Raw genomic sequence first — 238,639 nt, forward strand, 5'->3', positions numbered from 1 at the left:
CCGAGTTTCCAAATGGGAATTGGACAATGGCTTGAAAGTGAAATAAAAACAGGGTTAAGGAGAAAGAGAAGGAAACTGTCATTAATTATAAAGCTCTTTGTACAAAACTGATATAGACAAGATGTGTGGAAGGTCCTCTTACTGAGCTGTGCCATTTGATGATGACATTGTTGATCAGTCTGTCTCCAGCATTCCTAATGTGAACAGCCGAATTCCATTTCTTCAAAACAAAGACCCAAAGTGGTGCTGCATGACGTCACCGTTTAACATTCCAGACAGCTCCATTGGGACCTTCACAGCGCAGGGTTTATAGAAGCGAGTGGGGGTCATATTCGCTTCACGTATGATGGAGCTGCGGTTTGAAACCTGGCAAGAACATTATCCAGGCTTGTTTATTTTAGTGTGAGCGAAATTTAGATAATTAACGTTTGTTGTAAATATGAACACAAGGGTTGGAATCCTGCTGACTAAAGTTTTCACCATTTTTGAATTTAACCAGTTTAATTATCAGTTAAATAGAAGGAAACCCATCCAAATACTCCTGTATTTTCTGATTCCCATTCATTTGTCAGCATTCAGGAAATTTGCTTTCGGAAATGGAACAAACATTGAGCCAAGTTGGTGACATCCTTGCTTTCTGGGAGTGTTTCTCCTTAGGCCTCTGTCACTCTCGGTGTATATCTCTGTGTCTGTGATTGTCAATGTGGTTCAGTTCCCTGAGGTGGTGAAAACGATTTTAACGTTGCAAACTTGACTCACATTAGTTGTGCGAATTCATGTTAAAATGTAGCAGAGACAATCATCAGCGTGAAAGATAAAACTGGAGAGTGACCCTTTCTGTATATATCCAAAAACAACAACAACTTAAATTATAAAGCGCATTTAACCTAATGAAACCTTCACAAGGCGTTCCCCAGGAGCATTATATAACAAAGTGTGACACCGAGCCTCATATTCGGTCAGATGACTAAAATCTAGGTCAAAGTGGGAGGCTTTAAGAACTGTCTTAAAGGAGGAAAGTATCTATTTCATGTTCCAGCTAACAGCAATGGTTCTTCTCATTGGTGAAGATGTCACTTGTGTTCATCTGACACAGGCCATTTGGTCAGAGAAAGTTGTCTCTGGTGAAAGAGATCGGGAATGAAAAAAAAGTCAAAAGTAGCCTCCATAATCCACCTGTCCAGCTTTATTGGTAGTTACTCTGATGTCCAGTGACTGGGAATCGGCGCTTTCATTTGACCAACAGCGAAAAGGGTGGAGGGTTTTAGAAATTTAAAGTTGCACATGAGCAGCTTGTGGGACGATTTCACTTTACTGTCAATTTCATGTTCCAGCTCACAGCAACCGTTATTTTCCTTGGCTGAAGAAGTCCTTTGTGTTGAACCTAAACAGGCAGTTTTGTGGTGAAAGAGATCTGAACTGAAACACGATAGCTAAAAGCAGCGTAGATAAGCCGAATCGAAAAATGCTGGTGCACCTTCCCTGGTTATCTAGTGGTTAGGATTCAGCGCTCAAACCGCCGCGGCTCGGGTTCGATTCCCAGTCAGGGGTTGTCGATTTATTGAGTTTGTTCGAACGAGTGTTGATTATTCATTAATTGGGAAAGTTTAAAAGCTCCACCAGAATCAGATGAGTGAGAGTTTAAGTTTCGCCTCAGAGCCGGAAATCATCTCACTTGGTTCAAGTGGAGTGAGGGTATTAAACTGATCATAGGAATGTTGGTGTGAGGCAAAATATGGATGGGAAACGTGCAAATTTTGCTGCCTACAGTTTGCACTGGCACAAATATCATTCCTGATGTATCAACCAATCACTACTGCTCTTTGAAAGCAGCACGCCCGGCCGAATGGCCACTTTCTGTGCTGTGACTTTCTATAATTTTATTTTTGCCAATAGCACGAGTCATTCTGCCATTTTGTCACCCACTCGAGTGAGATGTACTTTCTTACCTTGTATTCGGCTCTTTTGAAACCAAAACACGGAGCAAATTCAGTGAGTTTTCTTGTCATTTCCAGCACGAGATTTGTCGAGAGACTAATTGAACGATACATTAATGGTGCCAATCCTTCACTAGAGCTCACTGCGTCCAAAGAGCACTGTTATCATCAGCCTGTTATGTACCTTCTTGCAGTACATCTGCTGAACAATATCAGCTTATCACAGCTCTGCTTTCTTCACATTGAAACCCACTGTGAAAATCAATTAAAAAGCTGAACAACTGGGAGGAGAGTGACTGTGGGTAATAGGGACTGTGCACATTCCTGTATCTGGGAGAACCAGGAAGATGAGATCCAGGTGTCTCTTTACTCACGATTTTTACCCATTCCCACGAACTGACTGTGTCTGCATCAAGCAGCTAATTTACCTGGGAGCTGGACAGATAGAGGGAGCTGGAGGCGAGGCAGGGACAGAAGCAGAAAGAGATGCAACATGAAAGTACTTTGAATTTGATGTGTGTCAGTTGTTTTCAGAGATGAATTTCTGCCTTGTAAGTTTCACAGGAGCCGCAGTGATTAGTTGCTGTTTTTTGAAGCAGGAAAATGTAAAAGTAAAAAGATAAAAACAAATTACTGCGAATGATGGAAACCTGAAACAAAAACAGAAAATGCTGGAAAAACGACAGCAGCTGGAGGGAGAAACAGGTTCAATGTTTCCAGTCTGTACGACAATGAGTCAGAATTTGAAAAAGCAACTAGCTTGGGGTTGGAACGCACGAACCTGAATCACATGTTCTACCGGCTGAGCTAGCCGGGAATGTGCACAACTACTGCATATCCCAACATACATGGATGGTTTTCTTGCTTTCCAACTAATACCTCAGCTTGGTCGGAATTTTAAAGTGTGAAACGTAATCGGCCCACGAATGCCCCAAGTTTGCAATTAATTCCTCTCAATCATCAATAACATCATTCACATCTTCCACTTCTTAGCTGCACCTCCTTCCAAATACTGTGACCGATTTTCCTCAGGATTTTCTTCTGCATTTAACACTTACCTGCTTTGTGTCCTCATTTTGAAATTAGATTCGCTTCAATATCCAACACAAATTGAATTGCAAACCTGATGGACAAACAATGGAAAACAAGTCACTCGGTAACACAAATCCCATGGTGCTCATTTTCAGATTCACAACAGTCAGCTTTTCAATAAAGTAAAGGAATTTTACAGGGAAGAGATTAGAAAGTTGGTGTGACTTTTATTTGTGACTCACTCACTCGGGTTTTCTGTAAAAGCTGTCGGAGGTTTAGTGACCGGGATATAATCTACCTGCGTTTTCCTGAGCCTGTGCTCGGTGTATTGGGAGGTTTGGCCCGGGTTGGAGTATCTTGTGTCCCAGGGATGGGCAGTAACCCGCTGATTGAAGCTGCAGTCGCTGCTTTCTGCTGGCAGCGGGTGATTGGAGAGTGCGGGGCCGGAATATTGCTGCTTTTCTGCTTTTCCCTGTCTCACTCACTGTCGAAATGAGGAAGAAGGAAGAATTGATGGAGTTGTTTGAATCCAATAACTTCATAGTTGTCCAGTGTGTTGGATATCGGTACTTGGTAGGCCTAATTGTTTTCCCATTACATTTGAAATGAATATTCGAAAAAAAGCCGCTTGCCTGGGAGCTCACTGGATAACAGTGGAGCCGGTAACATATCAGGAGACTTGACATTCAGTTCAACGACCCAATGGCAACCAGGAACTGTGTGACAATGAAGGCTGATGGGGAGAAAACAGTGACAGCTTCGTCCCTGGGTGGCCTTGAATCACCAACCTTTCAGTTAACAGCCGAACACGCTAACCGATTGCGCCACAGAGACCGAAAAAAACTTCAGCTGGGTGTCAGCGAGTTAATGCTTCAGATTGCGGCGAACGGAATGACAATTGTTCTCTATCAGTTTTACTCTTCCAAAATAAAGGTTTGGACATTCATTGTGGACACATGGAAACAGTCTGACCCCACCTACTGCAGACACATCCATGTCACCGGGAACCAGCTCTCCTACAACCGGTGCCGTCTCCCTTCGAGCCTTTTGCTGTCTTGTCTGTTACCAAGTATTCTGATTGTCCTGAAGCCGATGTTTGGTTTGAATTCCTGATGTGCAGTAACGAGAATCCTTTCAATGCCTCAGATCAGTTAACTTTATTGATAACATCAGAGTCAATGTTCCAGCGTCTTAAAGAAGGGAAAGGTGCCTTGACTGTCTCTGGTCAGTCAAACAGTTCACCCTTCATTCTCCTCGGATTCCGGTTCCCAAAGTCTTTCTGAAGATACACAAAGCTGGAGACTGGGTTTTCTGTTTTGGTTCCTTCTCCATTTTCCCACCTGCCAACTGACAATATTTTCCAAAATCTCGTTTCAGTCCTCTGCCTTTCATCATGTTCAGGGATGAGGAAATTCAGTTTGGTGGAGGGGTTACAGAGACCGGGATTGTTCCATTTAAAATAAAGAAGGTTAAACGGACATTTCACGGAGCTGTTCAAAATGATGGGAGTGAGGGCAGTGGGGACGGGCGGTTTCCACTGACGGGGGTCAGTAACCAGAGGACTGGGATTTAAGATAATTAAAGAAACACAGACTTGCATTTATATAGCGATTTTCCGGACCAGTGGATGTTTCAAACCACTTTCCAGCCAATTGAGTACTTTTTTGAAATAAGAACAGAAAATGTTGGAAAAACTCAGCAGGTTTCTCTCTCCACAGATGCTGTCAGACTTGCTGAGTTTTTCCTGTATTTTCTGTTTTCCTTTCCAGGTTTCCGCAGTTTTGCTTTTATCGAAGTGCAGTCATTGTTGTCATGCAGGGAACACGGCAGCCAGTCACCACTCAGGAAACATTGAAAACCAGACACGTCACAATGAGCAGACCATGTGCGGTTGGTTGAGGGATAAACACTGACCAGGTCACGTGGCTGCAACGTGAACCCACAGATTTTGATAATGGCTCTGCCTAGTTTTGAACCAGAGAACGTTTCACGTGTTAGGCAATCATGATAATCACTGCACCACAGAAACAGGAAACAGCGCAAAGACCCAATGGGCTTTACTAAAATGTTAAGCGGTGACGTCATGCAGCAGCACTTTGGGTCTTTGTTTTGAAGAAATGGAATTTGGCTGTTCTCATTAGGAATGCCGGAGACAGACTGATCAACAATGTCACCATCAAATGGCACAGCGCAGTAAGAGGTCTTTCGGACAATCATGTCTCTGTCAGTTTTGTACAAAGAAATTTCTAGTTAATCTCAATTTCTTTGTGGCTTTCCATAACCCTGTTCTTTTTCTCCCTTTCTAGTCATTGTCCAATTCCCTTTGAAAACTCTGAGTTAAGAAAAACATTATTGAAAGAGGTGCAGGGCCTTCTGCCTTGTCCAGGCACAGTGTGTGAAAATTAACAAAGTTTCCCTGACCCAATGACATGAAGAGATGGATGCTGAAACATTTTATAGTTTTCAAATTTTTTGAAATAGTTGATGTCAAATCGAATTATCAAAAAATATTTACCCTGACCAATCATCTCCTCATTTTTGTGAATCGATATATACAATCTCATTACCTATTACCAACATTTCATTGAGTAAACAGCAGAGTCACACAGGAAAAAAGAAACATCATTTGAAACCTCGACATAATGAAACATTGAAAAAAGAAGTTAGCAGTGGAGATGATTTCTGCATGTTACAAAGTGCAGAATGGTCTGATTAACTGACGGAGCTGGTTCGAGTTTCCCAATGACCTTCCCCTGCTCCTTTGCTTCTGTTCTTTTCGTTGACAATACCAGTGAAGGAAATTATGAATGACCCCTTTTTACGTGATATCGCGGCTGAGCAGCCTAAGTCGCTGGTTTAAAGCTCTAGCCTCTACGGAAATGTAGTTTCGAATCCCATAGTCGCCAAACGTCCAAGTTATCTTCCTTTTAGGATCTGCAGCTGCCCCATTTGAACCAACAGAGACAAACTCATATTCAATCCAGTGCGGTGTGCGGTGTTTTACTTTGATAGGAGGAACGAGGAGAGACGATATCAATATGTGTTGCTGTAGGAAAAAGGCGGGGTGTGGAATTGCAGTCGGTGCGTTGCTCTCCCAGAGAGTCGACATGTTAACAATATGCTGAATGATCATCTCCTGTAGCCGTCTATGATTTTATACAAACTGCATTCACGCAAATCTGGGGATTGGATTCGTGACTAAGTTGTTAAGGCGACGGGTTTTGAATCTATTGGGGTCACCAGAGGTGGGCTGGAATCATGACAACTACTCTTCTTATCATTCCTGAATTTTAGAGTGTGCCTGCACAATTAAATGTCGATTAAGTTGCACAAAGAACATCCAAAACCCCCAGCGTTCTCTAATTTCCATTCGTCTGCAAGCGTTCACAAAAGTTACAGCTAGAAATGGAACAAAAACAGAGCCAGGTTGGTGTCATGCTTGCTTTCTGGATGTTTACCTTTCCTTAGAGACAAGCCCTTGCCCTCTGTCAATCTCGGTGTATATTCCTGTGTGTGTGTCAATGCGGTTCAGTTCCCCATTTCACCATCCAAACATTATTCACGTTAGTTGTGTGGCTTCATATTAAGATGGTACAGAGAATAAAAAGAGCAGCTTTAAAATATACAAGAGGAGTTTTTTTTCTTTTGAATGGAGACTTTTCAGCTGCTAAGGGTCGGTTTGGTACAAAGTGGAGGATGATCGAAATTGTCACTAAGCAACATTTAAACAGACAGACACCGAGCCCTTGTGGTTGAGTGGCTAAGGCAATGGACACATCGAGAGAATGAATTTTAAATACAAGTAGCCCAAACTGAAATCACTCGGACTTTAGCAACTTTTTCTACTGCTGTCGGGTGTCGGAAGGAACAGGAAAATCAAAGTTCATTCACAAATGTTCCAGGAACGGATAGGTTATAATCACCAGGAAAGGCTGAACAGCCTGAAGCTCTTTTCTCTAGAAAAGAGAAGGCTGAGAGATGACCTGATAGAAATGGGATGCTTTGTCCCTGTTTCATCAGAGATTCGAGTTGAAATTTATTCACTCAGCTGCAGATTTACATCTGCTGAATCTGCATCAAACAAACCATGAAATGTTTAGGGAGATTGAAAGAAAGATTCTACATTGAGATGGATTTCTTAAGATCGAATTTTCTCATCTACTGAATCAACATTTTTATCGAACTCTCTCTGCTTTTAGATTACAACAGTGACTACATTTCAAAAAGATTTAATTGGCTCTAAAGGGCCTCCCGTTGTCCTGGGTTGGTGAAAGGCTCTGTTTAAATGTAAGTCTTTATTTCTCTCTTTCTGTCTGTCAATCTAAGTTAAGGATCACGAGGAATGGTGAAGTGTATCTGTTCCTTTCAGTGTCTACCACTCTCTCTCCCTCTGTCTGCCGCTTTTTGTCCCTGTATATCTGCCTCGCTCTCTTTCACTCTCTCAGTCTCTCTGCCTGTGTCTCTATCTCTGTTCACTCTTGTGCTCTTTGTTCCCTCCATTCACTCGCTGTCTGTGTGCAACCAAGGTTCACTGGGTTGATTCCTGAGTGACAGTGAACATGCTGAGAGGCTGTTTTCCCCTGGCTGGAGCGTCTAGGACTGGGCTCACATTCTCTGGATAATGTGTTACCCATTTAGGACTGAGGTGAGGAGACATTTCTTCACTCAAAGAGTGAATCTTTGGAATTCTGTAGCCTGAAGCTCTGTGGATCCTCAGTCGATGAGTATATTGAAGGCTGAGATTGATAAACGTTTGGTCTTTAAGTGAATGAAGGGCTATCGGGATTGGATGCGAAATTGGTGCTGAGCTTGGGGATCTGACATGATCTTATTAAGTGGTAGCGGAGGCTCGAGGGGGATTATGGTTAATTACTGTTCCTTTTTCGATGTTTTTAATGTTCTGTTTCAGTGGAAACACCATCAAGGCGACGGGAAACAGCAGGTTGTGAGAGGTAGCCTGGCCGAATGGCCTCAGTCGCTGGATTCAGGTTCTATTATTTGTGGATCCGCTGCCAAAGCTATAGGTGGCTCACCTGTTGGTCACTTTGAATGCTCTCCTTTGACGACAAAGTGCCAGCTCAAAGTGAATGCGAGCGTGTATTGGGTTTAATTTTAACTGGGAGAAGGAGGAGAGGCAATACAAATATTAATTGCTTTTGTGAGAATGCACGGCAGTGGAAGTAGTTGAGTTGTTCTTCCAGACAGCCAGCATGGAGAAGATGGGCCGAAATCCCGCCTCTCTGCTGTAGTCATCTTATATACCAACAACATTAACCTGTTCATAGGGCCAGTTGCCCTGGCCGAGTGGTTAAGGCGATGGAGTCCAAATCCATTGGGGTTTCCCGCTGCTCATTATTCCTGGTTTTAACTCTGTGTCTACAGAGTTAATTCTCGTTTAGATTCAATCAAATCCATCAAAGTACCAAAGCATCCAAGGAGGTTTTCCTATTTCCGTTCATTCACGAAAACATTCACGAAACTTGTAGTCATAGAGGAACAAAAACGGAGCCAGGTTGGTGACATGCTTGCTTTCTGGGTGTTTGTCTCTCCTTAGAGACAAACCCTTGCCCTCTGTCACTCTCGGTGTATATGTCTGTGTGTGTTCCTCCGTGTGTGTCAATGTGACTCAGTTCCCCGAGGTGGTGAACACGTTTTTACCATCACAAACTTTATTCACGTTAGTTGTGCAGCTTCATATCAAAATGTTACAGTGAAAAATATCAGGATGGAAGATGCAGGAGGAGTTTGCAATGTTTGGAAAGAGGTGCAGCTAAGAAGTAGAAGATTCGGCGAGGAGTTTTCTGCTCATTTAACACGAGATTTGGGAGATATTTGTGTCGATGTAAACAGTAAAATCTTCCCTATTACCGCTATATTTTCCCTTGCACCATCCTCTCTATTGTCAGCGCTTTGCAGCCGATCACATCCCTTCTCTCATTCATTATCTTCACCTCTGTGTTTGTTCCTTTCCGGTTGTGACCTGATGACATTTCCAACTCTGATGCAAAACCCGAGCTCCCACGCCACTGATTCCGGCAAAGGAGTTCTGCATTTCTTTCAGAAAATTATTCAAACCCATTTCCATCGTTTGCACGAGGTCAACAAATTATCATTCCCTGTTTGGGAATCGAACGCGGGCTGAAGCAGTGAAAGCGCCGAATCCTGACCACTAGACCTCCAGGGAAGCTACACCGAATTTTGACAACCTGGCTTATCTATGTTACCTGTGACTTTTGTTTTTATTTCCGATCCCTTTCACCAGAGACACGTTTCAAACGAACATAAGAACATGAGATAAAGGAGCAGGAGTTGACCATTCGGTCCCTCAAGCCTGCCCCGCCATTCAATAAGATCATGAATGATCTGCCCAGGCCTCAACTCCTCTTTTGTGCCAGTTCCTCATAGCCCCCAACTCCCCGATATTTCAAAAATCTATCTACCTCCCCTTTTAATACTTTCAGTGATCAAGCCTCTACAACTCTCTGGGGGAGAGAATTCCAGACATTTACTACCCTCTGAGAGAAGAAATTCCTTCGCATCTCAGTTTTAAATGAGTGCCCCCTTATTCTGTAACTATGTTCCCTAGTTCGAGATTCCCCGCTAGTGGAAACGCCTTCTCTACATGAACCTGTCAAGCCTCTTAAGAATCTTGTAGGTTTCAATAAGATCACCCCTCATTCTTCTAAACTCTAATGAATAAAGGCTTAACCTGTTTCGCTGTTCTTCATCCCAAAAATGAGCCTGCTGAATCTATTTTAAACTGCCTCCAATGCCAGTATATCCTTTCTTAAATACCGGGGCCAAAATTGCACACAGTACTCCAGATGCGGCCTCACCAACACCCTGCACAGTTGTAACAAGACTTCCCTATTTTTAAACTCCATCCACTAGCAATACAGGCCAAAATTCCATTTACCTTCTTAATGACTTGCTGCACCTGCATGCTAACCTATTGTGTTTAATGCACAAGAACACCCAGATCCCTCTGTGCTGCATTATTTTGGAGTCTCTCTCCATTTAAATAATAGTCTGCCTTTTGATTCTTCCGTCCAAAGCGCATGACCTCACACTTTCCTACATTAAACTCCATCTGCCAAGTTTTTTGCCCACTCACTTAACCTATCTATATCCCCGTGCAGGTTCCTTATGTCCTCATCACAAAATGCACTCCCACCTATTTTTGTATCGTCAGAAAATTTGGATACATTACACTCTGCCCCTCCTCCAAGTTATTAATATAGATAGGAAATAATTGAGGCCCTAGGATTGATCCTTGTGGCACTCCACTTGTTACGTCTTTCCAACCTGAAAAATCCCAACTCTCTGTCTTCTGTGTGTTAAAATGGGCCCTTTACATTGCAGGGTCTGTGTAGGGTAATAGGGATCACGGTCTCTCACACACGGAAAGTTTCCCCGCTACATTGCAGGGTTTGTGTAGGGTAATAGTGATCACGGTTTATCACACACGGAAAGTTTCCCCGCTACATTGCAGGGTTTGTGTAGGGTAGTAGGAATCATGGTCTCTCAAACACTGAAAGTTTCCCCGCTTGAAGCATTAACAATATTAAATGTAGGGAAAGGTTGCATCATTCCCGTTTGTTGTTAAATAGTAACTGGATGCATCATCTCAAAACAAAGTGACATTTATACTTCACCAGGTTTTGAATGATCTGAAAAATGCATCGCTCGGAAATTAGAGGGAAAGATGGGGGCGGATTTGCTGTAAGGTTGTTCGCACATGTGTGAGGTGTTGAATGAGCTGCTGATGTGCTCTGTCACCTGATGATTCTAATGTTAGATCAATTTCTCTGCCGCATGGCTAAGGTTTTCCGCCGAATTGCACTTCCACAAAACAAGGTCTTGCAGTGCAATAAGACAGCACAGTTTGATATTCTGCAAGGAGCTGCATGTTGCTGTCGTAGCCTAGTAGTTATCACATTTCCTTTACATACGTAAGATTCTCTGGTTGGAAACTCACATTAGAACTGGCAACATTTGTGGAAAACTTTCCTGCCGCCATTGACAACCCGAATCCGTATGACAATGAGTGTTGATGGGGGGAAAAAAACATCGGAAGTTTCGTCACTGAATGGTTTTTCAGTTGGAAGAACACGCTAATCTATTTTGCTGCAGGAACTGATACAACTTCCTGTCTTCCTGGTACAAGCACAGCCAAGTCTCTTTGCACATCAACGCACAACTTTCTCACGTTTTGAAACAGGTTCTGCTTTGTTGCTTTTTAAAAATTACTTTTACGACCAAGTGAGTTACTTCAGTCTTTGCTACATTTTTCTCCGCCTGCCGTCTTGTTATCCAAGCACCTCTTATATGTTATAAAAACAGAAAATGCTGGGAAAGCTCAGCTGGTCTGACAGCATCTGCGGAGAGGGAAATAGTGTTAACTTTTCGATTCCATGTGACCCCACTTCAGAGCTGAAGAGAAGGAAAAAGTGATGGGGTTTATACTGTTCAAGCAGGGCAGAGTGGGGAGGGGCGGGGAGGGTAGAGCAGGTGAAGCTGGGTAGAAGGTCAGCGAGAGGTGGGAGCTAAGGAGAGACTGACAAACGTATCATGGACACAAGAAAAAGGGAGTGTTAATGGCAGTGGTGAGGGCTGAAGAAGGTGCTGGTAGTTGCATAAAAGTACGAAAGCAGAATGTGTGAATAGCAGAACAAGGGTCAGCACTCTGTGAAAGAACAACATGGAACAAGTAACAGATGGCACTTTTGGAGTTGGGGTGGGGTGGGAGGAGAGGGAGGTAGTTGGGAAAAAAGGATTAAAAAGGGGATAATAAGGGGGATGAAATAACGAGTAAATGAATAAAAAATAAGTAAATAAAATACATTTTTATAAAGGGATTTTAAAAAGGGTGAAAATGGAGGAGAGAGTTCATGGTCTGAAGTTGTTCAACTCAATGTTAAGTCCAGAAGGCTGCAAAGTGCCTAATCGGAAGATGAGGTGCTGTTCCTCCAGTTTGTGTTGAGCTTCACTGGAACATTGCAGCAGGCCAAGGACAGACATGTGGGCATGAGAGCAGGATGGGGTGTCGAAATGGTAACCGACAGGAAGGCCTGGGTCATGCTTGTGGACAGATTGAAGGTGTTCTGCAAAGTGGTCACCCAGTCTGCATTTGGTCTCCTCAATGTAATAGTTGCAGATTTACAGCTTCCTATTTCCAAAACCCACCAACTTAATCAATGCGGCTCCTCTGAAACTTTCAATGCAAATATTGATTCTTTATAAGGTGCCGTTCCCAGAACTATACACAGTCCTCCATTTGTGACCTAACCAGGGCTTTGTATAGCTGTAGCAAACCTTTCCCTCTTTTCTATAACAGCCTCTGCAACAGGTTGTACAGCAAGAGGAATAAGATTGTATATATCGACTGAGAAAATGAGGAGATGCTTGATCAGAACAAATTTCGTTAAATCCAAATCAACAGTTTAAGTACTTTTTTTGTTCAAAAGCAATGTAATAATCATAAGTGCAATTCTTGGTGTCATTGAGTCAAGGAAACTTTGGTAACGCTGCAGAATTTAGCAGACTGGGCACCGTAGAAGCTCCTTCTCATCTTTCAATATTTTTATTAAATCAGTATTTTCCAAGTGAAATTGGAGAATAAGTTGAGAGGGAGAAATCGGGGTAATGCAGAGAAGGAAGGAAAATCGGATGAATGAGGAGGCTCTTTGTAAAAAGCTTAGGCATAGAAAGGATGAGTGGGAGGCTCTCTTACTGCGCTGTGCCATTTGATGATGACATTGTTGATCAGTCTGTCTCCAGCATTCCTAATGAGAACAGCCGAATTCCATTTCTTCAAAACAAAGACCCAAAGTGCTGCTGCATGACGTCACAGTTTTACCTTCCAGCCAGGTGCCTGCGCAGTTCAGAGGAGACAAGTAACATCCCAGATTTATCTGTAACTCAGGAAATTGAAGCGAGGGAAACTCAAGAAAATTACAATCTCCAGGGAAGTGATACCGAATAAATTGTTGGAGGTGCGGGTTCACAAACCCTCGGGTCCTGATGGGCTTTATTGTAGCATCTTAAAAGAAGTGACGAGTGAGATATTTGATGTATTCGTTTTAATTTTCCAAATTCTCTATATTTGGGCAAGATTCCATGAGATTGGAAAACAACAAATGTAATACGTTGGCTCAAAAGGTGAATGAGACAGGAAACAAAAGGTTCGATGCTATTTTTAGTGACGTTATGGCAGGACACATTAAAAAGTTCAAGGTAATCAGGCAGAGTCAACATGGTTCTGTTAAAGGAAAATCGTCTTTGACCAATTTGTTAGAGTTCTTTGAACTAGCATATATTATGGATAATGGAGAACTGGTGGATGTGCTGTATTTAGGCTTCCAGAAGGCATTTGATAAAGTGACACATCAAGTGATTTTTGCGGAAAGTAGAAGTTCATAGTGGAGGGGGTAACAGATTGGAATGGATAGAAGATTGGCTAGTTAACAGGAAGCAGAGATTAAGAAAAATGGCTCACTTTCTTGTTGGCAGGACCAGTGGTATGTCACAGGGATCAGTGCTGGGGCCTCGGCTTTTTACAATGAGTATAAATCAGTTGGATGAATGGCCCAAGGAATGGATGCTAAATATGCTGACGACAGAAAGATAGTTGGAAAAGTAATTTGTGGAGTTGACATAAGGACATGAAAAGGGATATCGATAGATTAAGTGAATGGATAAAGATCTGGTAAATGGAATATAATGTGGGCAAATGTGAAATTGTCCATTTTGGCAGGAAGAATGAAAAAGCATATTATCTAAATGGTGAAAGATTGCCGGGCTCTGAGATGTAATGGTTAGCATGCAAACATAGCAAGTAATTAGGAAAGCTAATAGAATGGTATTGTCGCTGGACTAATAGTCAAAGGAGCCAGGGTAACACTCCGGGTTCGAATCCCAAACAGCCCTTCTCTTCCTCTTTCATTCCCACACTCTGCCTCTGTGTTTGTCCTCGACTGTGATATTTCCACTGTAATTAGTGAAACGAGTGTGGATTGCTGTAAAAACCCATCTGGTTCACTAATGACCTTTAGGGAAGGAAATCTTTCCTCGTCTGGCCACACGTGACTCCAGGCCCACAGTACTGTGGTTGATTCTTAAAATACCCCCTGAAATGACCACTCAATTGTAAAAAAGACACATAAAAGGAATGAACGGACTACCCAGTATTTGACCAAGGCACTGGAAGCGACAATGGCAATCTCAGCCCTGTCGACCCTGCAAAGTACTCCTTACCAACATCTGCCTAACAGACTAGTCAAGCAAACAGCCTGACATATGGAATCGTACCTTACAGATAATGCCTCAGACACCACCATCTCTGGGTATATCCTGTCCCACCGAGGACAGGCCAAGCAGAGGTGGCGGCACAGTCGGGAGGGAATTGGGAGTCCTCAATATTGATTCTGGACCCCATGAAGTCTCCTGGAAACAGGCCAAATGTGGGCAAGGAAAGTCTCCTGTTGACTACCACGTATCATCTTCTCTCAGCTGATGAATCAGTGCTCCTCCATGTTGAACACCACTTGGAGGTGGCAAGGGCGCACAATGTATTCTGGGTGTGACACTTCAATGTCCATCGCCAAGCATGGTTCGGTAGAGCCACTACTGACCTAGCTGGCTTAGGCCTAAATAACATAGCTGCTAGACTGGGTCTACAGCAAGTGGTGAGGGAAAAACATACTTGACCTCATCCTCATCAACCTGCCTGCCTCAGATGCATCTGTCCATAACAGTGTTGACAGGGGTGACTGCTGCACAGTCATTGTGGAGACGAAGTCCCGTCTTCACATTAACAATGTCCTCCATCGTGTTGTGTGGCACTACCACCATGCTAAATGGGACAGATTTCGAATAGGTCTCGACTGGGCATCCATGAGACGCTGTGGGCCATTAGTAACAGCAGCATTGTACTTGAACATAATCTGTAACCTCATGGCCCTGCATATCCCCCATTTTACCATCCCCAGCAAGCCAGGGGATCAACCCTGGTTCAGTGAAGAGTGCAGGAGGCCATGTCAGGAGCAGCACCAGGCATACCTAAACATGAGGTGTCAACCTGGTGAAGATACAACAAAGGGCTACTTGCATGCCAAACAGCATAAGCAGCAAATGATGGACAGGGCTAAGTAATCCCACAACCAATGAATCGGATCTAAGCTCTGAAGTCCTGTGACAATCAGTCGAGAATGGTGGTGGACAATTAAACGACTCATTGGAGATGGAGGTTCCACAAATATCCCCAAACTCAATGATGGGGGAGCCCAGTACATCAGTGAAAAAGATAAGGCATTTGCTACAATCTTAATCCAGAAGTGCCGAGTGGATGGTCCATCTCGGCATCCCCCAGAGGTCCCCAGGATCACAGATGCCAGTCTTCAGCCAATTCGATTCACCCCACATGATATAAAGAAGCGACTGAAGGCACTGGGTACTTCAAAGGCTATGGACCCTGACAATATTCTGGCAATAGTACTGAAAACTTGTTCTCCAGAACTTACCGCGCCCATGGCCAAGCTGTTCCAGTAGAGCTATAACACTGGAATCTATCTGGCTATGTGGAAAATTGCCCAGGAATGTCCTGTACAGAAAAAGCAAGACAAATCTAACTCAGCCAATTACCGCCCCATCAGTCTACTTTCTGCCATCAGTAAAGTAATGGAAGGGGTCACTGACAGTGCTATCAAGCAGCACTTACTTAGCCATTACCTGCTCACTGATGCCCGGTTTGGGTTCCGCCAGGGCCACTCAGCTCCTGATCTCATTTTAGCCTTAGTTCAAACATAGACAAAAGAGCTGAACTCCAGAGGTGAGGTGAGTGTGACTGCCCTTGACATCAATGCAACATTTGGCCGAGTGTGGCATCAAGGAGCCCTAGCAAAACTGGAGTCAATGGGAATCTGGGGGGAATATTCTCCATTAGTTGGAGTCATGCCAAGCACAAAGGAAGATGGTTGTGCTTGTTCGAGGTCAGTCATCTCAGCTCCAGGACATCACTGCAGGAGTTCCTCAGGGTAGTGTCCTCAGCCCAACCATCTTCAGCTACTCCATCAATGATTTTCCGCCCATCATAAGGTCAGAAGTGGGGATGTTCGCTGATGATTGCACAATGTTTAGCACCATTCGCGACTCCTCAGATACTGAAGCAGTCTATGTCCAAATGCAGCAAGGCCTGGATAGTATCCAGGCTTGGGATGACAAGTGGCAGATAACATTCCTGCCACACAAGTATCAGGCAATGACCATCTCCATCAAGAGAGAATCCATTCATCGCCCCTTGATGTTCAAGGCATCACCATCACTGAATCCCCCAGTGTCAATATCCTTGTTGTTACCATTGACCAGAAACTGAACTGGACTAGCCATATAAATACTGTGGCTGCAAGAACAGGTCAGAGGCTAGGAGTCATGTGATGCGTAACTCATCTCCTGACTCTCCCAAAGCCTTCTCCAAGGCACAAGTCAGAGTGTGATGGAATACTCTCTACTTGCCTTGCTGAATGCAGCACCCACAACACTCAAGGAGCTTGACACCATCCAGGACAAAGCAGCCCAATTGATTGGCACCACATCCACAAACATTCACTCCCTCCACCACCGATGCACCGTAGCAGCATTGTAGATGCACTGCAGGAATTCACCAAGGATCCTCAGGCAGCACCTTCCAAACCCACGACCGTAACCATCTATAAGGACAGGGGCAGCACGTAGATGGGAACGCTACCGCCTGGAAGTTCTCCTCCAATTCACTCACCATCCTGACTTGCAAATATATTGCCATTCCTTCACTGTCGCTGGGTCAAAATCCTGGAACTCCTTTTCTAACAGCACTGTGGGTGTACCTACACTACACAGACTGCAGCGGTTTAAGAAGGCAGTTCACCACTACCTTCTCAAGGACAACTAGGGACGGGCAATAAATGCTGGCCTAGCCAGCGATGCCCAGACCCCGAGAATGGATAAAACAAAGAAAACTATCAGCATGAAAGATATAATAAGAGATTGGCCCTTTCTATGTATATCCTACAACAACAACTTATATTTATAAAGCGCCTTTAACCAAATGAAACGTCACAAGGCGTTCCCCAGGAGCATTATATAACAAAGTGTGACACCGAGCCACATATTCAGTCAGATGACTAAAAGCTCGGTCAAAGGGGGAGACTTTAAGAACTGTCTTAATGTAGGAAAGTATCGACTTCATGTTCCAGCTAACAGCAATGGTGCTTCTCATTCGTGAAGAAGTCACTTGTGTTCAAGTTTAACAAGACATTTAGTCGGAGAAAGTTTTCTCTGGTGAAGAGATCGGGAATGAAACAAAAGCCAAATGTCCAGTTTATTGGTAGTTTCCCTGATGACAACTGACCAGGAATCGACGCTTCCATTGGACCAACAGCGAATAGGGTGGAGGGTTTTGGAAATTGAAAGTTACACGAATGTTGGTCCCACTGCACCAGGAGAACTCTCCTGTGGACAGGATGTGGAGTTGTTGAGCTCTCCTGAGCTGAGAGTGGAGCTGATTGAGCTGTCGGGCCTGCAGTGTACCTTGAAGAACCGCTGTCTGGGATCTTTCCTCTTAATTCACTGGCTCCCAGCTGAAGTAGTTTCTGCAGTTAAATAGTTGACTTTGAATATCAATCGCAATTTAACCTTTGGAGCAAAATCTGCAACTTTAAATCAGCTGTAAAAGAGAAAGCAAATTCATGCTAATGCATTTGGAGAGGGCAAACAAAGCTGGAGAATACACAATAAACAGGAGAATATTGGGAGGGGTAGAAAAAGTGAGAGACCTCGGAGTCCATGTCCACAGGTCCCTGAAGGTGGCAGGACAGGTGGATCAGGTGGTAAAGAAAGCATATATTTATCAGAACTCACAATACACCAGAAAACTCACATCGGGGAGAGGCCATTCACCTGTACGGAGCGTGGGAAGGGATTCACTCAGTTATCCAGCCTGCTGAGACACGAACAAACTCACACTGAGGGGAGGCCATTCAGCTGCTCCGAGTGTGGGAAAAGATTCACCCATTCAAACAACCTTGTGAGACACCAACGAGTTCACACTGGAGAGAAGTTGTTCAGCTGCTCCGAGTGTGGCAAGAGATTTACTCAGTCATCCCACCTACAGACACATCAACAAATTCACACTGCTGAGTGGCCTTTTAAATGCCCAGACTGTGACAAGTGCTTTAAAATTCCAGTGAACTGATGTCCCATCAACGTGTTCACGCTGACGAGAGACCGTTCAGGTGCTCTCACTGTGGGACTGGGTTCTGATGGTCATCTCAACTCACTGTACACCAATGAATTCACACTGGAGAGAGGCCGTTCAGCTGCTCGAAGTGTGGGAAGGGATTCATTCAGTCGCTAACCTGCTGAGACACCAGCAAGTTCACAATTAACAAGTGATTGGATTTTGCTGTGAATCACATCCAGATCTGAACCATGTTCATTGGGGTCTGTTTCTGCTGATGTTAATAAACTCCAGCCCAGTTATAGGGGTTTATATTCTGTATAACAATCAGATTTGTGTTAAACACATGGTGTATTGAGTCATTTTTAATATTGCTAACACAAAATAGTTCCTTCTGAACATAGGAACATGTCGCAGGACATTGGGGCAGCAATGAACAAACTCAGGGGAATATTGGATAGAGAGTCAAAACAACATTATATTCTTTCTCCGTGTGACCTGTCTCAGAATTCTCTCATCAAACAGACCACCAACATGAGAGGAATTGACATTTTAAGTCATTCCAAGAGGAAATTAGAGGCTGTAATTATCCAGGATGTTGTTCTGAAATTTACACTACCTCCCACTGTCACCAAAGCTGGCAATAGGCAGCTCATTGTTCTAATTGTGTTGTAGCCTCTGTCCCAGATGTTGTTCAATATAGATTTAATGTTCAGAGAAAGGGGTGAGATTGGATGGTCAAAACCGTTCACAGGCTATGGAGGGTGATGTTGACTTGAATGTGCCAAAAACCGTGTTCTTCACAGGCACTGATACTTCACCCCCAGTATTAGTCACTTTGGTCGGTGTTGTCCACCTGATAGGACAGGATGTGTCCTCATGTGTCTGTTTGTATGGGTGCGGGTGTATCCCTGAGTGTGGAAGTGTGTGTAAATGTGTGTGGGTGTAGAGAGGATGTCTAAGTGTGTGTGAGACAGACAGAGAATGTGTGTGTGGTTGTCTGTGCTGCTTCTCATTAGCTATAACACAAACCTTCCTCTCCAAGCAGATAACATGGCTCCTGAGAATCCCATTCGGTGATGTGAATGGTACGATTCGGAGATCCTTCATCCAGGGTGAAACCACAGGCTGACTGTGTGCTGTGTAAAACCTGACATCTACACAACCAGGCCCCACTTCTCCTGGAGCAACATGAAGTGTCTGCTGCTTTCCAAATCCATTCCTTTCCCCTCACTATTATCCTCAGATAGTTCACAAATTCCTTTTGTACATCATCCTCCAATACGCCAATGGTTTCCACTATAAATATTTCCATTGGTCTTTTTCACAGACAGTAATGGGATTGCTGCTATCACAGGAATTAGTTCTGAAATACTGTCCCTCTGATCTTCAGGCTTCCGGGACTAATACACTGATCCCGATCTTCCCACCTAACACAAATCCATATCCCCATCTGAGTTCCAGATTTTAATGTGATTGTCTAATATAGAAAACATATATCATTTAACTCACTTAAAGCTGATTCAGCACACCCCCTCCACAATACTACAAGAGGTTGTAACACATACATGCTTCAAGTTAATAATTCTGCTTAGCCTGGCTGACGTAATTAATTTAGGACTGACAGAAGGATTAGGGTATGGTCGAATGGACAGATGTCCAATGGGGACATAAGGGGACTTCTTGCTAATGTCGGGATTACAAGGTTAGACATTATTTTTACATTTATTTTTTTAACAATTTGCTGATTTTTGATGGAAAGGGAGGCAGTGAGAAGGAGCTAGAAAGTCGAGAAGGTCAGAGGAAGTGCACTTGTGGTGTGGGGTGGGAGGGGAATAACAGAGGAACCAGGTATGGGTACAGACCATTTTTACATAGGCATGAACGTACAGGATGGAAATTATAAACAAGGGAACATGGTTCATTCTGTCATGATCAATGCTGTAATGTCTACAAAATACTCCAAACATACGGGAGAAACTTGTATCGATGAGATGTCTTTGGGGCACTCCTGTATCCCCATATTTGTCGTTAATGTTGCTTTTCCATCACACAGCTGACTCATGTCGAGTGTTTTAGATTCTCCACAACACCCTTCTGTCGGTTCATTCACTGAAACCACGGACTCTCCTTGTTCTAACGGTGACATTCTCTGTCTGCCCGGTTATTTCTTGAAGTCAGTCAGCCCTTGAATTGTTTGTACATTGTTTCATCATGTCCCACCCAGCTGGCCACCAGTGCAGAGGCATTGGAGGAGGACGGTTTGGTCCACGTTGTTAGAGGCTGTGGACAGGCCGAGAAGGACAATGAGGGAGTTTTCCTTTGTCACATTCACATCGGGTGTCATTGGTGACTTTGGGAAGAGCTATTTTGATACCGTGACAGGGACAGAGATCTTATTGGAGGGATTTAAACCATGGAGTTCTGGGAAATGTGGACATGGATTTGGGAGGTGATCAGGACTTTGGAGAGCGAAAGGAGGTTGGAGCTGGAGGGGGAGTTTAATAGGATAGTGGGGTCAAGTGTTGGTTTTATTGAGGACAGGTGATGATGGCAGATTTGAAGGAGAGACGGGCAGTAGCAGGAGAGAGAGAACCATTAATATCAGTGAACATGGGGAAATTGGGTGATCAGCAGTTTAGCGGGAATAGGGTCGATGGAGCAGGAGGTGGGTCTCATGGGCAAAGTGAGCTCTGAGAGGGCAGGAAGGGGAGATGGGAGAGAAACTGGAGAAAGATGTGGGTTCAGAGCTCAGACGTGGGGGATCTTTAGAGACAGTTTGTCCCGATGGGCTAGTGGAAGGGAGGGAAGCAGCAGAGGCACCTGATCAGATTGTCTCAATCTTAGTGACAAAGAAGCTCCATGAGCTCCTCACACTTGTTACTGGAGGTGAGGATGGACGAGACAGGGGAGAGGGAGAGCACTTTAAAAGGAACTAATGTCTTAGGGATAGTAAAAAGGTTCAACATCATCTATTTAATAGAAAGCTTAATGATTTTATTTTTATCCAGAACATTAACACCTATAACTGGGCTGGAGTTTACTAACATCAGCAGAAACAGACCCCAGTGAAACATGGTTCAGTTGCAAAACTCAATCACTGTAGTTACTCATGAACCTGCTGGTGTCTCAGCAGGTTGGATGACTGAGTGAATCCTTTCCCACACTCAAAGCAGGTGAATGGTCTCTCCCCAGTGTGAACTCGCTGGTGTTTCAGGAGGTTGGATGACTGAGTAAACCCCTTCCCACACACGGAGCAGGTAAAAGGCTTCTCCCCAGTGTGAACTCGCTGGTGTGAAATAAGATTAGCTGATCGCCTGAACCCAGTGCCACAGTGAGAGCACCTGAAAGGTCTCTCGTCAGTGTGAACACGTTGATGGGAAATCAGGTCCCCGGAACATTTATAGCACTTCCTGCAGTCTGGACATTGAAAAGGTCTCTCCTCACTGTGAACTCGCTGGTGAGTCAACAGATGGGATGAATCAGTGAATCCCTTCCCACATTCCGAACAGGTGAAATGCCTCTCTCCAGTGTGACCATGCTGGTGTCTCAGCAGGTTGGATGACTGAGTGAATCCCTTCCCACACTTGGAACAGATAAATGGCTTCTCCCCAGTGTGAATTCGTTGGTGCACAGTCAGAAGAGATGATTGCCTGAACCCACTCCAACAGTAAGAGCAGCTGAACAGTCTCTCGTCAGTGTGAACACGTTGATGGGACATCAGTTCCCAGGAACCTTTGTAGCACTTCCCACAGTCTGGGCATTTAAAAGGTCTCTCGTCAGTGTGAACTCGCTGGTGTTTCAGTAAGTAGGATGAATGAGTGAATCCCTTCCCACACTCGGAGCAGATGAACGGTCTCTCTGCTGTTTGACTGCACCGATGTATTTCCATGCAATTGAATCCCTTCCCACGGTCCCCACATTTCCACGGTTTCTCCCTGTTGGGACTGCATTTATGTCCTGCCAGATTACATGATTGGCTGAAGCCTTGTCCACACACACAACACGTATATAGTTTCTCCCCACTGTGAATGATGCTTTTTCCTTCCATGTTCAAAATCCAATGATATTCAGGCTATGATAAACTGTGCAACTCCTCCAGATCCTGATGTGATGTTTGGTTTCAGCTTCCTGACTGCAAATCCTCTCCTTCTAATAACCTGTGGAATTGATTTAAAACGGAAAAAGGGAGTGAGAGAGAACCCACAGAAACACAAAGGCAGGTTGTGAAATTGAGCTGAATGAATCTGGGAATTTGTGGGGCCGGCACGAGGAAAAAGTGATCACGAAAGATGCTGAATTGTCACAAAAACTCAACTGGTTCACTAAGGTCCACCAGAGAAAGGACCTTCTACACAGTCTGTGCCCATATATTCCAAAATTGTGCCTGAACACCAAGGTCTAGGCCATAGGTGCAGGAGTCCTAACACTGACTCCTGGGGAAATCCACTTTCAACCTTCCTCCATTCTGAAAAATCACTATTCTCTGTTTCCTGTCACTCAGTCAATTTTGTACCCATGTTGCTGCTGCCCATTTTGTTCTATGAGCTATAACTTTGCTCACAAGTCTGTTATGTGGCACTTTACCTAATGCCATTTGGAAGACCATGTACACCACATTAACAGCATTACCCTCATCAACCACACTGTTATCTCTTGAAAAACCTTAAGCAAGTTCGTTTATCATGATTTTCCCTTAACAAACCTGTGCTGGCTTTCCTGAATTAGCCCACATTTGCTTAAGTGACTATTAATTTTGTCCAGAATTATCACCCCCAAGATTAAACTGACTGGTCTGATAGTTGCTGGGCTTATCATTACACCCTTTTTGAACAACGGGGTATGATTTGCAATTCTCCTGTCCTCTGTCACCACTCATGGGTCTGAATAAGATTGGAATAATATGGTCAGTGCCTCCACAATTTCCACTCTGAATTCCCTCATTATCCTTGGATACATCTCATCCAATCCTGGTGCCTTGTCAACTTTATCAGACAGCCTATATAATACCTTCTCCTTATCAATATTAAACACCACAAGTGTTTGAACTACCTCCTCTTTAACCATGACCTGTGCAGCATCATCTTCTTTGGTAAAGACAGATGCCAAATATTCATTTATACCTCATCCATACCCCCTGTCCCAATGGGTAAATCACCTTTTTTAAAATCCCTAACCAGCCCCTTTCTCCTTTTCCCACCCTGTTACTAGGTATCAGCCAGAGAAAGCGTTTTGATTTCCTTCCATGTTAGCTGCCAGTCTCTTCTCATACTCTCTCTTTGCTTCTCGTACTTTCTTTTTCCAATTTCTCTCTGAATATTCTTTCTTTATCCTGTCTCTCGGTTGTATTAGCCACCTGATATCTCTGTTAGCAGACTTATTCATCTTCATCTTAATATCTTCTCTTATTTAGTGAGCTGTGGATATGTTAGCCACACCTTCCTCATTTGTAAGAATATGTCATTACTATGTCTGATCTGTTTCCTCTTTAAGGCAGCCCATTCCTCAATTACAGTTTCTCCTGCCAACCTTTGATTCCACTTTACTGGGTCAGGTCCATTCTCACCCTATTGAAGTTGGCTTTCCCCAGTTAATTATTCTTTCTCCTACAAGTAACCCTTGCCCACAGAAAGACAGGCCAACTGTTTACCTTCCAGATTTAAAGGCCGATGATATTCAGGTTCTCACGAATCGAGTGACTCTGCCAGATCTGAATTGATGTTTGATTTGAGTTTCCCATCTGTCAACCCTCCACTTCTAAGATCCAGTATCAGAAATTTACAAAAACATTAACCGTCAGTCCAAGATAGAAATTGAGAAGAGACAAAGATTTCTCTTGGTTTGAGTTTGCTGTGTATAAACCCTCCTCTTCTAACCCCCTGTAAAAGGAATTTCCAAAATCCATCCCTGTCAGTCCAGGATAGAAATGCACAATATCCTCTCCTCCTGCTACCTGGAACAGGATAGCCGCGCATGCGCCCAGCTGCACATTGCCCCAGTGAAGATGGCGGTTGTTAACTCGGGCCTGTCTCCGAGAGGATACCAGAGTTGTCTCCTCTCCATTCGGTGTAACCGCAGGACCGGTAGCTTCTTATTCAAGATTTCAGACCTTCACAGGGTCTTCATGAAGCCTCCCCGCCCACTCCACCGCCTCCATCCCTCCCCCACTCACCGGCTCCTTTTACTCGCCTGTGTTCGCCATTTCTCAGCGTCTTCCACCAGCTCCAGGTACCGATGGTACTGCGCATGCTCCAGTCAGAGATCGCAATGCGCATGTATGTCACTGCCATCTACTGCGCCTGCGCGAGGACCGCCTGTCGTGAGGATAGAGCACATTCTGCCCCCCACTGAATCCTGGGTAAACGTACCGCAATTGAAAGGTTTTTTCTGATCAGATAATTATGTTTTATGATCCGATGATGATTGGCGCCATAGGGCCAATATATAAAATTATTAATATTGATATGGCAACCATAGTGCACCATAGTTCTGTCCTGGGTGTAATTAACAACAGAACAAATCCTGACCGTTAGATCTGAACTCACTGGAGTCTCAGCAGCGACGCAGACAAGTGATTTTTCTTCCCATATTCTGACTACTGAAACTCTGTCTTGTCAGTTGGAATGTAGCAATTGTGGATCCAATCCTTTGACCTTCTAAAACTGGAGTGTTAGCAGGTGGGCAGTGAGCAAAGGGTTGCATACATGAAGTATCTGAATGGTCTCCCACAGGTATGACTGTGCTGCTGTGTCAGAAAATGGAATAACGAGGTGAATCCATTTCCACATTCAGCTGGTGTGATTTCATGGTGTGATTTTGCAACATGAGTTTCAGCTCACACTGGGATCTCAAACCCTTCTGAGAATGAGCTCTACATTCTCAACCACAGTTAGAGAAAGGTGGTGCTGTAAATCTGAAATAAAAAAACAAAATATTGGAATTTTCAGCAGATCTGGCAGTGTCTGTGAAGAGTGAAAGATGTATTTAAATTTCAGGGCTGTGACTTTCCATCAGAACTGCACTGCATCAGTGAGCAGACTTGAAAACTTATCTCTATTTCTCAATTCACAGATTCTCCTGGATGTGCTGAGTATTTCCATGATTTTCTGCTTTTATCTCTGATTGAAGAAGTTGCATGTGAATTGTGCATTAGATTTACTGATGACTAACGTATATTTATTCTCAACCATCTACAAGTGGAAAACTCTTCCACTCGTCTACCCTGTCAACCCCTTTCATTATCTTAAAGGCCTTAGTCAAGTCATCCCTCACTTTCTTTTCCAGAGAAAAACTTTTCAATCTGTTAAATCTTTGTGAATTTGACATATTTTCCAATTCTGGCATCATTCCAGTAAATCTTTTTTGCAGCATCCCCACTGCTTCGCTCCTTCCTATAACATAGAGGCAGAGCTAATCTGAGCATCAAAGTCACATTGTCCCAAATTCCTGTATGTTGTAAGGATCATTATGGCAGTGGGAGAGGGGACTGTAGTTTCGAGCTGTTATTCACCATCCCCTGTTTCAGCCATTCTCCCATTAGCTGAAAATAAGATTAGATGAAATGAGCAGATCTAATGAGCCGGCCTGTGACATTATGAATCAATTACAAAGTTGTCTCTCAGCCTTACAGTGAAGCAGAGGGTATTTTTCATTCTAAATTTACTAATTATGCCATTAAGAATACCTGTCAGAGAATGACTAGATTTCAGCATGGGGCCAGTGTAAAGCTCATTTAACATGATTACCAAGCAGTGAAGAGGTGAATTTGTAATTCACATGCACCTTGTTTGTGCATTTCCCAGATTAATAGTTGCACTGAGTCTGTTGTTCTCCATCTTGATATGTTCAAGATGGAAATCCATAAATATTTGGGCACTAAGGGATATGGTGATAGGATGGGAAAGTGGAGTTGAGCTGGAAGAACATTTAATGGGGGAGCAGGCTCAAGGGGCCTTTTAGTCCAACTCTGCTCCTATTTCTTGTGTTCTTATGAACATCACTGTGAATCATTTCCATTCAAGCACAGCAGATGCAGCAGCACCCACCCACCTCCTCCCTTCCCTCATTCCAGGGCCCAAAACACTTTCCAAGGGGCACAGTGATTTACTGGTACTTCTTGCTATTCAGTATTGTCTATTCACTGACCACAGTGCGGTTTTCTCTACATTGAGGAGATTAAATCCCAATTGGGTAACTGCTTTGTGGAACATCGCCTTTCAGTCTCCATGTGTGACCCTGAGGTTCTGGTCATTTACCAGTTTAATCTCCACCCACTCCCACTCTGACCTCGACCTCCTGCACTGTTCCTATGAAGCTCAATGGAAGCTCGAGGAACAGCAGCCCATCTTTCATTGGACACTTTACATCCTTCTGGACTCAACATTCATTTTGACAATTTCAGATCATAACCACTGCTCCCATTTTTTCTGACAGTAGGTGCTGGTAATGGTTCTTCTTTTACCATTTATCCCTCCTCTGGGCCTGTGTTGTTTCTCCACTTGTCCCATTAGTTTATTTCCTTGTCTCATTATCACCCAATGCTGCCTTGCACCATCATCCCCTTTGTCATTTAATCACGAGTTCATGCTCGGACAAGAGGGATCTTTAGAGATAGTTTGTCCCGGTGGGCTAGTGGGAGGGAGGGAAGCAGCAGAGGCAGCTGATCAGATTGTCTCAATCTTAGTGACAAAGAAGCTCCATGAGCTCCTCGCACTTGTTGCTGGAGGTGAGGGTGGAGGAGACAGGGGAGAGGGAGAGCCCTTCAAAAGGAACTAACTTGTGCTAGAAATATCAAAACGACTCAACTGTTCATCGCAAAGCTGATTTATTCCAATTTTATACAGAATCTGTAACTGGGCTGGAGTTTATTAACATCAAAAAGGAACTAACTTGTTAAAAATAGTAAAAAGGTTCAACACATTGTGTTTTACACAATGCTGATTTATTTGACTTTTATCTAAGTGGGCTGGAGTTTATTAATGTCTACAGAAACACACGATTAATGAACATAATTCAGTCCTGAATGTTATTAAGAGCAAAATCCCATCACGACAGCTACTTGTGAACTTGCTGGTGTCTCAGCAGGTCGGATGACTGACTGAATCCCTTCCCACATTCGGAGCAGGTAAATGGCCTCTCTCCAGTGTGAACTCTCTGGTGCAACAGCAGGTTGGATGACTGACTGAATCCCTTCCCACATTCGGAGCAGGTAAATGGCCTCTCTCCAGTGTGAACTCTGTGGTGTCTCAGCAGGTGGGATGACTGAATGAATCCCTTCCCACATTCGGAGCAGGTAAATGGCCTCTCTCCAGTGTGAACTCTCTGGTGCAGCAGCAGGCTGGATGACTGAATGAATCCGTTCCCACACCTGGAACAGGTGAACGGTCTCTCTCCAGTGTGGACTCGCTGGTGTGCGATGAGTTGAGATGATCGTCTGAACCCAGTCCCACAGTGAGAGCACCTGAACGGTCTCTCATCATTGTGAACACGTTGATGGGACTTTAGTTCCACAGAACTTTTGAAGCACGTCTCACACTGTGGGCATTTAAAAGGTCTCTCATTTGTGTTAACTTGCTGGTGTCCCATGAGGTTGGCTAATTGAGTGAATCCCTTCCCACGCTCAGAGCAAGTGAATGATCTCTCCCCAGTGTGAGTGCACCAATGAGATCCCAGTTCCAATGGGGATTTGAATATCTTCCCACAGTCCCCACATTTCCATGGTTTCTCTCCATTGTGACTGCATTTATGCTCCGTCAGGTCAGATGATTGGATGAAGCCTCGTCCACACACAGAACACGTGTACGGTTTCTCCCCACTGTGAACGGTGCTTTTTCCTTCCATGTTCAAAATCTGAAGATACTCAGTTTAAGATAAATTAAGCGATTCCATCAGATCCTGATGTGATGTTTGGTTTCAGTTTCCCGACTGCAAATCCTCCCCCTCTAATCCCCTGTGGAATTGATTTAAAACAGAAAAAGGGGAGTGAGAGAGAACCCACAAAAACACAAAGGCAGGTTGTGAAATTGAGCTGAATGAATCTGGGAATTTGTGGGGCCGGCACTGGGAAAAAGTGACCATGAAAACTGCTGGATCGTCATAAAAACCCAACTGGTTCACTAATGTCCTTCAGGGGAGGGAACCTGCCACTCGGTCTGGGCCTACACAAGACTCTGGCCTCTATAAGAACATACGAAATAGGAACAAGAGAAGTCCTAACACCCCATCGAGCCTGCTCCACCATTCAATACGATCGTGGCTGATCTTGGGCTTGAACTCCACTTTCCCACCCGCTCCCCATATCCCTCGACTCCCTGAGAGACCAAAAATCTGTCCATCTCAGCCGGAAATATATTCAATGATGGAGCATCCACAACTCGCTGGGCTGGAGAATTCAATGTGACAGAGAGAGAAAGAGAGAGGAGTGGGAGAGACAGAGAGAAGGTTACTAAACAAAGCACAGGATGTCAATAAACAGAATTCAAGTGCATGGGATTCGGGTAATATCCTGTTATAGTTTGAGAATTGGTGAAAAGACAGAAAACAGAGAGTCGGAATAAATGTCTCATTCTCAGGATGACAGGCTGTTTTTGTGGGATACTGCAAGGATCAGTGCTTGGCCCACAGCCATTCACAAACTATACAAATGATTTGAAGGCACTCATTTAAGCAGCACCTAAATTTTCACATTCTCATCCTTGTTTTCCTCCATGGTTGTGATCATTCCCATCTCTGTAACCTCCTCCAGCCTCACAATCCCCCCGAGATATCTGCTCTTCTTGAATTCGAGAATAACTGATTTTTATAATTCCATCACTGGTTGCCATTCTGTCAGTTTCCAAGACTCTAGAATTCCCTCCCTAAACCTCTCTGCCTCTCTACCTCATTTGCTTCCTTTAAGATATTCCTTCAGACCGACCTCTTTGACCAAATTATTGGCCACCTGCCCGAGTATCTCCTTGGTTTCTAACATTTCTGTGAAATGTCTTGGTAAACTATATAACAATAAATGTGCGATATGAACACAAATTGTTGTTGTTGATTTGGACATATATCAATGTCCCTTCCTCATCGCTGGGTGAATAACCTGTAGCTCCTTACCTACCAGCATTGTGCCAGCACCTTCACCACACGGACTTAATTAGTAATGGGTTGAAAGGTTATGGGGAGAGGGAGGGAAATTGGAGTTGCGGCCAAAATGAGATCAGCCATGATCATAATGAATGGTGGGGCAGGCTCGAGGGGCTGAATTGCCCACTCCTGCTTCTAGTTCTTATGTTCTTATGTTCAAGGATCTATGGACATGCACACCAAGGGTCTGTACTTCCTCAGGTCCTACCATTTATCATGTACTCCCTTGCCTAGTTAGTCCTCCAAAAATGCATCACCTCACACTTTTTGGGATTAAATTCCATTTTCCACTGTTCTGCCCATCTGACCAGCCCGTCTATATTGTCCTGTTGTCTAAGGGTTTCCTCCTCGCTAGTTACCACAATAGTGATTTTTTTGTGTTACCTGTGAACTTACTGATCATACCTCCTACATTCATGTCTACATCATTAATGTCCACTTAAAACAACAAGGGACCCAGCACCCAACCCTGCAGTACGCCACTGGACACAGGCTTCCAGTCACAAAAACAGCCTTTGGCCATCACCCTCTGCCTCCTGACACTGAGCTAATTCTGGATCCAATTTGCCAAATTGCCCTGGATCACATGGGCTCTTACCTTCTGGACCTGTCTCCCAGGCCAGACCTGTCAAAAGCCTTAGAGAATTCCATGTGGACTACATCAATTGAACTACCCTCATCTACACACCTCGTCACCTCCTCGAAAAATTCAATCAAATTTGTTAGACATGATCTCTCACCGACAAAGCCATGCTGACTATCCTTGATTAATTCTTGCCTCTCCTCATGGGGATTAATTCTGTCCCTCAGAACTTTCCAAAAGTTTCCCTACCAGTGATGTTGGACTCACTGGCCTATTAGCTCCCTGGTTTATCCCCACCATTCTTCTTTAATAATGGTACCACATTAGCTGTCCTCCAGTCCTCTGGCACCCCTCCTGTGGCCAGAGAGGATTTGAAAATTAATGTCAGGGCCCCTGAAAGCTCCTCCCTTGCCTCCCACAACACCTGGGATACATCTCATCTGGGCCTGGGGATTAATACACTTTTAAGGCCCAATAAAACCGCTAATACCTCCTCCCTCTCAATACTCATTTGTTCAAGTATATCACAGTCCCCCTCCCTGATTTCTATACCTACATCGTCCTTCTGTATAGTTACTACAGATGCAAAGTACTCATTTAAAACCTCACCTACATCTTCCAGCTCCTCACACAGATTTCCATTTTGGTCCCTGATGGGCCCTAATCTTTCCCTGGTTATCCTCTTGCCCTGAATATACTTATAAAATGCCTTTGGATTTTAACTTATATAAGTTCTACCTATACGGCCTGATTTAAGGAACCTTCCAAGATACCATCCCTCCTTACTGCACTAATTGACTCCTTGATCAATATTGTGACACCACCATCTCTTTTACAACCTCCGCCCCCTTCCTGTCTCACCTGAAGATTCTATACCTCGGAATATTGAGCTGCCAGTCCTGCCCCTCCCTCAGCCATGTCACCGTGATAGCAATGATATCATATCCCCATGTGTTAATCAGCATCTGCAACTCATCTGCCTTCCTCACAACACTCCTCACATTAAAATAAATGTCATCCAGCCTTGCCATGTTGCCTTGTGCCTTAACTTGACTATGTACACCCTGCCTTCCAGACTGACTTGTTTTTTCTTATATCCTTGTATGTACATCACCCCCTACTATACCTCTACTCAGTATCCCACCCCCATGCCAGATTAGTTTAAGAGCCCACCGACAGCACTAGAAAATTTCCCCACACCTTTTAAAGGACTTCTCACACTTAAATTAAAAGGTCTCTTGTCAGTGAGAATGCGCTGGTGTCCCAGCAGTTCGGATGATGTCCTGGACCTCTTACCACACTGTGAGCAACTGAACAGCCTCTCGCCAGTGTGAATTCAATGTGTTTCAGCAGGTCAGTCCAAAGAGACAAATATTTCTCTTGGTTTGAGTTTGCTGTGTGTAAATCCTCCCCTTCTAACCCCCTGTAAAAGGAGTTTCCAAGCACTCAGTATAAACTGGGCTCCGGGAGTTTCTAATCCGGGTTTGGAGTCCTACACCGGGTGTTTGTGAACCCTCCCAGTCCACCCTCTGGCTCCATTCCTCTCCTGCACTCGGCCCTTTCTCACCCGCTGGACTTTAAATTCCACCGCAACAAAAACAAAAATACCTGGAAAAACTCAGCAGGTCTGACAGCGTCTGCTGAGAGGAACACAGTTAACGTCTCGAGTCCATATGACTCTTCAACAGAACTAAGTAAAAATAGAAGAGAGGTGAAATATCAGCTGGTTTAAGGGGGGGGGTGGGACAAGTCGAGCTGGATATAGGGCCAGTGATAGGTGGAGATAACCAAAAGATGTCACAGACAAAAGTGCAAAGAGGTGTTGAAGGTGGTGATATTATCTAAGGAATGTGCTAATTAAGGGTAGAAAGCAGGACGAGCAAGGTACAGATAGACCTAGTGGGGGTGGGGTGAAGGGATTGAAATAGGCTAAAAGGTAGAGATAAAACAATGGATGGAAATACATTTAAAAATAATGGAAATAGGCGGGAAAAGAAAAATCTATATCAATTATTGGCAAAAATATTCTACCGCCTTCGTCCCGGTCCCCCGCCCACACTGCGCATGCTCCACTCCCAGCTGGCTCCGCCCCTCTCACTCCGATTGCCTGGAGGACCAGTTGCTCCCGCTCGGTCCTCCAACCACGCCCCATCTTCCTATTGGTCCGGACCTGCCGCCAATCATTCGGTGTCGAAACATGCGCAGTCCGTGGAACAGACGGGAGCTCCAGTGAACGGATTTAAAATGCGGGTTTTACAAAGACCGAGTGCAGATCCAGAACCGAAAATAAAAGCGTGAGCAGAGATAGGGCCGGCGGATGAATTTGGAAGCTTCATAAACTCACGGTACCGGCCCCAATCCCTCAATAAGAAGCCACCATCCCCGGGTTTGGTCGGCGCTGCGGGAGAAATGCCCTAGTTAACGGCCGCCATCTGTATAGGGGCAATGTGGAGATTGGCGCATGCGCGGCCGCCATCTTGATGGGTCAATGTGCTACAGGGCGCATGCGCAGCCGCCATCCTCACGGGGACAATGAGCAACAGCCCGAGGGAGACGTTCATAAAATGTGTGTTCACCAGGAGTTTTAGATCAGCAACAATAGAATTATAAACCCACAGTCATTCAGCAGCACAGAATTTAAGTATTGCTGAGAAAGGGAGACATATTGCTGATATTTCATGTTGCACTCCTCTGGACAGATGCAAAAAAAACAAATTTCTGAGCGAATAACAATTTGTGCCGCACAAGGAAAGGGTGTTGACTAGTTGGCCAGTCAGCTCTGATTGGTCAAGGCATTACCATGGAGAATTCACCAAGGAGCTATCATCCTCCATGCTTTTGTTTAATTCAACAAACGGCCCCATCCCTGGACATGCACCTTCTGTCTGCAGTGGACAGTTCCCTGTGTATGAATATATGCAGCTTCTAGCAAGCAAAAGTAAGCCACATTTTGAGCCCGACTTATAATCTTTGAAATTTGATGTTCTTGCGTCTGTCCTGATGAGTACAAGATAAAAGGTTTCAACAGAATGTCTCTTTTTTTAGCAATACTCAAGTGTCTTAAAGGGGGAAAATGTGGTAGACAGAGGGAGAGGTGTAGGGAGAGAATTTCAGAATTTGGGAACGAGGGAACTTAAGGCAAGGTCATTAATGCTGGAGCGATTAAAATGGTGATTGTACAAGCTATCAGAATTGGAACAGTGCAGATATCTCAGAGGGTTGTAGGGCTGGAGGAGATTACAGAGAAAGGGAGGGGCGAGGCCATGGAGGGATTTGAAAACAAGGATGAGAATTTTAAAATCAAACTGTTGCTTGACTGGGTTCCAAGACAGGTCAGGAAGCAAATGGGTGACAGAGGAACAGGACTTGCTATGAGTGAAAACGTGGACAGCAGACTTTTGGATGGCTTCACGCTTACGGAGAGTAGAATGTGGGAGACCAGCCAGGAGTGTGTTGGGATAGTCGTTCAAGTCTGGAGGTAACAACGGCAGTGATGAGGGTTTCAGCAGCAGATGCACTGAGACGGGGTGAGGGCGGGTGATGTTACAGAGGCGATCTTAGTGACGGCACCGATATGAGGTCAGAACCTGATCTTGAGATCAAATGTAACACCGAGGTTATCAACAGACTGGTTTAATCTCAGACTGTTCCCAGGGAGAAGGATGGAGTTGGTATCTAGGGAATGGAGATTGGAGCAGGGACTGAAAACAGTGTCTTCAGTCTTCTCAGTGTTTAATTGGAGTTAATTAGTCATCAGGAAGAGAAGCAGTAACCAGAATGGACCATGAGACTGATCCCAGGTTTAACTTAGTTAGAGAGGGAGAGAAGGAAGGAAGGAAACCCAGGGAGGTTTGGAGAAACCATCTTCACAATCGCTCATTAAATCTCCACACAGTAAGTTTTGGACACAAGGTTAATGTCTGCTAGTCTGTAAGGTCGGTCAGGGGGTTTCAGATTAATGTTTTGTCACGAGTAATGACTGAAGTGAATGATGAAACATATTGTTATCTTCAGTTGGATAAATTTGTAACAAAGATACAGGAAGAATTATCCAAAATTCTGTTTGGCTTCAGCACAGGGAGGATGGAGAGTGTGGGACAGGGATTTGCAGCTTTGGGAGAAGGAGACAGGAAATAATGTTCCATAGAAATGAGAATTGTCTGCTCTGAATTTCTATCCTGTTCTTATAGTGATCACTTTTGTAAACTCCTTTTACAGGGTATCGGAAGGGGAGGATTTACAGAGGGGGAACTCAAACCAAACATCACATCAAGATCTGACAGAGTCACTCGATTCATCAGGACCTGAATATTATTGTCTTTGAATGTCGAACGAGAAATATTTGTCTGTTCTGTCTGTGGGAAAAGATTTCAAACATCAGTGAGTCTGGAAAAGCACCGAGACACATACACCCCTGAATGAGAGTGTTCCAGTGAACTGACAGTGGAAAGAGCTTTAACCAGTTACACAGCCTGAAATAACATCACACCATTCACAGCAGGGGGACATTGTACACGTGTTCTATGTGTGGACAAGGATTCAACTGATCATCAAACCTGGAGAGACACAGGGACACCTGCACCATGGAGAAACCGTGGAAATGTGAGGACTGTGGGAAAGGATTCAGTTACCCATCCCAGCTGGAAATCCATCGACGCAGTCACACTGGGGAGAGGCCGTTCACCTGCTCCGAGTGTGGGAAGGGATTCACTCTGTCAGCCAACCTGCGAACACACCAGCGAATTCACACTGAGGAGAGACCATTCACCTGCTCTGAGTGTGGGAAGGGATTCACTCAGTCATCTAAGCTGCTGAGACACCAGCAGCTACACACTGGAGAGAGGCTGTTCACCGGCTCCGAGTGTGGGAAGAGTTTCAATCAGTCATCCCAACTGCTGATACACCAGCGGCTTCACAATGGGGAGAGGCCGTTCACCTGCTCTGAGTGTGGGAAGGGATTCACTCAGCCATCCGGCCTGCTGAGACACCAATGGTTTCATACTGGGGAAAGACCATTCACCTGGTCCGTGTGTGGGAAAGGATTCACTCAGTCATCCCACTTGCGAATACACCAGCGAATTCACACTGGAGAGAGACCATAAGAACATATGGAATAGGAACGGAAGCAGACCATTTGGCCTCTCAAGTTTGCTGTGCCATTCAATAAGATCATGGCTGATCTTCTTGTCTTTGAATTTCCACATTCCCATCTAACCTCGATAACTTTTGATTCGCTTGCCGAACAAGAATCTATCTACCTCTGTCCTAAAAATATTCAATGACCCCACCTCCACCGCCTTCTGAGGCAGAGAGTTCCCATTCGCACATCCCTCTGAGAGAAAAATTTCTCCTTATCTCTGTCCTAAAAGGGCGACCCCCTAATTTTGAAACGGTGCCCCCTAGTTCTGGACTCACCCACAAGAGGAAACATCCTTTCCACATCCACCTTGTCAAGGCCATTCAGGATCCTGTATACTTCAATCAAATCACTCCTCCCTCTTCTAAACTCCAGTGGAAACAAGCCCAGTCTGTCCAACCTTTCCTCATAAGACAGCCTATTCATTCCAGGTAACAATCTAGTGAACATTCTTTGAACCGCCTCCAATGCATTTATATCCTTCCTTAAATAAGGAGACCAAAACTGCACACAGTATTCCAGGTGCAGTCCTGTATAACTGAAGCATAACATCCTTACTTTTATGTTCAACCCCTCTCCTAACAAAGGATAGCATTCCATTAGCCTTATTAATTACTTGCTGACCTGCATACAAACTTTTTGTGACTCATTTACTAGAACACCTAGGTCCCTCTGCACCTCAGAATTATGCAGCCATTCTCCATTTAAGCAATACTCTGCTTTTTTGTTCTTCCTGCCAAAGTGACTAACTTCACATTTTCCCACATTTCACTCCATTTGCCAGATCTTTGGCCACTCATTCAACCTATCTACCTCCATCTGCAACCTCCTCATGTCCTCTTCACAACATACTTTTCTACCTACCTTTGTGCCATCTGCCAATTTCGCTACCACGTCTTCACTCCCCTCATCTAAGTCATTGATGTAAATCATAAAAAGTTCGAGGCCCGAGCACAGACCCCTGTGGGACTTCATTCATCACATCCTGCCAATCAGAAAAAGACCCATTTACACACACTCTCTGCTTTCTGCCAGCCAGCCAATCTCCTATCCATGCTAATAAGTTACCCCCTACACCATGCACTTTTATTTTCCATAATAATCTTTGATGTGGCACCTTCTCAAATGCCTTCTGGAAATCCAAGTCCAGTACGGCTACAGGCTCCACTTTATCCACAGCGCATGTTACTCCTTCAAAAAAACTCAAATCAATTGGTTAAACATGATTTTCCTTTCATAAAACCATGCTGACTCTTCCCAATTGCCTTGAGCTTTTCTAAGTGCCCAGCTATAACCTCCTTAATGATTGATTCTGATAACTTCCCCCCGACGGACATCAAGCTAACTGGCCTATAGTTTCCTGTTTTCTGCCTCCCTCCCTTCTTGAATAGAGGGATTATATTTGCTGCTTTCCAATCTGACAGAACCTTTCCAGAATTGAGCGAATTTTGGAAAATTAACACCAGTGCACCGACTACTGCATTAGCCGCCTCTTTTAAGACCCTAGGATGTAGTTCATTGGGTCCCAGAGACTTGACATCGGCAGCTCCTTCAATTTGCTCAGTACCATTTCCCCAGTGATTTCAATTTCACCAAGTTCCTTTCTCCTGTCACCTTCTGATTTGCAGCTTTTACTGGAATGTTTTTTGTATCCTCTATATTGAACACAGAAGCAAAATATTATTCATTTCTTCCACCATTTCCTTAACTACTATTAACTCCCCACTGTCACCCTCTAGAGGACCAACACTCACTTTGCTCACTCTTTTCCTTTTTAAGCACCTGTAGAAACACTTGCTCTCCATTTTTATATTTCTAGCAAACTTACTCTCACACTCTAATTTCTTTCTCCTGATTAACCTTTCAGCCATTTTCGACTGTTCTTTAAATTCTGTCCAATCATCTGTCCTGCTGCTCATCTTTGCAGAGTTGTATTCTTTTTCCTTCAGCTGATGCTTTCCTTAACTTCTTTAGTTAACCACAGATGATGGGTCCTCCCTTTATAATTTTTCTTTATGGTCGGGATGTACTCATTCTGAATACTTTGAAATATCCCTTTAAATGTCCGCCACTGCTCCTCGATTGATCTATCCTCTAGCTTAGTTTCCCAGTTCACTTCAGCTAGCTCAGCTTTCATCCCCACATAGTTGCCCTTATTTAAGTTTAAGATACTAGTCTTTGACCCACTCTTCTCCCTTTCAAACTGGATGTAAAATTCAACCATATTGTGCTCGTTGCTACCTAGCAGTGCCCTTACTCTGAGGCCATTAATTAATCCTGTTACATTACACAATACCACGTCAAATATAACCTGCTCTCTGATTGGCTCCTGAACATGCTGCTCTAAAAAACTATCTCAAAAGCATTCTAAGAACTCCTCATCCAGGCTATTACTGCCAATCTGATACTTCCAGTTATTGTGTAGATTAAAATCACCCATGATTATTGCCGTCGCTTTATCACAAGCACACAATATTTTCTCTTGAATACTTTGTCCTACACTATGGCTGCTGTTAGGGGCCCGTCAACCACTCCTGGTAATGACTATTTTTCCCCTACTAATCCTCATCTGCACCCAAACCGATTCTACATCCTGATCTCCTGATCCAAGGTCATCTCTAACTATTGCACCAATGCCCTCTTTGATTAACAATGCAACCCCGCCACCTTTACCCAGCTTCCTATTCTCCTTGAATGTCATGTACCCCTCAATATTAAGGACCCAATCTTAGTTGTCCTGCAGCCACGTCTCCATAATTATAATCAGATCATATTTATTTACTTCTGTGTGGGTCATCAATTCATTTACTTTGTTTTGAATGCTACGTGCATTCAGATAGAGAGCCTTCAGTCTTGTCTTTTTGTTACCATTGTAACATCTAGTCTTGATTGTTGATTTATTCTTAGGTTTTTTCTCTCAGTCCTTTCCTGTCATTCTCTAACCTCATTTCTCATATTACTATTTTGCTCTCCTGTCTTGACTCTACACCTTGAATTGCTACCTCTACCCAAACTTGATCCCTCACCGCTCTTGTTTTGTTTAAAGCCTTCTCTACTTCCCTAGCTATGCGATTTGCGAGGACACTCATCGCAGCACGGTTCAGGTGTAAACCGTCCCAACGGTACAGCCCCCACTGTCCCAGCACTGATACCAGTGCCCCACAAACCGGAACCCAGTTCTCTCACACCAATCTTTGAGCCACGCATTGTTCTCTCTAATCTTATTTGCGCAATGCCAATTTGCAAGTGGCTCAGGTAATAATCCAGAGATTATTTGAGGTTCTGCTACATAATTTGGTACCTAGCTCCTTATACTGACTTTACAGAACCTCTTTCCTAGTTCTAGCTATGTCATTGGTACGTACATGGACCACGACAACTGGATTCTCCCCCTCCCATTGCAAGTCCCTCTCCAGCCCTGAGCAGATGTCCTGAACCCTAGCACTGGGCAAGCAACATAGTCATCTGGACTCTCACTTTTTGCTGCATAAAACAGTGTCAATGCCCTCACTATACTTCCCCCTACTACCACTACATTCATTTTTGTTCCCCCTGTGTGAATGGCTTCCTGTACCACAGTGTCATGGCCAGCCAGCTCATCCACCTTGCACATTTCGCTTTCATCCACACAGGTTGTGAGCACCTCAAACCTGCTTGATACTTGCAAAGTCTGAGACTCCTCCACAACTGCCTGCTCAGTCCCATTACCTGCCTCACTGACAGTCACATCCTCCTGTCCCTCACTGCTGATCAAACAGATGACCCTCTTCTAAGAGGTGTGACTGTCTTCTGGAATAAAGTATCCAGGTATTTCTCACCATCCCTTATAATCTTTAGAATTGTCTTCCTAAACGGAGTTGGTGTACTTGGTGACCGCTTTGGTGCCTTCAGAGACGGCGTTTTTGGCCAATTCCCCCGGCAGCATGAGGCGGACGGTGCTCTGGATCTCCCGGGCCGAGATGGTGCGGCGCTTGTTGTAGTGAATGAGGTGCGACGCCTTGGAGGCGATGCGCTCGAAAATGTCGACAACGAAGGAACTCATAACGCTCATGGCCTTGGACGACATCCTGGTGGAAGGGTGGACCTGGGTCAGCACCCTGTACACGTAGATGGAATAGCTCTGCTTGCGAGATTTTCTTTGCTTCTTAGGCAGCTTCTTGGTGACTTTAATCAGCAACTGTTTCGATGCCTTGCGGGATGCACCGCCCTTCGTCGCAGCCGCCAAGTCAGGCATTGCACTCAACCCATCCCTTATGTTGCACAGTGTCTGCATTTCGGTTTCCAGATCAATAATCCTGATCCGGAATTCCTCAAGCTGCTTACACTTCCTGCAGACGTGTTTGTCATGGATCGCCTTGGCATCCAAAAGCTCCCACATCTTACAGCTGCAACATTGCCCCTGTCCTACCATTCTAACATATGTTATTTAGTTAATTTACTTTAATTACTTTCTTCCTATGTATGCTACAATTTACTGTGTTTACTGAATGCTAGTACCACTGACAACTAAAGATTATATGCTTCTTAACTACAAGGGATGTGTATTAGATGTTTATTTAAGTAACTATTTTATTGCTTGTTTAAAATCTTTGTTGTTTTATTTGAATTTTAAAGTTTTCAAATTTTGGTTTATTATTGCAAAGTTATTTTTATTTATAGATCTACCTGAATTTGCCTGTCCTAAGCTGGTTTCTCATACACTGTCCCTTAGACTGAGCACTTACTGACCAATCAACATACCAGCTTCCTGTGACATCACAGTTGCCTCTTTCCCCCCACTCCTGCTGCCTCACAGCAGCTGCAACAGTGAAACAGCCTGTTCCTCACTCAAATCCCCATCTGTATTTATAGACGTTCCTCACTCAAATCCCCCGTCTGTATTTATAGACATTCCTCACTCAAATCCCCCGTCTGTATTTATAGACGTTCCTCACTCTAATCCCCGGTCTGTATTTATTGACGTTCCTCACTCAAATCCACCATCTGTATTTATTGACGTTCCTCACTCAAATCCCCGTCTGTATTTATAGACGCTCCTTCACTCAAATCCCCGTCTGTATTTATAGACGCTCCTCACTCAAATCCTCACTCTGTATTTATAGGCGTTCCTCACTCAAATCCCCGTCTGTATTTATAGACACTCCTCACTCAAATCCCCCGTCTGTATTTATAAACATTCCTCACTCAAATCCTCGGTCTGTATTTATAGACACTCCTCACTCAAATCCCCCGTCTGTATTTATAGACGTTCCTCACTCAAATCCCCGGTCTGTATTTATAGACGTTCCTCACTCAAATCCCCAGTCTCTATTTATAGACACTCCTCACTCAAATCCCCCATCTGTATTTATAGACGTTCCTCACTCAAATCCCCGGTCTGTATTTATAAACATTCCTCACTCAAATCCCCGGTCTGTGTTTATAGACGTTCCTCACTCAAATCCCCCGTCTATTTATTGACGCTCTTCACTCAAATCCCCGGTCTGTATTTATTGACACTCCTCACTCAAATTCCCAGTCCGTATTTATAGACGTTCCTCACTCAAATCCCCGGTCTGTATTTATAGACGTTCCGCACTCAAATCCCCGGTCTGTATTTATAGGGGCTCCTCAGCTCCCCACTGTCTCCTGCAGGTCCGCTCCGCTCTGACTCCCAGCAAGGTAGGCATCATTCGAATCCCCGACCTGTATTTATAGGGGCTTCTCATCTCCCGAGTATCTCCCACAGATCCGTTCCGTTCCAACTTTCAGCAAGGTAGAGGGATGGAGCCAGTGACTATGGAGTGGAGTTTGTAGCGAGGACTGAAGACAATGGCTTTAGTCTTCTCAATATTTAAATGGAGGAAATTCCTGTAAATCCAATACTGGATGTCAGACAAGTCAGGAGGGTGTGTGACTTGGAGGGGAACTTGGAGGTGATGGTGTTCACATATACCTGTTACCCTGGCCCTTCTAGGGATAGAGATTTAGAGTTTTTCCCTCTGTTTTATCCAGTGCCTCTCTCACCTCTCTCTCTATTTGCTCCGATGTAGTCCAGAGTCTTGTGTAGGCCCAGACTGGGTGGCAGGTTCCCTTCCCTGAAGGACATTAGTGAACCAGTTGGGTTTTTATGACAATGCAGCAGTTTTCATGGTCACTTTTCCCTCGTGCTGGCCCCACAAATTCCCAGATTCATTCAGCTCAATTTCACAACCTGCCTTTGTGTTTTTGTGGGTTCTCTCTCACTCCCTTTTTTCTGTTTTATATCATTTTCACAGAGTATTTGAAGGGGAGGATTTTAATTTGGGGAAGTGAAATAAAACATCACATCAGGGTCTGATGGACTTGCCAAATTTGTGGTAACCTCAATATTATCGGATTTTGAACATGGAAGGAAAAAGCACCGCTCACAATGGGGAGAAACCGTACGCGTGTTCTGTGTGTGGACGTGGCTTCCGCTGATCATCTGGCCTGTCAGAACATAAATACTGTCACAACGGGGAGAAGCTGTGGAAACGTGCAGATTGTAGGAAGGGATTCACTTATGCAGTTCAGCTGGAAACTCATCGAGACAGTCACACTGGGGAGAGGCTGTTCACCTGCCCAGAGTTTGTGAAGGGATTCATTAATTCATCCAACCTGCTGAGGCACCAGAGAGTTCACACGGGGGAGAGACCGTTCACCTGTACGGAGTGTGGGAAGGGATTCACTCAGTTATCCACCCTGCTGAGACATGAACAAACTCGCACTGTGGGGAGGTCATTCAGCTGCTCCGAGTGTGGGAAAAGATTCTCCCATTCAAACAACCTTGTGAGACACCAGCAGGTTCACACTGGGGAGAAGTTGTTCAGCTGCTCCAAGTGTGGGAAGAGATTTACTCAATCATCCCACCTACAGACACATCAATCAATTCACACTGATGAGAGACCTTTTAAATGTCCAGACTGCAAGAAGTGCTTTAAAAGTTCTGGGGAACTGGTGTCCCATCAACTGGTTCACACTGATGAGACACCGCTTAGGTTCTTTCACTGTGGGACTGGGTTTAGGTGATCTTCTCAATTCGCTGTACACCAGCGAGTTCACACTAGGGAGTGGCCATTCTGATGCTCCAAGTGTGGGAAAGGACTCACTGAGTTATCCCACCTGCTGATGCACCAGCGAGCTCACACTGGGGAGAGACTGTTCACCTGCCCTGAGTGAATCCCTTCCAACACTCGGTCAGCTAACCGGGTGAAACACCAGTGATTTCGTAAGTAACTGCAGTGATTGGATTTTGCTGTTAATCACATCCAGGACGTGTTCATTGGGGTCTGTTTCTGCTGATGTTAATAAACCCCAGCCCTGTCATTCTGGTTAATATTCTGTATAAAAATCAAATAAATCAGTTTTGTGTTAAACACAGTGTGTTGAGTCTTTTTAATATCTCGAACACAAGTTAGTTCCTTTGAAGCGCTCACCCTCTCCTTCAAATCTGCCATCATCACTCCCTCAATAAAACCAATCCTTGACCCCAATGCCCTTGCAACCCGTCTCCCCATTTCTCTCCACCCTTTTCTCTCCAAAGTCCTGGTCACCTCCAAAATCCATGCCAATCTTTTATGAAACTCCATGATTCAATCCCTCCGATAAGAAAATTGCCCCTGCCACAATATTGAAACAGCTCTCATCAAAGTCAAAAATTACACCCTCTGTGAATGTGACAAAGGTAAATTCTCCCCCATTGTCCTTGTTGGCCTGTCTGTGGTCTTTGAAACCATTGACTGAACCATCCTCCTCCAATGCCTCTCCACTGGTGTTCAGCTGGGTGGGACTACATGCTCCTGATTCCTTTCTTATCTATGTCATTGTAGTCAGAGAATCACCTGCAGGAGCTGAGATTATTTGAGTTACATTTTCATTGACTCACACTCGGTAAGTGATCAGGTGTCACTGAACTTTGACACACAGATGTTTCATTATCACTTTCACAGTGACCGCATCTGACAGACCAAGTCCTTCTTTCTGCAGCAGCCCTTCTTGGTCAGATCAACAGAGAAGAGTGAAGACATAGCCACTACCCAAGCTCATAGCAATAAAAATGTCTGCTAATGCCCATTAAAATATAAAGCACAGCAGAACAACAGGGTGTTAGTTTGTGACAGACTTATTGAAACAGATTCATTACCAAGAATTTGCCAACAGGTCCATTATTGCAGGATGCAAATGGTAGGAGATGGACCTTGTCATTCTTAATTTGCAATGTCTATGTTAGCAGAATCTCACCCTCACTTATTCAGACTCACTCATTAAGTGATCAGATCTCACTGAACTATGACACAAGCTGATAAAAACAAAAAACTACTGCGGATGCTGGAAATCCAAAACAAAAACAGAATTACCTGGAAAAACTCAGCAGGTTTGGCAGCATCGGTGGAGAAGAAAAGAGTCGACGTTTCGGGTCCACATGACCCTTCAACAGAACTGAAGTATAGTTTTAAGAGGGGTGAAATATAAGCTGGTTTAAGGTGGGGTGCGGGGGGAGAGGAGTTGAGGGTGGAGTGGTTGTAGGGACAAGCAAGCAGTGATAGGAGCAGATAATCAAAAGATGTCACAGACAAAAGGATCAAAGAGGTGTTGAAGGTGGTGATATTATCTAAGAAAAGTGCTAATTAAGAATGGATGGCAGGACACTCAAGGTACAGCTCTAGTGGGGATGGGGTGGAAATACTGACAAGGTATTAGTTGTAGATTTAAAAATAATGGAAATAGGTGGGAAAAGAAAAAACTATATAAATTGTTGAAAAAAAAGGGAGGGGGAGGAAACGGGGTGGGGATGGGGGGAGGGGGAGTTTAAGATCTAAAGTTGTTGAATTCAATATACAGCCCGGAAGGCTGTAAAGTGCCTAGTCGGAAGATGAGGTGCTGTTCCTCCAGTTTGCGTTGGGCTTCACTGGAACAATGCAGCAAGCCAAGGACAGACATGTGGGCAAGAGAGCAGGGTGGAGTGTTAAAATGGCAAGCGACAGGGAGGTTTGGGTCATTCATGCGGACAGACCACAGGTGTTCTGCAAAGCGGTCGCCCAGTTTGCGTTTGGTCTCTCCAATGTAGAGGAGACCGCATTGGGAGCAACGAATGCAGTAGACTAAGTTAAGGGAAATGCAAGTGAAATGCTGCTTCACTTGAAAGGAGTGTTTGGGCCCTTGGACAGTGAGGAGACAGGAAGTGAAGGGGCAGGTGTTGCATCTTCTGCGTGGGCATGTGGAGGTGCCATAGGTAGGGGTTGAGGAGTAGGGGGTGATGGAGGAGTGGACCAGGGTATCCCGGAGGGAACGATCCCTATGGAATGCTGCCAGGGCGGGTGAAGGGAAGATGTGTTTGGTGGTGGCATCATGCTGGAGTTGGCAGAAATGGCGGAGGATGATCCTTTGAATGCGGACGCTGGTGGGGTGATAAGAGAGGACAAGGGGGACCCTATCATGTTTCTGGGAGGGAGGAGAAGGTGTGAGGGTGGATGCACGGGAGATGGGCCGGACATTGTTCAGGGCCCTGTCAAGGACCGTGGGTGGAAAACCTCGGTTAAGGAAGAAGGAGGACATGTCAGAGGAACTGTTTTTGAAGGTAGCATCATCAGAACAGATGCAACGGAGGCGAAGGAACTGAGAGAATGACACAAGCTGTGTGTATCTCAGTCACACTTGTACAGACTCACTCAGTAAGTGGTCAGACCTCATTGAACTATGACACAATCATATTTCAATGACTCACACAGATTGTATCTTGCAGACCATATCACTCTCGATGTATCAGACCCTTTCCACAAGATTGACTATGTTATTGTCCACACCACAAGATCACAGCGCTACAAACACCTGGAACTTCCTGTTAGAATGTAAAGCTGGGAGAACAATGGGATGTTGCTCTGTTACAAACATATTGATAGAGATTGACTGTCAGAATGAACCAATAATTTCTACCACATTATAGATTTGGTTTGGCGCTGAAGGAGGCCATTTGGCCCATCGTGTCTGCACTGGCTCTCTGGATGAGCCACTCAACCAGTGCTATTCTTCTACCTTTTCCCCATAAACCTGTACATTCTTCCTTTTCAGATAACAGCCTAATTCCTGCCTGAATGCTTCAATTGGACCTGCCTCCGCCACACTCCCACACAAAGCATTCCAGACCCTACCCAGATACTGCGTGAAAGGATTTTCCTCATATCATTGTTGATTCTTTTACTGATCACTTTAAAACTATGCCCTCCTGTTCTCAATCCTTTGATGAGTGGGAACAGTTTTTCCTTATCTACTCTGTGCAGCCCCCACTTGATTTGGAATAACTCTGCCAAATATCCTCTCAGCCTTCTTTTCTCTAATGAAAACAGTCCTAATTTCTCCAATTTATCTTCTTATGAGCTGTCCTTCCTCCCTGGAACCAAGCTTGTGAATCTTTTCTGCACCCTCTCCAATGCCGTTACATCCTTCCTGAAGTGTGGTGCCCAGAAATGGGTGCAATAAACCACCTGAGGCCAAGCTAATGACTTATACATGACCTCCTTGCTCTTCTACTCTATGCCCCTATTAATAAAACCCAGGATACTGCATATTTTATTAAGCACTCTCTCAATCACTATCCTGCCACATTCAATGACTTATGGACAGATACACACAGGTCCCTTTCTCCTTCAACCCCTTTTGTATCTTCTGCAAACTTTGAAATTTTTCCCTTTACATCAAGATTTAGGTCATTAATATATATCAGGAAAAGCCCAAGTCCCAACACTGACCCCTGGCGAACACCATTACAAACCTTCCACCAGCCTGAAAAACATGTATTAACTACTTTCTGTTTCCTTCCACTGAGCCAATTCCGTATCCATGTGGCTTCTGTCCCATTTATTCCATGAACTATGACTTTGCTTAAAAGTCTGTTGTGCAGCCCTGTACCAAATGCATTTTGAAAGTCCATGTACACCACATCAAGAGCATTGCCCTCATCAACCCTCTCTGTCGCCTCTTCAAAAAACTCCAGGAAGTTAAACATGATTTTCTCTTAAGAAGTCCATGTTGTTTTTCCTTTATTAACGTGCATTTGTCCATGTGACTGTTAACTTCTTCCAAATTATAGTTTCTAGAAGTTTCTCACCACTGAAGTTATAGTAATTGGCCGGCAGTTGCTGGGCTTATCCTTACAACGATTCTGGAAGAAGGGTGTAACCTTTGCAATTTTCGAGCTCTTTGGCATCTGAGTCTAAGGTACAATTGAATATTATAGCCAGGGCCTCTGTAAATTTCACTCTTATTTCTCCCAGGATCCTTGGGTGCATCTCATTTGACTCAGGAGATTTCACAACTTTAAAACAAAAGCAAAATACTGTGGATGCTGGAATTCTGAAACAAAAGCAGAAAATGCTGGAAAAACTCAGTAGGTCTAACAGCATCTGTGGAGGGAGAACAAACCAGTGAGTCATACGGACTCGAAACATTAATTGTTTATTTTTTCATTCCACAGATGCTGTAAGATCGGCTGAGTTTTTCCAGAATGTTCTGTTTTTGTTTCACAACTTTAAGTATTGATAACCTATCTAATATCTCCTCGAATTCAATTTTAAACCTTTCTGAATCTGAATCACCTCCTCTTTCACCATGGTCTGGGTAGCATTTTCTTCCTTTGTAAAGGCAGTTGCAAAGTATTCATTTAGACTTTCGGCTATGCCATTTGCCCCCATGTGTAAATCCTCCTTTTCGTCCCTTATCATCTCTAGTCTGAATGGCAGCAGTTGGAACTTGATCTTTCTTATTTTCTATCCCTATGCGAATTGAACCTTCCCCTTGCTTTCCCAGTTTCAGGCAAAGATTAACTGAAAAGCGGTATCTAATGGCAGCCTGATTACCCACAATCCCGTGCGCCTCAGAAACCGCTCTGTCTGCCGCGGGTTGTCCGGGTGGATGGCGCATGCTCGGAGTCTCCTGCTCTCTTTGCTTGAGGTTGGTGCCGGAGAGAAGCCGGAAGCGGCGGATTGTGAGAGTGGAGAATGTTCATTGGTTCCCATCAACATGTTCACACTGACGAGAGACCATTCAACTGCTCCAACTGTGGAAAGGGATTCAATCAGTTATCCCATCTGCAGACATACTAGTGAGTTCACACTGATGAGGCCTTTTAAATGCCCGGACTGAGGGAAGTGCTAGAAATGTTCCAGGCAACTGATGCCTTATTAACATGTTCAGACTGACGAAAGCCTTTGACGTGCTCTCATAATGGGCCTGGGTTCCTGCAATCCTCTGACCTCACTGTACACCAGTGGATTTACACTGGGGAGAGGCTGTTCTCACGCTCCGAGTGTGGCAAGTCATTTGGTTGTTCATCCACATTGCAGAGATAACAACCAGTTGACAAGTATAAAGACAAAATATTGCAGATGCTGGAAATCTGAAATAAAACAAAATGTAGAAAGACTCAGCAGGTCTGGCAGCATCTGTGAACAGAAAAACAAAGTTTACGTTTTGAGTCCACATAGACTCTTCTTCAGAAGAGTCAGATGGACTCGAAACATTAACTCAAGTTGACAAGTAACTACAGTGATTGGATTTTGCTGTTAATCACATTTGGGACTGAACCATGTTCTATGGAGTCTGTTTCTGCTGATGTTAATAAACCCCAACCCAGTTATAGGGGTTAAAATTCTGGATAAAAGTGAAATAAACTAGCTTTGTGTCAAACACACAGTGTGTCGAGTCTTTTTCATTTCTCTACAGAAGTTAGTTCATTTTGAAGTGCTCTCTCTCTCTCCTGCCTGTTGTGTTCTCACGTCCAACAGCAAGTGTGAGGAGCTCATGGAGCTTCTTTGTTACTAAGATTGAGTCAATCAGATCAGTTGCCCCTGCTGCTTCCCTCCCTTCCACTAGTTCACCGGGTCAACTGTCTCTAAAGATCCCCCATGTCCGAGCTCTGAACTCAGATCTTTCTCCAGTTTCCTATTTCCCTTCATAACCTTTCAGTGTTCATCTTGTCCACGAGACTTGCCTTCTGCTCCAGTGACCCTATTCCCACTGAGCTGCTGATCATTCAACTTCCGCATGTTGGCTGATATTGTTCATGTTTTTTTCTCTCTCTTCTGGTACTGTCCCTCTCACCTTTAAATCCACCGTCATCATCCATCCTAAAAAAGGGATCTATCCTTGATACCTCCTATTGCTCATCTACATGCTGCCACTAGGTGACATCATCCAAAAGCACCGTGTTATTTTTCACATGTACACTGACAACGCCCAGCTCAACCTCACCACCATCCCTCTCCATTCCTCCACTGTTACTAAATTATCAAACTGCTTATCCAACATTCCGTATTGGATGAGCAGAAATTTGCTCCTTTTAAGAATTGGGAAGATCAAAGCCATTGTCTTCAATCACCACTACAAATTCCGTTCCCTAACTCCGGGGTCCATCCCTATGAGGTAACATTGGGATATGTTGTCCTATGTTTGTCAAGCCAGGAATCTTTGTTCCTAAGCGAGAGAGAGGGAGAGGGGGAGCCATTCGTACAATATTCAATACACTTCTGAAGATTTTATAAGGTAATTAGACAGTGATTTCTTACAGATCTCCCCACCTTGAGAAGGGAATATCCTTATTGATTTCTCACAACTGATTTCTGACTAACCTCACTATTTCTAAGCTACGAGCTTGTTTTCCTAATTTCTTGATGACAAACCGTGGACAAACGTACGAAAGCTACTAGAATGATCAGAATCAGCAACACAAACCCTTGTGCTGCCACCAAGAGTAAATGTGAAAACTTTATCCACTAAATGTGATAACTATCGACTGAGATTCATCCTCCCCACCTGCAGATCATCTCACACAATTTTAAATTATTGACATGTGGTAAATACATCTGGTTCAAACATAAGTTCATGCACGGACTTTAAAGATTCTCCAGCTCACTATTCACCTTCATCCACCTTGTGGATATTTTCTAAATCTAGATTCTGTTTCCCTCTTCACTTTAATTTTACTCCCTCTGATAGGTACTGGTGTGTTTAATTCTATCCTGATTGTTTGAAAGCCAGTTTCTCTATGGAGTTTGTGTCAATATCTTGATGATTTAAAATGTTGTCTCATTCAATTTTCCACAATAGTCACTTCATGTTGTTCTGTTGTCAAGTAGCTGAGTATGTCTGGGACCTGTTCTTCAGTATAGGGTCACCATGCATTTCCACATGGCGACCTGGGAGGGACGGATCCAGCGGCTGCGTTAGATAGAGAGTGTGGGGATGGCAGATTCAGCAGCGGAATTCAAAAGGGAATTGGACCAAATACTGCAACATGTCCAGGGAAAAGGTAGGGGAAAGGGGCCAGGTGAGTTAATTCCAGAAGAGTAAGAGGCCTCCCTTTTCAGAAGCAGATGAAGAGTTTTTTTTTGTTTTTTCAGAGGGTCGTTAGTCTGAGGAATTTTCTCCAGAAAGCAGTGGAGGCTGGGTCATTGAATTTATTCAAGGCTGATTTGGACAGATTTTTGGTAGAGAAGGGACTCAAGGGTTATGGGGGGCGGTGGGGGTGGGGGTGGGTACGGACAGACAGACAGGAAAGTGGAGTTGAGACCACAAACAGATCAGCCTTGATCTTATTGAATGGTTGAGCAGGGTCAAAGGGCTGAATGGCCTCTGTTCCTCTGACCCGGCTGAATGGTCTCTATATGTTGTATTTGGCTTTGATTTTATGGTACAGAGAGGGGCTGGAAAGACAAAATGGTCTATTCCTGTTGCTATTTGTTACGTTCTAATTCAGTACCGTTATCAATCAAGGCGATGGTTACTATCATATTGCCAGCAGTAGCGTGTGCGAGTGGTCTCAGGCACTGGATTTAAACACCAGCTCCTATTAAGTCATGGATTTTAATCCCACCATTGCCAAAGTTTCAGTTGGTTTGTCTTTCAGACGTTTCATCAAATCCCTTAGAATAGGCTCGGGGCATTTGACATATGACGTGGTTCGTCTTGGTAGGTAGAACAAGGGAGGCTGTAGGAATTGCAGGGTGACTGGGAATAGGTGGGGCTGAATGCCCTCATTCTCTGCTGTAAACATTCCAGGATTTTACAGGAACAACAATGACGCTAGTATAAGGCCTGCAGCCGTGACTGAGTGGTTACCGGGATGGATTTAAAATCCACTGGGGCCTCCCCACGTGGGTTAGAGTCCTGTGACTGTACTTCTCGCTGTTCCTTCGTTTTGCTGCCTCCAGAATGAACTATTGGTTAAATGGAATCAGCACCTTCCAAACACTCCCGTGTGGTTTTCCTGCTTCACTTCCGTGTTGTTTCATTTCTCTTGATCCATAAGCATTCACGCAATTTGCAGTCAGAAATGATACAAAACTGAGCTAATTTGTGCCATACTAGCGTTCTGAGAGTTTTCCTCTCCTTAGAGATAAAACCTTGCCCACTATTACTCACGCTGCATGCGTCTGTGTGTCTCAATGTGGTTCAGTTCCCCGAGGGGTGAACACATTTTTTACCATCGCAAACCTTATTCACTTCCGTTATGTATCTTCATGGTAAATGGTACAGTGAATAACAACAGGTTGAAAAGTTGCAAGAGGAGATTGACCCTTTGTGTTTATTTGAGTGGAGACTGCTTATTGACTCAGTGCCTGTATGTCACACAGCGGAGGATGATTGAAATTTTCACTGAGCAACATTTTAACAGACAATAGATTCATTCGTTGTGATGGTGTGTTCCAGTTCTATATATGCAATTTGACAGTCAATTTCTATTCGTTGCTTTGAACCCAATCTTTCTAATAGGTTGGATGTTATGTACATGTTTCTTTCAGTTTCTCGCGTTATTTGAAAAGAATATTCATAAATCTATTTAGTCATAGAGTCATAGAGGTCTACAGCACAGAAAGAGGCCCTTCAGCCTATCGAATCTGCGCCGTCAAACAAGTACCTAACTGTTCAAATCCCATTTTCCAGCACTAGGCCCATAGCCTTCTATGCCATGTCATCGCAAGTGCACATTCAAATACTTTTTGAATGTTATGAGGGTTTCTGCCTCTACCACCCTTTCAGGCAATGAGTTCCAGATTTCCACGAACCTCTGGGTGAAATAATTCTTCCTCACATCCCCTCTAAACCTCCTTCCCCTTATCTTAAATCTATGCTCCCTGGTTATTGATCCCTCCACCAAGGGGGAATGTTCCTTCCTGTCTATTCTATCTATGCCCCCCATAATTTTATACACCTCAATCATGTCCCCGCTCAATCTCCTCTGCTCCAATGAAAATAACCCCTGCCTATCTAATCTCTCCTCATAAATAATACTCTCCAGCCCAGGCAACATCTTGGTAAATCTCCTCTGCACTCTCTCCAGTGCAATCACACCCTTCCTATGATGCGGATTCCAGAACTGCACGCAATATTTGGAGACACGCAATACTTTTGTGAAAACTTACCAAATAACAGCAGCGCTGGCAAAGTTTGAACAACAATTCCTTGTGGCCAAAGGACACAAAGCAGAATTATGTCGGTAATATGAGTAGAAGCAGGAAGAGAGGGAGTCTATTTGACCCTAGGTTTTCTTAAACCATTAAACCTTCAGTTGGAAGCTAACTCTCTAGTGGTTCAGCCTCGGTGCTTTCACCGCCTGGGTTCAATTCTGTCTTCATGTTGTGCAAAATGTCATAACTAGCAGCCAATTTATGGTTTGAAAAAGTGTCAAATTAGACTCGAAACCTTCACTCTGTTTCTCCCTTCACAGTTACTGTCAGACCTGCTGAGAACTTCCAATACTTTCTGTTTTTATTATAACATGAATTACTGTCTTTATTATACATAAGATCACAAGAAATAGGAGCAGGAGTAGATCACACGGCTCATCGAGCTTGTCCCATCATTCAATTCGATCATGGCTGATCTTGGGCTTCAACTCCATTATCCTGCCCGTTCCCCATATCCCTTAGTCCCCCGAGAGACCAAACAACTGTCCATCCCGGCCTTAAATGTATTCAATGATGGAATATCCACAACCCTCTGGGTAGAGAATTCAAAGATTCACAACCCTTTGGATGAAGTAATTTCTCCTCAGTTCAGCCCGAAATGATCGACCCTTTACCCTGAGACTGTGCCCCAGTGTTTTAGACTCCCTGACCAGCGGAAACAATCCCTATGTCTACCCTATCAAGCCCTCTCAGAATTTTACAGGTTTCAATCAGATTGGTTTTCATTCTTCTAAACCCCAGAGAATAAAAGCCTTTCATCTTAGGACAACCAGCTCATTCCAGAGACCAATTTAGTGAACCTTCCCTGCACCGTCCCCAATGCAAGTTTATTCTTTTATAAATGTGAAGATGAAAACAGCACACGGGATTCCAGATGCCGTCTCACCAAGACTTCTTTATTCTTGCTTTCTAATCCCCTTGCAATAAAGGCCAACATGCTGATCCTGCATGCTAACTTTCCACATTGCTTGTCCAAGCACACCCAAGTTTCTTTGAACATCAGCACTTACAAATTTCTCACATTTTCAAAGCATGCTGTTATTCTCATTTTTATAACCAAGTGAACATAATCGCACCTGCCTACATTATAATCCATCTGCCATCTTGTTGCCATACGGACTCGAAACGTTAACTGTGTTACTCTCCGCAGATGCTGTCGGACCTGCTGAGTTTTTCCAGGTACTCTTTTTTTTGTTTTGGATTTCCAGCTTTTATCTTTTTACAGTGCTCTGCTCAAAGGTTACCTTGTTACCAAATTTCATAAATGTTAATCGCAGGCCCCAGTGAGAATTGAATTCACGACCCCGGGTTTACAAGACCAGTGCTGTAAACCACTGAGCTATGGAGCCAGTTACTCTACCCAGCTCACAGTAAGTCTCCTAGTGGAACGAGGAACAGGACAACGTTCTGCATGGATAATATTTGATAGACCTGGAAATGCCTGAAAGGGAGAACAGGAAGTTAAAGATGCGACATGAAAGCGGCAGAATTTGACGTGTGTCAGTTGCTTTCAGTGATGAATGTCTGCCGTGGCAATGTGAGAGATTTTACTGCCGACTGTTTACACTGACACAAATATCACTCCTGACCAATCAATCACAACTGCTCTTTGAAAGCATGGCGCCAGGCCGAATGGCCTCTTTCTTTGCTGTAACTGTCTATAATTTTATGTCTCCCAGCATCACTTCCCAGTCATTCCGACATTTTATTACACGCTTGGGGGAATGTACTTTTTTACATTCTCGTTTTTGAAGTCAAGACACTGAGCAAACTCAAAGTTTTTCTTAAATTCCTGAGCAGGATTTGGAACCAGACCAATTGAACGACACTGTATTGGTGCCAATCCTTCACTGCAGCTACCCCTTAAAAACACCTCTGGTGAAAGTGTCTGAAAAATGGCAAATGTGGCCCAGATAAAGCACGTTGCAAGAGTTACAGACAGCTTTCCTCGTGGTTCAGAGGTAAGGATTCGGCCCTTTCACCGCCGTGGCCCGGACTCGATTCCCGACCAGGCAATGAAGGTTTATTGATGTGGTAAAAACTGTTAAAACAGGCCTGATTTACTTATTGATTGAAAACGGAAACTCACAACAGCTCCGACCGAATCAGTGGAGTGAGAGTTGAAGTTTCACATCAGAGCTGCAAATATCACACGTGGAACAGCTTCGAGAAGAAATACAGTCCCTAATGTCCGAGGGGTATCAGTTTGGACTGTTTGTATTTACAAATTCATTCTCTCGATGTGTTCATTGCCTTAACCACTCGACCACAAGGACTCGGTGTCTGTTTAAATGTTGCTCAGTGAAAATTTCAATCGCCCTCCGCTTTGTAACATACGGACACTTAGTAACTGAACAGTCTCCACTCAGAAATACAGAAAGAAAATTCCTCTTGAACCTTTTAAACCGGTTTTTATTTTCTCTGCACGATTTTAATATGAAGCCACACAAGTAAGGTGAATAAAGTGGGGATTGCTAAAAATGAGGAACTGAACCACATTGACACACACACAGCGGAACACTCACAGACATAAACATCGACAGTGACAGAGGCCTAAGGAGAGACAAACACCCAGAAAGAAAGGATGTCACCAAACTCGCTCAGTTTTACTCCATTTCCGTCTGCAGATTTCGCAAATCCTTGCAGATGAATGGAAATAAGAAAGCACGGAAGTTTCTGTTTGATTCTATTTACCCGATAACTAATTCTGTTGGTCAACATCGGGAATAATGAGAACCGCAGTCAGCAAACCAACATTGGGGAAACCCCGATGGATGTCAAAACCGTCGCCCTCAACACTCGTCCGCTACTAACAGCAATTCCTTCGGGAAAACATGTTCATATCAAATCAGAGCATTCAGGAGATGACGTATTGGCATTGTCACTGGGCTAGAAACCCAGAGATAAAAGAAAAATACTGTGGATGCGGGAAATCTGAAGTGAAAACAGAAAATACTGGAAAAATTCAGCATGTCTGGCAATATTTCTGGTAGAGAAATAGAGTTAATGTTTCAATTCCGTGTGACTCTTCTTTGGAGTTCTTTGAAAGTCGCACACAGGGCCGAATGGCCTCTATCTTTGCTGTAACTTTCTATAATTTGATATTTCCCAACACCACTTCTTTCACACTCATTCTGCCATTTTATAATCCACTTTTGCGAGTGGGTTCAAAGCTCAACTACGTGCACAAGACTGGAAGGAGTCTGCGACTCTGGATAATCGGCATTCTGCACATTCCTGTCATCAGTGTCTGGGAGAATCAGGAAGATGAGATCCCAGATTATCTTTACCATGTCATCTGCAAACCCCTTCTTTCTAAAATCCTTGGGCCCCACATTCTCTGTCCCTGCTTTCCAGGGAAAGCTTGGGTTCATGAACTGACTGTGTCTGCATCAAGCAGCTAATTGACCTGGTAGCTGGACGGGCAGAGGGAGCTGGAGGCGAGGCAGGGACAGAAGCAGAAACAGATGCGACATGAAAGTGTTTAGAAGTGTGTCAGTTACTTTCAGTGATGAATGTCTGCCATGTGTTCCCTTGTCAGTTTCACAACAGCCGCAGTGATCAGGTTGGTGGGTTTAGGAAATTGACAGTTACAAATGAGCAGCTTGTGGGGATATTTCACCTCACTGTCAATTTCATGTTCCAGCTCACAGAAACCGTTGTTGTAATTGACTGAAGAATTCATTCCAGTTAAAATGGAAACAGGGATAAAAGCAGCGTCAATAAACCAAACTGAAATGAGTTTGCCAGTTTACCTGGTGGTCTAGTGGTCAGGATTCGGCGCTTTCACCGCCGCAGCCCGGGTTTGATTCCCGGTCAGGGAATGCAGTCTTATTGATCTTGTGGAATTGTCAAAATGAGCATTAATTACTTATTGATTGAAAACATTTAGCAGCTCCACCAGAATCAGTTGAAGTTTCGCCTCAGAGCTGGAAATATCACACTTAGAACAGGCCGGGGACAAAGACAGAAGCGGAGTGAAAGAAGGACCAGAGAAGGGCTGGTTGCAAAGCACTGACCACAGGGATGGTGGCGCCAGGCAAAATATGGGTGGGAGAAGGACAAATTCTGGTGCCTACTGTTTGCATTGACAAAAATATCACTCCTGATGTATCAACCAATCACAAGACTAATTGAACCACACATTAATGGTGACACTCCTTCACTGGAGCTCACCGCGACCAAAGAGCACTGTTATCATCAGCCTGTTATGTAACTTCTTGCAGTCTATCTGCTGAACAATAAAAGCTTATCGCAGCTCTGCTTTCTTCACATTGAAATCCAGTGCGAAAATACGAGAAATTTCAAAGCTGAACAACGTAGACAAGACTGGAAGGAGAGTGTGACTGTGCATAATCGGCACTGTGCACATTCCTGTAGTCAGTACCTGGGGGAATCAGGAAGATCCTGGTGTCTCTTTAGCCTGTTATCTGTAAACCGATCACGTTGTGTATTACGTTCGCACTAACTGACTGCGTGTGGTCAAACAGCTCCTGGAAGGGCGGAGAGAGATGGAGGTGAGACAGAAAGAGATGTGACATGGAAGTGCTTTGAATCAGTGGTGAATGTCCGTCGTGTGCCAGTTTCAAAGGAACAGAGGTTGGTGGTTATTTGTTTTAAAGAAGCTGCACTCAACGTGCGGCGAGCCCACAACCCTGAGATTTAAAGCCTTTGATCTACCAGTTGAACTAGCCGGGCATACATAACATATGTATCCCATATCCGAACATACATGGAGATAACTGTTGCTTTCCACCTGGAGCCTCAGCTTGTCCTGAATGTCAAAGTGTAGAAGGTAATCGAACTACACAAGCCCCAAGGTTGCAATACATTCCTCTCAATCATCAATAACAACATTCACATCTTCCACTTCTTAGCTGCACCTCCTTCCAAACATTGCAAACTCCTCTTGCATCTTTCATCCTGATAATTTTCTCTGTAACATTTTCATCTGAAGCTGCACAACTAATGGGAATAAAGTTTGTGATGGTAAAAATGTGTTCACCTCCTCGGGAAACTGAATCACTTTGACACACACAAAGGAACACACGCACAGGGATAAACACCGAGACTGACAGAGGGCAAGGGTTTGTCTCTAAGGAGAGACAAACGCCCAGAAAGCAAGCATGACACCAAGTTTTGCTCCATTTCCACTGCAGGTTTCGTTAACGAACAGAAATAGGAAAACGCCCGCTTGTTTTGTTGGATTTTATTCAATGTAGCCGATAATTAACTCTGTAGACACAGAGTTTAAAACAGGAATAATGAAAAGCAGGAAACCCAAATGGATTTGGACTCCATCGCCTAAACCACTCGACTACGATGACTGCCCCTATCCACAGGTTAATTTTGTTGGTATAAAATTATAGGCGGCCACAGCAGAGAAGGAGTACATTCGGCTCATTGTGTCCGTGCCAGCTCATGGAAGAGGAATTCAGCTCATTCAACAATCCCGCCTTTTCTCTGCAGCCATTTATATTTTTATTGTCTCTCCTCAGTGTTACTGTTAAAGTGAAAGACCGCACACACCTGCTTTAACTGTGAGCTGGCACTTTTTCGACTGATAGGGCAATTCTAACAGCAGTGGGATTTGAAACCACGCCTCAATAAAGAAAAAGATATTAAACCATTGACAATCACTACAGCTGCGATACCAAGCTCACGATACTCTTCCACTTCACTTTGACTGGATCTGGACTCCATTACCTGAACCACTCGGCCACGATGACTGGTCCTATGGATAGGTTAGTGTTGTTCGTATAAAATTATAGATGTCTAAAGCAGAGGAGGAGGAAATTCGGCCCAGACTGTCCATGCCAGATTATGGAAGAGGAATTTAGCTAATTCGACAACCCCACATTTTCTCCACAGCCATTTATATTTTTATTGTGTCTCCTTGTTCTTCCTGTTAAAGTGATACACCGCAAACACCTGCTCTAACTGTGAGCTGGCACCTTTTCGACCAATAGGACAATTTAGCAGCAGTGGGATTAGGAACCACGCCTCAATAAATAGTGAAACCTTAAACCAACACCTACAACAACTCAGCTGAATTACCGAGCTCAGGGTGCTACTGCCCATTGCTTTGTCTGATATCGCTCCAGAAACAGAACAGAATCAAAGCAGCAACAATACGTCATAAGGCCCCACAAGCCTCCTCCGTCACTTAATAAGATCATGGCAGATCCCCAACCTCAACACCAATTTCCCACCCGATCCCGATCGCCCTTCATTCCCTTAGAGTCCAAAAATCAGGAGAAATTGGATGTTTTTTCTTCCATTGATCCGAGAGTTCTGTGGACCCCTGGTTGGAATCAACAATAATAAGAAGCACAGTCGGTAAGATTGGAACTTTCCTGGGGAAACCCCAGTGGATTTTAAAAGCATCGTTTTAACCACTCAGTGAAGAGTGACACATTCAACCACCTATAGCCACTTTACCGAACTCAGACTATTAGTGTCCATCACCTTGGCTGGTATTGCTACTCAAATAGAACAGGAGCAAAGCAGCAGAAATACTTCATAAGGCCCCACAAGCCTCCTCCGTCACTTAGTAAGATCATGGCTGTTCCCCAGTCCCAGCACCAATTTCCCACCCGATCCCAATAGCCCTTCATTCCCTTAGAGTCCAAAAATCAAGAGAATTTTTGGATGCTTTTTCTTCCATTGTTCCGGGAGTTCTGTGGACACCTGGTTGAAATCAGCAATAATAAGAAGAACATTCGGTAAGGTTTGAATTTACCTGCGGAGACTCCAATGGATTTTAGAACCATCCATTTAACCAATGCTTTTCATTCATTCATCAATAACACCATTCACAGCTTCCGCTTCTCAGCTGCACCTCCTTCCAAACATTGGGATCCATTTTCCTCAGGATTTCTTTCTGGATTTAATGTTTAGCTGCTTTGTGACCTCATTTTGAAATCAGAATCGCTTCAATATCCAACACAAATTGAATTGCAAACCTGACGGACAAACAATGGAAAAATGTCACTCGGTAACACAAATCCCATGGTGCTCATTTTCAGATTCACAACAGTTAACTTTTCAATAAAGTGAAGGGATTTTACAGTGAAACGATTTAGAAAGTTTGTGTGACTTTTATTTGTGACTCACTCACTCGGGTATTCTGTAAATGCTGCTCGGAGGTTTAAGTGACGGGGCTATAATCTACCTGCGTTTTCCTGAGTCTGTGCTCGGTGTATTGGGAGGTTTGGCCCGGGTTGGAGTATCTCGCGTCCCAGAGATGGGCAGTAACCCGCTTATTGAAGCTGCAGTCGCCGCTTTCTGCTGGCAGCGGGTGATTGGAGAGTGCGGGGCCGGAATATTGCTGCTTTCTGCTTTTCCCTGTCTCACTCACTGTGGAGCTGAGGAAGAGAGAATAATTGATGAGTTTGTTTCTATCCAATAACTTCATAAATTTCCAATGGGCTAGGTATCGGTACATGATAGGTTTAATTGTTTTCTCGTTATATTTGAAATTAATATTCGAAAATGCCACTTACCTGGGAGCTCACTGGTTAACAGTGGAACTGGCAACATTTTGGGGGTCTTTCGTTTCAGCACAAGTACCCAATGACAGCCCGGAACTGTGTGATAATCAATGCTGATGGGGAGAAAACAATGAAAGCTTTGCCCCTGCGTGGTCTGTAACCACCAACCTTTCGGTTAACAGCCGAACGCGCTGACCAATTGCGCCACAGAGACTGATACAGCAGCAAACCAGGGTATCAGTGAGTTAAAGCTTCAGATTGCTGCTACCGGAATGACAATTGTCTCTAGCAGTTTTACTCGTCCAAAATAAAGGGTGGGACATTCATTGTGGATAAATGGAAACAGACTGATCCCACCCAATGCAGACACATCCATGTCACCGGGAACCAGCTCTCCTACAACCGGTGCCGCCTTCCTTCGAATCTTTCGCTGTCTTGTCTGTTACCAAGTATTCTGATTGTCCCGAAGCCGATATTAGGTTTGAGTTCCTGATGTGCAGTAACGAGAATCAATTCAATGTCTCAAATCAGTTAATTTCACTGATAACATCAGAGTCAATGTTCCAGCGTCTTAAAGAAGGGAAAGGTGCCTTGACTGTCTCTGGTCAGTCGAATTGTCCACCTTTCATTCTCCCCTGATTCCGGTTCCCAAAGAGTTTCTAAAAATTCGCAAAGCTGGAGACTGGGTTTTCTGTTCTGGTTCCTTCTCCATTTTCCCACCTGCCAACTTACAATATTTTCCAAAATCTCATCTCAAACCCCCGCCTTGCATCATGTTCAGAGATGAGGAAATTCAGTTTTGTGGAGAAATTATAGACACCGGGATTGTTCTGTTTAGAGCAAAGAAGTTTAAGTGGAGAATTCATGGAGCTGTTCAAAATGATGTGGCTGGGGGCAGTGCGGACGGGCGGCTGGATGTTGTAGATAAGGAGAGACTGTTCCCACTGACGGGGGTCAGTAACCACAGGATTGGGAGTCAAGGATAGTTAAGGAAAGGCAGACTTGCATTTATACAGCGCTTTTCCTGACCAGCGGATGTCTGAAACCACTTTGAAGCCAATTAAGCACTTTTTGAAATAAAAACAGAAAATACTGGAGAAACTCAGCAGTTTCGCTTTCCACAGACACTCTCAGACCTGCTGAGTCCTACCTGCATTTTATGTTTTTATTTCAGATTTCCAGTATTTTGCTTTTATTGAAGGAGAGTTGTTGTTTTAATGCAGGGAATACGGCAGCCAATCACTGCTTGACAAACACCCAAAGCCAGGGACTTGACAATGCGCAGATCTTATAATCTTGGTTGAAGGATAAACAGTGACCAAGGCACATGACCACATCCTGCTGTCTTCAACAAACTTCAATCTGCAAGTTTTAATGGTGGTTCTGGCCAGTATAGAACGAGGCAACTTTTCACATATTAGCTAAACATGATAACCACTGCCCTGTAGAAACAGGGGACAGGAGAAAAGCTCAATTGCCCTCACTAAAATGTTAAGCGGTGACGTCATGCAGCAACATTTTGAGTCTTTATTTTGAAGAAATTGAATTCGGCTGCTCTCTTTGGGAATGTTGGGAGACAGACTGATCCAATAATGTCATCATCAAAAGGCACAGCTCTACAAGAGGTCCATAGTATCGATGTCAGTTTTCCACAAAGAGCTTTCGAGTTAATCTCAATTACTTTGTCTCTTTCCATAACCCTGATTTTTTTTCTCCCTTTCAAGTCATTGTCCAATTCCCTTTTGAAAACTCTGAGTTAAGAGAAACAATATTGAAAGAGGTGCAGGAGCTGCTGCCGTGTCCATGCTCAGTGTGTGAAAATTAATAAAGATTCCCTGACTCATTGAGATGAAGGGTTGGATTCTGAATTCTTTAACAATTATTCAAATTTTACAAATAGTTGATATCTAATCGAATTTTCAGAAAACAAATGTCTATTCTGACCAATCATCTCCTCATTTTCCTCAGTCGATACCTTTTACCAACATTTCATTGAGCAAACACGCACAGTCACGACAGGAAAAAAACACATAATTTGAAACTTTGAAATAGTGAAACATTGAAATAATGAAGTTAATAGTGCAGATGATTTCTTTATGTTACAAAGTGCAGGATGATCTGATTAACTGGTGGAGCTGGTTCGAGTTTCCCAATGACATGTTCCTGCTCCTTTGCTTCTGTTCTATTTCGATGATAATACCAATGAAGGAAATTAGGAGCAACCATATACAACGTGGTAGTGTGGCCGAGCGGTTTAAGGCGCTGGATTAAGGCTCCAGTCTTGACAGAGGCCAATTCCACCACTGCCAAACGTTCAGGTGATCTACCTTTTGGGATCAGCCCCATTTGGACCAACAGAGACCAGCTCACATTAAACCCAGCAGAGTGTGCGGTGTTTTATTTTGATAGGAAAAACGAGGAGAGACAATATAAATACCAGTTGCTGTGGGGAAAAGGCGGGGTGTGGAATTGCTGTCGTTGAGTCGACCTTCCAGAGGGTCAGCATGTGAACGACATGCTGAATGGCCGTCTGATGTAGCCGTCTATGAGTTTATACAAAAATCATTAATGCAAATCTGGGGCTTGTATTTGTGACCGAGTGGTTCAGGCGACGGGTTTTGAATGCATTGGGATCTCCACAGGTAGGCTGGAATCCTGCCAATTACGCTTCTTATCATTCCTGAATTTTACAGTGTACCTGCACAATTAATTGACCGAATAAGTTGAATAAAAATCATCTAAAACCTCCAGCATTCTCTAATTTCTATTCGTCTGCAAACATTCGCAAAAGTTGCAGCGAGAAATGGAACAAAAACGGAACCAGGTTGGTGTCAGGCTTGATTTCTGGCTGTTCGTCTCTCCTTCGAGAAAATCCCTTGCCCTTTGTCACTCTCGGTGTATATGTCTGTGTTTGTTCCTCTGTGTGTGTCAATGTGGTTCAGTTCCCCAAGGGCATGAACATATTTTTACCATCAGAAACTTTATTCACATTAGTTTCAAATTTCACAGAGAAAAATATCAGGATGGAAGATGCAGGAGGAGTTTGCAATGTTTGGAAGGCGGTGCAGCTAAAAATTGGAAGATTCAGGGAGAAGTTTTCTTCCCACTTAACACAAGTTATGGAACCTGATCTGGGAGGTATTTGTGTCGGTGTAAACAATAAAGCTTCCCTTATTTCCGCTATATTTTGCCTTGCAGCAATATCTCTCTGGTTAGGGCTTTGCAACCTATCACAGACCTTCTCTCATTCCCTATCTTCACCTCTATGTTTGTTCTCGACCTGTTGCACGGGTGACATTTCCAGCTCTGAGGAAGAACTCCAGCTCTCACTCCACTGATTCTGGCAGAGACGAGCGTCTTCTGTTTTTAATCAAGAAACAGCTCAGACTCATTTTAACAGTTTGCACGCGGATCAGTAAATCTCCATTCCCTGACTGGGAATTAAACCTGGACCACAGCAGTGAAAGCGCTGAATCCTGACCGCTAGAAAATCAAGAAAGCTGCTCACAAGCCTCACAACCCGGCTTATCTATGCCACCTGTGCCTTTTATTTTTGTTTCAGATCTCTTTCACCAGAGACACGTTTCATAAGAATATAAGAACATTATAAATTGGAGCAGGAGTCGGCCATTCGGCCCCGCAAGCCTGCCCCACTATTCAATAAGATCATTGTTACTCTGCCCCAGGCCTTAACTCCTCTTTCCTGCCAGCTCTTCATAGCCCTCAATCCCCGATATTTCAAAAATATATCTACTTCCTCTTTAAATACTCTCAGTGAGATACCCTCCACAACTCTCTTGGGTAGAGAATTCCAAACATTCACTACCCTCTGGGAGAAGAAATTCCTTCGCATCTCAGTTTTAAATGAGTGCCCCTGATTCTGTAATTATGTCCTCTAGTTGGAAGTTCCCCCATTAGTTGATACATCTTCTCAACATCCACTCTGTCAACCTCCTCAGAATCTTGCACGTTTCAATAAGATTACCCCTCAGTCTGCTAAACTCTAACGAATAAAGTCGTCACCTGCTTCACAGTTCTTGATTAGTCAACCCCTTCATCCCAGGAATCAGCCTAGTGAATCTCTTTTGAACTGCCTGCAATGCCAATACATGCTTCCTTAAATCTGGGGACCAAAACTGTACACAGGACTCCAGGTGCGGCCTCACCAACACCCTGTACAGCTGTAACAAGGCTTCCCGATTTTTAAACTCCAACCACGAGCAAAACAGGCAAAAGTTCCATTTGCCTTCTTACTTACTTGCTGCAACTGCATGCCAAGTTTTTATGTTTCATGCATAAGAACACCCAGATGCCTCTGTGCTGCACTTCTTTTGGGGTCTCCCTCCAGTTAAATAATATTCTGCCTTTCAATTCTTCCTAGCAATGTGTATGATCTCAAACTTTCCTACATTAAACTCCATCTGCCAACTTGTGCCCACTCACTCAACCTATCTATATCCCCTTGAAGATTCCTCAGGTCCTCATCACAACCTGAACTCCCACCTATTTTTGTATCGTCAGAAAATTTGGATACATTACACTCTGCTCCCTCCTCCGTGTCATTAGTATAGATAGTAAATAATTGAGTCCCTGAGACTGATCCTTATGGCACTCCACTAGTTACATCTTTCCAATCCGAAAATACCCGGCTCTCTGCCTTCTGTGTGTTAAATTGGGCTCTTCACATTGCAGGGTTTGTGTAGGGTAATAAGGATCACAGTCTCTCACACACGGAACTTTCCCCGCTCGAAATGGGTTAGAAGTATTAACAGAATTCAGTGTGAGGAAAGGTTGCATCGTTCCCGTTTGTTGTTAAATAGTAACTGGATGCAATATTTCAAAACCATGTGACATTTATACTTCTCCAGGTTTTGAGTAATATTCTGAAAAATGCATGGCTCTGAAAAAAGAGGGAAAGATGGGGACGGATTTGCTTCAAGGTTGTTCGCACATGTGTGAGGTGTTGAATGAGCTGCTGATGTGCTGTGTCATTTGATGATTTAATGTTCGATCAATTTCTCTGCCGCAGGTCTCAGGTTCTCAGCCGAATTGTACTTCCATAAAAAAAGGTTCGGAACTGCAATAAGACAGCAAAGTTTAATATTCTAGGTCGTTCTGCAAGGAGCTGCGTGTAGTTTTTGTAGTCCAGTGATTATCACATTTGCTTTACATGGGGAAGACTCTCTGGTTCAAAACTCACTGCAGAGCAGTAGAACTGGCAACATTTGTGGAAAAATTTATTGCCGCCGTTGACAACCCAAATCTGTGTGACAATGAATGTTGATGGGAGGAAAAAACATTGGAAGCTTCGTCCCTGAGAACCATCAAACTGTCAGTTCGTCGAACACGCTGATCTATTGTGCTGTAGGGACTAATGTAACTTTCCACGTTCTTTGCACAAGTGCAGCCGAGTCTCTTTGAACATCAGCACATCTTTCTCACCTTTTCAAACGTGTTCTGCTTTGTTGCTTTTGAAAAATTACTACGACTAACTGAGTTACTTCAGTCTTTACTACATTTTTCTCCGTCTTACATCTTGTTGTCCAGTCACTTCTGATATATTATAAAAACAGAAATTCCTGGAAAAACTCAACAGTTTTGAGTTTTCTCACAGACTTAGCGGTGAGGGAAACACTGTTCACGTTTCAAGTCCGTATGACTCTTCTTCAGAGATGAAGGGAAGTAGAAATTGTTTGAATTCTCCTGTTTAAGCGGGGCGGGGAGGGGGCGGGGCGGGGAGGGGGCGGGGCGGGACGGGGAGTGGGCGGGGCTGGGCGGGGAGGGGGAGGGGCGGGGCGGGACGGGTTGAGCAGGTAATTCTGGATAGAAGGTCAGCGATACGTGGGGGCTAAGGAGAGACTGACGAAGATGCCCTGGGCACAAGACAAAGGGGATGTTAATGGTAGTGGTGAGGGCTGAGGAAGGTGCTGATAGTGGTATAAAGGTAAGAAAGCAGAATGTGTGAATAGCAGAACAAGGGTCAGCGCTCTGTGAAAAAACAACATGGAACGAGTAACAGATGGCCCTTTTGGGGGTGGGATGTGGGAGGGGGAGATAATTGGGGAAAAAAAGATAGAAAAGGGGATAATAAAAAGGGGTGGGGTGAAATAATGAATAAATGAATGAATAATATGTTAATAAAATACTTTTTTATAAAGAGATTTTGAAAAGGGTGAAAATGGAGGAGAGAGTTCATGATCTGAAGCTGCTGAACTCAGTGTTAAATCCGGAAGGCTGGAAAGTGCCTAATCGGAAGATGAGGTGTTGTTCCTCCAGTTTGTGTTGAGCTTCACTGGGACATTGCAGCAAGCCAAGGGCAGACATGTGGGCATGAGAGCAGGGTGGTGTGTTGAAATGGCAAGTGACAGGGAGGTCCGGGTCATGCTTGCAGACAGGCTGAAGGTGTTCTGCAAAGCGGTCGCCCGTCTGCGTTTGGTCTCTCCAATGTAGGGGAGACCACATTGGGAGCAGCAAATGCAATGGACCAAATTGGAGGTGCAAATGAAGCGCTGCTTCAGCTGGAAGGAGTGCTTGGGCCCTTGGAAGGTGAAGAGAGAGGCCCCTAAATGGCCAACTGTCATTGCTCTATGTTGTTCTTTCACAGAGTGCTGATCATTGTTCTGCTATTCACACATTCTGCTTTCCTACCTTTATGCAACTATCAGCACCATTTTTAGCCCTCACCGCTATCATTAACACTCCCTTTGTCTTGTGCCCATAATATCTTCGTCAATTCCTCCTGACCTCCCCACCAGCTCCACCCCACCCCCTCGTAAACAGTATAAAAAGTGAACATTTCTGCTTCTCTTCAGCTCTGAAGAAGATCACATGGACTCGAGACGTTGACTCTGTTTCTCTCTCCACAGATGCTGTCAGATGCTGAGTTTTTCCAGCATTTTTAGTTTTTATTTCAGATTTCCAGCATCCGCAGTTCTTTAACTTAAAAGCAAAATGCTTCAAAAAGCAAACTTTTTCTTATATATTGTTCTGCGGTTTTTCAGCTTTCCACATAACTCAGTATTCTCAACTAAGGATCAATCGTGGGCCCTAGTGAAGGTTGAACTCGCAACCCCTGGTTTATAAAACCAGCAGACCAAACACTGAGCTATGGAGCCACCGGCTAAATGGAGCACACGGGAAAGTCGACCATATTTAATAGACCGAGGTAGATGCTAAGTCCCAGGTGGGTGACATTTGATAGACCTGGAAATGTCTGAGAGGGAGAACAGGAAGTTAAAAGATGTGACATGAAAGCAGCAGAATTTGATGTGCGTCAGTTACTTTCAGTGATGAATTTCTGCCGTGTGTCGCCTTGTCAGTTTCACAGGAGCCGCAGGGATGAGGTTGGCGGCACCTGGTTAAAATGAGGAATAATGTGAACTGTAGTCAGCAGGATTCAAACCTACAGGGGGAGACTCCAATGGATTTCCAATCCATCACCGTAAACATTGAATTATGACCAACAGCTGCTCGCGAGCTCAAATGTGTTCTTATCAAATCAGGAATGGCTGCAAAATAAGTCAATCGGCCCATTGTGTCTGTGCTGGCTCTCTGGAAGAGCAACTCAACCAATTCCACACACCCGCCTTTACTCCAACAACATTACATTTTTATTGCCCCTCCGTGTTTTTCCAAACAAAATAAAGGACCGCAACCCGCCCTATATTAAACTAGAATCTCCTCTTGTTCTCCGAAAGGGAATTCCTAAAGTGCCCGAAAGTGGGAATGTGACTTAAACTACGGCAGCGCTGGGATTCGGATCCACTCCTCCAGGGACTGGAAGAAACCCAAATCCAAATCTTCATGTCACTGGGTCAGGGAAACTGTGCATGGATTCTGCAGAAACTCCTTCTTCAAAAGTGAATTAGACAGTTACTTGAAATAGAGAAATTGAGGCTTATGGAAAGAGAGAAGAATATTGAGACTAATTTATTGCTCTTTAAAAAGACGCTGCGATGATCTAATAACTCCCCAACATGCTGTGCCATTTGATGATGACATTGTTCATCAGTCTGTCTCCAGCATTCCTGATGAGAACAGCCGAATTCAATTCCTTCAAAACAAAGGCCTAAAGTGCTGCTGTGGAACTGCATTATAGTCAGGTGTACTAGGCTCCTTGTGCGTCGAGTTTCTGTAGTGTAGTGGTTATCACGTTCGCCTTACGTGTGAAAGGTCCCCAGTTCAAAACCAGGCAGAAACTTTATCGAAACTTGTTCAATTAGGTGAGAGGAAAAGTTGCTTTGCTCCTGCTTGTTCTTGAATGTTAGCTGAATGCAGAATCTAACAGCCGGATTACACTTGCTCTTTGTCCTTTCACAAAGTGGACAGTCAGCAAAATGAGGATATCCTTCAGCTGGCAGCGTGTGAGTGGAGAATATTCAATGAAAAACATATCTTTTGGAACTCGCCGGGTAACGAAAGAGCTGACGATTTCTGCCCTTTATTGTCACTTAAGGACCCAATGACAACCCGGGACTGTGTGACAATGAATGCTGCTCCAACTAACAGCAATCGCTGTTGTCATTGGCTGAAGAAGTCGTTTGTGTTCTACATAAACGTGTCATTTTGTGGGAGAGAAGTGTCTCTGGTGAAAGCGATGTGAAATGAAAATAAAATGCACAGATAGCATGGATAAGTCGGGCTGTGAAGTAGCAAGCCTGGGGGTCTAGTAGTTAGGATTCGGCGCTTATAAATGTCATGCGAATTATTAAAATAAATGTGCATTACTTCCTGATTGAAAACTGAAAACGCATATCAGCTCCGCCTGAATCAGTGGAGTGAGAGCTGGAGTTTTGCATCAGAGCCGGAAATGTCACCCATGCAACAGGCCGCGAACAAACACAGAGGTGAAGGTAGGAAATGAGAGAAGGGCTGTGATAGGCTGCAAATCAATGACTGTAAAGATGATGGTGCAAGGAAAAATGTGGGGGTAATAGGGGAGATTTCACTGTTTACACCGACACAAATATCCCCTAGATCTGGTTCTGAATCTGGTGCCAAATGGCAAAAAAATTCTCCCTGAATTTGCTGAGCCCCATGACGTCAAAGGAGCTGAACACAAGGGAAGAAGGTGGATTTTGCTGGAATGGGTTGTAATGACTGTGAAGGCAGCAGCAGTGGGGATGGAAATGAAACAATTATAGAAAGGTACAGCACAGAAACAGGCCATTCGCCCATCGTGCTGCTTTGAGAGAGCAGTTGTGATTGGTTGATCAGGAGTGATATTTGTCCCAGTTTGAGCAACAGGAAGAAAAATCAGTCCCATTCCCACCCACATTTTGCACCCTCATCCCTTTAGTACGTTTCTCTCTCAGGCCTTGTAACCTATCACATTCCTTCCCTTTTGTCCTTTCACTCACCTTCCTCCGCCTCTGGACTTGTTTTCCACCTGTTACATCTCTGACTTTTCCAGCTCTGATGAAAGATCATCCAGCTGGAAGATTAACTCTGTTTCTCACTCCACAGACGCTGCCAGACCTGGTTTCATTTAATCAGGGATTTCTGTTCATTGTGACAGTTCACACAGCCATAAGGAAACGGTTTTGTCCGGGAATTGAACTTAGACTGCGGCAGTAAACGCGCCACATCCTCAGCTCGAAACACTCTGGCTTCCAGTGACGTTTTCACACATAAACCAGCAACTCTGGTTTTCACAAAGTGGGATGGTGAAAGTCTCAGTTTGAGTGGTGACACTGCCGAAGCAATGGAGAGCTGGGAATCACCTATGGAAGCTGCAAAGTTTTCAGGAATAATGGCGCCCAGCGTGGGGCTCGAACACACGGCCCGGAAATTAAGAGTTTCATCCTCTAGCGATGGAGCTCGCCGGGCATGCAAGTACAATCTTTCATATTCCAAAATACAGGGATAGAAATCCTGATTTCCACTTCGTGTCTCAGCTTGTTCTGAGTTTAACTCATGTGAATAAAGCTTGTGATGATAATAAGGTGTCCATCGCCTTGGGGAACTGAACCACATTGACACACACAGGAACACACACAGACATAGACACCGAGAGTGACAGAGGCCTCAGGAGAGACAAACACCCGGAAAGCAAGGATGTCACCGACTTGGCCAATTACTGTTCCTTTTCAGGTTGCAAGTTTAGTGAATGTTTATACATGAACAGAAATGAATAAACACGGAAGTGAAGCAGGCAAAGCACACGGGAGTGTTTGGAAGAGTTTTATTCAATCTAACCAGCAATTAATTCAGGAGGCAACTAAAGAAAGATTTATATTCACCCAGACTCGAACTTGTGTCAGAAGACACCAACAGATTATAAAATCATCACCTTAACCACTTGGCCCCGACTACAGACCTTAAAACAATTCTAATGTTAGTCATATTACCTCCCAGAACGGTTATAGCAGAGAAAGAGTGCATTCGGCTCCACATGTTCCCCAGAAATTTACACTGACTCTCCTTGTCTACCTACCAAAGTGAAGATCTTATTACGTCACTTACTTCGAGCCCATTCTGAGATGACGTGACTGAAAGGGCAACACATACGGAAGACTGGAGTCTTAACCCAACCCCCTTAGACCACCCGGCCGTGTCGGCTCTCTGGAAGAGCAATTTAATTAATTTCATAATCCCACAATTTTCCCCACAGCAATTTATGTCGATTTTGTCCCTCCTCGTCCTTCCTGTTAAAATTAAACACCTCACAAAAACCCCTACGATACAACTTGAGCTGGCACTTGTTCGACCTGTTGTTCAAACTGCTCATGTACAACTTTCAATTTCCAAAACCCACCAATATCATCACTACGGCTCTTGTGAAACTGGCAAGGGAACACATGGCAGACATTTATCACTGAAAGTAACTGACACACATCAAATTCTAAACACTTATATGCTGCAGCTGTTTCTGCTTCTGTCTCTGCCTCGCCTCTAGCTCCCTCTGCCCGTCAAGTTCCCAGGTCAATTAATTGCTTGATGCAGGCAAAGTCAGTTCACGAACTCAATATTTCCCTGGAAAGCAGGGACAGGGAATGTAAGACACGAGGCTTTGAGAAGGGATGGATTTACAGGATCTCATTTTCCTGATTGTCCCATATACTGATTACAGGAATGTGCACAGTATCAATTATGCACAGTCACACTTTCTTCCCAGTCTTGTGCACCCTGTTAAGCCTGTTCATATTTTCACACTGGTTTTCAATGTGAAGAAAGCGGAGCTGGGATGAGCTTATTTTGTTCAGTAGATTTACTGCAAGAAGGTACACAACAGAATCATGATAAAAGTGCCTATTTTGAAAGGGACGCTCCATCTCCATATCATTATGTTCATCCAGAAACCCTGTAAAAAGTGCAAGAAAGATTTACAGTAATGATGCCAGAACTGAAAAGTTATAACATTCAAGAACGATTGAACAGGTTAAACAGATTTTCTCTAGAAAACAGGGTGAGTGATGACTTGATCGAAGCTGTTAATATTAGAAAAGGGTTTTGAAGATGTTTCTACTTGCAGATAGACAAGAATCAACATAACTTAGACACCAATAAATCCAATGTCCATTTCAGAAGCAACGCCTTTGACCAGAGATAAAGGCTGAATATGATAGAAATACTCAGCATATTTGGGAATTTCTGTGGATTGAGAGTCAGAGTTATGTTTTCAGGTCTGTGCACTGACTCAGTACAATCCTGCTGAAAAGTCACAGACCTGAGAGGAAAAATATTTCTCTCTCCACTGACGTTACCAGTCCTGTTTCGAATTCCAAAATGTCCTGTTTTTATTTCAGATTTACAGCACCGCTTTTCTCTTTTCCTTGGATGAGAATGTAGAACACATTTCCAGAAGGATTTGAGTTCCAATTCTGAGCCGCACACTCCTGGGTAAAGTCACACTGTGAAAACATTATTCACCAGCTGAAACAAAAATAAAAATAGCTGGAAAACTCAGCAGGTCTGACAGCATCTGCGGAGAGGAATACAGTTAATTTATGACCCTTCATCAGTACTGAATGTGGAAATGATTCACTGGATCATCTGATTAGTTGACACAGCAGCAGTCACATCTGATGGAGAAAATTCAAGTAGTTCATGTGTGCAAAGTTTGGCCACCAGTTAACTGTCCGGCTTTAAAAGTTCAAAAGATTTAATCCACATTCTTACAGGCAAGATGGAGATTAAATGTTCAGTGTATGGAAAGAAAAATCACTCTTCACCTCACCTGCGAAGAATCCAGTGTATTGACATCTAACTGTAGGGGTTTGTTCTGCTGTTAATGACACCCAGGACAGAAGTATGGTAGAGGCATGTGCACTTTGTTGCCTCAATTGATTTAATAATTTTATATTTTGATCCGAAATCTCCAGTCATCATCGGATCATAAAAAAATTATTTTTACAAGTAACTATATCGGCTTCTAATGGCGGGCCTGTCACCCGGCATTCACAGCGGGAAAACATGTGCCCTATCCAGAGTTTCAGGGATCTGCGCATGCGCATTGCGGCTGGCGTTTGGCACCTGCGCATTGCGGTCTCCTACCTGGGCATGCGCAATGCTGTCCTGTGACCAGAGCCGCAGCGAGTGGGTGAGAAAATGGCGACTGCAGCAGAATAATAGTTAGTGGGTGGGCGGGAGGAATGGAGACTGCGGAGTGGGCAGGGAGGCTTCATAAACACTTGGTGCAGGCCGCAGACCCTTAATAAGAAACTAACGCTCCCGCGTTTGCAGCGAACCTAGTTCCAGGCAGCAGAGTCGGAGGGCGGAATCCCAGGGAGGGGAGTATAAAAACCTGACCTCGGGTCTTAAAAAATAACAGTGGCGTCACGGCAAATCTGCGCCCTGATTGGCTGGTAGAGAATCTACACTGAATTTGAAACTAAAACATTGTTAAACTAATTAAACCAAATAAATTAATCACTTAATTAATAAGCAGAGGGTATCTAGACCAGAATCAGGGGATTACTGTTCTTAGAATTGAGCATTTATAGTAGAAACCTAGCCCTAGGGAACATATAGTTAATAAGCAGTCAATAGGCAGTTATTAGATTTAAATTAATTTATTAAATGGTTCTAGAAATGGCAGTTGCTGGGGTGAAGTGATTCACCTATGGGATGTGGGAAATCTGTGATGCTTCAAGTGTCCCAGACAACGACATCTGCAGGAAGTGTACCCAATTGCAGCTCCTCACAGACCGTATGGATTGGTTGGAGCAGCAGTTGGATGCACTTAAGAGCATTCAGGTGGTGGAAAGCGTCATTGACAGGAGTTTGGAGGTGTGGTCACACCCGAGGTACAGACAGATAGATGGGCGACTGCTAGAAGGGGCAGGCAGTCAGTGCAGAAATCCCGTGTGGCTGTCCCCTTCTCTAACAGGTATACCATTTTGGATACTGTTGGGAGGGGGGATGGCCTATCAGGGGAAAACAACAGCAGTAGCCAGAGCAGTGGCACCACGGCTGTCTCTGTTGTTCAGCAGGGGGGTGGGGGGTCAAAGCACAGAAGAGCAATTGTCATAGGGGACTCTATAGTCAGGGGCTCGGATAGGCGCTTCTGTGGTCATGAAAGAGACACCAGGATGGTATGTTGCCTCCCTGATGCCAGGGTCCAGGACATCTCTGATCGGGTATGGGACATTTTGAAGGGGGAGGGAGAACAACCAGAGGTCGTGGTACACATTGGTACTAATGACATAGGCAGGAAGAGTGACGAGGTCCTGCAGCGGGAGTTCAGTGAGTTGGGGAGAAAGTTAAAAACCAGGACCTCTAGGGTTATAATCTCAGGATTACTCCCTGTGCCACATGCCAGTGAGGCTAGAAATAGGAAGATAGTGCAGCTAAACACGTGGCTGAACAGATGGTGTAGGAGGGAGGGTTTCCGATATCTGGATCATTGGGATCTCTTCTGGGGCAGTTGGGACATGTACAAGAAGGACGGGTTGCATCTAAACTGGAGGGGCACCAATATCCTGGCTGCGAGGTTTGCTAGTGTCACTCGGGAGGGTTTAAACTAGTATGGCAGGGGGGTGGGAACCAGAGCAATAGGTCAGCAGGAGAAATAAATGACTGGGAACCAGTGAATATGGCCAGTAGGACTAAGAGGAAGAGCAGGCAGGGAGAAATTACTGAATACAGTGGGACTGAGGGTCTGAAATGCATTTGTTTCAATGCGAGAAGTATAACAGGCAAGGCAGATGAGCTTAGAGCTTGGATTAGTACTTGGGACTATGATGTTATTGCTATTACAGAGACTTGGTTGAAGGATGGACAGAATTGGCAGATAAACGTTCCAGGATTTAGATGTTTCAGGCAGGATAGAGAGGGATGTAGAAGAGGTGGGGGAGTTGCACTGCTGGTTAAGGGGAATATCACAGCTGCACGACAGGAAGACACCTCGGTGGGCTCATGCAGCGAGGCAATATAGGTAGAGCTCCGGAATAGGAAGGTTTCAGTCACAATGTTGGGGGTTTACTTTAGGCCTCCCAATTGCCGGCGGGAGATTCAGGAACAGTTATGTAGGCAGATTTTGGAAATATGTAAAAGCAATAGGGTTGTTGTGGTGGGTGATTTTAACTTTCCCTATATTGACTGGGAATCACTTAGTGCTAGGGGTTTGGATGGTGCAGAATTTGTAAGGTGCATCCAGGAGGGCTTCCTGAGACAATATGTAGATAGTCCAACGAGGGAAGGGGCTATACTGGGCCTGGTATTAGGAAATGAACTCGGCCAGGTGGTCGAAGTTTCAATAGGGGAGCATTTCGGGAAAATTGACCATAATTCAGTAAGTTTCAAGGTACTGGTGGATAAGGATAACAGGAGTCCTTGGGTTAAGGTGCTTAATTGGGGGAAGGCTAATTATAACAATATTAGGCAGGAACTGAGGAATCTAGACTGGAGGCGGATGTTTGAGGGCAAATCAGCAACTGACATGTGGGGGGGCTTTCAAACGTCAGTTGATAAGAATTCAGGACCTGCATGTTCCTGCTAGGATGAAGGATAAGCATGGCAAGTTTCAGGAACCTTGGATAACGAAGGATATTGTGAGATTAGTCAAAAAGAAAAGGGAAACATTTGTAAGGGCTAGAAGCCTGGGAACAGATGAAGCCCATGGAGAACATAAAGAAAGTAGGAAGAAACTTAAGCAAGGAGACAGGAGGGCTAAAAGGAGCCATGAAAAGTCACTGGCAACCAGGATTAAGGAAAATCCCAAGGCCTTTTATACATATGTAAAAAGCAAGAGGGTAGCCAGGGAAAGGGTAGGGCCACTCAGGGACAGAGGTGGGAGTCTGTGTGTGGAGCCAGAAGAAATGGGAGAGATACGAAATGAATACTTCTCATCAGTATTCACCAAAGAAAAGGGCTTAGCGGTCGATTTGTCTAGGGAGGGGTGTGTAGATAGCCTGGATCATGTTGAGATCAAAAAAGAGGAGGTGTTAGGCGTCTTGAAGAATATTAAGTCGGATAAGTCCCCAGGGCCAGATGGGATCTACCCCAGAGTACTGAGGGAGGCAAGGGAGGAGATTGCTGGGGCCTTGACAGAAATCTTTGTATCCTCACTGGCTACGGGTGAGGTCCCAGAGGACTGGAGAATGGCCAATGTTGTTCCATTGTTTAAGAAGGGTAGCAGGGATAATTTAGGAAATTACAGGCTGGTGAGCCTTACGTCAGTGGTAGGGAAATTATTGGAGAAGATTCTTCGTGACAGGATTTACTACCATTTGGAAGCAAATGGGCGTATTAGTGAGAGGCAGCATGGTTTTGTGAAGGGGAGGTTGTGTTTGATCGAGTTTTTCGAGGAAGTGACAAAGATGATCGACGATGGAAGGGCAGTGGGTGTTATATACATGGATTTCAGTAAGGCCTTTGACAAGGTCCCTCATGGCAGACTGGTACAGAAGGTAAAGTTGCACGGGATCAGAGGTGAGCTGGCAAGATGGATACAGAATTGGCTTGGTCATAGAAGACAGAGGGTAGCAGTGGAATGGTGCTCTTCTGAATGGAGAGCTGTGACTAGTGGAGTTCCGCAGGGATCAGTGCTGGGACCTTTGCTGTTTGTAGTATACATAAATGATTTGGAGGAAAATGTAACTGGGCTAATTAGTAAGTTTGCAGACGACACTAAGGTTGGAGGAGTTGCAGATAGTGAAGAGGATTGTCAAAGGATAAAACGGGATATAGATCGGTTGGAGACTTGGGCAGAGAAATGGCAGATGGAGTTTAATCCAGACAAATGCGAGGTAATGCATTTTGGAAGGTCTAATACAGGCAGGAATTATGTAGTAAATGGCAGAACCCTTAAGTGCATTGACGGGCAGAATGATCTGGGTGTACAGGTCCACAGGTCACTGAAAGTGGCCACACAGGTGGATAAGGTAGTCAGGAAGGCATATGGCATGCTTGCCTTCATTGGCAGGAGTATTGAGTATAAAAGCTGGGAAGTCATGCTGCAGCTGTATAGAACCTTGGTTAGGCCACACTTGGAATATTGCGTGCAATTCTGGTCACCACATTACCAGAAGGATATGGAGGCATTGGAGAGGGTGCAGAGGAGGTTTACCAGGATGCTGCCTGGTCTGGAGGTTATTAGCTATGAGGAGAGGTTGGAGAAACTCGGATTGTTCTCACTAGAGCGACGGAGATTGAGGGACGACTTGATAGAAGTTTACAAAATTATGAGTGGCATGTACAGAGTAGATAGTCAGAAGCTTTTTCCCAGGGTGGAAGAGTCAATTACTAGGGGACATCGATTTAAGGTGAGAGGAGAAAACTATAGAGGAGATGTGCGGGGCAAGTTTTTTACGCATTGGGTAGTGAGTGTCTGGAATTCGCTGCCAGAGGAGGTGGTGGAAGCAGGTACGATAGTGGTGTTTAAGAGACAGATTGACAAATACATGAATAGGATGGGAATAGAGGGATACGGACCCTGGAAGTGCAAAATGCTTTAGTTTAACGGGCCATATGATCGGCGCAGGCTTGGAGGGCCGAAGTGCCTGTTCCTGTTCTGTACTTTTCTTTAAGATAAAAGCAAAAAACTGTGGATGCCAGAAATCCAAAACAAAAACAAAAATACCTGGAAAAACTCAGCAGGTCTGGCAGCATCTGCAGAGAGGAGCACAGTTAACGCGAAGAGTCATGCGGACTCAAAATGTTAACTGTATTCCCCTCCGCAAATGCTGCCAGACCTGCTGAGTCTTTCCAGGTATTTTTGTTTTTGTTGTGAATTTCTATCCTGGACAGACAGGGATGGATTTTGGAAACTCCTTTTCCAGGGGGTTAGAAGGGGAGGATTTGCAAACAGCAAACTCAAACCAAGAGGAATGTTTGTCTCACCTCAATTTCTATCCTGGACTGACAGGGATGGATTTTTTAAATAATCTTTTTAGAGAATGTAGAATGCAAAGGATTTGCAGATGGGAAACTGAAACCAAACATCACATCAAGATCTGACAGTGTCACTCGATTCATCAGGACCTGAATATTATCGGCCTCTGTCTGTAAGCATTGAGTTCCAGCTCACTCTATCATTCACTATGTTTTTTTTTAGGATTTTACTGTTCCTTCTGCCAACTGTGTCTAAATGAGGTTTCCACTGCTGCCCATCCCCTGACCATGTGCTGCTGGCTCACCAGCTTTATCTTCCCACAGTGTCTTTCAGGAGTTGTTTTTCCTGAGCTATAGTCCATTTCGCTTCCGCTTTAGTGCCTATGTTGACCATCAAATTCTGCCCACCCTGAAATGGTAATTAATTAATTCTATTGTGTAATGGAACGTACCAAGGTGTTTCACAGGAGTGTTAGAAAGCAACATTTGACACTGAGCCACATGAAGAGATATCAGGGCAGATGGACAAGTTTACTGAAAGAGGAAGATTTTATGGATTACCTTGTGGCCTTGGCAGCTGCTGGGGGAGACACCAAAGGTGGAGCAGTTAAAATCAGGAATGCTGAGCAGGTCGGAATTAGAGAAGTGTAGGTATCTCGGAGGGCTGTGAGGCTGGAGGAGATTACAGAGGTAGGGAGCGAGAGACCATGGAAGGATTTGAAAACTAGGATGAGAAATTTAAAATTGAGGTCCTCCTTAACCCAGAGGCTTTGTAAGTCAGTGAATACAGGGGTGATGGGTGAACAAGACTCGCTATGAGTAAGCAGAGTTTTGGATTACAGGGAGGTTGGATGTGGGAGGCCGGCCGGGAGTGTGTCAGGATAGTTACGTCTAGAGGGAACAAAGGAATGGATGACAGGTTGAGCAATTACATACAGGGTTATGTGGATAGTGTGGGAAAAAGACTTTGATCGGATTGAATGGCAGAGCAGAATTGATGGGCTGAAGGGCCTACTCCTGCTCCTATGTCCCTATGAATGTCTGGTTCAGCCTCACACAGTTGTCAGGGAGAGCGATGGAGCCGGTGGTCAGGGAGTGGAGTTTGTTGTGGGGACTGAAGACAATGGCTTCAGTCTCCCCAATATTGAAATGGAGGAAATTTCTGTTGATCCAGACAAGTCAGGATGATGTGTGACTTGGAAGGGATCTTGGAGGTGATGGTGTTCACTTACACCTGCTATCTTGGTCCTTTAGGTGGTGGAGGTTGAGGTTTCTGGAGACTTTGTCAAAGTTCTTGTTGTGTTGTAGGTATCCCTTCACCCCCTGCCTCTCCCACCTCTGTCTCCCTCTCCTCCCTTGTAGGCCAGAGTCTTGTGTTGGCCCAGACCGGGTGGCAGGTTCCCTTCCCTGAAGGACATTAGTGAACCAGTTGGGTTTTTATGACAATCCAGCAGTTTTCATGGTCATTTTTTCCTCGTGCCGGCCCCACAAATTCCCAGATTCATTCAGCTCAATTTCACAACCTGCCTTTGTGTTTTTGTGGGTTCTCTCTCACTCCCTTTGTTCTGTTTTAAATCAATTTCACAGGGTATTAGAAGGGGAGGATTTGCAGTCAGGAAACTGAAACCAAACATCACGTCAGGATCTCACAGAGTCACCCAATTTATTGAAACCTAAATATCATAGGATTTTGAACATGGAAGGAAAAGGCACTGTTCACAATAGGGAGATACCATGGAAATGTGGGGATTGTGGGAAGGGATTCAGATACCCGTCTAAGCTGGAAACTCATCGCCGCACTCACACTGGGGAGAGGCCATTCATCTACTCCCAGTGTGGGAAGGGATTTAGTCAGTCATCCAGCCTGAAGACCCACCAGCAAGTTCACACTGATAAGAGGCCTTTTAAATATTCAGACTGTGGGAAGTGCTGGAAAGGGTCTGAGGAACTGATGCGTCATCAATGTGTTCACACTGACGAGGTGCTCTCACTGTGGGACTGGGTTCAGATGTTCAACTCATCTGTCAGGACACCAGCGAACTCACTCAGGGGAGAGGCCGTTCACATGCTCTGAGTGTGGGAAGGGATTCATTACCTCATCCAACCTGCTGAGACACCAGCGAGTTCACACTGATGAGAGGCCCTTTCAATGTCCATACTGCGGGAAATGCTATAAATGCTCTGGGGCGCTGATGTGTCATCAACGCAATCACACTGATGAGAGACCGTTCAGGTGCTCTCACTGTGGGACTGGGTTCAGGTGGTCATCTCAACTTGCTGAACACCAGGGAGTTCACACTGGGGAGAGGCCGTTCACATGCTCCGAGTGTGGGAAGGGATTCACTAAGTCATCCCATCTGCTGAGACACCAGCGAGTTCACACGGGGGAGAGACCGTTCACCTGTTCCGGGTGTGGGAAGGGATTCACTCGCTTATACAATTTACAGAGACACCAGCGAGTTCACAAGTAACTACACTGATTAGATATTGTTGTGAAATCACATCCAGGACTGAACCATGTTCATTGGGGTCTCTTTCTGCTAATGTTAATAAACTCCAGGTCAGTTATAGGGAGTAATATCCTGGATAAAAGTCAAATAAATCAGCTTTGTGTTAAACTCACCGTGTATCAAGTGTTTTTAATCTCTCAGACACAAGTTAGTTCCTTTTGAAGGGCTCTCCCTCACCCCCATCTCCTCCATCCTCACCTCCAACAACAAGTGTGAGGAGCTCATGGGGCAGAAAATTACGCTCGGTGGGCGAGTGTCCCGACGTCATCGCGCAGTCCCGCAATATTTCACCAACAATTAAGAAGCCTGTAAGGCCACTAAGAAGTTAATTAAATTCAAATTTATGCTGCCCATCGAACCTAATGGTTGGCAGGCGGGCGAAAAGACCAAGCGGCCTTTACCTTTATCAGGTAACCTCATCCACGGGCGGGACGAGGTCACCTGAAGCAAATCAAATTTTACACTTGAATTAAAAACATGAAACAAAAAGAGAAAATGCTGGAAAAACTTAGCAGGTCTGACAGCATCTCTGGAGAGACAGAGTTTTGTTTTTTTGCACAAGTATTTTGCAGTATTTCGCTTTTATCTTATTTAGTTCACTTCTCTTCCAGGAATGCCTGTCTTGAAGAAGTACGGCCCTGCAGTATTTTGCTTTTATCTTATTAACTAAAAACATCTCCCTGATCATGTGACAGAGTGATATGAGGGGACATGTTTCATAACCTGTATAAAATCTTTAATTTCTTTTTCAAATCAATCCATCTCCCTGAGACAGCTCTCTGCCTCAGGGAGATTATGTAGCTCGCTCTTGCGTGCATGTACAAAGGTCACACTCGCCCAGCTCGCACTCCTTCCCCCCGCCCGCACAGGCAGCGCTGAGCACTGCTCCTCACGTTTCACGCAGCGCAGGCCTTAATTGGCCCCCAGTATGAAATTGCCTTCCGGGCCTGATTGCAGGCAGCGGGCGGCTTCCCGACTGCCCCACTCGCCCCCGCCGAGCCTGCACGCCAAGGGCAAAATTCTGCCCATGGAGCTTCCTTGTCACTACGATTGAGAAAATCCAATCAGCTGCCTCTGCTGCTTCCCTCCCTTCCACTAGCCCACCAGGACAAATTGAACCCTGAACTCACATTTTCTCCAGTTTCTCTCCCATCTCCCCTCATGTCCTCTCAGTGCTCATCTTGTCCACGAGACTCACTTTCTGCTGTACTGACCCCACTCTCACCGATCTACTGGTCACCCAACTTCTCCATGTTAGCTGATATTATTCACAGTTTTGTCTCACTCTCTTCTGGTACTGTCCCTCTCACCTTTTAATCCACCATCCTGACCCATCCTAAAAACAGGATGTCTCTTTGCCCCCTCCTATTTCCCATCTCCATGCTACCACTAGGTTACATCATCCAAAAGCACCGTGTTACTTTACACATGTACACTGACAACCCCCAGCTCTACCTCACCACCATCCCTCTCCATTCCTCCACTGTTACTAAATTATCAAACTGCTTATCCCACATCCAGTACTGGATGAGCTGAAATTTCCTCCAATTAAAAATTGAACACAAAAGCCGTTGTCTTCAATCACCACTATAAATTCCATCCCATAACTACTGAGACCATCCCGATGAGTTATCATAAGGGTACGTTGTCCTATGTTTATCAACCCAGGAATCTTTCTTCCTATACAAGGAAGAGAGAGAGAGAGAACTATTTCTGTAATGTTCATTAAATTTCTGAAGATTTTATAAGGTTAATTAGACAGTTATTTCTCACAGATCTCTCCACCTTGAGAAGGGAATATCCTTTCTGACTTCTCACAACTGATTTCTGACTAACCTCACTATTTCTAAGCTACGAGTTGTTTTCCTAATTTCTTGATGACAAACTGTAGATAACATACTAAAGCTACTAGAATGATCAGAATCAGCAACACAAACACTTGAGCTGCCACCAAGAATAAATGTCAAAACTTTTCCACTAAAATGTGATAACTATCGACTTAATTTCATCCTCCCCATCTGCTGATCATCCCACACAATTCTAAATTATTGACATGTTGTAATTACATCTGGTTCAAACAAAAGTTCATGAACAGACTTTAAAGATTCTTCAGCTCTCTGTTGACCTGCACCCTCTTCGTGGATATTTTCTAAATCCAGATTCTATTTCCTTCTTCAAATTAATTTGACTCACTTTGATATGTTCAATGTGTTTAATTCTTTCCTGAATGTTTGAGAGACAATTTTTATCTGGAATAGGTCTTACTGTATTGATAATTTAAAACTTTGTTTCATTCTACTGGCCACAATAATCACTCATGCCCTGTTTTTTCTTCTTCATTCATGGGATATGGGCTTCGCTGGCTGGGCCAGCATTTATTGCCCACTGCTAGTTCCGCTTGAGAAGGTGGTGATGAGCTGCCTTCTTGAATCACTGCAGTCCATGCGGTGTAGCTACACCCACAATGCTGTTAGGAAGGGACTTCTAGGATTTTGAACCAACGACAGTGAAGGAATGGCAATATATTTCCATTTCAGGATGATGAGTGACTTGGAGGGGAATTTCCAGGTAGTGGTGTTCCCATCTATCTGCTGCCCTTATCCTTCTAGATGGTAGTGATCATGGGTTTGGATGGTGCTGTCGAAGGAGCCTTGGTGAATTCCTGCAGTGGTCATCATCAAAGCCCATCTACTCTCACCCATTTTCCACCACTTGGCCTGTAGCCCTGTGAGCTGTGGTGTTTCAAGTGTTCATCTAAATACTTCTTAAGTGTTGTGAGGGTTCCTGCCTCTACCACTCCCTCAGGCACTGAGTCCCACATTTCACCTGGGCCTGGGGATTTATCCACTCTTAAGGCCGCCATTAGAGACTGAGTCTCAGTTAATCATTGTCTGAATCTGGGGATGGGAGGGGCAGATTCTGTTAGCAAATGGATTGAAAAATAAAAAAGACCAAGTTCCAGCTCATACCATTCGCACCTTATGATAACATAGTTATGGGTAATCTTGAGGATGGATAGAGTCGTATTAGAAGCATTTCAGGGAAGGTTCACTCAGTTGATTTCCGGGATGAAAGCGCTGTCTTTCTTTTAAAATTCATTCATGGGATGTAGGCTTCACCGGCAGATTCCAGATAGACCCCACCCTCTGGGTGAAAAGAAAATCCTCAAATCCCCTCTAAACCTTCTGCCCCTTAACTTAAATCTATGCCCCCCTGAGTATTGACCACTCCACTAAAGAGAAAAATGTCTTCCTATCCGCCCTATCTATGCCCCTCATAATTTTGTACACCTCTATCAGGTACCCCCTCAGCCTTCTCTGCTCCAAGGAAAACAACCCCAGCCTATCTAGTCTCTTTTCATAGCTGAAACTCTCCAGCCCAGGCAACATCCTGAGTGAATCTCCTCTGCACCCTCTTCAGTGCAATCACATCCTTCCTATAGTGCAGCAAACAGAACTGCACAGAGTACATCAAATGTGGCCTAACTAATGCTTTATACTGCTCCATCATAACCTCCCTGCACTTGCATTCAATGCCTCGACTAATATGTCGACAATGTTTGACACAAAGCTGATTGATTTAACCTTTATCCAGGATATTAAACATCAGCCCACTGACAGGGATTATTAACATCAGCAGAAACAAACCCCAACTGTCGGAAAGGGCATGGTTCAGTCCTGGATGTGATTAACAGCAGCAATAACAACAGAATCCAACCCCGGGAGTCACTTGTGAATACACTGGTGTGTCTGCAGGGTGGATAAATGACTGAATCCCTTCCCACACACGGAGCAGGTGAACAGTCTCTCTCCAGTGTGAACTCGCTGGTGTTTCAGCTGGAGAGATGGATGAATGAATCCCTTCCCACACACGGACCAGGTCAATGGCCTTTCTCCAGTGTGAACTCGCTGGTGTGTCATCCGGAGAGATGGATGAATGAATCCCTTCCCACACATGGAGCAAGTGAAAGGCCTCTCTCCAGTGTGAACCCGCTGGTGTGTCAGCAGACCCATTTTGCTTTTATAGCTTTTCACACAGTCAGCACATTTAAAAGGTCTCTTTTCAGAGTGAACACGTTGATGTGAAGTGAGCTGGGTTAGTTGAGTGAATCTCTTCCCACGTTTGGAGCAGTTGAGTGGTTTCTGCCCAGTGTGAACTTGCTGGTGTGTCAGCAGAATCTTTCTGCTTTTAAAGCACTTTTCACAGTCAGAACATTTAAAAGGTTTCTTGTCAGAGTGAACAAGTTGATGTGAAGTGAGGGTACTTATCTGAGTGAATCCCTTCCCACAGTGAGTGCAGGTGAACGGCCTCTCCCGAGTGTGAACTCGATGGTGTATCAGCAGATTCCTTTTGCTTTTAAAGCTCTTCTCATAGACGCAACATTTAAAAGGTCTCATGTCTGAGCGAAAAGGTTGAGGTGAAGTGAGGTGGTTTACGAGATTGAATCCCTTCCCACACTCGGAGCAGATGAAAGGCCTCTCCCCAGTGTGAGTGCGCTGATGAGTTTCCAGCTCAGATGGGGATCTGAATCCCTTCCCAAAGTCTCCACATTTCCACGGTTTCTCCATGGTGTCAGTGTCCCCATGTCTCTCCATGTTGGATGATCAGTTGAATCCTTGTCCACACACAGAACACTTGCACAGATTCTCCCCGCTGTGAATGGTGTGATGTTTTTTTCAGATAGTGTAACAGGCTAAAGCTCTTTCCACAGTCAGTTCACTGGAACACTCTCAGTCGGGCGTGTCTGTGTCTCGGTGCTTTCCCAGTCACACTGATGTTTGAAATCTTTTCCCACAGACAGAAGAGACAAATATTTCTCCTTCATAGTCAAAGATCAATGATATTCAGGTCCAACGACGGGAATTATAGACCAGTCAGCCTGACGTCAGTTGTGCGGAAAATTCTAGAGTCCATTACAAAAGATTTAATAGCTGAGCACTTGGAAAAATAAAGTGGCAGAATCGGACAGAGTCAGCATGAATTTATGAAAGGGAAATCATGCTTGACAAATCTACTGGAATTTTTCGAGGATGTAACGAGTAGAGATGATGAGGGAGAGCCAGTGGATGTGGTTTATTTGGACTTTCAGAAGGCTTTCAACAAAGTCCCACATAACAGATTAGCGTGTAAAATTAGAGGACGTAGGATTGGAGGTAGTGTATTTAAAGGTATAGAAAACTGGTTGGCAAACAGGAAACAAAGAGTAGGAATAACTGGGTCTTTTTCCAAATGGCAGGCAGGCAGTGGCTAGTGGGGTAGCGCAGGGATAGTTACTGGGACCCCAGTTATTCACCATATATATCAATGATTTAGATGAGGGAATTAAATGTAATATCTCCAGATTTGCAGATGACACAAAGCTGGGTGGGAGGGTAAGCTGTGAGGAGGATGCAGAGATGCTTCAGTGTGATTTGGACAATCTGAATGAGTAGGTAAATGCATGGCAGATGCAGTATAATGTGGATAAATGTGAGGTTATCCACTTTGGTAGCAAAAACAGGAAGGAATATTATTATCTGAATGGCTATAAATTGAGAGAGGGGAATGTGCAACGAGACCTGGGTGTCCTCGTACACCAGTTGCTGAAGGTAAGCATGCAGGTGCAGCAGGTGGTAAAGAAGGCAAATGGTATGTTGGCCTTCATAGTGAAAGCATTCAAGCACAGGAGCAGGGATGTCTTGCTGCAATTATACGGGGCCTTGGTGAGACCATACCTGGAATATTGTGTGCAGTTTTAGTCTCCTTATCTGAGGTAGGATGTTCTTGCTATAGAGAGAGTGCAGCGAAGGTTTACCAGACTGATTTCTGGGATGGCAGGACTGACACATGAGGAGAGTTGGAGTTGGTTAGGATTATATACACTGGAGTTCAGAAGAATGAGGCGGGATCTCATAGAAACCTATATGCAGAAGGATGTTCCCGATGGTGGGGGATTCCAGAACCAGGGGGCACAGTTTGAGGATATGGGGTAGACCATTTAGGACTGAGATGAGAAGTTTCTTCACCCAGAGAATGGTGAGCCTGTGGAATTCGCTACCACAGAAAGTAGTTGAGGCCAAAACCTTGAATGTTTTCAAGAAGGAGTTACAAATAGCTCTTGGAGCGAAAGGAATCAAAGGATATGGGGAGAAGGCGGGAGGAGGCTATTGAGTTGGATGATCTGCCATGATCATAATGAGTGGTGGAGCAGGCTTAAAGGGCCGAATGGCCTGCTCCTGCTCCTATTTTCTATGTTTCCTGGTGAATCGAGTGACACTGTCAGATCTTGATGTGATATTTGGTTTGAGTTTCCTATCTGCAAATCATCTCTCTCTTGTATCCTGTAAAGGAGTTTACAAAAATCTTCATCGTAAATACAGGATAGAAATTCAAAACAGAAAATTCGAGTTTCTTTGGTACATTCTTCACCCAAACATGTGGTCCAATCAAACTGAAAGAAGTTCAAATCAGCAACAAAGTCCCAACAAAAGCAAAGGGAACCTTCCTAAGTAAGCCAGAATGTTGTTTCCAATGTCTATGAGACACTCTGTACCCTGAGGTGCCCACCGGTTGTGGGAGGTATCAAGCGTACTGGTGGACACTGCATGTTCCCTCTCCAGGGACACCAGGACACGGACAAGACCACGGAAGAGAGGTCGGCAGCCAGTGTGACCAGACCCATCCTGGATCTAGAAATCCCTGTGTTAAATAGACCCATGAACAGTTACAGGAGAAGATTCTCTGATTTATCCACACCCACCAACAGCCCCCCCCCGCCCACCCCGCCACCCACCCACTTTACACTGGGCAGCCAGAGATTAGGATTGTGAGGTTGAAGTATCGCCAGAGGTTGAGGATCAGCACCTCTCACCCTGAATATGTAAATGGCCCATGGACTCACTCACTGTTACATCCACAAGAAGGCCGCACATGAAACTGTCTGAAACGCAGAATAGAAACCACATGGAACAAAATACTGACAAATACTAAACTGTTGGCTACAAATAAATAAAAATATATATTGGGGGAGACGGTGCCACAATGGGAATGTTACTGGACTAATAATCCAGAAAACCAGCTTGATGCTCTGGGGACAGGGGTTCAAATCCCACCACAGCAGCTGGCGGGATTTAAAATCAATTATTAAATCTGGAATTGAAAGCGAGTCTCAATAAGGGCAACAATTCAGCCATTGTCGATTGTCATAAAAACCCACCAGGTTCACTAATGTCCTTTTGGGTAGGAAATCTGCCGTCCTTACCTGGTCTTACATGTGACTTCAGATCCACACTGAATTGTGGTTACTCTTAATAACCCTCTGAAATGGTGTGGCAAGCACTTGCTTCAAGGGCAGCAAATGCTGTCCCTGCCCACATTCCATGAAAGAAAGTTTTTAACACCACTGCCACTGAATGGTTACAATTTCGGAAGGAAGTGAAGACAGAGGGTCCAGAAAAGATGCAAGAGAACGGTTCCCCTTCCAAGAATAACAAACGAACTTCACCTCGCCTAATTGAAGTTCCGATCTCTCGTGAATCTTTCCTCCACACTCTCACATTCTTCCTAAAGCTCAGAATTGGACACAATACTGCAGTTGGGTCCAAACCAGTGTTTTATTCAGGTTCATTCTAACTTGGTTGATTTTGTACTTTATTCCCGTATTCATAAAGCCCAGGATTCCACATGCTTTATTCACTGCTTTCTCAGCCTGCCCTGCCATCTTCAATGAATTGTGCACATATAGCCCCAGCTTACGCTGCTCCTTTTACACTTGTATCCTTTATTTTATATTGCCTCTCCTTGTTCTTCCTACTGAAATGAATCACTTCACACCTCTCTGAATGAAATTTTATCTGTCACCTGTCTGCCCATTCCACCATCTTGTCTGTGTCCTCTTGAGGTTTATCGCCATCCTCCCCACTGTAAACACAACTTGAAAAATTGGTGTCATTTGCAAATTTTGAAATGCAGCCCTGCACACACAAGTCTAGATCATTAATATATATCAAGAAATCAGTGTTCTGACTACCGACCCCTTGTGATCCCACTGTAGACTTTTCCTCAATTTGAAAAAGCAGCCGTTCACCATGCATGTTGTTGCCTGTCACACAGCCAGTGCTGCCTCTGCCCCATGGATTTTAACTCTGCTGACAAACCTGTTACTTGGCACTGTATCAAATGCCGTTCAGCAGTTCATGTGCACATCAACCGTGTTACGCTCATCAACATTCTCTGTTTCCTTATCAAAAACAAGAAATTTAGTTCAACACGATTGTCCTGAACAAATTGTACAAGTGACCTAATTTTGACCTGAATTGCCGCTTCTAAATGCTTTCCCACACAAGAGGTTAAAATGACTGGTCTGTCAATGCTGGGCTGACCCTTCCGTTTAAGATTACTAAGGATTTAATATTAGTGCCAGGAAGTGTGGGGAAATCGTGAAGAGTTGTGAAATTGTAACATTAAAAGACTGATAATTGATAAATAGCTCAATAAATAATCAGTTTTCAAGACATAAAGTACAGATAAATTAATTTATGAATAACTGAATTGAATTATTAATAATGTCAGGTAGAGTGCTTGGAATGGAGAAACAAAAATTACTGCAATGCTTAAAACATGAAATGAAAAGATTAAAAACTGGAAACACTCAGCAGGTCTGGAAGAATCTGTAGAGAGAGAAACAGAATTAACGTTTCAGGTCTGTGAGCCATTGGACGGTGGAAGAGGAACAGAAGGGAAGGTCTATGAAAGGCTGCAGGGCGAGAGAGATTAACTGACAAAAGGCTTCATAATGCAAGGTCAAAGGGAGTGTTAATGGGACTACTTAAAAGACAAGTCAGAGAATCATAGAATGGTTGTAGCAAAAGAAGGAGGCCGTTCAGCCAGTCGTGCCTGTATTAGGCCCCTGAAGGGACAATTTACCTAATGCCACATCCATGTCTTTGCCACATAGCCCTGCAATTAAACAAGATTGAACAATTCTTAGACAAAACTTGTATAAAACAAGATGTTTATGCGAATGGACAGCAGAAAAAAAAAGAAAAGCAACTTGTTTACAGAGAGTATCGGGGGGTGGGGAGCAGCATAATGTACCTGTGCAGGTCTGTGAGGATCCCCAAGGTCCATCAGCTGTCTGCATGCAGTGTTTAGTGGGCCCTGGGGGAGGTGAGGATGGAACCATTTGGGACACAGCACAGGGCAGGAGGTCGCCCCTCCCCCACTATCATGGTAACACGAAGGACTCACCATGGACTGTCCCACACCTGGGCCGGGCGGGGTCAAGGTGCAGGAATCTGCAAGCTGGTAGGTTGAGCTGTGAACTGGGCGGAGTTTGTCCCCTTCACTGTCAGGGCTGACGGCCTGAAGGTGCTGGGGATATGGTTCGGAGGGACCAGAGCATGCGTTAGAAACTGGAAGGAGCGAGTGTCTATGGTGAAAAGGAAACTGGGCATGTGGGAGTGACGCTCCCTCTCCATTGTGGGTAAGAACCTGGTCATCAGGTGTGAGGCACTCTCGCTGTTGCTGTACGTGGCGCAGGTCTGGCCCATTCCACACTCCTGCGTGGTGGCGATCACTCGAGCCATCTTCCGCTTTATCTGGAGGTCAAAAATGGATCGTGTCCGCAGGGACGTGATGTACAAGCCTCTAGATAAAGGGGGAAAAAACGTGCCCAACATCGCCCTCATACTGATGGCCACCTTTGTGTGTGGCTGCATCAAGCGGTGCGCAGACCCTCAGTACGCAAACACCAAGTGTCACCACGTGCTGAGGTTCTACCTGTCCCCGGTGTTGCGAAGGATGGGTCTGGCCACGCTGCCGCGGAACGCTCCAAGTAGTTGGACCATGCCGTATCACCTGTCCTTCGTGGAAAAATTTATGCAGAGAAACCCCTTTGACCACAAGTCCATCTGGCAGTGGTCAGCACGTAACGTCTTAGAGGCCCTGAGGGAAAAGGAGAGGGTGGATCCTGTGGGATGGTTCCCCGAGCAGACTGTCAAAGTCATTTGGCAGAATGCCTCATCGCCAGAACTTTCCAACAAGCACCAAGACGTGGCTTGTCTGGTGGTGAGAAAGGCCCTCCCCGTCAGATCCTTCCTACACGCCAGGAGTCTCACCCCCTTAGCACGTTGCCCTCGAGGTGGCTGTGGTGGGGAAGAGACCGTTGTTCACCTCCTTGTAGATTGTGCCTTTGCAAAGAAGGTCTGGAGAGAGATGCAGTGGTTGCTGTCGAGGTTCATCCCGAGCAGTTCTGTGACACAAGACTCTGTGCTCTACGGGCTGTTCCCAGGGACACACACCGAGACAAACATCAACTGCAGCTGGAGGATCATCAACTCGGTGAAAGACACTCGTTGGTCTGCCCGAAACTTGTTGGTCTTCCAGCGCAAAGAGTTGTCCCCGACCGAGTGTTGCAGACTGGCACATTCCAAAGTCCAGGACTACGTGCTGAGGGACACACTAAAGCTTGGGGCAGCCGCCGCAAAGGCACAATGGGGAAGGGTCGCTGCCTAAGAACTTTCTGCCACAGTGCACCGAGGGACTGGGAACTGTTTAAATCCCCTCGGGCTGTACAGCTCAAAATGAATGTCTGCAAATGATTGTAATATTGTTTGTTCTGATGCACCTGGTGATACACGTTGTAAAAGTTGAACCTGATTGTACCTTTGTAATGGTGTTTTTGAAATGGTTTGGAATGTGGTTGAAGATATTTTATGAATAAAGTATATTTTTGCAAGAAAAAAAAAACCACGACTTTAATAAAGACTTCCTAGACACACCTCTGGGTTCTGAGTGTTCACTCCGTTTTTCCGCGACAGATGGAGACGAGGATGGGATCCGACTGAAGTCCAGTGCCTCTTAAGTTGGAGAGGTATTTGAAAACCTGGACCATCGGATCTTTGAAAAAGAACCCTCGCGGAGAAAGGGAGAGACTCTCCTAAATTGGTGAGAATAGGAACTGCATCCTAGCTGAAAGGGGGAGTGCAGTTAAATAGCGTCCCAGCTACCTCTTAAGTTGGAGAGGTGGCCTCTTAAGTTGGAGAGGTGAAAGGGGGATGAACAAGCATCCTAGCTGAAAGGGGGAGTGCTTGAAAAAGGGTAGCTACCGACCGAAAAGATTTGAAAGACCCAAGGATTTGGAGGTATTGTTGAGGAATTCTTAAACACCGGTGAGTGCATAGGTAGGCAAAACGCACTGCGCTGTTTAATTGTGTTTCCTTTCCAGATAAAATGGGAAATCGTGGCAGCAGAGAGGCATCTGCCGCATCTCCGGCTCCACGGGAATTCAAAAACAGACCAAAGCCAGAACCCAAATCGGGAACTTTGAAGATGGGCAAGAGAACGGAAAAACGCATGAAAATGGTAACCAGGGCTCGGCAGAAGGTAGGAGATCCACTGGTCCCTCCGGGGTCGCCAGCCGACGTTGTTATAACAGAAACGGGAGATGACAGGTATGCGGTGCCTTTTAGTAGTGACTTGTATGGCTGGACACAAGGGGAATGGCCGTATGGCGGCAGTTTGAAAATACCCCTCATCCAGACCTGGTGGGATGGAGTTGCGAATGGGGCCGGAGATCCTACTTGGGATTTTAATTATATGCTGGGTTGTTTTGAAAAATGGATGGAGGTAGCAAAGCGGCATCAGCCCCCCAAACAAAAGAGTAAACAGGAGGGTTTGGCTTCTGATAATGAGACCCCGACCAACCGAGGGGGTACCCCTGATACCACCCTAAAGGAGAAAACTCCCGCTCCAGAGCCTGAAAACCCCTCTGCCCCTCCTCCTTATCCCACTAACTGCGGACTACTGGGGCCTTATCCCCAGTTCCCTAGACTCATGTCGCCCGTTTCTGACAGCCCTTGTCAGCCTCCTCTCCCTGATACCCTGACAGGAGAACTAATAGAGATGGTAGCGGCTTGGAGACAGTCTAATAGAGTGGCGAGACCAGGTGCAGAAGCTGGAGCAGAGGCAGAAGCGGGTCCGGGACCATCAAATCCCGTCCCAACTGACGACAAGCGTAAACACCCTTCCCGATTCAGGGGGTCGGAATCTGATAGTGAAAGTAAGAAAGTGACTCAGCTAAATGGAGCCATCACGCGAAGCCTCTCTAGACAGATAGCAGCTGACTCTGCCTCTCATGCATTTAAGGCCCCTAAAATAATGATTGGAGACATGGCCGTACTTAAACCTTGGACCCCAGATGAGGCTCGCACCATGGTAGCCGAGGCACCCAACCCCATTAAGCGTCCCGCAGCCTTCCTCAATTGGTTGGAGCAAATGTGTGCAATTTATCAACCCCATCCAGGCGACTTACAAGCCTTATTAAAATTTGCTTATGGCAGCTCCTGGGCCACTCTGAGGGATACCCTTCCGGTGCCACCTGGGGAAAATGGGGATTGGCGGTCTGATGATGATCAAGCTGACATGGGAAATGAAAGTTTAGAGCATTGGTTACGAGGGAGGGGACGTATTGCAATTATGGGGGCAGCACAGAGACATGGGGACCTGGGGGAATTAACTCTGTGTTTGTAGAGGAAAGATGAGGGCGCCCCTGATTTTATTGCCAGATTCAGTAATACCTGGGAAGAGTGTGCAGGCGTTCCCTTGGAGGGCAACGGGCCCTTGGCTATTCAGACGCTGCTGAACTGTATGCTGCCCCAACAAGCCCAGGCCTTTAAGATGCGAAATCTAAATTGGCAAACTATGCGCTGGTCCGAAATTACAACTACTTTGGTCAATATGGACCGTGAGGGACTGTTTGCTAGCCCCCGGGAGGGCCCCAAACAACAGAAGACCCAATTCTATCGTCAGGAACAGGGCAGATGTAAGGGACAGGCTAGGGGTCTGAGACAGGACAAATCCCAAGACATTTGCCGTAAATGCGGGAAGAAAGGGCACTGGGCCAGGGACTGCCCATCTACTCCCCCCAAGGAGCCTGCTATGCCACACAGGCAGCCGATAACTGCGGTTCCCTCCTTTACTTATAATAACCCTTTTCCACAAAACTAGCGGGGCCCAGGGGAGGTTATGGTACAGGGAGCGGTTATATCACTTTCCCAAGACTCGGAAGCACAACCTATGGTAACGCTTAGAATAGGAGATACTCATTTACGAGCCTTGGTGGACACTGGCGCTACCTTGTCCTCTGTACCCCCCTCCCTGGGATTGCCCCTTAGTCAGAACAGGGTAGTGACTGTGGGAGTGTCTGGGGTCCCTTTATCAGAGCCCCTTTCAAAACGGGTTGTTTTATCATTAAAAGACAACCGTGTAGAGGAGACACTGATAGTATCAGCAACCACTCCCTTACCCCTGCTAGGACGCCAGACCCTGTGCAAATTAGGAGCCACTATCTACTGTACCCCTCAGGGCATGTATATGGAGGTACCCTCGCCCCAGACCCATCAGCTAATGTCCCTACTCCTTACCCCCGAAGCTGAGCCCGAACCGACCTTATACTGCTGGCAACTTGAGGGTAACCCTTATGCGGCAAAGATGGGCCGCTTGTGGCAGGAAATTGATAAGCTGCCGTTTTTAACTCCTGTTCGGACTCTGAAAAGCCTGTTACAGGTGGTGCAGTATTACTCTCGCTTACACTGTACTGTGTGGATTACAATGACAGATGACCCTGAGTATCACCAAAAGGCCAATGCTCTTGCAGGACAGTTAACCTCCGTCAGCCCCGACCGCTACATTTATTTCGGGGAAGCGGGCACAGGCGTCCCGGTGCACCTAACCACAGAGCAGCAGCCCCTGTTCCGTATGGACCTTGATTCAAGCCCCACTTGACACTCGCTAATCGCCCCTCTTCCTGGCAAAGCACATAGATCCCATGATTAAACGGTTACAGTCGGCCTCTACCTCTGAATGCATTTGATCTTTTGAGTGGTTTGGACCTGCTGAGGGTAGAATATACCTCCCTGGTATTTCCTGTCAGTTAATCGACCCTCTTGCTGAATTTCAGCGGCAGCAGCCCCCTGAGCAGCCCAGCCTCATTGGCCCTCCAGCCTTGGACATAATCAATAGCGATTTGTAGGCCCTGCACAATACTCATGTAGGCCGAGTGCTCACTGCCCCGGGCCACCTTGTCATACTGCGAAAGGATGTTGTGCTGCCCTGCATTCGACAGTACTGACTGACCCCTGAAGCTGAGGCAGGCATCGCATCAGTCATAGATCGCTTCTCGGCCTTTTGGCTAAGATCAAGTGTTGCAGGGGCGACACCATGGTCCTGCCAAGGCAAGGTCGGGATGGAAGGGCGATAACCAATCGCAATCCAAATCCATACCGTGGGTTACCTATCACCGTCCGAGTCACGGTGAACCACAGCGAAGGAGGATCACCTATGGATCGGGGCTTCTTCACCAGGAGGATCCTGTTGAAGGCGTGCGGCTTCCAAGCTCCGGAGATCTTCACCCTGCATGACTCCCGCAAAGGTGGTTATTTTGACGTGACGTTCAAGCGGGTGGCAGACTGCGTCCGGCTCCTGAGGGTGTTCGAGGAGAAGAGAGACCTGCCGGAGATGAAGATCCTGACGGCGGAGCCGCACTTTTCTCTGCCGTTGCAACGGGAACGTGTGGTGATGGTGCATCTGTACAACCCCTTCGTTCCTGTCGCCAACGTGGTCACCTTCCTCACCAAGTACTTCGATAAGGTGGGGAGCGGCACCGAGATTCGAGACGACTTGGGGATCTGGACAGGCAAACGCCTGTTTAAGGTCACGCTAAAGACCGATGGTAAGGGAGCCATTTTCCACCCTCCTTCCAGTTTCGCTATCGGGGGAAACCGTGGCTCCCTGGTCTACGCTGGGCAACCCAAGCATTGTCGCTCATGCGGCAAGGCTGGTCATGTGGCGGCCAACTGCAGCGCCTCCCTCTGCAAGATCTGCAAACAGGAAGGGCACCAGACAAAAGACTGCAAACAGGCCAAGTGCTGCAACCTGTGTGGCGAGGCAAGTCACCTCTACAGGACCTGCCCCAAACGCTGCCGTACTTACGCACAGGCAGCCAAAGCCAACGAGGGGGAAGCAGAAGAAATGTTTCGTGTCACTCCAACCACCAAGGCCCCCAGGGAGCTCAACGGGACAAAGGAGGACACAGAGAGAGACAAGGTGGAGAAAGAGATTGAGGCAACAGAGAGCCAATCAACAGCACTACCCCCTGAACCTCCCAGTCCTCAGGACAGCGAATCAATGGAGGAGGAGGCAGCAGTGGAAAAGCAGCAGGGGGAGTGGCGGACGGTGAAGAACACCAAAAGGAAGAAGGAGCGAAGAAGAAGCAAAGCCATTTCCCAGAAAAGCGGCAAGAGGCGTCTCCCATCCGATATGGATGACAAGGGCAGCAGCTCTTCGGATGATGAAGTGCCAGGGCGGCACCGACTGAAGAGGCGGCAAAGCTCCAGGGCGTTGGAGGACGAGACACCTGAGCTCCAGAACATTGGAGACAACAAGGAGACCAGCGCACCCCAACTTTGCCTGCAACCTGAGGAGGCCAGTGCACCACAGCCCCTGGAATCTGGGAGCAGTGAGGTAATCATCGCACCCCAGCTCCAGGAAGCCGGGAACAGCAACACCCCAGAGGGGGTGAGTTTTGGAGAAGCTTCTCCAGCAAAGGTCATCTCAAAACCCGCTCTCTACGTGAACCTCCAGATGCCACCTGAGCAGAACACTGCCAAGGAGATCTACCTCAGCCCATCCAAAGTGAAGGAATTTGAGCTCACTACGGGTATGAAGGAGCAGACTAAAGGTCTGGGACTCTCAGAGACAGTGGGTTTGGTAGGAGAATAAATGCTTTAAAATGGGTTTAAAGATTGTATCCATAAATGTGCGTAGCATTAAATCTACTACGCGATGTGTTGCGACCTTGGACTACCTAGCCAAGGTCAAAGCTGACCTGTTGTTTCTGCAGGAGTGTGCTATACCGCACCTCAGCTCCTACAGGCAATGGTCACGATGGTGGTCCCATGGGCCATCGATCTGGTCGGGTGGAAATGACTCTCGTTCCTCCGGCCTGGGTATTCTGTTGCGGGGAGGCAACTTCACCGTCTCCGAGGTTAAGGAGGTGGTGGGCGGGCGACTCCTCGTAGCAGACGTAATGTACAAGAACGCTCCACTCGTGTATGGCCCTGCACAAGGGGCTGAGCGGCTGGAGGTTTTTCAGCAGCTCCCACTGCTGCTGGCGACCTCCAGGCCGGTCATTCTGGGCGATGACTTCAACTGCATCATCGATGCGGCTGGACGATCCAGCAGGGCCGACAGCTTATTGGACGCTATGTCCAGATCCCTGATGGAAACAGTTAAGGATGCCAAGCTGCACGACGTCTTCAGCAACCCTGCTGATGGAGCGCAGCGTAGATACACCTGGTCGTGGCCAGACGTGTCCATTCGTTCCAGGATAGACTTCCTGTTTGTGTCCCGTGCATTCACAGTCAGATCCACCGATGTCAAGCCGGTGTTCTTCTCTGACCACTGCCTCCTACTGGCGGACTGCCACTTGGAGAAGGACCTGAGGGTGGGCAGGGGGGCATGGAAGCTAAATGTGCAACTGCTGACCCCAGAGAACATTGAGGAGCTCAAGAGGGATTACAAATGTTGGAGAACCGTGAAACCCCTCTTTGAGTCCCTGACACACTGGTGGGAAGCGATCAAGGGAAACATCAAGAGGTTTTTCATCCTCAAAGGCACCCAGAAAGCTAGAAAGGAACAGAGGGAAATGTCCCGACTCCAGAAAAACATGCAGAATCTGCTCCGGCTGCAGTCGATGGGGGTCGATGTCAAGGAGGAGCTCCAAGATGTGAAGAGCCAGCAAGCCTCGCACTTTGCCTCGGAGGCCTCCAAGATCATCTTCCGTTCCAGAGTCCGCTCCGTGGAGCAGGATGAGACGTGCTCACGTTTCTTCTTCCAAAAGGTACACAGAGAGAGCTCTGTGATCAGCAGCCTGAAGGAAGAAGACGGCTCAGTAAAGTCATCACGGTCCGACATTCTGAGGATCAGCAAATCCTTTTATGCCGGATTGTATGACGTGAAGCCCACGGACAGCACGGCCTCCCAGTCCTTCCTGTCCTCTATCACGGAGGTCTTAGACGACAGTACGCGGGAGAGCCTGGACAAACCGCTAACTCCTGATGAACTGACTAAGGCCCTTGAGTCCTTCGAGAAGAGTAAAACTCCCGGAAGCGACGGCTTGCCGGCGGAGTTGTATTCGGCTCTGTGGGACTTGATCGGCCCAGACCTGCTAGGGGTGTACGAGAGTATGCTCCTGGCCGGTAGTATGTCAGAATCCATGAGGAAAGGCATCATCACCCTCATCTACAAGCACAAGGGGGAAAGGGAGGAAATTAGAAATTGGCGACCCATTTCACTGTTGAATGTGGACTATAAGATTCTGTCCAAGGTCATCGCCAATCGGGTCAAATCCGCTCTGGAATTGGTGATTCACCCTGACCAGACCTGCACTGTGCCAGGCAGGAAGATCTCTGACAGCCTGGCGCTGCTCAGGGATACGATTGCCTATGTACAGGACAGGGGTGTGGATACCTGCCTCATCAGCTTGGATCAGGAGAAGGCCTTTGACAGAATATCGCACACCTACATGGTGGATGTGCTCTCCAAAATGGGGTTTGGGGAGGGAATTCGAAATTGGATCCAACTGCTCTACACTAACATCAGTAGCGCAGTCTCAATCAATGGGTGGGAAACGGATAGCTTTCCGATTAAATCTGGAGTCAGGCAGGGCTGTCCTCTCTCGCCTGTTCTTTTCGTGTGTTGCATAGAACCCTTTGCCGAGTCCATCAGGAAGGATCCGGGCATAAGAGGAGTGACGATCCCAGGCAGTGGAGGCACTCAGGTAAAAGCCTCCCTGTACATGGACGACGTCGTCGTCTTCTGCTCGGATCCGCTGTCGGTGCGCAGACTGATCCACATCTGCGGCCAGTTCGAACTGGCCTCGGGAGCCAAGGTAAATCGTGGGAAGAGCGAGGCCATGTTCTTTGGGAACTGGGCTGACCGATCCTTTGTCCCCTTCACTGTCAAGGCTGACGGCCTGAAGGTGCTGGGGATATGGTTCAGAAGGACCAGGGCATGCGTTAGAAACTGGAAGGTGCGAGTGTGTATGGTGTAAAGGAAACTGGGTATGTGGGAGCGACGCTCCCTCTCCATTGCGGGTAAGAACCTGGTCATCAGGTGTGAGGCACTCTCGCTGTTGCTGTGCGTGGCGCAGGTCTGGCCCATTCCAGACTCCTGCGCGATGGCGATCACTCGAGCCATCTTCCGCTTTATCTGGAGGTCGAAAATGGATCGTGTCCGCAGGGACGCGATGTACAAGCCTCTAGATAAAGGGGGAAAAAACGTGCCCAACGTCGCCCTCATACTGATGGCCACCTTTGTGTGTGGCTGCATCAAGCGGTGTGTAGACCCTCAGTACGCAAACACGAAGTGTCACTACGTGCTGAGGTTCTACCTGTCCCCGGTGTTGCGAAGGATGGGTCTGGCCACGCTGCCGCGGAACGCTCCAAGTAGTTGGACCGTGCCGTACCACCTGTCCCTCGTGGAAAAATTTATGCAGAAAAACACCTTTGACCACAAGTCCATCAGGCAGTGGTCAGCACGTAACATCCTAGAGGCCCTGAGGGAAAAGGAGAGGGTGGACCCTGTGGGATGGTTCCCCGAGCAGACTGTCAAAGTTATTTGGCAGAATGCCTCATCGCCAGAACTTTCCAACAAGCACCAAGACGTGGCTTGGCTGGTGGTGAGAAAGGCCCTCCCCGTCAGATCCTTCCTACACGCCAGGAGTCTCACCCCCTCTGCACGTTGCCCTCGAGGTGGCTGTGGTGGGGAAGAGACCGTTGTTCACCTCCTTGTGGATTGTGCCTTTACAAAGAAAGTCTGGAGAGAGATGCAGTGGTTGCTGTCGAGGTTCATCCCGAGCAGTTCTGTGACACAGGACTCTGTGCTTTACGGGCTGTTCCCAGGGACACACACCGAGACAAACATCAACTGCAGCTGGAGGATCATCAACTCGGTGAAAGACGCGCTTTGGTCTGCCCGAAACTTGTTGGTCTTCCAGCACAAAGAGTTGTCCCCGACTGATTGTTGCGGACTGGCACAATCCAAAGTCCAGGACTACGTGCTGAGGGACGCACTAAAGCTTGGGGCAGCTGCCGCAAAGGCGCAATGGGGAAGGGTCGCTGTCTAAGACCTTTCTGCCACAGCGCACCGAGAGACTGGGAACTGTTTAGAGCCCCTCGGGCTGTACAGCTCAAAATGAAAGGCTGTAAATGATTGTAATATTGTTTGTACTGATGCACCTGGTGATAAATTTTGTAAAAGTTTAACCTGGATTGTACCCTTGTAATGGTGTTTTTGAAATAGTTTGGAATGTGATTGAAGATATTTTATGAATAAAGTATATTTTTGCAAAAAAAAAAAAGACTTCCTAGATAAACCTCCAGGTTCTGAGTGTTCACTCCGTTTTTCCGCGACAGATTCTGTGGTGACAAGTGGTCCTCGTGTTTTTATCTGAGACAGGCCTCAGCCCAGTCATTTTCCCCGAGTGTTGATGTGATGGTTCAAGCGAAGAGATACCGGGTACCGGGAGCAGCAGGAACAATAAATAAAACCGAGGTGTCAGTAAATACTGATATAGTTTATTTGTATCTAGTTCCATTTTTATAAATTCTGCTGAATGTGGCCCTCACCCAGTGTCAGGATATTGGATCAGAGCCACCATTGAAAATGAATTTGACACCAGTGAGATAGACAATGTCAACCGGATCCTCAGTATCTCTGTCACCTCCTCCAGCCCCACAACCCTTCCTGTAAATACAAGGTGTTGTTCTTGGATTACACCCTGAGATAGACAATGTAATTATATTTTAACCTTTATTCTTCAAGTAAAGTATCTTCATTCAGGCTGTTCTCAAGGTTGTGCAAGATGAAACCAAACAGTGATTTATTTGTACTTCTTGCAGTTTAGTTACTGTATTCATTTCTCACGATGTGATCTGCTCTACACTGGGAAGACCAAACACAGATTGGGTGATCACTTTGTGGAACAACCTCTGTTCAGTCTGTCAGCTTGACCCTAAGCTTCCGGTCACTTGTCATTTTAATTCTCCGCCCCACTCCCACTCTGACCTCTCTGTCCTCGGCCTCCTGCAATGTTTCAATGAAGCTCAATGGGGACTCGAGGAACAGCAACTCATCTTTCAATTAGGCACTTTACAACCTTCCACACTCAACATCGAGTTCAGCAGTTTCTGCACCAACAGTGAGTTGCCAGGATCTGGAACATTCTACCTGGAAAGGTGCTGGAACCTGATTCTATCAGGAATTTTAAAAGGGAGTTGACAGGGATTTGGGATTGAGGAACTTACAGGGTTACAAATAGAAAGTGGGTGTGTGGGACGAATACAACTGCTCTTTCAAAGAGACAGCACAAGCACAAAGGGTTGAATGGCCTCCTTCTGTGCTCTAAGTTTCGATGATTCTAGGAGTTGGCCATTTAGCCCCTCGAGTCTGTCCCACTATGCAATCAGATCACGGCTGATCTGTGACCCTTTTTCTCCTGTCCCTTGATTTATACCTTGTGTTAGGAAGGATCTATCAATGCCAGATTGAAACTGAACATTGATCAAGCATGAACTGCTAATTCAGGAAGAGAATTCCAAACTTCTCCCAACTTTTTCTGAAGAAGATTTTCCTAATCTCACCCCTGAAAGTTCTGGCTCTAAGTTTTAGACTATGTTCCTCAGTCCTGGATTCCCCAACCAATGGAAATTCTTCCCCTCTATTTACCATACCATGTCCAATTTATATCATGAAAACTTCGAGAAAATCCTCCTCAATCTTCTAAATTCCTGGGAATACAAACCTCACCGTGAGATGATGAATATTGGCAGAATGAATAGGGTACTCAATGGTACAGTCCTAAAGGGTGTGTAGGGACTGGGGGACCTGGGGTTGATGTGCACACATTTGAAGGCGAAAGGACATATTGAGAGAGCAGTTCGCAAAATATATGAGATCGTGGGCTTCATAAGCAGATTTCATGTGTATAAACACAGGGAAAATAAGCTGACCCGTCATAAAGCTCTGGTTAGGTCACAACAGGAGTATTGCATCCAGTTCTGGTCTCCACACTTTAGGAAAGGGGTGAGGGTCCTTGAGAGGATGCGGAGGAGATTTACCAGAATGGTTCCAGGAAAAAGGGAATTCGGTTACAAAGTGAGATTGGAGAAGCTGAAGTTGTTCTTCTTGGAGTTACAGAGTTGAGGGGAGATTGGATAGAGGTGAACAAGATTGTGACAGGTTAAGATAAGGTGGACAAAGAAAATGTTGTTTCCATCTGGTGACGGTACAAAGATTAGGGGGACACAGATTGAAGGTTATAGGCAAACGATACAGGGCAAATGCAGGGAGGAATATTTTACACAACATGTGGTAATAACACAGAACTCACTGCCTACGAGCAGGCTGGAAGCAGACATGATCAATGCTTTAAAATTAAATTGGACCAGCATTTAAGAGAAATAAACATGCAGGGGGTTGAAGACACAGTGGGGCAATGAGACAGACTGGACTGCTCTACAGAGAGCTGGCATTGACTCAATGGGCTGAATGGCCTCTATCTGTGCTGTAATTACTCTGATGCATTTGTTTGACCACTCCTCATAATTTAACCCTTGGAGTCCAGTTGTTATTCAGGTACATCTGCACTGCTCTCCCACTAAGGCCAATATAGTCTATCCTTCCTAAAGTGTGATGCCCAGAACTGAACACAGTATTCCTGTCCTGATGAAAGGTCATGTTGACTCGAAATATTAACTCTGTTTCGCTGCACATATGCTGCCAGGCCTGCTGAGTACTTCCAGCATTTTTTTATTGTTATTACAGTGGTTCAGGTGCAGTCTAACCAGGATTTTGAAAATGTCGGTGCTTTTCCCACAAACAGAACAGAGAAACCTTTTTCCTTCCACAGTCAAAGTCCGATGATATTCAGGTCCTGAGGAATCGAGTGACTCTGTTAGATCTTGATGTGAAGTTTGGTTTGAGTTTCCCCGTCTCCAACTCCGTCCCATTGAAAATCCTGTACAAAGGAGATTATAAAAAATCCATCCCTGTCAGTCCAGGATAGAAATTAAGAGACAAACATTTCTCTGGGTTTGAGTTTGCTGTGTGTAAATCCTCCCCTTCTAATCCCCTGTAAAAGGAGTTTCCAAACACTCGGTGTAAACTGGGCTCCGGGAGTTTGTAATCCGGGTTTGGAGTCCTACACCGGGTGTTTGTGAATCCTCCCAGTCCACCCTCCGGCTCCATTCCTCTCCTGCACTCGGCCCTTTCTCACCGGCTGGACTTTCAACCCGACCGCCTTCATCCCGATCCCCACCCGCGCTGCGCATGCTCCAATTCAAACCCGGCCACGCCCCTCATTCACTCCGATTGGCCAGAGGAAGAGCCGCTCCCGCTGATCCTCCAGGCCCGCCCCCTGTCCCTATTGGTCCGGAGCTGCCGTCAATCATTCTGAGCTGAAGCATGTGTAGCGCCTGAAATCAGGCGTGAGGAGAGCTGGAGCGAACGGATTTAAAATGCGGGATTTACAAAGACCGAGTGCGGACTGAGAGCTGGAAAAAAAACTCCGTGAGCATAGATAGGGCTGGCGGGTGAGTTGGGAGGCTTTATGAATTCACGGCCTCTGTCCTAAACCCTCAATAAGGAACCATCCTTCCAAAGACAGATTAGGCCATTTCTCCGGAAGTAGGCCCGAGTTAACGGCCGCCATCTTTATTCTGAGTCAAGGAGCAGCAGAGCGCATGTGCGGTCACCATCTTTATAGGGGGCAAGAAGCAGCAGAGCGCATGTGCCGTCACCATCTTTATAGGGGCAAGGAGCAGCAGAGCGCATGTGCGGTCACCATCTTTATAGGGGCAAGGAGCAGCAGAGCGCATGTGCGGTCATTTTTTATATGGGGCAAGATGCAGCAGAGCGCATGAGCGGTCACCATCTTTATAGGGGGCAAGGAGCAGCAGAGCTCATGCGCGGTCTCTCTTTATAGGGGCAAGAAGCCGCAGAGCGCATGTGCGGTCACCATCTTTATATGGGGCAAGGAGCAGCAGCGCATGTGCGATCACTATCTTCTATTAACATCATAAATCATCCCAGCGAGCTAAACAGGGAATCATAAAATAAAGTATAACATTCAGACACACAAGGAGGTGACCAAAGTACTTAAATAGTCGCTTGTTTGTACAGAATTTGATTATTTACGAAAAAAGAGACAAGCTGTCAAAGCTTTTCCTGTTGCACTCACCAGGACAGACGCAAGAATCCCAAATTTCAAAGGGAACCACAATTTCTACTGCACGAGAAAAGGGTGCTGATTGGTTGGCCCGTCGGCTCTGATTGGTTGTTGCCATGGACAATAAAGCCAGGAGCTGTCATCCCCTCTGCTCTTGTTTAATTCCACAAAAGACCCCGTGCCTGGACTTGTTCCTTCTGCCTGCAGAGGACAGGTCCCTGTGGATGAACATACGTATCTTCTAGCAAGTGTAAGTGAGACACATTACTAGCCTGACTGATAATTTTTGAAATTTGGTATTCTTCCCTCTATCCTGATGAGTACAAGATAAAATGTTTTAACAGAATTTCTTTTTTTTATTAATACTCAATTGTCTTAAAGGGCGAAAGTGTGGTAGACAGAGGGAGAGAATCTCAGAGCTTGGGGTCGAGGGAACTGAAGGCACGGACACGAATGGTGGAGCAATTAAAACAGGGAATGCTAGAATTAGAGCAGTGCAGATATCATAGAGGGTTGTGGGTCTGCAGGAGCCACAGAGAGGAGGCCATTGGGGGATTTGAAAACAAGGATGAGATTTTTAAAATCGAGTTGCTCCTTGAACGGGAGCCAAGGATGGTCAGGGAATGGGCCTAGCTGTGAGTGAAGACACAGACAGCAAAAATATGGATGTCTTCAAGGTTACGGAGGGTAGAATGTGGGAGACCAGCCAGGAGTGTGTTGGAATGGTCAAATCTGGAGGTAAAAATGGCTGTGATAAGGGTTTCAGCAGCAGATGAGACACTCCTGAGACAGGGGTGAGGTCGGGTGATATTACGGAGGTGGAAACAGGCGATCTTAGTAATGGCACAGACATGAGGTCAGCAGCTCATTTCGAGATCAAATGTGACACCGAGGTTGTGAACAGACTGGTTTAATCTCAGACCGTTCCCAGGGAAAGGGATGGAGTTGGTATCTGGGAAATGGAGATTGGAGCAGGGACTGAAAACAGTGTCTTCAGTCTTCTCAGTGTTTAATTGGAGTTAATTAGTCATCAGGAAGAGAAGCAGGAACCAGAATGGGCCATGAGACTGATCCCAGGTTTAACTCAGTTAGAGAGGGAGAGAAGGAAGGAAGGAAACTCTGGGACATTGGGAGAAACCACCTTCATAATCGCTCATTAAATCTCCACACAGTAAGTTTTGAACACAAGGTTAACATCTGCTATTCTGTCTGGTCGGTCAGGGGGTTTCAGATTAATGTTTTGTCACGAGTAATCACTGAGGTGAATGATCAGACATATTGTCAACTCCAATTATAGAAATTTGTTAAAAAGATACAGAAAGAATTGTCCAAAACTCTGTTTGGATTTCAGCTCAGGGAGGAGGGAGAGTGTGTGGGATGGGGATTTGCAGCTTTGGGGGAACAAGAGAGGAAAAAATGTTCCATAGAATTGTCTGTTCTGAATTTCTATCCTGTTCTTACAGTGATGGCTCTTGTAAACTCCTTTTACAGATAATTAGAAGGGGAGGATTTTCAGGCAGGAAACTCAAACCAAACATCACATCAAGATCTGACAGAGTCACTCGATTCATCAGGACCTGAATATCATCACCTTTGAATGTCGACGGAGAAACGTTTGTCTGTTCTGTCTGTGGGAAAAGATTTCAAACATCAGTGTGACTGGAAAAGCACCGAGACACACCCACACCCGAGTGAGAGTATCCCAGTGAACTGACTGTGGAAAGAGCTTTAACCAGTTACACAGCCTGAAATAACATCACACCATTCACAGCAGGGAGAAACTGTACACGTGTTCTCTGTGTGGACGAGGCTTCAACTGATCATCAAACTTAGAGAGACACAGGGACACCTGGACCATGGAGAAACCGTGGAAATGTAAGGACTGTGAGAAAGGATTCAATCGTCCATCCGAACTGGAAACCCATCGACGCAGTCACACTGGGGAGAGGCCGTTCACCTGCTCCGAGTGTGGGAAGGGATTCAAGCGGTTATCCCACCTGCTGACACACCAGCGAGTTCACACTGGGGAGAGACCGTTCACCTGCTCCCAATGTGGGAAGGAATTCACTCAGTCATCAAACCTGCGCACACACCAGCGAATTCACACAGGGGAAAGACCATTCACCTGCTCCGTGTGTGGGAAGGGATTCACTCGGTCATCAAGCCTGCTGACACACCAGCGAGTTCACACTGGAGAGAGACCATTCAACTGCACGGTATGTGGGAAAGGATTCCCTGGGTCCTCTAACCTGCTGAAGCACCAGCGAATTCACACTGAGGACAGGCCATTCAGTTGTACTTCCTGTGGAACGAGATTCAGGACTTTATCGAACCTCAAAGTGCACCAGCGATTTCACACTGGAGAGAGGCCTTTCACCTGCTCCGAGTGTGGGAATGGATTCACTCAGTCATCCAACCTACTGACACACCAGCGAGTTCACACTGGGGAGAGACCATTCACCTGCTCCCAGTGTGGGAAGGGATTCACTCAGTTATCCCACCTGCTGAGACACCAGCGAGTTCACACTGGGGAGAGACCATTCACCTGCTCCAAGTGTGGGAAGGGATTCACTCAGTTATCCACCCTGCTGAAACACCAGCGAATTCACACAAGGAGAGGCCGTTCTGCTGTACTTCCTGTGTAAAGAGATTCAGCCTTCATTCCACCTCAGTGTACGCCAGTGAATTCACATTGGAGAGAGAGCGTTCACCTGCTCCGAGTGTGGAAAGGGGTTCACTCATTTGTCCAACCTGTTGACACACTAGCGAGTTCACACTGGGAAGATGCTGTTCACCTTCTCCGAATGTAGGAAGGGATTCACTTGGTCATCCCACCTGCTCAGACAGCAGTGAGTTCACAAGTGACAGCAGGGGTTGGATTCTGCTGTTATTGCTGCTGTTAATCACATCCAGAACTGAACCATGTTCATTCTGACAGTTGTGGTTTGTTTCTACTGATGTTAATAATCCCTGTAACTGGGCTGAAGTTTAATATCTTGATGTCTGTTAAATAAATCAGTTTTGTTTCAAACTCTCAGAATGTCGAGTCCTTGATTTCTCCAGGATAAGAGGAGACTGATTGATGTCCTGTTGCCAACTGCTCCATTTTTGGATCTGGTCTCCTCTCTAACCCTAGATTCTTTCAGTTCTCAGACCTTTGGTTACTCTCATGGATACGTCCCAGCTCCCCACACCTCCCAGAGAGCCTTGGGATCCAGGGAAGTATCAGTGTTAAAAACAGAAAATGCTGGAAATAACCAATACTTTTCCAAATGCCAATTGATTTTGTCCTGGATTATTGTCTCCAGCCTTTCCCCACCACTGATATGAAGCTGATTGTCCTGGAATAGCTGTGTTTTTGAACAGGGGTGTAACATTTACAATCTGTCAGTCCTTTGTCACCGCTACTATATAAGGAGGATTGGAAGATTGTGACCAGAGCCTCTACAAGTTCCATGTGAAGGATGCTGTCTCTGACAGTGCAGCAGTCCCTCAGTGTCACCCTGGAGTGTCAGCCTAGATAATGTGCTCAGGTTTATTAATATTTCCTCTAGCTATTGATGTGGGTCATTAAGAAACAATGGACTCTTATGATGTCATCCAGTCCCAGTGCGATGATGTCATCCAGTCCCAGTGCGATGATGTCATGAAGACTATTCAATACCAGCGGAGCCTTAGTGGTGAAAACAGTTTTGTTCGAGATGGCAGCAAGTCCATTACTGATAGATCAGCAAATGGAATTAATGGGAAAGAAAGTGAGGCAGCTGATGAACATCAGGAATAGTGTTGTAAATTATGAGGATGAGAAACATGTACAGTATATGTCCCATCTCCCGACACTCTGCCCCATCTCCTGACACTCTGCCCCCATCTCCCGACACTCTGCCCCCATCTCCCGACACTCTGCCCCCGTCTCCCGACACCCTGCCCCCGTCTCCCGACACTCTGCCCCCGTCTCCCGACACCCTGCCCCCGTCTCCTGACACTCTGCCCCCGTCTCCTGACACTCTGCCCCATCTCCCGACACTCTGCCCCCATCTCACGAGCAGCCTGTCTCTACCTCTGCTGAACCCACACAGGATGCACCATGTTGAAGCCAGAGGGAAGGACTGGGTGAGAAATTGTAATTCACCAAGGGTGTGAACATGGGGGTTTAACAAAATATTAAGTTTCCTGTTTATAACAATGAAACATAAAACGCATTGATTGGAACCACTTCCAGCTCTTGTCCATTCTGACATCCCGTGGGCCAGCTCACCCTCTCACTGGGTTCATGCTGAATGTCAATCCAGGCTGGGAGCCATTGGGTGGATGTGCAATGGGTGGATGAGTGGCTGAAGGAATGTTCAGTTCACAGGGAGGGGGATGGTGCTGGTGGTGGGAAGTGTTCATTCTGAAGGAGACCCACCTGAAACAGTGACCATTCATTTCTCACTTTCCAATGATGTTTGACCTGCTGTGTTTTTCTCTGAAACCCAGGACAGTCAAATTATGTCCCAAAGTTCAGATTAGGGCCTTGAGCCTGGGCTATGGGGCCCACATACATGGAGCACCATTACCGGATGTCCTTCATCCCCGATTTTAATCACTCCACCATTGGTGGCCGGGCCTTCAGCTGCCTGGACCCTAAGCTGTGGAATTTCCTCCCTAAACCTCTCCACCTTTCTCATTCACTTCCCTCCTTACAGACACTCCTTATAACCGACCTCTTTGGCCAAGCTTTTGGTTATCTGACCTAATATATCTTTATGCCCCGATGAAACTCCTTGGGACAATTTATTATGTTAGAAGCCCGATATAAATTTAAGTTGTTGTAGTTGTTTTTGTAGTTCAGTGAGAACTGTTCACTTAGTGAGTGAGTCTGTATCAATGTAACTCAGATAGACACATCTTGTGTCATAGTTCAGTGAGATCTGATCACTTACTGAGTGAGTGAGTCTGTTTCAATGTAACTCAGATAGACACAGCTTGTGTCATAGTTCAGTGAGATCTGATCACTCACTGAGTGAGTGAGTCTGTATCAATGTAACTCAGATAGACACATCTTGTGACATAGTTCAGTGAGATCTGATCACTTACTGAGTGAGTGAGTCTGTTTCAATGTAACTCAGATAGACACAGCTTGTGTCATAGTTCAGTGAGATCTGATCACTTACTGAGTGAGTAAGTCTGTATCAATATAACTTGGATAGACACAGCTTGTGGCATAGTTCAGTGAGATCTGATCACTTACTGAGTGAATGAGTCTATTTAATGTAACTCGGATAAACACAGCTTGTGTCACAGTTGGGAAAAGGTGATTCTTTCCAAACATTCAAAATTACCACAAAGCCATTAAAGAACATCTGTTGTGAGCTGAATTATTTGGTAGAATTAGAGTGAAGGAGTGGGATTGACCCACAGCCTGAGTCACCACTTTAAGGATAGGAAGAGAGGGAATCTGGAGAGGAGACAAGAATTAGTAGGAGACCAGGCACTGAATCTGTAACAATGAGCAGAGAGGGAGAGGAGTGTGTGGGACAGGGAATTATAGATTTGGGGGAATGAAAGGAGAAAGAATATTCCATAGAAACTAGAATTGTCTGTTCTGAATTTCTACCCTGTACTGACAGTGATGGCTTTTGTCAACTCTGTTTACAGGGTATTAGAGGGAGAGGATTTTCAAATGAAAAACTCAAAGCAAAAATCTCAAGATCTTATAGAATCACTGAATTCATACATGATCAGCCTCTGATTATGGAAGGAGAAATGTTTGTCTGTTCAGTCTGTGGGGAAAAAAAAAAATCATCAGTGTGACTGGAAAATCACCGGGACACACACACCCGAGTCAGAATCACATCTCGGGGTCAAACCTGACATCACGTGTGCAAAAAGTCTGGTTTACATTCAGTCAGTTGCCAGGGAGAGGAATGGAGTTGGTAGCTCGGGAATGAAAACAATGGTTTCAGTCTTCCCAATATTCAATTGGAGGACATTTTTGCACATCCACCACTGGATATTAGACAAACAGTCTGATAATTTAACAAAAGTGGAGGGAGGTGGTGGTGAGGTAGAGCTGGGCACTGTCAGTGTACATGTGATAACTGACACTGTTTTCAGATGATGTCGTTGTGGGGAGCATGTTGATGAGAAATAAAAGGAGGCCAAGGCTGGATCCTCTGGGGACACCAGAGGTAACTGTGGGAGTGGGAAGGGAAGACATTACAAGTGATTCTCTGGCTATGATTAGACAGAGAAAAATGGAACCAGGAGAGAACAGCCCCACCCAGCTGGACGACAGTGGAGAGATATTGGAGCAGAATGGTGTGGTTAACCTTGTCAAGGGCTGCAGACACATCGAGAAGGACGAGAAGGGATAGTTTACCTTTGTCCCAGTCACATAGGATGTCATTGGTGCTTTGATCAGAGCTGTTTCAATACTGTGGCAGGGGCAGAAACCTGATTGGAGGGATTCAGACAGGGAGTTCTGGGAAAGATGGGCATGGATTTGAGACGTGACAACATTTTCAAGGACTTTGGAAAGGAAAGAGAGGTTGGAAATGGTGTAGTAGTTTTCAAGGATGGTGGGGTCAAGGATTTGTTTATTGAGGAAGGGAATGATGATTAGAAGGAGAGGGGGGCAATAGCTGAAGAGAGAGAACTGTTAACAATATCAGTAAACATGGGGAAGTTGGGGGATCAGTAGTTTATTGGGAATAGGGTCGAGAGCAGGAGGTGGGTCTCATGGACAAGATGAGCACTGAGAGGCCATGTGGGGAGATGGGAGAGAAACTAAAGAAAGATGTGAGTTAATGCTTGGACAAGGGGAACTTTGGAGACAGTTTGTCCCGGTGGGTTAGTGGAAGGGAGGGAAGCAGCAAAGGCAGCTGATCGGATTGTCTCAATCTTAGTGACAAAGAGGCTCCATGAGCTCCTCACACTTGTTCTTGAAGGTGAGGATGGAGGAGACAGGGGAAAGGGGAGAATTTCAAAATAAACTAACTAGTCTTCAAGATATTAAAACAGGGCTTCCCAAATTGTGGCTCGTGATCCCCAGTGGTGAGATTTTGGGCTCGCGAGCTCTGAGGCATCCATGGCTGCCAGGGAGCTTGGACTGTCCCCTGACAGCTACGAGGGCCCCTTAAATCCTCACCTTTTCCTATTGGTGGACCAGCTCTAATGGCTGCTATCTGAGGCTTGATTGCTGCATAAAACGCCCGTGAAAAGGTAGGTGTTTGTTTTCTATTCATCAACTCCTCCAATTCATTCGTCATTACCAAACTAAGACAAACACATATCCTGGGGATTAAGATAGAAGCAAAAAAGCTTTCTACATCTTCTGTCATTTCAGCAGACGAAAGGAGGATCAGTCTGAATTTGAGGGATGTACTTTCACCATTTTGAAAAGTATATTTTTAGGATTACTAAAAGTTTTATGAGCCATTAAATATTTGTAGAGGAGAAAGCACCTTTCTGCCTGTATATCACGCTAATAGCTTCTGTTGTATATAACTAAAACCCTATTGTAGTGATTATGATAAAAGCTGTATCTGTGTGTAATTGAAAGTCATTTATATGAAATATCCTGCACACGCAGAATTGGAACTTCAAGATTTTATTTAATGAAGAATTATAGAGGGTTAAGAGAATTATTGAGTTAACTATACATGAGTCCAATTTACAATGTAGACTTTATAATCTGCTAATTTTTCATTGAGCAATTGCAAATATTTAGCTGCTTGAAGTACTTTCTGCAGAATAACAATTGTCCAAACTTTGCCTGAAGCCTCTTTCCCGCTCAACATCTCCTGTAATCCGCAGATTTTCACTCTAGGGTCACACCAAGTCTGAGTCATTAAAATGGGGTCTCACGGGGAAAGGTTTGGGAAGCGCTGGATTAATAGACTCAGCACTTTGTGTTTAACACAAAGCTGTTTTATTTGAATTTTATCTGCAGTGTACAAACATCAGCAGAAACAGATCTCAATGAACATGGTTCAGTCTTGGATGTGATTAACAGCAAAATCCAATAACTGTCATGACTCATGAACGCGCTGGTGTCTCAGCACATGGGATGAGGTAGTGAATCCCTTCCCACACTCGGAGCAGGTGAACGGTCTCTCCCCAGTGTGAACTCGCTGGTGTCTCAGCAGGTTGGATGATCGAGTGAATCCCTTTCCACACACGGAACAGGTGGACAGTCTATCCCCAGTGTGAACTCGCTGGTGCATCAGAAGGTTGGATGCCTGAGTGAATCCCTTCCCGCATGCAGAGCAGATGAATGGTCTCTCCCCAGTGTGAACTCGCTGGTGCATCAGCAGGTTGGATGCCTGAGTGAATCTCTTCCCACACTGGGAGCAGGTGAATGGTCTTTCCCCTGTGTGAACTCGCTGGTGTGTTAGCAGGCTAGATGCATGAGTGAATCCCTTCCCACACATGGCACAGGTGAATGGTCTCTCTCCAGTGTGAGTGCGCCGATGAGTTTCCAGCTGAGACGGGTAGTTAAATTCCTTCCTACAATCCCCACATTTCCACGCCTTCTCCCCAGTGTGAACGGTGCTTTTTCCTTCCATGTTCGAAATCCAATGATCTTCAGCTTACGATAGACTAGGAAATTCTGTCAGATCCTGATGTGATGTTTAGTTTGAGTTTCCTGACTGCAAATCCTCCCCTTCTAATACCCTGTGAAATTGATTTAAAACAGAAAAAAGGGAGTGAGAGAGAACCCACAAAAACACAAAGGCAGGTTGTGAAATTGAGCTGAATGAATCTGGGAATTTGTGGGGCCGGCACGAGGAAAAAGTAACCATGAAAACTGCTGGATTGTCATAAAAACCCAACTGGTTCACTAATGTCCTTCAGGGAAGGGAACCTGCCACCCAGTCTGGGCCTACACAAGAATCTGGCCTTGATTGGAGGAGAGATAGAGAAAGATGGGAGTGGGTGAAAGCGAAATGAGAGAGAGAGCGAGAAAGGCAGGGGGTGAAGGAGAGGGATAAAAACAAAGTGCTGGAAAATCTCTGCAGATCTGGCAGCATCTGTGGAGAGAGAAACAGAGTTAAAGTTTCGAGACTATTACACTTCTTCGGAATTGGTGAAGCAGAGGGGATTTATATTTCTACAACTCAACCAGAACTTAGACAGAACCTCCCAAACCCTCAACCTCCACCACCCAGAAGGACCAGGGTTGCAGGTGTGTGTGAACATTATCACCTCCAAGTTCCCCTTCAAGTCACACACCATCCTGACTTGACTGACATCCAGTACTGGATAAGCAGAAATTCCCTTTATTTAAACATTGGGAAGATTGAAGCCATTGTCTTCAGTCCCTGCTACAAACTCCACTCCCTGATCACCGACTTCATCTCACTTCCTGGCAACAGTCTGAGGCTGAACCAGACTGTTCACAACCATGGTGAAATATTTCACCCCAAGATGAGCTTCCAACCACATATCCACATCATCACCAAGACCGCCTATTTCCACCTCAGTAACATCGCCCGACTCCATCCCAGTCTCAGTTCATCTGCTGTTGAAACTCTCATCCATTCCTTTGTTACCTCTAGGCTTAACTATCCTAACGCACTCCCGGCCGGCCTCCCACATTCAACCTCCCTGTAATCTTGAGGTCATCCAAAACTCTGCTGCCCATGTGCTTACTCGCGCCAAGTCTTGTTCACCCATCATCCCTGTGCTCACTGACCGACAAAGTTTCCAGGTTAAGAAACACCAAAATGTTCAATTTCTTATCCTTACTTTCACATTTTTCCATGGCCGCTCCCGAACTCAAAAATCTCCATCAGTATCACAACCCTCCAAGATATCTGTACTGCTCTTATTCCAGCCTCCTGAGCATTCCTGATTTTAATCACTCCACCACTGGCACCCATTTGTCAGTTTCCAAGGCCCCAAGCTCTCGAATTTCCTTCCTAAACCTCTCTACCTTCGGAAGTCCCCGGAATCACAGATGCCAGTCCTCAGCTAATTCCATTCACTCCACGTGATATCAAGAAACGGCTGAAGACACTGGACACTGCAAAGCCTATGAGCCCTGACAATATTCGGCCAATAGTACTGAAGACTTGTGCTCCGGAACTTGCCTGCGCCTCTAGCCAAGCTGTTCCAGTACAGCTACAACACTGGCATCTACCCGGCAAGTGGAAAATTGCCCAGGTATGTCCTGTACACAAAAAGCAGGACAAATCTAACCCGGCCAATTACCGCCGCATCAGCCTATTCTCCATTATCAGTAAAGTAATAGTCATTAACAGTGCTATCAAGCGGCACTTGCTTAGCAATAACCTATTCACTGATGCCCAGTTTGGGTTCCGCCAGGGCCACTCAGCTCCTGACTTCATTGCAGCCTTGGTTCAAGCATGCACAAAAGAGTTGAACTGCTGAAGTGAGGTGAGAGTTACTGGCCTTGACATCAATGCTGCATATGACCGAGTGTGGCATCAGGGGGCCCTAGAAAAACTGGAGTTGGTAGGAATCGGGGGGAAACTTCTCCGCTGGTTGGAGTCAAACCTAGCACAAAGGAAGATGGTTGTGGTTGTTGGAGGTCAGTCATCTCAGTTCCAGGACATCACTGCAGGAGTTCCTCAGGGTAGTGTCCTCAGCCCAACCATCTTCAGCTGTTTTATCAATGACCTTCCTTCCGTCATAAGGTTAGAAGTGGGGACATTTTCTGATCATTGCACAATTTTCAGCACCATTCTCAACTCCTCAGATCCTGAATAACTCCATCTTCCAATGCAGCAAGATCTGGGTGACATCCAGGCTTGGGCTGACAAGTGGCAAGTAACATTCATGCCACACAAGTGCCAGGCTATGACCATCTCCAACGTGAGAGAATCTAACTATCATCCCTTGACATTCAATGGCATTACCATCGCTGAATCCCCCACTATCAACATCCTGGGGGTTACCATTGACCAGAAACTCAACTGGATCAGCCATTTAAATACTGCGGCTACAAGACCAGGTCAGAGGCTAGGAGTCCTGTGGTGAGTAACTCACCTCCTGACTCCCCAAAACATTTCCACCATCTACAAGTCAGGAGTGTGATGGAATACTCTCCACTTGCCTGGATGAGTACAGCTCCAACAACACTGAAGAAGCTTGACACTGTCCAGGACAAAGCAGCCCACTTGATTGGCACCACATCCACAAACATTCAGTCCCTCCACCACCGATGCACTGTAACAGCAGTCTGTACCATCTACAAGATGCATTGTAGGAATTCACCAAGGGTCCTTAGAGAATGTCTTACAAACCTACGACCACTAGCATCTAGAAGGACAAGGGCAGCAGACACATGGGAACACCATCACCTGGAAGCTCCCCTCCAAGCCACTCGCCATCCTGACTTGGAAATATATCGCTGTTCCTTCACTGTCATTGGGTCAAAATGCTGGGATTCCTTCCCTAACAGCACTGCGGGTGTACCTACACCACGTGAACTCCAATGGTTTAAGAAGGCAGCTGACCACCACCTTCTCAAGGGCAATTAGGGATGGTCAGTAATGTTGGCCCAGCCAGCGAAGCCCATATCCCTTGGAAGAATTAAGAAGATTCCCTTTAAGAGTGACCTCTTTGTCCAAGCTTTTGGTCACCTGCCCTAATACCTCCTCATGTGGCTCAGTGTCAAATGTTACTTTGTGACATTTCTGTGAAATGTCTTGGAGCATTATATCACATTAAAAGTGTGATGAAACAAATTGTTGTTGTTGATTTGGACATGTATCACTGTTCCTTCATCATCGCTGGGTGAATAACCTGTGACTCCTTACCTAACAGCATTGTGGGAGCACCTTCACCACACGGACTGCAGCGGTTCAAGAAGGTCAAACATCATTTTCTCCACAGGCAACTGGGGATTGGCAAAATATGCTCCTATCTGTGGAGAGGCAAACAGAATAAACATTTCAGGGTGTGCAGAATGAATTAAAGGGACTAAAAATGATGCAGAATTTGATGGTCAACATCAGCTCAGAGGCAGAAGAGAAATGGACTATAGTGCAGGAAAAACAATTCCTGACTTACGAAAGGTACTGCGGGAAGATAAAGCTGGGAAGACAGCAGCACATGGTCAGGAGATGGGCAGCGGAGGTAACCTCATTGAGACACAGTCAGCAAAAGTAACAATTAAATACTAAACGTACCTAAAATACACCCAGTATTAGAGGCAGAGGAATTGGACAATAGCAGAGAGGACAGAGTTGAAACAGAGCAATGGATTGTGTTATAAATTCAATTCATCCTGGGTCCCTGCGAAATTAGCAACCTGTGGAGATTGTAATATTTAAGGTACAGGATGTTCCAATGCTTGTTACATTGGTTCCTGTCTAGTAACAAGGGTGGGATCCTCTGGGAGTATTTTGATAGGTCACCAGATCAGTTCTAGGGTCAGTGAACAGCTCTTCTTGAGGCAGTTATTTCCGGGAGTTGCCAGGCAATAGGTGCCACAGGAACAGGTAGAGGTCCCAGTTAAGATGAGTTAAAAATTTAGAGAAAAGGCTGCAGGGTGCAGACTTTAACTAAAGAGGGCTGTTGAAGCAAAGGTACCCCTTTGGAGCAATGGTGTTCTGCTTGGCATGGCCATAAGTCTCAGCTAGTGCAAGCTAGTGTTTGATTGTACTTGGGAATCCAGGGAGATGGAATCTTGGAAAGCGAGACTGAAACTCTGCGAAGTGGGCCATTGTTAAAGCCGTCTGAGTGGGAGTGACTTTTGGAGAGAATTCCAGGTGAGATCTTCGAAGCTGGAGATCGGAAACCCTCTTGAGAAAGACTAAGTTTCAGTGAGATTGGTTGACTCACAGTGGGACTAATGTCTGGGTGATTGTTGTGAAATCCATGGAATCTCTTTTGGTTGCATCTGTCATTTACTCTGTAATGTGGTGTGTCTCATCACAGTTCATCTGTTAATTCACATGTACCTCATACTTACCTTGAATGTTCGAGTATCAGGTACATATTGTAAATTGTTTTATCTTTCTGAACTTGTACGGTAAATTTTGTTTTATTGTTGTTCAAAACCCATGGAAACTTGTGGCCTTATTCCAAAAGTAGGTGTCTTAAATCTCAACCTTCATCTACTTTAAACAAAATGCTATTGATCCCTCACCCGATCGCATCTGTGTCTGGCCAAGAATCATAACAATATACATGGGATTCAGATCCACAGGAAAGAAGCCACACCAGCCGTTAACAGGATCCACACCAATTGGTGAAGTCAAAACTAAGACACAGGGCCTTTTCTTGCTGAGATAGTTTGTTGACTTGCCTCACTGTCAACACTGCTCACCCACACCCAGTGTCCCAGCTATCCCCTACTTCATTGTGTTCAAATACCCATCACCTGTTTACCTTAACAATCTAATTGACATTAACAAACCTTAACAATGTAACTGAGAAGGCATTCACACCAACCTCAGAGCCATGGAACTTTGCATAGATAACAGAGCATAGGCAACAGAGCATAAAACCAAAATCTTTAAATTGTAGATGAATAGTCAAAAATACTCACCTGTGAAACAATTTCAAGGTTCAACTTTAAACTCTCCTGCTGGAGCCTGCAGCTGGAAAGATATCAGAAGCACTGGAGTCAGAGAAAAATCTCCCAGTTGAGGAAATACCCGGGGAGCGGGGTGATGTCACCGTGTAATTGTTGATGTGTGATGATGTCACAGTGTAATTGTCGATGTGTGATGATGTCACACACACAGACACAGAACATCTGGGTCTGTGCAAACCAGTGATCACCACACATTATGAAGGATGTGAGGGTCCTTGAGAGGGGACAGAGGAGATTTACCAGAATGGGTCGAGGGAAGTGGCATATGAGCTAGAAGGTTTTGTTCTCCTTCAAGCAAAGGAGATTGAGGGAATTTAATAAAGGTGTACAAGATTATGATAGGTTTAGATAAGGTAGATCACACAGAATCACACAGTGCAGAAGAGGCCCTTTGGCCCATCGAGTCTGCACCAACACGTGAGAAACACCTGATCTACCTACCTAATCCCATTTACCAGCACTTGGCCCATAGCCTTGAATGTTATGACGTGTCAAGTGCTCATCCAAGTACTTTTCAAGAGGATGTGAGGCAGCCTGCCTCCACCACCCTCTCAGGCAATGCATTCCAGACCGTCACAACCCTCTGGGTAAAAAAGTTTTTCCTCACATCCCCCCAAACCTCCTGCCCCTCACCTTGAACTTGTGTCCCCTCGTGACTGACCCTTCAACTAAGGGGAACAGCTGCTCCCTATCCACCTGTCGATGCCCCTCATAATCTTGTACACCTCAATCAGGTCGCCCCTCAGTCTTCTCTGCTCCAACGAAAACAACCCAAGTCTATCTGACCTCTCTTCATAACTTAAATGTTTCATCCCAGGCAACATCCTGGTGAATCTCCTCTGCACACCATCCAGTGCAATCACATCCTACCTACAATGTGGTGACCAGAAATGCACACAGTACTCCAGCTGTGGCCTCACCAAGGTTCTATACAACTCCAACATGACCTCCCAACTTTTTTATTCTATGCCTCGATTGATGAAGGCAAGTGTCCCATATGCCTTTTTCACCACCCCACTAAGATGTCCCTCCGCCTTCAGAGATCTATGGACACATACGCCAAGGTCCCTTTGTTCCTCAGAACTTCTTGCTGTCATGCCATTCATTGAATACTTCCTTGTCAAATTACTCCATAAAAAGTGTATTGCCTCACACTTTTCAGGGTTAAATTCCATCTGCCACTTATCTTCCTGTAGCCCAAGACACTCAACCTCAGTTAACCACCCGGCCAATCTTTGTGTCATCCGCAAATTTACTAATCTTAATCCCCACATGTCGTTTATATAAATGACGAATAATAGGGGACCAAGCACACGTCCCTGTGGTACGCCACTGGCTTCCAGCCACTAAAGCAGCCTTCTGTCATCACCCTCTGTCTCCTACAACTAAGCCAATTTTGAATCCAACTTATCAGATTACCCTGTCTCCCATGTGCATTTGCCTTCTTTATAAGTCTCCCATGTGGGACCTTGTCAAAGGCTTTTTTGAAATCCATATAAACTACATCAACCTCACTATCCTCGTCTACACACCTGGTCACCTCCTCAAAAAATTCAAACAAATTTGTTAGGCATGACCTCCCTCTGACAAAGCTATGCTGACTTTCCCTGATCAAACCTTGCCTCTCCAAGTGGAGATAGATTCTCTCCTCCAGAATTTTCTCCAATATTTTCCCTGCCACTGACGTGTGACTCACTGGACTGTAGTTCCCTGGCTTATCTCTACAACCCTTCTTAAATAGCGGAACCATATTAACTGTTCTCCAGTCCTCTGGCACCTCCCCCAGAGGGGAATTAAAATTTTGGGTCAGAGCCTCTGTGATCTCCTCCCTTGGCTCCCTCAGCAGTCTGGGATACAAATCATCCGGACCTAGAGATTTGTCTACTTTTGAGCCTGCCAACACCTCCAATACCTTGTCACTCCCTATATCAATTTGCTCAAGAACCTCACAGTCTCTCTCCCTGAGTTCCATACCTTCATCCTCATTCTCCTGGGTGAAGACAGATGTGAAGTATTCGTTCAACACTCTAGCAATGTCCTCTGGCTCCACCCATAGATTGCCCTCTTGGTCCCTAATGATAACGATAGTTAACGAAAAGCTGTTCCAATTAACTGATTGTAAAATGATTATGGGACACAGATTAAAGATTTTGGGCAAGATCTGTAGGAGGAGTGAGGAAGAAATTTTACATAGTGAGTGGTAATGACCTGAAACTCAATGATTGCACTCAGAGGCCGATAATATCCAGGTCCTGAATTTCTATCCTGGACTGACAATGACATGTTTGGGAAATGGTATATACAGAGCATTAGAAAAGGATGATCCAGGTCCTGATGAATCGAGTGACTCTGTCATATCTAAATGTGATGTTGGTCTTGACATTCCAGTCTGTATATCCTCCCCTTCTAACCCCCTGTAAAAGGAGTTTCCAAAATCCATCCCTGTCAGTCCAGGATAGAAATACACAACATTCTCTCCTCCTGCTACTTGGACCAGGATGACCGCGCATGCGCCCTGCTGCACATTGCCCCCTATAAAGATGGCGGCCGTTACCCCGGGCCTGGCAAAGGGAGAAATCCAGACTTTTTCGCTCTGTTCTCTGCAAATACAAAACCCGTACTTTGTTATTTGGGCGCTCCGGCCTGCACTGTGTCTTTATGAAGCCTCCCTGCCCACTTCGCTGGCTCCATTCCTTCTCACACACCCACTAACTCTGTTAATTTGCTCCACTCGTCATTCTCTCACCCGTTCTGAGCAGCTTCAGTCACAGGCCAGTACTGCATCTGCTCATGAAACATACCGCAATGCGCATGCCCCAGCATACACGGTAATGCGCATGTGCAGGGAGCTCCTGTTGTGAGGATAGGACACATTCTGCTCCCCTTTGAATGCTGGGTAGCCCCGCTGCCCTTGAAAGTCCTTATTTCTGAATAGGAAATTATTATTTGTGATCCAGTGACGATTGAAGCCACAGGGCCAAGATATAACAATGTTTTTTGATATCAATTGACTTAATAAAGTGCACTGGTCTTCCGCCATAGTTCTGTGCCAGGTGTAATTAACAGCAGAACAAATCCCTCATTAAATGTGAACTCACTGGAATCTCAGGAGGCCATGTGAACAAGTGATTTTTCATTCCATACACAGAACATTTAAATTCTGTCATCAGTAAGAATGTAACCACTCAGCTGGTGAACGATCATTTCACAGTGTGATTTTACCCATAAGTTTCCAGCTCACACGGGGATCTCAAACCCATCGGATAATGAGTTCCACATTCTCAAAAATCTACAGTTATCAAATAGCGGGTGCTGTGAATCTGAAATTAAAATGGAAAATGCTGAAATTTTTAGCAGATCTGGTAGTACCGGTACAGTGAGGAATATAGCATCAGTGAACAGTCCTGAAAACGTAATTCTTCTCAATGCAGATGCTCCTAGATGTGCTGAGTGTTTCTGGCACATTCTGCATTATCTCTGGTGAATGAAAATTGATCATGATTTACACATTAGATTTATTAGTGACCAACTTATATTTATTTCCATCCATTCACTAGTGGAAACATCTTCCACGTGTCCATCCTGTCAAACCCTTTCACTATCTTAAAGTTCTCGGTCAGGTCATCTCTCACTCTCTTCTCCAAACAAAATCTTTGCAAACTGTTGAATCTTTGTTGATTGATATAACTTTCCAATTCTGGCATCATTCCAGTAAATCTGTTTTGCACCTTCCCCAGTGCTTCTCGATCCAATTCAACATACGGAGACAGGGCTAATCTGAGCATCAACATCACTATTGCCCCAAATTCCTAGTATGTTGGAAGGATCGGTATGGCAGTGGGAGAGAGGACTGTGGTCTCGAGATGACTGTTATTCATCATCCTCTATTTGAGAGATTATCGCACTAGAATATTTGGACGCTAAGGGAATCAATGGATATGGGAATGGGGCGGGAAAGTGGAGTTGAGCTGAAAGATCATTTAATGGTGGAACAGGCTCAAAGAGCCATATGGTCTACGCCAGCTCCTATTTCTTGTTTTCTTATGAAGATCACTGTGAATCATTTCCATACAAGCACAGCAGATGCAGCGTCCGCCCTTCACCTCTTCCCTTCCCACATTCCAGGTCCCCAAACACACTTTCCAGGTGACACAATGAAAAAGGTCAGCGACCTAAAACATTCTGTCCGCTTGGTCAACGTGAAACTAAACTCATGATTAATTCCTCCTCAATAACAGGGAGTAGATCAATAGCACTACTACTGACCGAGCTGGTCGATTCCTAAAAGACATAGCTGCTAGACTGGGTCTGTGACAAGTCGTGAGAGACTTTTCAAGAGGGAAAAATATACTTGACCTCATCCTCATCACTCCGTCTGCTGCAGACGCACCTTTCCATGATAGCATCAGTAGGAGTCACCTCCTATGAAGTCGTTGTGGAGACGAAGTCCCATCTTCACATTGAGGACGCCCTCCATCGTATGGTGCGGCATTACCATCGTGCTAAATAACATAGGTTTCAAACAGATCTAGAAACTCAAGGCTGGGCATCCTTGGGGCGCTGTGGGCCAACGGCAGCAGCAGAATTGCACTCAACTGCAACCTGTAACCTTATGGCCTGGCAAACCCCCCCAACTCTACGAGTACCATCAAGCCAGGGGATCAACCCTGGTTCAATTAAGAGTGCAGGAGGGCATGCCAGGAGCAGCATCTGGCATACACAAAAATGAGATGTCAACCTGGTGAAGCTGCAACATAGGACTACTTGCAGGCCAAACAGTGTAAATGATATGTGACAGACAGATCTAAGCGATTCCACAACCAATGGATCAGATCTAAGCTCTGCAGTCCTGCCACACTCAGTCGTGAATGGCGGTGGACAATTTAACAACTCACTAGAGGAGGAGGCTCTACAAATATCCCCATTAGTACTGAAAACCTGGACTCCAGAACTCGCTGCACCCATAGCCAAGCTGTCCAAGTACAGCCATAACACTCGCATGTCCCCAGCAATGTGGAAAATGGCCTGGGTGTGTCCTGTACACAAGGCATGATAAACCCAATCGGACCAATTACTGCTCTATCATTCTACTCTCGATCATCAACAATGTAATGAAAGGGGTCATCAACAGTGCAATCAAGTTGAACTTGCTTAGCAATAATCAGGTCACTGGTGCTCAATTTGGGTTTTGTCAGGATCACTCAGCTCCTGACCTCATTACAGGCTTCATTCAAACATGGACAAAACAGTTGAACTCGGGATGTAAGGTCAGCGTAACTGCCCTTGACAGCAAGGCAGCATGTGACCGATTGTGGCATCAAAGAGCCCTAGCAAAACGGGAGTCAATGGAAATGAGGGGGGAAACTCTCCACTGGTTTGAGTCCTGGGTTGTGGTTGTTGGAGGTCAATCATCTCAACTCAGGACATCGTTGCAGGAGTTCCTCAGGATAGTGTCCTCGGCCCAACCATCTTTAGCTGCTTCATCAATGGCCTTCCTTCCATCATAAGGTCAGAAGTGGGGATGTTCTCTGATGATTGCACAATGTTCAGCACCATTCGTGACTCCTCAGGTCCTGAAATAATCCATGTCCAAATGTTCCAAGACCTGGAAAAACTTGGCGGATGGAATATAATTAGGGAATATGTGAGAGTATGCTATTTGACGGGAAGGATAGAGAAGTTGAATATTATTTAAGTGAAGAAAGACTGCAGAAGGCTGCAGCACAGAAGGATTTGGGAGTCCTTGTGCATGAATCCCAAAAAGCTAACATAAACGTTCAGCAGGTAATAGGGAAGGGAAATAGAATGTTGGTCTTAATTTCAAAGGGAATGGAGTATAAAAAAAGGGAAGTCTTGCCAAAACTATACAAGGCAGCAGTTAGACCGCCCCGAGAATACTGTGAACAATTTTGGTCCCCTTATCTAAGGAAAGATATTCTGGCACAGGAGGCAGCCCGGAGAAGATTCATTCTGTTGATCCCAGGTATGGAGGGATTTTCTTTTGAGGAGAGGTTGAGTAGGTTGGGCCTGTACTCATTGGAGTTTAGAAGAATGAGGGGCGACCTTATTGAAACATATAAGATTCTTCGAGGGCTTGACAGTGTAGATGCTGAGAGGTTGTTTCTCTTTGTGAGAGAGTCCAGGACTAGAGGGCATAATCTCAGAGTTAGGGGATGCCCATTTAAAAAATAGATGAGGCAGAATTTCTTCTCTCAGAGGGTAGTGAATCTGTGGAATTCTTTACCACAGAGGGCTGTAGAGGCTGGGTCATTAAGTATATTCAAGGCTGAGATAGACAGATTTTTAATCAGTAAGGAAATCAAGGTTATGGGGACAAGGCAGGTAAGTGGAGTTGAGGATTATCAGATGAGCCATGATCTCATTGAATGGCAGAGCAGACTCGATGGGCCAAATGGCCAGCTTCTGCTCCTAAATCTTATGGTCTTATGGACAATACCCAGGCTTGGTCTGGCAAGTGGTAAGTAACATTCATGCCACATAAGTGCCAGGCTATGACTATCTCCAACAAGAGAGAAGCTAAGCAACTCCCCTTGACATTCAAATGCATTACTACCATTTAATCTCCCATTATCAACATCCTGGGGTTACCATTTACCAGAAACTGAATTGGACCAGCCATATACATAGTCCGGCTACAAGAGCCAGTCAGAGGCGAGGATTCCTGCGGCGAATATCTCACCTCCTGACTCCCCAAAGCCTGTCCACAATCCACAAGGCACAAGTCAGGAGTGTGATGGAACACTCTCTACTTGCCAGGATCAGTGCAGCTCCAAAAACACTCAAGAGCTCAACACCATCTAGGACAAAGCAATGCACTGGTTTGGCACCACATCCACAAACATTTATTCTATCCACCACCAACGCACAGTCGCAGCAGTATCTACCACCTACAAGATGCACTGCAGAAACTCACCAAGGTTCCTGAGGCAGCACCTTCCAAACCCACGATCACTACCATCTAGAAGGACAAGGGCAGCAAACACCTGGGAACACCACCACCTGGAAGTTCCCCTCCAAGACACTCGCCATCCTGGCTTGGAAATATCGTCGTTCCTTCACTGTTACTGGGTCAAAATCCTTGAACTTCCCCCAGCATCTCGTGAATGAATTTTTAAAAATCAATTGTGAACACAAAGCTTCCAGCCGGGATTGAACCGGGGACTTTCTCATGTAAAGTAAAGGTGGTAATCAGTGCACTAGGGAAATGAGTGTGAATCCCCCCCGGACAGAGGGGAACTGACCATCCATCTCTAGCTCTAATTCCCAAACAGAAAATGCTGCCAAGAATCAGCAAGTCAGGCTGAGTCTGTGGCCGCGCTCACCATCTGAAACCGTCACAATGCCCGGCTGATTGACGGCAGCTCCGGGCCAATAGCAAGAGGGGACGTGCCTGGAGGCCCGCGCTTATCCTCCAGCCAATCGGAATGAATGAGGGGCGGGGCCGGGCTGAGAGTGAAGCATGCGCAGTGTGAGTAATGGCGACTGAGAGGCGCTTCTATCTCGGATCCGGAATCGGTGAGTGTGTGAATGGCGGGGCGGAGGGAGCGATGGATCCGGCGGGTGGGCGGGGAGGCTTCCTAAACATGTTATGTAAACAGCAATCCCTGAAAAATAACTTTCCGGTCCCCGGGGTAACCGTTTCCCCATTTGCACCGAGCGAGGCCGCAGCTTTCTCCCAGTTACAGACCCGGGGTAACGGCCGCCATCTTTATTGGGGGCAAAGTGCATCAGGGCGCACGCGCCGCCGCCATCTTTATTGGGGGCAAAAGATCAAAATGTTGCAAAAGCTCAGCAGGTCTGACAGCATCTGTGCAGAGAGAGACAGAGTTAACGTCTCGAGTCCGTATGACTCTTCTTCAGAGCTAAGGAGAAGTAGAAATATCATGGACTTCACACTGTTTATGAGGGATGAAGCAGGTGGAACAATGATATTCAGGTCCTGTTGAATCGAGTGAATCTGTCCAATCTTGATGTGATGTTTGGTTTGAATTTCCCGTCTGCAAATCCTCACCAAGTCTCCTTAGGCAGCAGCTTCCAAACGCACGACGACTACCATCTAGAAGGACAAGGGCAGCAGATACATGGGAACACCATCACTTGTAAATTCCCCTCCAAGTCACTCAACATCCTGACTTGGAAATATATCTCCGTTCCATCAATGTCGCTGGGTCAAAATCCTGGAACTCCCTTCCCAACAGCACTGTGGGTGTACCTACACCACATGGAGTGCAGCGGTTCAAGAAGGCAGCTCCCCACCACCTTCTCAAGGGCAATGAGGCATAGGCAAGAAATGCTGGCGCAGCCAGCGATGCTCGCATCCCATGAATGAATTAAAATAAAATGCTGTAAAAAGGAGATTCCAAAAATTCCATCACTATCCAAGGGATGGTGCAGGAGGGAGGGCTTTAGATTCCTGGATCAATGGGCCCATTTCTGGGGAAGTTTGGGCCAATACAAGTCTGACAGGTTGCACCTGGGCTGGAACAGGACCAACATCCTTGCGAGGGGGTTGCTAATGCTGTGGGTGGGGGGTTAAACTAACTTAGCAGGGGGATGGGTTACAGAGTGGAGGTGTACTAGGTGTGATGCACAGACAAGTATAGAAGGAAAAAATCAAGTCAGTCTGGAAGGCAGAGCATATATTGTCAAGTTAAGGCACAAGGCAGCATGGAAAGGCTGGATGGCAACTATTTTAATGCAATAACTCTTGCAAGTAAGGCCGGTGAGTTGAGGGTGTTGATGAACATATGGGGATATGATATCATTGCTATAATGGAGACATGGTTGAGGGAGGGACAGGACTCACAGCTCAATACTCTGGGGTATGGAATCTTTGGGTGAGACAGGGGTGGGGGTGTAAAAGAGGAGGTGCGGGTCACAGTGTTGATCAAGGAGTCAATTACGGCAATAAGGAGGGATGATATCTTAGAAGGTTCCTCAAATGAGCCATATAGGTAGAACCTAAAAACAAAAAGGGGGAAATCACATTGCTGGGAGTGTACTATAGACCCCTAAACAGACAGTGAGAGATAGAAGGGCAGATATGTAGGCAAATCTCAGAGAAGTGTAAAAATGATAGGGTAATAATAGTCGGGGATTTCAACTTCCCCAATATTAACTGGGATCGACAAAGTGTGAAAGGCTTAGAGGGGGATGAGTTCTTAAAATGTACCCAAGAGAGCTTTTTAAGCCAGCACATAGGAAGTCCTACGAGTGAGGCAGCAGTCCGAAGCCGGGCAAGTGGTAGGAGTGTCTGTGGGGGAGCATTTCGGTGATAGTAACCATAATTGAGTAAGATTTAAGGTAGTTATGGAAAAGGCCAAAGATGATCTAGAAATAAAGATTCTGAATTGGGTGAAGGCTGATTTTAATATGATAAGACGAGATTTGGCCAAAGTGGACTGGGAGCAGCTACTTGTAGGAAAATCTACATCAGAGCGGTGGGAGTCATTCAAAAAGGAAATAGAGAGAGTGCAGGGCCGAAAATAAACCAAATTTCATAGGGAACAACAGTTTATACTGCATGAGAAAAGGGTGCTGATTGGATGGCCAGTCAGTTCTGATTGGTCATTGCTATGGAGAATGTTCCAGGTAGTTATCATCATGTGCTTTTGTTTAATTCAACAAAAGGTGCCATGCCTGGACTTGTTCCTTCTGCCTGCAGAGGACAGGTCCCTGTGTATGAATATATGTAGCTTCTAGCAAGTGTAAGTGAGACACTTTACGAGCCTGACTGATAATCTTTGAAATTTGATGTTCTTGTGTCTGTCCTGATGAGTACAAGATTAAATGTTTTTAACAATACTCAAGTGCATTAAAGGGGGAAAGTGTGGTAGACAGATGGAGAGGTGTAGGGAGAGAATCTCAGAGCTTGGGGACAAGGGAACTGAAGGCACGGTCACTAACGGTGGAGCGATTAAAATAGGGAATGTACAAGGCCAGAATTAGAGCAGTGCAGATATCTCAGAGGGTTGTGGGGCTGGAGGAGATTACAGAGATAGGGAGGGGCGAGGCCATGGAGGGATTTGAAAACAAGGATGAGAATTTTAGAATCAAGTTGTTGCTTGACTGGGAGCCAAGGCAGGTCAGGAAGCAAAGGGATGTTAGGGGAATGGGCCTCACTGTGAGTGAAGACATGGACAGGAGACTTTTGGATGGTGTTAAGTTTGCAGAGGGTAATGTGAGCGACCAGCCAGGAGTGTGTTGGAATAGTCGAGTCTGGAGGTAACAATGGCAGCGATGAGGGTTTCAACAGCAGATTCACTGAGACAGGGTGAGGTTGGATGATGTTACAGAGGGGGAAACAGGCGATCTTAGTAATGGCACAGATATGAGGTCAGAAACTCATCTCGAAATCAATTTTAACACCGTGGTTGTGAACAGACAGGTTTAATCTCAGACCGTTCCCAGGGTGAGGGATGGAGTTGGTATCTAGGAAATGGAGATTGGAGAATGGAGAATGAAAACAGTGTCTTCAGTCTTCTCAGTGTTTAACTGGAGTTAATTAGTCATCAGGAAGAGAAGCAGTAACCAGAATGGGCCATGAGACTGATCCCAGGTTTAACTTAGTTAGAGAGAGAGAGGAAGGAAGGAAACCCAGGGAGGTTTGAAGAAACCACCTTCACAATCGCTCATTAAATCTCCACACTGTGAGTTTTGGACACAAGGTTAACATCTGCTATTCTGTGTGGTCGGTCAGCGGGTTTCAGATTAATGTTTTGTCATGAGTAATGACTGAAGTGAATGATCAAACATATTGTTATCTCCAGTTGTACAAATTTGTTAAAAAGATACAGGAAGAATTATCCAAAACTCTGCTTGGCTACAGCACAGGGAGGAGGGAGAGTGTGTGGGACAGGGATTTGCAGCTTTGGGGGAACAAGAGAGGAAATAATGTTCCACAGGAACTAGAATTGTCTGTTCTGAATTTCTATCCTGTTCTTACAGTGATGACTTTTATAAACTCCTTTTACAGAGAATTAGAAGGGGATAATTTGCAGATGGGAAACTCAAACCAAACATCACTTCAAGATCTGACAGTCACTCGATTCATCAGGACCTGAGTATCATTGGAATTTGAATGTGAAGGGAGAAATGTTTGTCAGTTCTGTCTGTGGGAGAAGATTTCAAACATCAGTGTGAGTGGAAAAGCACCGACACACACACTCGAGTGAGAGTGTTCCACTGCACTGACTGGAAAGAGCTTTAACCAGTTATAAAGCCTGAAATAACATCACACCATTCACAGCGGGGAGAAACCATACCGCGTTCTCTGTGTGGATGAGGCTTCAACTGATTATCAAACCTGGAGAGACACAGGGATACCTACACCATGGAGAAACCGTGGAAATGTGAGGACTGTGGGAAGGGATTCAGTTACCCATCTTCGCTGGAAATCCACCGACGTACTCACACTGGAGAGAGACCGTTCACCTGCTCCAAGTGTGGGAAGGGATTCACTTGGTCATCCAGCCTGCTGAGACACCAGGGAGTTCACACTGGGGAGAGGCCATTCACCTGCTCTGAGTGTGGGAAGGGATTCACTCAGTCATCCTACCTGCTAATTCACCAGCGGTTTCACACTGGGGAGAAGCCATTCACCTGCCTTGTATGTGGGAAAGGCTTCACTGGGTCCTCTGACCTGCTGAACCACCAGCGAATTCACACTGAGGAGAGGCCATTCCCCTGTTCTTCCTGTGGAAAGAGATTCAGGTCTTGGTCCAACCTCAAAGTACACCAGCGAGTTCACACCGGAGAGAGACCATTCACCTGCTCCGATTGTGGGAAAGGATTCACTCAGTCATTCAACCTGCTGATACACCAGCGGGTTCACACTGGAGAGAAGCCATTTGCCTGCTCCAAGTGTGGGAAGGGATTCACTCAGTCATCCAACTTGCTGAAACACCAGCGAGTTCACACTGGAGAGAGACCATTCACCTGCTCCGAGTGTGGGAAGGGATTCACTCAGTCATCCAACCTGCTGAAACACCAGCGAGTTCACAACTGACTGCAGGAGTCCGATTTTGCTGTTATTGCTGCTGTGAATCACATCCAGGACTGAACCATGTTCATTCTGACAGTTGGGGTTTAAAGCCAGCTAGTCTGGGTGTTTTGATGTCTTGTACTTTTGAGATGTTAATTAGATAAACATAAGGAAGTTAAGAGGTAAAGTGTAAATTTGCATTTGTTCAATACAGCATTCAAGAGTGGGAGTAAAACCTTGCACCTAGCTGGGAGACGCCAAGCAATGTGTTTAAATAACTAATAAAATTAGTGGGATGAAAATGTTATTGTTCGAAGATGTGACATTAAAAACCTAGGATGCAATGGAAAATTTACATTGAAATGGGAAGCTAGGTATAAACAGAAAGGAATTTGTGTGTGTAGGGCAGAGGCATTTAAGATCTAACCAGCCTGTAAGCCTACAACTGTGTCTGCAAAGGAACCAAATTGAAAGGAACCTCATATTTAATTTGTAAGGTCAAATGTGCTTTGCCTGGTGTCCGTTTAAAGTCTATAGGTTACTGATGCCTTGGTGAAGATTTACCTGGAGTGATTAATTTGGGGATTTGTTTAAAAGTTATTATGGTAGTAATTTGTAGACATGTGTATGTGTTTAACTTGTTAAATTAATAAATGATTAATTTAGTTTTATATATAAAAAAATCTTTTGAGGCTCGGTGGTCTTATTCCTGAATTCAGAGCTGCATCTCAAACATACCAATTAAAAATATAGGTTATGACAGTTGCTCAAGTTTCCCTCTCGGATTTAAACAACTCAGCCTTTACCAACTGCTGTGTTATAACACCCAGTGACAGAGAAGGAACAGTGATATATTTCCAAGTCAGGATGGTGAGTGGCTTGGAGGGGAATTTCCAGGTGGTGGTGCTCCCATGTATCTGCTGCCTTTGCCTTTCTAGATGGTAGTAGTCTTGGTTTTGGAAGGTACTGTCTAAAAAGACTTGGTGAGCACCTTCTAAACCCAAAAATTAGGGTGTGAACAATTGGAAAAACGAGGAGATGCCCTCGCTCACATGAAATATTGGGGTGGTCTCTCTCCAGTGTGACTCTGTTGCTCTGTCAGTAAATGGGATAACCGACTTCATCTCTTCCCACATCCAGCTGCTGAGTGATCAGTCTGCAGTGTGAGTGATCCACGACTTTCCAGCTCAGACTGGAATTCGGTCCCTTCCCACATTCAACAACTTGCATTGACATAGCACCTTAACAGTAGTAAAAATGCCCCAAACTGCTTCACAGAAGTGGTAACAGTCCCCACATTAACATGATGGTTTCTTGACAACTCTGTGCTCATGTCGCCAATTGAATCTCTAAAAGACTGCTGTAATTTCCATACAAAAAACAGGAATGCACAGATTTTACTGACATAAACCAGTGGCTCTGAGAAATGTTCTATAACATTGTGTAACAACCTTACAGTTGGAAAACCACAGATCCTCTGACTCAGTATGATCCATGCCTTGGTTGACCTGCTAGGAATATAAAATAAACAGCAATTGTTTGTCTATTTCATGTCAGTGACATCACATACATTTATTTTAGTCCAATGTCTCAGAGCTGATTGTCTCCCAGACAAATTTCTTCCAACAATCTTAATAACGAGTCTTACCTGTCTCCCAGTTTGTTTCTATTGCTCCTGCATTCAGCCGATCCCATTCTCATTTCCATGGATACTTCTCACTGGTATTGTCACTATTATTTTCTTCACTTTACTGTTTCTAAATCTGTTTCCTATCTGCTTTATGTCTCTCCATTCTGACTATTCAGGCATTGTTCCCAAAGTTGATAAGGATGTAAAATGTGTCAAGCAGCATGGTATATATACTGTATCCGCTGTGTGCCTGCCATTTTCACCAGTCCCTCTATGTCCTCCTGACATTTGTTACTATCTTCCTCACTGTTTCCTGTATTTCCCAGTTTTGTGTCATGTGCAAATTTGAAATTCTGCCCATATCTCCATGTCCAGGTCAGTAACATATATCAAAGAGATCAGCAGTGCCAACACTAGACCCTGGGGTCACACTGCTGTAAACTCCCATCCATTCTGAAAAACAAACTTTTCTGCTTCCTGTCCCTGAGCCAGTTTTATACCCAGGCTGAAACTCATGGGTTTCAGCTTTGCTGACAAGGCTATTGTGTGGTACCATATTAAACATCATTTGAATGCCCATGTAAAAGGTATCAACCCCATTCCCCTCACACACCCTCCCATTACTTCATCAAGTTGGTCAAAAATTATTTGTCTTTAACAAATCCATGGATTTTTTTCATTTATTAATCCATGCTTTTCCAAGTGCCAATTGATTTTCTCCCGGATTGTTGTCTCCAACCTTTCCCCACCACTGATGTGAAGCTGATTGTCCTGGAATAGCTGTGTTTTTGAACAGGGATGTAACATTTACAATCTGTCAGTCCTTTGACACCACTACTATATAAGGAGGATTGGAAGATTGTGACCAGAGCCTCGACAAGTTCCATGTGAAGGATGCTGTCTCTGACAGTGCAGCAGTCCCTCAGTATCACCCTGGAGTGTCAGCCTAGATAATGTGCTCAGGTTTATTAATATTTCCTCTTGTTATTGATGTGGGTCATTAAGAAACAATGGACTCTTATGATGTCATCCAGTCCCAGTGCGATGATGTCATCCAGTCCCAGTGCGATGATGTCATGAAGACTATTCAATACCAGCGGAGCCTTAGTGGTGAAAATAGTTTTGTTCGAGATGGCAGCAAGTCCATTACTGATAGATCAGCAAATGGAATTAATGGGAAAGAAAGTGAGGCAGCTGATGAACATCAGGAATAGTGTTGTAAATTATGAAGATGAACAACATGTCGAGTATACATGTCCTATCACCCGGCACACTGTCCCCATCTCCTGACACATTGTCCCCGTTTCTAAATTTTTCCAGTTTGGATAAAAGGTCACTGACCTGAAACATTCACTGTTTCCCTCTCCATGGAAGCTGTTTGACCTGCTGAGAGTTTCCAACATTTTCTGTTTTGAGGTCGGATTTCCAGCATCTGCAGTATCTTGTTTTGGGTTCACAGTGGATCAGTTTTCCCTGAATTATCGTTCCCTGTTTAAAGGTGAAGAAGGAGCTTTTAAAGAATGAGACAATAACTGTCCCCCTGTTTGACATGAAACTAAACTCACTGTTAATTCCTCCTCAGTAACAATTGTAAACACAAAGCTTCCAGCCGGGATTGAACCGGGGACTTTCTCATGTAAAGTAAAGGTGGTAATCAGTGCACTAGGGAAATGAGTGTGAATCCCCCCCGGACAGAGGGGAACTGACCATCCATCTCTAGCTCTAATTCCCAAACAGAAAATGCTGCCAAGAATCAGCAAGTCAGGCTGAGTCTGTGGCCGCCCTCACCATCTGAAACCGTCACAATGCCCGGCTGATTGACGGAAGGTCCGGACCAATAGGAAGAGGGGGCGGGACTGGAGGACCGAGCGGGAGCGGCTGGTCCTCCAGCCAATCGGAGTCAATGAAGGGCGGGGCACAAGTGCTGACGCCACGCGCAAGCGCAGTGTCGTTATACCTGAAGCCCGGGGAGTGCGGGAGATGAAGGAGGAAGGAGGCGGGAAAGGGTGAGTAACAGCCGAGTGCAGGAGAGAAATGGAGTCAGTGTGGACTCGGATGCTTTATAAACACCAGGTTCAGGCCTCCGGACCCGAATTAGAAACTTTCGGTCCAGCGTTTGCGCCAAAACGACAACTGAGACTCTTCAGGTCTCAGACCCGGGGTAACGGCCGCCATCTTTATAGGGGGCAGTGTGCAGCAGGGCGCATGCGCGGTCATCCTGGTCCAGGTAGCAGGAGGAGAGAATATTGTGCATTTCTATCCTGGACTGACAGGGATGGATTTGGGAAACTCCTTTTACAGGGGGTTAGAAGGGGGGGACTTACATACAGCAAACTCAAACCAGGAGTAATGTTTGTTTCTTCTGAATATTTAATCCTGAACCTACAGTGATGATTTTTTTTTACAGGATTTTTGAAGATCTGGAATTTGAGGCAGGAAACACCAACCAAATCTGACAGAGTCACTTAGTTCATCATGTCCTGAACATCAATGGATTTTGAACATGGAAGGAAAAAGCACTGTTCACAGTGGGGAGAAACCGTACATGTGTTCTGTGTGTGGACGAGGCTTCAGCCAATCATCTGGCCTGTTGAGGCATAAGCACAGTCACAACAGGGGAAAACCGTGGAAATGTGGGGACTGTGGGAAGGGATTCAGAACCCCTTCGGAGCTGGAAATTCATCAGCACAGTCACACCGGGGAGAGGCCGTTCACCTGCTCTGAGTGTGGGAAGGGATTCATTCACTCATCCACCCTGCTGACACACCAGCGAGTTCACACTGGGGAGAGGCTGTTCACCTGCTCCAAGTGTGGGAAAGGATTCACCCGATCATCCAACCTGCTGAGACACCAGCAAGTTCACACAGGGGAGACACCATTCACCTGCTCCAAATGTGGGAAGAGATTCACTCGGTCATCCACCCTGCTGCAACACCAGCGAGTTCATGCTGGGGAGAGGCCATTTACCTGCCCTGAGTGCGGAAAGGGATTCACTACCTCATCTATCTTGTCGAAACACCAGCGAGTTCACACTGGAGAGTTCGCCTGCCCTGAGTGTGGGAATGCATTCACTGATTCATCCACCCTACAGAAACACCAGCGAGTTCACACTGGGGAGAGACCTTTTCAATGTCCAGACTGCGAAATGTGTTTTAAGAGTTCCGGAGAGCTGATATCTCATCAACGTGTTCACACTGATGAGAGACCGTTCAGGTGCTCTCTGTGTGGGACTGGGTTCAGGTGGTCATCTCAACTCACTGTGCACCAGCGAACTCACACTGGGGAGAGACCATTCTCCTGCTCCGAGTGTAGGAAAGGATTCACCCAGTCATTTAACCTGCTGAGACACCAGCATGTTCATACTGCTGAGAGACCTTTTAAATGACCAGACTGTGGAAATTGCTTTAAAAGTCCCAGGGAATTGATATCCCATCGACGTGTTCACACTGACGAGAGACCATTCAAGTGCTCTCAGTGTGGGGCTGGGTTCAGGCATTCATCTCACCTCACTGTACATCTGCGTACTCACACTGGGGAGAGACCATTCACCTGCTCCAAGTGTGGGAAGGGATTCACTCAGTCATCTCACCTGCTGACACACCAGCGAGTTCACAAGCAACAACAGTAATTGGATTTTGCTCTTACTCACATCCAGAACTGAACCCCATGTTTATTGGGGTCTGCTTCGGCTGATGTTAATAAACTCCAGCACAATTATAGGTGTTAATATTATGAATAAAAATGAAATAAATAAGTTTTGTGTTCAACAGACAGTGTTGAGCCTCTTTAATATCTCTAACACAAGTTAGTTCCTTTTGAAGGGCTCTCCCTCTCTCCTGTCTCCTCCACCCTCAACAACAAGTGTGAGGAGCTCATGGAGCTTCTTTGTCACTAAGATTGAGACAATCCGATCAGCTGCTTCTGCTGCTTCCCTCCCTTCCATTAACCCACTGAGACAAACTGTCTCTTAACTCCACCCTTGTCTGAGAGCTGAACCCACATCTTTCTCCATCCAGCCTCCACATACTCAGCAAGTTCAGACTGCAGAGAGAGGTTTAAATGCTTAGATGTATCAAGAGCTTTAAAAACCCACATTCACTGATGTTTCACCAGTGCATTCACTCTGGTTCCACTCCATTCACCTGCTCTCACTGCGGGTAGAGGTTCAGGTGATTGTCCATCCTGCTGCAACACCAGTGAGTTCACACTGGGGAGAGGTCATCCACCTGCTCCATGTGTGGGGAGGGATTCACTGATTCATCTAACCTGTTGGCACATCAGTGAGTTCACACTCATCAAAGATCTTTTAAACGTCTGGATTGTGGGAAGTGTTATAAAGGTTCTCTGGAGCTGACGTGCTATCAACTGACAAGAGACCGTTCAGGTGCTCTCGCTGTGGGACTGGGTTCAGGTGATCATGTGAACTCAGTATCTACCAATGCACTCACACTGGGGAGAGACTGTTCACCTGTTCCATGTGTGGGAGAGATTCACTCAGTCATCCCACTTGACTACACATCAACCTGTTCATTCTGATAAGAAACCGTTTCAAAGTTCTGCCTGTGAAAGAGATTTTAAACCAAAGTAGACGCTCTGAAACACAAACACATTCAACCTCACCATCCCTGGGTTTGTCCTGTCCCAGATGCAGGACAGACCCAGCAGAGGTGGCAGGACAGTGATATACAGTCGGGAGGGAGTTGCCCTGGGAGTCCTCAACATCAACTCCGGACCCCATGAAGTCTCGTGGCATCAGGTCAAACATGGCCAAGGAGACCTCCTGCTGATTCCCATGTACCGCACTCCCTCAGCTGATGAATCAGTGCTCCTCCATGTTGAACACCACTTGGATGAAGCACTGAGGGTGGCAAGGGTGCAGAATGTACTCTGAGTGGGGGACTTCAATGTCCATCACCAAGAGTGGCTCGGTAGCCCCACTACACACTGAGCTGGGCAAGTCCGAAAGGACATAGCTGCTAGACTGGGTCTGCGGCTGGTGCTAAGTGAACCAACAGGAGGGAAAAACATACATCATCACCAACCTGCCCGCCGCAGAGGCATTTGTCCATGACAGTACTGTTAGGAGTAACCACCACACAGCCCTTGTGGAGATGAAGTCCCATCTTCACATTGAGGATACCCTCCATCGTGTTGTGTGGCACTATCACCATGCTAAATAGAATAGATTTCAAACAGACTGGGCAGCCATGAAGTGCTGTGGGCCATCAGCAGCAGCAGCAATGTACTGAATCACAATCTGTAACCTCATGGCCCGGCATAACCCCCTCTCTAACATTGTCATAGAGCCAGGGAATCAACCCTGGTTCAATGAAGAGTGCAGGAGGGCATGCCAGGAGCAGCACCAAACATACCTAAAAATGAGGTGTCAAGCTGGTGAAGCTATAACACAGGACTACTTGCATGCCAAACAGCATAAGCAGCAAGTGATAAGCAAAGCTAGGCATCCCACGATCAATGGATCAGATCAAAGCTTTGCAGTCCTATCACATCCAGAAAGGGGGCATCAATAGTGCTATCAAGTGGTACTTGCTCAGCAATAACCTGCTCATTGACGCTCAGTTTGGGTTCCGCCAGGGCCACACAGCTCTTGTCCTCATTACAGCCTTGGGTCAAACATGGAGAAGAGAGCTGAACTCCTGCGATGAGGTGAGAGTGACTGCCCTTGACATCAATGCAGCATTTGACCGAGTGTGGCATCAAAGAGCCCTAGCAAAACTGGAGTCAACGGTATCAGGGGGAAAACTCTCCGCTGGTTGGAGTCATACCTAGCACAAAAGAAGATGTTGTAGTTGTTGGAGGTCAGTCATCTCAGCTCCAGGACATCACTGCAAGAGTTCCTCAGGGTAATGTCCTCAGCCCAACCATCTTCAGCCAATTCATCAATGACCTTCCATCCATCATAAGGTCAGAAGTGGGGATGTTCGCTGATGATTGCACAATGTTCAGCACCATTTGTGACTCCTCAGATACTGAAGCAGTCCATGTCCAGATGCAACAAGACCTGGACAATATCCAGGCTTGGGCTGACAAGTGGCAAGTAACATTCGTGCCAGACAAGTTCTAGGCAATGACCATCTCCAACAAGAGAGAATCCAACCATCACCCCTTGATGTTCAATGGCATTACCATCACTGAATCCACCACTATCAATATTCTGGGGGTTACCATTGACCAGAGACTGATCTGGAATAGCCAAATAAATACTGCACCTACAAGTCCAGGTCAGAGGCTAGGAATCCTGCTACAAGTAACTCACCAGCGAGTTCACACTGAGTTCATTCAGCCATTCAGCTGCACTTCCTGTAGACAGAGGCTCAGGTATTCAGGCAACCTCAAAGCCCACCAGCGAGTTCACACAGGAGAGAGGCCATTCATTTGCACTGTGTGTGAGAAGGGATTCCATTGGTTATCCAGCTGCCGAGACTCCAGCAAGTTCACAAGTGAATGTAGGAGTTAGATTCTGCTGTTATTGCTGGTCTTAATCACATGCAGGACTGATAGTCTGACTGTATTTGGTCTGTTTGTGTTGATGTTAGCAACCCTATAACTGATTGGAGTTTAATACTCTGGGTATGTCATTGATTTTCAGGACTGCATTTTGTCCTTTTTTGAAAGCACCATCTGTGACCTCTCCCCTTAATTCAGGAATTCTCAACAGGAACTCAATTTCAATAAAATTATGGACTTGTAATTCAATCTTAAATTGATCTTTGGTGCAAACTCTACAATTCAGTGTCTGAGAGGTTCCACTGATTAACACCTACAATTAGAAAGTGCTGATTAATCCTTGCTGACAATTCTTACCGACTTGCACATTCTTCACAGTGACATCTCCATTATAGAGACATATAGGAACAAAAGACTTAGGAGCAGGAGGGAGGCTATTCAGCCCTTCGGGTTTGTTTCAGCATTCAATTAGATCATGGCTGATCTGGTTGTGGTATCAACTCCACTTTCCTGTCTGTCCCCCATAACCCTTGACTCTGTTGTCTATCAATAATCTGTCTAATTCAGCTCTGAATACATTCAATGACCCAGCCCTCACTGCTTTCTGTAGAAAATAATTCTACATAACAATGACCCCTTGAGAGAACAACATTTCTTATCAACTCCGTCTTAAATGGTAGACCACATATTCTTAAACTGTGTCCGCTCGTTCTGTCTCTCACAAGTGGAATCATCCTCCTGCTACCTACCCTATCAAATCCCCTCAGGATTTGAAGAAGAGTCATACGGAGTCGAAACGTTAACTGTGTCTTTATCTCCACAGATGCTGTCAGACCTGCTGAGATTTGGCAGCATTTTTTGTTTTTGTCCCCTTAGGATCTTATCTGTTTCCTTATGATCACCTCTCATTTTTCTGAACTCCAATGGGTGAAGGTCAAATTTTCTACAGAAGATAAGCCCCTCATCCCAGGGATGAGTTGAGTGAACCTTCTCTGAACTGTTTCAATGCAATTATATCTGTTTCTAATAAGGAGACCACAGCTGTACACAATATTCCAGATGTGGTCTCACCAAGGCCCTGTACAGCTGCAGTAAAACTTCCCTACTGTTATATTGCATTTTATATTGGTGAAATTTAATTATCAAGGAACATAAACAAAATAGTCAAGTGTTTTATAGGCTCATCAATGGAAGCTTCATCAATCAATGTTGATATTGCTGAATCTTGGAAGTCACTGAGTTCAATCATTTCTGACACAGCAGCAACAACATTTGGGAAAGGTGGAACCCACAACAAAGACTGGTTTGAGACCTACTTAGCAGAGATGAATCTGTCATTGAAGCAAAAGGCAAAGCCTACACGATTACAACATAAACCCAACAGCTAGAACACTGTGTAACTTGAAATTAGTTGACACAGTTGTTTAAAACACAGGAAGATACTGTGCAAATAAACACTGGATCAGCCCAGATCATGAAATCCAAACTGCCTGTGACAATGGAAATCTACATGCTGTGTATGATGGGATCAGGAGGGCACTTGGTCCGACCATCACCAAAGTTGTCCCCCTAAAATCAGCAGATGTTGACGTTCTCACCGACAGAATTAAACAGATGTCCCGCTGGGGTGAACATGACTGTGAGCTGTATACCTGTCGAACAGACATCTCCAAGTCTCCGTTTGACTCTCTCCTGCAGCTTCCTTTCATGGTTGAGTTGGACGAGGAACCATCATCACTTGAGCTCGAAAAGGCCATTGATTCCTTAGCAAGCGGGAAAGACACCCAGCAAGGATGGAATTCCAGCTGAACTGCTCAAGCCCAGAAAATCCCATCCACTGTCACAGCTTCATGAGCTCCTCCTCCTCTATTGAAATTTCTTTCTCTTCTGCAGCTGATTTAAAGTTGCAGATTTTGCTCCGAAGATTAAGTTGGGATTGATATTCAAAGTTAACTACTTTACTGCAGAAACAACTTCAGCTGGGAGTCAGTGAATTAAGAGGAAAGATCCCAGACAGCAGCTCTGCAAGGTACACTGCAGGCCCGACAGCTCAATCAGCTCCACTCTCAGCTCAAGAGAGCTCAACAACTCCACATCCTGTCCATAGGGGAGTTCTCCTGGTGCAGTGGGACCAATATTCGTGCTTTAACACCACCAAATAAAACTGGATTAATCAGTTAGTCTGATTGCTGTTTGTGGAATCTTACTGTGCACAAACTGGCTGTGGTGAAACAGAAACAACTTGTATTTATATATCTTTTATGTAACAAAATGTGCCAAGGTGCTTCACAGGACTTTCATAAAGAAACATTTGACATCGACTGGCATGGGTTGATATTTGGGTCAATGGACAGAACCTTGATTGGAGAGGCAGATATTAACAAGTCTCTTTAATCAGGAGAGAGAGGTGGAGAGGTTTAGGGAGGAACTTCCGGAACTTTGCACCTAGGCACGGCCACCAATGGTGGAGTAATTAAAATCAGGGATGCTAAAGAGTACAGAATGAGATAGCACAGATATCTCAGAGGGTTGTGCGACTGGAGATTACAGAGATTGGGAGGGACGATGCCATTGAGGGATTTGTAAACAATGTTCCAAATTTTAAAATTGAGGCATTGCTTGAACAGGAGCCAATTGAGGTTAATAAGCATAGGGGTGATGACTGAATGGAACTTGGCATGAGAAAGCACATGGACAGCAGAGTTTTGGATGATCTCACATTTCCGTGTGGGTGTTGGGTGAATGTGAGGGGCTGGCCAGGAATGTATTGGAATTGTCAAGTCTAAAGGTAACACGGACACGGGTGAGGGTTTGAGCAGCAGATGAGCTCGGGTTAGGTGGAGTCAGGCGACGGTGTTAGTGATGGTGTAGATATGTGGTCAGAAACTCACCTTGGGGTCAAATATGACACCAAGATTGTGAACAGTGTGGTTCAGCCTCAGACAGTTCCCAGGGAGAGGGATGGACTCGGTAGTTAGGGAACGGAATTTGTAGTGGTGACCGAAGACAATGGCTCTGATCTTCCCAATTTTTAATTGGAGGAAATTTCTGCTCATCCAGCACTGAATACACGAAAAGCAGTTTGATAATTTAGTAACAGTGGGGAGGAAGGGAGGTAGAGCTGGGTGTTGTCAGTGTACATATGAAAACTAACACGGTGCTTTTGGATGATGTCACCTAGTGGCAGCATGTAGATGGGAAATAGGAGGGGCCAAGGATAGATCCTTGGGGGACACCAAGTACAAGGACTTTGGAGAGGAAATGGAGGTTGAAGATGGGGCGGTTGTTTGAAAAGATGGTCAGGTCAAGAATTTATTTTTAGGATGGGTGATGACGATAGAGTTGATGATCAGAGGGACATTACCAGAAGAGAGAGAAACATTAATGTTATCAGCTAATAAGGGGAAATTGGATAATCAGCAGTTTAGTGAGAATAAGGCCAAGGGAGCAGAAGGAGGGCCTCATGGACAAGATGAGCACTGAGAGGACATGAGGGGAGACGGAAAACTGGAGAAAGATGTGAGTTCAGGGCTCAGCCAAGAGTGAACCTTAGAGACAGTTTGGCCCAGTGGGAGAGGGGAAGGGAGGGAAGCAGCAGAGGCAGCTGATCGGATTGTCTCAATCTTAGTGACAAAGAAGCTCCGTGAGGTCCTCATACTTGTTGCTGGAGGTGAGGTTGGAGGTGACAGGGGAGAAGCAGAGTATTGGAGATATTAAAAAGATTCAACACACCTTGTATTTCACACCAAGTTGATTTAATTGATTTGTATCAACAATATTAGCCTCTATAACAGGGCTGGAGTTTATTAACATCAGCAGAAACAGAACCCAATGAACAAGGTTCCAGCCAGGATGTGATTAACTACAGTAATTGGATTTTGCTGTTACTTGTCAACTCGCTGGTGTCTCAGCAGCACAAATGACTGAGTGAATCACTTTCCACACACAGACCAACTGACTGGTCTCTCCCCAGTGTGAACTCGGTGGTGTTTCAGTGGGTAGGTTCAACTAACGAATCCCTTCCTACAGTCAGGGCAAGTGAGCAGCCCCTTCTCCAGTGTGAACTCGCTGGTGTCTCAGAAGGTTGGATGACTGAGTGAATCTCTTCCCACACATGGAACAGATGAGCGGCCTCTCCCCGGTGTGACTGCGCTGATGTACAATGAGGTCAGATGATCGCCTGAACCCAGTCCTGCAGTGAGAGCACCTGAACGGTCTCTCGTCAGTGTGAACACGTTGATGCAAGATCGGGTCCTGGTAACTTTTATAGCACTTCTCGCAGACTGAGCATGTAAACTGTCTCTGGTCTGAGTGAACCAGCTGATGTCTCAGTAGGTGGGATGACCTAGTGAATCCCTTCCTACACTCAGAGCAGGTGTACGGTCTCTCCCCAGTGTGAACTCGCTGGTGTGTCAGCAGGTCGAATGATCGAGTGAATCCCTTGCCACATTTTGAGCAGGTGAATGGTTTCTCCCCATTGTGAACTCGCTGGTGTGTCAGCAGGTTTGTTGAAGTAATGAATCCCATCCCACACTCAGAGCAGATGAATGGTCTCTCCCCAATGTGAACTCTCTGGTGTGTCTGCAGGTTGGTTGAACTAATAAATCCCTTCCCACACTCGGAGCAAGTGAATGGTCTCTCCCCAGTGTGATCTCGCTGCTGTGTCAGCAGAGTGGATGACTGAGTAAATCACTTCCCACACTCAGGGCAGGTGAATGGCTTCTCCCCAGTGTGACTGCGTCGATGAGTTTCCAGGTCAGATGGGTAATTGAATCCCTTCCCACAGTCCCTGCACTTACACGGTTTCTCCCCAGCGTGAGCATCGCTTTCTGCTTCCATGTTCAAAGGCTGATAATATCCAGGTCCTGATGAATCAAGTGACTCTCTCAGGTCTTGGTGTGAGTTTCCCGACAGCAAACCTTCCCCTTCTGTTACCCTGTGAAATTGATTTAAAACAGAAAAAAGCGAGTGAGAGAGAACCCACAAAAACACAAAGACAGGTTGTGAAATTGAGCTGAATGAATCTGGGAATTTGTGGGGCCGGCACGAGGAAAAAGTGACCATGAAAACTGCTGGATTGTCATAAAAAACCAACTGGTTCACTAATGTCCTTCAGGGAAGGGAACCTGCCATCCAGTCTGGGCCTACACAAGATTCGAGCTTCTAGGGGAGGAGGGAGAAAGAGCGAGAGAGAAGCAGGAGAACCCTGACAGAATCTCCCAAACCCTTAACCTCCACCCCCTAGAAGGACCAGGGTAGCAGGTGTATGTGAACACCATCACCTCCAAGTTCCCCTCCAAGTCACTCACCATCCTGACTTGTCTGACATCCAGTACTAGATGAGCAGAAAATTATTCCATTTAAATAATGGGAAGATTGAAGCCACTGTCTTCAGTCCCCACTACAAACTCCACTCCCCAGACACTGACTCTGCACCTCACGCTGACAACTGTGTGAGGCTGAACCAGATTGTTCACAACCATAGTAAAATATTTCACACCAAGATGAGCTTCCAACTACATATCCACATCATCACCAAGACCACCTATTTCCACCTCAGTAACATCGCCCGACTCCAGCCCAGTCTCAGCTCATCTGCTGCTGAAACTCTCATCCATTCCTTTGTTAACTCTAGACTTAACTATCCTAACACACTCCCAGCCGGCCTCCCATATTCAACCTCCCTGTAAACTTGAGGTCATCCAAAACCCTGCTGCCTGTGTGCTTACTCGCACCAAGTCTTGTTCACCTATCACTCCTGTGTTCACTGACCTACACAGGCTCAGACAAATCTGTTAGAATTCTTTGAGGAGGTAATGAGTAGGTTAGACAAAGGAGAGCCAATGGATGTTATCTACTTGGACTTCCAGATGGCCTTTGACAAGGTGCCGCACAGGAGGCTGCTCAGTAAGATAAGAGCCCATGGTGTTAGAGGCAAGGTACTAGCATGGATAGAAGATTGGCTGTCTGGCAGGAGGCAGAGAGTAGGGATAAGGGGGTCCTTCTCAGGATGGCGGCCGGTGACTAGTGGAGTTCCGCAGGGGTCAGTGTTGGGACCACAACTTTTCACTTTATACATTAATGATCTAGATGAAGGAACTGAGGGCACCCTGGCTAAGTTTGCAGATGATACAAAGATAGGTGGAGGGACAGGTAGTATTGAGGAGGTGGGGAGGCTGCAGAAGGATTTGGACAGGTTAGGAGAATGGGCAAAGAAGTGGCAGATGGAATACAACGTGGGGAAGTGTGAGGTCTTGCACTTTGGTAGGAAGAATAGAGGCATAGACTATTTTCTAAATGGGGAGAGAATTCAGAAATCTGGAGTGCAAAGGGACTTGGGAGTCCTAGTCCAGGATTCTCTTAAGGTTAACTTGCAGGTTGAGTCGGTAGTTAGGAAGGAAAATGCAATGTTGGCATTTATTTCGAGAGGACTAGAATATAAAAGCAGGGATGCGCTGCTGAGGCTTTATAAGGCTCTGGTCAGACCACATTTAGAATATTGTGAGCAATTTTGGGCCCCGTATCTCAGGAAGGATGTGCTGGCCTTGGAGTGGGTCAAGAGGAGGTTCACGAGAATGATCCCAGGAATGAAAGGCTTAACATAGGAGGAAAGTTTGAGGACTCTGGGTCTATACTCAATGGAGTTTAGAAGGATGAGGGGGGATCTGATTGAAACTTACAGATAACTGAAAGGCCTGGATAGAGTGGACGTGGGGAAGATGTTTCCATTAGTAGGAGAGACTAGGACCGGAGGGCACAGCCTCAGAGTAAATGGAAGACCTTTTAGAAGAGAGATGAGGAGAAACTTCTTTAGCCAGAGAGTGGTGAATCTATGAAATTCATTGCCACAGAAGGCTGTGGAGGCCAGGTCATTGAGTGTATTTAAGACCGAGATAGATAGGTTCTTGATTGGTAAGGGGATCAAAGGTTACGAGGAGAATGGGGTTGAAAAACTTATCAGCCATGATTGAATGGCGGAGCAGACTTGATGTGCCGAATGGCCTAATTTCTGTTCCTATGTCTTATGGTCTTTTGGCTCCGGGTTGAGGAGAAGCTAAATTATAAAATTGTCATCCTTATTTTAAAGGCTGTGTTTGCTGCCATTTTGCAAGCGCAGTTGTTCTGTTTTACTCTGTCTTCATAGGGTTAATCTCTCGTCCTCCTCAGACTCAAGTCACCACTGCAGACTCGCCATGAGGAAACTCAGACTGACCTGATTACAGTGTCCATCAATCAGCCAATTCAGAACTCAGCCAACAGCAGAGAGCTTTGACTGAACATTCCTAATCACTAATGCTTTTTATAAACGCATCCTGTTCTTTGAAATGCCTTGGAAAGTTTTATTACGTTAAAGGTGCTATATAAACACAAATTGCTGTTGTTGATTTGGACATATATCACTGCCCCTTCATTATCGCTGGGTGAATAACCTGTAACTCCTTACCTAAAAGCATTGTGGGAGCACCTTCACCACACGGACTGCAGCGGTTCAAGAAGGTCAAACATCATCTTCTCCACAGGCAACTGGGGATTGGCGATATTTGCTGGTTGGTGAAAGGGCAGGGGAGTGGGACTAGCTGATTTGCTCTTGCAGAGAGCCAGCATGGGCACAATGGGCTGAATGGCCTCCGTCTGTATGGTAATCATTCAATGATTCTAAGACTCGATGAGAAAGGACCTACACTGGAGGCCAGGGACCAACTTCTGTAACCAACAGCCACCCTGATATAAACCGGCTCTTAATTGGTCCATCTGTGTTTCTAGACTCGGTTCTGTGAGCAACGCCTGCAATAAAATAATAGCAAAGTACTGCAGCTGCTGGAAATCTGAAATAAAAAGAGCAAATGCTGGAAATACTCAGCAGATCAGGTAGTATCTGTGGAGAGAAAGAAACAGAGTTAACACTTCAGGGTGTGCAGAATGGATTACAGGGAATAAAAATGGTGCAGAATTTGATGGTCAATATAAGCTCAGAAGTGGAAGAGGAATGGACTGTAGCGAGGAAAAACAATTCCTGACTGTGAAAGATACTATGGGAAGATAATGCTGGTAAGACAGCAGCACATGGTTGGGGGATGGGCAGTGGTGGAAACCTCATTTAGACACAGTCAGCAGAAGTAACAGTTAAATGCCAAACACAGCTAAAATGCACCCAGTATTAGAGACAGAGGAAGGTAGACAATGGCAGAGAGGTGATCAGGGAGGGCAGAGGTGAAACAGAGCAAAAGATGGACATGGAATCAGATCCACAGGAAAGGAGCCACACTAGCCCCAGAGCGATGGAACCTCTAAAAGATAACAGAGCAGAGAACTAAAAGCTCCAAATTGTAGATGAATGGTCAAAAATACTCAACTCTGAAACAATTTCAGTTTCAAACTTTAAAATCTCCTGCTTGAGCCTGTAGCTAGAAAGATATCAGAAGCACTGGAATCAGAGAAAAATCTCCCAGTTGAGGAAATACCCGGGGAGCGGGGTGATGTCACAGTGTGATTGTTGATGTGTGATGATGTCACAGTGTAATTGTCGAAGTGTGATGATGTCACAGTGTGATTGTTGATGTGTGATGATGTCACACAAACAAACAAGGAACATCTCGTCTGTGCAAACCAGTGATCACCAAACATTATCAAGGATGGGAGGGTCCTTGAGAGGGGGCAGAGGAGGTTTACCAGAATGGGTCGAGGAATGAGGGATTTTAGTTGCAAGGTTAGGTTGGAGAAACTGGGATTGTTCTCCTTGGAGCAAAGTAGATTGAGGGAAGTTTTAACAAAAGGTGCACAAAATTATGAAAGGTTTACATAAAGTAGTTAAAGAAAAGCTGTTCACAGTAGCAGATCGTGAAAGGATTATGGGTCACAGATTTAAGATTTTGGGTAAGATGTACAGGAGGGATGTGAGAAAGAAATGTTTGCACAGTGAGTGGTAATGACCTGGAACTCAATGCTTACACTCAGAGGCCGATAGAATCCAGGTCCTGAATTTCTATCCTGGACTGAGTGTGGCAGGTCTGGGAAACGGTTCGTACAGAGCTTTAAAAAAGGAGGATCCAGGTCCTGATGAATTGAGTGACTCTGTCAGATCTCAACCGTCTGTGAATGTTCCCCTTCTAACCCCCTGTAAAAGGAGTTTCCAAAATCCATCCCTGTCAGTCCAGGATAGAAATTCAAATTCTCTCCTCCTGCTACCTGGATCAGGATGACCGCGCATGCGCCCTGCTGCACATTGCCCACTATAAAGATGGCGGCCGTTACCCCGGGCCTGGCGAAGGGAGAAATCCAGACTTTTTCTGTAAACACAAGACCGGTACCTTGTTATTTGGGGTCTGCGGCCTGAACTGTGTCTTTATGAAGCCTCCCTGCCCACTCCGCTGGCTCCATTCCTCCTCACACACCCACTAACTCTGTTAGTTTGCTCCACTCGACATTCTCTCACCCGCTCTGAGCTGCTTCAGTCACAGACCAGTACTACGCATGCTCATGAAACGGGCCGCACTACGCATGCTCCAAGCACACACCCTAATACGCATGTGTAGGGAGCTCCCGTTGTGAGGATAGGGCACATTCTGGCCCCTGTTGAAGGCTGGGTAACCAGGCTGCCATTGAGAGGTCGTTTTTTTGAATAGAAAATTATGTTTTGTGATCCGATGACGAACGAAGCCCAAGACCAATATATAAAATTATTCAGTCAATTGGTATGACAAACAAAGTGCATGGGTCCTCTGCCATAATACTGTCCCAGGTGTAAATAACTGCAGTAAAACTACCTACATTTAGATGTGAACTCACTGGAGTCTCAGTCGGCGGTGTGAACAATTATTTTTTTCTTCCCATATACAGAACATTTAAACTCCGTCTTGTCAGTAAGTACGTGACAATTCAGCCGGTGAACAATCCTTTCACAATGTCATTTTACCCCTAAGTTCCAGGACCATTGTGCATGGATTTGGGAGGTAAGCATGGTTTTGGAGACGGAAGACTGGTCGGAGATTGGATGCAAATTGCAAGGATGTCGGGGACAAGGATGTACTCATGGGAGGGAGAGAAGCAGGAGAGGCAGCTGATCTCAATTGTCTCAAGATTTTCAAGATTGTCTCAATCTTAGTGACAAATAAGCTCCATGAGCTCCTCACACTTGTTGGAGGTGTGGATGCAGGAGACAAGGGAGATGGAGAGTCCGAAACAAGGACTAACTTGTGTTAGAGATGTTTTTAAAAATTCAACATCCTCTGTGTTTGACAGAATGTTGATTTATTTGACCTTTATCCAGAATATTAACCTTATAACTGGGCTGGAGTTTATTAACATCAGCTGAAACAGACCGCAATGGGTATAGTTCATTCTTGTACATTATTAACAGGAAAATCCAATCACTGTAGTTCACTGTGAACTCGTTGATGTCTCGGCAGGTGGGATGAGTGAATGCATATCTTCCCACACTCGGTGCAGGTGTACAGCATCTCCCCAGTATGAGAGCGCTTGTGCAGAGAGAGGTGGGATGATTGCCTGAATCCAGTCCCATAAAGAAGGAATCTGAACGGTCTCTCATCAGTATGAATACATTGCTGGCGGATCAGTTCCTGAGAACTTGTAAAGGACTTCCCACAGTCTTGAAATTTAAAAGCTCTCTTTGATGTGCAATCAGGTTGGATAAATTAATGAATCCCTTTCCACACAGCACAGATGAATGGCCTCTCCCCAGTGTGAACTCGCTGGTGTGTCTGCAGGTGGGATAACGGAGTGAATCCCTTCTGACACTTTAAGCAGGTCAATGGCCTCTCCCCAGTGTGAACGCTCCGATGAGTTTCCAATTTCTATAGGTAAATGAATCCCTTCCCAGTGTCAACATTTGCACAACTGCTTTCAGTTGTGACTGCATTTATGTTTTGACCATGCCAGATGATCGGCTGAAATCTCATCCACATGCAGAACACTGTGAATGGTGCTTTCTTCTCCCATTTTCAAAATCCCACAATTCTCTGCGGCCCAGAAACCACTCTGTCCAATAGAAACGCCCTCTGAAGAAGGGTCATACAGACTCGAAACTGCTGTCAGGCGTCGCAAGGGCCAAAGACATAAAAGTTCATTCACAAATGTTACAGGAACGGATAGGTTATAATCGCCAGGAAAGGCTAAATAGCCTGAAGCTCTTTTCTCTGGAAAAGAGAAGGCTGAGAGATGACCTGATAGAAATAGGATAAAGAATGGAGTTGGTAGCTCAGGAATGAAAACAATGGCTTCAATCTTCCCAAAATTTAATTGGAGAAAATTTCTGCACATCCACAAACATTCTGATAATTTAACAAAAGTGGAGAAGTCGAGAGAGGTGTTGCTGAGGTAGAGCTGGGCACTGTCAGTGTCCATGTGATAACTGACACTGTGTTTTCAGATGATGTCACTGTGGGGAGAATGTTGCTGAGAAATAAATGGAGGCCAAGGCTGGATCCTCTGGGGACACCAGAGGTAACTGTGGGAGTGGGAAGGGAAGACAATCCAAGTGATTCTCTGACTATGATTAGATAGAGAATGGAACCAGGAGAGAGCAGCCCCACCCATGGACGACAGTGGAGAGGTGTTGGAGCAGAATGGTGTGGTCAACCTTGTCAAAGCAGGTCAAGAAGGGATAGTTTCCCTTTGCCACTGTCACATAGGATGTCATTGGTGGCTTTGATCTGAGCTGTTTCAGTACAGTGGCAGGGGCAGAAACCTGATTGGATGGATTCAAGCAGGGAGTTCTGGGAAAGATGGAGATGGATTTGGGAGGTGTGAACACTTTTCAAGAGTTCAGAGAGGAACTGGGGATTGAAGATGGGTCAATACTTTGCAAGGACAGTAAGAGTTAAGTAATTGTTTTTTGAGGAAAGTGTGATGATTTGAAGGAGAGAGGGATAGTACCAGAAGAGAGAGAACTGTGAACAATATCAGTGAACATGGGGAAGTTGGGGGATCAGCAGTTTAGTGGGAATACGGTCGATGGAGCAGGAGGTGAGTCTCATGGACAAGATGAGCACTGAGAGGGCAGGAAGGGGGATGGGAGAGAAGCTAATGAAAGATGTGGGTTCACGGCTTGGACAAGGTGGAACATTATAGAGGCAGTTTGTCCCAGTAGGCTAGTGGAAGGGAGGGAAGCAGCAGAGGCAGCTGATCGGATTGTCTCAATCTTAGTGACAAAGAAGGTGCATGAGCTCCTTACACTTGTTGTTAGAGGTGAGGATGGAGGAGAGAGGGGAGAGGGAGAGCCCTTCCAGAGAAACTAACTTGTGTTAGAGATATTAACAAGACTCAATATGCTATATTTAACACAAATATATTTTATTTGTCCTTATCCAGAATATTAGCCCCAATAACTGGGCTAGAGTTTATTAACATCAGCAGAAACAGACTACAATGAACAAGGTTCAGTCCTGGATGTGATTAACAGCAACATCCTGTTCATTATTTGTGAACTCGCTGGTGTCTCATCAGTTGGGATGACCAGGTGAATCCCTTCCCACACTTGCAGCAGCTGAACGGCCTCTCCTCAGTGTGAACTCGCTGGTGCTTCAGGAGGTCAGAGAACACAGTGAATCCCTTCCCACATACAGGACAGATGAACGGCCTCTCTCCAGTATGAATTCGCTGATGTCTCAGCAAGTGGGATGACTGTGTGAAGCCCTTCCCACAGTGGGAGCAGGTGAACTGTCTCTCCACAGTGTGAATTCGCTGGTGTCTCAACAGATCGGATAAATTAACGAATCCCTTCTCACACTCGGAGCAGATAAATGGTCTCTCCCCAGTGTGAACTCGCAGGTGTGTCAGCAGGTTGGATAACTGAGTGAATCGCTTCCCGCACTCGGAGCAGGTGAACGGCCTCTCTCCAGAGTGAACTCTCCGGTGTATCAGCAGGTTTGATGACTGAGTGAATCTCTTCCCACACTCGGAGCAGGTGAACGGTCTCTCCCCAGAGTGAACTCTCTGGTGTTTCAGCAGGGTGGATGACTGACTGAATCCCTTCCCACACTCCGAGCAGGTAAATGGCCTCTCACCAGTGTGAACTCGCTGGTGTGTCAGCAGGTTGGATAACTGAGTGAATGCCTTCCCACACTCGGAGCAGGTAAATGGCCTCTCCCCAGTGTGAACTCTCTGGTGTGTCAGCAAGTTGGATAACTGAATGAATCCCTTCCCACACTCGGAGCAGGTAAATGGCATCCCCCCAGAGTGAATTCACTGGTGCCTCAGCAGGCTGGATGTCCAAGTGAATCCCTTTCCACACTCGGAGCAGGTGAACGGCCTCTCTTCAGTGTGAATGAGCTGGTGTCTCAGGAGGGTGGATGAATCAATAAATCCCTTCATACATACAGAACAAGTGAAAGGCCTCTCCCCAGTGTGTGTGCGCTGGTGAGTATCCAGCCTGGATGGATAATTGAATCCTTTTCCACAGTCTCCACATTTCCACGGTTTCTCCCCACTGTAACTGCATTTATGTTTTGACAGGCCAGATGATCGGCTGAAGCCTCGTCCACACACAGAACACGTGTACGGTTTCTCCCCACGGTGAACGGTGCTTTTTCCTTCCATCTTCAAAATCCGATGAAATTCAGGTTACGACTAATTGTGCGACACCGTCAGATTCTGATGAAACGTTGGGTTTCCCAATTGAAAATCCTGGGGAAATAGTTTAAATAGACAAAAGTGAATGAGAGACAAACCACAATAACACAAAAACAGGTTGTGAAATTGAGTTGAATGAATCTGGTAATTTGTGGGGCTGGTACCAGGAAAAAGTGACCATGAAAACTGCTGGATTGTTATAAAAACCCAACTGGTTCACTAATGTCCTTCAGGGAAGAAAAACCTGCCAACTGGTCAGGGACTATACAAAACACCAGCATCTACTGGGGGAAATAGAGAGGGAGATGGGAGAGGCAGGGGGTGAAGGAAAGGAATTTTATGCATCTGCAATTCTACCAACATCTCCCAAACCCTCAACCTCCATCCCCTAGAAAGACTAGGGTAGATGTAGGTGAACACCATCACCTCCAAGTTCCCCTCCAAGTCACACACCATCCTGACTTGTTTAACATCCAGTGTTGGATGAACAGAAATTTCCTCCATTTAAATATTGGGAAGATTGAAGCCATTGTCTTCAGTCCCTGCTACAAACTCCACTCCCTAACCATCAATGCCATCCATCTCTCTGACAACTCTGAGGCTGAGCCAAACTGTTCACAACCTTAGTGTCATATTTCACCCTAAGCTGAGCTTCTGACTACATATCACTAAGACCGCCTATTTCCACCTCAGTAACTTTGCCTGCCAAATAAAATAATAGCAAAATACTGCAGCTGCTGGAAATCTGAAATAAAAAGAGAAAATGCTGGAAATACACAGCAGGTCAGGCAGTATCTGTGGAGAGAGAAACAGAGTTAACATTTCAGGGGTGCAGAATGAACTACAGGGAACAAAAATGATACAGAAGCTGATGATCAATATAAGCTCAGGGGTAGAAGCGAGATGGACTATATCGCAGGAAAAACAACTCCTGACTAAGAAAGATATGGTGGGAAGCTATAACTGGTAAGCCAGCAGCACATGGTCAGGGCAGCAGTTGGCAGAAGTAACCGTAAAATCCTAAACAGAGCTAAAATACACCCACTATTAGAGACAGAGAAAGTTAGACAACAGCAGAGAGGCGATCAGGGAGGGCAGAGGTGAAACAGAGCAATGGATAGACACAGAATCAGATCCACAGTAAAGGAGTCACACCAGCCGCAGAGCTGTCGGACCTCACACGGATAACAGAGACTAAAAGCTCCAAATTGTAGATGAATTGTCAAAACTACTCACCTGTGAAACAATTTAACTCTTTTCAGCTTTGGAAACTCCTGCCGGAGACTGTAGCTGGAAAGAATCAGAAGCACTGAAGTCAGAGAAAAATCTCCCAGTTGAGGAAATACACTGGGAGCGGGGTGATGTCACCGCGCAATTGTCGGCGTGTGCTGATGTCACAGTGTAATTATCGATGTGTGCTGATGTCACAGTGTAATTGTCGATGTGTGATGACATCACAGACATGGACACAGAACATCTGGGTTTGTGTAAACCACTGATCACAACACATTATGAAGGATGAGAGGGTCCTTAAGAGGGTGCAGAGGAGACTTACCAGAGTGGTTCAACGGGTGAAGGATTTTTGATTAGTTTGGAAAAACTGGTGTTGTTCTCCTTGGAGCAAAGTAGATTGAGGGAAAATTTGATAGAGGTATACAAGTTAATGATTGGTTTACATGAGGTAGTTAAAGAAAAGCTGTTCACATTATCTGATCATAAAAGCGTTATGGGACACAGATTTAAGTTAAGAAGCAAGATTTACAGGAGGGGTGTGAGCAAAAATTTTACACAATGAGTGATAATGACCTGAAACTCATTACTTACTCTCAAAGGTTGATGAATCGAGTGAGTCTGTCAGATCTTGATCTGATGTTTGGTTTGAGTTTCCCGTCTGCAAATCCTTCCCATGTGATATCCTATGAAAAGATTACAAAACAATCAATCACTGTCAGTCCAGGACAGAAATTGAGAAATATTTCTCTTGGTTTGAGTTTGTTGTGTGTAAATCCTCCCCTTCTAACCCCCTGGAAAAGGAGTTTCCAAAATCCATCCCTGTCAGTCCAGGATATTCACAACATTCTGTCCTCCTGCTACCTGGACCAGAATGACCGCGCATGCGCTCTGCTGCACAGCCGCGTCCCCGGGCCGAGCAGAGGGAGACCCAGCCATATCCGGTCTGTTCGCTGCAAACGCGGGGCCTGTAGTTTCTGATTAAGGCTCTGCGGGCTGCACCAAGTGTTTATAAAACCTCCCTGCCCACTCCGCTGACTCCATTCCTCCCGCACACCCACTAACTCTGTTATTTTGCTCCAGTCGCCATTTTCTCACCCACTCTGCCACTCCAGTCACAGGACAGCACTGCGCATGCTCAGCCAAGAGCCCGCAATGCGCAGGTGCGAATCAGACCCCCGAAATGCGCATGCGTACTACCCTGGCGCTCTGGATAGGGCACATTCTGTCCCGCATTGAATGCTGGGTGGGAGGACGTAATTGCACATCCAATAAATTTTTATGATCCGATGGTAATTGCAGCTTTATGGTCAAGGTTTAAATTATACAATCAATTGATACGATAAATTGTATCGGCCTCTACCATGCTTCTGTCCTGGGTGTAATTAACAACAAAACAAACCCCGACAGTTAGATGTGAATTCACTGGATTCTTCGCATTTGAGGTGAAGAAGTGATTTCTCCTTCCATACACCAAACATTTAAACTCCGTCTTGTCATTAAGAATGCGCCTATTGCGGAGCAAATCCTTTGAACTTTTATAGCTGGATAGTTCACTGGTGGCCAAACTGAGTAAATGCCTTCACACGCAAGAAATCTCTAAATTTTCTCCATCAGATGTGACTGCTGCTGTGTCAACTAATCAGATGATCGAGTAAACCTTTTTCCATAATTAGCTGCTGAATGATGTTTTCACAGTGTGACTTTACCTCGGCGTGTCCAGCACAGACTTGGATTTCTAATCCTCTGGCAATGGGCTCTACATTCTCTTCTGAAGAAAAAATTGAAAGGCGATGCTGTAAATCTGAAATAAAAACAGAACTTCGAATTCTAAACAGGTCTGGTAGCGTCTGAGGAGAGACATAGTTTAATTCCCATATTTTCTGAGTATTTCCATCATTTTCTGCTTTTATATTTGATTAAAGACGTTGCTTCTGAATTGGACATTGGATTTCCTGGTGACCAACTTTTATTTATTCTTGTCTATCCGTAAGTGGAAGCATCTTCCAAACCCTTTCGGAATATTAAAGGCTTCGATCAGGTCATGCCTCACCCTGTTTTCTAGAGAAAACCTGTTTAATCAATTCAATCTTTGTTGAATGTTAAAACTTCTCAGTTCTAACATCAATCCAGTAAATCTTTATTGTTGCCGGGTCTTAAGGAGTTGAGTTACAGGGAAAGATTAAACAGATTAGGACTTTATTCCTTGGAGCGTAGAAGAATGAGGGGAGATTTGATAGAAGTTAACAAAATTGTGAGGGGAAAAGGCAGAGTAGATGCGAGTAGGCTCTTTCCACTTAGATTAGGAGAAATAAACACGAGAGGACATGGCTTTAGGTTGAAAGGGGAAAGGTTTAGGGGGAACATTAGGGGGAACTTCTTCACTCAGAGAGTGGTTAGAGTGTGGAACGAGCTACCATCTGACCTGGTAAATGCGGGCTCACTCCTAAGTTTTAAGAATAAATTAGATAGATACATAGATGGGATAGGTCTTTAGGGCTATTGCCTAGGTGCAGGTCAATGGGACTAGTGGAATAATATTTCCGCACAGACTAGAAGGGCCGAATGGCCTGTTTTCTGTGCTGTAGTGTTCTATGGTTCTATGGTTCTACCTTCTCCAGTGCTAGATTCATCTTATAATATGGAGACGGAGCTAATCTGAGTATCAAACTGATAATTGCCCCCAAATACCTGTAAATTGGAAGGATCAGCATTGCAGTGGGCGAGAGGAACATGGTTCCAAGCTGTTATTCACCAACCTCTATTTCGGCCATTTTCCCATCTACAGAACTTAAAATGAAATGAACACATCCAATAAAAAGATTTAGAAAGTTGCTGTTACTTTTGTTTGTGACTCGTTCCCTCGGGTATTCAGTAAATGCTGCTCAGAGGTTAGGGACCGGGATATAATCTACCTGCGTTTCCTTGAGCCTGTGTTCGGTGAATTGGGAAGTTTGGCCCGGGTTGGAGTATCTTGTGTTCCAGGGATGGGCAGTAACCCGCTCATTGAAGCTGCAGTCGCTGCTTTCTGCTGGCAGCAGGTGAGTGGAGAGTGCGGGGCCAGAATATTGCTGCTTTTCTGCTTTTCCCTGTCTCACTCACTGTGGAGCTGAGGAAGAGAGAATAATTGATGGGTTTGTTTGAATCCAATAATTCTATAGATTTCGGAGGGGCTCGATGCCGGCCTAAATGTTTTTTTCATTATATTGCGGATTAATATTCGTGAACATTGACCAGGACACATGGTTGTGAGTTCAAGCGCCTCCTCATTTTTCTCAGTCGAAATATACAATCTAATATCTTTTGCTGTACAACCTGTTACAGAGATTGTTATAGACAAGAGGGAAAGGTTTGCTACAGCTATACAAAGCCCTGGTTAGATCACACCTGGAGCACTGTGCATAGATCTGGGAGCGGCCCCTTTTAAGGATCAATATTTACCTTGAAAGTTTCAGAGGAGCCGCATTGATGAGGCTGGTGGGGTTTGGAAATTGGAAGCTGTACATCCGCAGCTTGTGGCACTATTTCACTTCACTGTTCACTTCATGTTCATGTCTAACACACTCGATGCTGTTATTGGCTGAACGAGTCTTCTGTGTTTTAACTAAACATGCTATTATTTTGTAGGAAGAACGACGAGAGACAGTGTAAATTGCAGGGTTCTGGAGAAAGGTCAGGTAATGGCAATGCTAGGACGGGCAGAAGGCCCACTTTCCCTGCTGTAACCATTCTATGATTTTAAACAAATAATATTAGCATGTTAGCAAGTTCTGTAGTTGTGGCCCAGTGTTTCAGGTGAATGGGTTTAAAATCGATTGGGGCCTCCCGACGTAGGTTTGAATCTTGCTGACTGTGCTTCTCGTTATTTCTGCTTGATGGTAGAATTAATTCTCATTCAAATAGAAGAAAAACCATCCAAACAAATCCATTTCTGTGTCAGTCTTCTACAAGTCTCCAGTCGGATATGAAACAAAAACTGAGCCAAGTTGGTGACATCTTGTTTTCTGGGCGTTTGTTTCTCCTTAGGCCTCTGTCACACTCGGTGTATCCGTCTGTGTGTGTTCCTCTGTATGTGCCAATGTGCTTCAGTTCCCCGAGGGGTTGAATACATTTTACCAGCACAAACTTCATTTACTTTAGTTGTGGAACTTCATTTTAAAATATTACAAGGAAAAACTCTCAGGGTAAAAGATGCAAGAGGAGTTTGTCTATTTCTCTGTATGTTAAACTGCAACAGCAATTTATATTTATAAAGCGCCTTTAACCTAATGAAACGCCACAAGGTGTTCCCCAGGATCATTATATAACAAAGTGTGACACCGAGTCACATATTCGGTCAGGTGACTAACAGCTCTATCAAAGGCGAAGAACTGTATTAATGGAGGAAACTATCGATTTCATGTTCCAGATAACAGCAATGGTTCTTCTCGTTGGCTCATTGTGTTCAACCTGAACAGACCATTTGGTCAGAGAAGTTTATCTCTGGTGAAAGGAGTCGGGAATGAAAAAATGCCAAAATCAGCCTTCATGAGCCAAATTTCCAGCCCTGTTAGCAGCTTCCCTGATGGCCAACTGGTTAGGGTTCAGTACTTATACTGCTGCACCTCAGGTTTGATTCCCTGTCAGGAAATTGAGATTTACTGCCCTTGGGCGAACTGTTAAAATCAATGTTATTGTCTTCCTGGCTGAAAGTAACACAGAACATCTCTGTCAGAGTCAGGGGAGTGAGAGTTAAAGTTTCACATCAGAGCTGGAAATGTCACACGTGCAACGAGTCAAGAACAGATCCAGAGGGCGTGAAAATGAAAGAGAAGGGCTCTGATGGCTTACAAAGCACTGACTATAGAGCTGGTGGTGCACAGCAGAATATTATTCCTGTATTACCCATGTTACTTGCAGCTCTAATTTCCTGATTTATTACAGTGCCCAACATTACCACTGCAGTTTGGTGACCAATAAACAACTCGCACCAACGTTTGTTGCCTCTTGCCCGTTTCTTAGCTCCACCAACATTGATTCGACATCTTGATCCTTCAATTTAAGACCCTCTCTCATGAATGTACCGATCTTGTCGTTATTAACTGTGCGACCCCGCCTCCTTTCTCTTTTTGCCCATCCTTCCTAAATTACGAACACCCTTGAATATTCAGATAAATCACACTGCTCTTTGAAAGCAGGACACAGGGCCAAATGGCCTCTTTATTTGCTGTAACTTTCTGTCATTTTGTGTTTCCTAACACCCCGGTTGCATCTCTCTAAGTTATTTTGGCATTTCATAACTCAATCTAACGAGATGTACATCTTGCCCTTCTATCCAACACTTTGAATTCCAGACACTAAACAGATTAGGAACTGAATTTGAAACCAGACTAGTACAACTGCAGAAATGATCGGAACCATTCACTTGAGTTTCAAACATGCAGTGTTCGCACATGAGCATGTACCTTCTTGTATATCTACTGAACAAAATAAGCTCAATCCGATTCTTCACATTGAAAATCAGTTCAAAATAATTTCAAAGTTTAACAACATACACAAGAATGTGGATAATTGATACTGTGCACATTCCTATAATCAGTGTCTGGGACAATCAGGTCCTGTGAACCCTTCTCGTGTCTTACATTCCCATTCCCTGCTTTCCAGGGAAAGATTGGGTTCATAAACTGGACGGGTGGGTAGTCCCTGGCTAGGTCAGTCCTCTTCCAGAGAGTATATAAGAGTTATTGCTGGGACAGCAGATTTTCGTCCCTACTGCCATTAGTGATGATCACAAGATTTTTTATTGAAAACAAATTTCACCATTTGCCATGGTGAGATTTGATCCCCAGAATCCCAAACCAGTGAAAGTACCAATGTGCCACAGCCTCCTACCAAGGTAAACGTGTTTAGAATTTGATGTGTGTCAGTTACTTTCAGTGATGAATTTCTGCCGGGTGTTCCCTTGTCAGTTTCACAAGAGCCGCAGTGATGAGGTTAGTGGGTTTTGCAAATTGAAAGTTCTACATGAGCAGCTTGAACAGCGAGTCGAACAAATGCCAGCTCAAATCGAATTGTACGGTTTGTGTGCGGTGTTTCATTTTAACAGGAAGGACGAGGAGAGATAGATTCAAAATAAATTGCTGCGAGGAAAAAGACGAGGGTTATGGAATGAGTTAAATTGCTCTTCCAGAGAGCCGGCACGGACAAGAATGTTCCCCTTCTCTGCTGTAGCCACCCATGATTTCATACTAACAACATCACCCTGTGCATTGAGTCAGTCGTGGTGACTGAGTGGTGAAGGCGATAGAGTCCAAATCCATTGGGGTTTCCCGCTTCTCATTATTCCTGGTTTTAACTCTGTGTTTACAGAGTTAATTACCGGTTACATTGAATCAAGTCCATCCAAACACTCGGGCGTTTTCCTATTTCCGTTCACTCACGAAAATATTCACGAAACGTCTAGTCGGAAATGGAACAAAAACGGAGCCAGGTTGGTGTCAGGTTTGCTTTCTGGGTGTTTGCCTCTCCTTAGAAACAATCCCTTGTCCTCTGTCACTCTCGGTGTAAATGTCTGTGTGTGTTCCTCTGTGTGTGTCAATGTGGTTCAGTTCCTCATTTGTACCATCCAAACATTGTTTACGATCGTTATGTGGCTTCATATTAAGATGGTCCAGAGAAAACAAAAGTGCTGTTTTAAAAGGTGCAAGAGGACATTTATTTCTGTTTCTTTTTGGGTGAAGACTGTTCAGCTACTAAATGCCCGGATGTTACAAAGCGGAGCATGATTGAAGTTTTCAAATGATCTTATTACATAGCTGAGAATGCCCGAGGGGCCGAATGGCCTATTCCTGATCATATTTTTCCCACACTCTAATTCAGAGCCGAGGCCGGTCAAGGCAATGGTTGTTTCTGCTCTAAATGTGGTACTGAGTCACCGAGTGGGCTAAGATGCTGGCCGAGGCTTTCCTGCTTTGGGCTCCAGTCCCGCGGCTGCTAAACTTTCCAGTGCTTTGTTGTTTGAGACGCTTCCAAAAAATCCTCCGTGCGGCCAGGGGACGGCTGACCTGTGCAGTGTTGCATTTTGGTTGGGGGAATGGGGAGAGGTGGTTGGGGCAATGGCACGGACTGAAAATCTTATTTCCCTGTTACTTTCTGTCTCCATTCTATTATTTTATACAAACAATAGCGAAATTTCACTCAGTATTGTGGCGAATTGGTTAAACTGATGGATTGGAAATTGGCTGGAGTTTTCTCACGCAGGTTTGAGCCCTATAGTTTATGCTTCTTATCATTCCTGATTTTAACTGACGGTCTGTGGAATTAGTTATCCGTTAAATTGAATATAAAACATCCAAATACCCCGTGTTTCTTATTTCTGTTCATCTGCAAATATTCACTAAATTCACAGTCGTAAATGGAAGAGTAATTGACCACTCCTGATCAACCAATCACAACTGCTCTTTGACAGCAGCAGACCAGGCCGAATGGCCTCTTTCTTAGCTGGAACTTTCCATAATTTTATGTTTCCCAACAGCACGGATGCTCTTTCCCAGTCATTCTGCCATTTTATAACACATTTTATCGAAATGTACTTTGTTACTTTGTGTCCTGTCCTTCTGAAGTCAAGACCCGGAGTGAATTCAGTGAGAAGTTTTCTTGTCATTTCCAGCAGGAGATTTGGAACCAGACCAGTTCAATGAGAGTTTAAATGGTGCCGACCCTTCACTGCAGCTCGTTGTGTTTTTGTGTGGAGATGATTTCTATTTGTTACGAAGTGCAGGACGATCTGATTAACTGACGGAGCAGGTTTGATCTATTCCTACTCTGAAACAAAAACAAAACATGCTGGAAAGACTCAGCAGGTCTGACAGCATCTGTGGAGAGAAAGACAGAGTTAACGTTTCGAGTTCACATGACTCTCCTTCAGAACTAAAGGGAAGTAGGACTTCATATTTCTACTTCCCTTTAGCTCTGAAGAAGAGTCATACAGACTCGAAACGTTAATTCTGCCTTTCTCTCCACAGATGCTGTCAGACCTGCTGAGTTTTTCCAGCATTTTTTGCTTTTGTTTAAGATTTCCAGCATCCGCAGTATTTTGCCTATTCCTAATCTATAGTTTTTGTTCTATTTCAGTGCCAAAACTTGTGAAGGAAATGGTTCATAAATTTCGCCCAGCGAGGCTGAGCGAGCTAAGTCGCTGGCTTAAAGTATGTACGAAATCGTGAGTTCGCCTCCCACCGCCGCTCAACATTTAGCAGCCCCATTAGCACAAGCAAGATGCCACCTCATATTGACAGGGAGAACGAGGAGAGTTGCTGTGGGGAAAAGGCGGGGTGTGGAATTACAGTAGTTGAGTTGCTCTTCCAGAGAGACAACATGCTGAATGACCGTCTGATGTAGCCGTCTGTGATTTTATACAAACAGCAGTGACGTCATTATCGGCCCTGTGTTCACAGCGGAGCGGATAAGGGGATGGAGTTGGAATCCTGTGGGGTCTCCTCACAGAGGTACAAATCCTACCGTCTCCAGTTCTCATCATTCCTGATTTTAATAAGGTGCCCATGGAATTAATTATTGGATAAACTGAATCAAAACCACTCAAACACTCCCGTGGTTTCTTCTTTCCGTTGGTCTGTGTGTGTGTCAATGTGGTTCAGTTCCCCAAGGGATTGGACACATTTTTAACAGAACAACCTTTATTCACATTAGTTGTGCAACTTCAGATCAAAAAAATATCAGGGTGAAAGTTGGAAGAGGAGCTTGTCTCCTTCTCTATATGCCCCATTACAACAACAGCTTACATTTAGATAGCGTCTTTAACGTAATTAAACCTCCAAAGATGGTTGACAGGATCATTATGTAACAGAGTCTGACACTGACACACATATTGAGATGTTGGGCCAGATGAACAAAAGCTTCATCAAAGAAATAGGTTTTACGGAGCGTCTTAAAGGAGGAAAGAGAGGTCGAGGGAATTCCAGAGCTTGGGGCCTCGGTAACTGAAACCTCGGTCACCAATGGTGGAGCGATTCTGATTGGGAACTTACAACAGGCCAGGATTAGAGGGGCACAGATATCTTAGAGACTTGTGGGGTTCGAGGAGATCTCAGAGATAGGGAGGGGCGAGAACAACGGGAGATTTGAACACAAGGATAAGAAAGTTTGAAGTAAATGCATTCTTTGACCGGGAACCAATGTAGGTCAACGAGTAGAGGGTGATAGGGGAATGGGACTTGCTGTGAGTGAAGACACGGACAGCAGTTTTGGATGACCTCAATTTACAGAGGGGAGAATGTCCACTTACATTCCAGAACTGACATTCTGCTGGATCAGCACTGCCCTGTTTCCAAGACCAATATTGATCCTTTATAAGGTGCCGTTTCCAGAACTATACACAGTCCTCCAGGTGTGATCTAACTAGGGCTTTGATTAGCTGTAGCAAAACTTTCCTTCTTTTCTGTAACAGCCTCTGTAACAGGCTGTACAATAAGGGGAATTACATTGTATATATCGACTGAGATGCTTGGTCAGAATAAACTTCATTTAAATATTCAATAGGAAATCAACTGCGCAAATAAATATTCCTCTTTATTTCGAAGACAACACATGAATCCCCAGTTCAACTCTCCATGTCATTGGGTCAGGGAAACTTTGTTAATTTTCACACACTGAGCATGGACACTGCAGAAGCTCCTGCACCTCTTTCAATATTGGTTTTCTTAACTCAGAGTTTTCAAAAAGGAATTCATAATTATTTGAAATGGAAAAAAAATCTGCAGCGTTATGAAGGAAGAGAATGATATTGGAGCTAAGTGGTTAGCTCTTTGAAGAAAGCAGATACCCGATGGGTCGAATGGCCTCCTAATGAGCGGTGACAGTTTACAATTAGATCAATTTCTCTGCAGCATTCCAAAATGCCCCGCCCCAATCTTATTCCTCTAGAACAGGATCTTGCAGTGCAGCAGGTCTACACAGTTTGAAATTCTATACAAGTCCCTTTGGCATTTTCTTGCGAATTGTTTCTGTAGTGTAGCGGCCTAGCCAGCGATGCCCACATCCCATAAATGAATAAAAATACTAATATTGGTATCACATTCGCTTCACATGCGCAAGGTCACTGGTTCGAAAGCTGGTAAAGACATTATCAAAACTGAATCAACTAATTGTGGGAATTTGCAGAATTCCCGTTTGTTGCTAAACAATAACTGAATATATTATCTCACAGCCATGTGACATTGGCACTTCCCCAAGCTTTGAATGATTTTCTCCAAAAGGCACAATTATGAGAAAGAGACAAAAATGAGACGAATTACAGTGAGATACTTCGCACGTGTGTGAAGTGCTGAATGACCTGCCAATGTGCTGTGGCATTTTATGATTCTAATTTCAGATCAATTTCTCTGCCGCATGGCTATGTTTTTCAGCCGAATTGGACTGCCACAAACCAGGGTTCGGGAGTGCAGTAAGACTGCACGGTTTGATATTCTACGTCACTCCCTGTGGTTCTGTCCATTGTTTCTGTAGTGTAGTGGTTATCACGGACACGCAAAAGGCCCCCTGTCTGGAAATAGGTGGAAACAGTATCGAAATTTACACATCTGAGTGTGACGGAAAGTTCCATAATTCATGTTTGTTGCTGAATATTAACTGAATATAGTATCTAGCCACCACATTAAATTTGCCCTTCGCCAATTTCAAAAAGCATTCTCAAAATCAGGAGGGATGAAACTGACTAAGCACAAAAAAAATACCAGTTTCTTTAGTCAACAACAGAAATTAATGAGTTTACAAATGCAAATTCACAGTTACTTACTGACTGAAAGATGACGACCAGTGTGATCCAAAGACTAGCATTACCCTAAAGGCAGGCGCAACTGATACTGTGATTGAACACAAGGGAATGGGAGAGATGGTCCAAAATCACTTTTCATCGCTCCTCATCATGGATCTTCATTCTTTCATAGGCACGGCTGGCCAGCATTTGTTGCCCATCCAGAATTGTCCTTCAGCTGTGTAACTTGTTAAAGCATTTCGGAGGGCCGTTAAGAATCAACCACATCACTGTTGGTCTGGAGTCACAGGCAGGTCAGCCAGGTAAGGACGACCGATTGTCTTCCCTAAAGGACTGGTGAACCACATGGGTTTGTACGGCAATCAATGATAGTTTCATGGTCATCATGACTGAGAAAATACTGAGGACATGTCCGATCAGAATAAACGTCTTTTGTAAATTCAATATGAAATTAATTGCACAAATAACTAATGTTTATAGCAAAAACTTCAGAAGGAACCATCGTTCAACTCTTCATTTCATTGGGTAAGGAAAATGTTCATTAAGGCAAACTGCATGGATTCTGCAGAAACTCCTTCTTCAAAAGGGAATTTGGAAATGGTTGAAAGGGAGAACTTTCTGATTCATGGAAAGGGAGAAGGAAACTGGGACTAATAGGCAAGATCTTTGTAAAAGGCTGGTTACAAATAGAATGGGTGGAAGGTCCTCTTACTGAGCTGTGCCGTTTGATGATGACATTGTTGATCAGTCTGTCTCCAGCATTCCTAATGAGAACAGCCGAATTCCATTTCTTCAAAACAAAGACCCAAAGTGCTGCTGCATGACGTCACCGTTTAACATTCCAGACAGCTCCACTGGGATCCAGGCAGGGAAATGTTCCTGTAGCGTTGTGGTTACCCCACTCATTTCGCATGTGTAAGTTACTCCATTCGATGCTCGGGGAAAACATTATCACCCAACTGTGTGGAAAAGTTGTATCGCTCCCATTCCTGTTTGATGTTGAATGTGAACTGAATGCTGGATCTTGCATCCACATTAGATTCGCTCTTCACCATTTCTGAAGATAACATTCAGCAAAATAAGAAGATGTTTCCGCTGGAAGCGGGTGATTGGAGAGTGCGGGACTGGAATATTGTTACCTTTTCCTGTCTCACTCACGGTGGAGCTGAGGAAGAGGCGATTAATTGACGGGTTTGTTTCAATCCAATAGCCTCATAGATCTGTATTGATTTAGATGGGGGTTCACGATCGTTCATATTCTTTGTTAGATCTGAAATGAATATCCATGAACAGAGCTTGGTGTGGGAACTCAGTGGGTGACAGCCGAGTTTTCAACGTGGGGTGTGGGATGGATTTTCTTGTCGTTTCAGGGACCCAAAACAAACCAGAGCGTTAATGAGTAATGATGGGGCGAAAAAAATTGCCAGCTTCGTCCCGGGGTGGACTCGAACCACCAACCTTCCAGTTAACAGCCGAACGCGCTGACCAATTGCGCCATAGAGACTTAATAGAAGCACTTGCACTCTGTAAGATATCCTAAACCAATGGCTCAGCGAGAGAAAGCTTCAGATTGCTGAACTGCAATGACAATTATTCTCTCTCAGTTTTACTCTTCCCAAATAAAGGGTGGGACATTCATTGTGGACACATGGAAACAGTCTGATCCCACCCACTGCAGACACATCCATGTCACCGGGAACCAGCTCTCCTACAACCGGTGCTGTCTCCCTTCGAGCCTTTCGGTGTTTTGTCTGTTACTGAGTATTCTGATTGTCCCGAAGCCGATAATTCTAAAGGGGTTTCTCTCTTACACAGCGAGTGGTTAGGATCTGGAATGCACTACCTGAGTATGTGGGGGAGGCAGATTCAATCGCGGATTTCAGAAGAGAATTGGACAGAAAGTGCAGGTCTCCGGGGAAAAGGCGGGGGAGTGGGACCAGGTGAGTTAGTTTCCAGAAGAGTAAGAGGCCTCCCTTTTCAGATGGAGTTAAGGAGATTTTTTTTCCTCTCAGAGGGTCATTCGCCTGTGGAATTATTTTCATCAGAGGTTTGGTCATTGAATTTACACAAGACAGAATTAGACAGATTTTTGATAGACAAGGGGGTCAAAGGTTATGGGGGGCAGGCAGGAAGGCGGAGTTGAGACCACAACCAGATTTGCCGTGACCTTAATGAATGGTGAAGCAGGGTCAAAGGGCTGAATGGCCTTCTCCTGCCGCTGAGTCTTTTGTTCCTACGACCCGGGCTGAATGGCCTCCATCTGTGTGTAGCCTTAGCTCTGATTATCTGACACTATGAGGCGCTGGAGAGGCAAATGGCCAATTCCTGCTTCTATTTGTTATGTTCTATTTTGGAGCCGTTACCACCCAAGGCAATGGTTAGTTTACCTTTGATAGTGGCAGCGTGGCCGGCTGGGTTAAGGTGTTTTGGTTGGTCTCTGTTCTCTTCGTGGGGTCGATTCCCAGTTTCAGTTGATTTATTCTTTCAGTCGCTTCACCTGAGCATCGGCTCACGGCCGTCGATGTGTTAAGATCTTCATCTTGGCAGGAAGAACAAGGAGACGCAGTATGAATTGCAGGGTGACTAGGGATATGTGGGGCCGAATTCCCTCTTTCACTGTTTTAACCTTTCTGTGATTTCATATGAACAAGATAAAAATTGAAGTGAGGTTTGTAATTGCGGATGAGTGGTTAAGACAATAGATTTGAAATCTATTGGTCTCTCCCCGTGTAGGTTTGAATCCTCGCTGTCTGCTGCTCCTTACTTTAGGTTATTCCAGAATTAAATTAATTGTTGGTGAAATGGAATAAAAACTTTCCAAACACTCCCGTGTTTTTCTCCTGCTTCTGTTCCGCGTTTCTTAATTTCCGTTCATCTGCAAGCATTCACCAAATCTGCAGTCTGAAATGGAACAATAATTGGACAAGCTGGCGACATCCGAACTTTCTGGGTGTTTGTGGATCCTGAGGCCTCTTTCACTCTCGGTGTATGTGTCTGTGTGTTTCTCTGTGTGTGTCAATGTGGCTCAGTTCCCTGAGGGGATGAACACTTTTTTACCATCACAAACTTCATTCACATTATTCGTGCAACTTCATTTTAGAATGTTATGGACCCCCATCTTTTCCCCGGAGACCTGCATTTTCTGTCAAATTCTCTTTTGAAATCCGCGATTGAATCTTTCTCCTTCACATTCTCAGGCCGTGCATTCCAGATCCTAACCACTCGCTCTGTAACACAGAAACCCCTTGAGAATGGTACACTTTATGTGATGTTGCCTCTCTTCATTCTTCCGACCAACAAGAATCACTTCACACTTCCATATATTAAGTTTCAGGTTCGCTTTAACAGTTTATACGAGGAATTCCTGTGCATTGTGACAGTTCACACAGCGGTAAGGAAAAAGTTAGCTCCTGATCAGGAGTTGAACCTGGGCTGCGGCGGTGAAAGTATTAAATCCGAAGCACGAAACTCTCCGACTTCCAGTGAAGCCGAGGCTGTTTTCACTCAGAAGCCAGCGGCTGTGATATTAACAAAGCGGGATGGAGAGAGACTCAGTTTGAGCAGTGACACTGCTGGAGGGATGGGGAGTTGGGGATCACCCATCAAAGCTTTAAAAAAACTGCGGTGCCCAGCATGGGGCTTGAAGTCACGATGCTGAGATTAAGAGTCTCACGCTTTACCGGGTAAACTAGCCGGGAAATGCACAGCCATTGTTCCCTATGCAAAAATTCAGGGAGATCAATGTTCCTCCCTCCCTGGAGCCTCAGATTGTTCTGAATTTCAAAGTGTGGAAGGTAATCGGCCTACAAAAGCCCCAAGGTTACAATACATTCCTCTCAATCATCAATAACATTCACATCTTCCACTTCTTAGCTGCACCTCCTTCCAAACATTGCAAACTCTCTCTTGCATCTTTCATCCTGATATTTTTCTCTTTGACATTTTAATATGAAGCTGAACAATTAATGTGAATCAAGTTTATGAAGTGAATATGTGTCCATCCCCTCGGGGAACTGAACCACATTGACACACACAGAGGAACACACACAGACACATACACCGAGAGTGACAGAGGCCTCAGGAGAGACAAACACCCAGAAAGCAAGGATGTCACCAACTTGGTCAATTATTGTTCCATTTCAGACTGCAAATGTAGTGAATGTTTTCAGAATAACAAAAGTAAGAAACACGGGGGTATTTGGGTGGTTTTCTTTTTCATTGGATTGATAATTTATTCTGCAGGCAGTTTGTGTCAATCAGGAATGAGAAGAAAGGGAGTTGGCAGGATTCGAACCATGTGTAAAAATGCCTTCAGCACTCGGCCAGGACAACTGGGTAAAGGCTGCATGTTGTTTGTTTAAAATAATAGAATGAATACAGGGAGTTCCAGTGAAAGAAGGTCTTCCAGTCCGTGTCATTGTCCCACCTTTTCCCAGTCACCCTGGGATTTACACTGTCTCTCCTCATTCTTCCAACTGAAATACAACACTGCACTGCTCAGCTGCCCCTTCACCGCATGGAGAATTTTTGGAAAGCGCCTCAAATAACAAAGCACCGGAAAGTTTGGCAGCGGTGGGAGTAAAGCCCAAATCACCAGAGAGATCGAAACCTGAACCAGCGGCTGAGCCCACTCGGCCTCACTACCACATTCAGATTAGACACAAACATTATCTTCACCAACATTGACACTGAATTAGAATATAAAAAATTATGATCAGGAATTGGCCATTCGGCCCCTCGAGCATTCTCAGCTATTTAATAAGATCATTTGAAAACTTCAATCATCATCCAGTTTATAACATCTGGATATTTAGTTGCCGAACAGTCTCCATTCAAAGGAAAGGGAGAAATGTCCTCTTGCATCTTTTAAAATTGTTTTTTTTTTTGCTGATATGAAGCCAGAGAACTAACATAGATCATGTTTGGGTGGTAAAAATGGGAAACTGAACCGCATTGACACACACAGAAAATCACAATTATGCACGTTGCTATGATTTGAAATTGTTCATATTTTCACGCTGTCTTTCAATGTGCAGAAAGTGGAGCTGTGATCAGCTTATAGCTCAGAATATGTACTGCAAGAATGTCTATAACAGGCTGATGGTAACAGTGCCTGTTGGGACTCGGTGAGCTGCATCTGACGATGAAACCATTTAAATGCCGTTCAACGAGTCCGGTTCCAAATTCCGTGCTAGAAATGAAAGTAAACTCGCTGAATTTGATCAGCGTCTTGAATTCGAAGCATCACATGGGAGATAAGAAAGTTAATCTTAACCGGGGTGTTTGGAAAAATCAAATGACAGAAAATTACAGCAAAGAATGAGGCCATTCAGCCCTGTGTGCTGCTTTCAAAGAACAGTGTGACTGGTTGATCTGAATACTCAAAGATATTTGTCATTTTAGATGAATGGACTAAAAGGGAAAGGAGGTAGGGTCGCGCTGTTAATAAGGAACGAGATCGGTACACTGGTGAGAGAGGATCTTAGATTGAAGGATCAAGATGTCGAATCAGTTTGGGTGGAGCTACGAAACAGCAAGAGGCAGCAAAAATTGGTGGACGTTGTTTATAGGCCACAAAACTGTATTGGTAATGTTGGGCATGGGATAAATAAGGAAATTAGAGCTGCATGTGACATGAGTAGTACAGGAATAATATTCTGCCTCGCACCATCAGCTCTATAGTCAGTGCTTTGTAACCTATCACAGCCCTTCTCTTTTATTTTCGCCCCCTCACTCCGACTCTGGGTTTGTTCCCGAGTTTTGCCCTTGTGACATTTCCAGCTCTGATGTGAAACTTCCACTCTCAGTCCACCAACTCTAGCAGACCTATACCGTGTTATTGTCAAACAGCAAATCAATCACATTGATTTGAACAGCTCGCCCAGGAGGAATAAGTTTCAAATCCCTAACCAGGAATCGAACGCAGGCTGTACTGATAAAATTGCCGCATTTTAACCATTAACCCAGCAGTTTGACACATGCAGGTTGCTTATGGCATTTTTTCATTCCACATCTTTTTCACCAGAGACAAGTTTCTTTGGCCAAATTGTCTGTGTCGGATGAACACAAGTGACGTCTTCAGCCAATGAGAAGAACCATTGCTGTTAGCTGGAACATGAAATCGATACTTTCCTCCTTTACGACAGTTCATAAAGCTTCCCCTTTGACCGAGCTTTTAGTCATTTGACCGAATATGAGGCTCGGTGTCACACTTTGTTATATAATGCTCCTGGGGAACGCCTTGTGACGTTTCATTAGGTTAAAGGAGCTTTATAAATATAAGTTGTTGTTGTAGTCCATACATAGAAAGAGACAAACTCCTGTTGCCTCTTACATCCTGATACTTTTCACTGTAGCATTGTAAGGTGAAGTTGCACAACTACGAGTTTGTGCTCGTAAAAATGTGTTCACCTCCTCAGGGAACTGAAGCACATTGACCCACACACAAGAACAAACAGAGAAATGGACCGAGAGTGACAGGGGCCTAAGGAGAGGCAAATGCCAGAATGAAATCATGTCACCAAATTGGCTCAGTTTTTTTTTTCCATTTCCGACTGGAGATTTGCAGAAGGCTGAAATATGAATGGAAATAAGAGATCAGGGATGTGTTTGGAGCACTTTTCCTCGATTCAAACGATAACTAGTTCTGTCTGCGCGTGGTTAAAATCAGATATAAAGGGAAGCATAGTCGGCAGGATTGGAACCTGCACAGGGTAACCCCAATGGATTTCTAATCCATCGCCTTAACCACTCGACCACGACTACAGAAGTTGCGCCTGCACTACTATTATTTGTATGAAATCATAAAAGTTACAGCAGAGAAAGGGGTCTTTCTGCCCGTCTTGTCATGGCCATTACCTGGCCTTTCCCCCGGAAACCTGCAATTTATACTGTCTCTCCTCGTTCTTCCAACCAAACTGGGAAGGAAAAAGTGAGAATAATCCAATTCGGCCAATTACCGTCCCATCAGTCTACTCTCCATCATCACTAAAGTAATGGAAGGGGTCATCAACAGTGCTATCAAGCGGCACTGACTTAGAAATAACCTGCTCACTGATGTCTATTTTGGGTTCCGCAAGGGACACTCAGCTCCCGACCTCATTACAGCCTTCGTTCAAACATAGACAAAAGAGCTGAACTCCCGAGGTTAGGTGGGAGTGACTGCCCTTGACATCAAGGCAGCATTTAACCAAGTGTGGCATCAAGGAGCCCTAGTAAAACTGGAGTCAATGGGAATCAGGGTGAAACTCTCCGCTTGTTGGAGTCATACCTAGCACAAAGGGAAATGGTTGTGGTTGTTGGAGGTCAGTCATCTCAGCAGGAGTTCCTCAGGGTAGTGTCCTCGACCCAACCATCTTCAGCTGCTTCATCAATGACCTTCTTTCCATCATAATATCAGAAGTGGGGATGTTCACTGATGAATGCACAATGTTCAGCGCCATATCCAACTCTTCAGATACTGAAGCAGTTCATGTCCAAAAGCAGCAAGGCCTGGATAATATCCAGGCTGGGGCTAACAAGAAGCAAGTAACATTCACAGCACACAAGTGTCAGGTAATGACCTTCTCCAACACGAGAGAACCCAACCATCGCCCTTTGATGTTCAATGGCATTACCATCACAAATCCCTCACGATCAACACCCTGGGGGTTAACATTGACCAGGAACTGAACTGGACTAGCCGTACAAACACTGTGGCTACAAGCGCAGGTCAGAGGCTAGGAGTCGTGCAACGAGTAACTCACCTCCTGACTCCCCAAAGCCTGTCCACCATCTACAAGGCACAAGTTTGGAGTCTGATGGAATACTCGCTACTTGCCTGGATGAGTGCATCTCCAACAACAATGAAGAAAATGGACACCATCCAGGGCAAAGCAGTCTGCTTGACTGGCACCACATCCACATTCATTCCCTTCACCACTGACACGCAGTAGCAGCAGTGTGTACCATCTACAAGATGCACTGCAGGAATTCACCAAGGCTCCTTAGACAGCAGCGTCCAAACCTACGACTATTACCAGCTAGAAGGACAAGGGCAGCAGATAGATAGGAACCTGGAAGTTCCCCTCCAAGTCGCTCACCATCGTGAACAGGAAATATATCGTCGAACCTTCATTGTCACTGCGTCAAAATCCTGGAACTCCCTTCCTAACAGCACTGTGGGTATACCTACACTACATGGACTGCAGCGGTTCAAGAAGGCAGACCGCCTTCCCAAGGGCAATTAGGAATGGGCAATAAATGCTGGCCCAGACAGCAAAGCCCATATCCCGTGAATGAATAAAAAAAAGATCCAGGTTAGCCTGCAAGTTATATTGCCTTGTTCCTCTGATCAAATTAAAGGACTGCAAACGTCAGTGCCTGGAGCAAGTCTGACGTATTTGCTCAAGTGAGGAACCAGCTGAAACTTTCAGTATTGGTTTTCTTAACACCGAGTTTCCAAATGGGAATTGGACAATGGCTTGAAAGCGAAAAAAATAGGATTAAGAAGAAAGAGAAGGAAATTGTTATTAATTATAAAGCTCTTTGTACAAAACTGACATAGACACGTTGGGTGGAAGGTCCTCTTACTGCGCTGTGCCATTTGATGATGACATTGTTGATCAGTCTGTCTCCAGCATTCCTAATGAGAACAGCCGAATTCCATTTCTTCAAAACAAAGACCCAAAGTGCTGCTGCATGACGTCACCGCTTAACATTCCAGACAGCTCCATTGGGATCTTTACAGCGCAGGGTTTATAGAGGCGAGTGGGGTCATATTCGCTTCACATGTGATGGAGCTGCGGTTTGAAACCTGGGAAGAGCATTATCCAAGCGTGTTCATTCGAGTGAGTGAAAGTTCGATAATTTACGTTTGTTGTAAATATGCAAACGACGGTTGGAATCCTGCTGACCAAAGTTTTCACCATTTGTGACTTTAACCAAATTAATTATCAGTTAATTAGAAGGAAACCCATCCAAATACGTCGGTATTTTCTGATTTCCATTCATTTGTCAGCATTCAGGAAATTTACTTTCGGAAAAGGAACAAACACTGAGCCAAGTTGGTGATATCCTTGCATTCTGGGTATGTGTCTCTCCTTAAGCCTTTGTCACTCTCGGTGCATATATCTGTGCCTGTTCCTCTGTGATTGTCAATGAGGTTCAGTTCCCTGAGGGGGTTAAAACTTTTTTAACGTCGCAAACTTGATTCACCTTAGTTCAGGTTAAAATGTCGATGAGAAAAGTATGAGCGTGGAAGATAAAAGAGGAGATTAGCCTTTTCTATATATATCCTACAACAACAATAACTTGTATATATAAAGCGGCTTTAACCTGTTGGAACGTCACAAGGCGTTCCCCAGGAGCATTATATAACAAAGTGTGACACCGAGCCACATGTTCGGTCAGATGACGAAAAGCTCGGTCAAAAGGGGAGGCTTTAAGAACTGTCTTAAAGGAGGAAAGTTAAGATTACATGTTCCAGCTAACAGCAATGGTTCTTCTCATTGGTGAAGAAGTCGCTTGTGTTCAACCTAAACAGACCATTTGATCGGAGAAACTTGTCTCTGGTGAAGGAGGTCGGGAATGAAAAAAGTAGTCAAAAGTTGCCTCCATAATCCAAATGTCAAGCCTTATTGGTAGTTTCCCTGATGTCCAGTTACTCGGGATTGGCGCTTCCATTGGACCAACAGCAAATAGGGTGGAGGGTTTTGGAAATTGAAAGTTACCCATGTGCAGCTTGTGGGACTATTTCACCTCACTGTCGGTTTCATGTTCCAGCTCACAGCAACTGTTGTTTTCATTGGCTGACGAAGTGGTTTATCTTGAACCTGATCAGGCAGTTTTGTGGTGAAGAGAACTGAACTGAATAACAATAGCCAAAAGCAGTGTAGATAAGCCGAATCAAAAAAGGCGGGTGTGACTTCCCTGGTGGTCTAGTGGTCAGGATTCGGCGCTCTCACTGCCGCGGACCAGGTTCGATTCCCGGTCAGGGAATTTCGATTTATTGTGTTTGTTGAAAAGAGTGTCGATCACTCATTGATTGGAAACGTTTAAAAACTCCACCATAATCAGAGGAGTGAGAGTTTAAGTTTCGCCTCAGATCTGGAAAACGTCACACTCGTGAGTGGCAGTGAAGGAAGAGGAGAGTAGGGCTGTTTGTAAGGCACTGACCATAGAAATGTTGGTGTGAGGCAAAATATGGGTGGGAGAAGTGCGAATTTTGCTGCCTACTGTTTGCATTGGCACAAATATCACTCCTGATGGATCAACCAATCACTACTGCTCTTTGAAAGCAGGACGCCCGGCCGAATGGCCACTTTCTGTGCTGTAACTTTCTATAATTTTATGGTTCCCAACACCACGGGTCATTCTGCCATTTTGTAACCCACTCGAGCGAGATGCACTTTCTTACCTTGTATTCGGTTCTTTTGAAACCGAAACACGGAGCAAATTCAGCGAGTTTTCTTGTCATTTCCAGCACGAGATTTGTCACGAGACCAAATGAGCGACACATTAACGGTGCCAATCCTTCACTGGAGCTCACCGCGTCCAAAGAGCACTGTTATCATCAGCCTGTTATGCACCTTCTTGCAGTACGTCTGCTGAACAATATAAGCTTATCACAGCTCTGCTTTCTTCACATTGAAACCCAGTGTGAAAATCAATTAAAAAGCTGAACAACTGGGAGGACAGTGACTGTGGATAATCGGCACTGTGCACATTCCTGTAATCAGGGAGGTGTCAGCTGTGGCTCAGTTCATAGCACCCTCGCCTTTGAATCAGAGGGTTGTGGGTTCATGTCCCACTCCTGGAAAACCAAGAACTGTGATTGTACTTGAAAGAAGTTGCAATCTGTGACTGTTAGTAACTCAAAAGAGTTTCCTGTAATCAGTATCTGGGAGAATCAGGAAGATGAGATCCAGGTGTCTCTTTACCCACGAGTTTTACCCATTCCCACGAACAGACTGTGTCTGCATCGAGCCGCTAATTGACCTGGGAGCTGGACGGGCAGAGGGAGCTGGAGGCGAGGCAGGGTCAGAAGCAGAAACAGATGCGACATGAAATTACTTTCAATTTGATGTGTGTCAGTTGTTTTCAGTGGTGAACGTCTGACTTGTAAGTTTCACAGGAGCCGTAGTGATTAGTTGGTGTTTTTTTAAGCAGCAAGATGTAAAACTAAAAAGATAAAAGCAAATTACTGCGAATGATGGAAATCTGAAACAAAAACAGAAAATGCTGGAAAAACTCAGCAGCGGCAAGGAGAAACAGGGTCAATGTCCGCAATCCGTAATTCAGATTTTTAAACAGCACCCAGCTGGGGGCTCGAACTCACGACACTGAGATTAAGAGTCTCTACCGCCTAAGATAGCCAGGGATGTGCGAAGCTGTTGCGTATCCCAAGAAATATGGACGGTTTTGTTGCTTTCCACCTGATACCTCAGCTTGACCGGAATTTTAAAGTGTAGAACGTAATCGGCCGACAAATGCCCCAAAGTTGCAATGCATTCCTCTCAATCATCAATAACATCATTCACATCTTCCACTTCTTAGCTGCACCTCCTTCCAAATACTGTGTTCGATTTTCCTCGGGATTTCCTCCTGCATTTAATACTTACCTGCTTTGTGTCCTCATTTTGAAATTATTCGCATCAACATCCAACACAAATTGAGTTGCAAACCTGATGTACAAACAATGGAAAACAAGTCACTCAGTAACACAAATCCCATGGTGCTCATTTTCAGGTTCACAACAGTCAGATTTTCAATAAAATGAAGGAATTTTACAGTGAAAAGATTAGAAAGTTGGAGTGACTTTTATTTGTGACTCACTCACTCGGGAATTCTGTAAATGCTACTCAGAGGTTTAGTGACCGGGATATAATCTACCTGAGTTTTCCTGAGCCTGTGTTCGGTGTATTGGGAGGTTTAGCCCGGGTTGGAGTATCTTGCGTCCCAGGGATGGGCAGTAACCCGCTGACTGAAGCTGCAGTCGCCGCTTTCTGCTGGCAGCGGGTGATTGGAGAGAGCGGGGCCGGAATATTGCTGCTTTGCTGCTTTTTGCTGTCTCACTCACTTTGGAAATGAGTAAGAGAGAATAATTGATGGATTTGTTTGAATCCAATAACTTTATAGATTTCCAGTGTGTTGGATATCGGTACATGGTATGCCTAATTGTTTTCTCAATACATTTGAAATGAATATTCGCAAAAAAGCCGCTTACCTGCGAGCTCACTGGATAACAGTGGAGCCGGCAACATTTCTGGAGCCTTGATATTCAGTTCAAGGACCCAATCACAACCAGGAACTGTGTGAAAATGAAGGCTGATGGGGAGAAAACAGTGACAGCGTCGCTCCTGGGTGGTCTCGAAACACCAACCTTTCAGGTAACAGCCGAACGCGCTAACCGATTGCACCACAGAGACAGATAAAAACACACGCAGGGTGTCAGTGAGTTAAAGCTTCAGATTGCTGCGAACGGAATGACAATTTTTCTCTATCAGTTTTACTCTTCCAAAATAAAGAGTGGGACATTCATTGTGGACACATGGAAACAGTCTGACCCCACCCACTGCAGACACATCCATGTCACCGGGAACCAGCTCTCCTACAACCGGTGCCGTCTCCCTTCGAGCCTTTCGGTGCCTTGTCTGTTACCAAGTATTCTGACTGTCCCGAAGCCGATGCTTGGTTTGAATTCCTGATGTGCAGTAACGAGAATCCTTTCAATGTCTCAGATCAGTTAATTTCACTGAGAACATCAGAGTCAATGTTCCAGCGTCTTAAAGAAGGGAAAGGTGCCTTGACTTTCTCTGGTCAGTGAGACAGTTCACCCTTCATTCTCCTCTGATTCCGGTACCCAAAGTCTTTCTGAAGATTCACAAAGCTGGAGACTGGGTTTTCTGTTTTGGTTCTTTCTCCATTTTCCCACCTGCCAACTGACAATATTTTCCAAAATCTCATCTCAATTGCCTTGCATCGTGTCCAGGAATGAGGAAAGTCAGTTTCGTGGAGAGGTTATAGAGACCGGGATTATTCTATTTAAAATAAAGACGGTTAAACAGAGATTTCACCGAGCTGTTCAAAATGATGGGAGTAGGGGCAGTGTGGACGGGCGGTTTCCACTGGTTACTGGGGGTCAGAGGACTGGGATTTAAGATAATTAAAGATGGACAGACTTGCATTTATATAGCGATTTTCCCGACCAGTGGATGTCTAAAACCACTTTCCAGCCAACTGAGTACTTATTTGAAATAAGAACAGAAAATGTTGGAAAAACTCAGCAGGTTTCTCTCTCCACAGATTCTGTCAGACCTGCTGAGTTTTTCCTGCATTTTCTGTTTTCCTTTCCAGATTTCCGCAGTTTTGCTTTAATTGAAGTGCAGTCATTGTTGTAATGCAGGGAACACGGCAGCCAATCACCGCTCAGGAAACAGTCAAAACCAGGCACGTCACAATGAACAGACCATGTGCGGTTGGTTGAGGGATAAACACTGACCAGGCCACGTGGCTGCAACGTGAACCCACAGATTTTGATAATGGCTATGCCCAGTTTTGAACCAAAGAACGTTTCATGTGTTTGGCAAGCATGAAAATCGCTGCACCACAGAAACAGGAAACAGTGCAAAGGCCCAATGGGCTTCACTAAAATGTTAAGCGATGACGTCATGCAGCAGCACTTTGGGTCTTTGTTTTGAAGAAATGGAATTCGGCTGTTCTCATTAGGAATGCTGGAGACAGACTGATCAACAATGTCATCATCAAATGGCACAGCTCTACATGAGGTCTTTCAGGCTATCATATCTCTGTCAGTTTTGTACAAAGAAATTTCTAGTTAATCTCAATTTCTTTGTCTCTTTCCATAACCCTGTTCTTTTTCTCCCTTTCTAGTCATTGTCCAATTCCCTTTGAAAACTCTGAGTTAAGAAAAACATTATTGAAAGAGGCGCAGGAGCTTCTGCTGTGTCCATGCATAGTGTGCGAAAATTGACAAAGTTTCCCTGACCCAATGACATGAAGAGTTGGATTCTGAAACAATTTACAGTTTTCAAATTTTTTGAAATAGTTGATGTCAAATCGAATTATCAAAAAATATTTACCCTGACCAATCATCTCCTCATTTTTCTGAGTCAATATATACAATCTCATTACCTATTACCAACATTTCATTGAGTAAACACCAGAATCACAAAGGAAAAAAGAAACATCATTTGAAACTTCGAAATAATGAAAAATTGAAAAAAGAAGTTAGCAGTGGAGATGATTTCTGTTTGTTACAAAGTGCAGGATGATCTGATTAACTGGCGGAGTTGGTTCCAGTTTCCCAATGACCTATTCCTGCTCCTTTGCTTCTGTTCTTTTCGTTGTCAATACCAGTGAAGGGAATTATGAATGACCCTTTTTTACGTGATAGCGTGGCTGAGCGGCCTAAATCGCTGAATTAAGGTTCCAACCTCTACAGAAATTTAGCTTCGAGTCCCATAATCGTCAAACGTTCAAGTTATCTTCCTTTTAGGATCTGCAGTTGCCCCATTTGAACCAACAGAGACCAACTCACATTCAATCCAGTGCGTTGTGCGGAGTCTTACTTTGATAGGAGGAACGAGGAGAGACGATATAAATATCAGTTGCTGTAGGAAAAAAGCGGGGTGTGGAATTGCAGTCGGTTAGTTGCTCTTCCAGAGAGTCGGCATGTGAATAATATACTGAATGACCGTCTGCTGTAGCCGCCTATGATTTTATACAAACTACATTCATGCAAATCTGGGGCTTGGATTCGTGACTGAGTTGTTAAGGCGACGGGTTTTGAATCTTTTGGGGTCTCCAGAGGTGGGCTGGAAACCTGACAACTACTTTTCTTATCATTCCTGAATTTTACTGTGTGCCTGCACAATTAAATGTCGATTAAGTTGAATAAAAAACATCCAAAACCCCCAGCGTTCTCTAATTTCCATTTATCCGCAAGCGTTCACAAAAGTTACAGCTAGAAATGGAACAGAAACAGAGCCAAGTTGGTGTCATGCTTGCTTTCTGGATGTTTGCCTCTCCTTAGAGACAAGCCCTTGCCCTCTGTCACTCTCGGTGTATATTCCTGTGTGTGTGTCAATGCGGTTCAGTTCCCCATTTCACCATCCAAACATTATTCACGTTAGTTGTGCGGCTTCATATTAAGATTGTACAGAGAATAAAAAGATCAGCTTTAAAATATAAAAGAGGAGTTTTCTTTCTTTTTTTCTGAATGAAGAATTTTCAGCTTCTCAGGGTCGGTTTGGTACAAAGTGGAGGATGATTGAAATTGTCACTGAGCAACATTTAAACAGACAGACACCGAGTCCTTGTGGTCGAGTGGCTAAGGCAATGGACACATCGAAAGAATGAATTTTTAAATACAAGTAGCCCAAACTGAAATCACTCGGACATTTGGAATTGTTTCTACAGCGATCAGGTGTCGCAAGGAACAGGAAAATAAAAGTTGATTCACAAATGTTCCGGGAACGGATAGGTTATAATCACCAGGAAAGGCTGAACAGCCTGAAGCTCTTTTCTCTAGAAAAAAGAAGGCTGAGAGATGACCTGATAGAAATGGGATGCTTTGTCCCTGTTTCGTCAGGGATTCAAGGTGAAATTTATTCACTCAGCTGCAGATTTACATCTGCTGAATCTGCATCAAACAAACCATGAAATGTTTAGGTAGATAGAAAGAAAGATTCTACATTGAGATGGATTTCTCAAGATCGAATTTTCTCATCTACTGAATCGGCATTTTAATCAAACCCTCTCTGCTTTTAGATTACAACAGTGACTACATTTCAAAAATATTTCATTGGCTCTAAAGGGCCTCCCGTTGTCCTGAGTTGGTAAAAGGTTCTGTTTAAATAGAAATCCTTATTTCTCCCTTTCTGTCTGTCAATCTAAGTTCACAGTCATGTGGAATGGTGAAGTGTGTCTGTTCCTTTCAGTGTCTACCACTCTCTCTCCCTCTGTCTGCCTCTTTTTGTCCCTGTATATCTGCCTCGCTCTCTTTCACTCTCTCAGTCTCTCTGTCTGTGTCTCTATCTCTGTTGACTCTTGTGCTCTTTGTTCCCTCCATTCTCTCGCTGTCTGTGTGCAACCAAGGTTCACTGGATTGATTCCTGAGTGACAGTGAACATGCTGACAGGCTGTTTTCCCCTGGCTTGAGCGTCTAGAACTGGGCTCACATTCTCCGGATAATGTGTCAGCCATTTAAGAATGAGGTGAGGAGAAATTTCTTCACTCAAATGTTTGTGAATCTTTGGAATTCTGTAGCCTTGAGGCCTGTTGATCCTCAGCCGATGAATATATTGAAGGCTGAGATGGATAAATGTTTGGACTTTAAATGAATGAAGGGCTGACGGGATTGGATGGGGAATTGGTGCTGAGTTTGGGGATCTGACATGATCTTATTAAGTGGTAGCGGATGCTCGAGGGGGCTTATGGACAATTCCTGTTCATTTTTCGATGTTTTTAATGTTCTGTTTCAGTGGAAACACCTTCAAGGCGACGGGAAACAGCAGGTTGAGAGAGGTAACCTGGCCGAACGGCCTCAGGCGCTGGATTCAGGTTCCATTATTTGTGGAACAGCTGCCAAAGTTATAGGTGGTTCACCTTTGGGTCACTTTGAATGCTTTCTTCTGACGACAAAGTGCCAGTTCAAAGTGAATGCGGGCGTGTATTTGGTTTAATTTTAACTGGGAGAAGGAGGAGAGGCAATAAAAATATCAATTGCTTGTGTGAGAATGTACGGCAGTGGAAGTAGTTGAGTTGTTCTTCCAGACAGCCAGCACGGAGAAGATGGGCCGAAAGCCCGCCTTCTCTGCTGCAGCCATCTTATATACCAACAACATTAACCTGTCCATAGGGCCAGTTGCCGTGGCCGAGTGGTTACGGAGATGGAGTTCAAATTCATTGGGGTTTCCCCACTGCTCATTATTCCTGGTTTTAACTCTATACCTACAGAGTTAATTATCGGTTAGATTCAATCAAATCCATCCAAGTACCAAAGCATCCAAGGGGATTTTCCTATTTCCGTTCATTCACGAAAATATTCACAAAACTTGTAGTCGTAGAGGAACAAAAACAGAGCCAGGTTGGTGTTATGCTTGCTTTCTGTGTGTTTGTCTCTCCTTAGAGACTAACCCTTGCCCTCTGTCACTCTCGGTGTAGATGTCTGTGTGTGTTCCTCCGTGTGTGTCCATGTGGTTCAGTTCCCGAGGGGGTGAACAAATTTTTACCATAACAAACTTTATTCACATTAGTTGTGCAGCTTCATATTAAAATGTTACAGAGAAAAATATCAGGATGGAAAATGCAGCAGGAGTTTGCAATGTTTGCAAGGAGGTGCAGCTAAGAAGTGGAAGATTCAGCGAAGAGTTTTCTTCTCACTTAACACGAGATTTGGGGCCAGATCTGGGAGATATTTGTGTCGATGTCAACGGTAATATCTTCCCTTTTATCGCTATATTTTGCCGTGCACCATCCTTTCTATTGTCAGCGCTTTGCAGCCGATCACAGCCCTTCTCTCATTCCCTATCTTCACCTCTGTGTTTGTTCCTTACCGGTTGTGACCGGATGACATTTCCAACTATGATGCAAAACTCGAGCTCACACTGATTCTGGCAAAGGTGATCTGCATTTCTCTCAGGAAATTATACAAAATAATTTCCATGGTTTGCACGAGCTCAGCAAATTATCATTCCCTGACCGGGAATCGAACCCGGGCCGCAGCGGTGAAAGCGCCGAATCCTGACCACTAGACCACCAGGGTAGCTGCGCTGAATTTTTACAACCTGGCTTATCTATGTTACCTGTGCCTTTTATTTTTATTTCCGACCCCTTTCACCAGAGACATATTTCAAACGGACATAAGAACATGAGATAAAGGAGCAGGAATCGACCATTCGGCCCCTCAAGCCTGCCCCGCCATTCAATAAGCTGATGGATGATCTGCCCCAGGCCTCAACTCCTCTTTTGTGCCAGCTCCTCATAGCCCCCAACTCCCCGATATTTCAAAAATCTATCTACCTCCCCTTTTAATACTTTCTGTGATCTAGCCTCCACAACTCTCTGGGGTAGAGAATTCCAGACATTTACTGCCCTCTGAGAGAAGACATTCCTTCGCATCTCAGTTTTAAATGAGTGCCCCCTTATTCTGTAACTATGTTCCCTAGTTCGAGATTCCCCACTAGTGGAAACGCCTTCTCTGCATGAACCTGTCAAGTCTCCTCAGAATCTTGTAGGTTTCAATAAGATCACCCCTCATTCTTCTAAACTCTAATGAATAAAGGCTTAACCTGTTTCGCTGTTCTTCATCCCAAAAATGAGCTTGCTGAATCTATTTTGAACTGCCTCCAATGCCAGTATATCCTTTCTTAAATACGGGGGCCTAAATTGTACACAGTACTCCAGATGCGGCCTCACCAACACCCTGCACAGCTGTAACAAGACTTCCAGATTTTTAAACTCCATCCACGAGCAAAACAGGCCAAAATTCCATTTACCTTCTTAATGATTTGCTGCACCTGCATGCTAACCTATTGTGTTTAATGCACAAGAACACCCAGGTCCCTCTGTGCTGCATTTTTTTGGAGTCTCTCTCCATTTAAATAATAGTCTGCCTTTTGATTCTTCTGTGCAAAGCGCATGACCTCACACTTTCCTACATTAAACTCCATCTGCCAAGTTTTTTGCCCACTCACTTAACCTATCTATACCCCCTTGCAGATTCCTTATGTCCTCATCACAAAATGCACTCCCACCTATTTTTGTATCGTCAGAAAATTTGGATACATTAAACTCTGCCCCTTCCTCCCAGTTATTAATATAGATAGTAAATAATTGAGGCCCTAGGATTGATCCTTGTGGCACTCCGCGAGTTATGTGTTTCCAACCTGAAAAATCCTGACTCTCTGTCTTGTGTGTGTGAAATTGGGCTCTTTACATTGTACGGTTTGTGTAGGGTAATAGGGATCACGGTCTCTCACACACGGAAAGTTTCCCCGCTACATTGCAGGGTTTGTGTAGGGTAATAGGGATCACGGTCTCTCACACACGGAAAGTTTCCCCGCTACATTGCAGGGTTTGTGTAGGGTAATAGGGATCACGGTCTCTCACACACGGAAAGTTTCCCCGCTACATTGCAGGGTTTGCGTAGGGTAATAGGAATCACGGTCTCTCACACACGGAAAGTTTCCCCGCTTGAAGCATTAACAGTATTAGATGTAGGGAAAGGTTGCATCATTCCCGTTTGTTGTTAAATAGTAACCGGATGCATCATCTCAAAACAAAGTGACATTTATACTTCTCCAGGTTTTGAATGATCTTCTGAAAAATGCATGGCTCGGAAATTAGAAGGAAAGATGGGGCCGGATTTGCTGTAAGGTTGTTCGCACATGTGTGAGGTGTTGAATGAGCTGCTGATGTGCTCTGTCACCTGATGATTCTAATGTTAGATCAATTTCTCTGCCGCATGGCTAAGGTTTTCTGCCGAATTATACTTCCACAAAACAAGGTCCTGAAGTGCAATAAGACAGCACAGTTTGACATTCTGCAAGGAGCTGCATGTTGCTTTCGTAGCCGAGTAGTTATCACATTTCCTTTACACGCGGAAGATTCTCTGGTTGGAAACTCGCATTAGAACTGGCAACATTTGTGGAAAACTTTCCTGCCGCCATTGACAACACAGATCCGTATGACAATGAGTGTTGATGGCTGGGGGGAGGTGGGGTGGAGAATCGGAAGTTTGGTCCCCGAGTGGTTTTGAACCACCAAACTTTCAGTTGGTCGAACACGCTGCTGAAGGAACTAATACAACTTCCTGTCTTCCTTATACAAGCATAGCCAAGTCTCTTTGCACATCAACACACAACCTTCTCATCTTTTGAAACATGTCCTGCTTTGTTGCTTTTTAAAAATTACTTTTACGACCAAGTGAGTTACTTCAGTCTTTGCAACATTTTTCTCCGTCTGCCGTCTTGTTAGCCAAGCACCTCTTATATATTATAAAAACAGAAAATGCTGGGAAAACCCAGCTGGTCTGACAGCATCTGTGGAGAGGGAAACAGTGTTAACGTTTCGATTCCATGTGACCTCTCTTCAGAGCTGAAGAGAAGTAAAAAGTGATGGGGTTTATACTGTTCAAGTGGGGCAAGGTGGGGAGGGGGCGGGGAGGGTAGAGCAGGTGAAGCTGGGTAGAAGGTCAGCGAGAGGTGGGAGCTAAGGAGAGACTGACAAACGTATCATGGACACAAGAAAAAGGGAGTGTTAATGGCAGTGGTGAGGGCTGAAGAAGGTGCTGATAGTTGCATAAAAGTACGGAAGCAGAATGTGTGAATAGCAGAACAAGGGTCAGCACTCTGTGAAAGAACAACATGGAACAAGTAACAGATGGTGCTTTTGGAGTTGGGGTTGGATGGAGTGAGAGGGAAGTAGTTGGGAAAAAAGGATTAAAAAGGGGATAAAAAGGGGTATGAAATAACGAATAAATGAATAAAAAATAAGTAAATAAAATACATTTTTATAAAGGGATTTTAAAAAGTGTGAAAATGGAGGAGAGAGTTCATGGTCTGAAGTTGTTCAACTCAATGTTAAGTCCAGAAGGCTGCAAAGTGTCTAAGCGAAAGATGAGGTGCTGTTCCTCCAGTTGGTGTTGAGCTTCACTGGAACATTGCAGCAGGCCAAGGACAGACATGTGGGCATGAGAGCAGGATGGGGTGTTGAAATGGTAACCGACAGGAAGGCCTGGGTCATGCTTGTGGACAGACTGAAGGTGTTCTGCAAAGTGGTCACCCAGTCTCCGTTTGGTCTCCTCAATGTAATGGTTGCAGGTGTACAACTTCCTATTTCCAAAACCCACCAACTTAATCAATGCGGCTCCTCTGAAACTTTCAATGCAAGTATTGATCCTTTATACTACACACAGTCCTCCAGTTGTGACCTAACCAGGGCTTTGTATAGCTGTAGCAAACCTTTCCCTCTTTTCTATAACAGCCTCTGCAACAGGTTGTACAGCAAGAGGAATAAGAATATATATGTCGACTGAGAAAATGAGGAGATGCTTGATCGGAATAAATTTCATTAAAAAAATTAAATCCAAATCAACAGTTTCAGTACTTATTTTGTTCAAAAACTATGTAATAATCATAAGTGAAATTCTTGGGGACATTGAGTCAAGGAAACTTTGGTAACGCTGCAGAATTTAGCAGACTGGGCACTGTAGAAGCTCCTTCTCATCTTTCAATATCATTTTTATTAAATCAGTAAAATTGGAGAATGAGTTGAGAGGGGGAAATCGGGGTTATGCAGAGAAGGAAGGAAAATCGGATGAATGAGGAGGCTCTTTGTAAAAAGCTTAGGCATAGAAAGGATGAGTAGGAGGCTCTCTTACTGCGCTGTGCCATTTGATGATGACATTGTTGATCAGTCTGTCTCCAGCATTCCTAATGAGAACAGCCGAATTCCATTTCTTCAAAACAAAGACCCAAAGTGCTGCTGCATGACGTCACCGCTTAACATTCCAGCCAGGTGCCTGCGCAGTTCAGAGGAGACAAGTAACATCCGAGGTTTATCTGTAACTCAGGAAATTGAAGCGAGGGAAACTCAAGAAAATTACAATCACCAGGGAAGTGATACCGAGTAAATTGTTGGAGGTGCGGGTTCACGAACCCTTGGGTCCTGATGGGCTTTATCGTAGCATCTTAAAAGAAGTGCCGAGTGAGATATTTGATGTATTCATTTTAATTTTCCAAATTCCCTATATTTGGGCAAGATTCCATGAGACTGGAAAACAACAAATGTAATACGTTGGCTCAAAAAATGAGATAGACAGGAAACACGAAACTGCAGGGCAGTCAGTTTAACATCTGTCAGAAGGAAAAGGTTCGGTGCTATTTTTAGTGACGTTATGGCAGGACACATTAAAAAATTCAAGGTAATCAGGCAGAGTCAACATGATTTTGTTAAAGGAACATCGTCTTTGACCAATTTGTTAGAGTATTTTGAACGAGCATATATTATGGATAATGGAGAACTGGTGGATGTGCTGGACTTAGGTTTCCAGAAGGCATTTGATAAAGTGACACATCAAGTGTTTTTTGCGGTAAGTAAAAGTTCATAGTGGAGGGGGTAACAGATTGGAATGGATAGAAGATTGGCTAGCTAACAGGAAGCAGAGATTAAGAAAAATGGCTCACTTTCTTGTTGGCAGGATCAGTGGTATGTCACAGGAATCAGTGCTGGGGCCTCGGCTTTTTACAATGTGTATAAATTAGTTGGATGAATGGCCCAAGGAATGGTTGCTAAATATGCTGATGACAGAAAGATAGTTGGAAAAGTAATTTGTGGAGTTGACATAAGGACCTGAAAAGGGACATAGATAGATTAAGTGAATGGATAAAGATCTGGTAAATGGAATATAATGTGGGCAAATGTGAAATTGACCATTTTGGCAGGAAGAATGAAAAAGCATATTATCTAAATGGTGAAAGATTGCCGGTAATTGAGATGTAATGGTTAGCATGCAAACATAGCAAGTAATTAGGAAAGCTAATAGAATGGTATTGTTGCTGGACTAATAGTCAAGGGAGCCAGGGTAACACTCCGGGTTCGAATCCCAAACAGCTCTTCTCTTCCTCTTTCATTCCCACACTCTGCCTCTGTGTTTGTCGTGGACTGTGATATTTCCGCTGTAATTGGTGAAACGAGTGTGGATTGCTGTAAAAACCCGTCTGGTTCACTAATGACCTATAGGGAAGGAAATCTTACCTCGTCTGGCCACACGTGACTCCAGGCCCACAGCACTGTGGTTGACTCTTAAAATACTCCCTGAAATGACCACTCAATTGTAACAAAGTTACATAAAAGGAATGAACGGATTACCCAATATTTGACCAAGGCACTGGAAGCGACAATGGCAATCTCAGCCCTGTCGACCCTGCAAAGTACTCCTTACCAACATCTGCCTGACAGACTAGTCAAGCAAACAGCCTGACATATGGAATCGTACCTTATAGATAATGCCTCAGACACCACCATCTCTGGGTATATCCTGTCCCACCAAGGACAGGCCCAGCAGAGGTGGCAGCACAGTCGGGAGGGAATTGCCCTGGGAGTCCTCAATATTGATTCTGGACCCCATGAAGTCTCCTGGAAACAGGTCAAATGTGGGCAAGGAAAGTCTCCTGTTGATTACCACGTATCATCTTCCCTCGGCTGATGAATCAGTGCTCCTCCATGTTGAACACCACTTGGAGGTGGCAAGGGCGCACAATGTATTCTGGGTGGGAGACTTCATTGTCCATCGCCAAGCATGGCTCGGTAGTGCCACTACTGACCTAGCTGGCTTAGTCCTATATAACATAGCTGCTAGAATGGGTCTACAGCAAGTGGTGAGGGAAAAACATACTTGACCTCATCCTCACCAACCTGCCTGCCTCAGATGCATCTGTCCATAACAGTATTGACAGGGGTGACTGCTGCACAGTCATTGCGGAGACGAAGTCCCGTCTTCACATTAACAATGTCCTCCATCGTGTTGTGTGGCACTACCGCCATGCTAAATGGGATAGATTTCGAATTGATCTAGACTGGGCATCCATGAGACGCCGTGGGCCATCAGTAACAGCAGCATTGTATTTGAACATAATCTGTAACCTCATAGCCCTGCATATCCCCCGTTGTACCATCCCCAGCAAGCCAGGGGATCAACCCTGATTCAGTGAAGAGTGCAGGAGGGCATCTCAGGAGCAGCACCAGGCATACCTAAACATGAGGTGTCAACCTGGTGAAGATACAACAAAGGGCTACTTGCATGCCAAACAGCATAAGCAGCAAATGATGGACCGGGCTAAGTGATCCCACAACCAATGAATCGGATCTAAGCTCTGCAGTCCTGTGACAATCAGTCGAGAATGGTGGTGGACAATTAAACGACTCACTGGAGATGGAGGTTCCACAAATATCCCCAAACTCAATGATGGGGAAGCCCAGTACATCAGTGGAAAAAATAAGGCATTTGCTACAATCTTCAGCCAGAAGTGCCGAGTGGATGGTCCATCTCGGCATCCCTCAGAAGTCCCCAGCATCACAGATGCCAGTCTTCAGCCAATTCGATTCACCCCACATGATATTAGGAAGCGACTGAAGGCACTGGTTACTTCAAAGGCTATGGACCCTGACAATATTCTGGCAATTGTACTGAAAACTTGTTCTCCAGAACTTACTGCGCCCTTAGTCAAGCTGTTCCAGTACAGCTATAACACTGGCATCTATCCGGCTATGTGGAAAATTGCCCAGGTATGTCCAGTACACAAAAATCAAGACAAATCTAACTCAGCCAATTACCACCCCATCAGTCTACTCTCTGCCATCAGTAAAGTAACGGAAGGGATCACTGACAATGCTATCAAGCAGCACTTACTTAGCAATAACCTCCTCACTGATGCCCGGTTTGGGTTCCGCCAGGGCCACTCAACTCCTGATCTCATTACAGCCTTAGTTCAAACATGGACAAAAGAGCTGAGCTCCAGATGTGAGGTGAGAGTGACTGCCCTTGACATCAATGCAACATTTGACCGAGTGTGGCATCAAGGAGCCCTAGCAAAACTGGAGTCAATGGGAATCAGGGGGGAATACTCTACACTAGTTGGAGTCATGCCGAGCACAAAGGAAGATGGTTGTGCTTGTTCGAGGTCAGTCATCTCAGCTCCAGGACATCACTGCAGGAGTTCCTCAGGGTAGTGTCCTCAGCCCAACCATCTTTAGCTACTCCATCAATGATTTTCCGCCCATCATAAGGTCAGAAGTGGGGATGTTCGCTGATGATTGCACAATGTTTAGCACCATTCGCGAGTCCTCAGATACTGAAGCAGTCTATGTCCAAATGCAGCAAGGCCTGGATAGTATCCAGGCTTGGGATGACAAGAGGCAGATAACATTCGTGCCACACAAGTATCAGGCAATGACCATCTCCATCAAGAGAGAATCCATTCATCGCCCCTTGATGTTCAAGGCATTACCATCACTGAATCCCCCAGTGTCAATATCCTCATTGTTACCATTGACCAGAAACTGAACTGGACTAGCCATATAAATACTGTGGCTACAAGAACAGGTCAGAGGCTAGGAATCATGCGATGCGTAACTCATCTCCTGACTCTCCCAAAGCCATCTACAAGGCACAAGTCAGAGTATGATGGAATACTCTCCACTTGCCTTGCTGAGTGCAGCACCCACAACACTCAAGGAGCTTGACACCATCCAGGACAAAGCAGCCCAATTAATTGGCACCGCATCCACAAACATTCACTCCCTCCACCACCGATGCACCGTAGCAGTGCTGTAGATGCACTGCAGGAATTCACCAAGGCTCCTTAGGCAGCACCTTCCAAACCCACGACCCTAACCATCTATAAGGACAGGGGCAGCAGGTAGATGGGAACGCCACCGCCTTGAAGTTCTCCTGCAAGTCACTCACCATCCTGACTTGCAAATATATTGCCATTCCTTCATTGTCGCTGGGTCAATATCCTAGAACTCCTTTTCTAACAGCACTGTGGGTGTACCTACACTACACGGACTGCAGCGGTTTAAGAAGGCAGTTCACCACCACCTTCTCAAGGACAACTAGGGAGGGGCAATAAATGCTGGCCTAGCCAGCGATGCCCACATCCCGAGAATGGATAAAACAAGGAAAAATATCAGCATGAAAGATATAATAAGAGATTGGCCCTTTCTATGTATATCCTACAACAACTTATATTTATAAAGCGCCTTTAACCTGTTGAAACGTCACAAGGCGTTCCCCAGGAGCATTATATAACAAAGTGTGACACCGAGCCACATATTCAGTCAGATGACTAAAATCTCGGTCAAAGGGGGAGACTTTAAGAAGTGTCTTAAAGTAGGAAAGTATCGACTTCATGTGCCAGCTAACAGCAATGGTGCTTCTCATTAGTGAAGAAGTCACTTGTGTTCAAGTTTAACAAGACATTTAGTCGGAGAAAGTTTTCTCTGGTGAAGAGATCGGGAATGAAAAAAAAGCCAAATGTCCAGTTTATTGGTAGTTTCCCTGATGACAACTGACCAGGAATCGGCGCTTCCATTGGACCAACAGCGAATAGGGTGGAGGGTTTTGGAAATTGAAAGTTACACATGAGCAGCTTGTGGGACTATTTCACCTCACTGTCAATTTCATGTTCCAGCTCACAGATACCGTTATTTTCATTGGCTGAATAAGTCGTTTGTGTTGAACCTAAACAGGCAGTTTTGTGGTTTAAGAGATTTGAGATGGAACAAAAAGAGGCAAAAGCAGCATAGATAAGCCAGCTCGAGAAATGTTTTGGTCGCTTCCCTGGTGGTCTAGTGGTTAAAATTTAGTGTTTTCATTGCTACAGCCTGGGTTCGATTCCTGGTCAAAGAATGAAGGTTTGTGGATTTTGAGAAATTGTTTAAGCAAGTATTGATAACTTATTGATTGAAAACATTTAGCAGCTCTGCCAGAAGCAGAAGAGTGAGAGTATCGCCTCGGAGCTGGAAAAATCACACTTGGAACAAGTTGACAACACAGAGGCGGAGTGAGGGAATGGCTGAAGAGTAGGGCTGGTTGTAAAGCACTGACCAGAGATGTTGGTGCGAGGCAAAATGTGGTTGGGAGAAGGACAAATGTTGCTCTCTACTGATTGTACCGTCACAACTATCATTTCTGATCAGTCACCCTGCTCTTTGAAAGCAGCACGAATGGCCTCTTTCTTTGCTCTAACTTTTTATAATTTTATGTTTCCCAACAACACGGGTCATTCTGCAATTCATTAACCCACTCGAGCGAGATGTACTTTCTTACCTTGTATTCGGCTCTTAACAAACCAAAACACGGAGAAAATTCAGCGAAATGTTTTGTCATTTCTAGTACCAGGTTTGTCACGAGACTAATTGAACGACACATGAATGGTGCCAATTCCTCACTGGAGTTCACCACGTCCAAAGAGCACTGTTACCATCAGCCTGTTATGTACCTTCTTGCAGTGCATCTGCTGAACAATATAAGCTTATCACAGCTCTGCTTTCTTCACATTGAAACACAGTGTGAAAATATGAACAATTTCAAAGCTGAACAACGTACTAGAATGTGCTCGTACAACATACAAACGGACTAGAAGGAGAGTGTGACTGTGGATAATAGGCACTGTGGACATTCCTGTAATCAGAATCTGGGAAGATCAGGAAGATGAGATCCTGGTGTCTCTTTACCCTGCAAGATTGTCTGCAAACTTATCGCCTTGCGTCTTATTTTCCCACGAACTGACTCTGTCTGCATCCAGCAGCTAATTGACCTGGGAGCTGGACACGAGACAGGGACAGAAGCAGAAAGAGATGCGACATGAAAGTGCTTCGAATTTGGCGTCTGCCAGTTGCTTTCAATGGTGAATGCCTGCCTTGCAGCGATTAGTTGGAGATTTTTTCCCCCTTTTTGAAAGTAGCAAGATTTTAAAAGTCCCACAGCGACCAGCGTAGGGTTCAAACCAACGACCCTGGGATTAAGAGTCACGTGTTCTACCGACTGAGCTAGCTGGGCAAGTGATCAAGGTCTGCTTCATATCCCAACACACATGAAGACACTTGTTGCTTTCAACCTGATACCTCAGCTTGTTCCGAATATCAATGTGTGTAAGGTAATCACCCTACAAAAGCCCCAAGGTTGCAGTGCATTCCTCTCAATCATTAATAACATCATTCACATCTTCCACTTCTTAGCTGCACCTCCTTCCAAACATTGTGATCCATTTTCCTCAGGATTTGTTGCTGGATTTAATATTTATCTGCTTTATGAACTCATTTTGAAATCAGATTATCTTCAACATCCAACACAAATTGAATTGCAAACCTGACGAACAAACAATGGAAAACAAGTAACTCAGTCACACAAATCCCATGGTGCTCATTTTCAGATCTTCAACAGTCAGATTTTCAATACAATAAAGGAATTTTACAGTGAAAAGACTTGGAAAGGTGGTGCGATTTTTATTTGTGACTCACTCACTCGGGAATTCTGTAAATGCTGCTCGGAGATTTAGTGACCGGGATATAATCTACCTGCGTTTTCCTGAGCCTGTGCTCGGTGCATTGGGAGGTTTGGCCCGGGTTGGAGTGTCTTGTTTCCCATGGATGGGCAGTAACCCGCTGATTGAAGCTGCAGTTGCTGCTTTCTGCTGGCAGCAGGTGATTGGAGAGTGCGGGGCTGGAATATTGCTGCTTTTCCCTGTCTCACTCACGGTGGAGCTGAAGATGAGGGAATCGTTAATGGGTTTGTCTGAAACCAATAATTTCTTACATTTCTACTGGGTTAGATGAAGGTACATAGTTCGTACAAATCTTTTCTCAGTATATTTGACAGAAAAATAATATTTTTCAAAAAGCTGTTTGTGCGGGAGCTCACTGGACAACAGTAGATCTGGAACCGTTTTGGGGATATTATCTTGTAGCCCACGTACCCAATGACAACCCTGAACTGCGTGACAAAGAATGCTGATGGGGGGAAACAGTAAAGTCTTCACTCCTGGATGGACTTGAATCACCAACCTATCAGTTAACAAGAAAACACACTGACCAATTGTGCCTCAGAGACTTATACAAGTTCAGTCTACAAAGTATCCTAACCAGGGTGTCAATGAGTCAAATCTTCAGATTGCTATTACCCAGATAACTATCGCTCTCTATCCGTCTTGCGCTTCCAAAATAAAAGTTGGGTCATTCATTGTGAACACATGGAAACACTCTGATCCCACCCACTGCAGGCCCAACCATATCACCGGGAACCAGCTCTCCTACAACCGATGCCATCTCCCTTCAAGCCTCTCGCTGTATTGTCTGCTCCCAAGTATTCTGATTGTCCCGAAGCTGATATTAGCTTTGGATTCCTGATGAGCAATAACGAGAATCATTTAAATATCTCGGATCAGTTAATTTCACAGATAACATCAGAGTCAATGTTCCAGCGTCTTAAAGAAGAATAAGGTGTCTTGACTGTCTCTGGTCAGTCGGACTGTTCACCCTTCATTCTCTGATTCCATTCCTCAAAGCGGATTTTCATTTTCTCTTTGAGTTCCTTGACTACATCTGGCAGCATTTTTGATTTGAGAGGCATAATTTATAGTTCAGATGTAATGCAGTTCCGATGAAAGTTTACAGACCTGAAATGAAAACTATGTTTATCTCTCCACAGAGGCTACCAGGTCTGCTGAGAATTCCAGTATTTTCTGTTTTTATTTCAGATGACCAGCATCTGCAATATGTTGCTTTTCTTTACCTGATTAGTGAAACATATAAGATTCTGAGCGTACCTGGCAGGGCGGATGTTGAGAGGATGTTACCTCTTGTGGGAGAATCTAGAACTAGGGGTCACTGTTTAAAAATAAGCGGTCACCCATTTAAAACAGAGGCAAAGTTTTTTTTTCTCAGAGAGCCATGAGTCTTTGGAACTCTCTTCCTGAAAAGACTATGGAAGCAGAGTCTTTGAATATTTTTAAGGCAGAGATGGATATATTCTTGGTAAGCAAGGGGGTGATAGGTTATCGGGGGTAGACGGGGTACAGATTTCAGGTTACTGTCAGGTCAGCCATGATCTTATTAATTGATGGAGGAGGCTTGAGGGGCCTAATGGCCTACTCCTGCTCCGTGTTCTTATGTAGTGTTAAGGATGTGGAACCCATTACCAGCAGATTTCGAGATCCATGTCTGAGCTGAAAACGTGCAGGTAAGCTCACATTGTAAACAGATTGTTCACCAGGTGGAAATGGAAAGGGATTCGCCTTATCATCCCAATTACTGACACAGCAACACAGTCTCGTCGGTGTTCTGACTGATGCAGTTGGTAAAGCGGAGTTATTTAAAATTCCCAGAGGGAAACCTTAAACAACTGTCACAACCTATCATTTTAAGTGTTATGTTTGAGATGCGACCCTAAATTCAGGAATCAGCTCTCGAAATTTTAAATTAAACAAAATGAAACATTTTATTAATTTACACAGATGAAAATGTATATACACATGGCTACAACTTATTACTCTCAGAACTTTTGAAAAATTCCCAAACTAATCTCCATTAAGGCAACAGCAACCCATAGACTTAACCAGACACCAGGCAAAGCATTTTCACCATACGAATTCAAAATGAGGTTCTTTTCATTTGTTCCTTGTGGAGTCAATTGGAGGCTTGCAGCTGCCTTTCTATCTCACGTTGCCTCTGTTCTGCACACCCAAAATGATTGTCTTGTTATACCTACCTTTACTGATTGAATGCAAATTCTCATTTTCCCACCAGCCTCTTTGAACACCCCCTTTTAACAATGAAAGTCCTTTCATAATACCAATTTTATTAAAAACTATAAATATATTGCTTGGTAGCTGCTAGGTAGGTGTCCATTTTCACCCTACTTCTTGAATGCTCTATTAAAAAATGCAAATGCACGTTATTCCTCTTACCTCTCAAAACTAGCACACATCAAAGCACCCAGGCAAGCTGGCTTTAATCCAAATAATACACACCCACAGACTAAGCCTCTATTTTAAAAGAAAATTATTTTCCAAAATATTATGTACATTAACCGGTGGGAGGCCATTCAGATACTTCACGTGTGCAAAGGGCTTTATTCAGTTTGCCCACATGTTAACACTCCATATTTAAAGGTTCAAAGGATTTGATCCACAATCAGAGGATTGCTACTGGCAACAGATGGTTTAAAAGCCACCAACTCACCCCATCTGCTGAGATTCCGCTGAGTTCAGATATAACTCTAGGGGTTTGTTCTGCTGTTCATTACACCCAGGAGAGAATTATGGTTGAGCCCAGAGCAATTTGGTCGCTGTATCAATTGAATCAACAATTTGATGCCTTTCCCCAATGGCACCCATCGTATCTGATTACAGGACATAGGTTTAGATCCTACATTTTTGCCCTTCAATGGCAGAGCGGTCAGCCAGCATTCACTGCGGGAAAGAATGTGCCCTATTCTCACGACGGAATTCTCCGCACATGCGCATTGCGGTCCGTTTCATGAGCATGCGCAGTGCTGATCTGTGACCGAATCTGTTCAGAGCGGGTGAGAGAATGTCGAGCGGAGCAAACTAACAGAGTTAGTGGGTGTGTGAGGAGGAATGGAGCCAGCGGAGTGGGCAGGGAGGCTTCATAAAGACACAGTGCAGGTTGAAGACCGCAATGAACAAGGTACGGGGTTTGCGGTTGCAGGGAACGGACCGAAAAATTCTGGTTTTCTTCGCCAGGCCCAGGGTAACGGTGCCATCTTTATAGGGGGCAATGTGCAGCAGGGCGCATGCGCGGCCATCGTGGCAGCAGGAGAGAATGTTGTGAATTTCTATCCTGGACTGACAGGGATGGATTTTGGAAACTCCTTTCAAAGGAGGTTCGAAGGGGATGACTTACACACAGCAAACTCAAACCAGGAGAAATATTTGTCTCTTCTCAATTTCTGTCCTGGATTGACAGTGATGGATTGTTTGTAAACTCCTTTTTCACAGAATCACACAGTGCTGAAGAGGCCCTTCGGCCCATCGAGTCTGCACTGACATGTGAGAAACAGCTGACCCACCTACCTAATCCCATTTACCAGCACTTCGCCTTGAATGTTATGACGTGCCAACTGCTCATCCAGGTACTTTTCAAAGGATGTGAGGCAACCCGCCTCCTCCTCCGTCCCAGGCAGCTCATTCCAGGCCGTCACCAGCCTCTGGGCAAAAAAGTTTTCCCTCACATTCCCCCCTAAACCTCCTGCCCCTCACTTTGAACTTAGGTCCCCTGGTGACTGACCCTTCAACTAAGGGGATCAGCTGCTCCCTATCCACCCTGTCCATGCCCTTCATAATCTTGTACACCTCGATCAGGTCGCCCCTCAGTCTTCTCTGCTCCAACGAAAACAACCCAAGTCTATCCAACCTCTCTTCACAACTTAAAAGTTTCATCCCAGGCAACATTCTGGTATATTAAATGGGAAGGATTTGCATATTGGAAACAGAAACCAAACATCACATTAAGATCTGACAGAATGACTTGATTCATCGGAACTTGATATTATCAGCCTCTAAGGATAAGCATTGAGTTCCAGGTCATTGCCACTCGTTGTGTAAAATTTTTCCTCACATGCTCCCTGTAGATGTTGCCCCAAATCTTAAATCTGTAATCCCTTAAATCTGTAGTCTTGTAATCCTTTTACAATCAGATACTGTGAACAGCTTTTCTTTAACTACGTTATGTAAGCCAATTGTAAACTGATACACCTCTATCAAATCTTCCCTCAATCTACTTTGTTCCAAGGAGAACAACCCCAGTTTCTCCAAACTAACCTTACAACGTCACTCACCCCTCGACCCATTCTGGTAAATCTCCTCTGCCCCCTCTGAAGGACCCTCCACATCCTTCATAATGTGTGGTGATCACTGGTTTGCACAGACCCAGATGTTCTGTGTTTGTCTGTGACATCATCACACATCGACAATTACACTGTGACATCATCACACATCGACAATTACACGGTGACATCACCCTGCTCCCCATGTATTTCCTCAACTGGGAGATTTTTCTCTGACTCCAGTGCTTCTGATATCATTCTAGCTGCAGGATCCAGCAGGATAGTTTAACATTGCAAACTCTGAACCTATTTCAGAGCTGCATGTTTTTGACCATTCATCTACAATCGAGACCTTTAGTGCTGTGCTCTGTCATCTGTAAGAGGTTTCATGCCTCAGGGGCTGGTGTGACTTCTTTACTGTGGATCTAAATCCATGTTCATCCATTCCTCTGTTTCACCTCTGCCCTTCCTGATCACCTCTCTGCCATTGTCTAACTTCCTCTGTCTCTAATAATAGGTGTATTTTAGTTCCATTTAGGATTTTACTGTTACTTCTGCGGACAGTGTCTAAATGAAGTTTCCATCGCTCCCCAACCCTGACCATGTGCTGATGACTTCCCAGCTTTACATTCCCATCTTTCATAGTCAGGAATTGTTTTTCTTGCACTATAGTCCATTTCTCTTCCACTTCTGAGCTTATATTGACCATCAAATTCTGTGTGATTTTCATTCTCTGTAATCCATTCTGCATGGCCTGAAATGTTAACTCTGTTTCTCTCTCCACAGATACCACCAAATATTGCCAATCCCCAATCACCTGTGGAGAAGATGATGTTTGATCTTCTTGAACCGCTGCAGTCTGTGTGGTGAAGGTGCTCCCACAAAGCTGTTAGGTAAGGAGTTACAGGTTATTCACCCAGTGATGATGAAGGAACAGTGATATATGACAAATTATTGTATTTATGTCGCACTTTCAATGTAAGACAATGTTGCAAAGGCATTTCACAGAAATGTTGCAAAACAAGATTTGACACTGAGCCACATGAGGAGATATTAGGGCAGGTGACCAAAAGCTTGGTCAAATGGGTCGGTTTTAAGGAGCATCTTAAAGGGGAGAAAAAGAGGTGGAGAAGTTTAGGGAGGAAATTCCGGAGCTTGTGGCCAAGGCAAATGAAAGAACGGTCACCAATGGTGGAGCGATTAAAATCAGGAATTCTCAGGAAGCTGGAATTAGAGGAGCTGAGATACCTCAGAGAGTTGTGAGGCTGGATTACAGAGATAGGGAGGGTGAGACCCTGGAGGGATTTGAAAATACGGATGAGACATTTAAAATTTTGCTTCTTATCCTGGAGCCTTTGTAGGTCAGTGAGCACAGGGGTGATGGGTGAACAAGACTTGGTGTGAGTAAGCACACGGGCAGCAGAGTTTTGGATAACCTTAAGATTACAGGGAGGGTGAATGTGGGAGGCCGGCCGGGAGTGTGTTAGGATAGTTAAGTCTAGAGATAACAAAGGAATGGATGAGAGTTTCAGCAGCAGATGAGCTGAGACTGGGGTGGAGTCGGGCGATGTTACTGAAGTGGAAATAGGCAGTCTTGATGATGATGTGGATATGTGGTTGGAATCTCATCTTGGGATGAAATATTTCACTATGGTTGTTAACAGTCTGGTTCAGTCTCAGACAGTTGTCAGGGAGAGGGATGGAGTCGGTGGATAGGAAGTGGAGTTTGTAGTGGGGACTGAAGACAATGGCTTCAGTCTTCCCAATATTTGAATAGAGGAAATTTCTGTACATCCAGTACAGGATGTCAGACAAGTCAGGATGGTGTGTGACTTGGAGGGGAACTTGGAGGTGATGGTGTTCACATACACCTGTTACCCTGGTCATTCTAGGTGGTGGAGGTTGAGGGTTTGGGAAGTTTTGTCAAAGTTCTGGTTTAGTTGTAGATCTATAACAACCCTCTCCTCACCCCCTACCTTTCCCACTCCCCTTCTCTCTCTGCCTCTCCCACTCCCCTTCTCTCCCTACCTCACCCACTCCCCTTCTCTCTCTGCCTCTCCCACTCCCCTTCTCTCTCTACCTCTCCCACTCCCCTTCTCTTCCTACCTCTCCCACTCCCCCTCTCTCTCTGCCTCTCCCACTTCCCTTCTCTCTTGGCCTCTCCCACTCCCCTTCTCTCCCTGCCTCTCCCACTCCCCTTCTCTACCTGCCTCTCCCACTCCCCTTCTCTCTCTGCCTCTCCTACTCCCCTTCTCTCCCTGCCTCTCCCAATCCCCTTCTCTCTCTGCCTCTCCCACTCCCCTTCTCTCCCTACCTCTCCCACTCCCCTTCTCTCTCTGCCTCTCCTACTCCCCTTCTTTCCCTGCCTCTCCCAATCCCCTTCTCTCTCTGCCTCTCCCACTCCCCTTCTCTCCCTACCTCTCCCACTCCCCTTCTCTCTCTGCCTCTCCCACTCTCCTTCTCTCTCTTTCTCTCTCTGTCGCATAGAATTCTCCAGCCCAGCGAGTTGTGGATGCTCCATCATTGAATATATTTCAGGCTGAGCTGGGGAGATTTTTTGTCTCTCAGGGAGTCAAGGGATATGGGGAGTGGGCGGGAAAGTGCAGTTGAAGCCCAAATTCAGCCACGATCGTATTGAATGGTGGAGCAGGCTCGACGGGATGTCAGGACTTCTCTTGATCACTACTTATGCTCCTAAAGAGACCAGAGTCTTGTGTAGGCCCAGACCGGGTGGCAGGTTCCCTTCCCTGATGGATATTAGTGAACCAGTTGGGTTTTTATGACAATCCAGCAGTTTTCATGGTCACTTTTTCCTAGTGCCGGCCCCACAAATGCCCAGATTCATTCAGCTCAATTTCACAACCTGCCTTTGTGTTTTTGTCGGTTCTCTCTCACTCCTTTTTTTCTGTTTTAAATCAATTTCACAGGGTATTAGAAGGGGAGGATTTGCAGTCGGGAAACTGAAACCAAACATCACATCAGGATCTGACGGAGTCGCCCTATTGAACATGGACGGACAAAGCACCGTTCACAGTGGGGAGACATCGTGGAAATGTGGGGATTGTGGAATGGGATTCAGATTCCCGTCTGAGCTGGAAACTCATCGCCGCAGTCACACTGGGGAGAGGCCATTCATCTGCTTCGTATGTGGGAAGGGATTTACTCGATTATCCAACCTGCTGAGACACCAGTGATTTCACACTGGGGAGAAGCCGTTCGCCTGCCCCGATTGTGGGAGTGGATTTACGCGATCAGCAGGGCTGGTACAACACCAGCGAGTTCACACAGGGGAGAGACCGTTCACCTGTCCCGAGTGTGGGATGGGATTCATTCAATTATCACCTCTGCTGACACACCAGCCAGTTCACACTGATGAGAGACCTTTTAAATGCCCAGACTGCGGGAAGTGCAAAAAGTTTCTGGGAACCTGATGTGCCATCAACGTGTTCACACTGACGAGAGGCCGTTCAGGTGCTCTCACTGTGGGACTGGGTTCAGGGAATCATCTCAACTCACTGTACACCAGCAAACTCACACTGGGGAGAGGCCGTTCACCTGCTCCAAGTGTGGGAAGGGATTCACTCGGTGATCCAGCCTGCTGAGGCACCAGCAAGCTCACAAGTAACTCAGAACATTGAGTGGATTTTCCTGTTAGTCACATACAGGACTGAACCATGTACATTGGGGTCTGTTTCTGCTGATGTTAGTAAACATCAGCCCAGTTATAGGTGTTAATATTAAAAAAATATATAATGTGATAAAGTCAAATAAATCAGCTTTGTATGAAATACAGTGAGTTGAGTCTTTTTAGTGGCTCTAACACAAGTTAGTTCATGTTGAAGGACCCTCCCTCTCCCCTGCCTCCTCCACCTTCACCTCCAACAACATGTGTGAGGAGCTCATGGAGTTTCTTTGTCACTGAAATTGAGACAATCCGATCAGCTGCCTCTGCTGCTTCCCTCCCTTCCACTAGCCCACTGGGACAAACTGTCTCTAAAGATCCCCCTTGTCTGAGCCCGAACTCACATCTTCCTCCAGTTTCTCTCCCTTCTTCCCTCATGCCCTCTCAGCGCTCATCTTGTCTATGAGACCCAGCTCCTGCCCCATCGACTCTATTCCCACTAAACTGCTGATCATCTAATTTCTCCATGTAGCTGATATTGTTAATGGTTCTCTCTCTCTCCTGGGACTGTCCCTCTTCACCTTTCAATGCACCATCATCACCCATCCGAAAAAAACAATCTCTGATCACCCATTGTCTTCACAAACTACCGCCCCATCTCCAACCTCCCTTTCCTCTCCAAAGTCCTTGTACTTGGTGTCCCCCAAGGATCCATCCTTGGCCCCTCCTATTTCTCATCTACATGCTGCCACTCGGTGACATCATCCAAAAGCACCGTGTTAGTTTTCATATGTACACTGACAACACCCAGCTCAACCTCACCACCATCCCTCTCCATTCCTCCACTGGTACTAAATTATCAAACTGCTTATCCCACATCCAGTACTGGATGAGCAGAAATTTCCTCCAATTAAAAATTGGGAAGACCAAAGCTATTGTCTTCGGTCACCACTACAAATCCCATTCCCTAACCGATTCCATCCCTCTCCCTGGGAACTGTCTGAGGCTGAACCACACTGTTCACAATCTTAGTCTCATATTTGACTCCAAGGTGAGTTTCTGACCACATATCCACACCATCACTAATACCTGATATTTCAATCTCCATAACGTCGCCTGTCTCCACCCCACCCCCAGCTCATCTGCTGCTCAAACCCTCATCCATGTCCATGTTACCTTTAGACTTGATGATTCCAATACATTCCTGGCCGGGCTCTCACATTCACCCCGTCCCACACGGAATCATGAGATTATCCAAAACTGTGCCTGTGTGTTCTCACCTCAAATCCCATTCACCCATCACCCCTGTGCTCAGTGACCCACATTGGCTCTTGGTCAAGCAATGTCTCCATTTTAAAATTGCATACTTGTTTCAAATCCCTCCATGGCCTCATCCCTCTCTATCTCTCTAATCTCCAGTCCTACAACCCTCCTAGATTTCAGCACTCATCCTCCTAGCCTCTTTGGCATCCCTGACTTTAATTACTCCACCATTGATGGCCTTGCCTAGGTGTGAAGCTTTGAAATTCTCTCCCTCAACTTCTCCACCCCTCCACCTATCTCTCCTGATTAAAGATGTTGGTTAAAATTTACCTCTTCAATCACGGCTTTGTCCATTGGCCCTAATATCTCCCTATGTGACTTGTCAGTTTTTTCTTTATGAAACTCCTCTGAAGCACCTTGGGATGTTTTATATAAGTTGTTCCTGTTTCATGACAGCCTGTTTGTGCACAGCAAGATTCCACAAACAGCAATCAGACTAACTGATTAATCTAGTTTTTTTGGTGCTGTTAGTTAAAGTACGAATGTTGGTCCCACTGCACCAGGAGAACTCCCCTGTGGACAGGATGTGGAGTTGTTGAGCTCTCCTGGGCTGAGAGTGGAGCTGATTGAGCTGTCGGGCCTGCAGTGTACCTTGAAGAACCGCTGTCTGGGATCTTTCCTCTTAATTCACTGACTCCCAGCTGAAGTTGTTGCTGCAGTTAAATAGTTAACTTTGAATATCAACCCCAACTTAATATTCGGAGCAAAATCTGCAACTTTAAATCAGCTGTAAAAAAGAAAGAAAATTAATGCTAATGCATTTGGGGAGGGCAAACAAAGCTGGAGAATACACAATAAACAGGAGAATATTGGGAGGGGTAGAGGAAGTGAGAGACCTCGGAGTCCATGTCCACAGGTCCCTGAAGGTGGCAGGACAGGTGGATCAGGTGGTAAAGAAAGCATATATTTATCAGAACTCACAATACACCAGCACATTCGCACTGGGGAGAGGCCATTCACCTGTACGGAGTGTGGAAAGGGATTCACTCAGTTATCCACCCTGCTGAGACACGAACAAACTCACACTGAGGGGAGGCCATTCAGCTGCTCCGAGTGTGGGAAAAGATTCACCCCTTCAAACAACCTTGTGAGACACCAGCGAGTTCACACTGGGGAGAAGTTGTTCAGCTGCTCTGAGTGTGGGAAGAGATTTACTCAGTCATCCCACCTACAGACACATCAACAAATTCACACTGCCGAGTGGCCTTTTAAATGCACAGACTGTGAGAAGTGCTTTAAAATTCCAGTGAACTGATGTCCCATCAACGTGTTCACACTGACGAGAGACCGTTCAGGTGCTCTCACTGTGGGACTGGGTTCAGGTGGTCGTCTCAACTCACTGTACACCAATGAATTCACACTGGAGAGAGGCCGTTCAGCTGCTCTGAGTGTGGGAAGGGATTCACTCAGTCACTAACCTGCTGAGACACCAGCAAGTTCACAACTAACAAGTGATTGGATTTTGCTGTGAATCACATCCAGGTCTGAACCATGTTCATTGGGGTCTGTTTCTGCTGATGTTAATAAACTCCAGCCCAGTTATAGGGGTTTATATTCTGGATAACAATCAGATTTGTGTTAAACACATGGTGTATTGAGTCTTTTTTAATATTGCTAACAAAAAATAGTTATTTTTGAACAAAGGAACATGTCTCAGGACATTGGGACAGCAATGAACAAACTCAGGGGAATATTGGATACAGAGTCAAAACAACATTATATTCTTTCTCCATGTGATCTGTCTCAGAATTCTCTCATCAAACAGACCATCAACATGAGAGGAATTGACATTTTCAGTCATTCCAAGAGGAAATTAGAGGCTGTAATTATCCAGGATGTTGTTCTGAAATTTACACTACCTCCCACTGTCACCAAGTCTGGCAATAGACAGCTCATTGTTCTAATTGTGTTGTAGCCTCTGTCCCAGATGTTGTTCGTTGGAGATTTAATGTTCAGAGAAAGGGGTGAGATTGGATGGTCAAAACCGCTCACAGGCTATGGAGGGTGATGTTGACTTGAATGTGCCAAACCAGTGTTCTCCATAGGCACCAATACTTTATCCCCAGTATTAGTCACTTTGGTTGGTGTTGTCCACCTGATAGGACAGGATGTGTCCTCACGTGTCTGTTTGTATGAGGGCGGGTGTATCCCTGAGTGTGGAAGTGTGTGTAAATGTGTGTGGGTGTGGAGAGGATTTCTGAGTGTGAGAGACAGACAGAGAATGTGTGTGGGGGTCTCTGTGTGTGGTTGTCTGTGCTGCTTCTCATTAGCTATAACACAAACCTCCCTCTCCAAGCAGACAACATGGCTCCTGAGAATCCCATCCAGTGATGTGAATGGTACGATTCGGAGATCCTTCATCCAGGGTGAAACCACAGGCTGACCGTGTGCTGTGTAAAACCTGACATCTATACAACCAGGCCCCACTTCTCCTGGAGCAACATGAACTGCTTTCCAGATCCATTCCTTTCCCATCACCATTATCCTCAGATAGTTCACAAATTCCTTGTGTACATCATCCTCCAACACGCCTATGGTTTCCACTTTAAATATTTCCATCGGTCTTTTTCACAGACAGCAATGGGATTGCTGCTATCACAGGAATCAGTTCTGAAATACTGTCCCTCTGATCATTAGGCTCCCTGGAGAAATACACTGATCCCGATCTTCCCACCAAACACAAATCCATATCCCCATCTGAGTTCCAGATTTTAATGTGATTGTCTAATATAGAAAACATATATCATTTAACTCATTTAAACCTGAGTCAGCACACCCGCTCCACACACACTACAAGAGGTTGTCTTTGAGATCAGTTGTTCCTTTGTAATCTGGGTTGTTCTGAATGATGACAATATGAACCTTCCTAACCTGTCCTAACCCTTGAAAGGGGGGAATGCGTCATTAACACATAGATGCTTCAAGTTATTAATTCTGCTTAGCCTGTCTGACATAATTAATTTAGGACTAACAGAAGGATTAGGGTATGGTCGAATGGACAGATCTTTATAAGGGGACATAAGGGCACTTCTTGCCAATGTCGGGATTACAAGGTTAGACGTTATTTTTACATTCATTTTTTTAACAATTTGCTGATTTTTGATGGAAAGGGAGACAGTGAGAAGGAGCTAGAAAGTCGAGGAGGTCAGAGGATGTGCACTTGTGGTGTGGGGTGGGAGGGGAATAACAGAGGAACCAGGTATGGGTGCAGACCATTTCTACATAGGCATGAACGTACAGGATCGAAATTATAAACAAGGGCACATGGTTCATTCTGTAATCATGATCAATGCTGTAATGTCTACAAAATACTCCAAACGTACGGGAGAAACTTCTATCGACGAGATGTCTTTGGGGCTCTCCTGTATCCCCATATTTGTCGTTAATGTTGCTTTTCCATCTCACAGCTGACTCATGCCGAGTGTTTTAGATACTCCACAACACCCTTCTGTCGGTTCATTCACTGAAACCACGGACTATCCTTGTTGTAACGGTGACATTCCCTGTCTGCCCGGTTATTTCTTGAAGTCAGTCAGCCCTTGAATTGTTTGTACATTGTTTCATCATGTCCCACCCAGCTGGCCACCAGTGCAGAGGCGTTGGAGGAGGACGGTTTGGTCCACGTTGTTAGAGGCTGTGGACAGGCCAAGAAGGACAATGAGGGAGTTTTCCTTTGTCACATTCACATCGGGTGTCATTGGTGACTTTGGGAAGAGCTGTTTCGATACCGTGACAGGGACAGAGATCTTATTGGAGGGATTTAAACATGGAGTTCTGGGAAATGTGGACATGGATTTGGGAGGTGATCAGGACTTTGGAGAGCGAAAGGAGGTTGGAGCTGGAGGGGGAGTTTAATAGGATCGTGGGGTCAAGTGTTGGTTTTATTGAGGACAGGTGATGATGGCAGATTTGAAGAAGAGATGGGCAGTACCAGGAGAGAGAGAACCGTTAATATCAGTGAACATGGGGAAATTGGGTGATCAGCAGTTTAGCGGGAATAGGGTCGATGGAGCAGGAGGTGGGTCTCATGGACAAAGTGAGCTCTGAGAGGGCAGGAAGGGGAGATGGGAGAGAAACTGGAGAATGATGTGGTTTCAGGGCTCGGACATGGGGGATCTTTAGAGACAGTTTGTCCCGGTGGGCTAGTGGAAGGGAAGAAAGCAGCAGAGGCAGCTGATTGGATTGTCTCAATCTTAGTGACAAAGAAGCTCCATGAGCTCCTCACACTTGTTGCTGGAGGTGAAGATGGAGGAGACAGGGGAGAGGGAAAGCCCTTCGAAAGGAACTAATGTCTTAGGGATAGTAAAAAGATTCAACATCATCTATTTAATTGAAAGCTTAATGATTTTATTTTTATCCAGAACATTAACACCTATAACTGGGCTGGAGTTTACTAACATCAGCAGAAACAGTCCCCAATGTATATGGTTCAGTTGCAAAACTCAATCACTGTAGTTACTCGTGAACCTGCTGGTGTCTCAGCAGGTTGGATGACTGAGTGAATCCTTTCCCACACTCAAAGCAGGTGAACGGTCTCTCCCCAGTGTGAACTCGCTGGTGTTTCAGGAGGTTGGATGACTGAGTAAATCCCTTCCCACACACGGAGCAGGTGAAAGGCCTCTCCCCAGTGTGAACTCGCTGGTGTGAAATAAGATTAGCTGATCGCCTGAACCCAGTCCCACAGTGAGAGCACCTGAACGGTCTCTCGTCAGTGTGAACACGTTGATGGGACATCAGGTCCCCGGAACTTTTATAGCACTTCCCGCAGTCTGGACATTGAAAAGGTCTCTCCTCACTGTGAACTCGCTGGTGTTTCAGTAGGTAGGATGAACGAGTGAATCCCTTCCCACACTCGGAGCAGAAGAACGATCTCTCTGCTGTTTGACTGCACCGATGTCTTTCCATGTAATTGAATCCCTTCCCACAGTCCCCACATTTCCACGGTTTCTCCCTGTTGGGACTGCATTTATGTCCTGCCACATTAGATGATTGGCTGAAGCCTTGTCCACAAACACAACACGTGTACAGTTTCTCCCCACTTTGAACAGTGCTTTTTCCTTCCATGTTCAAAATCTGATGATATTCAGGCTACGATAAACTGTGCAATCCATCAGATCCTGATGTGATGTTTGGTTTCAGTTTCTTGACTGCAAATCCTCTCCTTCTAATATCCTGTGGAATTGATTTAAAACAGAAAGAGGGAGTGAGAGAGAACCCACAAAAACACAAAGGCAGGTTGTGAAACTGAGCTGAATGGATCTGGGAATTTGTGGGGCCGGCACGAGGAAAAAGTAACCACGAAAGATGCTGGATTGTCACAAAAACTCAACTGGTTCACTAAGGTCCACCAGAGAAAGGACCTTCTACACAGTCTGTGCCCATAAATTTCAAAATTGTGCCTGAACACCAAGGTCTAGGTCATAGGAGCAGGAGTCCTAACACTGACTCCTGGGGAAATCCACTTTCAACCTTCCTCCATTCTGAAAAATCATTACTCTCTGTTTCCTGTCACTCAGCCAATTTTGTACCCATGTTGCTGCTGCCCATTTTGTTCTATGAGCTATAACTTTGCTCACAAGGCTGTTATGTGGCACTTTACCTAATGCCATTTGGAAGACCATGTACACCACATTAACAGCATTACCCTCATCAACCACACTGTTAACTCTTGAAAAACCTTAAGCAAGTTAGTTTAACATGATTTTCCCTTAACAAACTTGTGCTGGCTTTCCTGAATTAGCCCACATTTGCTTAAGTGACTATTAATTTTGTCCAGAATTATCCCCCCCAAGGTTAAACTGACTGGTCTGGTAGTTGCTGGGCTTATCATTACACCCTTTTTGAACAAATGTGTCTGATTTGCAATTCTGTCCTCTGTCACCACTCATGGGTCTGAAGGAGATTGGAATAATATGGTCAGTGCCTCCACAATTTCCACTCTGAATTCCCTCAGTATCCTTGGATACATCTCATCCAATCCTGGTGCCTTGTCAACTTTATCAGACAGCCTATATAATACCTTCTCCTTATCAATATTAAACACCACAAGTGTTTGAACTACCTTCTCTTTAACCATGACCTGCGCAGCATCATCTTCTTTGGTAAAGACAGATGCAAAATATTCATTTATACCCCATCCATGCCCCCTGACCCAATGGGTAAATCACCTTTTTTTAAATCCCTAATCAGCCCCTTTTCTCCTTTTACCGGCCTGTTACTAGGTATCAGCCAGAAAAGGTGTTTTGATTTCCTTCCATGTTAGTTGCCAGTCTCTTCTCATACTGTCTATTTGCTTCTCTTACTTTCTTTTTCCAATTCCTCTCTGAATCTTCTTTCTTTACCCTGTCTCTTGGTTGTATTAGCCACCTGATATCTCTGTTAGCAGAATTATTCATCTCCATCTTAATCTCTTCTGTTATTTAGTGAGCTGTGAATGTTAGCCACACTTTCCTCATTTGTGAAAATATGTCTTTACTGTGTCTGATCTATTTCCTCTTTAAAGGCAGCCCATTCTTCAGTTACAGTTTGTCCTGCCAACCTTTGATTCCACTTTACTGGGTCAGATCCATTCTCACCTTACTGAAGTTGGCTTTCCCCAGTTAATTATTCTTTCTCCTACAAGTAACCTTTGCCCACAGACAGACAGGCCAACTGTTTACCTTCCAGATTTAAAGGCCGATGATATTCAAGTCCTCACGAATTGAGTGACTCTGCCAGAATTGAATTGATGTTCGATTTGAGTTTCCCATCTGTCAACCCTTAACTTCTAAGATCCAGTAAAAGAAATTTACAAAAGCACTAACCGTCACTCCAAGATAGAAATTGAGACGAGACAAACATTACTCTTGGTTTGAGTTTGTTGTGTGTAAATCCTCCCCTTCTAACCCCCTGTAAAAGGAGTTTCCAAAATCCACCCGTGTCAGTCGAGGATAGAAAGTCACAATATCCTCTCCTCCTGCTACCTGGACCAGGATGACCGCGCATGCGCCCTGCTGCACATTGCCCCTGTGAAGATGGCGGTTATTAACTCGGGCCTGTCTCCGAAAGGAGACGCGGGTCAGTGTTGTCGCCTCTCCATTCGGTGTAACTGCAGGACCAGTATCTTCTTATTCAAGATTTAAGACCTTCACAGGGTCTTCATCAAGCCTCCCCGACCACTCCGCCACCTCCATCCCTCCCCCACTCACCGGCTCCTTTTACTCGCCTGTGTTCGCCATTTCTCAGCGTCGTCCTCCAGCTCCAGGTACCGATGGTACTGCGCATGCTCCCGTCAGAGATCGCATTGCGCATGTACCTGACACTACCAGCTACTGCGCCTGCGCGAGGACCGCCTGTCGTGAGGATAGAGCACATTCTGCCCCCACTGAATCCTGGGTAAACATACCGCCATTGAAAGGCCTTTTCTGAGAAGATAAAACATAATTATGATCCGATGATGATTGGCGCCATAGGGCCAATATATAAAATTATTAATATTGATATGGCAACCATAGTGCACGGCCCCTCCACCATAGTTCTGTTCTGGGTGTAATTAACAACAGAACAAACCCTGACAGTTAGATCTGAACTCACTGGAGTCTCAGCAGCAGCGCAGACAAGTGATTTTTCTTCCCATATTCTGACTACTGAGACTCTGTCTTGTCAGTTGGAATGTAGCAATTGTGGATCTAATCCTTTGACCTTCTAAAGCTGGAGTGTTAGCAGGTGTGCAGTGAGCAAAGGGTTGCACAAATGAAGTATCTGAATGGTCTCCCACAGGTATGACTGTGCTGCTGCGTCAGAAAATTGAATAACGAGGTGAATCCATTTCCACATTCAGCTGGTGTGATTTCATGGTGTGATTTTGCAACATGAGTTTCAGCTCACACTGGGATCTCAAACCCTTCTAAGAATGTGCTCTACATTCTCAACCACAGTTAGAGAAAGGTGGTGCTGTAAATCTGAAATAAATAAACAAAATATTGGAATTTTCAGCAGATCTGTGGAGAGTGAAAGATGTATTTAAATTTCAGGGCTGTGACTTTCCATCAGAACTGCACTGCATCAGTGAGCAGACTTGAAAACTTAACTCTATTTCTCAATTCACATATTCTCCTGGATGTGCTGAGTATTTCCATGATTTTCTGCTTTTATCTCTGATTGAAGAAGTTGCATTTGAATTGTGCATTAGATTTATTGATGACTAATGTATATTTATTCTCAACCATCTACAAGTGGAAAACTCTTCCATTTGTCTACCCTGTCAACCCCTTTCATTATCTTAAAGGCCTCAGTCGTCATCCCTCACTTTCTTTCCCAGAGAAAAACTTTTCAATCTGTTAAATCTTTGTGAATTTGACATATTTTCCAATTCTGGCATCATTCCAGTAAATCTTTTTTGCACCATCCCCAGTGCTTCGCTCCTTCCTATAATATGGAGGCAGAGCTAATCTGAGCATCAAAGTCACATTGTCCCAAATTCCTGTATGTTGTAAGGATTATTATGGCAGTGGGAGAGGGGACTGTGGTTTCGAGCTGTTATTCACCATCCCCTGTTTCAGCCATTCTCCCATTAGCTGAAAATCAGATTATATGAAATGAGCAGATCTAATGAGCCAGTCTGTGACATTATTAATCAATTACAAAGTTGTCACTCAGCCTTACAGTGAAGCAGGGGGTATTTTTCATTTTAAATTTGCTAATTATACCATTAAAAATACCTGTCAGAGAATGACAAGATTTCAGCATGGGGCCAGTATAAAGCTCGTTTAACATGATTACCAAGCAGTGAAGAGGTGAATTTGTAATTCACATGCACCTTGTTTGTGCATTTCCCAGATTAATAGTTGCACTGAGTCTGTTGTTCTCCATCTTGATATGTTCAAGATGGAAATCCATAAATATTTGGGCACTAAGGGATATGGTGATAGGATGGGAAAGTGGAGTTGAGCTGGAAGAACATTTAATGCTAGAGCAGGCGCAAGGGGCCTTTTAGTCCAACCCTGCTCCTATTTCTTGTGTTCTTATGAACATCAGTGTGAATCATTTCCATTCAAGCACAGCAGATGCAGCAGCACCCATCAACCTCCTCCCTTCCCTCATTCCAGGGCCCAAAACAATTTCCAAGGGGCACAGTAATTTACTGGTACTTATTGCTATTCAGTATTGTCTATTCACTGACCACAGTACGGTTTTCTCTACATTGAGGATTAAATCCCAATTGGGTAACTGCTTTGTGGAACATCACCTTTCAGTCTCCAAGTGTGACCCTGAGGTTCTGGTCATTTACCAGTTTATTCTCCACCTACTCCCACTTTGACCTCGGCCTCCTGCACTGTTCCAATGAAGCTCAATGGAAGCTCAAGAAACAGCAGCCCATCTTTCATTGGACACTTTACATCCTTCTGGACTCAACATTCATTTTGACAATTTCAGATCATAACCACTGCTCCCATTTTTTCTGACAGTAGGTGCTGGTAATGGTTCTTCTTTTACCATTTATCTCTCCTCTGGGCCTGTCTGTTGTTTATCCACTTGTCCCATTAGTTTATTTCCTTGTCTCATTATCACCCAATGCTGCCTTGCACCATCATCCCCTTTGTCATTTAATCACGAGTTCAGGCTCGGACAAGGGGGATCTTTAGAGACAGTTTGTCCCGGTGGGCTAGTGGGAGGGAAGGAAGCAGCAGAGGCAGCTGATCGGAATGTCTCAATCGTTGTGACAAAGAAGCTCCATGAACTCCTAACACTTGTTGTTGGAGGTGAGGATGGAGGAGACAGGGGAGAGGGAGAGCCCTTCAAAAGGAACTAACTTGTGCTAGAAATATCAAAACGACTCAACTATTCATCACAAAGCTGATTTATTCCAATTTTATACAGAATCTGTAACTGGGCTGGAGTTTATTAACATCAGAAAGGAACTAACTTGTTAAAAATAGTAAAAAGGTTCAACGCATTATGTTTAACACAATACTGATTTATTTGACTTTTATCTAAGTGGGCTGGAGTTCATTAGTGTCTACAGAAACACACTATAATGAACATACTTCAGTCCTGAATGTTATTAAGAGCAAAATCCCATCACGACAGTTACTTGTGAACTTGCTGGTGTCTTAGCCGGTGGGATGACCGACTGAATCCCTTCCCACATTCGGAGCAGGTAAATGGCCTCTCTCCAGTGTGAACTCTCTGGTGTCTCAGCAGGCCGGATGACTGACTGAATCCCTTCCCACATTCGGAGCAGGTAAATGGCCTCTCTCCAGTGTGAACTCTCTGGTGCAGCAGCAGGCCGGATGACCGACTGAATCCCTTCCCACATTCGGAGCAGGTAAATGGCCTCTCTCCAGTGTGAATTCTCTGGTGTCTTAGCCGGTTGGATGAACAACTGAATCCCTTCCCACATTCAGAGCAGGTAAATGGCCTCTCTCCAGTGTGAACTCTCTGGTGCAGCAGCAGCTCAGATGACTGACTGAATCCCTTCCCACATTCGGAGCAGGTAAATGGCCTCTCTCCAGTGTGAACTCTCTGGTGCAGCAGCAGGTTGGATGACTGAATGAATCCCTTCCCACACCTGGAACAGGTGAACGGTCTATTTCCAGTGTGGACTCGCTGGTGTGCGATGAGTTCAGATGATCGTCTGAACCCAGTCCCACAGTGAGAGCACTTGAACGGTCTCTCATCAGTGTGAACACGTTGATGGGACTTTAGTTCCACAAAACTTTTGAAGCACGTCTCACACTGTGGGCATTTAAAAGGTCTCTCATCGGTGTTAACTCGCTGGTGTCCCATGACGTTGGCTAATTGAGTGAATCCCTTCCCACGCTCAGAGCAAGTGAATGGTCTCTCCCCAGTGTGAGTGCACCAATGAGTTCCCAGTTCCAATGGAGATTTGAGTCTCTTCCCACAGCCCCTACATTTCCATGGTTTCTCTCCATTGTGACTGCATTTATGATCTGTCAGGTCAGATGATCGGCTGAAGCCTCGTCCACACACAGAACACGTGTACGGTTTCTCCCCACTGTGAACGGTGCTTTTTCCTTCCATGTTCAAAATCTGAAGATATTCAGTTTAAGATAAATTAGGCGACTCCATCAGATCCAGTTGTGATGTTTGGTTTCAGTTTCCCGACTTCAAATCCTCCCCTTCTGATACCCTGTGGAACTGATTTGAAACAGAAAAAGGGGAGTAAGAGAGAACCCACAAAAACACAAAGGCAGGTTGCGAAATTGAGCTGAATGAATCTGGTAATTTGTGGGGCCAGCACTGGGAAAAAGTGACCATGAAAACTGCTGGATTGTCATAAAAACCCAACTGGTTCACTAATGTCCATCAGGGGAGGGAACCTGCCACCCGGTCTGGGCCTACACAAGACTCTGGCCTCCATAAGAACATATGAAATAGGAACAAGAGAAGTCCTAACACCCCATCGAGCCTGCTCCACCATTCAATACGATCGTGGCTGATCTTGGGCTTCAATTCCACTTTCCCGCCCTCTCCCCATATCCCTCGACTCCTCGAGAGACCAAAAATCTGTCCATCTCAGCCGGAAATATATTCAATGAGGGAACATCCACAACTCGCTGGGCTGGAGAATTCAATGTGACAGAGAGCGAAAGAGAGAGAGGAGTGGGAGAGACAGAGAGAGAAGGTTACTAAACAAAGCACATGCTGTCAGTAAACAGAATTCAAGTGCATGGGATTGGGGTAATATCCTGTTATAGATTGAGAATTAGTGAACAGACATAAAACAGAGAGTCGGAATAAATGTCTCATTCTCAGGATAACAGGCAGTTATTTGTGGGATCCTACAAGGATCAGTGCTTGGCCCACAGCCGTTCACAAATTATACAAATGATTTGAAGGCATTCATTTAAGCAGCACCTAAATTTTCGCATTCTCATCCTTGTTTTCCTCCATGGTTGTGATCATTCCTATCTCTGTAACCTTCTCCAGCCTCACAATCCTCCCGAGGTATCTGTTCTTCTTAATTCGCGAATTCCTGATTTTAATAATTCCATCACTGATTGCCATTCTGTCAGTTTCCAAGACTCTAGAATTCCCTCCCTAAACCTCTCCGCCTCTCTACCTCATTTGCATCCTTTAAGATATTCCTTCAGACCGACCTCTTTGACCAAATTATTGACCACCTGCCCCCGAGTATCTCCTTGGTTTCTAACATTTCTGTGAAATGTCTTGGTAAACTATATAACAATAAATGTGTGATATGAACACAAATTGTTGTTGTTGATTTGGAGAAATATCAATGTCCCTTCCTCATCGCTGGGTGAATAACCTGTAGCCCCTTACCTAACAGCATTGTGCGAGCACCTTCATCACACGGACTTAATTAGTAATGGGTTGAAAGGTTATGGGGAGAGGGAGGGAAATTGGAGTTGAGGCCAAAATGAGATCAGCCATGATCGTAATGAATGGTGGGGCAGGCTCGAGGGGCTGAATTGCCCACTCCTGCTGCTAGTTCTTATGTTCAAGGATCTATGGACATGCACACCAAGGGTCTGTACTTCCTCGGGTCCTACCATTCATCATGTACTCCCTTGCCTAGTTAGTCCTCCGAAAATGCATCACCTCACACTTTTTTGGATTAAATTCCATTTTCCACTGTTCTGCCCATCTGACCAGCCCGTCTATATCGTCCGGTTGTGTAAGGGTTTCCTCCTCGCTATTTACCACACTAGTGATTTTTCTGTGTTACCTGTGAACTTACTGACCATACCTCCTACATTCATGTCTACATCATTAATGTCCACTAAAAACAACAAGGGACCCAGCACCAAACCCTGCAGTACGCCACTGGACACAGGCTTCCAGTCACAAAAATAACCTTTGACCATCACCCTCTGCCTCCTGACACTGAGCTAATTCTGGATCCAATTTGCCAAATTGCCCTGGATCACATGGGCTCTTACCTTCTGGACTTGTCTCCCATGCCAGACCTTGTCAAAAGCCTTAGAGAATTCCATGTGGACTACATCAATTGAACTACCCTCATCCACACACCTCGTCACCTCCTCGAAAATTTCAATCAAATTTGTTAGACATGATCTCTCACAGACAAAGCCATGCTGACTATCCTTGATTAATTCTTGCCTCTCCACGTGGGGATTAATTCTGTCCCTCAGAATGTTTCCCTACCACAGATGTTAGACTCACTGGCCTATTAGCTCCCTGGTTTATCCCTACCATTCTTCTTTAATAATGGTACCACATTAGCTGTCCTCCAGTCCTCTGGCACCCCTCCTGTGGCCAGAGAGGATTTGAAAATTAATGTCAGGGCCCATGCAATCTCCTCCCTTGCCTCCCACAGCACCTGGGATACATCTCATCTGGGCCTGGGGATTAATACACTTTTAAGGCCCAATAAAACCACTAATACCTCCTCCCTCTCAATACTCATTTGTTCAAGTGTATCACAGTCCCCCTCCCTGATTTCTATATCTACATCGTTCTTCTGTATAGTTAATACAGATGCAAAGTACTCATTTAAAACCTCATCTACATCTTCCAGCTCCTCACACAGATTGCCATTTTGGTCCCTGACGACCCCTAATTTTTCCCTGCTTATCCTCTTGTCCTGAATATACTTATAAAATACCTTTGGATTTTAACTTATTTCACCCAGCTGTGTTTTTCATGCCCCTTCTTCGCCTTCCTAATTTCATTTTTTAAGTAACCCCCTGCAATTTCTCTACCCATCAAGGGCTCCTGCTGTTTTGAGCCCTCGGTATGTACCATAAGCTTCCCATTTTTCCCCCTTATCTAATCCTGTCAATTCCTCAACATCCCGGTTTCTCTGGACTTGTTGGTCCTTTGTGGGAAAATGTTGGCCCTGCACTCTCACTATTTCCTTTTTGAATGACTCCCACTGCTCTGATGTTGATTTTCCTACAAGTAGCTGCTCCCAGTCCACTTTGGCCAGGTCCTGTCTTATCATATTGAAATTGGCCTTCCCCCAATTCAAAACCCTTATTTTCGATCCGTCTTCGTCCTTTTCCACAACTACTAAAATCTTACTGAGTTATGGTCATTATCACTGAACTGCTCCTCCACTGATACTTCTACAACTTGCCCAGCTTTGTTCTCTAATAGGTCCAGCACCTCCCTTGTAGGACTTTCTATGTGCTGGCTTCAAAATCTTGCCTGGATACATTTGAAGAATTCTGCCACCTCAAAGTCTTTCATACTTTGTCTATCCCAGTTAATATTGGGGAAGTTGAAATCCCCGATTATTATTACCCTATTATTTTAACACTTCTGAGATTTGCCTACATATCTGCCCTTCTATCTCTCCCTGACTGTTTGGGGGTCTATAGTATGCTCACAACAATGTGATTGCCCCCTTTCTGTTTTTAAGTTCTACCTATACGGCCTGATTTAAGGAACCTTCTAAGATACCATCCCTCCTTACTGCAGTAATTGACTCCTTGATCAATATTGTGACACCACCATCTCTTTTACAACCTCTGCCCCCTTCCTGTCTCACCTGAAGATTCTATACCTCAGAATATTGAGCTGCCAGTCCTGCCCCTTCCTCAGCCATGTCACTGTGATAGCAATGATATCATATCCCCATGTGTTAATCAGCATCTGCAACTCATCTGCCTTACTCACAACACTCCTTACATTAAAATAAATGTCATCCAGCCTTGCCATGTTGCCTTATGCCTTAACTTGACTTTGTACACTCTGCCTTCCAGACTGACTTGTTTTTTCTTATATACTTGTCTGTACATCACCTCCTACTATACCTCCACTCAGTATCCCACCCCCATGCGAAATTAGTTAAAGAGCCCACCGACAGCATTAGCAAATTTCCACGCATGGTTCCTCACACCTTTTAAAGCACTTCTCACACTTAAATTAAAAGGTCTCTTGTCAGTGTGAATGGTGTCCCAGCAGGTGGGATGATGTCCTGAACCTCTTACCACACTGTGAGCAACTGAACAGCCTCTCGCCAGTGAGAATTCAATGTGTTTCAGCAGGTCAATCCAAAGAGACAAATATTTCCCTTAGTTTGAGTTTGCTGTGTGTAAATCCTCCCCTTCTAACTCCATGTAAAAGGAGTTTCCAAACACTCGGCTCCGGGAGTTTCTAATCCGGGTTTGGAGTCCTACACCGGGGTGTTTGTGAACCCTCCCAGTCCACCCTCCGGCTCCATTCCTCTCCTGCACTCGGCCCTTTCTCACCCGCTGGACTTTAAATTCCACCGCAACAAAAACAAAAATACCTGAAAAAACTCAGCAGGTCTGACAGCATCTGCTGAGAGGAACACAGTTAACGTCTCGAGTCCATATGACTCTTCAACAGAACTAAGTAAAAATAGAAGAGAGGTGAAATATCAGCTGGTTTAAGGGGGGGTGGGACAAGTAGAGCTGGATAGAGGGCCAGTGATAGGTGGAGATAACCAAAAGATGTCACAGACAAAAGGTCAAAGAGGTGTTGAAGGTGGTGATATTATCTAAGGAATGTGCTAATTAAGGGTAGAAAGCAGGACGAGCAAGGTACAGATAGCCCTAGTGGTGGTGGGGTGAAGGAATTGAAAGAGGCTAAAAGGTAGAGATAAAACAATGGATGGAAATACATTTAAAAATAATGGAAATAGGCGGGAAAAGAAAAATCTATATAAATTATTGGGAAAAATATTCCACCGCCTTCGTCCCGGTCCCCCGCCCACAATGCGCATGCTTCACTCCCAGCAGGCTCCGCCCCTCTCACTCCGATTGGCTGGAGGACCAGTTGCTCCCGCTCCGTCCTCCAATTCCGCCCCTTCTTCCTATTGGTCTGGAGCTGCCGCCAATCATTCGGTGTCGAAACATGCGCAGTCCGTGGAGACAGACGGTAAGGGAGCTCCAACCAGCGGATTTAAAATGCAGGTTTAACAAACACCGAGTGCGGATGCAGAACCGAAAATAAACCCGTGAACAGAGATAGGGCTGACGGGTGAATTTGGAAGCTTCATAAACTCACGGTGTCGGCCCCAAACCCTCAATAAGGTTCCGGGTTTGCTCGGTGCTGCGGGCGAATGACCCGAGTTAACGGCCGCCATCTTTATAGGGGTAATGTGAGGGTGGGCGCATGCGCGTCCATCTTGATGGATCAATGTGCTACAGGGCGCATGCGCGGCTTCCTTCCTCACAGGGACAATGAGCAACAGCCCGAGGGAGACATTCATAAAATGTGTGTTCACCAGGAGTTTTAGATCAGCAGCAATAGAATTATAAACCCACAGTCACTCAGTAGTACAGAATTTAAGTATTGCTGAAAAAGGGAGACATATTGCTGATATTTCATGTTGCACTCATCCGGACAGATGCAAAATAAACAAATATCTCAGCGAACAACAATTTATGCTGCACAAGGAAAGGGTGTTGACTGGTTTGGCCAGTCAGCTCTGATTGGTCAAGGCATCACCATGGAGAATGCACCAAAGAGCTATCATCCTCCATGCTTTTGTTAAATTCAACAAAAGGTCCCATCCCTGGACATGCTCCTTCTGTCTGCAGTGGACAGTTCCCTGTGTATGAATATATGTAGCTTCTAGCAAGCATAAGTGAGCCACATTATGAGCCTGACTGATAATCTTTGAAATGTGATGTTCTTGCGTCTGTCCTGATGAGTACAGGATAAAAGGTTTTGACAGAATGTCTCTTTTTTAGCAATACTCAAGTGTCTTAAAGGGGGAAAATGTGGTAGACAGAGGGAGAGGTGTAGGGAGAGAATTTCAGAGTTTGGGAATGAGGGAACTTAAGGCAAGGTCATTAATGCTGGAGCGATTAAAATGGAGAATGTACAAGATTCCAGAATTCGAGCAGTGCAGATATCTCAGAGGGTTGTGGGGCTGGAGGAGATTACAGAGATAGGGAGGGGCGAGGCCATGGAGGGATTTGAAAACAAGGAAGAGAATTTTAAAATCAAGCTGTTGCTTGACCGGGATCCAAGGCAGGTCAGGAAGCAAATGGGTGACAGAGGAACAGGACTTGCTACAAGTGAAGACATGGACAGCAGACCTTTGGATGGCTTCACGTTTACAGAGAGTAGAATGTGCGAGACCAGCCAGGAGTGTGTTGGGATAGTCGTTCAAGTCTGGAGGTAACTACGGCAGCGATGAGGGTTTCAGCAGCAGATGCACTGAGACAGGGTGAGGGTGGGTAATGTTCCAGAGGTGGAAACAGGCGATTTTAGTGATGGCACAGATATGAGGTCAGAATCTGATCTCGAGATCAAATGTAACACCGAGTTTAGGAACAGACTGGTTTAATCTCAGACTGTTCCCAGGGAGAGAGATGGAGTTGTTATCTGGGAAATGGAGATTGGAGCAGGGACCGAAAACAGTGTCTTCCGTCTTCTCAGTGTTTAATTTGGGTTAATTAGTCATCAGGAAGAGAAGCAGTAACCAGAATAGACCATGAGACTGATCCCAGTTTTAACTTCGTTAGAGAGGGAGAGAAGGAAGGAAGGAAACCCTGGGAGGTTTGGAGAAACCACCTTCACAATCACTCATTAAATCTCCACACAGTAAGTTTTGGACACAAGGTGAACGTCTGCTATTCTGTCTGGTCGGACAGGGGGTTTCAGATAAATGTTTTGTCACGAGTAATGACTGAAGTGAATGATCAGACATATTGTTATCTTCAGTTGGACAAATTTGTTTAAAAGATACAGGAAGAATTATCCAAAACTCTGTTTGGCTTCAGCACAGGGAGGAGGGAGAATGTGTTGGACAGGGATTTGCAGCTTTGGGAGAAGAAGACAGGAAATAATGTTCCATAGAAATGAGAATTGTCTGCTTTGAATTTCTATCCTGTTCTTACAGTGATCACATTTGTAAACCCCTTTTATAGGGTATCGGAAGGGGAGGATTTACAGAGGGGGAACTCAAACCAAACATCACATCAAGATCTGACAGAGTCACTCGATTCATCAGGACCTGAATATTATCGTCTTTGAATGTGGAAGGAGAAATGTTTGTTCTTTCTGTGGGAAAATATTTCAAACATCAGTGTGAGTGGAAAAGCACCGAGACACACACACACCCGATTGAGAGTGTTCCAGTGCACTGACTGTGGAAAGAGCTTTAACCAGTTACACAGCCTGAAATAACATCACACCATTCACAGGGGGAAATTGTACACGTGTTCTATGTGTGGACAAGGATTCAACTGATCATCAAACCTGGAGAGAAACAGGGCACTTGAACCATGGAGAAACTGTGGAAATGTGAGGACTGTGGGAAAGGATTCAATTACCCATCCCAGCTGGAAATCCATCGACGCAGTCACACTGGGGAGAGGCCGTTCACCTGCTCCGAGTGTGGGAAGGGATTCACGCTGTCAGCCAACCTGCGAACACACCAGCGAATTTACACTGAGGAGAGACCATTCACTTGCTCTGAATGTGGGAAGGGTTTCCCTCAATCATCCCACCTGCGAACACACCAGCGAATTCACAATGGGGAGAGACCGTTGGTCTGCTCTGAGTGTGTGAAGGGATTCACTCAGTCATCTGACCTGCTGAGACACCAGTGGGTTCACACTGGGGTGAGACCGTTCACCTGCTCTGAGTGTGGGAAGGGATTCACTCAGTCATCCAGGCTCCGAACACACCAGCAAATTCACACTGGAGAGAGACCGTTCACCTGCTACGTGTGTGGGAAGGGATTCACTCAGCCAGCTGGCCTGCTGAGACACCAACGTTTTCATACTGGGGAAAGACCATTTACCTGCTCCATGTGTGGGAAGGGATTCACTCAGTCATCCCACTTACGAATACACCAGCGCATTCACACTGGAGAGACACCATAAGAACATATGGAATAGGAACGGGAGCAGAACATTTGGCCTCTCAAGCTTGCTGCGCCATTCAATAAGATCATGGCTGATCTTCTTGTCTTTGAATTTCCACATTCCCATCTAACCTCGATAACCTTTGATTCCCTTGCCTAACAAGAATCTATCTACCTGTATCTTAAAAATATTCAATGATCGCGCCTCCACCGCCTTCTGAGGCAGAGAGTTCCCATTCGCACATCCCTCTGAGAGAAAAAAATTATCCTCATCACGGTCCTAAAAGGGCGACCCCCTAATTTTGAAACAGTGCCCCCTAGTTCTGGACTCACCCACAAGAGGAAACATCCTTTCAACGTCCACCTTGTCAAGGCCATTCAGGATCTTGTATACTTCAGTCAAATCACCCCTCATTCTTCTAAACTCCAGTGGAAATAAGCCCAGTGTGTCCAACCTTTCCTCATAAGACAGCCCGCTCCTTCCAGGTAACAATCTAGTGAACATCCTTTGAACCGCCTCCAATGCATTTATATCCTTCCTTAAATAAGGAGAACACAGTATTCAAGGTGCGGTCCTGTATAACTGAAGCATAACATCCTTTTATGTTCAACCCCTCTCGTAACAAATGATAGCATTCCATTAGCCTTATTAATTACTTGCTGTACCTGCATACAAACTTTTTCTGACTCATTTACTAGAACACCTAGGTCCCTCTGGACCTCAGAATTAAGCAGCCATTCTCCATTTAAGCAATACTCTGCTTTTTTGTTCTTCCTGCCAAAGTGACCAACTTCACATTTTCCCACATTTCACTCCATTTGCCAGATCTTTGGCCACTCATTCAACCTATCTACATCCATCTGTAACCTCCTCATGTCCTCTTCACAACATACTTTTCTACCTATCTTTGTGCCATCTGCCAATTTTGCTACCATGTTTTCACTGCCCTGAAATAAGTCATTGATGTAAATCATAAAAAGTTGAGGCCCCAGCACAGACCCCTTTGGGACTCCATTCATCACATCCTGCCAATCAGTAAAAGACCCATTTACACATACTCTCTGCTTTCTGCCAACCTGCCAATCTCCTATCCATGCTAATAAGTTACTCCCGACACCATGCGCTTTTATTTTCCGTAATAATCTTTGATGTGGCACCTTATCAAATGCCTTCTGGAAATCCAAGTACAGTACATCTACAGGCTCCACTTTATCCATTGAGCATGTTACTCCTTCACAAAAACTCCAATCAGTTGGTTAAACAGGATTTTCCTTTCACAAAACCATGCTGACTCTTCCCGATTGCCTTGAGCTCTTCTAAGTGCCCAGCTATAACCTCCTTAATGATTGATTCTGATAACTTCCCCACGACAGAAGTCAAGCTAACTGGCCTATAGTTTCCTGTTTCCTGCCTCCCTCCCTTCTTGAATAGAGGGGTTATATTTGCTGCTTTCCAATATGATGGAACTTTTCCAGAATCGAGCGATTTTTGGAAAATTAACACCGACTACCGCATTAGCCGCCTCTTTTAAGACCCAAGGATGTAGTTCATTGGGTCCCAGAGACTTGACATCGGCAGCTCCTTCAATTTGCTCAGTACCATTTCCCCAGTGATTTCAATTTCACCAAGTTCCTTTCTCCTGTCACCTTCTGATTTGCAGCTATTACTGGAATGTTTTTTGTACCCTCTATATTGAACACAAAAGCAAAATATTATTCATTTCTTCCACCATTTCCTTATCTACTATTAACTCCCCACTGTCACCCTCTAGAGGACCAACACTCACTTTGCTCACTCTTTTCCTTTTTAAGCACCTGTAGAAACACTTGCTATCCATTTTTACATTTCTAGCAAACTTCCTCTCACACTCTAATTTCTTTCTCCTGATTAACCTTTTAGCCATTTTCGACTGTTCTTTATATTCTGTCCAATCATCTGTCGTGCTGCTCATCTTTGCGGAGTTGTATGCTTTTTCCTTAAGCTGATGCTTTCTTTAACTTCTTTAGTTAACCACAGATGGTGGGTCCTCCCCTTATAATTTTTCTTTATGGTCGGGATGTACTCATTCTGAATACTCTGAAATATCCCCTTAAATGTCTGTCACTGCTTCTCTATTCATCTATCCTCTAGGCTAGTTTCCCATTTCACTTCAGCTAGTTCAGCTTTCATCCCCACATAGTTGCCTTTATTTAAGTTTAAGATACTAGTCTTTGACCCACTCTTCTCCCTTTCAAACTGGATGTAAAATTGAACCATATTGTGCTCGCTGCTACCTAGTAGTGCCCTTACTCTGAGGTCATTAATTAATCCTGTTACATTACACAATACCAAGTCAAATATAACCTGCTCTCTGATTGACTCCTGAACATGCTGCTCTAAGAAACTATCTCAAAAGCATTCTAAGAACTCCTCATCCACGCTATTACTGCCAATCTGATTTTTCTAGTTAATGTATAGATTAAAATCACGCATGATTATTGCCATCCCTTTATCACAAGCACATAATATTTTCTCTTGAGTACTTTGCCCTACACTATGGCTGCTGTTAGGGACCTGTCAACCACTCCCACTAATGACTATTTTTCCCCTACTAATCCTCATCCTGATCTCCTGATCCAAGGTCATCTCTAACTATTGCACCAAATGCCCTCTTTGATTAACAATGCTACCCCTCCACCTTTACCGAGCTTCCTATTTTCCTTGAATGTCATGTATCTCTCAATATTAAGGACCCAATCTTAGTTGTCCTGCAGCCACGCCTCCATAATTACTATCAGATCACATTTATTTACTTCTGTGTGGGTCATCAATTCATTTACTTTGTTTTGAATGCTATGTGCATTCAGATAGAGAGCCTTCAGTCTTGTCTTTTTGTTACCGTTGTAACATCTAGTCTTGACTGTTGATTTATTCTTAGGTTTTTTCTCTCAGTCCTTTCCTGCCTTTCTCTGACCATCATTTCTCATGTTAATATTTTGCTCTCCTGTCTTGACTCTACACCTTGAATTGCTACCTCTACCCAAGCTTAATCCCTCACTGCTCTTGTTTAGTTTAAAGCCCTCTCTACTTCCCTAGCTATGCGATTTGCGAGGACACTCATCCCAGCACGGTTCAGGTGTAAACCGTCCCAACGGTACAGCCCCCACTGTCCCCAGCACTGATATCAGTGCCCCACAAACCGGAACCCAGTTCTCCCACACCAATCTTTGAGCCACGCATTGGTCTCGCTAATCTTATTTGCCCGATGCCAATTTGCACGTGGCTCAGGTAATAATCCAGAGATTATTACCTTTGAGTTTCTGCTGCATAATTTGGTACCTAGCTCCTTATAATGACTTTACAGAACCTCTTTCCTAGTTCTACCTATGTCATTGGTACGTACATGGACCAGGACAACTGGATTCTCCCCCTCCCATTGCAAGTCCCTCTCCAGCCCTGAGCAGATGTCTGGAACCCTGGCACTGGGCAGGCAACATAGCCGTCTGGATTCTCATTCTTTGCTGCAGAGAACAATGTCAATGCCCTCACTATACTATCCCTTACTACCACTACATTCCTTTTTGCTCCCCCTGCGTGAATGGCTTCCTGTACCACAGTGTCATGGCCAGCCAGCTCATCCACCTTGCACATTTCACTTTCATCTACACAGGTTGTGAGCACCTCAAACCTGTTTGACACTTGCAAAGTCTGAGACTCCTCCACTACTGCCTGCTCAGTCCCATTACCTGCCTCACTGACAGTCACATCCTCCTGTCCCTCACTGCTGATCAAAACAGATGACCCTCTTCTAAGAGGTGTGACTGTCTTCCAGAACAAAGTATCCAGGTATTTCTCCCCGTCCCTTATGTTGTGCAGTGTCTGCATTTCGGTTTCCAGATCAATAATCCTGATCCGGAATTCCTCAAGCTGCTGACACGTCCTGCAGATGTGTTTGTCATGGATCGCCTTGGCATCCAAAAGCTCCCACATCTCACAGCTGCAACATAACCCCTGTCCTACCATTCTAACTTATATTATTTAGTTAATTTACTTTAATTACTTTCTTCCTATGTATGCTACAATTTACTGTGTTTACTGAATGCTAGTACCACTGACAACTAAAGATTATATGCTTCTTAACTACAAGGGATGTGTATTAGATGTTTATTTAAGTAACTCTATTTTATTGCTTGTTTAAAATCTTTGTTGTTTAATTTGAATTTTAATGTTTTCAAATTTTTGTTTATTATTGTAAAGTTATTTTTATTTATAGATCTACCTGAACTCGCCTGTCCTAAGCTGGTTTCTCACACACTGTCCCTTCGACTGAGTACTTACCGACCAATCAACGTCCCAGCTTCCTGTGACATCACAGTTGCCTCTTTCCCCCCACTCCTGCTGCCTCACAGCAACTGCAAAAGTGAAACAGCCCGTTCCTCACTCAAATCCCCCGTCTATATTTATAGGCGTTCCTCACTCAAATCCCCGGTCTGTATTTATAGGCGTTCCTCACTCAAATCCCCCGTCTGTATTTATAGACACTCCTCACTCAAATCCTCACTCTATTTATAGACATTCCTCACTCAAATCCCCCGTCTGTATTTATAGAAATTCCTCGTTCAAATCCCCGGTCTGTATTTATAGACACTCCTCACTCAAATCCCCAGTCTGTATTTATAGGCATTCCTCGTTCAAATCCCCGGTCTGTATTTATAGACACTCCTCACTCAAATCCCCTGTCTGTATTTATAGGCGTTCCTCACTCAAATCCCCAATCTGTATTTATAGGGGTTCCTCACTCAAATCCCCGGTCTGTATTTATAGACGCTCCTCACTCAAATCCCCGGCCTGTATTTATAGATGCTCCTCACTCAAATCCCCGGTCTGTATTTATAGACACTCCTCACTCAAATCCCCGGTCTGTATTCATAGGCCTTCCTCACTCAAATCCCCAGTCTGTATTTATACGCCTTCCTCACTCAAATCCCCGGTCTGTATTTATAGGCGTTCCTCGTTCAAATCCCCGGCCTGTATTTATAGACACTCATCACTCAAATCCATGGTCTGCATGTGCTCCTCTCTCAAATCCCCGGTCTGTATTTATATACACTCCTCACTCAAATCCTCGGTCTGTATTTATAGGCGCTCCTCACTCAAATTCCCGGCCTGTATTTATAGACACTCATCACTCAAATCCATGGTCTGCATGTGCTCCTCTCTCAAATCCCTGGTCTGTATTTATAGACACTCCTCACTCAAATCCCCGGTCTGTATTTATAGACACTACTCACTCAAATCCCCAGTCTTTATTTATAGGTATTCCTCACTCAAATCCCTGGTCTGTATTTATAGATGCTCCTCACTCAAATCCCTGGTCTGTATTTATAGACACTCCACACTCAAATCCTCGGTCTGTATTTATAGACGTTCCTCACTCAAATCCCCGGTCTGTATTTATAGGCATTCCTCACTCAAATCCCCTGTCTGTATTTATAGGCGTTCCTCACTCAAATCCCCAATCTGTATTTATAGGGGTTCCTCACTCAAATCCCCGGTCTGTATTTATAGACGCTCCTCACTCAAATCCACGGCCTGTATTTATAGATGCTCCTCACTCAAATCCCCAGTCTGTATTTATAGACACTCCTCACTCAAATCCCTGATCTGTATTCATAGGCCTTCCTCACTCAAATCCCCAGTCTGTATTTATACGCCTTCCTCACTCAAATCCCCGGTCTGTATTTATAGGCGTTCCTCGTTCAAATCCCCGGCCTGTATTTATAGACACTCCACACTCAAATCCTCGGTCTGTATTTATAGGCACTCCTCACTCAAATCCCCGGTCTGTATTTATAGACGCTCCTCACTCAAATCCCCGGTCTGTATTTATAGACGTTCCTCACTCAAATCCCCAGTCTGTATTTATAGACGCTCCTCACTCAAATCCCCAGTCTGTATTTATAGACGCTCCTCACTCAAATCCTCGGTCTGGATTTATAGGCGCTCCTCACTCAAATCCTCAGTCTGTATTTATAGACGTTCCTCACTCAAATCCCCGGTCTGTATTTATAGACACTCCTCACTCAAATCCCCGATCTGTATTTATAGACGTTCCTCACTCAAATCCTCGGTCTGTATTTATAGACGTTCCTCACTCAAATCCTCGGTCTGTATTTATAGACACTCCTCACTCAAATCCTCAGTCTGTATTTATAGACGTTCCTCACTCAAATCCCTGGACTGTATTTTTAGGTGCTCCTCACTCAAATCCCTGGTCTGTATTTATAGACGCTCCTCACTCAAATCCCTGGTCTGTATTTATAGACGCTCCTCACTCCAATCCCCGGTCTGTATTTATAGACACTCCTCACTCAAATCCCCGGTATGTATTTATAAGCGTTCCTCACTCAAATCCCCGGTCTGTATTTATAGACGCTCCTCACTCAAATCCTCGGTCTGTATTTATAGGTGCTCCTCAGCTCCCCACTGTCTCCTGCAGGTCCGCTCTGCACTGACTCCCAGCAAGGTAGGCCTCACTCAAAACCCAGACCTGTATTCATAGACGCTTCTCATCTCCCGAGTATCTCCCACAGGTCTGCTCCACTCCAACTCCCAGCAAGGTGGAGGGATGGAGCCAGTGACTATGGAGTGGAGTTTGTAGCGAGGACTGAAGACAATGGCTTTCGTCTTCTCAATATTTAAATGGAGGAAATTTCTGTTAACCCAGTTCTCCCGGTATCCTTGGGTGCATCTCATTTGGCTCAGGTGACTTCACAACTTTAAAGTAAAAGCAAAATACTGCGGATGTTGGAATTCTGAAACAAAAGCAGAAAATGCTGGAAAAACTCAGTAGGTCTAACAGCATCTGTGGAGAGAGAACAAAACAGTGAGTCATACGGACTCGAAACATTAATTGTTTTTTTTCATTCCACAGATGATGTCAGATCTGCTGAGTTTTTCCAGCAGTGATGGAGGAGTGGGCGGGGCTGGATGACCGAATGGGAGCAGCTGCTCCTCCAGCCAATCAGACAGAATGAGGGGCGGGGCTGATCTCGGTTCTCCCTCATTGGCTGAAACTCTGCATCATTCTGAAAGCTGATTTGTCTCAAACTCCAGGAGAAAACTGGACCTTTCTGTTTGTGACTTTAAACAGATGAATCCCTGTGGGTGTGGAGCAGACATTTCAACATTTGTTACTGAAATGTGGGAACATGATAAAACAACGTACAAACAATTCAAGGGCTCACTTCAAGGAATGACTCGCCAGGCAGAGAAAGTCACCATTAGAACAAGTAGAATCCCTGGTTTCAATAAATGAATGGGCAGAAGGGTTAGGACAGGTTAGGGAGAAGGTTAATACTGTCATCATTCAGAACATCACATGGAAGCCCAGGCCTGGGAGAGGGGGATCCACCGCAGACATAGGAACAGGGGAACGAAAACAAAAAATGCCAGAAAAACACAGCAGGTCTGAAAGTATCTGTGGAGAGAGAGACAGAGACAATGTTTGGAGTTTGTAAAACCCTTTTTCAGATCTAAAAGGAGGTGGAGATGTGGTGAAATATGTACTGATTAAAGAGAGTGAATTTGCCCAATCTCTCCTCATAAGACAGTCCCACCATCCCCGGAACAAACCTGTGAACTTTCATTGCACTCCCTATATGGCAATGATATCCTTCTGAGGCAAGGTGGCCAAATCAGCACACACCACTCCAGGTGCGGTCTAAACAAGATTCTAAACAATTAAAGCAAGACTTTACTACTCCTGTACTCAAATCCTCTTGTGGCAAAAGCTAACATTCCACGAGCCTTCCGAATATCTTGCTGCATCTGCATGTTAGCCTTCAGCGACTTGTGGACAAGGACACTCAGGTCCCTTTGTACATCTACACTTTCTCATCTCTTATCTTTTAGGAAATACTCTGAACGTTAGTTCCTTCTGCCATTTTTCCACAATATATTCCATCTGCCATGTTCTTGCCCACTCACTAAGTCAAATCCTCCCATAGCTGTTTTACATCTACATCACAACACATTCCCACCTCACTTTGTATCATCTGCGAACTTGGAAGGATTACATTTGGTCCCCACATCCAAATTGTTAATATATATTGTGATCAACTGGGACCCAAGTACTGATCTTTGTGGTACCCCACTAATAACAGCCTACCAACACGAGAATTACCCGTTTATTCCTACTCTCTGTTTTCTGCCTGTTCGCCAATCCTTAATCCATGTCAGTGTGTTGCCTCCTATCCCATGTGGGTTTATTTTGCTAATTAATATGTCAGGTCCCGGTGACTTATCAACTTTCAATCCCATTCTTACTGATATTAATTACCTTCAACTCCTTATTCTCCCTACTCCCTTGGATCTCTAAATCTGGGAGATTTCTTGTATCTTCCCTGGTGAAGGCAGACTCAGAATTATCATTAAGCTTCTCTGCCCTTTCTCTATTCCCCGACTCTGCATGAATGGACCCTCATTTGCCTAAAGCAGCTTTTAGAGTCTGTTTTTATCTTTTCTCTAGATTGCATTCATATGCTATGCTCCCTTTCTTTACCAGTTTCCTGGTCTTCTTTTGTTGTATTTTAAAAGCCTCCCAATCCTCAGGTTTACTACCACTTCTGGCAACTTCAAAAGCTTATCTTTAAATCTTATACCATTCTTAACTTCCTTTGTCAGCCACGGTTGACTGACTTTTTGGGGGTTTTGCACCTTGAAGGAAGGTGTATGTGCTGTAAGCTATTTAATAATTCTTTGAAGACTATCCATTGCCTCTGTACATTTTAACGTATTTTCACATTCTATCTCAGCCAATTTGTCCCTCACGCCTTCATAATTTCCTTTATTCAACTTTAACACCCGTGCTTCAGAGTGAACTACCTCATTTTCAAACATAGTATAAAATACTATAATATTGTGTTTACTCGCCCCTCAAGGTTCTTTTACAAGAAGATTATTAATTAGTCCTTTTTCATTACATAATGCTAGATCTAAAATAGCCTGACCTCGAGTCAGCTCCTCAACATACTGCTCTAGAAAACCATCCCCAACATACTCCAGAGATTCATCTTCCACAGCATCAGTGCTCAATTGGTTTACCCAGTGTACATGTAGATTGAAGTCATCCATGATCAATGTATAGCCTATGCTACATGCTTCTTTCATCTCCTGATTAATACATTACTATTACCATTACTATCTGGTAGGCTATGAATAACTCCAACCAATGTCTGCTGCCTTTTGCTAATTCTTAGCTCCACCCAAACAGATTCCACACATTGTTCTTCCAAACTGAGATCCCCTTTACCAATGCACTGATCTCATCCCTTATTATCAGCACAACGCCACCTCCTTTTCTGCCTTTACTAAACTTCCAGTATCCATGAATATTCAGTTCCAGGTTTTTGTCACCATGCAGCCATGTTTCCATAATGGCAATAATATCTTACCCCTATATCTGACTATTTGTGCTTTTTGATCATTGATTGCGAATGCTGTGCGCATTCAGGTAGAGCATCTTTAATTTTCCCTTTTTAACATAATTCTGCATTTGAAGCAGACTCAATGCTCTGCTTTGTTTCTCCTGCCTTGTAGCCTCACTACTACTTCCTGTTACTCATTTTACTTCCTTCTCATTTTACACTTAAAGGAGGATGAGTAGAATAAATTAACAGTAACTTCACTTTGCTACAATTCTCCTAACTTTATCTTATTTTAGTTTACTTTATGACTATATTTCACTTTGACTTGATTTAACGTTACTTCCCTTTTGTTGGTGTTCCTTACTGAAATCCAGGCAGCTACCTCTTTATAAATGTTATTTTTTTTTCTAGTTTTAAGCTATTTAAACACAATCCCTAACAGCAACTTCTCACCAACCAAGTTTTCCTGCGATGTCGCTCTTGGGTTTATTTTCAAACTCAGCCCACTGCCCGATCGGAGGTGTTCCTCACAGGTCTGGCTGTCTCCTCTCCAAGAAGGTGAGACACGTCGGGAAGGACCAGAAGAGAAAGTTTACCTGTGTCACAGCCACATAGGATCTCACTTGTGACTTTGATAAGAGCTGTTTTCGAACTGAGGCAGGGCAGAAACCTGATTGGAGGGATTCAAACAGGGAGTTCTCGGAAAAATGGACACAGTTTTGGGAGATTACAAAATGTTTAAGGATTTTTTGAAAGGAAAGAGAGGCTGGAGATGGGGCGGCAGCATGCAAAGATGGAAGAGTGAAGGGCTTGTTTTTATTTAAGGATATATAATGATGGAAGGTTTAAAGGAGAGCAGAACAGTATCTGAAAAGAGAGAACCATTGACAATGACGGTAAACATTGGGAAGTTGGATGGTCAATAGTTTAGTGGGAATAGGTTCGATGGAGCAGGTGGTGCACACAGAGGGCATGAGAGGAGATGGGAGAGAAACTGGAAAAAGATGTGTTCACGGCTCAGACATTGGGGGAAATTTAGAGACAGTTTGTCCTGGTGGGTTAGTGGAAGGGAGGGAAGCAGCAGAGGCAGCTGATCGGATTGTTTCAATCTTAGTGACAAAGAAGCTCCATGAGCTCCTCACAATTGTCGTTGGGGCTGAGGATGGAGGAGACAGGGCAGAGGGAGAGTCCTTCAAAAGGAACTAACTTGTGTTCGAGATATCAAAATGACTCAACACACTGTTTATCGCAAAGGTGATTTATTCCAACTTTATACAGAATCTGTAACTGGGCTGGAGTTTATTAACCTCAGCAGAAACACACTTCAATCAATATGCTTCAGACAAGAATATCATTGGGAATTAAATCCAACCAGAGCAGTTACTTGTGAGCACGCTGGTGTCTCAGCAGATTGGATGATTGAGTGAATCCCTTCCCACACTCTGAGCAGGTAAATGGCCTCTCCCCAGTGTGAACTTGCTGGTGTCTCCGCAGATGGAATGACTGTGTGAATCCCTTTCCACACTTGGAGCAGGTGAACGGTCTCTCCCCAGTGTGAACTTGCTGGTGTTCCAGTAGGGTGGATGGATCAGCAAATCCCTTTTCACATGTGGAGCAGGTAAATAGTCTCTCCCTAGTGTGAACCCTCTGGTGTCTCAGCAGGCTGGATGAATCAGTGAATCCCTTCCCACAATCAGAACAGGTAAATGGTCTCTCCCCAGTGTGACCTCGCTGGTGTCTGAGCAGGGTCCATGAATCAGTGAATCCCTTCCCACAATCAGAACAGGTAAATGGTCTCTCCCCAGAATGAACTCGCTGGTGTCTATGTAGATGGAATGACTGAGTGAATCCCTTCCCACAATCAGAACAGGTAAATGGTCTCTCCCCAGTGTGAACTCGCTGGTGTCTCAGTCGGTTGGATGAATCAGCAAATCCCTTTTTACACACAGTGCAGGTAAACGGTCTTTCCCCAGTGTGAACTCGCTTATGTTTCATGAGGGAGGATGAATCAGCAAATCCTATTTTACACACAGAGCAGGTAAACAGTCTCTCCTCAGTGTGAACTTGCTGGTGTCTCTGCAGGTTGGATGAGGTAGTGAATCCCTTCCCACACTCGGTGCAGGTGAACGGCCTCTCCCCAGTGTGAACTCGCTGGTGTCTCAGTCGGTTGGATGAATCAGAAAATCCCTTTCCACACACTGAACATGTGAATGGCCTCTCTCCAGTCTTTGTGCGCTGACGAATTTCTAGCTGGGATGGGTGATTGAATCCCTTCCCACAGTCCCCACATTTCCATGGATTCTCTCCAGCGTGACTGTATTTCAACAGGTCAGATGATCGGCTGAAGCCTCGTCCACACACACAACACGTGTACGGTTTCTTCCCACTGTGAACGGTGCTTTTTCCTTCCATGTTTAATCGGGCGACTCCATCAGATCCTGATGTGATGTTTGGTTTCAGTTTCCCGACTGCAATTCCTCCCCTTCTAATCCTCTGTGAAATTGATTTAAAACAGAAAAAAGGGAGTGAGAGAGAGCCCACAAAAACACAAAGGCAGGTTGTGAAATTGAGCTGAATGAATCTAGGAATTTGTGGGGCCGGCACTAGGCAAAGGTGACCATGAAAACTGTTGGATTGTCATTATCTTCAGTCTCCACTACAAACTCCACTCCCTGATCACTGACTCCATCCATCTCCCAGGCAACTGTCTGAGGCTGAACCAGACTGTTCACAACCATGGTGAAATATTTCACCCCAAGATGAGCTTCCAGCCACATATCCACATCATCACCAAGACCGCCTATTTCCACCTAAAAACAGAAAATGTCAGAAAACTCAGCAGGTCAGGCAGCATTAGTGCAGAGATCAAGAGTTAGTTTTTCAGGTTGTGATGACCCTCAGAACTGTGGAAAGATAGAAATGTAATAGGTTTTGAGTCAGTGAAAGGGGGATTGTGAGGGAAGAACTAAAGGCAAGGTCTCTCATCGGGTGGATCCGCCTCAGTAACATCGCCGGACTTTGTTTCTGCCTCAGCTCAAGCATTTTTGAAACTCTACGTAGTCTACTTGGACTTCAGCAAGGCTTTTGAAAAGGTCCCGCGTGGGAGACTGATAACGAAGGTAAGAGCCCATGGGATCCAAGGCAATTTGGCAAATTGGATCCAGAATTGGCTGAGTGGCAGGAAGCAGAGTTTGATGGTCGAGGGGTGTTTTTGTGACTGGATGCCTGTGTCCAGTGGGGTTCCACAGGGATCGGTGTTGGGTCCTTTGCTGTTTGTGGTATATATAAACGATTTAGACTTGAATGTCGGAGGGTTGATCAGTAAGTTTGCGGATGACACGAAAATTGGTGGGGTGGTGAATAGTGAGGAGGATAGCCTTAGATTACAGGAGGATATTGACAGGCTGGTCAGATGGGCTGATCAGTGGCAAATGGAATGTAATCCAGATAAATGTGAGGTGATGCACTTGGGCAGGGCAAACAAGGCACGGAAATACACGATGAATGGTAGGACCCTGGGAAGTACCGAGGATCAGAGGGACCTTGGTGTGCATGTCCACTGGTCTCTTAAGGTAGCGGGACAGGTAGATAAGGTGGTTAAGTAGGCATATGGGATACTTGCCTTTATTAGCTGAGGCATAGAATATGGGAGGTTATGCTGGAACTGTCTAAAACGCTGGTTAAGCCACAGCTAAAGTATTGCGTGCATTTCTGGAATCCGCATTATCAGGAGGATGTGATTGCACTAGAGAGAGTGCAGAGGAGATTTACCAGGATGTTGCCTGGGCTGGAGAGTTTCAGTTATGAGGAGAGATTGGATAGGCTGGGGTTATTTTCCCTAGAGCAGAGGAGATTGAGGGGGGACATGATTGAGGTGTATAAAATTATGAGGGGTATGGATAGGGTAGACAGGAAGGAACTTTTCCCTTTGGTGGAGGGATCAATAACCAGGGGGCATAGATTTAGGGTAAGGGGCAGGAGGTTTAGAGGGGATGCGAGGAAGAATTTTTTCACCCAGAGGGTGGTGGGAATCTGGAACTCACTGGCTGAAAGAGTGGTAGAGGCAGAAACCCTCACAACATTTAAGAAGTATTTGGATGTGCACTTGCGATGCAATGGCATATAAGGCTATGGGCCTAGCACTGGAAAATGGGATTAGAATAGTTAGGTGCTTGTTTGACCGGCACAGATTCAATAGGCCGAAGGGCCTTTTTCTGTGCTGTAGACCTCTCTGACTCTGTAAATCTCATCCATTCCTTTGCTCCCTCTAGACATGTCTATGCTGACACTTTCCTATCTGGCCTCCCACATTCAAACTCCATAAACCTGAGATAATCCAAAACTTCACTGCCTATCACAGACTCATATAATTGTGAGAGCATTGAAGGAGACCATTCGGCCCTTCCTGTCTGTACCAACTCTCTGAATGAGCAATTCAATTTGTGCCATTTCCCCACCTTCTCCTCATAAACCTGCACATTCTTCCTTTTCAGGTCCTGATCCTCTTGAATGCCTTGATTGAAGCTGCCTCCACCACACTCTCAGGCTGCACATCTTAACCACTCGCTGTGTGAAAAAGTTTCTTCTCATATCTACATTGATTATTTTTTCTTAAATCTGTGCCATCTTGTTCTCTATCCTTTCACGAATGGGTACAGTTTCTCCCTCTTTACTCTGTCCAGACCCTTAAGATTTGATAGAGGTATTCAAAATCATAAGTAAATCTTACTTACACCGTGTCTCTTCCTTCCATCACCACTCTGCTCATTGACCTACACAGGCTCCCGGTGAAGCAATACCTCAATTTTAAGATTCTCATCCTTGTTTTCAAATCTCTCAACAGTTTCTCCCTCTGTTTTTTCCAGTCCCTATGATGATTGACATCTTTTCCCACAGACAGAACAGACAAACCTTATTCCTTCCACATTCAATGCTGTTGATAGTCAGGTCCCGATGAATGGAGTGAATCTTTCAGTTCTTGATGTGATTCTTGAATTGAGTTTCCTGTCTGTCAATCCACCCTTTCTAATGTCCTGTAATAGAAATTTACAATAGCCATCACTGTATGTCCAGGATAGAAATTGAGAAGAAACAAAAATTTCTCTTGGTTTGAGTTTGTTGTGTGTAAATCCTCCCCTTCTAACCCCCTGGGAAAGGGAGTTTCCAAAATCCATCCCTGTCAGTCCAGGAGAGAAACTCACAACATTATCTCCTCCTGCAACCTGGACCAGGATGACCGCGCATGCGCCCTGCTGCACGTTGCTCCCTATAAATCCGGAAATGTGAGGGGCGGACGAGGCCCCACAGCTGCCGCCGGATTGGCAGCAAACGTGGGGCGTGTACATTCCTACTGTGGGTTTGGTGCCTCCACTGGGTGTTCATGAACCCGCCACACCCACTCCGACGCCTCCATTACCTTCCTACAGTCGGTTATTTCTCACTCGTTGCGGAGCCGAGATGATTACAAACCGCGCAGCTGCAGCATTCGCTGCGCATGCGCTAGGTCGAAATCCTACCGCGCATGCTTCATTAAAGCCAAGCCACGGCGCATGCGTAGTCTCCCCTGCAGTGAGGATAGGGCACATCCTGTGTCGCTCCGAATGCTGGGTAATCGTCCCGCCATGGAAAGGTGATAGTGTTGAATAGATATTGTTTTGGGATTTGATTGCGATGGAGCCATAGCGGAAGGATATAAAATTATTAAATCCTTTGATTGATAAAACAAAGTGAACAGGCCCTGCACCATAGTTCTGTCCTGAATGTAATTACCAGCAGAACAAACCACTACCATTAGATGTCTGGAGACCACCGGAGTCTCAGCAGATCGAGTGAATAACTGATTTTTTTTCCCCATACATGGAACATTTAAACAGCGTCCTGCCATTAAGAATGTGCTGATTATGGATGAAATGCTTTCAACTTTTAAAGATGGAATTTTTAACATTGTTAAATGGCAATAATGAACCAAATGGGTTTTTCTGGCAATGCTAGTCACCATTACTGACACTGACTGTCAATTACAAGCTTTGATTGATTCATTGAATTTAAATTCGATCAGCTGTGATCCTGATTCCCTATCAGAAAATTCTGGAAATACTCAGTGGTCAGGCCGAGACTGTGGAAAGAGAAACATTTAACGGCTCAGGTCACCGAACTTCCAACTAAATTGGAAAATAAGTTAGAGATACAATAGATTTTAGGAAAGAACACAAACAGTGAAAGGGAGAGGGGGAAAGAACAGAAGAAAAAGCTTGTGATTGGGTGAATACAGGAGAGATTAAATAACAAAAGGGATAAGGACACAAGGCAAAAACTATGGTAATGGAACGAATAAATAAACTAAAGGTGAGAGAGCCATTCTGTATCTGTTGTCTATTTCTGTTCTGACCTGAAATGTGTTGCTTCTCTGTTGACTCATATGACTTCTGACCCACACTGAAAACTCCCAATCCTTCCCCACCATTACAGAGATTTTATTGAGCAAATACACACAAATCATGCAGGAAAAGTCTCAATTTTTAAACATTGAAATACCGAAACATAGAAATATTTACGACCCAGAAGGTGGTTGTTTGATCCATCGTGTCCATGTTGACAGAAAAAGAACAATCTGAAGAAGGGTCATTCCGACTCAAAACGTTTACTCTGGTTCTCCCGCCACAGACGCTGTCAGACCTGCTGAGCTTTTCCAGCATTTTCTGTTTTTATTTCAGATTTCCTGGATCCACAATATTTTGATTTTATATTATTATTATTTATGATATAAAAGAACAATCCAGTTCAATCTCACGTTCTAGCTCTTGGTCTGTAGCTGTGTAGGTTACATCAGCTCAAATCATTTTCCAAGTTTTCTTTTCTTTAACCCAGTGGGGGTTTCTGCCTCTGCCAACAGCTCAGTCAGTGGGCTCGAGACCCCACACATCTGAGTGAAATAAATTGCTCGACAACTCCCCATTAATCCTTCCATTAATTTTGTTAAGTTGAATTGTTGGTTTTACTGTGACTCTGTTAGTAACACTTTCTCCTCTATGTTGGAAGGTTCTGACGTCAAATCCCATTACTCAGACTTGAGCACAGCAATCAGTTAACCATCCAGCAGCGTACTGAGGGAATCCTGCACTGGCGGAGGTGTTTCCTTGGGATTTTAAACTGAGGTCCCCTTTGCCCTCTCAGCTGAATTTAAAATACCCCATGTCACTATTTCACAAAGAGTCCCGTGTCCTGTCTAATATTTATCCCTCAATCAACATCTCAAGAACAGATTCTCTGCTCACTATGACGTTGCTGTGTGTGGGGTTTTGCTGCATTTCCTACTTTACAACAGTGAATCCACTTCCAAAATATCTCATTAGCTGAAAAGCATTTTGGGATTCCAGTGGTGTGGGAAGGTGCTATTTAACTGTGAGGATTTCTTGCTTTCTAAATCTATGTCCCTGGTTATTGATGTCTCTGCTCACGGAAATAGCTCCTTCCTATCCACTCTATCTCCGCCCCTCATAATTTTATACACCTCAAATAAATCTCCCCTCAGCCTCCTCTGCTCCGAAGAAATCAAACCCATACTTTTCAATGTTTCATCACAGCTCGTTTTGATGTGAATAAGGTTCAGGAGGAGTTCCCGAATACTCTCCCACAATCTTATGCATTAGATCATTCTCGCCTGGATCCTGATTGACGTGGGCCCGCTGCTATCGGTCCCCCAAGAAGTGGCCATTCTAATTCTGTGACTCTGAGTAGTTTTGGTGGTACAGGGGCTTGAGTGGGACTTGCCACTTTTAAAGTGTCATCACTCGTTGTACATTAGGCCGCAACTACACATTTGTCTCTTACTCCTCCAGTGAAGCAGAGGGTAGTTTTCACTCATAAACCAACAACTGTGATATTAACAAGGTGGGAGAAAGACTCGGTTTGAGCGGTGGCACTGCCAGAGGAATGGAGAGCTGGGGATCACCCATGAAGCAGCAAAGTTTAAAAAAACTGATGATGCCCAACATGGGGAATCAAACCCACAACGCAAAGATTACTAGTTCCATGCTCTAAAAACTGAGCTAGCCGGGCATGCACCCACATAAGTTCACATCCCTTATCGCAGCGAGATTAATGCCTGAATGCAATGGTGGAGAAGGAAAATGACACCCAGAAGTCCAAGGGTCCAATGCTTTCCAATACACCGAGCACAGCCTCAGGGAAACACAAGGAGATTACATACCAGTCACTAAACTTCCGAGCAGCATTTACACAATACCTGACTGCACCTCCTTCCAAATATTGTGATCCATTTTCCTCAAGATTTGTCCCTGGATTTAATGCTCACCTGCTTTGTGTGCTCATTGTGAAATCAGATTTGCTTCAATATTCAACACATGGACAAATAGAGATGGACAATAAATGCTGCCTTAGCCAGTGACGCCCACATCCCATGAACGAATTTTTAAAAAACAAATTGAATTCCAAACCTGATGGACAAGCAATGGAAAACAAGTCACTCGGTAACACAAATCCCATCGTGCTCATTTTCAGATTCACAACAGTCAGCTTTTCAGCCAAGTGAAGGAATTTTACAATGAAAAGATTTAGAAAGTTTGTGTGACTTTTATTTGTGACTTACTCACTCGGTGTTCTGTAAATGCTGCTCGGAGGTTTTGTGACCGGGATATAATCTACCTGTGATTTCCTAAGCCTGTGCTCGGTGTATTGGGAAGTTTGGCCTGGGTAGTAGTATCTTGTGTCCCAGGGATGGGCAGTAACCCGCTGATGGAAGCTGCAGTCACCGCTTTCTGCTGGCAGCGGGTGATTGGAGAGTGCGGGGCTGGAATATTGCTGCTTTTCTGCTTTTCCCTGTCTCACTCACTGTGGAGCTGAGGAAGAGAGAATAATTGATGGATTTGTCTGAATACAATAACTTCAGAGATTTCTAATGGGTTAGAGGTAGGTACATGGTAGTTCTGATTGTTTTCTCTTTATAGTTGAAATGAATAGGTTAAATAAAACTGTTTGTGCGGGAACTCACTGGATAATTGTCGAGCTGGCAACATTTGGGAGATATTTTCTTGCAGCCCATGTACCCATTAACAATCGGAATTGTGTGAAAATGAATGCTGATGGAGAGAAATCAATGAAAGCTCCTCCCCCCACCCACCCCCGCATGGTCTCAACTCACCACCCTTTCAGTTAACACCCAACGTGCTAAGCAATAGCGCCACAGAGACTGACGGAAGTACACTTCTGCAAGATGTCCTAATCCAGGAGGTCAGCGAGTTAAACCTTCATATTTAGTTGTGTCAATTGTTCTCTGTACAATAATGATTATTCAAACTGTCTGTCTGAAGTCTCCGCCCCGCTCAACATCTCCTGTACCCCCCACATTTTCACTCTAGGGTCACACCAAGTCGGAGGCATTACAAGGGGGTCTCACTGGGAAAAGGTTTGTGAAGTCGCGCTGTATTAATAGACTCAGCATCATTATATTCAACACAAAATTGTTTTATTTGACTTTTGACCACAACATTAACCCCAATATCGATATGGAATTTATAAACATCAGCAGAAACAGACCCCAATGAAGATGGTTCAGTCCTGGATGTGATTAGCTGCAAAATTCAATCACTGTTCTTACTCGCGAACTCACTGGTGTTTCAAGAGGCTTGATGACTGAGTGAATCGCTTCCCACACTCAGAGCAGGGGAATGGTCTCTCTCCACTGTGAATGCCCTGATGTACAGTGAGTTTAGATGCTTGCCTGAACCCAGTTCCGCAGTGAGAGCACCCAAATGGTGCTCACTTGCGTTTGAACTCACTTGCGTGTCACCAGGGTGGATACCTGAGTGAATCCATTCCCACACTCGGAACAGGTGATTGGCCTATCCCCAGTGTGAATGCGCCAACATGTTTCGAGCCTGGAAAGGGAACTAAATCCCTTCCTACCATCTCCACTTTACCGCTGTTTCTCCCCTGGTGTGACGGTGCACGTGTTTCAACAGGTCAGATGATTGGCTGAAGCCTCGTCCACACACACAACACTTATGTGATTTCTCCCCACTGTGAACGGGGCATGTTCCTTCCATGTTCAAAATCCGATGATATTCAAGTCACGATAATTTGGGCGATTCCTTCAGATCCTGATGTGATGTTTGGTTTCAGTTTCTCGGCTGCAAATCCTCTCCTTCTAGTACCCTGTGAAATTGATTTAAAACAGAAAAAGGGAGTGAGAGAGAACCCACAAAAACACAAAGACAGGTTGTGAAATTGAGCTGAATGAATCTGGTAATTTGTGGGGCCGGCACTAGGAAAAAGTGACCATGAAAACTGCTGGATTGTCATAAAAACCCAACTGGTTCACTAATGTCCTTCAGGGAAGGGAACCTGCCACCCGGTCTGGGTCTACACAAGACTGGTCTATGTGGGAGGAGAGAAAGAGAGATAGAGAGAAAGAGAGAAGCGGAGGAGGAGGCATGGGAAATGGACTGTGCACATCTGTAACTCAACCAGCATGTTGACAGAATCAACCCAACTCACAGCCCCACAGCACCCAGAATACAAGGGCAGCTGGTGCATGGGAAAACCATCACCTGCAGGACACACACAAGCGAGTTCACACTGGGGAGAGGCCATTCACCTGCTCCGCATGTGAGAAGGGATTTAACTGATCATACAGACTACGAGAAACCAATGAGTTCACAACTGACTGCAGGGGTTGGATTCTGCTGTTATTGCTGCTGTTAATCACAACCAGGACTGAACCATCTTCATTCTGACAGTTGGGCTTTGTTTCTGATGGTGTTAATAATCCCTGTAACTGGACTGGAGTTTAATATTCTGAAAATCAGTTTGCTTTACTTTGTAAGCTTCATTGTTCAAATTAATTATCTATCTTCGGGTTCTCATGGTTTTGAAAGATGAAACCAAACAGATATTTATTTGTACTTCTTTCAGTTTAGTTACCGTATTCACTGCTCACGATGCGATCTGCTCTACATTGGGAAGACCAAACACAGATTGGGTGATCACTTTGTGGAACAAACTCCGTTCAGTCTGTGAGCTTAACCCTGAGCTTCCGGTCACTTGTCATTTTAATTCTCTGCCCCACTACCACTCTGACCTCTCTGTCCTTGGCCTCCTGCACTGTTTCAATGAAGCTCAATGGGAGATCAAGGAATAGCAGCTCATCTTTCAATTCGGCACTTTACAACCTTCCGGACTCAACATCGAGTTCAGCAATTTCTGCACCAACAGAGAGTTGACAGGATCTGGAACATTTTACCTGGAAAGGTGCTGTAACCTGATTCTATCAGGAATTTTAAAAGGGAGTTGACAGGGATTTGGGATTGAGGAACTTACAGGGTTACAAACAGAAAGTGGGTGTGTGGAACTAAACAAAACTGCTCTTTCAAAGAGACAGCACAAGCACAAAGGGTTGAATGGCCTCCTTCCGTGCTCTAAGTTTCAATGATGCTAGGAGTTGGCCATTTAGCCCCTCGAGTCTGTCCCACTATGCAATCAGATCATGGCTGATCTGTGACCCTTTGTCTTGTGTCCCTTGATTTATACCTTCTGTTAGGAAGGATCTATCAATGCCAGATTGAAACTGAACATCGATCAAGCATGTACTGCCAATTCAGGAAGAGAATTCCAAACTTCTCCCAACTTTACCTGAAGAAGATTTTCCTAATCTCACTCCTGAAATGTCTGGCTCTAATTTTTAGACTATGTTCCTCAGTCCTGGATTCCCCAACCAATGGAAATTGTTCCCCTCTATCTACCACGCCATTTCCAATTTATATCATGAAAACTTCGAGAAAATCCTCCTCAATCTTCTAAATTCCAGGGAATACAAACCTCACAGTGAGATGATAAATATTGGCAGAATGAATAGGGTAC

General features: G+C 44.9%; 4 protein-coding genes, 4 non-coding genes and 1 pseudogene across 8 annotated transcripts; 3 read left to right on the forward strand and 6 right to left on the reverse strand.

The window, feature by feature from the left end:
• Positions 1-52,765: 52,765 nt before the first annotated feature.
• Positions 52,766-52,839, reverse strand: trnat-ugu (transfer RNA threonine (anticodon UGU)). The gene has a single exon. It is a non-coding gene; the product is annotated as a tRNA-Thr (tRNA).
• Positions 52,840-67,110: 14,271 nt separating this feature from the next.
• On the forward strand, positions 67,111-67,183 carry trnav-uac (transfer RNA valine (anticodon UAC)). The gene has a single exon. It is a non-coding gene; the product is annotated as a tRNA-Val (tRNA).
• Positions 67,184-103,889: 36,706 nt separating this feature from the next.
• On the forward strand, positions 103,890-137,499 carry LOC144698031 (uncharacterized). The gene is made up of 5 exons (XM_078569970.1): positions 103,890-104,674; positions 114,003-114,123; positions 127,089-127,604; positions 131,921-132,577; positions 137,389-137,499. Exons 1-5 carry the CDS (start codon positions 103,890-103,892, stop codon positions 137,497-137,499), a joined length of 2,190 nt encoding a protein of 729 aa, XP_078426096.1.
• LOC144698305 (uncharacterized) lies at positions 109,935-113,887 on the reverse strand. The gene is made up of 2 exons (XM_078570264.1): positions 113,805-113,887; positions 109,935-110,694 (listed from the first exon to the last, which is right to left on the reverse strand). Exon 2 carries the CDS (start codon positions 110,583-110,585, stop codon positions 110,049-110,051), a length of 537 nt encoding a protein of 178 aa, XP_078426390.1. The 5' UTR covers positions 110,586-110,694; positions 113,805-113,887; the 3' UTR covers positions 109,935-110,048.
• A 2,220-nt stretch (positions 137,500-139,719) lies between the features above and the next one.
• On the reverse strand, positions 139,720-209,646 carry LOC144698032 (uncharacterized; annotated as a pseudogene).
• trnas-aga (transfer RNA serine (anticodon AGA)) lies at positions 167,962-168,043 on the reverse strand. Its single transcript has one exon. It is a non-coding gene; the product is annotated as a tRNA-Ser (tRNA).
• On the reverse strand, positions 178,974-179,045 carry trnae-uuc (transfer RNA glutamic acid (anticodon UUC)). The gene has a single exon. It is a non-coding gene; the product is annotated as a tRNA-Glu (tRNA).
• On the forward strand, positions 192,352-199,020 carry LOC144698555 (uncharacterized). The gene is made up of 4 exons (XM_078570489.1): positions 192,352-192,493; positions 192,805-192,938; positions 196,559-196,774; positions 198,973-199,020. The coding sequence occupies exons 1-4, from the start codon at positions 192,424-192,426 to the stop codon at positions 199,018-199,020; spliced, it is 468 nt and encodes a 155-aa protein (XP_078426615.1). The 5' UTR covers positions 192,352-192,423.
• Positions 209,647-228,007: 18,361 nt separating the features above from the next.
• LOC144697645 (uncharacterized) lies at positions 228,008-232,257 on the reverse strand. Its single transcript, XM_078569673.1, has 2 exons — positions 231,674-232,257; positions 228,008-229,255 (listed from the first exon to the last, which is right to left on the reverse strand). The coding sequence occupies exon 2, from the start codon at positions 229,172-229,174 to the stop codon at positions 228,143-228,145; it is 1,032 nt and encodes a 343-aa protein (XP_078425799.1). The 5' UTR covers positions 229,175-229,255; positions 231,674-232,257; the 3' UTR covers positions 228,008-228,142.
• Positions 232,258-238,639: the final 6,382 nt, after the last annotated feature.

The sequence above is a fragment of the Cetorhinus maximus genome, chromosome 23, assembly GCF_964194155.1.
Source record: "Cetorhinus maximus chromosome 23, sCetMax3.hap1.1, whole genome shotgun sequence".
Classification (NCBI taxonomy): Eukaryota; Metazoa; Chordata; class Chondrichthyes; order Lamniformes; family Cetorhinidae; genus Cetorhinus; species Cetorhinus maximus.

What these genes read in the sequence shown, in the direction of transcription:
- LOC144698031 (XM_078569970.1), top strand. Translation starts at nt 103,890, where the DNA reads ATGGAGAAACCGTGGAAATGTAAGGACTGTGAGAAAGGATTCAATCGT. An exon ending in TCAGGAGATGGGCAGCGGAG is followed by an intron (nt 114,124 to 127,088) that starts GTAACCTCATTG and finishes TCCAGCCTGCTG; the next exon opens with AGACACCAGGGAGTTCACAC. An exon ending in ACCTGCTGAAACACCAGCGA is followed by an intron (nt 127,605 to 131,920) that starts GTTCACAACTGA and finishes CACAGTCACACC; the next exon opens with GGGGAGAGGCCGTTCACCTG.
- LOC144697645 (XM_078569673.1), bottom strand. Translation starts at nt 229,174, where the DNA reads ATGGAAGGAAAAAGCACCGTTCACAGTGGGAAGAAACCGTACACGTGT.
- LOC144698555 (XM_078570489.1), top strand. Translation starts at nt 192,424, where the DNA reads ATGGAGCCAGCGGAGTGGGCAGGGAGGCTTCATAAAGACACAGTGCAG. An exon ending in TGAAGACCGCAATGAACAAG is followed by an intron (nt 192,494 to 192,804) that starts GTACGGGGTTTG and finishes CCTTTTTCACAG; the next exon opens with AATCACACAGTGCTGAAGAG. An exon ending in AGAGGCCATTCATCTGCTTC is followed by an intron (nt 196,775 to 198,972) that starts GTATGTGGGAAG and finishes GTTTCATGACAG; the next exon opens with CCTGTTTGTGCACAGCAAGA.
- LOC144698305 (XM_078570264.1), bottom strand. Translation starts at nt 110,585, where the DNA reads ATGGAAGGAAAAAGCACCGTTCACACTGGGGAGAAGGCGTGGAAATGT.